This window comes from Schistocerca americana, chromosome 1 (assembly GCF_021461395.2).
Source record: "Schistocerca americana isolate TAMUIC-IGC-003095 chromosome 1, iqSchAmer2.1, whole genome shotgun sequence".
Classification (NCBI taxonomy): Eukaryota; Metazoa; Arthropoda; class Insecta; order Orthoptera; family Acrididae; genus Schistocerca; species Schistocerca americana.
Window position 1 is genome coordinate 380321502 of NC_060119.1, and position 288358 is coordinate 380609859.

The following is a 288358-nucleotide window of genomic DNA, read 5'->3' on the forward strand; positions in this document are numbered from 1 at the left end:
CACCACATTGTATGAGCAGATTGTTGCAATGTCACACAAAATCTGTATTTCAACCTTCGTCCTATAAATGCACCTTCAGGGTATTCAGTAGATATTCTGGTCATATGGTATTTCAAACTAAATGGTAATGGAAAGTGCATGAAAGATCTACAGTATTACACAACTGTGGATAGTATCCAAGAATTCATCCTACAGTCACATTAACATGTACAGTGTCTGCAAAAAGCTTGCAGCAGAAATGGGCTAACGTATCAGGGGTGTTTGAGAAGCATCTGCACTAAATGAGATGACATCTGAGGGGCAAACCTTTGAGAAGATATGGAATCTTTGTACACAATTATTAGTTTGTAAGTATGTATACAGGTAAAAAAAAATACATAGCTTCACAGCACAAGATGTGTGCCTTTCAAAAGTCATATAATACAACAGTTTCAATTGATCATTGGAAACAAATGTATACATGTGGATATATTAACAGTGTACCAGAATAACAAGTGGTGTGACAGTGCATGAGTCAGTTACATAAGTTAACAAGTTAACGAAGAGGGACATACATGCTCATTAGGAAACATTTCTTTCTACCAGAGCAATGTAAAATTATGTTTTGCAAGGACCCAGTGGGTACAGCAGACAGCATTAACTGAGCTTAGACTATACTCTTAGATTAGAGTAGATTAGATTAGATTCAGTTTTCGTTCCATAGACCCAAAAAATGAGATGATTCTCATGGGTGTGGAAAATGTCAGAGTATAACATAAAAAACATAAACCATCTGATTATAATACTTACTACTCTGATCATTTGTCAGGAGATTGTCAAAATAGGTGAATACAATAGTGTAAACTGGAACAGCTAATATTTACAGAATTAATACGCTGTCAGAATGAAACATTGCTATGCACTATTAATGAATTTATCATACACAAACTACCTGATCTTGACTGTTGTGACTGAGTGCGGTCAAAATTGAAATCTAACAGACATTTTTACTTAAGTTAGTCTAACAGTCTCTGTTAAGATATTCATCTGTGGAGTAGAAGGAGTTGCCTATCAAAAAGTCTTTCAAGCTCTGTTTAAACTGTGCTCCATCTGAAACCAAGTTTCAATGGTTGCTGGCAATTAATTGGAAATGTATGTTCCTGGATATTGGACCCCTTTCTGGACCGAGGTAAGTGTTTTTAGGTCTTTATGTAGACTGTTCTTCTTAATATTATTGATACTATGTATTGCACTATTGGTTGGAAACAGAGATATTGTATTAACACGATTCACGTTGTCCGTCGCACTTCACATAGTGCAGACCGGGAACTGTCTGCTAGGCATGCCCGATGTAAAACTGACTGGGCATGGCCCGTGCTGCCTGAGTTGTTGTTGTTCCACCGGCAGAGGGCGCGGCTGAATTCTTGCGTGCCCTCTGGTGGACGGGACTTTACGTGCGGCAACTACTGTCCGTGATACGCTGTGCCGATGTGCACCTCCCGCAATCTTTCTGGTGGCTACTGCACTCCTCCACCTTCGGGGGGTGAAGCCACTGTGATCCACTGCGCCGGAAGGTGGAGCGTCGGGCAAGAGCGATAACCTCCGCGTCCATTGGAGTGCTGGAGTCGGGGGGATCTGCCAACCCTCGAGCCGGAACCTTCGAATACGTTTGGAAGTGACCCACACAAAGAGGCCCCCGTCATCCCACCACCGGAGCCCGGGACAGAACGGGCGACAAGCTGTCGAACTCCGGATCCCGTTCCACCTTGGGAGGGGCAAGCCCCAGTGGCGGGGACGATGGGGAAGGCACGACCACAGGTGAACCAGCCTCCTGAGAAACCGGGCCTGCGAGGGGGCCGGCTCTCACTGGGGCATCTCTAACGATGGCGATGCCAGTGCTGGAGCTACTGGAGGTCACCAAGGCTGAGAACCATCGCAATGTGGTGGAGTCACAGGTGGGAGGGGCGGTAGTGTCCTCTGAGAAAAAAACACGAGTGCTGGCAATGGGGAAGCCGGTGCCTGAGGGGTCAGAGGGTGGGTGTCCAAACGTGGACGTAGCTGATTTTGGTGAAGACGTACATCCCAGTCCCCCGCCTGCAAGGTATAGAGCCAGCACCCATTGCAGAGCAGGACCACCGCTGGTATCCAACGTGGATTGTGACCAAACCCACGTGCCCAGACTGACATACCCAGTGGAAAGCCGGGTACCCCGTTTTGCCAAGACTGGTGAGGACCAGGCTGGAGGAGGCGCAGCAGAGTCCAAGGTTGACGCCCATGGAGGAGATCTGTGGGGCTGCGTTCTCCCATTGGTGTGTTCCGGTATGCCGTCAGGAAAAACGTCAACGTCTCCTCTGCAAGAAATTCGTGCACATAGTTTTCCATCTGCGTCTTAAATGCGCGCACCATGCGCTCGGCTTCCCCATTTGATTGTGGATGAAAGGGGGGAGAGCAAATGTGCTGAATACCGAAGCGCCTACAAAAATCCTGGAAGGTCTGCGAAATAAACTGAGGTCCATTGTCCGATACCAGGGTGACTGGCAGACCTTCCACAGAAAAGATTTTTGCGAGTGCCTGGATTGCAACTTCTGAAGTGGTAGAGGAGCAGTGAACCACATATGGGAATTGGGAATAAGCATCAATGACAATGAGCCAAAAGCCATTGAGAAACGGGCCTGCAAAATCTATGAGAACGCACTCCCATGCCTGGGTTGCAGGCGGCAATGAAGAGAACACTGACCTGGGAGATGCCTGTTGGCTTGCATGCTGGGAACAGGCGGCCACCAAGTGCTCAATTTCTCTGTCAATATCGGGCCAGTACACATGTCTGCGAGCCAAGGTTTTAGTACGGGAAACATCCCACTGCCCCTCATGTAATAATGTGAGGACTTCCCTTCGCAAACTTGCAGGAACAACCATGTGAGGAGCTGTATCATCAGTAGCCAGAAGGAGAACTCCTTGCAAGACTGAGAGGCAGTCTTGTAGAACAAAATAATTACGAAGAGGGTCCGAGGCTAGGCCTGGAGGTCAGAACGACCACCCCTGCTGAACGAGGTGAACTACTTGCCAGAGAACCGGGTCAGCTGGCAACTCTAGAACTAGTGATCGGGAAGCCATCAAACGCTTGGAGGGACCCCACATGCAAATGAAAACACATAATCTCTTCCCGATCGAACTTAGGATCCGGGCCCACTGGAAGACGGGAAAGAGCGTCGGCATTGGCATGCTGTCCGGTAGGGCAAAAATGAATGTCATAATGGTACTTAGAGAGGAACAAGGCCCAGCGCTGCAGTCTGTGGGCCGCCCTATCCGGAATCTGAGAGGCAGGGCCAAATAACGATATTAATGGCTTATGGTCAGTGATTAACAGAAACTTCATGCCATACAAGAAAGGATGAACTTTGGTAACAGCATAGGCAATGGCCAAAGCCTCTTTTTCCACGTGGGAGCAATGGGCCTGTGTGGGACTAGGAGTTTTAGACACAAACGCCAGTGGCTGCTCGGAGCCATCCGCGATGCGATGGGCCAGGACCGCCCCCACCCCATACTGCGAAGCATCTGTAGCCAGGACCAATGGCTTATTGGGGTCAAAAGTAGGCAAACAAAGCGCTGACGTGAGGAGGCCCTTCAACGAGGTGAATGCTCGCTCGCATGCAGGCGACCAATCGAAAGAACACCCTTACGCAGAAGGCAGTACAGGGGGTGGGCTATGGTGGAAACCCTGGGAATGAACCGGTGGTAATAGGCAATCTTGCATAAAAAACCTTGTAACTCCTTCAGCAAAGAGGGCCGCAGAAGGATGACGATACCTTGGACCAAACTTCCTAGCGGCTGGACGCCGTGCCGAGAGATGGTATAGCCCACATACTCAATGTATGGTTGGAAGAAGTTCGACTTACGCAGTTTGCAAAGCAGGCCCACGGGCCTGAATTTGAGAAAGAGGGTTCGAAGGTTGTGCAAGTGTTACTTCGTGTTGCAGCCTGTGACAATTATGTTGTCCAGGTAATTAATACAATGAGGGATTGTCAATGTGACATGCTCAAGATAACGCTGAAATATCGCCGGGACACTGGATATTCTAAAGGCCAACCGCTGGTATTGGTAAAGGCCAACCGCTGGTATTGGTAAAGGCCAAACGGGGTGTTGACGACCGCCAGCCATTTGGAGTCCTCATCAAGTGGTCTCTGATGATGAGCCTCCGAAAGATCGATTTTCGAAAAATATTGGCCTCCTGCCACGTCGGAGAACAATTCATCAGAACGAGGCAAGGGATAGGTGTCCACCACCAATTGGGAATTAATGGTGGCCTTGAAATTGCCACAAAGATGTAATTTTCCCGAGCGTTTCCTGACAATAACGAGGGGTGAAGCCCAATCACTAGAAGAAATGGGAAGAACGACACCTAGGGCTGTCAGCCGGTCTAGCTCTGCTTTTACCTGAGGGCAGAGAGCCAAGGGGATCTGCCTTGCACGTAGAAAACGTGGGCGAGTCGACGCCTTCAACATTAAGTGAGCTTCAAAGTCTGAAACAAGCCCCAGGCCCTCCTCAAAGATATCCTTAAAGTCAGAGGTCAAAGATTCCAATGATTGATAGGGAATATCTTCGGAGACCAACTGTATGGTGTCTGCGATAGAAAAACCGAAAGCTTGAAAGGCATCCAATCCAAAAAGTTAGCGGAGCTCGCATCACTGACAACAATAAAAGTAAGAGGCCGAGTGACTGATTTGTAAGTAACGTCGGTAGTGAATTGACCCAGTAGGGCAATGTACTGTTTACCATAACCGCGGAGACACCTGTAAACTGGTGCCAATGGGGGTGACCCAAGGTCACAGTAAGTTTCTGCATTCAACAAGGAAACTGCCACACCCGTATCTACTTGCAGTTATAATCGGCACGACCGAACTGACACCTCGATAAAGAGTTTGTGTGCCGATGCGTCAGGAGCCTGGCCCGATGAAACTTCCTGAATGTCAACGTCCATGTCCTCTGTACCTGCTTCCTTTGATTCTTTTGAGGCTGAGCGGCAAACTTTAGCAATGTGTACTTTTTTATTACATTTGGACAAACGGCCCAACGCTGGGGGCACTCTGGCTGATCATGATGTATATAGCACGACGCACAGGACGGTAACAGGGGACGGCAGCCGGAACTCTGTTTACGCGCCGTGCGGGAGCGGCCGTAATGGCCGGATTGTACTGCTCGCACGTCGTCCACCCCGGACGCAGTGGATGCCGCCACGCCGCCCTGAGCTGCCACGACGTCGCACCACGCTTCCAACTGTTGACCTGCAGCGTGAAAGACTTCATACGATTGAGCAATGGACAGGACTTCCTCATAGGAAGGGTCTTCCAACTGCCGGACCTCCCTATCAGGGACCGAACAAACAATGACATCTCGCACCATAACGTGGGCATACGACTCTCGTGCCTATTCCGTGACAAAATGACACTCGCAACTAAGACCGTGCAGGGTAGCGGCCCATGCCCGGTAAGACTAATGGGGCTGTTTCTTGCATTGATAGAACTCGACCCTAGCCGCCACAACATGTGTGCGGCGGCGATAATATGAAGACAGCAATGAACACAATGCATCAAAAGACAAGGACGAGGGTTCCTGCAACGGCGCTAGCAGCTGCAAAACTTGATACAGCGAGGGAGATATCCAAGACAAGAAAAGAGCATGACATACCTCTGCATCGGCAACATGAAATGCCTGGAAATCTGCAGAAGGCGATGTTCATATGCGTTCATATGCCGTCTCGTCATACGGGGGGAAAGGGAGGAGGGAATGGTGCTGTAGCAGACTGCGTGGAGAGCAACGCCGGAAGTGCCTGTTTCATGGTTACCATGAGCTCCGTCTGCTGTTCAACCAAAACCCGCACTAAATCCTCCATGCCTTCGATAAGCTGCGAAACCGGAACAATGACGCAACACACGAAAGAATGACCCTACTCGTCGCCAATTGTATATTAACACGATTCACGTTGTCCGTCGCACTTCACATAGTGTAGACCGGGAACTGTCTGCTAGGCATGCCCGATGTAAAACTGACTGGGCACGGCCTGTGCTGCCTGAGTTGTTGTTCCGCCGGCAGAGGGCACAGCCGAATTCTCGCGTGCCCTCAGGTGGACGGGACTTTACTTGCGGCAACTACTGTCTGTGACGCGCTGTGCCGATGTGCGCCTCCCACGATCTTTCTGGTGGCTACTGCAGATATATTACTTGCAACAAATTTCATTAATAAAAAAATATACTGAGAAGCAGTGATTAGAATACAAAGTTCCTTGAACAGGTTTCTCCATGATGTTCTTGAATTTACACCACAAATGATTCTTTTGCATGCTAAAAACTTTTGCTTGGTTTGATGAGTTACCCCAGAATATGATCCAGTATGCCATATTTGGAATGAAGCATGGAAGTTTTTTTATATTTATATCTCCTACATCTGACATCATTCTCACTGCAAATACAGACTTGTTTAGCGACTTAAGCAATTCTGTGGTATGCCCTTCCCAATGGAATTTAGTATCGAGTTGTAATCCCAGGAATTTAACGCTGTCAGCCTTTTTGATCTGCATGTCTTCATAAGTTATACACATGTTGGAAGGATACCTCTTACAAGTTCTGAACAGTATATCCATACGAAAGCAAAGCTTTCATCTTTCCCTCTCCTTCCCTCTTTCCTGACGAAGCAACCACTGGTTGCGAAAGCTAGAATTTTGTGTGTATGTATGTGTCTGTTTGTGTTTCTATCGACCTGCCAGCGCTTTCGTATGGTAAGTCACATCATCTTTGTTTTTAAATATATTTTTCCCACGTGGAATGTTTCCCTATTATATATATATTTGTGTATGTAAATATTCCGCACGTCCAGGGCCTCACTGCGATGGAGCATTTCCTTTCACGCCGATCACCTGCCACCCTACCTAAAACCTCTTCCCTCATTACCTTAGCCAGCTTCATCCTGACCCACAACTTCTTCACTTTTGAAGGCCGGACATACCAACAATTAAAGGGAACAGCCATGGGTACCAGGATGGCCCCCTCGTACGCCAACCTATTCATGGGTCGCTTAGAGGAAGCCTTCTTGGTTACCCAGGCCTGCCAACCCAAAGTTTGGTACAGATTTATTGATGACATCTTCATGATCTGGACTCACAGTGAAGAAGAACTCCAGAATTTCCTCTCCAACCTCAACTCCTTTGGTTCCATCAGATTCACCTGGTCCTACTTCAAATCCCACGCCACTTTCCTTGACGTTGACCTCCATCTGTCCAATGGCCAGCTTCACACGTCCGTCCACATCAAACCCACCAACAAGCAACAGTACCTCCATTATGACAGCTGCCACCCATTCCACATCAAACGGCCCCTTCCCTACAGTCTAGGTCTTTGTGGCAAACGAATCTGCTCCAGTCCAGAATCCCTGAACCATTACACCAACAACCTGACAACAGCTTTCGCATCCCGTAACTACCCTCCCAACGTGGTACAGAAGCAAATAACCAGAGCCACTTCCTCATCCTCTCAAACCCAGAACCTCCCACATAAGAACCACAAAAGTGCCCCACTTGTGACAGGATACTTTCCGGGACTGGACCAGACTCTGAATGTGGCTCTCCAGCAGGGATACGACTTCCTCAAATCCTGCCCTGAAATGAGATCCATCTTTCATGAAATCCTCCCCACTCCACCAAGAGTGTCTTTCCGCCGTCCACCTAACCTTCGTAACCTGTTAGTTCATCCCTATGAAATCCCCAAACCACCTTCCCTACCCTCTGGCTCCTATCCTTGTAACCGCCCCCGGTGTAAAACCTGTCCCATGCACCCTCCCACCACCACCTACTCCAGTCCTGTAACCCGGAAGGTGTACACGATCAAAGGTAGAGCCACGTGTGAAAGCACCCACGTGATTTACCAACTGACCTGCCTACACTGTGATGCATTCTATGTGGGAATGACCAGCAACAAACTGTCCATTCGCATGAATGGACACAGGCAGACAGTGTTTGTTGGTAATGAGGATCACCCTGTGGCTAAACATGCCTTGGTGCACGGCCAGCACATCTTGGCACAGTGTTACACCGTCCGGGTTATCCGGATACTTCCCACCAACACCAACCTATCCGAACTCCGGAGATGGGAACTTGCTCTTCAATGAATCCTCTCTTCCCGTTACCCACCAGGCCTCAATCTCTGCTAATTTCAAGTTGCCGCCACTCATACCTCACCTGTCATTCAACAACATCTTTGCCTCTGCACTTCCGCCTCGACTGACAACTCTGCCCAAACTCTTTGTCTTTAAATATGTCTGCTTGTGTCTGTATATGTGTGGATGGATATGTGTGTGTGTGTGCGAGTGTATACCCGTCCTTTTTTCCCCCTAAGGCAAGTCTTTCCGCTCCCGAGATTGGAATGACTCCTTACCCTCTCCCTTAAAACACACATCCTTTCGTCTTTCCCTCTCCTTCCCTCTTTCCTGATGAGGCAACAGTTCGTTGCGAAAGCTTGAATTTTGTGTGTGTGTTTGTGTTTGTTTGTGTGTCTATCGACGTGCCAGCGCTTTCGTTTGGTAAGTCACATCATCTTTGTTTTTAGGTATATTTTTCCCATGTAGAATGTTTCCCTCTATTAATTCATATATATATATACACACACACACATACCCAATCAGCTGAAGGCTGACTGCTTACTGCACAGGTGTTTTGCAACGGCACTCTTTGGTTCCTGTTAGTTAGATAAGACTCAAACCATTTTGCAGCACTGATGGCGACGCCATAATATTCTAATTTACTTAAGAGAATGGTGTAGTTCACACAGTCAAAGGCTTTTGACAGGTCATAGAAAATGCAAGTTGCCTCTAATTTGTTATCTAACGAATTAAGTAAATTCTCATTGTAAGTGTAAATAGCTTTCTCTATATCAGAACCCTTAAGAAATCCAAACTGTGACTTGGACAATATATTATTTGCAGTCAGATGCTTATGGAGATGCTTGAACACAACCTTTTCAAATATTTTTGAGAAAGCCGGCAAAAGTGAAATTGGTTGATAGTTTGATGTTATCTCTTTATCCCCCTCCTTGTAAAGAGGCTTAACTTCAGCATATTTTAGACAGTCTGGAGATGTTCCACTGATAAGAGATTGATTAAGCAACTAACTCGCATGAGCACTCTTTGATTAACTTCACTGACATATTATCACACCCATCAGAATACTTAGATTTTTAAGATTTTATTTGGGAGACATGTGTCATTTCCATTTTACTGAAGTTATTTTTAAAGACTGGTCTCAGATACTGCATTGCAGTGTTCACCGAACCTGATAATCCCAAGCTGTCAGAAACAGAAATGTAGTACTTGTTTAAGAGATTTGCAACACTACATGCACTTGTTACCAAGATCTCATTTATTTTTAGAGCTATCTATTCCTCTTCCTTTTCGGTCCCACCTGTCCCTGTCTTCACTATATCCCATAAAGTTTTTACTTTGTTGCCTGATATAATTATCTTTTTCTCATAATAAAGCTGCTCCAATTTCTGGATTACTTGCTTTAATATTTTGCAATATTCTTTGTAATGCATTAAAATGCTAACATAAGAGCTGTTAATAGATAGTAGATACAGTCTCCTTTTTGACCCACATGATATCTTTATTCCTTGTGTAATCAATGGCTTATTTTTTTGACTTCTGTGTGATTTGAGTTACCTTTTGGGGAAAACAATTTTCAAAAGTGGAAGTAACTTTATCAATGAATGTTTTGTATTTTCCATTTGATTCAGAAGTATTGTAGACATCTATCCAGTTTATGTCTCTGAGCAATTTCCTGAATTTCTCAATCTTTGACTTATTTATTATCTTCCTATACTCAGATTTAATAGATTTTTTTATCCTGACAGGTTTCAACATTTAACACAAGATGCTCCACGTTGTGATCAGATAGCCCATTTACTATTGGTTTTATGATTTGACTTTTTTCCCTAGATCTGTTTACAAAGATATTATCCATAGTAATCTCAATGCATTTTACATATTCTAGTTGCAAAGTTCACAGTAGGAACTAAATTGAATGATAGTGTTACTGACTGCAATGATTGTTCACTGACAGAGCTTTTCAATAAATCTGCAAAAAAATCACCTGCAACCACTATTTCCTTGTTTTTTACTGTGAGATGGGGCAACAGAGCTTCCAGATGTTTTTTAAACAGGTTAAAATTTCCTGAAGGTGATCTGTATATACCTACTATTGTAAAGGACTTATCATGAAATACTACTTCTGTTGCACAAGCTTCTAAGTGCTGCTCTTGGCAAAACTTATTAATATCAATATTCTTGAAATCAACAGTTTCTGACAAGTGTGGCAACTCCTCCTCCTCCATATTTTCTCTACAGAAATAGGAAGCTAACTCAAATCCTGCAACATTTTACATATCTATAGCAGTGGTCACATGATGTTCACAGAGGCAGATATTATCAGCTGGTTTGCTCAAGTCTAATTCTTCAACACAAATAAGCAACTCAATAAGCTTACCCCTTAGTCCTCAGATATGCTGATGCAATAAGGATAACTGACTTTGTGCGCTGGCTGAACTTCAACTGGATGAACCTAATTTTCCTGTCAATTTTTGAGTATCTCTCGTTTCAATCAGAGGCTGTCTGCATGAACTATGGACATTAAAATTTGCTTTCTGGCTGCCTGTTTTATCAATGTGAATGTCATTTTCAGCCTGTCTCTGAACATCTTTTGTTTATGCCCTCCCTACCCTAAAAAAACTCTGTTCTGTCACTTGTAACCACTGGTACTTTACCACTTGTGACAGTGTCCCCCTAAAATTATTTGCTATTAGCCCAGACAGTTTTCCCTTCCCTTTCCTGTTGAGATGAGGGGCATGCCTAGCATAGGCCCAGCTGTTGATAGAATCAACAGGAACCACTGATATGAGATCCCATACCTGACCCAAGCAGCCGTTCCACCTCTAATTAACTCTTCTAACAGAAGAGTTTAAATGAGTCCGGACATGGGGCCTCAGAACAGACACAAGTCCAACACCAGTATGTCTCATTGCTGAAGCTATCTTTATCATGTCACTCTCAATTGAATATTTAGGGTTCCTCTCTATGTGGTTGCCTGCCCCACCCACTATTACTATGGTGTCTTCCTTTGTGAAGTCTTTGCAAAGTGAACCTACATCTTCTATCACCTGAATCAGACTTGCACTAGGTTTAAAAAAACTTGTGACCTGGTAACTTGACCCTAGTTCACCTTGCAACAGTTGGCCAACACCTCTACCATGTTGTGATGTTCGCCTGCTTTGTTTCTTCATTGACTGTCCACGGTGTTGACATACTGCGCTGCTACACTGGCTGAAAAATGGGGTTTGTAATTTCGATACTGACTACTGTAAATAACTTAGCTGACAGGTGTATAGTTGCGTTTTCACAGTTCTTTACTTTCACTGTTCACAACCCCCCAATAATACACAGTTATATGGCCATGTTCTATTGTTTAACTTACAATAAGTCTCATTAATAGTTTGCATGTAAACATCCACAGACTGCTACAATAGTTTACTGTTGAACATCTACAAACAGTAAAAGCCTAACCACACAGTCTTTCAGATAAATTGAAGCAGACACTGTCATTGCTTCAACACATGGCCTATTGGTGTAACACTTATTTCACAGTTAAGTGGGTGCATTGTTGTTGATCTAACCAATACAGGTTCCTTGTCTGAGACTCGGCCATGGACTGACTGTCTTGGGACCAAAAATTGGGCCCTTATATATCCTCACAATAATATGTAATGAAACAACACATTGTTCAGTGTTTAAGTTACATAAATTGCAATTAAAACATCACTCATTAAATTAAATGAATACATTGAAAAATTCGTTCTTTTTAACAGTTTCTTCTAGTACAAGGGTTAGGCTGAATTATTTGTTTATGATGAAATTAATATATATAGCTATGCAACAATACTTTTGGTGAACCTGTTAATTACTTGGGAATTAATTATGGGTGAGCTTTGCTAACATGTTTTTGAATATAGTCAAATATATACTTGAGGAATACTATTAGTTGTTCCTCCATATGTTTACAATTAGTACAGAATTTATATTTGTTTATAAGTCAACAAAAGAATTTAATTTACAAAATAATTACTGATTTCCCGCTATAACAAAAGACACTAACCAAGAATAGTCAAAATAAATTAGAAACTCAATTACATACATAAAACTAAGCACAAAATTAGATCTGGTGGTATATTCTTTAAGACTGAGGGCCATCCTCTCTCTTTTATGAAAATGCATATTATATTCACATATGTAAATAGTAATTAGTCAAAAACAAAAAAAAATTAATTTTAAGGAGGCAGATGGCATAACAAGAGGGGAAGTAAAATTATCCCAGCTTGCTTCATCACAATTGAACTACGTAACAACAAAATTTTCTTCTTTTTCACAACTTTTCTTACTTTTCAAACACTCTTTGAAAGTTTGTTGCGTCCTGTCTACTTCTAAATCTACTTGCGGCTGATCAGTTTCCAAATGTGACAACAGATCAAACCTGTTTCCCACATTGACAACAAAACTGTCTGAGAAAGTCCTATTCCTATTTCTTCTATGACTTGTTATCACTTCCCACCTCTCTTTTCCCTTCTCACCCCTTAACCTCTCCAGATCTTGTTTCATTTCTCTAGTTCCGGCTGAAGGGCAGGATCTTCTCCTCCTGTTCCACTACCTTCCGATGTCTACAGCATATCCTACACAACCAGTGAGCCTTGTTTATTTCCCCAATTCCCATGCCGCTACAGTCACCCACATGAAAGGAACTGCAACAACTCTCACCTCACACCCAGGAACTAACAATCCTATAGCAAGTCATACACTTCCCATGCATGACAAGCAAATTTTAGCTTTAGTCTAAGTTAAAACAAGAATAACTTCCTAGACTACACAATCAATATATTAAATTTCTTAGAAAGTTCAAGCCTAAAGTTCTGACACTAATTCAAAACTTTCAGACAAACACAAATGATTTAACTTGTACTATTTACATTATAAAACAAAAAGTAAACAACGAAGTGAGCCTACACTATGTAAACTTATCACCTATTTCAGAACGTTTCGCTTCACTACTTACTAGAGAATCAAATGGATAGCATGTAAGAATACACTAACAACACAAACTTTGCTTTATTGAAATAATCACGTAACTTGCAGTACACGACAACATAAATAAATCCTAGTCCAAAATTTGTGCATACGAAATGTTTTCTTTTTCTGGAAAATATGCAAAAAAAATGTGAAACCTTCAATTGATAGCTTACAATAGGTATTAATTTACTTATTTATGATGTAATATTGCCTTAATTAACTGTTATTATTTAATTAAACACTTATCTTTATGAGAGCTGTCAATGTACAACACTTGTCAACCAAAGATGAAACTCCCCATTATTAAATATGATTAAACAAGGTTCCCAAGGGTCAGAATTTTGATGAAATTAATTTCAGCGATCAACCTCATAAGTGTTACCAAAACCAAGAATTTGAGTAGTGATGAGGCTTGATTATAAAACACTTGCTGAACCAGAAAGTGTTATTAACCTGTTTACATAGCAGTGCTGTTGTGTGTCACAACTGAAGTATCCCCAAGTGGCCACGTGACGGCTCATAGCTTTGAGTAGATAGCCAAAAATGCACCAACAGAAGGTGATAGAGCATAGTATCAGACCTTTCACTTGGCACACATTCATTATTGATTTTGAGGTACAGATTCGTAATTCCCTTCAAAGTAGTCTCCTGGGTAATGTTCACACTTCCCCCAGTTCTCCTACCTTTATTGAAAACGTGTATTTTAAATGGTGGTCAGCTAGGATATTGCATTTGGCAATCACACAGAGCCATGCCGTGGGAGCACAGAGCCTGACTAACCTCAGGAATGTCATGTTTGGCAAGGAATGTCTGGATCAGGTGCACAAAACAGGTGAATGTGTTATCACGATAGAGCTGCCCAGTTTCTGCTGTCCACAGACACAGCTATTTGCCCAGCACAGCCTCATGAAGGTGACGAATGACCCCTGATACTGCTGCGAATCTGTGGTTATTTTTTTAACGTCAAGAATGTTGAGTGCTTCCACTATGATGACAGCATCTTGGTTTGGGAGTTGTTCCTGAAATAGCTGCCATAGGTGATACATAAATAAACAGCCCAGGTATAAACAAATGAACAAAGTTTATTTGAATATTCAACTTATTAATGACAAATTTTGGGAATCATGAAACAAACTAAACTCGTTTAGTTAAATGCAGACAGTCTTTCAACCCTGGAAGGAGAAAACAAAATAATGTAGTTCTGAATTTCTCAGCAAAGGAAAACCACAAACAAAGTCAGGAGCAGAAGATAAAAGTAGTTCAACTGTCTGGTAATTATGAAAGTAAAGTGCTATACTATGCTTTGGCTCTAAAGGAAAACAACTCTGATCATAAGTTCTTAACACACTTCAGATAAACACTGACAGATAAAAGACCTTGAGTTGCTTAGAAAAATAACTTAGTATGTTCAGCGTTCACAAACACATTTAAGAGAACAACAAAGTATGACAGAAATTATAAATCTGACAACACAATCTGCTAGGGAACCTTTAGAGTCTAAGTTTCAAAGAAGAATGTTCTACATCTGGTGAAGCCCAACTACTGGTAATTACATAAATATTATGAAATCAAGAATCAGTCTTCCTATTTGGACCGTGTCTTCTGCAGAGAACCCATGCCGCATGATCCAGGGTAATGTGGCGGGCTCAGACAGTAATTGCAGCATAGTGATGATCCTGGACTGGGCACCTGATAGTGTAAATGCAACAAGCATTTGGCACCTGGGCCAGAAAGCTCACACGACATGAGCTCCCTTAACAGGATCTGTGTGTCACCCTAAATATGGCCCTTGATGCCAGGATTCAGCCTTGCTTCCTGTCACGTGGCTGGCATAAGAAAGAGGTCTGTGGTGCCAGCGACCTCTGACTGCACTTCAGTCACTGTCGAGTGTGCTGCTGCAGCCCCCAAGTATCTTCTGCAAGGAAACAGACTGCCTGCATAGCTTGGATGCATTGCAAAATGGGTAGGCGCAAGGCCTACCCATAGCTGTACCCAAAACCCACAGCTCATCGCCTGTGATCATGATGTTCAGAAAGTTGTGGTTATCGAACATGTTGTCCAATGTGCCCTGTTTGATTTGCATATGTCAGTGTTTATTTTCTATTGTCAGAAGTTTCAGTTCGAATTCCATGAACACTCTTTTCATATGAAAATTTATTGGTCAAAATTGAACGTACCAATCCAGTGTTCACCCTTATATCACTTTGTGGAACAATGCTCTTCTATGACCAGTCTCCATTTGCTCAGTGACACTGTCATTTCAGCTTTTGAAGATTTTCCTGCAGGCTGTTCACTGACCACCAAAGTGCAGCCATCTTTGAATGGTTGCACCACTTCTTTATCCATAAGTTGCTCATAGCATCATCCCTTAAAGCCTATTGAATTTTGGGAACAGTTTCCACTTGTATACCGCCAAGCCTAGGCACAGCTTTATGCAATATCACTGCACAATTTGTTCTATCACTTTGCGACTTATTGGAATTAAAAAATCTCTCACTACATGTCCTCAGTCATGGCCCAACTGCCAAAGACTGACACATTTTTCACTGGCAGGAAAAAAAATTATGACTGCACATGACAAAAAAAAGCCTCTCATGGTTCACTAGTTTATGCAGAAAAGAAGAATGTTTACAAGGTAACATGTTGAGTCGCAGACAGGCACAATAAAAAAACTGTTACGTGTTTAGCTTTCACACAAACATCCATTCACACAAGCAAGCACACCTCATGCACACATGACCACCATTTCCTGCAGCTCGGATCATGTTGATATTCCAACCTGGAGTTTCCAAATAAGAATACATTTTGAATACACCTCAAAGTATTCTGTGGGGCCATGGAGCAGATATAAAAGAGAATCACAGTTCTTTTGTTGCATGTAAAAAAAGATTGAGTTTGATTTTTGTTCCTATGTGACTCCTCAATTTAAGAATGGTGTAACCTACCATAGAATAAAAAGAGTATCTCAAAGTGTGTTAACTCGGTGGTTTGTTCTATATGGACATACTTATGTGGAACATACATGATGTTCACAAGATTATTGAGATGTCATCTTCATTGAGGCTGATAAAATTTATTGGCTGTATCTTTTGAAACTCGTAAACCTTCAGTTATTCTGAACCAGGGAGTGAGCTCACATTACCCGGGTGACAGGTTTATGAAAGCCAGTATCAAAGAAGAAACTGGTGTAAACTTACTACATGAGTAATTGTTGTAATACTTTGAGGGAGTAAAGTAAATCAAGAAACTGTGGCAGTAACACATGAGAAAGAAGTGCAAGGTACAAGCTGAGTAATGATTTCTTAGTGAAGGGATGGGTGAGCTTATAAAATTATTTACCTCAGAAACAATGAATAGACAAAATATTTTAAAACTCTGCACAATTCATCCATAACAAAAATAAAGATCTATCATAATACGCAGCACGTACATGATGTTCACAAGTTTATTAAGGTGGAGTCTTCCTTGTGACTGATAGTACTTACCTGTCCAAAGAGAACAAAGCTGCAACTGAAGAGAAAGGAAGATTACGTTTCAACTTCTCATCGACAATAACATTATTTGAGGTGAACACAAGCTTGGTTTCAATTAGAATTGGTAAATAAAGTGGCAGCGTCTTTAATGGTGTACTTTGGGATGTACAGCCAAATTGTTGATTCCATTTTTATGTAAAGAGTTTCAACGACCTACCCAGGCATTTTGCGATCCCATCTCTTTGTGTAAAAAGATAACATTCCTTTAACTGCAGATTGAAATGTGAAGACATTGTTGGTGCTGACTCTCCACTGTTGCTATTAGGCAGCACCACTGTCAAAGCTGGCCATCCACTATTTCAGTCCATGCTTCTCTTGTCGTGACCACACTGTACGTGCACCTTTCCGTTACTACACACCACACCATATCATATCAGAACTGCTCAGCATGTGGGCAAGAGCCTCAGCAGACATGTCAGCTCACGCGAGTTACTGAACCCTCCTCTACGTAACCCAAACATTGGTTGGCAAATGTGGATGCCATGTCCATGCTGCAGATTTGTTTGTATATCTTCAACTAAAAAGAGAAGTCATGGCTAAGGAACTATTGTCCAATACTAGAGATGATGAGGATAAGATAGCTTTAAGACCAAGTGATATTTTGGTAACAAATGTCTGTGTCACCAAGCTCTTCAACAAGCACTGATAAGACTGGGCTGTGAGAGTCAGTAAATATAGTCCTGGAATACTTGAAACCAGCACTTACAAATAAGTTCAATGATGTGCTTATTATCCCCACTCTCAATAAAAGAAGTAATGACTATCACAAATCCCGAAAAAAAAAAAAAAAAAAAAGGGCCAGTACTTATAATCAAATATCAACAAAGTAAATTAAATAGTGTTCTCATGAGTTCATTAACATATGCTGAAGGGCCAAAGAAACTGGTACACCTACCTAATATTGTGTAGGGACCCCGCGAGCATGCAGAAGTAACCCAACACGACGTGGCATGGACTTGACATATGCCCGAAGTAGTGCTGGAGGGAACCGACACAATGAATCCTAAAGGTCATCCATAAATCCGTAAGAGTATGACGGGGTGTGATCACTTCTGAACAGCACACTGCGAGGCATTCCAGATTTTCTCAATAATGTTCACATCTGGGGAGTTTGGTCAGAAGAGTGTTCCTGGAGCCACTCTAGAGCAATTCTGGACATGTGGGGTGTCACACTGTCCTGCTGGAATTGCCCAAGTCCATCATTATGCACAATGGACATGGATGGATGCAAGTGATCAGACATGATACTTACGTACGTGTCACCTGTTAAGAGTATCAGGGGTTCCATATCACAGCAACTGCACACGCCCCTCGCCATTACAGAGCCTCCACCAGATTGAACAGTACCCTGCTGACATGCAGGGTCTGTGGATTCATGGGGCTGTCTCTATCCTGTACACGTCCTTACGCTCAATACAATTTGAAACAAGACTTGTCCAACCGGGCAACATGTTTCCAGTCATCAACAGTCCAATGTTGGTGTTGACAGGTCCAGGCAAAGCATAGAACTTTGTGTCGCACCATCATCAAGGCTACGTGAGTGGGTCTTCAGCTCCGAAAGCCCATATTGATGATGTTTTGTTGAATGGTTCATGTACTGGCACTTGCTGATGCCCCAGCATTGAAAAATGCAGCAATTTTCAGAATGGTTGCACTTCTGACACTTTGAACAATTCTCTTCAGTCATCATTGATCTTTTTCCAGCCTGAGCAATGTCAGACATCTGATGTTTTACTGAATTCCAGATATTCACGATACACTTGTGAAATGGTCATACAGGAAAATCCCCACTTCATTGCTACCTTGGAGATGCTGTGTCCCACCATTAGTGCACTGACTATATCACCACATTCAAACTCACTTCAATCTTGATAACCTGCCATTGTAGCAGCAGTAACCAATCTAACAACTGGATCAGGCACGTGCTGTCTTATACAGGGTGTTACAAAAAGGTACAGGCAGACTTTCAGGAAACTTTCCTCACACACAAATAAAGAAAAGATGTTATGTGGACGTGTGTCCGGAAACGCTTAATTTCCATGTCACAGCTCATTTTAGTTTCATCCACCTACGCGCAATGGAGCACGTTATCATGATTTCATACGGGATACTCTACCTGTGCTGCTAGAACATGTGCCTTTACAACTACGACACAACATGTGGTTCATGCACGATGGAGCTCCTGCACATTTCAATCGAAGTGTTCATATGCTTCTCAACAACAGATTCGGTGGCCGATGGATTGGTAGAGGCGGACCAATTCCATGGCCTCCACGCTCTCCTGACCTCAACCCTCTTGACTTTCACTTATGGGGGCATTTGAAAGCTCTTGTCTACGCAACCCCGGTACCAAATGTAGAGACTCTTCGTACTCGTATTGTGGACGGCAGTGATACAATACGCCATTCTCCAGGGCTGTGTCAGCGCATCAGGGATTCCATGCGACGGAGGGTGGATGCATGTATCCTCACTAACGGAGGACATTTTGAACATTTCCTATAACAAAGTGTTTGGTAGAGACTCTTCGTGCTCGTATTGTGGACAGCTGTGATACAATACGCCATTCTCCAGGGCTGTGTCAGCGCATCAGGGATTCCATGCGACGGAGGGTGGATGCATGTATCCTCACTAACGGAGGACATTTTGAACATTTCCTATAACAAAGTGTTTGGTAGAGACTCTTCGTGCTCGTATTGTGGACGGCTGTGATACAATACGCCATTCTCCAGGGCTGTGTCAGCGCATCAGGGATTCCATGCGACGGAGGGTGGATGCATGTATCCTCACTAACGGAGGACATTTTGAACATTTCCTATAACAAAGTGTTTGAAGTCACGCTGGTACGTTCTGTTGCTGTGTGTTTCCATTCCATGATTAATGTGATTTGAAAGGAAGTAATAAAATGAGCTCTAACATGGAAAGTAAGCGTTTCCGGACACATGTCCACATAACATATTTTCTTTCTTTATGTGTGAGGAATGTTTCCTGAAAGTTTGGCCGTACCTTCCTGTAACACCGTGTATAGGCAGGCGTTGCCGACCACAGCACCATATTCTGCCTGTTTAAATTTCTCCGTATTTGAATATGCATGCCTATATCAGTTTCTTTGGTGCCTCAGTGTAATTAGGTAATCAGTAATTTATCTATGTAACATTTTCCAATTGATTAAAATATGCTCAGATTAAGATACAGTATAAGAAAGGCGGTACTGAAATACCATAAAACTTCTAGCCTGGCCAATTTAACTATCGCCAGAATCACTTACTGCTTCTTAACCATAAGTCTACAAATAACGTATTATACAAGTCACAGTTTGGATTTATAAAGGGTTCTGGCACTAAGAAGGGAAGCTGCACACAGAAAGAATGTGTATAACTTATAATACTTACAGACTCCTGGTATAGTCTGTGGTCTGACAAAGACGTCTGACAGAAAACCACAATGTCCTTTTTAGTAAATGAGAATATTATCGTGTCACAGGAAGTTCTGTGAAACATATTAAGTTACATTTATGCAAAAGGACATAGAGTGTATCAGTGCGAAAGAGTCCTGTATCACTGTATCAGTCTTCATCTGAATGGAAACTAATAACAAATATTATTCCCAAAAGGTGATTTAAATACCACATTATGCTTGGAGGTGCCATTTTTGGTTAGCCCTACCATTTATTTTTATGACATGTTTCAGAACACCTGTAGTTGCCACAGTGCACCATAATTCAGAATAATACAGACACTGCAATATTGTCTTTCAGGTCTGGCAATTTTTGTCAGTGTGAAAAATGCCACATTTCATTATGGTTCACCCTTTACTCTAGAGACCTAAACAGTTGACTGGGTGTCACTTCAAACGTCATCGAAAGGCAACAGCTTGCCATCTCCAATAGAACCAAGCCTAGGAAAGCACTATCATGTTCAAACCTTTCAGGTAGAGTGCAGCTTTACCTTTATGCTACATGAATCCATCTCACTGTCCTTAATGTTTCTTGTGTATGTTAAAGACCTTCCTACAGTAAGATTAAAATGTGCTAAGGTTGTTTCGTTTGCAGAAAATGCAAACTTTTGTTAAATGACAAATAAAATCTAGTATTAGAAAATCTGCCTGTGAAATTTAGAAGACGTAAAAAGAAAATGCAGTATATAATACTTTCATTCCTTCATTTCATAATGTCATATTGTGTCATATTTTGGAGTAATTCACTGATTCAAGTAAAGTTTTCCAGTTCCAGAAGTATGTAATATGAATAATCTGTAGTGTAAATTCAAGATGATCTTGCAGAAGTCTGTAAAGTAATACATAAATCTAAAAGTATAGACCCAAACTCTGGAACTGAGACATCAGAACACACAAATCATCCGGAAAATGATAAAGATGGAAACTGGCAGAAAAATAGAGAACGTGACGCACCCTGAAGTTAGACAAGGTGAAAATATTGAAAAGAAACATGAAAAGGTTGTGAAAATCTTCAACAAACATTTTCTGAGAGCAGCAGATGTGGCAGGTTGTAAAGGATCTATGGACAAAGCAATGGCTCTTCTACAGATAGTTATTAGCATCAGAACCTCAAAGAAATACTTACCTCATGTTGCAATGAATGAGACTGAAAAAACAATTAGGCCATCAAAAAATAAAAAGTCTGTTAATACAGCCAATATTTCTAGTAAAATGTTGAAATTTCATTATATACACACATCAAAAAATGTTCTGGATCACCTAGGTTCTGGAACCTGTACAGAAAATTGGAATAGAGATCAACATAAACATCATTTCCACCCTTTTTATTGCTCATGAAAACCACACATTGCATGTTGTGCCACCATACAGTGAGACCTTCAGAGATGGTGGTCCAGACTGCTGTACATACCGATACCTTTAATACCAAGTAGCATGTCCTTTTGCATTGGTGCATGTCTGTATTCATCGTGGCACACTATCCACAAGTTCATCAAGGCACTGTTAGTCCAGATTGTCCCACTCCTCAATGGCGATTCGGCGTAGATCTCTCAGAAGGCTAGTGGGTCACGGCATCTGTAAACAGCCCTTTTCAATCAATCCCAGGCATGTTCGATAGGGCTCATGTCTGGAGAACATGCTGGCCACTCTAGTCGAGCGATGTCGTTATCATGAAGGAAGTCATTCCCAAGATGTGCACAATGGGGGCGCGAATTGTCATCCTTGGAGACGAATACCTCACCAATATGCTGCCGATACGATTGCACCAACGGTCGGAGGATGGAATTCACGTAACTTCCAGCTGTTATGGCACCTTCCATGACCACCAGCGGCGTACGTCTGCCCCACATAATGCCACCCCAAAGCAGCAGGGACAGTGTCTCTAAGACACTCGCTGCACTTGCTGGACAGTGTCTCTAAGACACTCAACCTGACTGGGTTGCCTCCAAACACATCTCCGACGATTGTCTGGTTGAAGGCATATGTGACACTCATCGATGAAGAGAATGTGACACCTATCCTGAGCGGTCCATTTGACACATTGTTGAGTCCATCTGTACCACATTGCCTGGTGTCATGTTTGCAAATATGGACCTCGCCATGGACATTGGAAGGTAAGTTGCACATCATGCATTCTATTGCGCACAGTTTGAGTCATAACACGACGCCCTCTGGCTGCACGAAAAGCATTATTCAATATGGTGACCTAGCTGTCAGGGTTCTTCCAAGCCATAATCCGTAGGTAGTGGTCATACACTGCAGTAGTAGCCCTTGGGCAGCATAAGTGAGGCACGTCATTGACAGTTACTGTCTCTCTGTATCTCCTCCATGTCCGAATAACATTGCTTTTGTGCGCTCCAAGATGCCTGGACACTTCCCTTATTGAGAGTCCTCCCTGGCAAAAAGTAACAATACAGATGTGATCAAACCGTGGTAATGACTGTCTAGAGATGGTTGAACTACAGATAACATGAGCCGTGTACCTCCTTCCTGGTGGAATGACTGGAACTGACTGGCTGTTGGACCCTCTTCGTCTAATAGGCACTGCTCATGGATGGTTGTTTACATATTTAGGTGGGTTTAGTGACATCTCTGAACAGTCAAGGGGACTGTGTCTGTGATCAAATATCCACAGTCAACGTCCATCTTCAGAAGTTCTGGGAACCTGGGTGATGCAAAACTTTTTTTGATGTGTGTATTTGCTAGCAGAGTCTTATGCATCATATTCAACACATTTCTGCAAGAAGAAATTGTCACTGATGGTCTAAAACTGGCTGTAATGATACTTCTCTTTTAAAAAGGTGATAAAAGTAATGTCTCAAAATATTATCCAGCCTCCATTTCAATTATCTTTCCAAAAATTCTTGAAAAGTCTATGTATAGACTGATTGACAAGCTTCTCAACTTCAAAAATATTCTCAACAAAAGCAATCTGGGTTATGTGCTGCTCTTCAAACTGAATAAGCTGTTTTCTTTTTTAACTATCAAGTTTTGGAAGCTATTTTAAAAAAACCTTTTTTTGTCTCTTGAATGCCTTCAACTGTGTAAACCATCAAAATATTATTATTTAAGTGGTGCTGTTGCTTCAGTCATACCTAAATGACCCAAAGCAGGCTGTAACACTGAATGGCACATCCAGAGTACCAGCCTCATCAAAATGGGGCCTATTAATTTGTAGTAAGCCATAATGCTCTGTGTTAGGTCCACCATTATTTCTTAATTTCATTAATGACCTCCCTCTTTGTACTGATAAAAAGAGTAAGTTTGCTCTTTTTGCAGATGGTACTACAATTTCATTGATGAATTCCAGGATAACAATCTTAAACAAAATGCAAATGAAGTTTTCTTCAAATGGTCTCTCATTCAATTCAGATAAGGCCTATTATATGAGGGTTCATACACCACAAAGAAATCTTGAAGAATTTAACATGAAGTGTAGACATCAACCATTACAAAAATTTGAGGATACAAAATTCCTGGGTTCTTATATAGATACCAAATGTAATTGGTCAGCCCACATTTTTCAGCTATTTAAAAGATTTAGCTCAGCAATATTTGCACTACAGCTTATTGCTTTAAGGGATGAAGTAGAAGCCATTAAGGCATACAACTTTGGCTACTTTCATTCTGAGGGGAACCAGCCTCTTGGAAAAAAAGGTGATCAGAATAATGAGTGGTGTCCATCAAAGACATTCTTACAGGTGGATGTTTCAAAAGATGGGGATCCTCGCAGCCCCCTTGCAATACATTTTTCCTTGTTGACCTTCGTTTGTAATAACTTTTCTCTGTACAAAGACAACAGCAAATATAACTACAACATATGAATTACAAACAGTCTGGGTATTGAACTGAAACTTCTTTTCAAAAATAAAATAAAAATCAGTTATTTGCTTAAATGTTCCCTGGGATGTCTACTTCACTGTAGTGTTCATCCAATGTTCACCAGAAACTCTGTTATTGAGCTGCAAGGCGATTTGTGAGAAAGTGTCTCTGAAAACCTTTCACAGTGGAGGAAAAAAGTTAATATTGCAGTCACCATGGTAGACAACGAGCATTATCAAAATTATGAATATATGGAACCTGAGATCGGACAAGCCTGTTGCAACAGCTGCACAAAAATGGACGAAAAGCATATCGAATGAGCAGAGCAACGGATGACACAAACAGCCAATGAGATACCTAAGACCCCCATGACCATGAAGACGATGGAGGAGGATCTCCTTTTGGATATGAAGGGATTGCTGTACGGTCCGAAGATTGCTGACTGGAGGTATGCTTAACTTAACTACAATAAAAATTTAACCCAAAACTTTAAACGTGTTTTTCTCAAAACCGTTCCCCCCTGCACTGCTAAATGAAACGTTATGCTGTTCCACGAAGTACTGAGCAAAGCCAAGACATTGCAAGGCAAGGCAAGCCAAGCCTCAGACCACACACAAACAGCACATTGTGCACACATGCCGTTTTGCACACGGTAGCTGTCCCTGTCTTAGATGGACTGTTGAATAGTTTATACTCAATAGCAAACCTGCCCTATTGCTGTTGCTGAATTCTATTTTGATTCGTACTTCATTTCTGTCTCAGTCCAAGTAATTACAACAAAAACTACAGCATTAGTTACTGGGTACTTTCTTTTGACTGCTTCTAAAACTCCATGCATTATGATGATGAAAAGGAATGGCAAAAGACAACTTCTTTGGTGGTCTCTGGTGCTCTTCTCAAACCAATTTGACGTTGGACCCCCACACAGCTCTTGATTTCGCCATATGATCGTCTTACTTGTGTGATGATGCCATCATGAACTGCCCTTTGGCTTAGACATTCTCAGATATCCCTGCATGTTACACTTAGTGAGTTAGATGTTCCACAGATCATATGAACTATTCTTTTATTGAAATGATGTGGGATAAGTCAGCTTAGAGGATATGTATATATGATTAATTTTTTTTCCACAGGCTACCAGCTTTTAAATAGAAATTCGTCCATGGATAGAAGGAGTGGCCCAAAGGAAATGATTTTACATTAAACTTAAAGCTTGCTGGGCTATCTATTAAGTTGTTTTATGTTATTGGGCAAATCATTAAAAAAATTTTGTTGCTGCGTATTGACTCCTTTCTGAGCCACCAACATCTTCAATAATGGGTAATAAAGGTCATTTTTCCATCTAGAGAAAACTGAGAAACAAATAATATTAGTTAAATAAATAATTCTTTAATAATATCAAGTGGAAAATACATTTTTAGCAATACAAAATTATTATGAAAGAGTCTCTTTTATTTCACTTAATTCACCATTTCTCAGAGCAACATAAAAATAGCTTATCAAAATTACATTACTTTAAATATGTACACAGAAAGGTTAATTCTTATATCTGTACCTTTTGTACCACTGATTTTGTCATTGTTGTAGTAGTAGTAGTAGTAGTAGTAGTAGTAGTTGTTGTTGTTGTTGATGAAATATGCAAAATGAGATAAAGTGCATTGTCAACATGCACTGTCATTTACACAATAGACCTTTACTCTCCTGTCAACAGCATCTGAACATTTTTCTGTGATGAAATCATTCTTACTGCCCTGCCAAAACCGACAATTGGTGATAACCTCTGAGCATCATATTTTGAATATAGAGCAGTTACAGTCATATTACTTTCATTTCCACCATCTTTATTTTGGTTTGCTTCCTGTCAACAAGAACAAAGTGTTAAGGAAGTATTTAACAGAGTTATCCACATTCACTGATAGACTGACAATCACACAAGAGCACAAATAGTTGTTTTATTTGTTACGTAAATTATGACACAATGAAGTTCAATTCTTGCATATTAAATTCAAATACGAATTCAATGTCAAACTTGCAAATATATAACTGTCATCAAACTCTCTAATAAACATATAAGAATGGATCCCCATATCATAAAGAATGAGATTTTCACTCTGCAGTGGAGTGTGCGCTGATATGAAACTTCCTGGCAGATTAAAACTGTGTGCCTGACCAAGACTCAAACTCGGGACCTTTGCCTTTCGCGGGCAAGTGCTCTACCAACTGAACTACCCAAGCACGACTCACGCCCTGTCCTCACAGCTTTACTTCTGCCAGTACATCGTCTCCTACCTTCCAAACTTTTCAGAAGCTCTCCTGCGAACCTTGCAGAACTAGCACTCCTGAAAGAAAGGATATTGCGGAGACATGGCTTAGCCACAGCCTGGGGGATGTTTCCAGAATGAGATTTTCACTCCGCAGCAGAGTGTGCGCTGATATGAAACTTCCTGGCAGATTAAAACTGTGTGCCAGACCGAGACTCGAACTCGGGACCTTTGCCTTTCGCGGGCAAGTGCTCTACCAACTGAGCTACCCAAGCACGACTCACGCCCTGTCCTCACAGCTTTACTTCTGCCAGTACATTGTCTCCTACCTTCCAAGTCACGTCTCGCGTAAATGAGATGTGCAAGAAGATGAATTTAGATACATTTTTGGGGAAGAGAGTGAGAGAGGCAGCATAAATATATACTTGCCTACCAATTATTTAATGCACAACATATACAATAAAAGTGGAAAAAACTTTTCTTACCTGCATCAAATTGCACATTTCTGTGTAAAAATGAGGAAATGTCGGCAACTGATAAAATATTATGTGGCGAATTCCTTTAATATGAAGACGGCGGAAGAAGTGCAACCTTTCACTGTACAGCAAAAAATGAGCGCTTGAATGGAAAAACATATCCCTTGCTCTAGCCATTTTTCCTTCCTAAAACAGTAATAATTTTCTGTTGTTACAAAAAAATAACTACTGTAAAACCATTTTTGAAGCAAAAATTACATTGTAATAACCACAACAGAGAGTGTGCGCGTATACACACACACACACACACACACACACACACACACACACACACACACACCAATGCGCACCCACATGCCCATACACCAATGCGCACCCACATGCCCATACACACATGCATGCACACACCCGTGCACAGAGAGAGAGAGAGAGAGAGAGAGAGAGAGAGAGAGAGAGAGAGAGAGATGACGTGCTGAGTAGCACACAAAACGAAAAGACTACTACACATTTAAGCTTTTGGCCCAAAGACCTTCTTCGAAAACAGAAAGCACACACACATTTACATAGGCACAACTTGCACATGTACATGGCATGATTCGGGGCCACTGTGGCCTGACTGCAGACTGCAATTACAGCAATCGAAGTTCGGTGGTGGGGGTACAGAGGCGGTACAGGGCAGGGAGGGGCAGGGATAACAGGGCAAGAGTGAGGGAAGGTGTTGTGCTGCTTGTGAGAGCATTCAGGGACATGGTGGGAACAGGATGGAAGCAGAGGTGGGTGCGTTGGCAAACTGAAGGCAGGTATAGTGCGGGAGTGGGACCAGAGAAGTTGATAGTTAGGTGGAGTGCTGGGACTTGCGAAGGTTAAGGACAGGGGTCATATCTGCTCTCCATCCACCAGCCTCACCATCCCTACCCCCCGCCCCCAGCAAAGTGTTACAACTCTGCACCTAGCAGCCCTATCTTGTCACCATCATGTTCCTGTATACTCTCACAGGCAGCATATCACCTCCCACTTCTACCCTGCTATACCTCCTCGTTCTCGCCCCATGCCGCCTCCTCACTCCCACCACCCACCTCGAATGGCTGCAGTTCCAGCCCACAGTGAAACCGTATGTGTGAGTTATGCCTGTGTGAAAGTCTTTGGGCTTTCTATTTCCAAAGAAGGCCTATTGGCCAAAACCTCAAATGTTTACTAATCTATTAACTGCACCTGCCTGCAACTCAGTACCATCTTCTTGCACTTTTCATAATACTTTTGTATACATGTCCTTGCAACACATCCTTCGATCCCATAATCCTCCTGGCTTCCATCTCCACTAACATCTTTTCACCTCTACCCCTATGCCACAATCCAACTTCACTCATCCCGAACTCGCACCCCCCTCTTTGCAGTCGTCTCCTCTTTTCTATTTACCCTTGCCACTCCAGTCAGGCTTTGGAATTGCTATGGAGGACACGTTAGTTTTACGAGCAAGAAAAAGAATTTGTTTCTGTTAATGGGCATGCTTCGATTCCTGCCGATAAAGTTTTAAAGCGCACCTCGAAAACTCCAGGACTCAGTGAAAGAACAGTTTTAAGGAAAGGGGTGCTACTTCAAGACTTACAAGACAATGAAGTAAACAGTGTGTAAGAAAGCCCCTATGGGAGAAACAGTGTGTTTTTAAGTACTCTGGGCCGGGGGTGGGGGGTGGGGGGGGGGGTGGGGGTGGAAGCAGCCTCGTCCTGTTACAGGTATAGATTCGTTCCAGTCTGATGCAATTTGTCGGCACATATACAGCTATTATAAAAAGGCAAGAATATCCCACAGTAGGGAAGTTGCTAATTTCTTTAAAAGAAAGTGAACTTTTTTTCAGGGGGGAAAATGTCACTTAATATGATATTAAAAAGTATGGGCTTCTGTTTTAAAAAGGTAGATGTACAAAAACTGTTACTTGAAAAAGCTCATGTCATTGCAGCTTGTACCATTTTCTTACACAAAACTGTAGGAAAGGGCACACTCAGTCATATGGTTAGATGAAACCTGGGTCAACGCTGGAGAATTGGTTGAGAAATGCTGGACAGATGATGCTCCGAATAGCAGTGGTCATCAGCCAACAGGAAGAGGATCCTGATTAATTGTGGCCCATGTAGGATCTTCAAACAGTGTTGTGCCTGAAGGACTTTTAGTTTTTCGATTGGAAACAACCAGTTACTATCATGAGGATATGGACCGCTCACGGTTTCTACAGTGGTTTAAAAATTTGTTCGTCCGGTTTGGTGTTCCGACAGTGTTTGTGATGGACAATGCACTGTACCATTCTGTGATTTTACATAAAACTCCCAACACTAGTGACCATAAAGAAACTGTCATGCAGTGGTTGCAGGTGAGAGACATTGCTACGGACATGAGCATGACGAAGCTGCGGTTATACTTGCTCGTAAAACAAAATAAGCGTGTGACGCCTAAATACGTTGTAGATGAAATTGCAAGTGAATAGGGTCACTTGGTAATTAGGCTATACCTTATCACTGCCATTTTAATCCACTTAACTGGTTTGGAGTAAATTCGAGGCATACATTAGAAGTAACAACAAGACCTTTACTATAACAGAAGTGGAAAGATTGCTACATGAAGGTTTTGTTACTGTAGACACTACCTCATGGAGGAAAAAAGTAGACCATGTTGTTAAACTTGTAAGAGAAGCACAGACTATAGATGGTGTGATAAATGAAAATGAACAATTAATGATTTCTCTTAATGATGATGATGATGATGATGAAGAAGACAACAGTTTTGGTGCCGATTCTGATGATACTGAAAGAGAACTGGATGGAACTGTGCCACTGACATTGTCAATTGGTGAGTGTAAATGTATACAAAATTAATTCTCTCTCTCTCTCTCTCTCTCTCTCTCTCTCTCTCTCTCTCTCTCTCTCTCTCTCTGCAATCGGGTAGGTAGGCTATGCATGTTTTGCTTTGTTCTTTGGTATGCTTAGGGTTACATTATTATATGACGTTTTACGTGCAGCTATTATGGTAACAATTTGGAATGACTTTTCATAGATATTGTCATTAACTTTGGCTGTTTTTATTTCCCGGTTTCAAAAACTATCAAATGCTTAGTTTCCGTCATCGTCCTCTCCATTGTTAGAAAAACATACTTTGCTGCACTTACGTATAAACGTTGATTGTAGCTTACATTTATGCAACGTACTTCAGAGTTGTGGGCATGTGCGGTGGCAGCTATTGCAACCTCGCAACTGCAGTATAGCCAACCGCATGCGAGCTGTCAAGTGACATGTTTCACCGCCCCGGGTATAATGAAATTTTGACATGAGGAAAATTGCATCCTGTTAGATTCCACACCAAGTCACCAACATAAATAAATAGCACTAGTATGCACTGGGTGGCATCCACATGGATGGATCCAACAATGAAGGAGTCACATTTCTGCAGCGTATTGATGCCACTGATGAAACACTGGGTCCGAATTAAAAGTGACAGTCGAATGAGTGGCGTCACCCAGGTTTGTCACGATCACAAAAATTTTGACAGGAGATCAGTTGAGTGAAGCTTATCCTGATTGTGTTATTGTCACACATGCTGTGCCTGATGGACAAACCATCAACAGAGAATACCATTGCCAATTTCTGGAGCAACATGCGTGTTTGGCTGTGTGGTGCAAATATCATGTTTATTGTGAGACAACCATCCTATCATGTCACAAGACAACAGATTTTGTCATGTCACAAACAATGTCAAGCTCTTAATCCAATGGTGGCACTGGGAAGTCAGGGAACACCTTCCATCCTCGTGACTTTGACTTGCTTCTGACATTGAAGGAACCCCTCCAAGGCCACCGATTTTCGGACATGGCATTTGTAGTCCGTGCAACAGGGTTTTCATTCACTGTCATCAACAGAGAACCCTTTGCCAACAGTCCTCAATGGCCCCCCCCGACATTTGGTAAAAGATAACAGACTTTGCGGATGATTACATTGACAAAATATAGTGCACTGCGCTTAGCTCATTAAACAGTGAGTCCTATCACTGTTGCCACTGGTTTATTTACAATCCCCATATTATTCAGTGTCACATTTAGTTTTAATGGAAAGTAAGGATAAGAATACAACAAACATCCAATGTATAAAGGAACTATTTCTACAGATGACCTCCAAAAGTATTAATTTTGTTTTATGAAAATGTTACAGAAAGCAGCAATATGTATAGATTGCAATTTTTGCTAGGATGTTTTTGAGAAAGCCTTTGCCTCAATTTCAACAAAATTTGTATTAAAAGGCCTTAAAACCAAGGCATTCAATCAACCTGTTAATAGTACAGAGCATATATACATGCCTGCGCTATAGCTTCCATTAGACTTTTCAATATAGTCAAACACTGCTTGCCTATAAACTGTAATTCAGGCAACAAGATTCCATGTCATCAAAACTATCCTAATGTGCTCCAGAGGAACTTTTCATGTTCCTAAACTTGGGGGAAAAAAACTAAATGTATGGTAGTGTAACATATTTATATCATAATTGATTTGATAATGAAAATGTACTGTTTGTCACAAATGCATATTAAGTTAAAGACTTATAGAGGTGGTTTAGCAGTGGGCCTGACAATCTGGTCTGGTGAGATTAAATATGTATAACCCATAGACCAAATGAAGTAAACATTAACAATAAACACATAGAACCAATTAATGAGTCTTTTAATCTAAGCTAATTGACTACAATGACAGGATAGACAGGAAAAGAATGAACACAAAACAAAAACTGGCCTACTGTGTGCTTTTGGTAAACTAAATAGTTTCTGAAACTAAGCATTCAATGTGTATTGCCCGTATTGACATGGTGGTGAGGCATCAACTTCCAATGCAGAAGCTATTTAATAACAGTGTGTTACTCACTGGGCAATGGAGAAAATAATAACGGCAATTACTAGGACAGACAGAAATACATTAAGGAACAAATGGTAGTCGAAGATATTAATATGACTGTAATTAAAATTAAATTGAGATGGGAAAGACACATATTCAAGGGAATGGTCACAAGTGGATCACATAAGTACTTTCTTGAATTCCAGAACACAAGAAAAGAGACAATAACTAAACGAAAGGTGGGTAAGTAGTGTATTAGGAAATGTCCTACAGCAACACAGATGCAAATATAAGAAATATTATTTTGGATGGATAACTGTGGAGCAATGTTTATCCACAATGGATAGGAAATGGCTAGCACCATAATGCAAAAGGGTGATGATAATCACACAAAAACTGTTAGTAAATTATCATCACACTTAAATGACTGAAAGTGATTAGTGGTTTAATGCTAGAACGCCCATCTTTGAACTATACCCTAGAATGCCCAATGGAGGTTTTTATTGAATTTTAAGCTGCTTCTTCTGCTTCATCATATTCTTGTTTTACAAAATGTGATGATATTTTATATATGTCCTTTAACATTATTGCTTTTAATTATTTTTTCAAGTATAATAATTATGTGGGAACATTTTCATTTCAGCTGAATTTTATTTTTATGTGACACCATACAAAAATAAGTGACACTGTCTTGCAGGTGCAAACAACTGCTTATATTTTGGAAATTTTATACCATAAAACAATAGACAACAAATGTTATGATTGAACTGTTTAACTATTTACCAATTATACTTTTACCCTGTAACAAATAAGGAAACACTTATATGGAGATATGTGTATATGCAGAGGATGTCAACTGCACTTTTTGCGTACCCTTTTTGCTTATACATGAACTGCATGCAAATTTCTTACATATAAATCAATTTATCTCTATTAAACTTCATTGAATGATAAATTAATAAAACCTAAAGACTGTAAATTCAAATAAATACTTAGGGATTACAATTATGAACAACTTAAATTGGAAAGAAAATGTTGTGGGGAAGATGAACCAAAGACTGCATTTTACTGACAGAACATATAGAAGATGCAACATATCTACTAAAGTGACTGACTACAATACACTTGTTCGCCCTCTTTTGGAATATTGCTGTGCAGTGTGGGATTCTTGCCAGATAGTATTAATGGAGTACATTGAGAAAGTTTAAAGAAGGGCACCACATTTTGTATTTTTGAGAAATATGGGGGAGAATGTCACAGATGTGATATAGGACATCACTCAAATGAAGGTGTTTCTCATTGTGGCAGGCTCTGCTCATGAAATTTCAGTCACCAACTTTCTCCTGTGAATGAGAAAACATTTTGTTGGCACCAACCTATATAGAAAGAAACCATCATCATAATAAAATAGTCATGTAGATATGTAGGCATGTGTGTGTGTGTGTGTGTGTGTGTGAAAGAGAGAGAGAGAGACATATCTGTTTTTGATGAAGGCCTTGCTGGCCGAAAACTTATTTGTAACAATCTTTTTTTGTGCCTATCTGCAACTCAGCATCTCCGTCATATGGTGAGTAGCAACTTTCCTTTTCATAATATTGTTAGTTTATATTTGGTTGACATTTGATCCAACGAACCTACAGCGAATTGATATTATTATAAAAACTAACTTTTATGGAGTTTTCTTTTCTGCAGCCCTCATCGGGTGTTACACTGGAGTGGACAGAACTAAGACTGCACATTTTTCGTAGTCTTCCCTTGGTGACATGTTACAGTAATGTCGTCAACCATGCAAATAACACTTGAATGAAGCACAACTTGTCCTTTTTTCACAGAAAACGTCCCTTCTACTTCTGTTCAAAGTGCCAACAATACTTGTATTCCTCCTTTTCGGCTCTTTTGTTAGCTTGAGACAAGTGAGTTAAGTTGTCTGGTATGACATTTCTTTCCTTTCATGTGTACAGTTCCATGAGGTGTAGTGTGATACCTTCTCCCAGGCTAGTATCTGTAGGTCACATTTCACCTTTTCCCAATACAGAAAATAGCTTTAGTGTCTGTGAGCAGCCAATACTTCATTTTCAGCTTCAGAAAGGAGTCCACTGCAAAAGTGATACATTATAGCTACCAGCTAAGCTGTTAGTGACGACAGACAGACATGCAAGAACTGTTAAAAGCAACACTGTATGACAGATTTAGTGGTTTTCATTAATCACTAGAGCATTAAAATTTGTCAGCTGTGGTTCTTAAAATGATCAATATTATTTCATCATTGTTGGCTAATATAAGCACCAAATAAACTAGGTAAAATGCATTTCTGTGGGAAGCAGTCAATTGACTGCCATCAAGAACCAACGGTAAACACGTAATTACCTTACAAATTTGTAATTACAAAGCAAAACAATTAAGGCAAATTAAATCACATCTAAAACAATTAAGTCATAAAACCACAGGAACAGACTATTTCAAACGCACAAGAAATTCGCATCTCAAAAGAAATAACTGGAGAAGGAGAAGAAGAAGCAGGAGGAGGAGGAGGAGGAGGAGGAGGACGACGACGATGAAGGCAACAGTGACAACAACAACTTATATCTTGCAAAGGCTAACTTTTTATTATGTTAGATCAATGCCAAGAATTTCATTCTGAACACACTATATCCTAACTATAATGTAATCTGTGGTATTTGTCCTTGGTACAACGTAAGATCAAACAGCTTTTTCAGAAACAAACATAATTTGAAAATTTCTAAGAATTTGCTTCTATTCCTATAGTCATTAATAGTAATATTATGAATACAAATAAAGAAATACAAAAGCAATGTGCAATAGAAATTGTCAGTCAAAGTACTCTGAAAGCAGCATTTTCTACAATGTTCTGACCAAATGCAAAACGAAAATAACAACATTTAAAAGAATGATGCAGCAAAATGTATGTAAAGCTCTCACTTTACCTTTGAATATTCACATAGCTGGACAAAATTGATGTCTTCCGCTTTGAAAAAATTTCTGACCTTTACAAAATCAAAATAAGATGGTATATATATTAGGGTGTGATTCATTATGCTGTCCTTGTATTGCGGCAATATTTTTTTCACAAAATGGCTAAATCTTTCATCAATTGCATCAAGTGGACTACTGGCATCAAATTTATTAAACACCTGTAATATAACACAATACAGTTGAGAAAAAGTTCAATAAAAGCACATTTCAAAATACAGGTAGAGTGCATTTTTTTAAATTTTACACATATACTACATTATGAAAGAATATAAGCACATCTGAAGAAGGATGGGGAAAGACATGGTCACAGTTTTGCTGCAGGAGGTAACACACCATTCATTTGAACATATTTAGATCCCCAGACTCCGATGATATAGTTGCTGAACAGTTCACAGAAAATTTGAGTCTCGTAACAAATAAATACCCCACTCATACGGTTATATTTGGTGGGGACTTCAACCTTCCCGCGATATGTTGGCAAAAATACTTGTTCAAAACCAGTGCTAGGCAGAAAACATCTTCCAAGATTGTCCTAAATGCTTTCCCCGAAAATTATTTCGAGCAGTTAGTCCACGAACCCACGCGAATTGTAAATGGTTGCAAAAACACACTTGACCTCTTAGCCACAAACAATCCAGAGCTAATAAAGAGTATCATGACTGATCTAGGGATTAGTGATCACAAGGTCGTTGTAGCTAGGCGCAATACCGTTTCTTCCAAATCCACCAGAAACAAATGCAAAATAAATTTATTTAAAAAAGCGGATAAAGTGTCACTAGAAGCCTTCCTAAGAGACAATCTCCATTCCTCCCAAACTGACTGGAAATGTAGACAAGATGTGGCTCAAATTCAAAGATATAGTAGCAACAGCAATTGAGAGATTCATACCTCATAAATTGGTAAGAGATGGAACTGATCCGCCATGGTACAGAAAACAGTTCCGAATGCTGTTGCAGAGGCAACGGAAAGAGCATGCGAAGTTCAGAAGAACGTGAAATCCTGAAGACTGGCTAAAATTTACAGACGCGCGAAATTTGGCACGGACTTCAATGCGAGATGCCTTTAATAGGTTCCACAACGAAACATTGTCTCGAAATTTGGTAGAAAATCCGAAGAAATTCTGGTCATATGTAAAGTACACAAGCGGCAAGACGCAATCAATACCTTCGATGCGCAGTGCCGATGGTACTGTTACCAACGACTGTGCTGCTAAAGCGGAGTTATTGAACGCAGTTTACCGAAATTCCTTCACCAGGGAAGACGAATGGAATATTTCAGAATTTGAAACACGAACAGCTGCTAGCATGAGTTTCTTAGAAGTAGACACCTTAGGGGTCGCGAAGCAACTCAAATCGCTTGATACGGGCAAGTCTTCAGGTCCAGATTGTATACCGATTAGGTTCCTTTCAGATTACACTTATACAATAGCTCCCTACTTAGCAATCATATACAACCGCTCGCTCACCGATAGATCTGTACCTACAGAATGGAAAATTGCGCAGGTCGCACCAGTGTTTAAGAAGGGTAGTAGGAGTAATCCATCGAACTACAGACCTATATCATTGACGTCGGTTTGCAGTAGGGTTTTGGAGCATATACTGTATTCAAACATTATGAATCACCTCGAAGGGAATGATCTATAGATACGTAATCAGCATGGTTTCAGAAAACACCGTTCTTGTGCAACGCAGCTAGCTCTTTATTCGCACGACAGGGGATCTCAAGTTGATTCCGTATTTCTAGATTTCCGGAAAGCTTTTGACACCGTTCCTCACAAGCGACTTCTAATCAAGCTGTGGGCCTATGGGGTATCGTCTCAGTTGTGCGACTGGATTCGCGATTTCCTGTCAGAAAGGTCGCAGGTCGTAGTAATAGACGGCAAGTCATCGAGTAAAACTGAAGTGATATCAGGTGTTCCCAGGGAAGCGTCCTGGGACCTCTATTGTTCCTGATCTATATAAATGACCTGGGTGACAATCGGAGCAGTTCTCTTAGGTTGTTCGCAGATGATGCTGTAATTTACCGTCTAGTAAGGTCATCTGAAGACCAGTATCATCAGTTGCAAAGCGATTTAGAAAAGATTGCTGTATGGTGTGCCAGGTGGCAGTTGACGCTAAATAACGAAAAGTGTGACATGATCCACGAGTTCCAAAAGAAATCTGTTGGAATTCGATTACTCGATTAATAGTACAATACTCAAGGCTGTCAATTCAACTAAGTACCTGGGTGTAAAAATTACGAACAACTTCAGTTGGAAAGACCACATAGATAATATTGTGAGGAAGGCGAGCCAAAGGTTGCATTTCATTGGCAGGACACTTAGAAGATGCAACAAGTCCACTAAAGAGACAGCTTACACTAAACTCGTTCATCCTCTGTTAGAATATTGCTGCGCGGTGTGGGATCCTTACCAGGTGGGATTGACGGAGGACATCAAAAGGGTGCAAAAAAGGGCAGCTCGTTTTGTATTATCACGTAATAGGGGAGAGAGTGTGGCAGATATGATACACGAGTTGGGATGGAAGTCATTAAAGCAAATACATTTTTCGTCGCGGTGATATCTATTTACGAAATTTCAGTCGCCAACTTTCTCTTCCGAATGCGAAAATATTTTGTTGAGCCCAACCTACATAGGTAGGAATGATCATCAAAATAAAATAAGAGAAATCAGAGCTCGAACAGAAAGGTTTAGGTGTTCGTTTTTCCCACGCGCTGTTCGGGAGTGGAATGGTAGGGAGATAGTATGATTGTGGTTTGATGAACCCTCTGCCAAGCACTTATATGTGAATTACAGAGTAATCATGTAGATGTAGATGTAGAGAAAAAAATGACCAAGCAAATTTGCTGAGTATTTGTTGTTATTTAATGTCCTACTTCCCATAATTTCATAATTTTCAAGAAACTGCCATGTAATTGAAGACTGGAGGTCTGTTCACAATTTATCAGTATGGGTACTAGTCATGGTGATCTCAAGTACTGAGATTTAGAATCACTGAGAACTGGGCTGAAATGTCTACGAATAAAACTGTTCATGAATATCTAAAAGAATGAGGAATAGAGTCAGCGAAATAAAACAACATAAAGTGACACAGTGAATGGAGACTAAACCAACGGGAGTCCGAGAACACTTCTAAAAACTGTATGTTTCTAATTTAGGACAAGAGGTAATAAATGGGGAGAAAGATCTGAAATAAAATATTTATAAAAATGAAAAAGAAGAGGGACACAGGTAATCTATACGAGACAAGATTGAATTTGCAAAATAGAATCAGAACTAACTAGAAAATGTAATAAAAAAGATTTTAATTATCATGGTACTTAACAACGTACAGACCACAGATAACAATCAAAATTTGTGTGTTATGACTTACGAACAAGTGCAGATTAAATGAAATGCAAGCATTCTGTGCATAAAAGGATACACGAAATTGTGTGTGTGTGTGTGTGTGTGTGTGTGTGTGTGTGTGTGTGTGTGTGTGTGTAATATTATGGAGATGCTTCAGGAATTCAAGTGGGAGTCCTTGGAGGGAAAATAACATTCTTCTCAAGGAAAACTACTGAGGAAATTTAGAGAATCGGTATTTGAAGCTGACTGCAGAATGATTCTACTGCCACCAATATACATTTTGCATAAGGACCATTAAGGTGAGAGAAATTAGGGCTCATATGGAAGCACACAGATGTTTTTCCTACTTTACTTGGAAGTAGAACAGGAAAGGAAATGAGTGGTGGTACAAGGTATCCTACATCACATGCCCTATGGCAGTTTGCTGAATGGCTGAGTGTGTATGCAAATGTAGATGAAAATGCACGATAAAGCACGCAGGTCTCATTAAAAAAAACACAGGCAATGTAAAGGAAAAGAGCCTACACAGAGAAAACAGAGAAGCAAGAATAAACTGTTAAACCATAAAAAACAAATAAGACTGTGCTGAATGGTAATTTACAGCTTAGGAATTTACACACCATTGTAATGGGAATGAGGATTCAAATGCCTTGAGTTGTAAAATAAGCTCTCTGGTTCCTGTTATATTTTATAGCATGATCAGAAAAAGAATTTTGCATGCCCACAGAGCAAAAAATACCTGACTGTTCATTTTTAATGACAAGTTTGTAGTGAAATGTCAAGAGAAAGCTGAAGGGCATCATACGGCAGTAAAATATTGTGTAAGGAATGAAATGGGAAGATAAGTAATGAAGCAGGAGCTGAACAGGTTGGATTTGGAAATTATGGTGATAACATTTCCTCTTCAAATGTAACTGTCCATATCAGACACTCTTAAAAATTTCAACAAAGCATGGGTATAGAGGTCCACGATTCTGGGTGTTGCATCAGTACCATTTTACAGGAAATAGAAAACAAATAGTAATCCCTAGGTTACAGAAACCAGAAAACCCTAGGTCCCCCTTCAGCAACACTGCTGTAACGTCAGGGAAGCAATATACCTAATCATTGCTGTGGTAGGCTTCAAATCACTACTATATTGTGTTTGAACCAATGGTCACACATCCATGTCAAATATTCTAGAGGAATCACAAACCAAATCAGTGACAGCATGATATGATGAGAAGTGTTTCATACTGTTGGCATACATGTTTTAAAACTGTTCAATTAATTTTAAAATACAAGCAGTATAACAGTCTAAATAGACATGTGCACATTTGCATTATTAGGTGAGACCATGATTATCATTTGGAAAGACTACAGCGCCTACTACATGGGGATCAAATTTTATGCCAAACTTCCAAAAAATTTCAAAAGCTCAAGTGGAAGATGATTTGAAACAGCCTTGAAGGAGTTTCTTATCACTAAATGTTTTTATAGTATTAAGGAATTCCTTTCAGAAGAAGCTGCTTTCAATGCCCTTGAAGGGGTTTCTTATCAAGACATCTCTCTATGTTATTAAGGAATTCCTAAGTCCCACATACCTTTCTCCATAATTATCTGGAAGAAACTGATTGTTAGATTCTGCAGGGAAATGGTTATAATACCAGAAAATGGAATTCTCCAGTGCCTGGGTAAACCTAGGGATTCATATTCTTTTATATATCAGCATCTAGGAACCTCCTACATCTCCTTGAAATCATCCCCATGGCCTCCTATGCAATGGCAATTACACTGCGCAGTTGGTGGCATTAAAGAACTTCATCACATCTTCTCTAAGAAGAATTAGACAGTGAGGTCTTCAGCTGATTATCTGCACTTCTGTCTATGGATGCCACAAACTTGCATCCCATTGCAGCATGCTAATCTGTTAAAATAGAGATTGCTTTTGAATTGGCCAGAAGACTTGCTACAGTGGTTTATAATGTGAATCAGCCAATCTTTGTAGTTTTACCAATAGTTAGACGTAACTGTTTCATTGAAAAGTTTGCCTTATTGAACTTCCATTTCTGCATTTTTCATTTGTGGGCCTCTTTCTCTGGTAGCTGGGATGAAATGATGATGTGGCCATCAGGTTGAAAACACATAACCTCTAATGCCTTCAGCATTTCAAAAGCTAGTCAACTCTATTCACTTGTTTCAGAACAACAAATGGTCACACTAAGACACTAAATCTTGCCTATGAATGAAACTTTCATTCAATATTTGTAACAGTCTCCTTTAACTGTATGTATATATATCAATTAGCAATAATATGTATAAGCTATATTTGTTGATTTGGAGTAGTAGACTATACAGTATATAGTCATTCCCAACCACAATCGTTGACCCTTGATGGTCATATGTTTTTGTAAGTTCTGTTTATACTATCTTTGCCATTTGAACGGGATACAAGACATATCCAGATGACTTTGATTATCATATTTCAAGTCTGTGATCATGATGAGCTGACATAAGTTGCTGTAATGATTGCCAAATATTGTGAAAGACAAGACAAAGCCAAGTTTATAGTGAGATGCAATAGTACTGATGTGTATGTATAAATCATCAATTTCCAGCTTTGTGAACAACCTTACTACCCTAAGCCTTCAGAACATTTTTCAATATTTGCCCATGTAACCTACATTGTTTTATTGCACTGTTGCAGCCCTCCAGTGATTACAGTTTTGTGAACCAAAACCATTAGAACAATAAAATCAAGTTGGTACAGCTGGTGGTTTACAGAGCATTATTTCATAATTTCTGGCCAACAGGAACATGTTAAAATTCAACCCTGAAATATCAAGCCTGGGATGATGAAGTTATTTTAGACACATAAAATTCACTACAGCCATGAATACACATGACAACAGGTACAGAGTTAGTATAGTTACCGTGCCAAACCGTCAGTCTGTAAATCAGTTCACACCAAGTCATCTATAGCTCGGACACAGTCAATCCAAATAACATGTGTAATCACAGCCCCAGTAGCACAGGGAGTCTTCCTGTAGAGCAATACAGCAAAGCGGCTGAGTGAGGAGCATGATGATCTATGAACACCAGATGAAGCAGTCAGGCTGTAACACTGGCTTTAAATGGCAGCATGAAGTAAAAAGGTGCTCACATCTTACATGGTGTGCTCTATCCCATCAGTGGTGTGTAGCTATCTTGTGAGAGACTGTTCCCAACTGCTTGTTCATCTCCAGCAAGATATTGGTCACAATACCACTACATGACAAGCTTCATATTATTATACTTGTGTTGAGATTTCGTCAAAGTAAAAGTGGCCACAGGGTGATTTTCAAAGACAGGCTAAGGAGAGTACTGTTAGGAACATACACTATGAAACCAAATGACAGTTTCAATAGCAAGGATATGGAAAGTTATGGTCTATATTTACAGATATTATAAAAATGTGTGTGTGTGTGTGTGTGTGTGTGTGTGTGTGTGTGTGTGTGTGTGTGCACGCGCGTGAGAAGCGCGCGCGTGCACACGCACCACATCTCCTCCTAAATCCCCAGACTGATTTCAACCAAACTTGGTGCACACAACCCTTTCTGTCAGGCAACAATCACTGTGGGGGTAAGAACCACCTACCTATCATAATTCAGAGTACGTCATGTCATAACCAATAAAATGTTTGAAAAACTGCCGCATCATGTATGACAGCCTAATGTACTACTTCTGTGTTACTAACTGTATTTGCAATACATTTTACAGGCAGTATCCACATATGCCACTGAATGCAATTACAAAAGCATATCATGGCATTTTTAAATGAAATCCTTTCTACTTTTGACTGTTAAAACATTATTTATTGCGACTGCGAAATTGACATGTTGTCATTTTCAACCACTGTGGGATGTTGTAACCATTCAATAATATAAAGCTGTGCCATGCTGTGTAAGAACATTTGCATGAGACGTTGTAAATTTTTCATGTTTTATGTACCATATACAATATAGAACTGGTGAAGTAATGACATCACTGGAATTTATATTTCGTGTAGTAGGCATAATAACTGGATCACAAAAGCAGCAAAACTGTGATCCAGTTCGCATGCCTACTACATGAAATTTGAACTCCAGCTTACAACACCCCATGCAAATGCTCTTACACAGCATAGCACAGCTTTATATTATTGAGTGGGTTACAACATTCCACAATGCTTGAAAATGACAACACGTTGAAATTGTGATCACAATAAATAAAGTTTTAAGAGCCAAAAGCAGAAATGATTTCATTCAAAAATTTCACAAAGCCTAATGGCCCACCTATCACCAAACTTCCATATCATTGTAGTTCTGGAGATATGGCGGCATAAACACTGAGATGTGTGAGAAAGTGCTGCACTGTGCATGACTCTATTTACAATATATTTTGCAGATAATATCCACATATATCACTGAATGTACCTACAAAATTATATCATTGTATGACTCACAGATCAGGAGATACGACTTCATAAACACTGAGATAAGTGAAGAAATGCTGCTTCATGCATGAAGTTTTAATACATTTATGCTTTACTACTAAAACACTCTTACACCCGAATCAGCTAAGGAAATACCTGACTCCTGATGACGCTTTTGACAGCTTTCAACTTCGAAGTGCAAACGACTGTAGACAAAAACAACAGCTAGCTACAGAGTTAAGAAGAGACTCCGTAAAGATGTTTACAAACTTAATGGATCTTAAATGCGGATCTCAAAAGAAGACTAATAGCTGTGGAAATGGAGTATTTGCATAGGAGTGTCAGAATATCAAGAATCGAAAGGAAAACTAATGATGAAGTAAGAGCTACGACGAAGGCAAATGATACAGTGACAGATCGAATTGAAAGAAAACAATTAAAATGGTAGGAACATATGATGAGAATGCCAGATCATCGGTGGTGAAAGAAGGTTTATGAATGGAAACCACCCAGCAGACGTAAGACCATGATGTTCTTGGACAGACCACATAAATGGAGTAATGGAACACCGCAGCATCAACAAGGAAGATGCGCTGGATAAAGAGGCTTGGTAGAGGATAACAGGAATACCTTTGTATTGATTGATACTATAATAATAAAAAAAATTTTTACAAACTCACAGAGCAGACACGTAAAGCATACAGAAACTGTCTGGGATACTGTGCTTATACACATGTAAATTATTCATATATTTTTGAATGAGTGTTTCATAATTTCACAGATGTGTTTACAAATACATGGAAATGAAATTTCTTCAATACTTCAATACAGACACAGTTCATTTTTTTGTTTTTGTTTCTAACAGAAAATTGGCAAAATGAATACCTAGGCAATGCCAGGTTTGTCAGATAGTTTCTGATGAAGGTAGTGACTGTGTCTTTGGCCTAATACTGTTGTTTGTTGTTGTGGTCTTCAGTCCTGAGACTGGTTTGATGCAGCTCTCCATGCTACTCTATCCTGTGCAAGCTTTTTCATCTCCCAGTACCTACTGCAACCTACATCCTTCTGAATCTGCTTAGTGTATTCATCTCTTGGTCTCCCTCTACGATTTTTACCCTCCACGCTGACCTCCAATACTAAATTGGTGATCCCTTGATGCCTCAGAACATGTCCTACCAACCGATCCCTTCTTCTGGTCAAGTTGTGCCACAAACTTCTCTTCTCCCCAATCCTATTCAATACTTCCTCATTAGTTATGTGATCTACCCATCTAATCTTCAGCATTCTTCTGTAGCACCACATTTCGAAAGCTTCTATTCTCTTCTTGTCCAAACTATTTATCGTCCATGTTTCACTTCCATACATGGCTACACTCCATACGAATACTTTCAGAAATGACTTCCTGACACTTAAATCAATACTGGATGTTAACAAATTTCTCTTCTTCAGAAACGCTTTCCTTGCCATTGCCAGCCTACATTTTATATCCTCTCTACTTCGACCATCATCAGTTATTTTGCTCCCCAAATAGCAAAACTCCTTTACTACTTTAAGTGCCTCATTTCCTAATCTAATTCCCTCAGCATCACCCGACTTAATTAGACTACATTCCATTATCCTTGTTTACTAATACTGTTATGATATCATTATTGTGGGGGCTATAGGTAGTTAAAACAGGAAAACTATTGGAAGTGCATCTTTTCAGTTTATCAGATAATTCGGTTGTGATTTGGCAATATGGGGCTCTTTGCAATTTTTTTTATTGAAGTTTTTCTTATACAATAGCAATAGTGATCACTGTGTAGCTATAAATAAACAGGCAGAAAAAATTGCAACACTAAGAATGAGATGAGCGACATAAATGAAAGTTGGTAGGTGTGTTTCTGCATGTTTAAGATGACGTCTATTCAAATTTCGCACCTGTCACATAAGAGTGGCACTAGTAGAGATATTATGAGGACGCAAATCAGGTTTGCTTTAAACACACACTGTAACAGTCACGAACATTAGTTAGCTTTGAGACTGGTCGTGGTAGTTGATGTTAGTCAAGAATATCTTTAAGGTGACAAAAACGCCATTATCGACACCTCACTGAATTTGAATAAGGTTGTGTAATAGGGCTACATCTGCAATTCTGCTGACGGGCTTGGCAGGAAAGTAGCCACTGTACAGGAATGCAGGTAACAGTGGCCATGGGAATGTATGGTCATAAGAAGACTGGGCTCTGGACAGCCACATCGCACTACTGAGAGGAAAGACCATCGCGTTTGGTGTGTAGTTCTGGCACATTGTACTGCATCTGTAGCAGTAATCTGAGCAGCAGCTGGCACCAATGTGAAGAACGAACTGTTACAAATTAGGCACTTAGAGGATAGCTCCTAGCCAGACGCCCGTAACATGCATTCCACTGACCTCAAACCACTACCATTAGTGACTTCACTGGTGGCAAGCAAAAGCTCATTTGAGGGCAGGGAGGAAGTCTGTTATATTTTCTGATGAAAGCTGGTTCTGCATCAGTGTCAGTGATGCCCCTGTGTTGGTTAGGAGGAGCCCACTTGAGTGCCTGCAATGGACTTGCCTGCGGGCTAGACACAATAGACCTACACCTAGAGTTTTGGTCTGGGCTTCCATATGACAGTGGGAGGATTCTCATGGTCATCTCACGCATCTTACTACAAATGTGTACGTCATCCGGTAATTCAATCTGTTCTGCTGCCATTCATTAAAGACATTCCACGGGGTGTTTTTCATAGGATACAACTCACTCATTGCTGTTGTACCCTAAATGCTCTACAGAATGTCAACATATTGCATTGGTCTGCTCCGTCTCCTGTAAAGCACATATGGTATATCATTGAATGACAACCCCAACATCATCCACAAATGATTTAACCGTCCTTGTATCGACTGAACACATGGAACAGGCATGGAACTCCAGCCCATAAACTGACAGCCGGCGCCTGTCCAACACAATACATGCACATTTGCATGCTTGCATTCAACATTATGGCAGTTAAACCAGTTATTAATGTACCAGCATTTCAGATTTGCAATGGCTTATCTCGCAATTACATTAACCTGTAATCCTCCAATGTTAACTACTTAAAGACGTTAACAATGTAGGGAAAACAGATTGCTATTTACCTTAAAGAAGACAAGTTAAGTCGCAGACAGGCACAGCTTTCAGACAAGCACACCTAGACACATCTGTTCCCAAAATTTCATTACTCTAATTATTTTTTGGTTTTGCATTTTTTCCCTTCAGTGTATGTTGCTTAGTTTCTTCCTCCCTTGCAACTCTGAGGAAAAGTATTGGGAAACTCTCATAAAGCACTGATGCTTCAGTACGTGATGTCTGTCTTCTACATATACTGCAATTTTAATCACAGGAACAGGTAACAGTGTGGACTTGGTATGCTTCAAAACCTGAACGATTTCAAAACCTTGGAATGTATTTACTTTATGGCACACTTTGACAAATCCTTATGTGTCTAACTCCAGACTGTTCAATCATCATAACATCTTTGATGGCCTTATAACAAAACTCAATTTCAAAGACTAAAGCCACCCTCTCTTGCAAGAACATGAATCAAAAACGAAGACAAAGGAAGTAACTAGAGAATAACAAGTTACTCACCACTCTATGTCAATAGGAATAGTTTCTGTAAACAGTGAATACAGCAGAAGAATGAGAAAGATAGACAAGCTTTTTTCCTCCTCCTAGTCAGTTTTCTTATATCTGATATCAAAATTTGATCCATTATAGTTCCTTGGTTGTATTTTGGTCTTTTGTCCTGTATTTTATGGAGCTCATAAAAATGTACCTCAACAATCTTTTGCAACCTTTTCCTTTTTCATTTAAGCCAGGGGTGTACACTTGTTAAGACTGCTGTCTGCAAACCCCTTACTGTGACTATGTACGGGCTGCAAGTTCAAAAATATTGTGCTGTGAGACAAATTATTATTCCAAATTGGGTTCCCCCTGCACCACTGCCAGCTAGACTGGGGTCAATGGAACTAAGCTCTACAACCACCCACTCTCTCCATTTTGGGAGAGAATGAAAGATGAGCAAATAAAATGAAAAAAATTACACGAACGAATGGTGAGTGGCGGGCTACTATCAATGGTGGACCACATGTGGCCTGTGCATTCCTGATTTATGACACCCAGTAAAACCACTGTATAAGCATTTATGTGAACACTTAGTGAATTAGATTATGTAAACACTTAGTAACCTAGGATTTAATACTTGCCTGAGGAACTTGCACAACCACACCAGACACTGCACCTGTAGTAGCCGGATTTTCAACAAATACACGACCACCATAGTTTCGACAGTGATGATTAAGAAGAGAAGTTATCTCTGGTAAATTGACTGATGAAAAAATTATTGACTGTCGATAGAATTTGGTCCACCCATTAATAGCCCACATATGTACCCGTGAGAAATCAGTTCCATGTGTTGTTCGTGGTTGCAGATGTAAATGCTCCATTACATGCAACAGGTGGTCCCAATTCTGAAATAAGTAATGCAAATGTGAAAAGCTCAGTAATGTACCTAGTTCATGTTTATATTACAAAGAACAAATAGATTAAATCAATGTCTTATACACCAAAGAAATTTACATGTTCCTCAGTACTGGGAGAGAAGGGGATGGGGGAAGGGGTAATGGTAAAGGGAGGAGGAAAGCCAAGGGAGAAAAGAGGAGAGAGGAACAAGGGAAGAGAAAAGAGGAGGGTTAAAAAAGGGAGCAGCAAAAAGGGAAGAAGCAAAAGGAGTGAGGAGCAATGGGGAATGAAAAAAGGGGATGAGAGAGAGGGCTTGGGTGAGAGAGGGCTGGTGGAGGAAGAAGAGGGAGGTATAGGAGGGGTAGTGGAGAGAGCTGTAGGAGGAGTATGGTGGAAGGGGGTGGAAGAGGGGAGGGAAATGGAAGACAGGAATATAAAATGGGGTAGTTACAAAAAACAGGGATAAGGGAGTTTCAAGAAAGTAACAAGCCGAAATTGTGCCCTGAAAATTAGTAGTATTTAAACACTTTTGCAATAAAGACTAGACATTAATATGGTGTTACTGGATCATTTTATTACATTTAACTGTACAAACTGGGATAGTTTTCATTTTGTAAAGATTTACTCTCACAGTTAATTTTGCACACTAAGAATGGTTGAAATGTTCACTGAGAGATAAAGGAATGCAAACTTTAATCACAGCAAACTAAATAGCAGTACAAGTTGCAAATTTAGAATATAACAATGAGCAAGAATTAGCATTTAACTAAATGCTAAAATCTCTAATCTTTGTAGATAGAATTCACTGTACTTGAACCATTGTGGCATACAAAATGAGTACCATAAATCATGTTTGCAAACACTATGACTATTATGTGACAACAATACTATGTCGCAACATACAGTTTACTGATTTAATTCGCCACTATGGTGTTTGTTAGACTGTTTCAGTGAGTATACACAGTTTACTGAAACAAAGATAAAAAAAGTTACGTTTGTGGCTGGGTACACGCAAGCAGATGCAGTGCTATGGGAAAAACAAGTGTCACAACCCTGTGTGTCATACAAAAATGCTAAGGAAGCAGTTTTGGCTTAGTACTGGTCACTTGATTGCAGAACATGCTGAGGAATGAAGTACTGAATCCAGACACATTCAATCTCCTGGATGATAGCTTACTGTTATTTAGCATGCAACATACAAATGTGAGAAGGCGTGTGTACATGATATATAATATTAATGGTTATCTTCCCAACCACTCCTCCAATCTTTAAGATGGACAGTATTACAACTGTGAGAAATAAATAACACAATAAAATACACTAGTGTCCAAAATTAAAGTAACAAACTGCTATTTCCCTGTCCAGTGTCTAATTCTGAAATAATCATGCAAACTGTCAACAGATGTTCATATAATCCCATTCTGCACAGAAGATGGCATTCCGGTCAACGGACAATCACGCCAACGATGATGTCATGGCCCCTATTAAACAGGGTAGTGTCTGCCACATTGACTCACATCCACAATCACTGTGTACACATTTATAGATGGTGCAGTATGGCACAGGGAAGATGCCTACAAGACTCTCTGCGATGGTGGGCCACAGTAAAAATAGAAGCAGGACAGTTGCAAACTCATGAGGTCTGATGGTTTAATGTGAATTGTTCTACTGTTTCTTGAATGTGGTGACTGTTTGTAGAGACCAAAACTATATCCCAAAGACTAGGACAGGGCCGACCACGTGTGACATCAGAAACAGTGGACAATTATTTGGCTGTAAAGGCACAATGGTACCGCCTTACACTGCACGGCAACTGGCATCCAACATTGCAGCAGCATCCACTGGATATGCCGTAACGAGGCATATGGTGTGCAAAATGCTTCAGCAGAGTGGCTTTATTGTTGAAAACTTGCCATATGCATAGCTCTGAGATGTCTTACACAAAAGGGAACATATAGAGTGAAATTATCAACATGCCACCTGGACGGTCATACAGATGAGTCCCATTTTGGTCTGGAGAGGGATTATCGGCAGATTCCCATCTGGAGGGCACGTGGAACATAATTTTGGAACCCAAACATTGTTGAAAGAAACCGACATCGAGGAGGATGCTTAACGGTGTGAGTAGGGATTATGATGACCATTTGAACACATCTTCATGAAACTGTACAGGTGAATCGGGAAGTTTTAACTGCTTTCACATCTTGGGACCTCAAGTGCAGTTGTTGAGGGATGCTGTGGGCCCAGATTTTGTACTAATGGATGACGATACTTGGACTCATAGAGCATGGGTGGCTAATGTTTTCTTGGAAGTGTACGATATTGTACACGTGGCGTGGCCTGCTCACTCTTCTGATCTGAATCCCATGGAGCTGTCTGGGATGCCCTCAAGTCAGCATTTACCATTCACTCTTCTAGACTTACGAGTAGCTCTGCAGGAAGAATAGGCATTATTGCCTCAACACAACATTGATGACATCATTCACAGCATGGCCCATCATGCCACAGGTGGACACAGCCCATACTGATCACATTAACCAGTTGTCGGAGTGTGTTTGCAAATACATAAAGTTGGAAAAAATTAAGAACATTTTTGTCTATCATTATGCATATTGGAGTTGTTTACATTCAGTATTATTTACATCATTTCTACTTTACTATAATCTGTTATACTGTTGAGGCAAAATAAATGCAGCTTTGCAAAATTTCCATTTGTTGCTTTAATTTTGGACACCAGTGTATTATTTCCCAGTACAAGAGACCAACATTTTGTGTATCCTGAAAAGTAAACTGCCAGCAGTGTTTGAGGAGTTTATAATGATATCACATGGAAGAAAGAGAAGAGTCACACAGGTGAGTGACCAGTGTACACAAAACTAATATGTCAAGAGCAACAACAATTTCTCACTAAGACACAACAGCAGTGAGAATCTTAACAGAGGAAGAGTGCCACTGATTGAGGAAGGTTTATTCAAATCAACACTGATATCAGGTGAGATAACTGGAATTTGAATGTGTTAAGACAGAGTGTGAAGCTAAGAAGTTTCCACAGGCACTGGAGAACAAATACCAACAAGTGCAAGCATTACCCAACTTGTGCCAAGATGGAGAAGAACAGGAATTGTGCTGCCTATTTAACGAGGCAGGACCATGAGTAGCATTACAAAAGTGAGTTTTAGTAAGACTTAGCCATCCCAAACAAAAGACAACTTACTATCAGTACTGAGACAAAGGTAAGAGACTTTTTTCCTTTTTTGGTCTGACAGTAAAATAAGAGACCTGGAAGCAACAGGAGCGAAAACAACAGGTGTGAGATTGCAAGATGGGTTGGAGTTACTAGTTGTTGATGTTGCTATTGAGCGTGTATTTTTTTGTAGTGTCAAGACTAGCCATGGAATGCAAATAGAGACTGATTTATAGTAGGGAATGGTACAAGGATAGTATTTACAAAAGGAGTTTTATGATAAGAGCTGTCTGTGAAGCACACTAATGTGAAGTTGTTAGGAGCATCAGTAGGGAAAAGTGAATACCAATACATCAACATTGTAATGTATTTTTGCCTTACAGAGATCTCTGGTTTCTGAGATGCGGAGCACAAGTTGTCGGCTCATTGCTGTCACGATTAGTGGTCACACCTATTTGGGGTCAGAATTTGAAATGGGAATCGCTACTCTTACTGCAGCACGAAAAGAAGTATGTGGTGTATTCTTTTGTGGAAGGAACCAGTTTCAGTATAATAAATTATACTGAATGACTCAGTATTTAAATGTTTGGTATCTGCTCTCCCTGAACTGATATTTGCAAGTGGTGACTGTGACCGAACAATCTCCAGTGAAGTATGTGGACGAGGGTACAAGAAGGTGGTGGTGGTGGTGGTGGTGGTGGTGGTATGTATAGGACCTCTACAATGCAATCATCAGCCCTGAAATCAACTGGTTAGAGACAAATGTGGTTTTGTTGCATGAAAAGTGTACAGCAGATGGTAAAATGCAATCTTAAAAAAACACATTCCACAAAGGAATTATCCAAAGGGGACAGAAATCGGTAGATATGACACATGTACAAATATACAAATGATTACAATTTTGGAGAAATTATATGATTGATTTAAGAGAAAGAGCATCAAAATTGAGGAAGTCAATAATGCAATGGTCCACCTCTGACCATAAAGCAAGCAGACATTCAGATTGGAATTGATAAGAGTTTTTGCACATCCTCCTGAGTGTTATTGCGCCAAATTCTGTCCGATTGGCATTTTAGATTGTCAAAATCCCAAGATAACTGTACGGCCCTGCCCATAATGCTCCAAACGTTCTCCATTGGGGAGAGATCCAGTGACTTTGCTGGGGGTTTAGGAAACAAAGAAAGCAGAAAAACTTTCACCATGTGCGGATGGACATTATTTTGCTGAAATGTAAGCCCAGGATGGCTTGCTGCATAGGGAACAAAACAGAGTGTACCGTGCTGTAAGGGTGCCAAGGATAACAACCAAAGGGGACCTGCTATGTAAAGCAATAGCACTCCAGACCAACACTCCTGGTTGTCGGGTGACAGACAGATTGGTATCCTCCCACTGTCTGGGGTGTCTCGAGACATGTCTTCTGCCTGGAATAGAATTGTCTTCAGTGATATGTCCAGCTTCAAAATGTGCCCCAATGACCAGTGAAGATGTGTCTAAAGATGCCCCGGACAGTGGTGGGGAACCAACTTGACTCGCACCCCGCTGCCCAACAACCAGGAGTGATGGCCTAGGGTGCCATTTCTTTACACAGCAGGACCACTCTGGTTGGTGGCACTCCTACAGCACAGTGGTACATCGATGATCCTGATTTTGTTGCCCTTCATGGCAAGCCATCCTGGGCTTTGGTTTTACATTTATCCAAGATAATGTTTGCTTGCACATGGCGAGAATTCTACTGCTTGTCTTCATGCTTGCCAAACTCTATCTTGGCCAGCAAGGTCACTGGACATGCATATGCTTTTGTTCTCAGTTATGTTTAATTGTCATCCATCATTGGTGTAAATATGACTGTATTTAATTTCTTTAAAATAACATGTAAATATTTGTTCTGTTATTGTGGGAGCACTTCATTTTTCAATAGTTGGCACAAAGATTTTATATATGAAATCTATCACAGTACTCTCAGTACTGAGAACTACAAGAGTCGAGTAAAAACTGCTATATGGTTGTGTGATGCTTCACATTACAGTCATATTTATTAATGAGTGTAGTGATAATTTTACATTCTATGATTTCATAATGCTTTGCCATAGAACTGGTAGGAACTTGTCTAGGAATTTCCCATTTCTCAGGTCTTTTTGCTCGTTTAAAACTCTGTCTGATTGATCTTTTAGATGGATTTAAATATCAATTTCTTCCATTACATCCACGATTTTTCCATTCTGTAACTTATGTAATGTTTGAAGTGACCCATCTACATTAGGTATTTTGTGGTTGGTGTCTTTTAAGTGCACAGCAAATGTGGATGGGTTATTGTCACATATCCTTTAAATTGTGTACTAATTTTTCTTCCTGCTTGTCCAATATAAAATTTTGGGCATTCTTCACAGTTAACTTTGTAGATTCCTGATTACAAAAACAGTTCTGATTTACGTGGTATGTGTCTCAATAATCACTGTAGGTTGTTAGTGGTTCTGTAACTGATGTATAATTTTGTACTCTTGAGAGATCGAGTAATTTTGTGAGAAATAATACCTAGATATGGCCAAACAAGAACTTTATTCTTCTGTGGTTCATTTTTGTCTCTAGTTAACGTTATTTCACGTATGGGATTGGCATGTGTTTGATTAGAAGAGGCTTCATCGTAAGTCTACATTTGGCTGGCTGGTCGAATCGTGCAATATCCAGAACTGTGGGGCATTCGGATGTGGTAGTCGCCCAATGTTCAACTCCATGGAAAGGTAAGTACAAACAAACTTCTCATCAAGGTTCCAGTTGACATCCACATTAAAAACGCCATAACCCTTTTACAGCTGCAACTGCTGCCTGAGAAGATGTAAGGGACTCCCTGCAACATTCTGTGTCATCCCGCACAATTAGTCTGAGACAAGCAGCAGTCAGACTAGTGAACTGCCGTTGAATGTGTAGACTTCCATTGAAGCAATACAGATACAAATGGCTGTGTTTGGAGTTGTGTCATAACTTTGAACAATGGACTCCCTATTAATGATGTCATACTGCATTCAGCAATGAATCGTGATTCTACACTGGATGACCACCTTTGGTGAGAGGGAAAATGTCTCATTTCTCCAATGTTTTGGAGAGTCACAGCAATGTTACTACTGGCATCATGGTGTGGACAGCAATTAGGTATGACTTCAGGTCATGGTCTGTAGTGATTTAGGAAATTCTGACAGTATAACTGTACGTCAGGGACATCAAGCATCCTCATGTGTTACCTGCAACAGTATTGTGGTACTCAGAACTGTTCCTGATAGAACATGTGTGGGTCCAGCTTAGATGTCAATTCTGTCCCAGTGCCGATTTCTTGGGCATCAAGGATCGTTACAGCAGTTGTGGGCCAACTTGTCTCAGGAAAGGATACAACAGCGCTTAACACCCTTCCCAAATGAATCACTGCATGCATCTGAAAGAGGGGTGCAACATCATACCGGTAAGTGGGCTCATACTACCAAATCCTTTGTGAATTTGATTGGATATTGTAATGACTGAAATAACATCGCATACCCCCTCAACCTGTGAAGTCCCATTTCATTTCCTCTTCCCAACCTAGGTGTTTCAATTTTTTTATTTTTTTTAGGTAGTGTATTTTTAAGTGTTGGAGCTGTGATAAATGAAGGAACTCAATGAATGTGGAACTCAGAAATGATCAAATTTGTTTATTAATTACATGATGCTTGTATGAAATTGAAGAATGTTTGTAGTAATGCAGAGTTCACACTAGATATAAAAATTCAGTTTATAAAATGCTATGAGGTAATTGATATTATTACATAGTATGGAAGGTTGGACATTGAAAGTTTTGACCATGCGAAGATGAGCAGCATTAGAGACATGGATTTACTGGATTCTCCTCAAAATCCCACAGCCAGCATGAGAAAGAAAAGAAATTTTGCAACTATTAAACAATAATTGGCAGTTGCTATGATAGCATCTTAGGGATAGGAGCCAGAAGAGGATTTCACGGTTGCAGAATATAGGGAAATAAATGTAAGTGTGAACTGCCAAAAACCTCCTAAACTAAATAATGGATTGGGATGAGTAATGCGATCACAAACATGCAATAATGAATAAGGCACACACAGAAATTACTTTTTGTTTTAATTGCTGTCTTTGAGAATTGGGTTTGACCTGCCTCATAGCTCTATGACACAAGTTGATAACATAATGGTGTGGTATGCTGCACTGCAGTTCATTATCCTGGTTTGGTCAGCTGCAGAATTAACTCAGATATTTGACTGGCAGAGGACTGGAGCTGCAGGCTATGAAAAACTATTGCCAACATGATAAATACAGTCAAAAGAAAAATAAAATGAGAGAAATATTAAAACTATTCATGCTTCACTCCAACCAAATTATATATCATTTTATGTTGATCAATTATTAACGGAATAATTGCTTGCAATTATAAATGGAAAGCTTTTATAATTATTTGAAAAACTGTTTCTCATATTCAGGAATGTGGGTGATCATGAGGCTGACTATGCCATTATGAATATGCTTAGTTACAGGGGAGCAATACCAACTCAATTAAAATGAATTTTTGGCCATCCCTTCTCAAAGTGTGAATCAACAGAGTAATTCTTCCAAAAATAATCAAATGACCACAATTCTGTGTTTGCATACTCAAAAATATGTGTAAAAACCAGAAAGATGAGCTGCTGAGAAAGTAAAAAGAAGGTAGGTTAAGAATGAAAAACAGAATTTACTTGAGGGATGGTTGGTTTGCTGCTTGATTGGTTGGATTGGGGGTGATTAAGCGACACAAGGTCATAAGCCCCTCATGTATGGAACATTCCATCTGGAGTTAGATGCATCATCCAGAAATTTGAATGAACTGTGATAATATGAAGGAGTGGTAAATATTGGGATACTAAAAGCAATACTGATAACAATGAATGAGAGGTAAAAGTATATGGGTCAGTCCATATCCAGGGAAGATAGCAATGGAATAAAAAATTCTTTCCACTTGGGCGGAGAGGAGATCTGCACTAGAAGAAGTGAAATGGCTTTAGATAGAATAAATATCAGTAGGACTGATAATAGTAAAATTAGCTAAGAGAAATAGTCAGGTCGATATGTGGGTGACTGCAGTCGAGTGTCCCTCAGAATGCATGATCTGGCACGTGGTATCTCTCCTACAACCATCCCATCCCAAATCTGTTAGTAAAGTGTTAAAGATGGGAATAGAACCCACTCTCTCAGAGGATACATAGAAAGATTTTCCAGTGTTCTTTCATCATTAGCTAATTTCCAGGCTAAGCAAATGTCAAGATGTTGCTTTCACTAGACAGCTATATGGAGAAGCACTATTAAAAAAATGAAGTAGTTTGCTGCAAATAATGGGTTAAACACATCAAAAGTATTAAAAACAGAGTAAAATGGGGATGACCAAGATAGCTGGCAGGAGGTGTAAAGGCATACATATCCTGACCTATCTATGGTTTTATTGTCATCAGTGCAAATGACAGTAGCACCTTGATACTCTTCCCTAAGATGGAACAGCAAGAACCACAAGAGGGAAGGGCACAAAACTCCCAACAGCTAATTTATTTGCGTGACTACCAGATGTCGACATTAAGGATACGGAAAGAGGAAATACTAAAGTTCTGGGATTTTATATTTCTCTTAGTTAGGACAACACACTTCAGGTACTGGGGAGGGTGATCACCTCCGTAACTGACACAGAAAGGTGGTCGCTCACATGATGAGTTTTTATGAAGAGATTGACCACAGTCTCCAAACACTGCGTTGTTCATACAACGGGAAGACATACGTGCAAAACACTGGCATTTGAGGCACTACATCAAGGTGGGTGGGGGGTGAATATGGCTACACATAAGAATAGTAGCCCATGACCGATTTTCTTGGGAAGTGAATCCCCCTCAAAAGCTAAGATGAATACTTCAGTGCCAACTGATTATGCAGTTTGCTTGAATTTGTAATCCTCCCACGATGTGGCTACTGAGGGAAAAGTCCTAGGGTTGCAATGATTTGCACTGAAGCACCAGGTCTGTCTGAAGATACTGTCAGAGTGTCATGGTCACCATTAGATAACTTTGGTCTTTCACTGTGCCATGTGTTATGTGTTTCCATCATGCCACCTGCTCTGAATGAGGGCTCTTCTTATATATAGCCAGAGTAAACGCAATATGGCTTGATGGACACTACCCGGAGTCCAAGTGCATCTAAACAGACAGACACTACTACTCTGCGTGTATGTGCAGTTAACAGCAGCAAAAGGGTATCTAAAGATCTATCAAATGAACTTGCTATCATGCCGAGTATTAGGTAACCTTCACCATAAAACTTGCACTTCTGTAAAATGATTTGGGATTTGAAAACGTGGAGGTCAAACCTGGATATGGGGATGAAACATGAATGGATTGAAATAAGACACATGAAATAGACAAACAAAGTGGGAAAAGACACAACTGATATGCTAAAAACGAATTTTGATGTGAGCATTCTACAGACTAAGTCTGAGAAAATATATAGTCAAAGAGAAAGAATGCAACATAGGAAAGGAAAAAGTACCATAATGATTCAGGGTTCCATGATCACCACACAAGTGTTGTGAGCCCACGGCTGGGGGGGGATGGGGGGGGGGGGGTGAGGGTGAGGGTGAGGGTGAGGGTGAGTGTGTGTGTGTGTGTGTGTGTGTGTGTGTGTGTGTGCATTTGCCAGGGTGGACATGATTATGCATCATGTGACATGTCACCCATCATACACATATGAGGGGTAATAGTTAGCAAACAGACATACAGTTATGACTGGCACTAAGTACATGCCTTCTGCTTTTCCTTAACCTTAACAAATGGCACAACTAATAATGATAGAGAGAGAGAGAGAGAGAGATAGAGAGAGAGAGAGAGAGAGAGAGAGAGAGAGAGAGAGAGAAAGTGTTTAGATATGGTGCCAAATTATGTACAGAAATGTTAATTACTTAAAATGAGAAAGTTTAAAAGTTTTATTTCCATCAATTCACACACTGTTGTTCAGTCATCTTTGATTATTAGCTCCATGAGTCTTTTCTTTTTCTAATGGTTGTCTCTCTAATATGTTCCAACAATAAACCTGCAATGGCAGTTTTCAAAATTTATAGCAGGAAAAAGTATTTTTATTGCAGTACACATGGGGCATTTAAATGCAAATAGCTACAACCACATAATGATGTTTGTGAGTAGAACTTGTATATTTTTTATCAGAGGAATTTCATTAAATCCAACAGATTTTTTTTTTGCCTGGAGAACAGCCTACTGCTTCCTTCTTTACTAAATAAATTGCAGGAATGGACATTTATGAAACATCAAAGCTTTCTATGTATAAGTTTACATTCTGAGAAATACATGAATCTGCAAGAAGATGGATATATCTGTTTCACCATTGGTTAAAATACATTGAATCACATATTTTGCACTGCCTTCATTTAAAACCTTCTATTTGCCTTTCACAAAGTTTTATTACAAGTGTGTTACCTGCATCAAAAATATTTCAGTCTGATCCAGTATTAAGACTTCTATGGATGACAGAAAATCAAAGTCCCGCTCTTTCTCACCTTCAGCACCAATAACAACACGTAGTCCCAATGGTGATGCAATTATTATATCTGCTGAATAAAAATCAGCATATAACTGTAAAGATAAAAAATTACATTATGGGAGCATAATAAAGATACACACAAAACAAGCATTTCTTAAAAAAGAAAAAAAAATACATACCTTTAAACTCTTCTTTGTAACTGATAAACCTATCCTGAAATTGTCATCAGTATTTCCTGCAAAAGTAAGCTCATAATCCTCTGGTTTTGGATTCTTTTTTGGCATTGCAACACTCTCTCCAGTGTATTCCTCAAAAAACCGGCTTTTATTGATAACATTTGCTTTTTCATCTGGCAAAAGAATTGATATCATCATCTGCACAATTCTGCAATAAATAAATTCATACAACTGAAGCCAATTTCACATTTCTCTAATATTTGGTGTTGCCAGAAGAAGATTATACTCTGTCAGTACACAAGTAAAAAGTGGACACACAAGGAAGAGATACGTCAAATTCACAACGAAGACTATATTACTATGTGGAAATCAATGCAACAAGAAACTTTGTGGTCAAGAAATTGAAAACACAGTACTACATTGTCCACTATCTATGTGGAGGAGGTATTGAATAAAATTGGGGAGAAGAGGAGTTTGTGGCACAACTTGACAAGAAGAAGGGACCGGTTGATAGGACATGTTCTGAGGCATCAAGGGATCACAAATTTAGCATTGGAGGGCAGCGTGGAGGGTAAAAATCGTAGAGGGCAACCAAGAGCTGAATACACTAAACAAATTCAGAAGGATGTAGGTTGCAGTAAGTACTGGGAGATGAAGAAGCTTGCACAGGATAGAGTAGCATGGAGAGCTGCATCAAACCAGTCTCAGGACTGAAGATCACAACAACAACAACAACAATCTATGTGCAGAGTCTAAACCTACAAGGTAACAGTTTTATCACAAATAACAGTAATTATATTCTTTTGGCTATCAACATGCAATAACTACTCACTGTGTAGGTTCTTTAAAGACCTTCACATATGAATAAATATTCGTACCTTCCCCATGCAGCAAAAATATTATAGGGAGAACAACAAAACTATCAATTTTTTTTTAATGTACCTCACCGATCTGTCGGTCATTTGGGCTTGTGCAATAAAGACATTGTAATGGTTCTCTCCTGGTATTGTTTTAATTAAAAGTTATAATATGTGGAAATCGCAAGTTTTCATTCTCATACCTAGCTATGTCCTATTCTCCACCTCCCAGCCCTTTTAAATGGACCTTTTCGGAGACGACGACAACACGGAAGAGAGAATAGCTGCTGGTGATGTTGTACCTCATTGTAGAGGAAAGGTAAATACCAAGCCACACACCAAAACTAAAAGGAATTAACATTTATCCAGTGTTCCAGAACTGCCATAACATTCTAAACACACATGTATCTATACCTGTGCACGTTTCTGGACAGACAATTTTTGATGCAACTAAACGATAATGACTACAGCTCTGCACAATTCACATTATCTCTCTCCCCAAATGCTATATCACAGAATGGCAGGTGGCAGCACTAGCAGAGGAGAGCATATAAAGCATGTTAGGGGAACGTGAGAAACAGTACAGTCATTGTCATAATGGGTTTAAATTGTTCAAATGGCTCTGAGCACTATGAAACTTAACATCTGAGGTCATCAGTCCCCTAGAACTTAGAACTACTTAAACCTACCTAACCTAAGGACATCACACACATCCATGCCTGAGGCAGGATTCGAACCTGTGATTGTCATAATGGGGAAATGGAGTGGTTTATCTGATGTTCCACGAGCATGAGCACTGGCTTTTGAGCCAAAGGTGGAAGCATTTCCAAAATGGCTACATTTGTAAACTGTTCGTGTGTCACTTGGGTTAAAATCTACCGTGCATGACAAAATGGCACTATCCAAAACCGGCACTCTGGCAACTGTGGGGCACCGGAGGCCATAGATGACAGGGAGGAACGTTAGCTGTGGATATGGGTATGAGTTAATAGACACGCAAATGTTGAGCGACTAACTGCCCAATGGCCCAGATGAGCCAAGGGACTAACAGAAGTGTACCACAACTGGATGGCCTTTTCAGATGAATCACATTTTATTCTCCATCTGCATGAAATGTCTAAAAGGAAACACCTTGCCACAATCGTCAGTACAATTCAGACCAGAGGAGGGAGCATTATGATCTACGAATGTTATCGTGGCATTCACTGGGTCATCTCATAATTCTGGAAAGCACACTGCATCTATCCTTGGGGACCATGTCCACCCCTACATGCAGTTTGTTTTTCCTCAGAATGATGGCATCTGCCAGCAAGACAATGCATGTCACACAGCTCACAGTGCACATGTGGGGTTTGACGAGCACCAGGATGAGTTTACCATATGCCTCCGGCCGCCAAACCCTCTAGATTTCCCAATAGAGAACCTTGGGATCACATACTGCAGCTGGGTGTGGCACTGGAGTTGGCATGGCTCCACATGTTCCAGAATGTTACTGACTCTATTCCTGCATATCACACAGTGGTCCACACTGCAAAAGGTGCTTTTTCAGGCATATTAATATGGCTGGACAGTGTACATGGGTTGGATAAAAAGTAGTGACAACACTGTTGTAATTTATACCAGATTTTATTGACAGGCATTCTCCAAATTACATACCCTCAATATAATCACTCCACATCTCAATCACCTTTCCCTTCACAGATGGAAGATGTCATGTAGTGTCAGTGCAATCATCTCTGTCAATATCTCACAACGACTGCCCTATGACACAGATGATGTCTTCTCTGTGTTGTAGTGCACGACACAAAGAGATTACTTCATTTTGGCCAACAGATCATAATCGCTTGGACTCATACCGGAGTAATTCTGTGGACGTTTCAGTATGTCTCACCTTCACCATACACAGGAAACTCCTGCACGGGGTTTCCCGTGTGGCATCATGTATTGTCACGAAGTGATTCAGTGCAAGAAGACACTATCATTTTCTTCTCAGTGCAAGAGGAAGGTGAATTAGCCAGAAATTGGGAGTACTAGGCTGCAGTGACCATCTGTTAGGGTGCTTGAATTGGCATCCCACGCTTTCAGACAGTACATACAGCAAATGACTCAAACATAGCTGTCACCACTCACTGGACTACTTCAACTGACCTTCTGCTGTCAACTACAGACAGTGTGCATGCCATTTGATGCACATCCTTTATGTTATGGCAGTGTTATCACTACTTTATAACTAAACCTTGTATATACCTTAATATAAACAGTACACTTACTGCAATAATCTCAAAGAAAAAAAAAAGTATGTGCATAAGTTGCCAGGTTGGAAAGAGAAACATGACAAGAATACAAAATCAGATACCTAAAAAGATAAAGCACCCAAACTTGGCCCTTTCTATAGTAGCCAGACAGAAGATTTTTCACACTGAAAAACAATACATGAATCAAAATCTAGCGGAAGAGAGCATATTTAGCATGGTGGGGATTGTTCACTGCAGAACAAAAGTTACAAACCCAGAAACTCTTCAAATTAAGTCAGAAATTGTGTAGGAACTACAATATAAACTGAAGGTACACTTTGCATGAAACTGCAGAGTCTAAACCTACAAGATAACAGTTTTATCACAAATAACAGTAATTAAATTCTTTTGGCTATCACCTATATCATTACTGAGACTATGGCCAAACAGAAAGTTCTATAAAATAACGGAAATTTAACTTTGTAATGAATCCCTTCTCATTGTTTAGTCCTTTTACATGTTTTCAAGTTCATTTTACACTGAGGTGACTAAAGTCATGGGACACCTCCTAATATTGCTTCGGACTTTATTTTGTCTGGAGTAGTGCAGCAACACAACATGGTATGGACTCAATAAGTCGTCGGTAGTCTCGTGCAGAAGTAATGAGCCCTGTTGCCACTAGAGCTGTCCATAATTGCAAAAGTGTTGCCAGTTCTGGATTTTGTGCATGAACTGACATTTCCATTATGTTCCACAAATATTCAATGTTCATGGTAGGTGATCTGGTTGGTTAAATAATTTGGTTGAAATGTCCATAATGTTCTTCAAATCAACCGAGAACAATTGTGGACTGGTGACATGATGCACTGTCATCCATAAAAATTCCTTTGTTGTTTGGGTACATGAAGTCGGAGACCTCCGAGTAGCCAAATGACTGGTTCTTGGACCACAATAGCCCGTCCATTCCATGCAAACATCCCACACCGTTATACAGCCACCACCACCTTGCACAGTGCCTTGTTGACAACTTGAGTTCATGGCTTCATGGGGCCTGCACCACTCTTGAACCCTACCATTAGCTCCTACCAACTGAAATTGTGACTCATCTGACCAGGCCACAGTTTTCCAGTCATCTAGTGTCCAACCGACATGCTTGAAACCAGGAGAAGCGCTGCAGGCAATGCCGTGCTATTAGCAAAGACACTCATGTTGGTCATCTGCTACCATACCCCATTATGTCATATTTCACCACTATCCTAACAGATAAATTTGCTGTACGTCTCACATTGATTTCTGCAGTTATTTGATGCAGTGTGTTTGTGTAGTAGCAATGACAACTCTATGCAAACACCCCAGCTCTTGGTCATTAATTGAAGACTGTGTTGTCCATCGTGAAAGGTGATGCTTAAACTCTGGCATTCTCGACACACTCTTGACACTATGGATCTCGGAATACTGAATTCCCTAACAGTTTCCGAAATGGAATGTCCCATGCGCCTAGCCCCAACTACTATTCCGTGTTCAAAGTGTTAATTCCTGTGCACTGCCCTTTTATACCTTGTGTAAATGATACCATATGTATATGTACATATTACTATCCCATGACATTTACCACCTCAGTGTATTAAGATTAGATAGGGACTGCATTACTTTACTTACACTGTAAAATTTTTTACTATTGCCTTTTGTGACCCCTAATGTTTTCATCCTATGACTATTGATTGTGATATTTACTTTTTCAATGGTCAAGTATGCACAAAAGACAGTAATCTATATTTCAACTTGATAATAATGTTTATGTTTTTCTAAATATTCTTTTAGTGTGTCTTCAGTTAGGTATGACACTTGGTGGCTGTTCAGAGCCTTGGTGCACACTTATGAACTAGCTCACTGAGATGTACTATCATGAAAAAAGAACCAAAATAGTACAGAAACTACATATCTACCAGTTCTATTAAATAACAGGACATTTTACAAACAATATTCTAGGTAGTAGAGTACCACAATATGGCAGTATACAGGTCAGAAACTTTACAGTGCTTACAAAATATGTGGCTGATTACTGAAATGGATGGCATGTGTTGGAATGCTAGGCAGTGAAGATTCAGAACAACAATTCCTCAAAGAATGCAGACATGAAATCCATGCTTTCCATGATTTATCAAGCTGGAAATGTTATCAACCGAAATATCGGAAGAAGAAACAATACTGTCCCGGATGCACATGTAAAAGATGATGGTATTGTCTATCTGCTGGGAAAACTTTTATAAACACAGTACCAATATGATTAATGAAAAGCCTCTCCACAGTAAATGAAATAGTTTATGTGTATCAAGTCATGTTGTTTCTGTTATATATGCCACTGCAGACAGCTGAGACTGCCACATCATACCATCACGGAGTGTGCAATGGACAGCTATACAACAGATGGAGAAAGCTGCATGCTGAGACACAAAAGCATACATGAAATGATCAAGGATAGGATACTGTGCGATGTGTTGAACAAGATAAATAAGAAGGTGTCATCACTTAAGTCAGAACTGTTTGTCAGGGAGATGTGGAAATTTAAGAGCTGGAAAAATAATATAATACTATAAACGGAACAGTCATCATCCCTTAGCATCCAGCATTGTCAGGAATGCAAGCAATGATCATATGTGGAAGTCATTCCAAATAGACATTATGAGGGAATCAGATGCACAGGATGTGCGGATGCCAATGGAACACAAAACAAAAGTGTCTGTCATCACATGTGCTCTTACAGGTGATAACTGACTCCCCAAGAGAGCTTTAGTGATACCTTAAAAACTGGATGCCTTTGAGCGAGCATCCACAGTTCTACAGTAATTTTTGCTTTGTAGCTGGTGTTGATTTACACATTTGCAAATTTGATGAAATCTTTCCAAGCTAGAAATACTTTTAAATCCAGAAACTATGTCACAAAGCAAAATTTATTAAAACTGCTTGATATTTGTGGAGGACTACAGAGATGGGACGTACATTCACATGCATCCTTAGGTACATATCAAACATGCAAATTTTGTCATGAAAATCAACAACTGCTATGACAAGAAATTCACATACTATTTTACCTTTATCATCTTTCAGTAGTTATCCACATTAATTAAAAATATCAATTTTGTTCATTTATCACTAAGCTAAAATCAGACCAGGGGAAATATTTTCTGTGCCTCATATGAGGCTCTCATACTGAAGTGCACCCTTAGAAATTGCAGTAAGTATATTTCACTTGTGGAATGGTTTTTCCTATTTTCTTTCTTTCAATTTATGAGCTCTGTATAAGTAGCATGTTGATTCTTGTTAGAGGCTTTTGTGTTAACAATTCTGAGGTGAGACTATTATGAAGGCAGTTGTTATGCTACCACACATTAATCCACTGCTGCAGCTATTTTACAACTGTATCATCCACCTTCCACGAATTACGGAACCTGCTGAGGTAGGGTGGCTTGCATGTCTCAAAATACAGTCAGCCATATTGCAGATGCCACCACACTGGAGGGTATCTGTGGAGCAGCCAAGCAAACATGTGGTTCCTGAAGAGTAACAGCAATCTTTTCAGTAGCTGCAGGTGCAACAGTCAGAAAGACAGACTGAACTGGTCTTATAATATCAGTCAAATGACTCTGTTGTGCTGGTATTACAGATAGCTTAAGTAAGGGGAAGCTACAGCCACTATTTTTCCCAACAGCACAGCTCTATTATATGGTTAAATGATGCCTGCATCAATTTCGGTAAAATATCGATCTCTGGGCAAGGACTGCATGGGTGAATGTCACCAATGGGAAAAACAAAACTAATATACTATGGGTTGGAACTTCATATCTCTTAATTAGGCAGGTAGATTAGAAAATTTAAAAAGGTAATGTAAAGGGGAAGTGAGATATAGTGGAAATTAGTGAAGTTTGGTGGCAGGAGGAAGAAAGCTTATGACAAATGAGTACACAAAATCAAACAGTGCTAATGCAGGAGTAGGTATAAGAATGAACTTACACTACTATGAACAGCATAGTGAATGCATTATCATAGCCAAGATAGACACACAGGCAACACCCACCATGGTAGTATGAGGGACACTCAATAATTAAACAAAGGAACTGATGTAGAAATGAAAGTTTGTAGCAGGAGCCCTTTCTTTTTCTTTCTTTATTTTTCATGATTTTAAGTTTCCATCATTGAGATTAGCTGAAACAGCTGACAATAAAAATTATAAAGTAATCTACTCACCAAGTGGCGGCAGAACACACACATAAAAGAAGGTTATAATTAGGCAAGCTTTCGGAGCCAGTGACTTCTTCTTCAGACAGAAGGGTGGAAAGGAAGGGAAGGGAAGGGAAGGGAAGGGAAGGGAAGGGAAGGGAAGGGAAGAGAAGGGAAGGGAAGAGGAGGGAATGGAAGAGAAGGGAAGGAAAAGGGCTGGAGAGGTCTAGGAAAAATTACTAAGAACCACGTGTCATGGGAAACTTACTGGATGGGATGAGAAGAAAAGCTTTCCTTCTCATCCCATCTAGTAAATCGCCCCTGACCTGTGGTTCTGGATGACTTTTCTGAAATCTACCTCTTTTCTTAGTGCTCTACAGTCCTTTTCCTTCACCCCACTTGTTCCCCTTCAACCCTTCAGCCTGAAGAAGGAGTCACTGGCTCTGGAAGCTTGCCTAATTATAACCTTTTTTTATTTGTGCATTTTACCGCCGCTTGGTGAGTTGATTTTTTATATATCAAATTACATTATGTTGTCAAAAACTGAGTATTCTTCTTGACAACAAAATTAGATTTGTTTTTAACGTCAATATTGTATTTAACGATGGTGTGTCTGCTTGAATTTTACATATTAGTTGAACGAAGTTGAGTAATTCACTTTATGACTTCTGAAGGTGAAAAACCCAGCTAACACCTTTTCTCAAATGATTTTACATTATGTTGAAAGTTTAATGAACTGTGGAAATTTTTATAAGTGGGCACAGAAGTGTAAATCCTTTGCGAGAAACCAGCACTAATGCCATTTTTTGTTAAGATCAATGCATTGCAGTTAAATATATAACAAAAAAAGTTGTGGTAATGTTGGAATAGTTCATAATGTTGTCAGTAATAGATTCAAGTATAGCAAAACAAGTGAAAGGTGGGTCTCAAAAAGAGTTATATGAACAATGCAATGAAACAAGATTTAAATTGTGCAGAGACTTGAAAGAATGATATGAAATTGTACATCCCTTTCTAAACAAGATTTTAATTTGCAATGAAACTTGGGCTTACCATTTTGAACCAGACTCAACAAGACAAAAGCATCGAATGGAAGCACATAAACTCATCTGTCTGAAAGAAATTCTGAATACAAGCACCATAAGAGAAAAGTGTTGTCCATCTTTTGGGACGTGCAAAGTATCATCGTATTTGATTATTTGGAAGATCAGGAACAATAAACAATGCCTTAAACTCAGACATGCTGATGAAAAAAGTAAAGCCAGCAATGGAATACAAACTTCAAGGGCCTCAAAGAAAAGGTGTGATATTGTTACACAACAATGCTTGTCCTCACACCACCCAGCTGATGGCAGAAACCATTGAAAAAATGGGTCTGGAAATATTACCTCATCCTCACTATAGTATAGATTTGGCTCCCTCAGATTTTCATTTGTTTGGTCCCCTCAAGGAGGTTCATGAGGGAAAAAAGTTCAGGAACAATGAGGCGGTCAAGGAATCTGTGGGAAAGTGACTCAAACAACACAACAAAACCTTCTCTGCTTCAGGTATAAAAAAAACTTATTCATTATGGGGACAAGTGCGTTAATATTTTGTAGGAATTATGTTGAGAAGTAGTAAAAGTCTCATTAAAAAGTTTGTGTGTGGTTTCAGTTGTCTGAGACTGCAGCCATGTGTGCAAGTTGCCTTTGCGTGTTTGCTGACAAAGCCCTTAATGGCCAAAAGCTATAGCTGTGTGAATCTTTTTGTTATGCCTATCATGACTCAGAATCTCCGCTGTATGGTGAGTAGCAACTTTCCTTCTCTAATATTGTCAGATTTCATCATGGATTTTCCATTGTTTCATTAAAAAGTTTTTTTTCTTCATTAATTTGTTACTTTAATTATTGAATATCCTGGTATAAGGTCATATGCCAATTAAAAGCACAAATGATGAACAGATTGAAAGAATATATGTGAAATAAAAAAAAAAAAAAATATCCACATATTTAAAGGAGAGGAAAATTTAGCTGTGATAGGGGACTGGAATTAAATAATAGGAAAAGAACACAATAACAGACTGACGTGATGATATGTACAGTCACTGAAATGTTAAATGCCTTTATGATGCTTGAAGTGCCAGCTGTATTTGTTTGTCTGTGTGAAGCTGAACCAGTAACGTAAATATTTTTTGTATATATATACAGACTTCGAACGTGGTCAGGTGATTGTGTGTCACTTGTGTCATACGTCCGTATACAAGATTTACACACCCCTAAATATCCCTAGGTCCACTGTTCCCAATGTGATAGTGAAGTGGAAACATGAAGGGACACGTACAGCACAAAAGTGTACAGGCCGACCTCGTCTGTTGACTGACAGAGACTGCCGACAGTTGAAGAGGGTCATAATGTACAACAGGCAGATCATCTACCCAGACAATCACACAGGAATTCCTAACTGCAACAGGATCGCCTGCAAGTACTATGACAGTTAGGCGGGAGGTGAGAAAACGTGGATTTCATGGTCCAGTGTCTGCTCATAAGCCACACAACATGCCAGTAAATGACAAACGACACCTCGCTTGGTGTAAGCAGCGTAAACAATGGACAATTGAACAATGGAAAAATGTTGTGTGGAGTGATGAATCACAGTACACAATGTGGCGATCCGATGGCAGGGTGTGGGTATGGAGAACGCCCGGTGAACGTCATCTGCCAGCGTGTGTAGTGTCAACAGTAAAATTAGGAGGTGGTGGTGTTATAGTGTGGTCGTGTTTTTCATGGAGGGAGCTTGCACCCCTTGTTGTTTTGTGTGGCACTATCACAGCACAGGCCTACCTTGACGTTTTAAGCATCTTCTTGCTTCCCACTGTTGAAGAGGGATGGTTGCATCTTTCAACGCTATCTGGTTGGTTGGTTGTTTTGGGGAAGGAGACCAGACAGCGTGGTCATCGGTCTCATCGGATTAGGGAAGGATGGGGAACGAAGTCGGCCGTGCCCTTTCAGAGGAACCATCCCGGCATTTGCCTGGAGTGATTTTAGGGAAATCACGGAAAACCTAAATCAGGATGGCCGGACGCGGGATTGAACCGTCGTCCTCCCGAATGCGAGTCCAGTGTCTAACCACTGCGCCACCTCGCTCGGTCAACGCTATCTAGCACCTGTTCATAATGCATGGCCTGTGGCGGAGTGGTTACATGACAATAACATCCCTGTAATGGACTGGCCTGCACAGAATCCTACAGAACAGCTTTGGGATGTTTGGAATGCTGAATTTATGCTGCGCCTCAACGACCGTTATCGATACCTCCCCTCAGTGCAGCACTCCATCAAGAATGGGCTGCCATCCCCCAAAAAACCTTCCTGCACCTGATTGAACTTATGCCTGCAAGAGTGGAAGCTGTCATCAAGGCTAAGGGTGGGCCAACACCATATTGAATTCCAGCATTACCGATGGAGGGTGCCACAAACTTTTAAGTCAGTTTCAGCCAGGTGTCTGGATACTTTTGATCACATAGTGTATATGTCGTTGACGTAACAAATTGTTATGTTGTTTTTGTTGTGGTCTTCAGCCCAAAGACTGGTTTGATGCAACTCTCCATGCTACACTATCCTGTGCAAGCCTCTTCATCTCCGAGTAACTACTGGAATCTATAGCCTTCTGACTCTGCTTACTGTATTCATCTCTTGGTCTCCCTTACAATTTTTACTCTTCATGCCTCTCTCCAGTACCAAACTGGTGATCCCTTGATGCTTCAGAATGTGTTCTGTCAACTGATCCCTTCTTTTGGTCAAGTTGTCCGACAAATTCCTTGTCTCCCTAACTCTATTCAGTATCTCCTCATTAGTTACATGATCTATCCATCTAATCTTCAGCATTCTTCTGCAGCGTCACATTTTGAAAGCTTTTATTCTCTTCTTGTCTACGCTGTTTATCGTCCATGTTTCATTTCCATACATGACTACGCTCCATACCATTACTTTCAGACGCTGCATACCATTACTTTCAGAAAATACTTCCTGACACTTAAATCTAACCTCGATGTTAAATTTCTCTTCCTCAGAAATGCTTTCCTTGCCATAGGCACTCTACATTTTATATCCCCTCTACTTCGACTCTCATCAGTAATTTTGCTTCCCATATAGCAAAACTCATTTACTACTTTAACTGTCTCATTTCCTAATCTAATTCCCCCAGCAACACCTGATTTAATCTGACTACATCCCATTATCGTTGTTTTGCTTTTGTTGATGTTCATCTTATTTCCTTCTTTCAATACACTGTCTGTTCCATTCAGCTGCTCTTCCAAGTCATTTGCTGTCTCTGACAGAATTACAATGTCATCAGCAAACCTCAAAGCTTTTATTTCTTCTTCCTAGACTCTAATTCCTACTCCAAAGTTGCCCCCCCCCCTGCTTGCTCAATATACAGATTGAATAACATTGAGGATAGACTACAGCCCTGTTTCACTCCCTTCTCAACCACTGCTTCCCTTTCATGCCCCTCTAGTCTTATAACTGCCTTCTGGTTTCCTCACAAATTGTAAATAGGCTTTTGCTACTGTATTTTATCCCTAACATCTTAAGAATTTGAAAGAGAGTATTCCAGTCAACATTGTCAAAAGTTTTCTCTAAGTCTACAAAAAACTATAAACATCTGTTTGCCTTTCCTTAACCTACCTTCTACAAGAAGTTGCAGAGTTAGTATTGCCTTGCGTGTTCATACAGTTCTTCAGAATCCAAAGTGATCATCCCTGAGGTTGGATTCTACCAGTTTTTCCATTCGTATGTAAAGAATTCATGTTGGTATTTTGCAACCATGACTTATTAAACTGATAGTTCGGCAATTTCCATGCCTGTCAGAACCTGCTTTCTCTGGAATTGTTATTATTATATTCTTCTTGAAGTCTGTGGGTACTTCACCTGTCTCATACATCTGCCACATGGTAGAGTTTTGTCATGGCTGGATCTCCGAAGGCTATCAGTAGTTTTAACAGAAAGTTGTCTATTCCTGGAGCCTTGTTTTGACTTTGGCTTTTCAATGCTCTGTCAAACGCTTCATGCAGTATTACATCTCCCATCTCATCTTCATCTACACTCTCTTCTATTTCCATAATTTTGCCCTCAAGCACATTTCCCTTGTATAGACCCTCTATATACTCCTTCCACCTTTCTACTTTCCCTTCTTTGCTTAGGACTGGTTTTCCATATGAGCTCTTGACATTCATACAGGTGGTTCTCTTTTCTCCAAAGGTCTCTCTAATTTTCCTGTGGGTGGCACCTATCTTACCCCTAGTGATATATGCTTCTACATCCTTACATTTGTCCTCTAGCTATTCCTGCTTAGCCATTTTGCAGTTCCTGTCAATCTCGTTTTTGAGATGTTTGTATTCCCTTTTGCCTACTTCATTTACTGCATTTTTCTATTGTCTCCTTTCATCAATTAAACTGAATCTCCCTTGTGTTACCCAAGGATTTCTACTAGCTCTCATCTCTTTACCTAATTGATCCTCTGCTGCCTTCAGTATTTCATCTCTCAAAGCTACCAATTTTTCTTCTACTATGTTCATTTCCCCACTTGTTATACAAACATTAAAAGGTCACGTACTTTCAGTAGGCAATATGTCAATTTCCTAAAAACCTATGAAGAGGTATCACCAAATTGTAACCAACAACAATGTTAACCACTAGATGGTAGAGCATATTGTTAAGTATAAGTTTAGTTTCAATGTTCAACAGTGCATGTCATCTGCATCTAACCCCCAACAATAGTTTCTCTGATTGGATAGGTGGGATCTCTCCTTCCAATACACCCTTTGGTACTGCAATTCTTGTGCCCAAGTCTCTGATATTCCCTGTCCTTCAATTAACTCCAACTGTGCTTCTGCCCCACAGCCAGTCAACTTTCTCACTCTTTCCCTCTGACTTGAGTTAATTCATAAATAATCAAGTCTATACATCGAAGTATCTTTTCCACATTGCACTCTCAGTGTTTAATACTGAACATTATCCTGTACCCAACACCCTATTCAGTGCCCACGACACACTACTACCTACCTGCTCTCTTTGATGACTTAGCTTGTCCTTTCCTTTGCTCTCCCCCCTTCCTTTCTTGCAATCCTTCATCTACTTGTTCATCACATCTTTTCCAGCCCAACTAATCTAATAAAAGACATTATTAGGAAAGACTATCCTGAGAAAAAATCACACACACACACACACACACAATGTGAATATGGTCTACAGGTTTATAGGCAATGAGTCTATTCAAAGAAGAATGCAAGTAATGAACCACAAGATGTCATTTTACATAGAGTTACTAAAATGGTAACAAACAAATATTATCAAATAATTGAATAAATGGCCAAAAGTTACCTGTATGCTGAATGTCTAAAGGGGACAATTATTAAAACTTTTGGCCTTACTAAGCCTTGATCCCTGAACTCATCAGGTACTTCTTGTTTCTTTAAAAGCTTTGCATTGTGATGCACAATTTTTAGTCGTGTTTTCAAGATGTGATTAATGGCGTGTAGACAATATACAAATTTAATCTGTTCACAGTTATTAAATGTTCTTTCTGGAAAATATAGATCTTGATACTTTAAAATTACTGAGAACAATTCACGTTGCAATGGAGTGAGGGAAATGATTTCTTTAGTTTCATCTGTCTTCAAATTACAGTAATTGGCTTTTGTCAGGTTGTTCTGAATTTGAGACTTCACATAAAATTTCAGCCAGCCAGGACCTTCAACAATTTTAGGGACTGTGCCCTGTTTAGCAAAAGTTTTCTGTTCACTAATAGATATTTTTCCTTCCCCAAATTTATCACTGGTGCTTGTTTCAATAGAACATGGTAGGGTAACTGTTAAATTTCCAAGAACTGGCCATTTTACATGTGATCTTATTACATGTGGTGGCTCTTCTGTAACTGCCCCAAGTAATGAAGAATCAAGTTCAAAATTAAAATGGGTGATGAAAGGGTCCAACAAATTATCTTCTTTGGCTTCTTCTTCTTCTTCTTCTTCTTCCTCTTCAATGTATTTGCGATCACTTCTGTCTTCAATCCCTGAATTTCCTTTGCCATCAACTTCACACTCATTGTTGTAGTAATCCTTTTCTTCATCAGTAGATGCAACCTGCAGAATAAATATAATAATACAACATTTCATCAGTATAACTGTTAATGTCATTAACATTTAAACTATAAAGACTGGCTTTGCTTGTTCAAACACACGGACATAAACACAAAATTCCATCTTTTGAGAACAGTAGCTTGCCTAATTTAAAATTCCAGGTAAGAAAAGGAACACAGCATGCAGTAGAGTGAAAGAAGTGTCCAAGTCATACAGCATCCCGTCTTAAGAGAAAACCATGTAGGCCTATGTGAAGAGAGAATACGTCATCAGTAATATGTATCTAAAAATAGCATAATGTTAGATAATATAAATAGTAATATGATAACAAATGCAGAATAAGGATTAAATCTGAATTACTTCTCTCCTTTCTAACCTTCTCTAATCGATCCCTCTTTTCCTCCCTGTGGAAGAAACTAAAAGTTCCAAAAGTTAGGATGTTAGTTTATGTGTATCTATTGACTACTTAGAAGTTAAACTTGCAAAATCATTCTGTCTCTGTGTAATTTTATAGTATTCTCAAGAGCATTTCCCCTTTGACACACATGTTTAATATACTGATTAACGTGTTTGTCACTTTACAATGCACAGTTCAGTTCAGCAAGTTGCATGAGGCAGTTGCATACATAGTTTAGAAACCATTACCAAAAACAGAGGAGCTCATTACTAGCAAAAAATTGGGACAATCCAGAAAACTTTTGTTAAAATCTAAATGATCCAGGAAAATGATTAAAAAAAAAAGCATAATCACAGCAATCTTCAAAGAACATAGACAGTCATAGCCTGTAATGGTATCACAAATTCATGAAGACTGGGGGAGGGGGACAGGGATATTTCATATCAAAAGTCAGAGCTCAGACACAGACAGTAAAAAGAGAGAGAGTGGCCAATTGATGTGTTAACGATCAAAAATGATTTCTGAGTGTGTCGATGATGGAAACATCTGCAAATAAGTACAGCTAGGATATTTTAAAACAAAACTGTTGCACTGAATGACATTCAGGGGAAGTCTCATATTGAGACAAAAACTACAAAGGCAACTTGATAATTCTTGTAAATTTGTAGGAAATAGTAGGATGTTTTACTTAGTACTACAATTATTGATAAATATGATTCTTAAACAAAACATACATTGGACTGAAATTATAGATTCACTCTTAGAAAACTGCGGCATACAAAACACTTTACGCTCAAGAGTTGCCATTTTCTGGATGTGGCACATTTGGTGCTGCAAGCGGGAAAACAATGAAGCAGTACTCACACATGCACTTAACTAAAACTGTTTGAGTTACTCTTTAATTGTGATCTTGAACCAACACATTATACACTTACAATTGATACTGTTAAAATTTATGGGACATTCTTTTATGAACACTCTACAGAACGGCAGATGGTGCAAGCAGCCGATGAAGATGGCAAGTCATCTGTTGCACCACCACAACTCATTGCACACAACGGAGTGTTATGTAAGCAAATGAAACTTGGACCCCACATCTTGATACTAGCTACTTTGCAAAACGAATTATTAAAGTAGGCACATGACAATATGTTAGCAAGACATGTAGAGTGTGTAACAACACAAATAACATGTTGTCAAACAATATTTGTGGCACAGAGTAGCATGTAAAGAACTATGTACCATGCACATAACAAACCAAATGAAGTCATCAGCATATTCTATGGCAGAAATCACTAAAAACTGGTAAATTATTTGAGATGATCAGTATGGACACCATGGGGCTATTTGAGCAGAAACCAGAAAGGAATCATTATGTGCTAATGATAACTGACCACTTTTCACAATGCATAGAAACGATAGCTAATCCAAATCAACAAGCCAACACAGAGGCATATGCCATGGTTAATAATTGCTTGTTAAAGTTTGGTACTCCAGAGATTATGGATGAAGGTACTAACTTCATGGACAGCCGGTGTGGCCGAGCGGTTCTAGCCACTTCAGTCTGGAACCGCGTGACTGCTACGGTCGCAGGTTCGAATCTTGCCTCGGGCATGGATGTGTGTGATGTCCTTGGGTTAGTTAGATTTAAGTAGTTCTAAGTTCTGGGGGACAGATGACCTCAGATGTTAAGTCCCACAGTGCTCTGAGCCATTTTGAACTAACTTAATGTCGCAGGTGATTAATCAACTTCGGCATTTGTTACAAATTTATAAATGAAGAATGAGCACGTTGGACCCACAAGCAAATGACAAACAGAAAAGGCTCACAGGGCAACAGGAAAGATGCTAAGGCATTATGTCAACAGTCATCATAATTACTGGGGTATGTTCTTACCTGGTGTTGCAGCTTAGAATTCAAAAATTTATAAGTGTACAATCTGTACCACAGCATGGTGGATTCTTCCTGTCTGTTATGTTCTCGCACTCCCACAAATAAACATTATTATCATTATTATTATTATTTTGCTAATTTTGACTTATTTTCAATATATTTATCTGTCAGCATGGGAACACCTACACGAAAATCTCATGTTCTTATTTAGGTTTAATTTCACTTAAGATAATTAAAGATAACTATAGTATAATCTGTGTAAAATTTTGTGAGATAATTTTCATGATTCCATTTAATCACCCACACCAACAAAAAACTAAGCATTCCAACTTTCATGCAACGGTCTTTAAATTATTAGAAACTAATTAACTGAAGAGATAATTAGCACACAAGTTCATTGGCAGTGATAATTAGCATACAAACTCAGCAACCCCGTTTTTTATCACAGGCTTCATCATAACCACTGTTAAATTTCTAACTTTGTCTATCTACTTTTGATACATTAACTTTCCTGTACTTTCTACTAAATTTCTGATCAGCAACATTTTATCTAAGCAGAAATCACATTAGTTCTTGTAGTTCATCCAAAACATTGAAACCCAGCCTAACCGATTTTCAAAACAAAATGTAATTTACGATATAACAGTTTGTTCCTACACCTGCCTGTAAGTAGTCGGACATCACTGAAAATTGGCAATTCACGGTTCGACAGCCCAGAAGTAAGATCATGTAAGCACTCTTTGTGTTGGTTCATGCTACAGTCATGCACTCTAATGTTTTGACGACTTGAAGTGTGAGTGTGGCTCTGGGTTATACTGATTTATTTCCCCACACCACATTCCACTTCTTTATGAGATGATTTACTTAGGGTTTGAAGCCACTCTTCTTTACTGGATAGCCGGCTGCTGGAAATTCTCTTGACTTCTTCTCTGTCGAATAACACTAGGTTCAGGAACTTTCAAGCTTTTTCCTACTGGTGAAATAAGTAGCCATATAAACTTTATGTTTGGTCAATCAACGATGTATTTGACTTTCAAGCACAATAAAAATTCTCACTTTCAACATAATATGTATCTTCAGCAAGTCTCTCATACAGTTGTATGTTAGAAACAAATTGATTTACAGTCGAAAGAAAGTCTGCTTCAACGCCATGACTTTCAGAAAAGGAGATTGAAAAAAGTCTTGCCTCTAACAAGGCTGAATCAAGAGTCTCTATGAGTACTTTTTCAACCTTTCTTGTTTCACATAACAATAGTCAGTGACACAATAAGCACAAAGCTGCATATGGATTCCATGGTTCTTCCATACACACTCACTAACATGTTTATGGATTGTCCAGCAGGCACTTGTCGGTGCCGTTCAACCACCACACAACTGATTTTAGACCTGCACACACAATTATGTGGATTTTACCACCCCACACTCGTATCTAGAATATCATGTATTTGAGACGGTAGAAGGCTGAGTGGTTCTAGAATTTGCACAGAAATTCTCGAATCACTACAGCACATGCTTTTTGCGAAAATATGTGCCCTGACATAAGTGAAACTGAAGAACTTTAACATTTAATGATTTCCAAATTACTAAAATATTTTAAATTAAGAAACATTTCAACTGAACTGTGTTGTGATTATGTATCGACACTGTGGCATGTTACTGCCACTGAAACTATCGAGTGTTCGGCTTGGTGATGCTCAGTACGGACCGAATTAAATGGATGCCAAAGTATAATGCACATGGGTAAAGTATTATGTTTTCATGTAAATATGAACTGAGGGGTTCTTTTTTCATCACCCTTAACACAACAATTAATTTTGCCCCTTTAATTGTAGGTGCTGATGTTTTTCAGTGGTCTTATAAATTTTCATAGTTGGTAAACTAATTGCCCTTACTAATACTCAAACTGAAGAATAAGTAAGTGTGTGTTGATGTATTCTGAATGGTGGTGCCATGTAAATTTTGAGCATATACCACCCACATTCATTTAGACTTTCAGATTTGCAATGTTCAAGTATGGTGCTACTGAGGAACAAACTACAAGAGATTAGACTAGATTAGAATCAGATCAATGGCACTACAGAGACTATCGCATTCAAAGTAGTGTATGGATGGAAGATAATGAAACCTGGGGTGGGCAAAAATGTTACAGCAGTGCGAAAATTTGCAAAGAAGTTATGGATGGTGTTGCAATAAGTGCAAAAAGTATATACAAAAGCACAAGAAAGGGGCAACAGAGTGCTAAGTTGCCTGCATACCAAGTAGGGCAATAGGTGACGGTTACAAACTGTAGAGAGGAAGAAAAATTATTCTCATTCTCAAGGTCTATACTATTTTGTTGAGATAACCATGGTCATATTTGACACTTTCATGGTGTGTCAGAGGCTGTACCGACACTGCTGGCATCAGTCCCATAAAGGGAGGAGGGGGTAAGTAAGGAAAAGTAGCACAGCAAAGTGTACAACCTGCTCCTACATGGTTCGTGTGTATCTTAGCATACACGTTAAGACCAATAGTTGAGATGACACAGGTAAGCCAGGAGAGTTATTGGACTGGCAAGCACTAACAGCTGATAAGAATGCTATGCAATAGCTCCATATTCAATAAAATGGGGACATCAGGGAAATCTGTGCTTATCTGAACAAAGGAGATTCTGCTAGTTACACAGGATAAGAAGAGACACACACTGATGACAGTTGAAGAGCTGTGTTGGTGGCAGAGGAAGTAAGTTATGGAATGCCCCTCCAGGATGGCCCAAACTGCCACAGAGACATGAAAAATTGATGTCCATGGGGCATCCTTACAACCCATCCATACTTTCAGAAAATAAGGCCTAACTGGCTGTACTCAGTGTAAGATTCAGTCATAGCTATTGCCACCTGCTAAAAGTAAGGATGCTCAAGGGGAACAGAAGGATTGTAACTGAAGAACAATGAGATAATGCTAAATAGCACTCAAAGTAATACTGCAGGACCAACTTTAAGGCTTCCAGTGACAATAACAAGGACTACAGTTCTGAATCTGACTTATCCTTTGCTGTAGCTACCCGACAGTCCTTTTGAAACAGTACCAGTGAAGAACCTACCTGAATAATACCCTCGATTCCACTACAGTTAGTTCCCTCCACAAGCCATTCACAGAACAGAATGGGTGCATTAAGGCAGAAATTTTGTTCCAACATATTCAGCAATATTACAGCAGATACCAGCACCGGGATTCAGTAATGGGACTTTCGTCCTCCGGACTCTCTAAATCTCATTTGTCACTTATGTGGCCTATGTCCATCATCGAAGAGAGCCATCCACCTGCCCAAACTCCCAGTCCATTACATACCAAACCAATGGATCAACAATATGTTTGATAAAAGTGACAGGATACTGTGAGTTTAGCAGTTGCCTTACACCATGTTGTAAGAAAACATACTTCACAGGAACAGCGAAGCTGTTTGGCTGTTAATGTGCTACTGTTATGAACTTCAATGGAAAGCAGTTTACGGATGGTGAAACCACGAGTAAGCAACAAGATGTTGGACATCCACGCTTCATCTCAGAATGAGGAGGCTTGCCAGCTCTGTAAATCTATGTCAACATCTACAAATATACTCTGTAAGCCACCTTCCAGTGCATGGCAGAGCGTGCCTTGTGCCCCTACTAGTCATTCCCTTTCCTGTTCCACTCACAAATGGAGCGAGGGCAAAACGACTGTCGATAAGCATCCACATGAGCCCAGATTTCTCTTACCTTGTCCTCACGTGAGATCTGGGTCGGTGGCAGTAGAATCGTTCTGCAGTCTCTCACAATTCTCAGAGTCCTAAACTTTCTCAAAAGTGTCATAAAAATAAATGCCTTCTACCCTCCAGGGATTTCTACACTCCTGGAAATTGAAATAAGAACACCGTGAATTCATTGTCCCAGGAAGGGGAAACTTTATTGACACATTCCTGGGGTCAGATACATCACATGATCACACTGACAGAACCACAGGCACATAGACACAGGCAACAGAGCATGCACAATGTCAGCACTAGTACAGTGTATATCCACCTTTCGCAGCAATACAGGCTGCTATTCTCCCATGGAGACGATCGTAGAGATGCTGGATGTACTCCTGTGGAACGGCTTGCCATGCCATTTCCACCTGGCGCCTCAGTTGGACCAGCGTTCGTGTTGGATGTGCAGACCGCGTGAGACGACGCTTCATCCAGTCCCAAACATGCTCAATGGGGGACAGATCCGGAGATCTTGCTGGCCAGGGTAGTTGACTTACACCTTCTAGAGCACGTTGGGTGGCACGGGATACACGCGGACGTGCATTGTCCTGTTGGAACAGCAAGTTCCCTTGCCGGTCTAGGAATGGTAGAACGATGGGTTCGATGACGGTTTGGATGTACCGTGCACTATTCAGTGTCCCCTCGACGATCACCAGTGGTGTACGGCCAGTGTAGGAGATCGCTCCCCACACCATGATGCCGGGTGTTGGCCCTGTGTGCCTCGGTCGTATGCAGTCCTGATTGTGGCGCTCACCTGCACGGCGCCAAACACGCATACGACCATCATTGGCACCAAGGCAGAAGCGACTCTCATCGCTGAAGACGACACGTCTCCATTCGTCCCTCCATTCACGCCTGTCGCGACACCACTGGAGGCGGGCTGCACGATGTTGGGGCGTGAGCGGAAGACGGCCCAACGGTGTGCGGGACCGTAGCCCAGCTTCATGGAGACGATTGCGAATGGTCCTCGCCGATACCCCAGGAGCAACAGTGTCCCTAATTTGCTGGGAAGTGGCGGTGCGGTCCCTTACGGCACTGCGTAGGATCCTACGGTCTTGGCGTGCATCCGTGCATTGCTGCGGTCCGGTCCCAGGTCGACGGGCACGTGCACCTTCCGCCGACCGCTGGCGACAACATCGATGTACTGTGGAGACCTCACGCCCCACGTGTTGAGCAATTCGGCAGTACGTCCACCCGGCCTCCCGCATGCCCACTATACGCCCTCGCTCAAAGTCCGTCAACTGCACATACGGTTCACGTCCACGCTGTCGCGGCATGCTACCAGTGTTAAAGACTGCGATGGAGCTCCGTATGCCACGGCAAACTGGCTGACACTGACGGCGGCGGTGCACAAATGCTGCGCAGCTAGCGCCATTCGACGGCCAACACCGTGGTTCCTGGTGTGTCCGCTGTGCCGTGCGTGTGATCATTGCTTGTACAGCCCTCTCGCAGTGTCCGGAGCAAGTATGGTGGGTCTGACACACCGGTGTCAATGTGTTCTTTTTTCCATTTCCAGGAGTGTATTTTACTTTATGGAGTATTTCTGTAATACTTGTATGTTTAGCAAACCTGCCAGTTACAAACCATGCAGCAAGCCTCTGAAATGCTTCGATGTCCTTCTTTAATTCAACCTAACGGGAATCTCAGATGTCTATATTTACACCTACAACTATACTCTGAAAACCACTGTGAAGTACATGGCAGAGGGTACATCCCGTTGCACCAGTTATTAGTGCTTATTCCTGTGCCATCCACGTATGGAGTGCAGGAAGAATGATTGTTTGAATGCCTCTGTGTCTGATGTAATTATTCTATCTTGTCCTCAAGATTCCTCTTTTGAGCGATATGTAGTGAGTTGTTGTACATTCCTAGAGTCATCATTTAAAGCTGGTTCTTGAAACTTTGTTAGTAGACTTCTTCAGGATAATTTACATCTATCTTCAAGAATCTATCAGTTCAGTTTCTTCAGTATCTCTGTAACACTCTCCTATGATCAAACAAACCTGTGACCATTTGTGCTTCCCTTCTCTGTATACGTTCAATCGCCTAGTAGTACTATTTGGTAAGGATCCCATGGAGTTGAGCAATATTCTAGAACTGGTCACACAAGCGATTTGTAAGCAATCTCCTTTGTAGACTGATTGCACTTTCCCAGTATTGTATCAATAAACCAAAGTTTACCACCTGCTTTACCCACAACTGATCCTGTGTGATCATTCCATCTCATGTCCCAACAAAGTGTTACACCCAGATATTTGCACGAGTTGGTTGATCCAAACAGTGATTCACTGATATTATAGTCACAGGGTAGTACATTTTTTTGTTTCATGAAGTGCACAATTTTACATTTTTGAACTTTTAAAGTTGTTAATCTCTGCACCACTTTCAAATCTTACCAAGATCAGACTGCATATTTATGCAGATTTTTAAGACAGTATTTCATTATGGATAACTGCATCATCTGCAAAAAGCCTGAGGTTACCATTAATACTGTCTGCAAGGTCATTACTACATGACATACACAGTAAGGCTCCCAACACACTTCTCTGGGACAGACATGAAATTATTTCTACAGCTAATGATTGACTCTCCATCCTAGATAACATGCTGCATTCTCCCTAACAAAAAGTCCTCAATCCAGTCACAAATTTCACTTGAGTGATACTAAAGAATGGGTTCCACAAGTGTTCTTTGCACACTATCCTTTATAAATGAACTACATTTTCCTCGAACTGTCACAATAAAATGAAGTTGACCCTTCACCTTTCCTATGACGAATTTTGTATGTTTCTTCCATTTCTTGTCACTTTAAAGAGTTAAGTGTAGATATTTAATTGACATGATTGTGTAAAGGATCGCACCAGTAACAATGTATTTGAAATTTACAGGATTGTTTTCCTTACTCATATACATTAACTTACATTTTTCTGCATTCAAAGTGAATGGCTCTGAGCACTATGGGACTTAACTTTTGAGGTCATCAATCCCCTAGAACTTAGAACTACTTAAACCTAACTAACCTAAGGACATCACACACATCCATGCCTGAGGCAGGATTCGAACCTGCGACCGTGGCGGTCACGCGTTTCCAGACTGTAGCGCCTAGAAATGCTCGGCCACTCCGGCGCATTCAAAGTGAGCTGCCATCTGTCACACCAAACAGAAATTCTATCCAAGTCATCCTGTGTCCTACTACAGTCAGTCAACAGTGATACTTTTCCATGCACCATAGTATATATCACTTACATGGTTTATGTATACAGAGAACAAGAGCTGTCAGTATCACACTTCTCTGGAACATTCCTGACTACACCACTGTCTCTGACAAATACTTGCCATCTACAACTGCATACTACGTGCTGTTACCTAAAAAGTGTCCAAGCTACTTACACTTCTTAAAACCTGTTCTGTATGCTTGTACCTTTGGTAACAGCTGGCAATGTGGCATTGTGTCAAACGCATTCCATAAATCTGGAATCTGCCTGTTGCCCTTCATCCATATTTCAAAGATACGTGGGAACTCATAATATGCTCAAGAACTCTGCAGCAACCATTGTTAAAGATATTGGCCTGTAATTTTCTGTGCCCATTCTTTTACTCGTCTCATAAATGGTAGTCACCTGCATTTTTGTCCAGCCACTTGGGACTTTGCACTGGGCAAGAGGTATACAATAAATGCAAAGAGGCCGAAGCTGAAGAGTATTTTCTGCCATACTGAACTGGAATTCCATGCGGAGTTGGTGATTCTTTCAGTTGCTTTTGAACAGTAGGGATGCTTATTTCTATGCCGTGCGTACGGGAGTTTGTATGGTAGTTGAATGATGGTACGACAGTGTGACCCTCCTCTGTGAGTTATTCATAAACACGAAATTTTAAAACTTCAACTTTCCTTTTGCTGTCTTCTACTGCCACACCACACTGGTCAATGAGGGACTGAACAGAAGCCTTCAACCTACTTGATTATACACAGAAAGAGTATTTTCACATTTTCTCGGCAACATCTTCCACTAACACACAACAGTGAAAGTTGTTGTGTGTTTGATACACCAATCTTTCTGTAGATGCACAAATTTTCATTAAATTTTCCCTGTCAACATTTCTGCATTCTTTTTCTGAACTGAGCGTGCAACAATCTGTGTATTCTCAGCATTTTCCAAATTTTGTTAATAAATCACAGTGGGTCTTTTTAGTGTTTGGCACATGCAGGGAAAGGCAATTGAATCTCAATGTAGACAACTGTAATGTGCTGTGAACACATAGAAAGAAAGATCCTTTATCATTTAGCTACAATATAGCAGGTCAGCAACTGGAAGCAATTAATTCCATAAATTATCTGGGAGTACGCATTAGGAGTGGTTTAAAATGGAAACCATATAAAATTAATCACCTGTAAAGCAGATGGCAGACTGAGATTCATTGGAAGAATCCTAAGGAAATGCAGTCCAAAAACAAAGTAAGTAGGTTACAGTACACTTGTTCGCCCACTGCTTGAATACTGCTCACCAGTGTGGGATCCGTACCAGATAGGGTCAATAGAAGAGAGAGAGAAGATCCAACGGAGAGCAGCGCGCTTTGTTACAGGATTATTTAGTAATCGCGAAAGACTTACGGAGATGATAGATAAACTCCAGTGGAAGACTCTGCAGGAGAGACGCTCAGTAGCTCGGTACGGGCTTTTGTTAAAGTTTCGAGAACATACCTTCACCGAAGAGTTAAGCAGTATATTGCTCCCTCCTACGTATATCTCGCGAAGAGACCATGAGGATAAAATCAGAGAGATTAGACCCCACACAGAGGCATACCGACAATCTTTCTTTCCACGAACAATACGAGACTGGAATAGAAGGAAGAACTGATAGAGATACACAAGGTACCCTCCGCCACACACCGTCAGGTGGCTTGTGGAGTATGGATGTAGATGTACATGTTTCTCTAGAGTGTGATTTACAGACAGTTTCAACATTACCCAGAATGCCTCTACATGAATTCCTCTACATCCATCATATTGTAACACCCATTCCCTGCTCTGCAAAGCAGGATAGGTAGTGATCTGAAGTATATTGTTAAATTGAGGCCCCACAGCAAACAAAGCTTATGTGTTCCTACAGTGACACAATGACACTGTCAGTTATGATTACAGTGGGCAAGGGATAATGGATACTGGACTGTGGATCAATGGAAATGTGTCGTCTAGTCAGATTAGTCATGTTTCTTGTTACATCAGGTTGATGGTCGTGTCCTGTTATGACATCACCCAAGCAAATGGCTACTCAAAACATGCACTGTCCAATGATGTAGATCAGTATGGGCAATGTTATGCTATGTGGGACATTCACCTGGGCTCCCATGGAACCTACGATAGTACTTGAAGGCATCATGACAACTGTGGTCCATATTAACATCACTGCAGATGTACCGTGAATGGAATGATAGTGTAGGTTGGCACTAGCTGACATACGTTTGTGGTACTTCCCCATTCATGGTATGTGAAACTCCTGTGAGGAGAAAGTGATTTCACTTGTTGTAGGGCATGCTTTGGAGAAAGGAAGGAAGTCGACAGGAGCGTATGACACAGAGCGCCAACGGACACCATTAGACTACTTCCTTTGGGAACAAGATCACTTTTACTGAACCAATGTCACAGACTTACTGACTGCATTCACAACGCATTTGAAGAGGTCACTGTGGAGTTCCTGGAATGTATATAGAGAGAAATTAAATAGTTGCTGGACATTGCTTATGCCACTAGGAAGCAAATATCGATGTATATGAATAAGGAAACAAAAGTTTTGAGGTATCTTGTCACACGTTGAAAATCAGTTGTTATTATCTAGTCTAGTTTCAAAGTTATTAAAGTCTAAAGGTGTAAGAATAATTTGTGAGTACCCTGTGGTGCATGACTGCTTTGGACATCATCACCCAATTTAGCTCATATTAGGCAGATCACTTGCATGCAATCTAAAATGAAAAACTAAGATATTATTGTCAATTTATCCCTCTCCCTCGCTCCACCACCCTTTTTTGATAAAACCACCCTTAAAGTAGTTCATGGCACACAACTGACTCAAAACTGATGGTATATATTTATTTCTCAAGTAGATTTTCCATTAAAAATATATTTCTTCTTGAAACCAACAGCTTAGTTCGTGAAATCAATAATAGAAATAAGGAAAATTTCACAGAGATTTACAGTCACTTTACTGTGGTCCATAAGGGTGTCCATTATTCAAGATCACACATTTCCAGTAACTTGTCACCAACCATAACATGATGTTTAACTACTAATAAAACTCAGTTTAACTTGAGCCTAAGGGTTTTCTTGGTGGCCAACTCCTACTCCACTGATGAATTTCTTAGTAGAACCAACTGATGTGTATATGTCACTAACAATATCCAAAAATGTGTGTCTTAGCACAACTGACTTCTGTACAAATTCTGTGCAGTAATGCGATCATTGTAAATAAGTGTTGTAAAATGATTTTTCTATTTGATGATGTGTGGCTACAGTAGCCTAAGAATTATCATATGCACCTTGAGTGTATTGAACATTTACACATATTGTGGCACAATATTTATTACCTTTTAAATGAAAACATGTTTAAGATTTTCTTTTTTTACTTATCCCATACCCACAACAGCCATTTCATTTGGTATCTGTAGAACATACATCAGCATATTTGTTTTTCTTGGTAAAAATGTATTGTGTATTCTTTTTTTTGTGTATTCTTCTCTTTGGTATGTTCCACATCCCGGAGGATGTCCTCATTGTGTATCTGTTGAAACAAAAAGTACATCCAATCTAACAAATTTAAAACTGAACATTTTTCAACATCATACATGGGATACGCAAATGTATATTTTTCTAGGAACTGAGGAAAGAAATGATTTCTACTTATGTGCCCACAAGGTAAATGTTGTTCGATGAAATTGCAACTTATATAATGATCATGGCATCTGGATGCCAAACAGAGAACCTGTGTTCAATTTACAAATGCAGTCTGCAGTTGTTGGTTTTTTTTCTCATTCACCCTCCTGCCACTGAAACTGGAAGTAATATGAGGGTTAATAAGTTAAGTAAATCAATGGAGAATAGTAACAAGGTAGGCAAATACATGCCTCAAGTAACTGGGATTATTAAAGAATTAAATTTTCAATCCTGGCCATTTTACAATGGTCCTCTTACGTGACAAAACTTGTAAAGAAACATGAGAGTATATATTTTTATAAGTTCTAATAGCCGGCATTACTCAACCACACAGAAGTGTCATTGGCCAGGAAGCTATCTCGTCGCTCTTGACAGAGACTGCAAGAAACTCAGCAGAAAATGGTCAGAACAGTGCACACTGAATTGCCTTCATTATTTCCATACTGTTACACAAGAGACACTAGGTACGATGCAACGACGACTGTTGAGATTTTGACTAAGCAGTAAAGAACCTGTAACAAATACATTAAGCAAATGACTGACGACCACAGATGACTCAGGAAGAGCAGAGTCAATTCAGTCATTAGTCATTACGAATGATGTCATAGAGCAGAGCCTTTCCTCGACAACATAAATACTCCACAGAGGCATACCACTAACTTTTGGCATTTGATCAGTAGACAGTGGCATTCATGTCATTTGCACTTGATTCTCTGCTTATAGTATGATAACATCTTGTGTGTAAGACTACTCTAGTGTGGTCTTGCACTTGCTGCACTACAACGCAATTAGTGATCTAATGCCACGGTGGATGTGTCTAGCATCCAGTACCAATAGCAGCACAGCAGCCAGCACTGATGGATCAACTGAGGATCTACAACCCATCTCTGGCCCATGATGGTAACTGCCCTAAAGTCCAGCATTACACAGGTCAGGAGGCCAATCATACCAGTGAGCCAGCTTCAGCAATCTACACAACTACTCGGCATCTGATATTGCAGCCAACCCGAGGGGACAACATGGGCAGTGATTTGGGACAGATCGAGACCATCCCAAAATGGTATGAGAATTACAAGTGCAACCGTCATGATCACCATCATCTCCAAAAGCAGAGCTACTAATGGGCTGTACCTGCTTCACCAGCAGGTAACAAAACTGCCACATCAGGGAGTCATCAACTTCCACTCCAAGCTGATGCAGAGCCCTCAGCAGTCATGAGTCTGCTATTAGATTCAGTGGATTCTTCTCCAGATTACAAAGCCAACAGCTGGTATCTAAGAAGCAGCAATGACTTGCAGTAATAAATGACATAATTTTGAATATTGTTTTATTGTGCCTAATGATGCTACACAGATCCTTGGTCTGCATCCTGACAAATTAGAAGGGGTTTATAACCCAGCAGAAGGCAGCCTCTGCAAATTGGTGTGCAGTAGTGCTATAGCATAGCACCAGTAAGAATCAGATGCCCTTCAACGATCTGGCACACCAAAATCAGCAACAGTCACAGAAGACCAGTCAAAGCAAGGATTTTGTTATTTGTTCTCAAAAGAAAAACTGTATTTTTTGCTATGTCCAGGTTAGGTTTTAGGTTTCAAAGACTTCACCTCGTAGTCTGAGAGAACCGGCAGATTTAGCACAGTTTATGGGTAACAGCCAGCAAGAGTATCTTATTCTGACACTTTACTACATCTGTAATTTAATGAATTATAGTGTACCATGTGATAGATTTGCACCAGCAACATAAACTATTAGTAGAAAATACATTCACACAGCATACAATTGTTCGGACTGCAATTGCTTAATGATCAGGCATAGAAATTAAATGAAATCATTTTAATTTTGCAATTGTGGTTATTCAAATATTGTCCAAGACAACATTAGTTTGACTGGTGCGACAGAGGGAAAGGTAAATTGCACAAATATGGCAGAAATACAGGCAGCTAGTACTAATAAGGTGATAGAAGCTCTTATGGAGCAAGTTCTTAAATTGTTTGAGGATAATGAACAGCAGAAAACACTTAACAAACAGCTAACATGACAAGTACAATCTTTCACAGAACAATAGCTCTATCGAGTTTAAGAAAGACAAACAGGAGTGAGTGCTCCTTCATCATTTGTTGAACCTTCAGCTACAGATCTAATTACTACCTTGTCCAGAGAAACAACAGGGGATATTACTATGTTTGTGGGCAATGTATTAGCCACGGCCACATTAAGCAGCAGGTCCAATGAAATATGGTTGCAGGTGACCAAATTAAGTATCATGGGCAAGAAAACAAAACAGTACATGATTTTTCAGGGAGAAAGTCAACAGTTTAACACAGAAGGCGAATGAAACAGTGGAATCATTTTCTGCCAGAATATGCCAAATTAACATACTGACTTATGAGCTGACACACAAACCAGATGCGGACAGAGTATTGCTTAAAGAAATGGAAAATAAAGACCAATGGACATATTTCTCAGAGGAATCCATCCAGGTCTTTTATGATGGGTGTGACTGGAATATCCTGAGTATTTAGACACAGAACTGTCACAGAACTTCCCATTGCTAAGCATTTGCAAGAAGGGGACAGTGCAACTAGGGCATGCACTGGATGGAAAATATTCAGATTTGGTAAAGAATTTTACCATTGTGGTCAGCAGAGACATGTAAAGGCACAATGTCACCAACCACAATGTTATAAGTGCCAACAGAATGGGCATTAGGCTTGGGATTGTGAATCTAGAAAACAGGACAAGTACACTGCAAAAAAGAAACAGTTTAACACCAATGGGAATGTTCCTTCTGCCAGGAAGCATTCCTAATAAATGACAGTGTTGTAAAAATATACGCAGAGACAGGTTGTTGCTTGGTAGCTTGGATAAATAAGAAGTAGTATACGTTTTTAGGTAGATACTGAGGTGCACATATTGGTTGTGAGTCTGGACCTCATGGACAAGAGGAGACTGAAAACAAAGAGATACAGATTGCACACAATTGGAGATAACGCATTAGGTTCAATGGAAAAAACACAGATCCAGTGTAGAATGGGAATACACGGTTTCAGGAGAAAATGGAAATGTTGCCAACTGTGGAGAAGGAATTTTCTGCACAACTCAGATTAGACTTCTCAGTTAGCATCATGCTAAAATCAATCTTTGGCAACAAACAGTTGAGCTCAACTGGAATTCATTTCCTGTGGGTGTAACAGTTGCAAATGTTTCTGTGTCACAAGGTACACCCATTGCAAAGATCGTACCATCTAAACTGTGTACAATTACATTAAAAGTTGTTTTATATGACAGAGTACCAGCAGGTACAGGAAAGCTAATTTGGATCACTATAGACATCAATGTTCCACAACAAGCTTTATGTTTTAAGGAACCTCTGTCAAGTAATTACATGTAGGGTGAATAGTTTGGTACAAAGAAGTATAGCACACATTAGGGGAAAAAAAGACCAGGTTATGGCACCGGTAACCCTGAATAGTTTTAGATTTAACTAAGTAATCTTCCAATGGAATAGGCAGTAGCTAAACTACAGGTATTCAATGAAGAAGATATCGATGGGTCAGGGATAGAGTACAATATCAAGAATATTGTCAGCATGTCTGCATTACACAAGGTTAGTTCCTTGAAGAACAGTGATCTATCAGCCACAGAGTCACTGTTAGTTCAGTAAAGAGATTTATTTAATTGAGAAGGTCCTTTATCAGCCACACCCATAACACAGATTTGTATTGCAACATGTAGTACCACAACAGTGCACCCTAAGCAGTGTAAGTTACCAGAACATCTGCAGCTATTAATAGAAAAGTTCATAGATCAACAGATTAAAGAATGAATTAGAGAGCACAGTGATAGTAGTTGTTCAGCAAGTATAGTAATTGTGTCAAAAAAATTTCCTGATGAACAAGAAAATATACATTCTGTTGTGATAATAGATTTTTAAACTGACGTACACCCAGTTATCCAGTTCCAAATACAACAAACTCTGGACAATCTGGGACAGTGTGAATTCTTTTCTGTAATAGATGTCAGGCGTGGATATCACCAAATTGAAGTTATGCCCAGAAGACAGGCCAAAAACAGCTTTTACAACATCATCAAGTCACTACCAGCATCACTGGAAAAAAAAAAACACCTGCAACAATTCAGCACTTGTTAGACGGAGTCTATTGAGATTTAAAACCAAAAGAACATTTTGATTTTATATATATGCACTGAACTGCCGATTGAAAATTTGTATTGAGGCCGGGAATCAAAACCGGATCTCCTGTCTACTAAGCAGGTGCATTAGCCAATAAGCAACTTTGGCACAGTGGTTCATACAACAGCATGGATTACTCTGGCACACATCCCTCCTTGATCCAAATTCTCACTGCTGCCCCAATCTACTTTAAATTCTCCCTCACACACCAACAGAATTGCCGAAGCTCTCCAAATAGCACTTCAGCATCAAACTTAAATGGGGGATCCAGCCTGACACCCAGGTGTAGGAACTTATAAAAATAAAATAGTAAAATGACACAATTTCAGATACTTTACTGGTCTCACACAGATATGATTTTATGTAAACAGACTGAAGCAGCGAGTGAAAACTTGTACCGAGGCCATGAATCGAATCCACGTGTGGAAGGGAATTTAAAGTAGACTGGGGCAGTGGTAAAAAATTGGATCAAGGAGGGAGGCATGCCATGGTAACCTGTGATGTTGTGTGAACCCCTGTGCCAAGGTTGCTCAGTGGCTAATGCACCAGTCTCATATGCAGTAGACACAGGTTCCATTCCCGGCCTTGGTACAAATTTACACTCGCCACTTCAGTCTATATACATAAAATCATATCTGTATGAGACCAGTAAAGTCTATGAAATTGTGTCATTTCATTTTTATACAAAGACGGCTAGAGATAATGGCCTGGGCAGTGGAAGCCATCTTGTTTGTGACACAGGCAGAGTATATCTGTTGTTTGTAAGCCATGTGCCTCGTGATGTGTTGGTCAGCATGTTGAACTTTGTATTGACTTGTGATTAAGTCTTAGCTTTAACAATCTTCTGTTACCACAGAAAAGTTTATGAATTTGCAGTTCTTTGAACAGTAAGTACTTCATAAAAGCTAATATACTTACTTTTTGCGACTAATTAATAAGCAGAGAACACTCGTGTTTGATCAAGAGGTTATGCCAAAAGCTGCATTGTAAACTAATTAGATGTGCAAAAATACATTTTGAAATGTCTATATCTACACATCGCAAAAGCAACACTGAATTGCTGTTTTCAGATACTGGTACTAAAAATTCCAAGGTGCTGTAGCCTGGCTGGCTGCAAAAGTAATTACAAATCTCAAAATAACGCTGTCAACACATTTTTTGCCAAGCAATGGGGAACTAAAGAAAAAGTGGCTAAGGAAACTTCACATCGATTTTTCAAAGCTCAAGAAACGAGTAATATGCATAAACCATTTTACGGGAGAGTGGGCAGAAAAGTTTGTAGTTGATGGAGAAATAAAGACATTTGAAAGAAGATATCCCAAGATGAAACCAAATGTAGTGCCCTCAATTTTTCCAAATTTACCAGAATACTTGACAACACCTGGACGCTCATGTTGAGGATTACGTGATGTAGAGTGTGACAATCTTGAGAAAGCAGTGGGAAGATGATTGGAAGATTATAGGCAATATAAAGAACAAACTGCTAGTAAAAATTTGAGAGACATATGCAATTACTTTTTAAGAGCAACCCATATCAACAAGAAACATTGGTGCTGTATCAATCTGTATACAGATACAAAATTCCCCAGCATACAGTGACCACTGAATATATTCAGCAAAAACCAAGCCTCTATTTGACAGAATATTGAAGTATGTTGAGTCAATAGTGTCTGAAGGAGACAATTTAAACAATGTTTGGTGGTTGAAAATACAGTGGAAGTGCTAGAAGATAAATTTTCAGGTGATACATGTTCACAGTTCCAGCTGATAATTGAGCCAATTCAGTTCCTAACAAAAAATGACAACAGTCGTAGACATTGTGGGAATACTTTACTACTGTCAATTTCTCTATATGTCCATTCACCATCAGCATACACAACCATGAACTGTCAAAAAGCTGAAAGATAAGTTCAGTTTACATAGTATAAATGTAGATGGCAGTGTAGAGTATTTGAAAGTTATGAAAATACTTTTGAACGATCATGAACTTGTGGTAAATGTCCACCTCAATGAAATTTACATCGAGCCTCATTTGATCTTTAAAAAAGATACAATTTATGGTGCCAGTAACACTGCAAGCAATTGTCTTGCTAAAACAGCCTGGGTTTTTATGACATCCAGTGTATTTTCAAAATTTGAAGATAATGTGACTGTCATACCAATTAATAATTTAATTGCTCAACAGCTAAGAAATGTGTTGTTACATACAGTTACTGAAGTAGAAAATGTTGGGTTTACAGTGTTGGCTTCAATTTCAGATAATAGTGCAGTAAATTGAAAAGCTTATGAGTTACTTACCCCTAGTGGTATTTTGTAGCCTTGAATTCAACATCCTAATGATAGTACGAGCGAGTTGTTCCTAATTTTTGAAACAGTACATGTACTGAAATGTATCCATAATAACTGGATTAATAAAACTGACAGAGTCTTGAAGTTTGCAGATTTTGACAATTTTGAAATAGTAGTTATTTCAGACATTCAGTATCTAGAATTGATGTAGAAGGAAAAAAGGTTTTCTGGTGAAATACAGTCAATTATTGTCATTTAAGGCCTTATTTCCTACCAATGTTCGCAGAAGCAAAATGTTAACCTTGTGCTGAAGATTTTTGATGATAGAAATGTTGTTGCTTTATAAGTCTTAGCTTCAAGAGAGACAGATTTTGCAGGCTCTGAAAATACTTCTTTTATACAAATAATTTGTAACTGGTGGCTCACTGTTAATGTAAAAGGTGCATATGAAGGTGAAAGGATTAATGATCAATACAGGCAACCTATTAGGGTAAACAACTTTTTACAGTTTTTTTTTTTTTACAAAAATGTCTTTCTGTCCTTTTCCTGTCATTTCCTGTTATATGTATAAGACCTCAACGGCAGCGACAGCAGAGATAGAGACCTTTGGAATGGTGAAACTGGCGGAAGAGGCACCTTTTCTCTTTGGGTACAAAAGGACCACAAGTAGTGACTGTACCCTGGATGGGTGGCTACAGACAATGTCTGACTCATAGCAAGTGGCTGATTATAGGCTGGGCAACCTATTGCCTATACGGAAAGTAATGGGAAACTACCACATTACATTCCAAAGCAGCACATAGTATGTCTCTCCATGTGAAAGATTCCGGAGTTAAAACTTCCGCTCAATTGAATCTCCAAGAGGGGACAACACTGAGAGTAGACATACTTGAAAGGAAGAAAGGGACATTGAAGGAAGGAAAGACATGCAATTTGAGGACACTATCGCAAGTAGGCAAGCTAGAGAATGCAAAACAGGATATGAAAAGGATCAGATTAGATGCCCTTGGTTTGTGTGAAATGAGATGGGAAGAGAAAGTGGAGATAGAAAGTGGAGATTATAAGCTCTTTTACTCAGGGGAAATCAAGAGTGGTGAAGATGGAGTAGGAATATTGATAGGGCAAAATCTGAAAAATAAGGTAATGAATGTACAATATGTTGATCGAAGACTGATGATGATACAACTGAAGGATAGTTCACAAGATTTGGTGTTAATAAAGGTATATATGCCAACCAGCCAGCATAGAGATGAGGAAGTGGAGAACATTATGAGAAAATACAAGAACTTATTGAGAAAGAAACTATAAATGCCTGCATTATCATCATCGGGGACTGGGATGCAGTGGTGGGTGAAGGAAGAGATGAAGATACAGTAGGAAAATTTGGATTAGGAATAAGAAATGAGAGAGGTGAATACCTAATTAGTTTCTGTAAGGAAAATTCATTAGCTGTGGGTAACACATTATTTGAACACCACAAAAGGTGACGTTACACATATATCATGTCTGCTTGTGTCTGTATATGTGTGGATGGACGTGTGTGTGTGTGTGTGCGCGAGTGTATACTCGTCCTTTTATCCCCCTAAGGTAAGTCTTTCCGCTCCCGGGATTGGAATGACTCCTTAAACTCTCCCTTAAAACCCACATCCTTTCGTCTTTCCCTCTCCTTCCCTCTTTCCTGATGAGGCAACAGTTTGTTGCGAAAGCTTGAATTTTGTGTGTATGTTTGTGTGTGTGTCGACCTGCCAGCACTTTCATTTGGTAAGTCACATCATCTTTGTTTTTATATATATATATATACACACACACACACACACACACACACACACACACACTTGGGACCTGTAGAAGGTACTTTAGCTTATTTGTTTTAGTTGTAAATATTTGTCATGCATTATTGTTTTTCTGAAATGTTCTACATCCTGGAGGACCACCTCACTATGGATCAATTGGAATGAAAGTAAATCTAATCTAAAGAAACTGAAGACAACATAGAATATTTTTCTGCACAATTTTTTTAATTTGTTAACTCACTGTATCAGTGGAGAAGTGTCTACTGTTAACTACTTTACAAACCATTAGGTGTAAATGTATTATAATACTTTAAAAATCATGGAATGTGCAGTAGTTCATTAAAATACTATGCAATAATAAATAAAATTCTTTCAGGATAATTCATTTACCCTTGTCATTAACAACAAGTTTCTAACTCAAATTTTGATTAAGTGTCTGCTAAGGAAAGACAGACGATTCCACTTTATGGGTTGTACATTTGACTTGTACAATTTTTTGTGGGTACTTCATTTCATATTTGGAGCTGAACACTTTAGTTCCTCAGTGTATACATGAAATTTAGTGGCAAGACAGAATGTGGAGTACAATGTTTCACACTGAATATACAGGGCTATTACAAATGATTGAAGCGATTTCATAAATTCACTGTAGCTCCATTCATTGACATATGGTCACGACACACAACAGATACTTAGAAAAACTCATAAAGTTTTGTTCGGCTGAAGCCGCACTTCAGGTTTCTGCCGCCAGAGCTCTCGAGAGCGCAGTGAGACAAAATGGCGACAGGAGGTGAGAAAGCGTATGTTGTGCTTGAAATGCACTCACATCAGTCAGTCATAACAGTGCAACGACACTTCAGGACGAAGTTCAACAAAGATCCACCAACTGCTAACTCCATTCAGCGATGGTATGTGCAGTTTAAAGCTTCTGGATGCCTCTGTAAGGGGAAATCAAGGGATCAGCCTGCAGTGAGCAAAGAAACGGTTGAACGCGTGGGGGCAAGTTTCACGCGTAGCCCGCGGAAGTCGACGAATAAAGCAAGCAGGGAGCTAAACGTACCACAGCCGACGGTTTGGAAAATCTTACGGAAAAGGCTAAAGCAGAAGCCTTACCATTTATAATTGCCACAATCCCTGACACCTGATGACAAAGTCAAACGCTTTGAATTTTCGGCGCGGTTGCAACAGCTCATGGAAGAGCATGTGTTCAGTGCGAAACTTGTTTTCAGTGATGAAGCAACATTTTTTCTTAATGGTGAAGTGAACAGACACCATGTGTGAATCTGGGCGGTAGAGAATCCTCACACATTCGTGCAGCAAATTCGCAATTCACCAAAAGTTAACGTGTTTTGTGCAATCTCACGGTTTAAAGTTTACGGCCCCTTTTTCTTCTGTGAAAAAAACGTTACAGGACACGTGTATCTGGACATGCTGGAAAATTGGTTCATGCCACAACTGGAGACCGACAGCACCGACTTCATCTTTCAACAGGATGGTGCTCCACCGCACTTCCATCACGATGCTCGGCATTTCTTAAACAGGAGATTGGAAAACCGATGGATCGGTCGTGGTGGAGATCATGATCAGCAATTCATGTCATGGCCTCCACGCTCTCCCGACTTAACCCCATGCGTTTTCTTTCTGTGGGGTTATGTGAAACATTCAGTGTTTAAACCTCCTCTACCACGAAACGTGCCAGAACTGCGAGCTCGCATCAACGATGCTTTCGAACTCATTGATGGGGACATGCTGCGCCGAGTGTGGGAGGAACTTGATTATCGGCTTGATGTCTGCCGAATCACTAAAGGGGCACATATCGAACATTTGTGAATGCCTAAAAAAACTTTTTGAGTTTTTGTATGTGTGGGCAAAGCATTGTGAAAATATCCCAAATAATAAAGTTTTTGTAGAGCTGTGAAATCGCTTCAATCATTTGTAATAACCCTGTACTATAGTGAGATAAAAAAAACTATTTATGAACATATACATGATACAATGTTTTTTGCACTGTTCTCCTGTTATCTAACATTCTGTGTGTGTGTGTGTGTGTGTGTGTGTGTGTGTGTGTGTCTTTTGAGGCCAATAGTTTGAAGTAATTTAAAGATAATAAAATTACTGACAGTAGTATTCTTTTAGTATCAAGTAATCAATGAACAGTAACTTCATTTGTAATTTTGCGAAGCAGAAATGGTAAATATGTGACAGTCAGTGTATGCAACATCATGATGCTACATCATCAAAGTGCACCCGGGCCAGTATCTTTAGTCGGCTGTCATTTGTATAAGGACCTGCATTTGGGTTTCAGACTGGATCCCTCGTTTATGTTTGATGGTGAGGAGCTATTCCAGAAAGGAGATAGTCCAGAACATAGAGAGCTTTGGCAATTCTGTTCATGTGTGAGGGTGAATTTAAAGTAGACTGGGGAGGAGTGTGAATTTGAATTGAGGAGGTAATATGCCACGGTAATCCATGCAGTTTTCTGAATCACTGTGCCAAAGTTGCTTAGTGGCTAATGCACCCGCCTAGTAGACAGGAGACTCAATTCCCGGCCTTGGTGCAAATTATTACTTGCAGCTTCAGTCGATCTACATAAAATCATACATGTAAGAGACCATTAAAGCCTCTGAAATTACATAATTAAAGAGAGACCATTGTCTATTTGGATGAAATCATCATTTTTTCTGAAGATCTAGATGAATGCATACAACACCTAAGTGAGGTATTTGATAGCTCAATTGACTTTAAGTATTGCTATGTCATTTTGCCCAGCCACAAGTTATTTACCTGGGCATTATTAGTAAGACAGAGTGAGGACAGATCCAATTCTCACTTTGGCTGTAGCCTATGTGATTTTTTCAGGACCACAAACAGTTAAGCAATTGTCATCATTTTTTTGGATTGGCAAATTTTACCAAAAATCTGTCAGAGACTTTGTGAAAATTGTGCAACCATTGACTGCATTATTGAAAAAAGGACTATAGGTTCTTTTAGAAAATCCATAATACTCCAAAGTGTAAAACAAAGACATTCTGGACAAAATTTCAAGGACCCAACCAGATAATGGTGATGATATTACTGGTCAATGTCAAGTTGCAATTGCCAACGTAAATATCGGTTGTTATCTAAGTTAACCCTTTTAAGGACACAGTTAATGCATTAACACAAATACCTGCACCATTACCACAGAAACAGAAATTATCACTGGAATGAGAGTTAAAACAGAGGTTACAGTATGAGTTTAGGGCTGAGGATAGGTGTTGAAATTGCAATGCATTGCATTTAATTGTGTGTTGGGTAACCTGGATTAACTTTTTTTTTTTTTAATTTGCTACAGCAGCTTTTTGTGAGGTGTGCCTTTTGCACAGAGAGGGAAGAGACTCTTGGTAAGATGACCCCACAACATATTATCTTGGGTATAATATTCCTGCATGCATGTGAATCATAAATGATTACAATCTAGCCCTGGAGAATGTAATCTTGTTTATATCACTACCAGACATACTTCCCACACAGCACAAGTGGTAATTAATACTCACGTTTGACATCTGGGAGGCAAGAAATGAAATTCGACATTTGCAGAATATGTTCATAAATGTAACTACAGAAACAGAAAAACCGAAAATGCTAACAGATGCAAAAAACAAATGTTAGGAATTGAAGTTTGCTATAAAAAACTTCAGGCTCAATTACTGTAGATGACAGAGAGAAATCCAGACACACTGGTACAAAAGAAAAGCGGTTGGTAGGATGCTGTTGAAAAATTATTAAAAACAGTATTTGGAATACCAGACAAGAATGACATCACAAATCTAAATAGTACAACAGGAATAGAATAACAAATGCCAACGAACAGAGAAACAACAGTTAGTTGGCATACGACGCAAATTAGAAATATCAGGGAATGATGAATATAACGAATAATGTATAGAATAACAAATGAGTTGCAACAGTATACAAAACGAATGATGGGAACATTGAATAAAGATTTAACGAAAATGCAGAATCAGTTGAGGACGCTAGATGAGAAGCTGATAATAGCCAGATTACTGTGCAAACTAGCGAATAGTGTGTGAGAAGCAAGAATAGATACTGAAAGAGAACAAGAAGGAATACACTATGCTACACATGGGCAGTTAAGTACAACATTGTTAACACCACTGCAATTTCTACTGGGATTATAGCTAGCAGAAAGGAATTTCCAGCAGGCAGACAACATGTTGCACCATTAGTGGAAAGTACTATAGCATTTGTCTTTATTGTTTCTACACTTAAGGTTTATAAAGATCAAGCTACATATTAACATACAGTTTCCAGCTACAATTCCCGATACCAGTGTTTAATGATCCCTCCGTATCTGGTCAAATTGAAAATTATCATGTTGGTACAACTGCAAACTAATGAAGTGTTACTTGTGTCTTAACAAAGACATACATATGTTGTCATGACAACAGCAGATCTTAGCAATTGTATAGCAAATTAGTCACCACCTGTCCAATGCAGATCACACAAACCTTGCAAAATTCTGTTGTTTCTTGGGAATATCAAAGCTCAAGATTGTAAAAAAGGAGTAGCAATGCCGCAGCCACATTTTCAGGAGACTGGCAGTCACTAATTATATTCCGTGTTTTGCCAGAGACAGTTAACAGTCAATTGTTACAATAATAAGACAGGTATGGCAAAGTTAGAGTTATCAACCACTAGTGTTATGGTAATTTCTTCTTCTTTCTTGGCTCTACAGCTCATGATGAGCCTTGGCCTCTTCTACAATTTCCTTCCATTTCTCTCGTTCCTTTGCCAATACCCTCCAGTTTCTATAGCCCATCTTCCTAAGATCTTTGATTACTCCATCTTCCCATCTGGCTCTTGGTCGACCACATCCTCTTTGCCCTCCTGGCTTTCCTTGTAATATTCTTTTTGGCAGTTCTGTATCATTCATGGGAGCCACATGTCCCGCCCACCTCAGTCTGGATGATTTCACTATCCTTCTGATGGGTTGGTCTTTGTATATGATATAAAACTCATGGTTGTAACTCCTCCTCCATCTTCCTCTTTCACAGATTGGGCCGATAATTCGTCTACCTATCTATCTATCAAATGCATCCAGTGTTTCAATATCTTCAGTTATTAATGTCCAGGCTTCAGACGCATATGTAAGCACTGGTCGTATAAGTGATTTATACTTAGTTAATTTCGTGGTATGAGTCAGGAGCCTTGAGAATAGATGTCTTGTAAGGGCAAAATAGGCTCTGTTGGCTAGTATTAATCTCTGCTTAATTTCATAGGAGGGATCATTTAGATGTGTAACTGTCAAGCCCAGGTACTTGAAATGTTCAACTCTCTCAAATGTATAATTGCCCATCGTTATTGCATTTGGCATATTTAGTCTAATTGCTTTTCAAGCTGCCATATATTTTGTTTTTTGTTCATTAATAATTAACCCCATGTTCCTACTGGCCTGTTCAAGAGCTGTAAATGTCTCTTCCATTGCTTTTTGGGTTCTTGCTATCATATCTATGTCATCTGCATAGGCCAGTATCTGCACTGATTTATAGAAGATCGTTCCCCTATTCAGAAGGTTTGCGTTTCTCATCACCTTCTCCAGGGTGGCATTTAAAGAGAAGGCATGCCAATGCATCCCCTTCTCGTACTCCATTTTTAATACTCAATGTATTGGACATCATTCCTGCTATTCTTACACTACCTTGTGTTTCGCTCACTGTCATTCTCACCAGCCTTACCAACTTTCTAGAGCTTCCCAGTTCATCTAGAGCTTGATATAACTGCTCTCTATTTATGCTATCATAAGCTGCTTTGAAATCTATAAAGAGGTGATGAGTGCCAACTCCGTATTCATTTGTTTTTTCCAGGATTTGTCTTAAGGTGAATATTTACTCTATAGTTGACTTCCCAGGAAGGAATCTGCATTGGTATGGCCCCGTCTCCCTCTGTATGATCAGGAGTATTCTGTCGAATAGTATATTACAGAGTATTTTATATCCCAAATTAAGTAGTGTGATCCCTCTGTAATTGCCACACTCCATCTTATCTCCTTTCTTATATATGGGACATATGAACCCTCTTTCCATTGTTGGGGCATTTCCTCCTCTTCCCTTATTCTGGTGACCATTTTCAGAAGGCTTTGTTCCAGCTCTCTGCCTCCTTGCTTACACAGTTCTGCTGGAATACAATCTGTCCCTGCCGCCTTGTTGTTTTTCAATTTCTTCATGGCAGTTTTCACTTCTTCTATATTTGGTGGGGTAGTGTTGTTGTCTGGGTCCTCTTCCCCATTCGTGTCTGTTGGGTTCTCTGGTATAGTTATTCTAGGGTTGAGGAGACTATCAAAATACCTGCGCCATCTTTCGCATATTCCCTTCCCTTCACTTATTATATTCCCTGTCTCATCTTTTATTAAGCTTGTTTTGCTACCAAAAGGCTTCCATGCCGCATTCACCTCTCTATAGAATTTTTTTATTTCATTTTTGCTTCTCATGAGCTCTATTTCTTTGACACTTGCTTTCATCCATTGTCTCTTTTTTCTTTGGTGAGTCCTCTTTTCAATCCTCCGTTTTTCTTTGTATTCTTCTACTATCCTCCTTGTACAGTGTGATCAGAGTGTCCTTCCATATGCTTTGTTCTTTTCTTCAGTTACTATTTTGCATTCAGTATCAAACCATGATGGTCTGTCCCAATTCCAAGCTTCCCACTGATCTTCAATATTGTTATATTCTCCAGAGTTTTCCAGAATCCGAGTTATCTTCTCTTGATTCTGTTCTCTTACTTCCACTGATTCTAAAGTTGTTATATTATATTTCTGTGCCCTGGGTTGGTCTCCTTTTGCTGTGTTAGATATTCTTGCCCTCACCCGTGCCCATACCAGAAAATGATCTGTATCTATGCTTGGGCCTCTGAGACTCCTCACGTACAATAGGTCTGATTTGTGTCTCAGATCTATCAACACATGGTTGATCTGGTTTACTGTGTTTCCATCTGGTGACTTACATGTCTCCTTCTGTATGTCTTTATGTGGAAACAGTGTAGATCCTATTACCATATTTCTAGATGCTGTGAACAGTATAAGCCTTGTTCCGTTCTCATTACTTGTTGCTTGTTTGCTGTGGGGGCCAATTATTGGTCTATAAATCTGTTCTTTCCCCACCTGAGTGTTAAGGTCTCCAGTTATTATTTTAATATCATGCCCTGGGCACTCATATACTCTTTCCAAAGATTCATAAAATACTTCTTTCTCTTCTTCTTCGGATTCTTCTGTTGGTGCATGGGTATTAACTATGGAGTAGTTAAAGAATTTCCCCTTTATCCTCAGTGTTGATAATCTTGGACTAATGGGTGTAAACCTGATTACCAAATGCTTTAATTGATGGTGTACAACAAATCCTGTCCTCAGCTGGTGATTTCTTTCACTGCAGCTATAGAATATATTCGCCTCTTTCTTTTCTAAAACTCCTCTCCCTGTCCATCTAATTTCTTGTAGTGCTATTATACTTTGCTTCAAGCTCATTATTTGATCCAGCATTACTTTCAGTGTTCCTGGTCAATATAGGGATCTCACATTCCAAGTACCAATATATGGATCTGATCTACACCTTATATTTCTTTTCTTCCTATTTTTCCCTCCTTTATGTACATGTATTCCATCCTCTTTGTCCTTTTCCATGCCAGGTCTCTCTTCCTTCATCCATCTGACTTTACTTTGTAGAAGTTTCGTAACAGTTGTTTTTTACAGAGCGGGCTGTCAACCATGCGTCCAAACCCTACCAGGGGATGGGTGATTTTTACTCAGAGTTTTCTTCCCTTAACCTTTGGAGACCCAACTCCCAACTGCAAGGCAGCAGTTACTGTTTCGCTAGTTTTGGTCTGCCCCAGGTATTTTATTTCTTCGGTGTCCACCATATCTGGTGAACATTCCCCAATCCGCCACCTGGGGAGGCGCCCGATGGGAGACTAGCAACTCCAAAAAAGGAGTATCAATGCTGCAGCTACATTTTCAGGGCACTGGCAGTCACTAATTATATTCTGTGTTTTGACAGAGACAGTATCAGTCAATTGTTACAATAATAAGACAGGTATGGCAAAGTTAGAGTTATCAACCACTAGTGTTATGGTAATACTAGCTTTTATTTGTGTAGTCTACTTTTGCCTCAAGAAGAGAGTAAATCATGCAAAGGGAACAACAATTCATGAAATTGCTTTGAAATGTATTCATACTGATTAGCTGTTAGGTATAATGTGAATAGACGCAACCTAGAAAAATAATGTTGAACTACAATAAGATATTTTGTGACCAAAGGAACAAAATGTTCAAAGTAAATGTAACTGTGTAAGATAGTTAACCAAACAGACAGAAAAGGGTAAAATTCAGGATGAATTTTATTAAAGTGAATGGAAATGTTACACAACAAAACTCATAAGGGAACATGGGAGTACATATTTTTCTAAGTTCTAACAGCTAGCGTCAATCACCCACACAAAAGTGCAGGCAGCGGCCAGCCAGAAAGAGTAAACACTCCAACTCTGTTAATGGTTCAGGCAAAACAGCCACCTTGCCACTCTTAACAGAGACTGTGAGCAACTTAGCAGAAAGTAGCCAGAACACTCTAGACCAAACCACTTGTGTTAATTAGAAGGAAGGTCAGCGGTGGCTGTAATTTTGACGATTTATTGACAGCAAAATCGATTTTCAGTCACATAATAATCATCTTCAGTGCTGTAGCGTACAATTGTGATTGTTTCATACCTTTGGTTACTGATAATAACTTGACACCAGTGCCTATGAGTTTTAATTTGTACACTACAGCACTGAAAATGATCATTATGTGATTGAAAATCGATTTTGCTGTCAATAAACCATCAAAATTATGGCCAACATTGCCCCTCCTTCTAATTTTATGTATATGGTCATTGTGCACACAGCCATCTATGGAGTCGCCAATCACTTTCGCTAATTCCGTAATGTTACACGTTACACACTTGGTAGGGTGCAAAAATGACTCAAGAGTTTGACTAAACAATAAAGACCCTATAACAAAAATTTGCTAAGCAAATACAGAGGAATCGAAGATCACTGACAACTCTGAAAGAGAAGAATAAATTCAGTCATTAGTCATTGTGAATGATGTCATAGAGCAGAGGCCCCTCCTCATTGACATAAAGACTCCTCCACCACTAGCATTTGGCACATGATCAGTAGGATTGGTGGCATTCACATCATTCGTACTTGATTCTCTGGTTAGGGTATGATAACATCTGGTTTGTGAGACTATTCTAGTGTTGGTCTTGCACTTGCTGTCCTGCAAGATGATCAGCGATCCAAAGCTACAGCCGATGAAATCCAGCATCCGGTACTGACATCAGCACAGCAGCCAGCACTGATGGGCAGACTGAGGATCTACCAAAACATCTCTGGTCCATGGTGGAAACTTCCCTAAACTCCAGCGTTGCACATGTCTGAAGGCCTAGCATACCAGTGTGCCAGGTTCAGCATTCAGCAGAACTACTTGGCATCTGATATCACAGACCACCAGAGCAGACAACTTGGGCAGTGATCTGAAATGGATTGAGATCTTCCCGAAATGGCATGTGAATCAAAACACATCATCATGCTCACCACCATATCCAAAAATAAAGCTGCTGTAGACCATGCCTGTTTCACCAATGGGCAATGAAACTGCCACATCAGGGAGTCACCAACTTCCACTCATAGCTGATCCAGCACCCTCAGCAGCATCCACTATTGGATTCAGCAGATTGTTCTCCGAATTACGTAGGTGCCAGTCAGCACAGAAGTAGCAGCAACAACTTTTACTTTCAGTAATTAATGGCATAATTTTGGATATTGTTTTGTTACATTTAACGATGCTGGTCAGGTCCTCACTCTACAACCTGAGAAATTAGTGGGAATTTCCACCCCACCAACAGTCACCCCTACAGCTCTATCACTCACTCTGTTACAGGTCCATACTCCACTTCAAAGAATTACATGGATGGTAATTGTTATAGAAACGTTCAAACCACATACACTCACAGCACCAATAACATCTAATGAATCCAATTTTTACACAACTACATCTTTCCTTCCAAACCTCTGGTGTAAAACAGACTAGGTTTATACTAAAAAAATACTGCATCCACATGGTTGTGCAATTCTGCCAGGTTTCCAGAAGCACAACAGCCAGATGTCTTGGTTGCTAAACCAGTGGCACTTTTTGCCTTACAGGTATTTAAATGGTAGTCATAAGAGTGTCTTTCCTCAATTTCTAGGAGAATATGCATTTGCAGACCCCATATATGATGATGAAAACTACCCAATTATCTATCAACCCCATCAACTTTGAGTTGACTGTACATAATGAACATTAAGGTTGACTTACTGAAAAATGGGTTTGGGAGGCAGGGTTCAGGTACTGAATCTTCAATATCTTTCATTTTAGATCATACATAAGTGACTTATCAAATATGTGCTGAATCGGTTAGCTGTACCTGAGGCCCTTCCCTTCTGAGTCAACTTCATTAGCACCATCAGTTGACATCTGTTACTCAAGGACTTTAACTCTATGTTGTCCTTAGGTGTAATTGTTGGAGCCTAAACTGATTTACTTTTATAAAACATAAAGGAGAGACTATAACCTTTCAGAAAAAAATGTTGTTTCTTTTAAGTAAGATGCCCAGCAGACCTCCATCTACATACAAAAATAATGACAAAATAATATATTACAGACTTGATGATTGGACTGCAGGATTCAAAATGCACCACGCTTTAAATAAAAACCACATTTGTGAATAAAAGCTGATATTATTTTCTTTTATTTACTTTCTCTCATGAAAATGAAATGATGATGTGGCACTTTTGGCCAGGAGGCCCCATCCAGGGAAGTTTGGCACCGAGTGCAAGTCTTATTTCAGCTGACGCCACATTGCGTGACTTGCATGTTGGTAATGAGGATGAAATGATGATGAGTACAACACAACACCCAGTCCAGTAGCGGAGAAAATCTCCAACCCGGCCAGGAATTGAACCCGGGCCCGCTGCATGGGAGGCAAGCATGTTACCACTCAGCTAAGCAGGCTGACAAATCTCTGCCTGACACCCGATTTCCCCAGATCTAGACTCATGTAGAAACTCGGTCTCCATTCATTTCAGGTATATGTGACTCATGAATGTTTTATAATTGCTATTCAGCAGTAACAAAGACTAACAATACTGTGCCAATTCGCTTGTTTACAAGCAATGCACAAATTGAGTGTGATAGGTAGAAATTATGGTAAAACCATGGGATTAAAGTATCTTTTGTTAGAGGGAGAGAGTTCTATCTAATTCTGAGGACAAGTTGCAGTCAAGAGTAGAGATTTCATCTCCATTAGCATTGTTAAAATCATCAAGGCAGTTATTAAAAAAGGAAAACACACAACTATGCACAAAAAATTCATTCATCTATTTGCCCATGGATCATTTTAACAATAGTATGTGACATGTCAACAATTCACTTCAAAAAAATTGATTGCATATAGCTAACACAAAAGAAATACATACTTGCACCAAAGAGGACAAAGCACTCACTACAAGGATCTAAAAAAGGGGTAAAAGTACAACGGACTAAGAACAAAACTAAAACAAATTTTACTATTAAGAAGGGCTTCCTTCAAATTAAACACGAAATGAACAGTTGTAGTAATGCAAAAGAAACAAGATTTTTCAGAAAATAGCTGTGGAAAAAATGGGTAACTTATGAAGTGCCCCAGATGTTTGTGTTTTATCTAAAATATTCACAAATGCAAATGAAACAGGAGTGTTCAGAAAATAGCTGTAGCAGAAATGGGTAAAGGTTACTATGAAGTGCTCCCCTTCCCTCCGTATTTTTCGTACTTTATGTATGATGTACTTACATAATATGTATCAAAATACTTGTCACATATCTGTCAGTTATCTACAAGCTTTTCTTGAATTCTTGCTTTCGCAAATAAATATGCATTAAATATGGTGTGAAAAAATATTGAGCAACAGTTGTAACAATATGTTAAAACAACATTTATTCTAGATATCACAGGGGTGAGGGGGCACTATCACACTCAGACATGATTATACACTGAAATCAATGCTGCCTGATATCTCTCAATGGGAGTAGAAATTGTGACACAGTTGCTTCTTCCATTTCTGTGAAGGTTCTCCTTGTAGGATCTACAGAACATAATGGATTACTTAATTAATTAATGTGCAGCACATGTGGGGCTGCTCTCTATGAACCCTTCAGCAGCATACGTGTACGGTGTGGCTTGTTTTTGTTATTCCAACAATCAAGGCAATGTCGATGATAATACATCATTTGTCATGTAATCTTAGCCAGATAGCAATGGCTATTTGTGGATTTGTTTCAGTTGTGGTAAGGAACTTCATGTTTATCAAGAAAAGCACAGTAGCATTCAAGAAAAAAAAATTCAAACAGTGTAGGCAAGCATAATTGCTGAACATTGATGCTCCTCCTTTCGAGAGCATCCAAAATGAGATGGAAAACCAGTAGTGATATTTATGAATGAATCTTAAGTGCTCTCAACAACTTCTAATCCTTCACTCATTATTAGCATATAGTCTCCATATATATAATAAAATTCAACAAGTGAAACAACAGTTACTTAGTCCTAGGCAATGAGTTTAATTGTTTTTAAATACTCATCACTGGGTAAAACACCGCGTACAATAAATTTCATGGCAATGTAAGAGCACTAAAGGGCATGTTTACCTCATTTGCGTTTTGGCTGCTTGGAATGTCGCCTGGGTGTTTCCTCTCTGGATCCATGATTTGGCTGGAAGCTATGTTTTTGTTTAGGAAAACTTCCCTGCCAGGCAGAGAGCTCTCCTGAGTTCCTTCCTCCTCAGAGCTAATAAACTCATCATCACTTCCTACTGCTAATCTTTCTGCATTACTCACTTCGTTCAATGTTGAAAGTAGTTGCCTGTAATCATTTTCTTCCTCACTTGAACCACTGTCAATATTTAAGTCCTCAGATCTGACACTTTTCTTCGTCTTCGGATAAGAAACATTTCTTTCTGCAATGTGGTTTATCCGTTTTTTGCTGTTTGTATCGTGGGTAACAATCTCAGACGAATATGTTTTTAAATGCTTTTCGGAAAAAGACTTCTTTTTTCGGTGAGAGCCACGCTTCTTGTTAAAAGAACCTTTGTGCCTCCCACGACCCATAACCTTAAAACTCACGTGGTACAACAACTTTACACAATGTCAACAAAGACAGTCAAATTTTCTGTCGTAATTTAGCAGACAAGTTCAACTGTCGACCAACGATGAATCGAATAGCTATCCCCACTGCCAAAATCTGCGGTGAATGAAAATGGCGGTGCAAGATGGTGGGGGAAAGGATGAGTTAAAAACACAGTTTATAACAAGGGAAGGAACTTACAGATTGATGACCCTTTCGGAATATTCAAGACCCACCAGGGTCGGTTATACCAACAATCAAGGCAATGCTGCTGTTCGTGTGTCGTTTGTTACGTTGCCTGATCCAAGTGGCAACGGTGACAGGATTTGTTTCAATTTTGGCAGGGAACTTTATGTTTATGTTTATAAAGGTGTTAAGAAGGTAAGACAATAAATATACTGTAGGTTATTCACATTATTCCTCGATATAGGCTCTTCAAAGTCATTTCGTAGCTGCTAGTAATTTGTAAACTTAAAACGGCGATCAACATAACCTAACGATATGTTTGGTCCTGTAGATTATCTACTGTTCTTTCTAATTTACTGAATGAAATTGGATTGTAGGCAGCAGATCTCACGAAGCCCGTAGATAAGAAGATGTATAAAGGAACAAACCCAACGTGCCACGATTTTAACGTCGTTACAATGACACCCGACAGTGTTTCCCTGGTAATCGGTTTCTCCACTGGGCAAATTCAGCTCATAGACCCTATCAAGAAAGAACTGAGTAAACTATATAATGAAGAGGTATGATATTACATTTTATTCTAAAATAGTTGTATAGCCACTTATTTATTTTTAGGATGTTGTTCTCCATTAATAAATCGTGATTGTAATTCAACCAGTTTTGTGAATGTTTACGTGTGACTCAAGTTGGGTAATATTGTGAAGATTCATTACTATGGATAAAATGTTATGGCTGGGTGATATTTCCAATTCAAACGGGTATTTGTAATCGTGCCTTTTATGTATGAAGATGTCTCATGTTCAGCTAGCTTCCTTCCACCGTAGGATCTTTTACTTTGATTGCGTATTCATTGTACTTGTTTTTCTCTGTTGCAAAATCCCCTGTTACTACGTTTAATAGTAGTTTGGTCAACAGCTCAGTTCATGCCGTAATTACTAGAAAGAAGAATAACTTTCATAAAGATTTAAAGTCATTTAATAGTGATTCAGAAAGGTGTCCACTATTCAGCAATACACATATTCAATAGCATGCCAGCAGCCAAGAAAATCTTAACTAACAATAAAGCTCAGTTTGAGAAGAGTTTTAAGGATTTACTGGTGACCAAATTCATTGTATTCGTTGGTGAATTTCGTAGCAGAACCGCTTGATGCATATGTTGTTAATAATATCACATAACATGAACATTGCATACACTCTGACTTCAGGACAAATCTTGTGCAGTAATCTGACCATTATAAATAAGTATTGCAAAATATATTTTATTTAATTTTTTTTTATTTGGTGATATATGAGTAAAGTAGCCACAAAATTGTTACATGCACCTAAGTGTATGGGGCACTTTCTATCTTGTGGCAGGTATTATATCCTTGTAAAGGTAAATATGCTTAAGAATTTTTTAAATAATTTGGGAGACGGAATGGCATAACAGTATGTACAACAAAGTGTGTGTCATTAAGGAGACTACAAATGTGTGGAAGTCATCCATGTGGTACTCTCGCGGGGAATCGGTTGTCCTCTGCCGGCTCTGCATTGGCCATATGTGGCTAACGCATGGTTACCTCCTCCGTCGTGAGGACCCATCTCGGTGTTGCTGTGGCTCACAAATGATGGTCGTCCACCTTTTGCTGGACTGCCCACTTTTAGCAGCTCTGCGGCGTACTTTTAACTTTCTCAGCACCCTACCTTCAGTGTTGGGCGGCAATGCCTCAACAGCAGCTTTAGTTTTGAGTTTTATTCATGAGGGTCAGTTTTATCATTTGATCTAAGTTTTAGCCCATGTCCTTTGTCCCTCTGTGTCCTCCACCCTAGTGCTTTTAGGGTGGAGGTTTTAATTTTTTACAGAGTGGCTGGCATCTCCTTTTTATTCTCATGGTCAGCCATCCATGGTAATCTGCTCTCTTATTTTTATCTCTTCTACATGTTTCTTGCGTCTCTCTGGTTTTATTGTCCGATTTTGTCCATTTTAGTGTTAGTTGCCCTTCTGTCATTCTTGTGGTTTTCTCCTTTCTTCCTGCTATGTTTTGTATGTCTCAATTATTTTACTCCCACCCTTGCAGAATTATTTTAATTGGAATAAGAATGTAAAAACTGTTAGTCAACCTAGAAGAACATCAGTTTGGGTTCTGGAGAAATGTAGGAACATTAGAGGCAATATTGGACATACTCCGTATCGTAGGATATAAACTGAAGAATGGCAAATCTACATTTATAGCATATTTAGGTTTGAAAACTTTTGACAGTGTAAACTACACAAGCTACAATAGGAATAAAATGCAGAGAGCAAAAGGTAAATTAGAACGTTTACAGAAACCAGACTGCAGTTTTAACACTCAATAGACATGTTGAGAAGGGATACCAAGTTGTGTGTTTCCCTAACGTTATTCAATCTGTAGTTCAGCAAGTAGTAAAGAAAGGAAGATCAGGGCTTAACACCCTATGAATATTGAGGTCATTAGAGGCGGCGGAGCATATGCTTGTAATGTTTCAAGGAAGGGAAAGAAAATCTCCTGTGCCCTTTCAAAGAAAGGGCTCACAACCCTGGCTTCCAACTCTTTAGTAACTAACAGTAACACACCACTAAGAACTGAGAGGCAGAGGCGGAGAGTATAATAATCACGCAAACGATCTGATGCTTGGACCGCTGGTTTATCTGGGCATTAGTGATGGACAGATTGAACAACCAGACGTAGAAAGGATTGGCCGTGACAGACACCGAAATCAGAGAGCTGATAATGGGAAAAACATCCACGGTGTTTCAGGCATAGACGACTAAATGGAAATGCCACAGTTCATCCTGATCAAATGCTGGATGGGGGCCAATTGGCAATCAAGAAGAACATCCCCATTGGCGTGTTGTGCTTTGGGCCAGAAATGAGTCTCGTAGTTAAAGCTTGGCAAAAACAGTGTCCAGAGTAGCAGGTGATGGGTTGCTTTGTCTGGTATAGATGCTGAAGGATGAAAAGAGAGACCAGAGATTTATGATCAGGAGTCAAATGAAACTTAAAATTGTATAAGAAAACACGGAAGTTTTTCAGTATGTACACAATAGCAAATGCTCCTTTTTCTATGCATGAGTAGTGCTGTTGCACTTAAATCAAAGTTTTGGGAGCGTACACAATAGGACATTCAGAATCAACTCCATATTTGTACATGAGAACAGCTCAGAGGCCATACTGGAGAGCCTGTGGCCTGGTTGGAAGGTAACCAACCAGGGTGCTGGGTATAATTTTGACCTTAATAGGCTAAAAGCACACTTGCAGGTGTATGATAAGTGAAAAGAGACATCTTTATATGAGAGAGCATGAAGTGGCTGATGCCATTGTAGCTGCACCGATAATAAATTTATAGTAGCATACAATCTTTCCAAGAAAAGCATAAAACTCTGATAGTGGTAGGACACGACAAAGCTAAAATGGCAGCGACATGCTAGCATAAAGGCTTGACACCAGCATGAAAGACTTTAGAATTGAGATAGGCGATAGATGGCTGAAAAAATTATGACTTGCCTCAGTTACATTTAAAACTGTTGGCCTGTAGCACCATGAACAAGGCACAAATGTTCATCTGTCAAGAAACCAGAGACCACGATATTATCCAAGTAGTTAATGGACCCTTGCACAGAGGCTGAGAGTTGCTCCAAAAATCATTTGAAAATGGCAGGGGCACTAGCGATGCTGAATGACAGGCTATGGTGTTGATATAACCCAAAGGGGGTATTCACTATGAGTATACCCCCTAGGGGGTCCACAATTCTTTTGTGGATACGTGCGTAGCAAGCACGGGAGCCCGAGCTAATGTGGCCTTCCTTCCTTCCTTTCCGGGCTGCATACCTTCCCTTCCCTTTCCGCATCCTTCCCCATTCCCCATCTTCGCCCCCCCCCCCCCCCCCCCTCACCTCTGCCTTCCCTTTCTCCCCCTCTGGGAGTATGTTTTCTGCCTACGTCCGGAGCCGGACGCTCGAAACTGTAACAAATTCTTTGCTTTCTCTGCTTGCACGTCTTCGTCCTTCCTTTGTCCTTCTCTTTTCCTTACCTCTTCTCTTTGCCCTTTTCTCCGCTGCGGCGTTTGAGACCTCTCTTCTTTCCTTTCCCTTTCTCTTTTTTCCTCCCTGTGCATGTCTGAAGGCCGACCCACACATTTCCATGCGTAGCTGGTGACGGGGCAACGCGTAATTCCCCACCCCGGGTAGACAGGTAGGACACGTACGTACCCCCTGGTAATGGACAGGCCCACGAAGGGGTGATTACCCGAGCTGATACCTTCCGAAAGTGCCGATTGGTCCCTCTGTCCGTTTGTCGGGAGGTGTGACCTGAGGTGTGAACAATCACCTAAGGCGGGAGTGCCCTCAGAGAGGGCCCCCACAAGGAAGGAGCGCACCATCGGAGACGCCAGTAATCATGGGGGATACTTTCGCAATGGTTTCCTCATCTTCTACTATGTCAGTTCACAAGTGTAAGTTCAATGAGTCTCAGCCACAGACAGTCCTTCCATTGTTGCCACAGTTCCTTGTTGTTTCTCGGTCTGGCGAAGGTCACGACTTCTCCATGGTCAACCCTTTCATTATTCAGAAAGGTGTCAACGCAATTGCAGGTCCTGTAAAGTCTTGTTCCAGATTACGAAATGGCACCTTGTTGTTAGAAGCAGTCAGTGCCCTCAAGGCACAAAAATTGCTGTGTACTTCACTGCTACACACCTTCCCTGTCCGGGTGGAACCGCACCGTACTTTAAATTCATCACGTGGGGTCGTTTATACTCGCTCCCTCGACGGATTGTCCGACGAGGAAATTCAACACTACCTGTCTGACCAGGGCGTAACGGCAGTTCATAGAGTCATGAAAAGGGTTGACACGAACATCATTCCAACCCATACTGTCTTCTTGACATTTGACAAAGTTCAACTCCCATCGAAAATCAAAGCAGGCTATGAGATAATTTCCGTTCGCCCTTACATCCCAAACCCTATGCGTTGCTATCGGTGTCAGCGGTTCAATCACACCAGCCAGTCCTGTTCCAATCCGGCCAAATGTGTTACGTGTGGCAAGGATGCCCATGAGGGTGCTTGTCCACCTCCATCCCCTTGTTGCATCGACTGTATGGGTGACCACCCTGCTTCCTCTCGAGATTGCCCCATTTTTAAAGACGAAAAGCTTATTCAGGAAATCAGAGTGAAGGAAAAGGTGTCGACCTTTGCTGCTCGAAAATTATTCGCCGGTAGACAGCCCACCGTGCCTCAGACAGGAAAATACAGCACTGTCCTTGCCTCTCCTCGGCCAACAAAGGAGGCGGCCACGCAGACTTGTGACCTTACCTTTAGTGCCACGGTCGTCAGATCGGCCAGTGCAAAGGTCACCCGTTCAACCTCCCCACTTTCGCCTGCCCACTCTATGGCTCACCCTTCATCGGGTTCTGCTAAATCTTGAGCCCAAAAGTCAGACACCAAGACTTCGAAAAAAGAGCATACTCTTGAAGATTTTTTTACGTACCCCAACTTCACAACCATAGGTTCCTCCTTCATCTGAACATCATGTTTCCAAGAAGGCTAGTAAGAAACCCAGTTCATCTCCTTCTCCGCCAAGGCGTGTCTCATCTACAGCACCACCCCTCGGCCGTCTTCTGTGTCGCCGAGGCGCGCTGCTGGTGGCCGATCAACCGGCCGATCGCTGGTGGCAGGAGCTGCTCCTGAACAACCTACGGATCAGGATCTTCTGCCTTCGGCTGAATGCCATTTCATGCTGTCAGTCGCAAGCTCTGAGCAGTCACTGAGTTGACAGCAACCTTGGTCACATTCCTCCATTTTCTGTTCACCCTATGTCCATTATCCACTGGAATATCCGCGGCCTTCGAGCCAATCGGGATGAATTGTCGATCCTCTTACGATCCTACTCGCCGGTCATCTTCTGTCTTCAGGAAACGAAGCTGCGTCCCCATGACCGATTTGTTCTCCCCCATTTTCAGTCCGTCCGATTTGATCTCCCCTCTGTTGAAGGCACTCCAGCACATGGAGGACTCATGATTCTTCTCCATGATACTCTCCATTATCACCCAATCCCCTTAAACACTTCCTTCCAAGCTGTCGCTGTCCGTCTTTCCCTTTCTGGATATACCTTTTCTGCTTGTACTGTATACATTCCATCGTCCACACCAATGGCACGAGCTGATCTCCTTCATCTTCTTGGTCAGCTTCCACCCCCCTATTTGCTGGTTGGGGACTTAAATGCCCACCACCCGCTTTGGGGTCTCCACATCCTTGTCCGTGTGGCTCACTATTGCTAGACGTCTTCCACCAAGCGGATCTAGTTTGCCTCAACACTGGGGACACTACATTTTTGTCTGCCTCCACGACAAATTTCTCTCATTTGGACCTTTCGGTCGGTACTGTTCCGCTAGCTCGGCGCTTCGAATGGTTCGCCCTTGATGATACACACTCAAGTGACCACTTTCCATGTGTCCTTCGACTGCAGCCTCAACAGCCATATATCCGCCTGTGATGCTGGAAGTTTGGCCAAGTCGATTGGACACTTTTTTTCGTCTCTAGCGACATTCGATGACTGTCACTTTCCTAGTGTCGACGATGAGGTCACACATATTACAGACGTTATTCTTACAGCTGCGGGATGTCCAATACCACGCACCTCCGCATTGCCCCGGTGCCCCCCAGTTCCTGAGTGGAACGCGGCATACCGTGACGCAATACGTGAGCAGCGACGTGCTCTTCGCGTTTTCCGCCACCATCCTACTTTGGACAACTGTATCTGATATAAGCAGATCCGAGTGCGATGCCGTCGCATCATCCGCGATAGCAAGAAGGAAAGCTGGAAATTCTTTACTAGCTCATTTAACACCTTCACTCCCTCCTCGGAAGTTTGGAGTCGGATTCGACGGTTCTCAGGCGCGCCTAGTTTCTCCCCGGTGTTTGGGCTCACTGTCGCGCATTATACGTTAGTGGACCCCGTCGCCGTTTCTAACTCATTGGGTCAACACTTTGCTGAGATTTCGAGCTCTTCAAATTACCTGCCAGCATTTCTCCCGAAGAAACGTGCAGCGGAAGTGCGACCTCTTGCTTTCTCCTCTCAAAATCGCGAAAGCTACAATACTGTTTTCTCCATGCGGGAACTCCAACGTGCACTCTCTTCTTCTCGCTCCTCCGCCCCAGGACCGGATGGTATCCACATCCAAATGTTGTTGCATTTATCATACCATAGTCTGCTTTGCCTCCTTCGCCTTTATGATCGAATTTGGACCAACAGTACTTTTCCCAGACGATGGCGGGAAGCTATCGTCATTCCTGTTCCGAAACCTGGAAAGGACAAACATCTCCCCTTTAGCTATCGCCCCATTTCTCTCACGAGTAGTGTATGTAAGGTTTTGGAGCGTATGGTGAATTGCCGTTTAGCTTGGTGGCTGGAGTCCCGCAGTCTTTTAACACCTGCCCAATGCGGTTTCCGAAAGCATCGTTCTGCAGTTGACCATTGTTGCTCTCTCCACTTATATCATGAACAATTTTCTCTGGAAACGCCAAACAGTAGCAATATTTTTTGATTTGGAGAGAGCATACGATACCTGTTGGAGGACAGGCATCCTCCGCACACTGTTCTCTTGGGGATTTCGAGGTCGGCTGCCCCTTTTTCTTCACGAATTTATGGCAGAGCGCACATTTAGAGTGCGGGTGAACACACTCTCTCCCGTACTTTCTCCCAAGAAAACGGGGTACCCCAAGGCTCCGTGCTGAGTGTTGTATTGTTTGCCATTGCCATAAATCCGATTATGGATTGTCTCCTTCCTGATGTCCCAGGCTCCCTCTTCGTGGACGATTTTGCGATCTACTACAGCTCTCAACGGACCAGCCTTCGTGAACGTCGTCTTCAAGGATGTCTCAATCGTCTCCACTCTTGGAGCATCGAAATCGGCTTCTGTTTTTCTCCCAGTAAGACCGTTTGTGTTAATTTTTGGTGACGTAAGGAGTTTCTTCCACCCTCCTTACATTTAGGACCTGTCAACCTTCCGTTTTTGGATGTCGCTAAATTCTTGTGTCTCATGTTTGACAGAAAACTGTGCTGGTCCTCCCATGTTTCCTATCTTTCGGCTCGCTGTCTGCGATCCCTCAACACCCTCAGTGTCCTGAATGGTACCTCCTGGGGAGCGGACCGAGTGGTCCTTCTCCGCCTCTATCGCGCCTTAGTGCGCTCGAAATTGAACTATGGAAGCATAGTTTACTCCTCTGCTTGGCCGTCTATTCTTCGGCGTCTCGACTCTATCCACCACCGTGGATTACGTTTAGTGTCTGGAGCTTTTTACACCAGCCCTGTGGAAAGCCTTTATGCTGAGACTGCTGAACCTCCGCTGTCCAATCGGCGAGCTGTCCTTCTGAGTCGTTATGCTAGCCATCTGTCTTCCATGCCTGCTAATCCGGCCCATGACATTTTTTTCGACGCCTCCTTGGATGTAGGGTATGCAGGCCGCCCTTCCTCCCTACTACCACCGGGAGTCCGCTTCCGTCAACTGCTCCATTCTCTTTCCTTCCGCTTTCCTAAAACGTTCTTGACAACTTGGGGTGCAGCACCGCCTTGGCTCCGTCCCCGGATCTGCCTGCTCTGTGACCTTTGTCAATTTCCCTCCACTTGTTTATCGTTGGCATTTGCTGCTGTATGTGCACAACTGAAGGAAGCCACATTTATTTACACTGATGGCTCGAAAACATCGTTAGGTGTAGGGAGTGCTTATTTTGTTGGCGACACCCCAAATCGATTTCGGCTTCCCGACCAGTGTTCGGTTTATACGGCGGAGCTTTACGCTGTTCTCCAGGCTGTCCAATACATCCGCTGCCATCAGCGGATACAGTATGTTATCTGTTCGGATTCTCTCAGCTCACCGAGCGAGGTGGCGCAGTGGTTAGCACACTGGACTCGCATTCGGGAGGACGACGGTTCAATCCCGTCTCCGGCCATCCTGATTTAGGTTTTCCGTGATTTCCCTAAATCGTTTCAGGCAAATGCCGGGATGGTTCCTTTGAAAGGGCACGGCCGATTTCCTTCCCAATCCTTCCCTAACCCGAGCTTACGCTCCGTCTCTAATGACCTCGTTGTCGACGGGACGTTAAACACTAACCACCACCACCACCTATCCACCCTCTGGTCAACCGGATTCAGGACTGCCTGCGCGTGCTCCATTTGGAGGGCGTCTCTGTGGCGTTCCTCTGGCTCCCAGGACACGTTGGTATCTGTGGCAATGAGGCAGCCGATATAGGCGGCCAAGGCTGCAGTCTCTCTTCTTCGGCCAGCTATTCGATAGATTCCCTTCGCCAATCTGCGGAGCGTTTTATGTCGTCGTGTTGTTCTTTTATGGCACGCACATTGGTCGACACTTCCCCATAATAAATTGCGGGACGTGAAAGCTCTTCCCTGTGCTTGGACCTCTTCCTCCCGAACGCGTCGTCGGGAGGAGGTAATTTTAACTAGACTCCGGATAGGGCACTGTCTTTTTAGCCATCGACATCTTTTAAGCAGCGATCCTCCCCCACTCTGTCCCCACTGCTCTCAGCTGTGGACGGTAAGACACCTTTTAATTAAGTGCCCCTATTTTACTCTGTTACGCGCCCGTCTACAGCTGTCGCCTGAGATACCGTCCATTTTAGCAGATGACACGCACTCGGCCGATCGCGTTCTCGAGTTTATTAGTGCCAGTGAGATGACGTCAGTCATTTGAAGCTCTTTTTGGGGACAACCAACCCCTTTCTGTAGTGGATTTTTAAGCTTTCCTTCTGCTTTTAGTTTCTCCAGTTTTTTGAGTTTCGTTCCCATTGCTACTGCTTTCCATTTTCGTTTTTTACCTTTTCCTAAGTCACAGACCGGGCGCTAATGACCATAGCAGTTTTGCGCGGGAGGGGGAAACAACTTTGAGTATACATTCGGAATAATCATCAAGAGGCAGTTGTAAGTAGGCTTCTAACTAGTCTATTTTGGAAAGATATTGGTCCCTGAAAGCCATATTAAGAGTTCATCTTGTTGAGATAAGGGATACATATCAGTAATATACTATGAATTTACACACATTTTAAAATCACCAAGCATTGAAAGTTGCCATTAAGTTTTTTTGACAATTACCAACAGAATAGACCATTTATTAGAGGAGACAGGCATTATAACACCCAAGATCTGAGTTGGTCAAGTTCCAATTTGACTTGCTACCATAAAGCCACTGGGACTGGCCAGACACAAAAAAAGGCGGCATTCTATAGGGTTTCATTGTGATGTGAGCCTTGAAATTGGAACAGCGTCCTAAACCTTCCAAAAATGGGATGAAATAAATCGGGGCAGAGTGCACCCAGTTGTTGCTAAGGAAACTGACTAGATACGAGATGCACTTAATCAGATATAGAGAACCCAAAATATTTGAAGGTGTCTAAACCAAGTAAGTTTTCAGTGGTGGCATCATCCACTACTAGAAAGGTCAAATGCCGAACAGCTGCTTTGTACACTATGGAAGTAGAAAACTGTCTCAGTATGGATATTAGATGTAACTCACCAATGGACAAGATACAGGGTACAATAACGGTGATCCAAGATTCACATAGCTTGGAAAATTTAACGAAGTTATTGCTACACCTGTGTAAAGTTTTCTGCTACACCTGTGTCCACAAGCAATTTTAACATTTTGTCCATCACACGTATTTCAGTATAGAGCCTGTTTGAGGCTACCATCACTTGGAAAACAGTGTGCACATCCATTTTCATGCCTGGTGAAGGAGGTTGAGAGTTGCACACAGATGCAAAATGTCCCTTATTTTTACAGTGGGTGCATGTTGCCCAAAGCTTTGGGCACGTGGTCCGCTCATTTTGAACAAAATAATAAGGGTACAGTGGAGGAGCAGCCCGTAACTACCAATGTGATGCTAACAAGCCGCTATTCCTGCTTAGCATGGCACTGTCCCATATGGCGTGGAGGCTGTGGTCACATGTCCGCAACGTCTCCCTCCCCCCCCCCCCCTCCCACCCCACGTATGCTAACCAATAGCAGCCGAGGAGGAGAGGAAGCAGTGGGGGCTATTTCACACCATGCTTCTCATTTCTTGCTGCCCTATCTACTTCAAAAGACTGAGCAGTGTTCAGAACATCTGTGAGAGAGGGTTTTTCACATTGTAAAGCATATTCACGAACTTCTCTATCATTGTATTGTAGGTGTATTGTAGCGTCGCAAATAATTGAACCTGCAAGTGTGTCCTGGTAGGTCCCAGTAACAAACTAGCAATGACTGTTAAGCCCATGAAGTTCCCCTGGCCAAGCTCTGTACGACTCTTGCAGCTATTTTTGATAGTAGTAGAACTCAACACAAGTTTGTTTGGAATAAAAATTGGAAAACTGTTGATACATTTCATGGAAAGAAAAACTGACATGTTTCTGAAACGAATGTAGCTGACACAAAAGGTGAAAACTTGAGGAGAAATAGATGACAAAAATAAAGCCTTACACAAATTGGGGTCAACAAATTAAAAAAAAACTTGAAAATGTTGCTGAAGGCATTTTTTACTATGCATCCTGAGCTTCCTCAGAATCATCATGCAGAGGAAACGGCGGGGCTTGCATCAACTGCAGTGGAACCTGGCACATAAATGAGGCTGACAAATTGTTTAGTGCCCCAGAGAGAGCTTGCTGCTAGTTGATGAGAGCTTGCTGCTGTTAAGCAAGAGATTGAATTTCTTACACTGACATGTTAGCTGTGTATCAAACCAAGCAATGGTAACATTTTTTTTTTCCTCAGTCAAAAACAATTCTATGAATGCGAAACGGTACATATGTGTTATTTGAAGTCTCCTGAGTGAGTGTGCCAAGTTTCCGTCACTTCTGACAGATAGTGTAGCTGCAGGCCAGTTTCAAAATGCTGTCTGTAGGTGATGTACATTACAAGCAATGTGACTTCATTGAATTTTTCACTGCTTAGAAAGAAACTGTGAGGAATATTCACAAATGCATGTGCAAAGTCTATGGAGCATCTGCTGTCGACAGAAGTATAGTTAGTTACTTGGCAAGGAGGGTGAGGTCACTAGAAGACGGTTTGGTGGAACTCCACGATTTGCAGTGGTCGAGGAGACCATCCACAGCTGTCACACCTGAGATGTTGCAGCAAGCTGATGTCATTTGCGACGACAGAAGCATTATGACTCAGCAGTTGGTGCTGCATCTGTCATAAGCAGAGAAAGTTCACACAGTGAAGCACTGGCTCCACCAACAAGAGAAGGGTTGGTACCTACAGGGCATACGCGCCCTTGTTTCGCACTGGAGGAAGGCCATACAATGGGATGGAGATTACATGGAAAAATAGGGTGTGTAGATAAGACACCAGTCATTCATGTGTGTAATTCTCATTATGTTCCACAAAGAACTGTCATAGGGAAAAAAAAAATGTGGTGTGTTACTTTCTGGGCAACCCTCGTAGATCGTATTGAACTCTGTTAGGAAATATTGTTTGGTTACAAGGGTGGCTTAGGGTAATTCTCTTAAGTCAGAATGAGATTTTTAATATTCAACTTGAAACACAAGTATGGCCAGCAAGCAGCTGTATTGGGTTGTTAATGGCTGGATGTACTGCTTGCCGCCAGTGTTAGGAAGTAATCATTGAATTTGGTGGCCAGTGATTTGAAACTGCCACCATTTCTGCCAGAGCTATTTTCTGGGGCTCACTATCATTAGAATGAGTAGTTTAGTTTGTTTCTTGTTTAATAATGTTCCAAATAGTGATTGACTTATTCTTGGAGTGTTTTATTTTTGTAGCATTGTACATAAGTTTTGCTTTTTAATGACATATGGAGGATTTGACAGTAGTGTAGGTGTTTCTGATCTTGTTTATTATTCACTCTTCGAATTATTCAGAGCTCTCTCTTCCTAGCAAAACATACTTCAGTCCCAGGAGCTATCCTCTGCTTACTCTTGCTTCTGTTCAGTTTTGCCCGTATTTGTTTTAGGGACAAACAAAATTCAACATGCTATACGAATATGTTTCAGAAATAGTTAGATTTTCCATCAACACTGTCTGCGTTATAGATTTCTCCTCAGCATTCTTCCCATGTTTTCTCTGTTAAACGCTATGATTGAGTCATTGCTTGCGATTCTACAGAACAATACAATACTTTCCTCTGTGATCTGTACCTACCTGGCCAGTTAATTTTATTTTTAACATTTGACCGTCATGTTTAGATAAACCTTTGACTATTGGTTTTACAGCTAAATCACTGCAGATTGTTGTGCGCAAAATCAAATTGTCAAAAGCTGTTGCACTTCAATCCACATAGGTGCAATATAAGTGTTAACCTATAAAAGCCATTAGTTTAATTTCCTGTACTGAAATTTCCATGATATCTTTGTAATGTATTTTGTCCAAGTCCTGAGTAGTTGTGTGAAGATACCTCCCCTCCTCCCTTCCTTGAAATCAGTGTAAGGGCTTCAGCATGGAAGAGTGGTTTTAATGCTGACAGATCATTCAGCTGTATCCCAGAGTTTTTTGTTAAATATTGATCCGTGAATAACGTCATCAGTGTAGAAAACAAATAGATTAACTACATCATTGTCACATCATTTATTTATTTGCTGTGCTATCAGGTCTACCAGTTTTCTACCCAGTCAGTACTATCTGGCAGGAAGTCAACACAACAATCTCCACAAACAATGATTTTCCATTGAAGTCAACATAATCTCACTAAAACACTTTTCTAGCAGCTTTATCAAGGTTAAGACACTTCTTGTCAGCGATCTATATAGCTGTTTTGTTTGCTGGTCCATTACCGCGTCTTGTGGTGCAACATTCAAAATTCTGTTCAACATAGTATTCATAAACCTGGAGGGCCTGAAATTTAACTCAGTTTTTTTCAGACAAAGATAACAAAGACATAGTAGAAAGTAGTCAAATTAAATTGGGCTATGCTGAGGGAATTGACTTAAGCAAAGGACACTAAAAGTAATCTATGAGTTTTACTGTTTGGGGAGTTAAATAAATGAGGATGGCGAAAGTAGAGAGGATATGAAATACAGACTGTCAGTGGGAATAACAGCATTTCTGAAAAAGAGGAATTTATTAATATTGTATTTGCTTTGCTTATCGGGGGTGGGTGTGGTGGGAGGAGACTAGTAATGAAGTGAAGTGTGGACGACAAAAAACTCAATCAAGAAGAGACTAGAGGCTTTTGGAATGTGTGACCACATGAGAATGCTGAAGATTAGAGGAGTAAGCCTACATTGGATAACTAATGAGTTGAATTGGGGGAAAATAAATTTGTGGTGCAACTTAACTAAATGAAATGATTGGTTGATGAGACTCATTTTGAGGAGGCGTCAAGGCATAGTCAATTTGATAATGGAAGGAAGGTTTTTGGGGGGGGGGGGGGGGGGGGAGTTAAAATTGTAGAGGGAGCTAAAAGCTTGACCAGAGTAAGCAGGTGCACATGGATGTATATTGCAGTAGCTACATGAGGCTTGCGTAGGTTACTGCTTTAGAGAGAAGCCTGAGAGAGTTTCCAAGCAGCATATTTTGGAGTGAATTTTGTATCTTACAACATAATTAGCATACACGTAAATAGCAGTTTTGTTGGATCTGAGTCAATAACCAGTAGACAAACGAGTGAGAAAAAGATGTAATTTATTTGGAATGTTTTTTGTGCAAAAACTAAAACAGTGGTTTTAATAGGGAAACACTCGTATTTCACTAAAATTACGAGCAATGCTTCAGATGACTTGGCTGTAGTACAATGTATGATTAAGGTAAAGGCTCCTGCAATAAAGTGAACAATGGAAGATCCAGAATGGAATGGAACAATAAAATGGGAAGTAAAGAAGAAAAGAAACTTTTTTTAAATTAATTAATTATTAAGAATATGATCTTAACTTTCACCTGCATTCTGGTAAAGAAATTGGGCATCATTACTTCGCACCTACTGGTTAGCACTGTGCCAAAGAAGGTAACAACAATTTCATCTTTCAGAAAGAATGAACTTTTGTCTACATCCACGTCACACTAATAAAACAGTGCACAGTGCACGGCAAATGTTACCTTTTACCAATATTTGCAATTCTGTTTCTACGTACATATACTTATGTAAAAAAGACAGTGCTCAGTGCAAGGCAGAGGCTAACTGTTACCAATATTAGCAATGCCCTGTCCTATACACTCATAGTACAGTAGCGGGGCAGGGGTGATTTCTGCAGACTCACTAGTCTGTCTATCTTCTTATGAATGCCCTATGAGAGAAAGCAGTAGAATTTCACAAAAACAATATCACATGTGTTGCAAAGATTACAAGTTACATGAGCATATCTGTACAAGCAATACCAACCTTTTATAATTTTTGCAGTGCATCTTTCAATTTCTCTGATACTTGTTATCTGGCTTACTTGATATGGACCGAAATACATGGACAGAGAAGATCACATTAGTGCCTTATGGTCACCTTAACAGTTGCTTTGAACTTTCACAGAATACTCTCAAAGAATGTAAGTTGTCTGATCACATTTCCTACTAGTTAGTTCTTTTCTTTCCATATCATACCAAGTTGTTGTATTGTCCATACTGATTTATGTAATGTAGCATACCCCATAAGCGTACCAATAATATTGCAATTAGTTAGTAAAGGTTTCTTTGTCTTCTTTATGGAGGTTACCCTGCATTTATCCAATAATCCATAATGTCTCGTAGAGCCCATCTTGTAGGAGAGCCTTTGGGGAAAGAGGAAAGGTATGTGTTAACTAACTATGAAGCTGTTTGAAAATGCATTAATGGTTAACTGTTGCTGAGTTTCTGTAAACTTTTTGTGCATATTCAAGTTAAATTTAAGGTGCTACCTTGAAGAAAATATAATTGTAATAATATTTATCAGAGGGCAATAATTATGTATGTGCCACAAGAACAGATGTCTGTTGCGATAGGCCTTAGTACTTGCCATGCAGTAAAGAGGGATCTTCGATTTCGTAATCTAAATAATCAGATAATTTGTAGGTTTAGCTACTCATCTTACTTTTATGAAATTTTATTTTGAATTTATAGAGATTCTAAATATGTTTTATTTGTGTTGGGAGCTTATTTGCAACTTGTAGCAATGGAATACAGAACCCATGAAAATGTACACGAAGATCTTTGAAAATACCCCTGTGTCTCTTTTACTCTGTATTCAGACATCTCACTTTTATTGATTAATATGTTTATGGGATGAGGTCAGTTTGATCTTTGGATGTGACCTTGACATTTAAATAAATTACAGAATTTGTAGTTTCCACATTTTAGTTTATTTGAGCAGATAAGGTTTAAGCTTTACAGCTATCAGAAAATCTTAAGCAATATAAGGTATATGATTATGCTTTCTCAGTGGCTTTTCTTATTAAAACATGATAAACACTGTGAGTCCTATAATTTGTAAATACTTTACTTACTTCAACTGTATTGGTCCAAAAAATAATTTCATACAACAGCAAAGAATGGAAGTGTGCAGAAAACAAGCTATACTATGAGTGTAATGTGAACTTAATGACTATGAGACATACTTTCAAATGCAAAACATGCTGAAATGACAGATTGATACTCACTGCAAAGATGGTACGTTGAGTTGCAGACGGGCCAAAACCTTCTTCAGATAGGAAAACACACATTCACAGAAGCAAGCACAACTCACGCACACTTGACCACTGTCTCCAGCAGCTCGAACCCAAAACCCACCCTGTAGTTTCTATTGTTTGTCATGCTGAAATGAGTTTCATTGAGCTGCATGGAATGACCACTAAATAAGTGAATAATACATTTCCCTACACAATATGCATATCCAAAACTTCCTAAAACTACTAATAAAAATGAACTGTATGTTTGGTGAGCATCACTCACTGGTACTGTTGACAATGAGCAACACATTTTTAATGGAAGTGATACGTTACGCCTTAACCCCTCAGTGCTCAAAGTTATATTTTTGTAACAAAAACCTCTGTATTGCAACTTGTCTTCTTGTACATACTTTCATATAACCAAGCAATATACCATAAGATAATGTAATTAGAACATGTGTACAGGGTGTTGTGCAGGAGACTTCTCACTGTTACCACCAGGTAGAACATACAATTCTGGTAGTGGATCCACATGACTGTGTGCTATGTAAACAAGCAACAAATTCAATTACCATCTAGCTTAGCCTATGTCCATCTTATGCAAGATGACAACAAAAACTTCAACTTGGGAGTAGATTCACAAAGTAGGGAGACGCACTGTAACATATCAGATCGTACCAACAAACAGTGACACAAGACTTGGATATGTAGTAGCAAAACATGCTTTCCTTTTCTTTTTGTGATTGACAGTGTGTGGTTTGATCTTTAGTCCTATGCAGTGTGGGATTGTTGTTGGTGCAGATGGTATTATCTTTTAGTAATTATTAAACATGTACAGTTTTTGTAAAAATTGTCCCAAAACATACAGCTCAGTGCTGATGTAATGGAAGATGCTAAAATTTCAGCAATTTATGAGCTTTTATTATCACAGTTTAGTTTTGTAATTACAAAATGTGGGTTAAATTTATTTATTGATTTTTCTTATGTAGAGGAACATCTGAGGAAAAAAACAAAGTTCCAAAACTGGTTATGTAGATTTAAATCTTGCATTACATCTTATAGCTATGTAAATTAAGTTGCAGTCAGTGGATTTTATTTTCATCGTATAGATCATAAGACCGCAGATACCTTCTAATAAGAATCCTTCAATTTGTGATAGCTTGACCAAATATCCATGTGGAAATTCTGTCGCTTAAAGTTCCTTACAATCACCCAGCAATGAACTTTTTCTACAAAAAAATCACCAGCAAGCAATCTGGAGTGTCATTAACCCTTTATGTGTACTGGAAACATTAATAGTTCTGTTATGCTTCCTTGAGGCATAGTTTCAATTGAACAGTCCACATCCAAATAATGTATTGGGTTCTATCGGTCAAAAATTCCTTGAGATATTCCATATGATAATATTTTGGTTATAAGCTGATTACATGATACAATGTCAAAACACTTTTAAAGAATGTAGGAGCACAGAGTAAACCTACTGCATCTATGAAGGATTTGAGTGAAAAAACTGAGCTATTTTCACACAAGTGGCGTTTCTTGTGCTTGTCCTGCTACTTTGAGAGAACTTCCCTTTTCTCAAGGAATGCGTGTATGTTCAACTTGAGATAAGATAGGAGAATCTTGCAGCAGACTGTGATTATAGATATTGCTCTGAAATTTTTTTCGTCCTTTCTTTTGTGCTCCTTATAAACAGGAGTGTTGTTTTCCAGCCTTACAGGACGTTTGTAGTGGGAGAGGCTCTAGAGAAATATGTGCTAGGAAGGTGCCAATCTATTTTTAACTTTGATGTAAATGGGATTCTGTGTAATGACTGCTTTGCAAAGAGTAAAACAATAACTGATAAACACTACAGAATTACTCAGTCAGCCGAATACAAAATTTGAAGAGAAAAGGTATGGGTCACAAAAGACAAAGGGGTCCTTCAGTAAGGACAGTGAAATTTGGTTTGGGAGTGTGAAAACTGATGGATTTAAAGTAAAATTCTGGAACACCTGCTCTGTTCAGTGGATTTGGTTACCTTTTGCTTCCATCTGTTTCCCTGTCTAAACAAACTTCCCATGGCAAAATCATTCTGAGTTCAGTAAAAAGATTACAGCAGCACAAAAATAAATCCTTCATTGTACCTAAAGAGCATATTATTTCATCACTAGACAAGAAACTTAGCACCTTACTCTTACACATTCGTAGACCTGTATAATTTTCCATGATGTAATTGGTATTAACTATCACAGAAAAAATATAGTGATATTATATAAATTAACAAAGATTACAAAATATATTATGATATATATTTTTTAACTAAAACTATTTTGTTGACAGAGGCTGATCGACAAAACAAAAGTAACCTGCATCCGGTGGGTCCCTGGTTCGACAAACCTTTTCTTGGTCTCGCACAGTAGTGGACAACTGTACCTGTACAATGAAGAGCTTCCATGTGGCACTGCACCTCCTCACTATCAAACTTTCAAACAAGGTGATGGTTACACTGTGCATACGTGCAAGACAAAGAGCACACGGAATCCATTATACAGATGGGTTGTTGGATCAGAGGGTTGTTGTGTTAACGAGTTTGCATTTTCACCAAGTGGTACTCATCTTGCCGTCGTCTCGCAAGATGGTTTCTTGCGTGTTTTCAACTATGACACTATGGAACCTGCTGGCATTGCACGTAGTTACTTTGGTGGTTTTTTGTGCGTGTGCTGGTCACCTGATGAACGTTATGTTGTTGTCGGTGGTGAGGATGACCTAGTCACTGTGTGGAGTTTCGCAGAGAGGCGTGTTGTGGCACGTGGTCAGGGGCATCGAAGTTGGGTCAGTGTTGTAGCTTTTGATCCTTATACATCGTATAGCAGTCATGATGATTTTAGTGGAGGTTCAGATGAGGACGATCCAACAGAAAGGCACCCAGTAAACAATGAACTAGGGCGTGTTAACACAGCTACGTGTTATAGGCTAGGGTCTGTTGGGCAAGACACTCAGTTATGTTTGTGGGACATAACGGAAGATATTCTCAAGCAACCACCATGTCCACCAAAGCCCAGGGTAACTGGAACCACAACATCTAGTTTGTCAAATGCAAATGGAACAACATGTCGTGCTAATGCTGTAGGAGCATCTCGAGGCAACACTTCTTCTCCGCAACAGACTGATAACCCGTCAGGGAAAGATAAGGACTGTGTAGCTGATGGTAACCTCTCAACACATATGCACAATTCTACTGGTCCATCTCTAACACAGAGGTTAGCAGGTTTTGGGTTTGGTGACAGAAAGGATGCTCATAAACGGAACTTCAGCCTAGCATCTCGAGGTGGTAGTGGAAGTGGGAGTGCAGAAAAGAGTGGTCATTCGGCAGCTAATCGTTCGACTGCTGATGATCCGATGAAACTCATTGGAACAGCTGCTTGTCCTCGATTTGACGAGTGTCCTGTGTTAGAACCGCTTGTGTGTAAAAAGATAGCTCATGAAAGGTTAACTGCACTCGTGTTTAGAGAAGACTGTTTTGTGACAGCATGCCAGGATGGATATGTCTACACGTGGGCCCGACCTGGGAAAATGGTATGTACCTGACATTATTTCTTCTGTATTATTGTATAATTTACTGTCAGTACTTTTTTTTAGTGTAATCGACATAGCAAAATATTTGTATTTCACATTTTTATTTTGTGAGGTAGATCTGTAGCTTCCATTTCTTATTATGTAAGAACAACCTGCACACTATTCTTAATCACGCTATCATGTTACACTAGTTTTTTATGCAAATATTTGTAGTTTTTAGGACAGTGATTTTAACACTTCATGTGTTTCTGCCAACTCCTACTGGCCACTGCCAGTTTAGACCCTTATGATGTACAGAATTTCATTTATTAACACCCATTGTGGAAAGAAGGCAGAAGCTGGACCTCTGGTCCAGATACTACATTGTGTACCAGCTCTGTGTATCAGACGCAAAATAATTTGACATTATTCTCCAGAGGGAGAGGAATGAGATTTTATCAACATGGAAGTGTAGCGTCACACAATTAGTTTCAATGCTTACACGTGGGTGTATTAAGTTCAATTATGGGACACAGTTCACCCATTGAAAAAGCTAAATTAGTAGTTCAAGTCACAGCTCTTGTATTCAGTTCACTTTTATCATTTGTTCTTTCAGGTGTACAAAAGATAGTAGTCAGTTAACTGACACAGCTGTAGGATTTTTGTTAGTCCTACAGTTGAGTGGGAATGGTGCTCAGTAAAAATATTCTTGCTCTGAGATTGCATCACTTTATAAATTGTTCCACTGTTTCAGCCACTTTTACTGGTGACCTTCATCAGGGTGATGATATAGACTTACAGGCCAGTTCCAACTAGGACTCTGTGTACTACTGTTTCTCCCTGTCATTTTATTACGTATGGGCATCATCAGGTTCTTCTGATTGGGTGACAGGAGTGGACTCAGATGATCCATTGATGATTTATTTGTTTGTTTTGTATTGACTGATATTGGCAAATCAGAGGGGAGCCACTGCCGTGACATAGCACTGCTCCCACAATGTTCGGTGGTGGTTGCCACATGTCAGTGCGACTTGTTCTTTCAGCTACAATGTTTACAGCCGTGTCTCTTGGGGCAGCCACACGAGCACTGTCAACCCATAGGCCAGCTATTGCTGGCAACCAGGACAACAGAAGCTTCTATCCATCATCGCAGTTCATGTTAGCAAGCCGCTTAACTATTTGAATCACCTCTCATATCTTCCTGTTGATGGTAAGTGGCTGCTTAGCAAGTTCACAGGCTTCCTGGAACATGTACACCCATCGCACACATTTTCATGTTCTGCTGCTGGTGACTTGCTGTGTTGTCTGAATAGTGTGTGACCCTCATAATTCATTGTGTGTGTGTGTGTGTGTGTGTGTGTGTGTGTGTGTTGTGAGAGAGAGAGAGAGAGAGAGAGAGAGAGAGAGAGAGAGAGAATAGGTTTCCCAAACTCACCACTGTAAACTTATCTGTATCAGCACACATCATAAACACCAGACATGTGCCACATATCAAAACCATTTTTCATGGATCCCAGTTGATACGATTTTGTTGCTTGTGTGTCAGCCAGGATTGAGGCCTACTCAACCGAAGAAGACCCAGGTTGGTTGCTGCCTCCTTGCACGTACTGTAGAATGTGCCATTACTCTATTTCCTCTCCACTGCCAGCTTAATTATGTATTATCATCGTTTTGTGGGTTATGGTTTTATGGTCAACAATTTACTCTGAGGGTGGTATGTAGCTTTTGCTGTTTCATCCTGTGTTGCTCATCTGATGTGCCACCTTAGTTAACATGTGTAGCGGATATGTATGTGATGGGTGGGAAATCGATTGCATGCAGGTATCTATTGGTATTTGTGGTTTTCCTGTACACAGTTAGCAACTTGCCTTTGGTGTTCTCAGTACTTTCACTTTCATGAAGGGTTGCACAATGCCCTGTTCTATTTGCACCTAAAATTGAATGTTTGCATGCTATTGATTAAGATAGTGTGTGGAATTGTAGAGTTCCTCTGATTCTTCTGGGCCGACTATTAATTTATTGTCCACATATTGAAGTCAGCAGTTTGAACACAGTGATACAGAAGAGAATGCTAATTTTTAAAAGGCACACATGTATGTCTGCTGCAATAGCTAATAATGGGTATCACATACCTGCACCATCCAGTTCACCTAAACTGGTTATTATTAGCTGACGACACAAGTGGTCGCATATGAAGATTATGAAGTATTTCAGTTTTTGTGAGGCTATATTTTATGAAGACGTGATTTATACCTTTTATAAAGACATCATTTTATGATCCAGACAGAGGAAAATTTAATCTTTCAACCTGAGTTTTTGTTTGCATGTGCCATTTAGTGGTGTGCATTATTGTTGTTAGAGAACATAATTGAATTACTGACCCTTCGTAATTGGTGAGTGCTTTAATGTGTGTGAATAAACAGTTCTGGTGCAGTTTGGAAAGCCTTCAGGTAGCAGTTTCTATGTTGTATTTCTATGTTTCTATAGTTGAGTCGATATAAGTTAATCCATGACAGTAGTAGTGGGTTGGGTGCAGCAGCTTCGTGGGCCTTCCTTTATCAATAACGTAAGACGATTTTGTAAATGTCTCTATGTGAATGCCTCAGTGTTGTCACAACTGTGTGGATGGCTACTGTTTTAGTCTGCAGCCATACGCACTTCACTGTTGAAAGCTGACAGCAGTGGCAAGAACTGTCAGGGATCTCATTACTCCATCTCTACTCTATATTCTGCACATGAACACACTGCGCACTGAAATGTAGTATGAGGTTTCTTCTAGCAATAAAGTTTACACCTCCCCACTTCCAACAATGTTGCTAGAATTTAGAAAGCGTTACCTACCCATCAAGGAAATCGTACTACTGTTTAACCATACCTGCTTGTGAGAGACTTCAGAAGACTGGTACGGGCAACTGGCCGTTGGGTTGTCCTTGGGGTTTCTATGGAGTCCATTTAATGTCACTTTAAAATTTTTGAATGTTTCTTTTTTGGAACGATGCTACTAGGGTAAGTAATAAATACCATATTGTTCTCCTGCAAGGCTAGTTTTAATGTTATTTTGCTGCTTTCCTGTCAGTTTCACTCCTTATTAATTAGCGAGGATTCTTATTTCATTTCATATGGATAAGTAGACCTTGTTGCAGACCTTTGTGTCACCAGAAAAATTGGAGTTGGTATCCAGGAATTGAACCTGGGACCAGTGTCATTGAACAGATACTGCCAGCATGGTGTAGCGATCAAAGGTCGTGTGTTTCTATTTGGTGTTAGTGAAAATATAACCGTACTACATTTTTCAGTAACTTCTTATAAACCTTGATTACAGAATATTGGGTTTTGCATTAGCAAAAACCGAGCTACATGATACTATTGTGTGATCGTTGCCTACTGATGTTTGGCACTATGTAGCAATATGGCAGAAAGTTAGCAGAAGTACGGTTTACTCTCCCCAGGTCCAGAGCTTTAGCATTCCCACTACTTGTGCAATTATTTTTGCTTCTTGCTTTATTATGTTGCGTTGCTCAATATATATAAATCGTTATCCTTGTTAGAAACATACACAGAAGTTCTGATTTAGTTTTATATTGCTGCTCTATTCCAAGTGTATCGTTTTTATGCAGATTGACACCAGAACTCTCATTCTGTACAACAGGTTTGAGATTTTGGCATATGGCTAATTCTGATACTTTAGCAGATGGTTAAGAATAATATATTACCATTTCTTCTGGAATGCTGGCTTTGTGTTACTTATGGAAACTCCGTAGACTAACAAAACACTGACTATTTCACTGTCAAACTCCATTACATCTCTCTTGTCACATCTCCACCATTCCATGAAGTTTAGTGGCCTTAACAGTGAACGCTGCCTTTTCTTGTTTACAGCATAGCATTAAACTTGATTCCTTTTTAAATGACCACAACCCAATGTCAAATGAGTGTAGGGAGGATTTTGAATAGCAGAAGGACTGTACGCATCTGCCCATCAGTAGACAGCCTACCTCTATCTTTATAGCTGAAAATATTGCTCCAGCTATATTGTGAGAGGTTGCATCCAGGGAAAAACTGCTTTTGTCAAGAAAGTTTTGCATGAATGTATTGGTTGTGTATTTCCTGACTAGAATGTTTTAACTCTGAGTTAGATTGCCTGCTATTTGAAACAATAATATTCCTGTTGAAACACTTAAATGCATTTCAGTGGCAGGCTCAGAACTACAGTTGATGTCACTCTTCTTTCAGTCTCTGCTGTGTTCCTCCTCCTCAGCACCACTGTTATTGTAAAATGTTTTTTTCCATAAAAGTACATGTTATAAGCTTTGTCCTTGCCTTCAAATTGTTTGTTTGATACTAACTTGTGACTGGTTTAACTGTGTTGATCCAGTCATCCAATTTAAAAATCTTAACATAGTTGCCCATTCTTGGTGCAAGAATATCTCTGTTTCCAGCTGTTCTGCTCCTTCAGCAAACTGTCCCACCCTTTTTTTATTTCACAAAAAATCTTGAAAATGCACATGCTGAAATCTAAAAGCCATACGAGTGCACTGAATTACCACTAACTCTTAATTTATGCTTAATGATTACCCTTGTAAAAGAAACTCCCATATTATACATTGCTTTCATCCATCGTGTCCTTTGTTGATCCGTGGTCTCAGTGCATCTCATGTATTCTCAGGTGCTAAGTCTTGTGCAATGCATAACTCAAAAAATTTACAGTCATTAATAAAATAAAAACTTTTTCATTCTCTAGCACATCTTGCGCATCAAATTCTGTTTTGGGAGTAACTTCGGCAAATTTATGTAGTTTTCAAAGCATGAGAACTTGAACTATGCCAGCAGCTTGAAACGTCCTAGGTATTAATACAATAAACACAGCTTATTTTTGACATTACACATATATTTAATTTCATACAATACATGTGAAGGACAGAACATGTGTAGCCTTTCTCGGCATTATTTATGATGATTCCATTTTTATGAACAATATTTCAACAATCGATCCCATCATCTTCTGTACGTGTTAGGGGCTGTATTGTATTTGCACTAACTACCTGGATTCCAACCAGACTACACCCATAGATGCTCATTTTTTTTCCCCGCCCTGCATTCTTACTCCATGAAATACGTTCTCTGTGTTTGCCAACTCTGGTGGGTGAAGTGGCCTGCAATATTTTAATAAATTGGGTGCTAGACCCCAAGCCTTGTTTAAATTGTAACATCCATTCAGGTGCATTAGGTTTTCCAACATTTTTTCAATGGATTCCACAACTTCACTGTCCCTGAAACCTTCCAGTTGCACCATGAAATATTGTCACAGTATTTAATTTCTCAGTTATATTCAGGGCAGTACTCGGTGACCATTGATTTGCTTGGATCTTTTATTCGGGTATGTTGTTGATGTTTCTTGCACTTCTGCATGCCATTGTACATGGGATCCAGAGTAGTTCACAACAGTAAACAAAGATAGAAAGTCTTCTATGTAATGTTAAATGTGACACACACCTCAGAAAGCTGGATGTGTACCATATTCAACATGAACATGGAATGTTTTACATGGGGCATAATATTAAAACATTTGAGGACACTCTCAACTAAAACAGGATCTGGTTTCATCTCCAGTACTGACAGTGTTGAGCATCAGTGTAAAAAGTTCAAGTATTGCGCAATACATTTAAAACAGGCATGCACCAAGCAAAGTTGTGAGGGATGGGAAAGACTTACTGTAGTTCAGAAGCCATGTTAGAAAGCTGTCACAAAAACGAGTGTCACTGCTAGTTTAACTGTAGCCAAACCTTCACAGGCAAATAAAAACTGAACAAAGCAAAAATTAGCATAAGGACAGTCATTTGGGAAGCAGTCAGCAAATTCGAAAGTAAAATACTAAGAAATTTCGATCTTATGTGAAATCAGTTAACGAAAATAGCTCTCTAACCAGCCGCTCTGTGACCATAATGACGTTAAAACAGAGGATGACACAAAGAAGGCCAAAATGCTAAATGTCCCTTTCCTTTTTCGGTTGAAGTTATTTTTATATGCTATGTAGCTCAGTGTTATTAGTTATTTTTGTGTGCATCTTTGTTCCAATGGTAAATGTACAATTCTGTTTATCATTGCATTGAAAAGGCATATTTTTGAGGTTTTGGATGGCACAAGTATTAATTTATTATAGTGTCAGTTTTTGTTGGTTTCCTGTATATTTTGAAAGTATGCATGTTGTTAATATTGCTTATTTTTAGGTCCAAGAAGGCAGTGGACTTATTCATTTCCATTTCCTTGATAAATTTTATTTTTCGGTGTAATGTATAAGTTCTTGCTGGGTTAGTTGGGTGGCTAGCTTTGTTCTCTTGATGAGGTGTAATGTAACAGCTGCATATCCGTGATAATAGATGATTTTGCTTAAGAGTGGTTTTTCGCATGTGGAAAATTTTTCTTCTATCTTATTTAAGAAGATATTGTAACAATACAAGAGAAGGAAAGTTGCTACTCACCATATAGCGGAGATGCTGAGCCGCGATAGGCACAATCAAAAGATTCACACAATCTTTTTATTGTGCTTATCGCGGCTCAGCATCTCCGCTATAGGGTGAATAGCAACTTTCCTTCTCTCTTTCCATTGATTGATTAAGAAGATATCGGCTATTTTTTCTGGCTGTTATGCTGCCCACACCTACTCCTTCTGTTTGTGGATTTTTCTATTGACTGCAAAGTTTTTAAAATGAATGTACTTTAAAAAAAGGACACACCACACACCACACACCACACACCACACACACACACACACACACACACACACACACACACACACACTATCTAGAAAGTTTTATTGACCTTCTAAGACAATGAACCATATAGAACCAAAACTCACGGGTTACACACATAACAATTACAGACAGCAACCTATACATCGTCTATGATAAATATAGTAATTAAAGGTACCTTCACAAGCCAAGATGGTTTAAAATTTATTCTATATATTAGTATACTATATAGATTAATGTTATTTCCTGTGTGAGATGATTGTCATTCAACTCCCATCCACACTGAGTAACTTAGACATCAGGTGACATTTGGATTGTAGAGGAACACAGTATTACTGTGGTTAAAATTTTATGAGTTTTGTTATTGTTCATTTTTAACATCAATATGTTTATAATATTGTGTAAACGGCACTGTTTTTAAAAAATGATAAGAAAATCAAAACATAACTAAGAGCATTGTGATATAAATTACAAACATGGCACAGATTACACCATAACACCAAAATCCTTCCTTGAAGATAACTATCTCTTTTAGTTCTTCTCTATATTTAACATACTGCAAGCCTAATAATTCTTTGTTTCCTATTATGTCATAAATATTTTTATCATACAAAATTTATCAAAGATATATACTTCAATTATATACAAAATTTCTATACATTTTTCTGATTTCGTTTCTATATTCATGTAAATAAAAATGCTCCTTAGCAATGTATTAATGTTGTTGTTGTGGTCTTCAGTCCAGAGACTGGTTTAATGCAGCTCTCCATGCTACTCTATTCTGTGCAAGCTTCTTCATCTCCGAGTAACTACTGCAACCTACATCCTTCTGAATCCGCCTAGTGTAGTCATCTCTTGGTCTCCCTCTATGATTGTTACCCTCCAAGCTTCCCTCCAATACTAAATTGGTGAGCCCTTGATCCCTCAGAATGTGTCTTACCAACCAATCCCTTCTTCTAGTCAAGTTGTGCCACAATTTCCTCTTCATTAGTTATGTGACCTACCCATCTAATCTTCAGCATTCTTCTGTAGCACAACATTTCAAAAGCTTCTATTCTCTTCTTGTCTAAACTATTTAGAGTCCACGTTTCTCTTCCATTCATGGCTACGCTCCATACAAATACTTTCAGAAAAGACCCCCTGACACTTAAATCGGTACTCAATGCTAACAAATTTCTCTTCTTCAGAAACGCTTTCCTTGTCATAGCCAGTCTACATTATATATCTTCTCTTCTTCGACCACCATGAGGTATTTTGCTCCCCAAATAACAAAACTCATTTACTACTTTACGTGTCTCATTTCCTAATCTAATTCCCTCAGCATTGTCTTGTTTCAATTGACTACATTCCATTATCCTTGTTTTGCTTTTGTTGATGTTCATTTTATATCATCCTTCGAAGAGACTTTTTCCAAGCTGTTCAACTGCTCTTCTAGGTCCTTTGCTGTTTCCGACAGAGTTACAATGTCATCAGCAAACATCAACATTTTTATTTCTTCTACATGGATTTTAATTCTTATTCTCAAATTTTTCTTTTGTTTCTTTTACTGCTTGCTCAATATACAGAATGAATAACATCCGGGATAGGTTACAACCCTGTCTCACTCCCATCTCAACCACTGTTTCCCTTTCATACCCCTCTCTCAAAATCTATCTCTAAGTCTGCAACTGCTAGAAACTTAGATTTGCCTTTCCTTAACCTAGTTTCTAAGATAAGTCATAGGTTCAGTATGTCACACCAAGTGCACAGTCCCCACACCATTACAGAGTATCCACTAGCTTGAACAGACCTCGGCTGACATGATGCAGGTCCATGGATTCATGAGGTTGTCTGCGTACCTGAACACATCCATTCGCTCGATACAATTTGAAGTGGGATTCTTCTGACCAGGCAACTTGTTCCCAGTCATCAACAGTCCAATGTCAGTGTCGACAGGCCCAGGCAAGGCGTAAAGCTTTGTGTTGTGCAGTCATCAAAGGTACACAAGTGGGCCTTCAGCTCCGAAAGCCCATATCGATGATGTTCTGTTGAATGGTTTGCACGCTGACACTTATTGATGGCCTAGCATTGAAATCTGAAGCAATTTGCAGAAGGGTTGCACTTCTGTCATGTTGAACAATTCTCTTCAGTCGTCGTTTGTCCCGTTCTTGCAGGATCTTTTTCTGGCTGCAGGGATGCCAGAGATTTGATCTTTTACCGGATTACTGATATTCACAGTATACTCGTGAAATGATCGTGTGAGAAAATCTCCACTTCATCGCTATCTTGGAGCTGCTGCGTCTCATTGCTCATGCGCCAATTAGAAAACCACGTTCAAACTTCCTTAAATCTTGATAACCTGCCATTGTGGCAGCAGTAACAGATCTAACAACTGAGTCAGACACGTGTTGTCTTATATAGACATTGCTGACTGCTGCACCATATTCTGCCTGTTTACATCTCTCTGTATTTGAATACGCATACCTTTACCAGTTTCTTTGGCACTTTAATGTATAAATAAATGTAAACATACAGTATCTTTGAAGTATGTTCAATAGCTGTGAAACTTCAAACCAGCTGTCAAAATTATTTTAAGTAGGTAACATTTCACAATGGATAGAAAAAACAACCTTGTGAAGATGCAGTATGTATGTACATTAAGAAAACTTAAATGTAAATGAAATTGTCAAACATCCTTTACTAACTACCACCAAGTACACAATATCTGTACTCTCTGTATTAACTGCAGGCCGTACTAGAAAACAGAACTAATGCTGAACTAGACCTATAGTACGGGATCAATAAACCTTTCAGCAGCTAATTGGAATTATTTTTATATAAAACTATAGGTATGTGTGTCTGGAGTTGGTTTGTTCTAGAATTGTGGAACATTTTTTTCTGTTTGTGTAGTATGCCATTTCTAGAAAGTAAAAATCTCCTCTTAAGGAACTAACATGGGTTCTGTAAACAAAGATAACGTGGAACCCAGCTAGCTCTGTCCGTTTGCAAGACTCAAAAAACAATAGATACCAGCACCCAGATTTACACCATCTTCCTTGACTTCTGGGAGATATTCAGTAAATTCCACACTGCCACCTAATAAACAAAATATGAGCATGTGGGATAACAGACCAGCTGTATGAGTGGATTGAAGAATTTGTAGAAAACAGAACACAGCACGTCATTCTTAACAGAGAGAAATTTTTGTGCCTGAAACTAACTTCAGGTACACCCCTTGGAAGCATTGTTGGACTGTTGCAGTTCACATTATATCTAAACGAGTTTGTGGATAACATCGAAATTTCTAAGAAGCTTTATGCATATGAAGCTGTTGTACACAGGGAACTCACAATACTAAAAAATTGTAGCGAAATGCAGGAAGACTTGCAGAGAATGACAGTTGCTGTAGGTATTATCAATTGACTCCCAACTTAAACAAATGTAACATATTGGGCATACACTGAAGTGATAAGTCATGAGATAGTGAGATGCACATATACAGATGGCAATAGTATTGTGTACACAAATTGTAAAGGGACAGTGCATTGGTGGAGCTGTCATTTGTACTCAGCTGATTCATGTGAAAAGGTTTTTGATATGATTGTGGCCATATTAATTGACTATGAAATGCAGAATGGTAGTTGGAGCTAGACGCATGGGACATTACATTTCAGAAATCATTATGGAATTTCATGTTCCGAGACCCACAATATCAAGAATATGCCAAGAATACCCAATTTCAAGCATTACCTCTCACTACCAGCAAAGCAGTAGCCAATGGCCTTCACTTAATGACCAAGAGCAGCGGCATTTGCTTAAATTTCTCAGTACCAACATCCAAGCATAACTATGTGAAATAACCACAGAAATCAGTGTGGGATGTATGACAGATGTATCCATTAGGACAGTGCGGTGAAATTTAGCACTAATGGGCCATGGCAGCAGCTAAGAGATATGAGTGCCTTTGCTAGCAGCACATCACCGCCTGCAGTGTCTCTCTTGGGCTCGTGCCCATATCATTTGGACCCTAGACAACAAGAAAAACTGAAGCCTGGTCAGATGTATCCCAACATCAGTCGATAAGACCTTATGGTAGGATTTGAGTGTGATGCAGACCCCACAAAGCCGTGGACCCAAGTTGTCAACAACACACTGCGCAAGCTGGTGGTGGCTCCGTAATAGTATAGGCTGTGTTTACATACAGTGGACCGGGTCCTGGTTATGTTTGGCTATTTGGAGACCATTTGTAGCTATTTGTGGACTTCATGTTCTCAAGAAATGATGGAATTGTTACGGATGACAATGCGCCGTGTCACCAAGTCACAGTTGTTTGCGATTGGTTTGAAGAACATTCTTGATAATTCAGGCAAATGATTTGGCTACCCAAACCACCTGACATGAGTCCCACTGAACATTCATGTTACACAACCGAGGTGCCAGTTCATGCACAAAATCCTGCACTGGTGACACCTTCACAATTATGGACGGCCAAAAAATAGCATGGCTCAGTATTTCTGCAGGGGACTTAGAACAACTTGTTGAGCTCATGCTATGTCGAGTTGCTGCACTACATCTAGTAAAAGGAGCTCTGACACAATACTTGGAGGTATTCCATGACTTTAACCACCTCAGTGTAAATAATCAAAGACCCATTACTGTATGATTATATCATTACTCTGCAATCGCTGGAGGCAGCCACATTCATTAAATATCTAAGAGTAAAGGTATGTAGTGATTTGAAGTGGAACAAACACACAAAACTAATAGTAGGTAAGGCAGATGCCAGACTCAGTCCATTGTAAAAATCCTAAGGAAATGTAGTCCACCCACGACGAAGGCATCCTACAAAACTTTTGTTTGACCAATAGTTGATTAATTGTAGTCAGTCTGGGATCCATACCAGATAGGACTGATAGAAGAAACAGAGAAGATCCAAAGAACAGCAGCATATTTCATTAGTTTCATTTAGTAAGCACAAAAGCCTCGTGTAGATGCTCAGGCAACTCCATTGGCTTGGCTATTCCCCAGCATTTAGAGGCTACCATGCATTTTGTTGGTACCATACTGGCCCTGAGAGAGCACCTGGGGGGGGGGGGGGGGGGGGGGGATCTGAGCATTGGTTGATGCAGATATCTTCTTTTAGTGGCTTCCCCTCCATATCTCATTGGAAGCAGTAGTGGAATGAGTGCTATCTACCTTAGCGATCAGTTTGTAATGTTTGTTCACCTCCAGGTAGGCACTCGCCACAATGGTGGTCCATCTGGTTACATTTGAAACAATAATCAAAGAGGCTTCTGCTATGCACTAACATTTCATCGCAGTCTTTTCTGACCTACCTAAGGAATACAACACTTCTTGGTACCACCACATTTTACTTAGCCTCCACACCTGGGTATTCCAAGGTTCCCTTCCAGTTTTGTCAACCTTTACCCAGCTCGTTGTTTTGGATTAGAGATAGTACCGATTTCAGTTTTTCTGGACCCAAGACAACTGCATCATGCAGAGCTCTGTAAGGCTGCTGGTTACCCCTGCACTGTGTGTTGACAACTTGTACATTTGGTACAACTTTCACTCTGTAGCCGTGGCTCAATACCAGCTCCCAGGCTTCATCTGAAGGGCCCCCTTTCTTGGACCCTTTCTCATGGTTTGTAGTTCCCTCATTTCTGTCATTGTGCCATGGTCTACGCAGACACAGAACTCTTCTTGGATACACAGTGTTGCACAATCCAAATTTTTGGGACTCCTCTTTGATATAAAGCAGTCTCGGCTGCCCCATATTCATCAACTGAAGACCGACTGCTTGCAGAAGCTTAATGCAGCCTTCTTCTTTGCCCATACCTCTTGTGGTGCAACTTGGGCTGCTTACCTCAGTATTTACCAGGTCTTATACAGATTAGACTATGGTTGCCAAATTTATGGCCCAGCAGCACCTTTAGGTTCCAGTCCATCATTGTGGAGTTCACCTGGCCACTGGCACGTTCCGGACTAGCCCAGCAGAGATTCTCCTACTGATTTGGAAATCTTCCTTCTTCAGTTCTGATGGTACTATTTGTTGCTCACTTATGTAATCACCATCTGACAGTTTCCTAATCATTCCACTTATCACATTCTTTTCACATACAAGAAGCTTCGAACCACTGACACTCGCTCCCTTCCAGGATTTCTTGTTGGAATGTGCCTTGCAGCCCTCTGCTGGTAGCTCTGCCTTGCAGCCCTCTGCTGGTAGCTCTGCCAGACCTCCTTAGAATGCACTCTCTGTGTTTTCCCACGTGTGTGCCCTTGGTTAGTACACAGTCCCCTAATTAGGACCAATCTGTTTTGAGGTCCTAAGTTCCACTAGCCCCATGACTAATTAACATCTGTTCCTTTCAGTCCTTCAGGAGTATCAGGATGTGTCATTTGCTCTGACACTTCTAAAACTGTGGATAGGGAGGTATATGGTTTTACATCTACCACCAGCCAAGAGCAGCTTCTATTGGTGTTAACATAAAGGATGTCCCAGAAATGCTGCGACAGACTTTGAGAGGTTGTAGAGATTGTCTGTAGGAATGAATTGAGGAGATGTACCTGTGTCCAAAACTGCCATCCTGCGATAGTACAGAGCGTCGAAGTTACAGGTGCCAGTGTTTGCCACTAGGCCATCCCTTTGGTAGCAAATATGACTATACGCTCACAGACCATATGCAGAACATCTCTCTGTGTTGTTTGTTATTCGATGATCACAGCTGACCGCCACAATTGCCAGTGGGGAAGATGGAGCTAGCTGCCATGTAGAAAGGTCTTGTTGCCTATGAATGTGATGGTCTGTTGCATTCATGTATGATAGTTTCAGGTGTGGGTTTCCATATCCAGTTTTTCTCCTGGGGCCCTCTAAAATCTCCAAATGTTTTTTGCTGTGCAGGAGAAAAATAAACACAGATGGAAACCCACATCCGAAACATTCATCCACCAGGGCCACAGAGTATTGCATTCATAGGGTACAAGGCCTGCTATGCAGCTGTTATTCCCATCTTTTCCACTGGCGATCATGGGAGCCAGTCGCTATCACTGAGAAACAAAGAACCTTGCAAGATGTTCTGCCTATGGTCCGTAAGTGTACAAAGGCACATTTGCTGCGAAGGGGGTGGTGTTTTGGCAGGCACCGGTGCCTGTAACATTGATGGTCTGTAATGTCATTGGATGTCATTTCTGGGCACAGTTTGTTCCTCTAAAGACCCTCTACAACATGTCAAAATTTGTCGCAACAGTTTGAGACACCCTGTATAATCTTTTCATGGCAGAGCTGTTAGCCATTAACAGAGTCCTACTTTTTATTGTGCAGGTCTCACTTGACTGCATTTTAATTTCATAGTGACTTGATGAGCAGCCTACATGCCACTTGTCACTTTGCTATTCATGACCCTCTCTCTGACCTTGTTGCCCTCCCTCCTCAGTAGTCTCACACAACGTCCCAAGTCGTGTACGTATCTCAGGGAATGAACTCGCCAATCTTTTGGCTGGAGATGACATTATTCTCCCCACATTTTCTTTTATGATCCCCGGTACAAATAAGGCCTCTAATCACTCTGAAGATGGAACAGTATGTGGTATTATACTGCCTCCTCTAATAAACTACACACTATCAGTGAGACTACTGCTGCATGGCACTCCTCCCTCTGTCCATCCTAGAAGGAATCCACCATCCTCTATCACATCCACATCAGCCGTAACAGACAACCCTTTGTTTTATTTTATGTAATGAGCCACCACCATGTTGTGGTTGTGGTGGAATGCACCCTCAGTTTGGCTCTTCCAAATTCTTTGTTTCTAATATTGGTGGACAACTCACATAAGTTGAACTGATATTCCATTTTCTCTGTGAAAGTGGATTTTATTCTCAGATATAATGTTTTAAATTATCTCTAGGGCACTGCCTCTGTTATCCCCTTTTTAATCTTTCTTAATTGCTTTTAAATACAGTTTCACTCTTTGTCTGCAGCAACCTATATCCCATTTACAGCGTATCACTGTTGAATAGTGGGTGCTGTTCCTCATTTTAACACTTTGGGTATAACAGATCGGCAGGTGGGATGGCTGTGGGAGAGATGGCTCCTATTGTACGCAGAGCCCTGTGGGGCATCTACCTGCTGCCTTAACTATTTCTCTCATCTTGTTTTGTTATTCAAGGTCCATCTGATGTACATTACATTTTTAGCCTTCTTGCTTTTACAGTTCTGAATCTCCTAACTACAAGGCATTCTTTTCTCCGTAACTGTCCTCACGTTAATCAGGTTTGTGGGATGTCAGATGTGGATGTGGTTTCACTTGGCACCGATGAGACCTGGGAAAACCTTCATCTACTCTGACCTGCTTACTGCCCCGATCCACGCACTTTCGCTTATCTGTAAATTATTTCTCAACTCTGGCATTAGAATGCTTTCAATGCCTTGATTCTTACTACTCCTACACATTTTCGTCGGCTAAAAAAATTTCAGACACATGTCACCAATTCCAGATGAACTACCCTTTGACTGAGGGACTAGTAAATAAGCTCTTTAGGCTCTTCCTTATTCCCAGTCAACAAAGTACTGTCTTCAACACACCATAAGATGGTTTACAGAATATAGATACATATGTAGATACTGGGTGAAAGCCAAGTTTCTGGGATGGTGTAGTTAATGAGTCTGTCAGAACAGATATGTCAGAAAACCTAGTCAACGGAAATAGAGGTTTAAATTCAAACGGGGTTTGGTGCCCAGCATCCAGTGTATTAAGATATTGTTAGCCATCTCATCCAACAGACCTGGTATATGGAGAGAGAATGTACATATCACAATATAGCAGTGCAGGTCCTGAAAAGTAAATGAGCATCTAAGGGGATAGTGGATGGTGGGAGTTGAACTTGGCTATAAACAAATATTGTGCATAAAAATTGAATCTGCAACTTGGCTGAACACCCAAAAGGACAACACTAATCCGTGAAGGAGTTGCAATAAACCATTGGAATTACAGTGAGCAGGACGTACCCTGAAATCTAAGTCTACCATATTAGTTATTTTGTTCTGTAGTTAGTCTAACTTAAAGCCAATATTACAGATATATTTTTGGGTTTGTAGCATAGTTGACTTTCCTTTTTTGCACACACTATTTCAGTGATTGGCCGAGTTGGCTCAAGTAGACTAGAGCATGTAATTATTGTGTGCATTTGCTGCCTAGACTCAGAGAGAATACTGTGTAATAGTATGCAGAAGGCGCACTCATTTTGAATTTGTCACAGCTGTGTTGCAGTTCAAAGGATGTGTTTGCACATCAAACACTAGCCCCAATCTCTGGACCAAGTACTCACACTCTTGGGGAAAACATTAAACATCACAAGTGATTGCTTGGTCCATGGCTTTGTGGGGTCTGCATCACACTCAAATCCTACCATAAGGTCTTATCAACTGATGTTGGGATACATCTGACTAGGCTGACGTGGAGTCTTCCTAATCACTGATTTGTGAAGTGAATGTAAACTGATCAGGAGTGTGTCAGTGGTGTGAAGCTGCGTGCAACTTTTGAGTGGAAAGCAAAATGGCAAGCATTTGGAGAGAACGCGGTGGAAAGCTGTGTCGGGCTGTATATGAACTGCCCCATGTTATGGTAGAAAATATTGGGGAGGATTGATGGTTAAAGGTGACAACTTTACCTGTGCAAATTTCCCGTGTCTCTCCTGCATTTAGTTGTGTCAGTCAAGCTTGATTTCTTGATATTGTGTGCTCCTTGGATCTCACCTGTGCTAACAAAGTACCACCAAAACTTACATTATGTGTATACTGCAAGGTTCGGATTGGTTCATGACTGGGGGGCAAAACGTGACGTGAGACTCTAGAAACAAAACCACTTTGCATGGAGTACACACACATTGTTGATGCAGAAGAAGGCTGTAATAGTCCTGATCCCTCAGAAATCCTGCACCCTGCCTTGGGACATACAAGGTGTATTGCTGGTCAGTTTTTTGAAGAAATGTTCATCCTTTAGTCTAAACACTTATTTACTACTTGACATAAACTGTCATGTAATCCAAAAAATGGGAGTAGTTAAAGTATGGTTATGTTTCCACCCCAGTAATGCTTGCTCACATATGACAGCTGCAACACTGATCGTTACATAGTTTGGCTGAGAAATAATTGTTTTTTGCACAATACTGTCATGCCCTCAACCCATTTGATCTCATTTAGCATCTTTCAATATAACAACACTGTCATACAAGCTTTTCCATCATGATTATTATTTTAAAATTATTGTTCTGTGATATGATTTCACAAAATGTTTCATCAAGGTACGCCAAGTGTTGGTGTGGCAATTAGTTGACACATAGTCCAAAGAATGTACGTCTCTTTACAATGAAGTATTTGATGTATTGTGTTTTTTATACCAGTTGTATGTGAATTAGGTATGTGTACAGCAGTTTAATCATAAGATACACAGGTTGCTAGTTTAAAGCTATTGTCCCTGCTGTACTTTTCATTAGCATAATTATTTCACATTATGTTGGTGGATATGCTGGATAGTAGGCAAATACTCCAACACAGTAGTTACTGTGATTTATCGCTTGTTAACAAGTTCTCCCTTTCTCCATGTAGAATATTTAAACATTAGTCACATGTTACCCACATAAATACTAGAGTGGCGGGTACCCTACCCTGAGGAAGAGCAGGAAAATCACCCATCTACACACCTAGAATTTCCAGAAAATGGTGTGTAAATGACTTCCTGGCAGATTAAAACTGTGTATCAGACTGGGGCTTGCAGTTGGAAACTTTGCTTTCAGCGGGCAATTGCTGTACCAACTGGGTTACCCGGGCAAGACTGATGACCTGCCTTCACATCTTACTTCTGAAATAACCTCTCGCCTTCCTCCCAAAATTTGTATGGGTTTCAAAAAGGTGGAGCACAGCAGGTTTTAGTAAGCAAATCTAGATTTCAAGTAGTGCCTAGCCATTATCAGTGCACTATTTCATAGTATCAGTGTATGTCCTAGTACTTTCGAAAGCCATATCACAGTCATTGAGTGCAACCGCTTTCCTAATGGAAGGTAATTTGATTGTATGAGTTTTCCTGTATACTTAGTCCTGCTGAGTATCCCGGAAGAAATATGAATATTCAAGTTAGGAGAGAGATATTGATGGAAGTTATGTTGTGAAGGCATGTTATCAGTTGTGCCTGGAGAGCTCAGTCAGTAAAGTGGTTACCCGCAGAAGGCAAAAGTTTTGGATTCAAGTCCTGAAATGGTTCACAGTTTTAATCTGTCAGGAAGTTTCGAATCAATGCACATTACGCTGCAAAGTGAAAAATTCATTTTGGATTGTTAAATAGTTTGGGACATGATGTTTATTTCATATTTGAAATGAGATTTTGTAAGGGTTTATCTCTGCATTTATGTTAGTATTTATTGTCAAGCAGACTAAAGTGTTACAATAGAGAATGTTGATAAAAAATAAACTTGTGATATTACAAGAATGATCAAACTTAAGTCAGTAATTTTAGTCTTTTGAGTTGTGTAATGTAGCTAAGTATTGATGATTCACTGTGCTCTTGTTATTTTAGTTTGTTTAAGTTCATGCCAATAGAATTTGGTTATACAATGAGCATATTCATGTCATAGTTCATAGGCAAGGCAGATGAAGTTATCCAAATAAGAACGTGCACCACATGAAACTTTCAGAATATTTTGTATAGGGGATAGAAGTACTCATAATAGATTACTTAATATTAAATGTAAGCACAGGGAGTTCAGTAACTTTCAGTCAAAAGTTGAATGTTTACCTGAGCACTGTATCCTATCCTTCTTGCCCTACATCATGGTGCTATTGAAAATTATTTGTTTGGATCAAGCTGGAGGTCAGATATAAAATTCTGAGATGTTTTACACATGCTCAGTGAATCAAAAGCTCCATAATCAATTGTAGCTTTGTAAAAAAAAAATATATATGCTATAGAGTATAACGTATGACTGGATGGTAAGCTTAATGATGTGTGGATTGGCAAAGCACTTATCATTTATTCTTGAATAACTATTGGTCAGAATTAGTAACTGTCCATCTTACCGCTTTGCTAGTGTGTAGAAGTTTAGTGGTAGAAATATGAAACAGTGTCTCTCTTCACTGATTACTAGAATTCATCTCCTCTCCAGTGCATTCTCCTCTGAAATGACTGAAGACGTTATTTATGAACAAATTCCACTGCTACTGAACTGCCTTTATGTAACACTTTTCATATGAGTTGCACTCCAGCTGGTCCACTGTAAGTAAGTCTTGGGCAATTGCGCACTCTGTATTGGCTCTCTATCTTTCCAGCCAGTAATCAAAGGTTGTTACTAATAAACAGTGACCCCAACACATGATTATGTTCATCATCTTGTTAGACACCATAAAAGAGGCACTCTCTTCCATAGCTATAGTTGGCAGTTTAGTTATTAGACCATCATAAGTATTTTCTGTGATACATACATCCTGTGATGCAAAACTAGTACATAACAGTTGATGATCCACAGTGCATTTCCATTTCCATCAATGTATGTACATTAAATAGCCCTTGCAGTGCTGAAAAAATGAAATTGGAAACATTTAAGTAGGTAGGAAAATAATATGCAAACATTTCTGGTAATACTTTACAATCAGTCGTGGAGAGCAGAGTAGATTTTAGAGTGAGTGCAAATACTTTAGTGGAATAAATGAGCTGCTTTGTGCCACACTTTTGTGTCATTTTGACATGTATCATTGTTTGTGCCAAATTGAGGAAGAGTGGTTAGCCAATTTCTATGTGGAAACTAAAGCCAAAGCAAGAAAACAAATTAACATTACTTGTACCTTAACTTTTCCACTAAGTTGTAATATTTATTAAGACCACCTCTTATGCCACACAGATTAGTATTAGCTAATGTAACTGTTTTTGAGTGCTTGCCTGTATATAGGGTGGTCAGAAACAGTCTGAAAAGCTTGTAAGGACGTTGCAAGGGAGGTTCAGCTGAAAAATAATTGTTAAGAAAAGAATTTGATAATTTGCTTCATTTCAGAGTTATTTAGTGTTAAAGTTAGATGGTCAGGTCATTGTGCACACACATTCAAGACCTTGCACACACTACAGTGTGATAATGCACAGACTTCTGAGAGTCCGTGCATTACCTCTTTTTCAAATGCTCATAACCAGTTAAAATGTGCCTTCTATGAAACGGGGTGGATTTAAGTTAGGAAACAAAGCAAAGAAAACATTTGGCGAGACTGTCTCTGACGGGCTGCTTGAATTTTTGCGCGCAACAACCTGAGTCACTAACTTTAGTGCTAAATAACTTGGAAAAAGTGCAACATAATGAATTTTTTTCATATCGATCATTTCTCAGCACAGCCTCCATTGCAACACCCTTGCAAGCTTTATCAGACTGTTTCTGACCACCCTGTAGAAAACAAGTCGTATTACTGACATGAAACAGGAACACAGTAGTTCGAATGTCATATAATAGAAAATAGAGAAGGTCTTGTGCAGAGCAAATACTGATTCTAAATAACCTAATGGAAATGAAGAAAATCAGAAACTTGAAATACTTGATAACTATTTTAGATTTTCGAAAGGCATACAACACAGTTAATAGAAATACACTGAGCAACGTAATAAAGGAATTTGGACTTGATGATAAAGCAACAGAAATAATTAAAGGAACATTAGCAAGCACATCAAAAGTAAAAATTATGTGGTAACTGTTGAAATGTTATGAAATAAAATCAGGAGTAAGGCAGAGGCTTCTGTGGCCATTGTCACTGAAGTTAAAATCTTCTGGCTTATTAGGCCACGTCATAGTTCCTATAAAATATTTGACATTTTGACCCCTCTGCTGGGATATTCCTCAGGATCTTCTGTTGTCCACTACTGCTAGAACACTGTCAGAGACCAGTGTCGCGTTGTCTCATAAAGGGGAGTTTTCCTGTGTTCATGCTGGAGAAGTGGTAGTATTGGTTAAAATTCTTATGGCTATCATTGGTGGGCCATCATCATTGGCTAACATACCTGCACTGATGCAGAAGCGGCTGGAATTTCCAACAATGCATCTAATTTCAGTAGAGAGGACGGCTATAGGCTTCCAGCACCATGGCTCCCTGCCATCAAGAAAGTGAATATGCGGCTGCGGTGAGTGAGCAACATAAACAATGCACTGCAAGTCGCCTCGGTTGACTATAATATTTTGGATAAACATGCCCCCCTCTCTTTCTCTGTCCGTTTTGCATCTAGCCAATGATAACAGCCAACCAATAGCATTAGGAGGAATTTCAATCAATAACTCTTCTCCAGCATTAGTGTGGAATACTGCCTTTCTATCCAATAACAATGGGGCACCAATAGTACCCATATAAATTTAGCCAATAATGCCCCTTCTTCTACATCAGTGCAGGAATATTAGCCAATGATAATGGCTCACCAATGGTAGCCATAAGAATTTTAACCAATGCCACCACTACTCCAGCACGAACACAGGAAAACTCCCCTTTATAAGAGAACGCGACGCTGGTCTCTGACAGTGTTCTAGCAGTAGTGGATACTGGAAGATCCTGAGGAATATCCCAGCAGAGGGGTAGAAATGTCAATTATTTTATAGAAAATATGACTCAATCTAATAACCCAGAATATTTTAACTTCAAGGCAGAGATGGTCTACCACCCCTACTTTTCAGTTGCCCATTAGAGAAAGTAGTGAGAGGATGAACGAAATCCCACTATACAACGGGTGTTCAACTACAAGGAAATCCAAATAAAGTCACCGTAGACTGTCTAGCTTTTGCAGGTGACATTGCATTAATTACTGCCTCAGAGGATTGTACCAAAGAGCAAATCACAGAACTACAGAAACAAGCAGATGAAATAGGACTTAAAAATATCATTTGAAAAAACACTGTTCATGACAAATATCAGTGATGCCCCCAACCCCAAAACCCTTAATATTCTTAACAACATAATATGTAAAACAAACTGCTTTAAATACCTTGGAGAATGGGTAACAAACACTACAAAAGAAAATAGAACACATCAATGGAAAGGGCATTTCATATGATGTATAACAAAAAATCTTTGTCCTGTAACACAAAACTAAGACACTATCAAACACTGATAAGGCCAGAAACACTTAAACTAACAAGATTTAGGGATACTGAAAAACTGAAAAAAGTTGAAAGAAGAATTCTAAGGAAAATATTGGGGCCTGGAAGTAATAGTAATGTTGAATACAAGCTAAGAGCAAACAAAGAGCTCTGTTTGAAAATGGAAAAGCTAACTGATGCAATGAAAAGTATTATGGACTCACATATTGAATGGAAAGTAACAGAATAACCCAGCAGATCTTAAACTGTACAGCTGCAAATCCAGACCCACATGGTGCACTGAAATTGACAAAGATACAAAAATACTGGAATTTGAATGGATACAACATACAAAAAAATATTTTTAAAGAAGGGACATGAAAGGCAGGATTTCAGAACAGGAAGAGGTCTGCAAAATGAGAGAAGTGGACCCATGAAGAAAGGCAATGACACTCTTGAAGGATGAAGTAAGTCTTAGGAGCAATGAAAAATAAACATCAGGAAGCAAAACCAAAGTTGATTGATCATACCATCCAAAAGGGTTATTTGAATAACTAAATAATAAAAAATTCGATAGCCAAAACAAGGTGCCACGTACAAGAAAAATGCAGCAAACACACACACTGCTCAATATACTTCCATTTATGATGGTTTAAAATCCTTATAGTTTTGTAAACTGGCTGTTTGTTGAAGAGGTCATCTTGATAAATTTTTATTCACAGTGGAAAAATCGTGCCTTCATTCTGTAAATTTATGGCTATGGTACCCACTATGAAGAAAAAATTAATATTATGTATGTAAGTTATACCATCAGAATGAACATTGTTATATATAGGATTATCTCAAGATGTACAGGCATGCTTTAAGCAGAAAAAATGTCAGTTGTTTTTTATAAAACTAACATAAAACGTTTTAACATTCTGCAGCTTTGCTGGCTTCCATAACAGTTTTTAACTTAAGAAGATCTGCTGGGGGGAAAAGACTTCCCTCCCCCTAGACACACATAATTTTTCCCCTTGCCCTTATCCCCCTTTAACACATTCAACACTGCTATCTAAATTAGAAGGAATAATTACATAATAGTCATGCATCTTAAACACACACACACACACACACACACACACACACACACACAGGTTTCAAGTAGAAATAAAACAAAAAAATAACTTCATAAGTGTGTATGTGTTTCAAAAGCAAACTTTACTGTAGCATGTGGCATTTACGTTGTTGGCAGTTTGTGGTACCTTTTCTGGAAAACTGTGATCAAAATTTGTTCCTAGCAATAAACGTTGGTGTCCTGCAGCTACAAAGTCCATGCTAATTTTTTTATAAATTCTGCTAGAGATATTTTTGCTTGGTGACATCCTTGTACAAATTAAAACTATTCACATTACACATTAGGAAAATGTGCAAGAATTTTTTTTCCACCACTTAATTGTTTTGTTGCAAATGGTTAGTAGCTGCAAAACTGATTGACACAGTTAACACTAGTGGTGTTCATCTTGTAATGTATGGCACTGTTGGCTTTATTGTTACTGTAAAACCTTTTGAATATACAGAAACCTCCTTGGTAGTCGCCTGATGTTTTGTGGAAAGGCAATATACATCACATATATGTTTCCATTTGTGTGTCAGAGTAGGACGTTTCCTCGAGGTGGAGGGAATTTCACTTTGCTTCAGCTTCCTTTTTTGAAGCTAATTGATAGGCCCTTTCTGTTCTTGATGAAAGTTCCAACATCTAGTGTCCAATGTTCCTACAAGATGTTCAGTAAAGACACACTTGTAAATCATACTATCTGTGAAATACCAGCACTGTTAAGATACTAGACTCGTATTTGAGACGAAAGGTTCATATCCTTGGGGTTTAAGTTTTTCTGATTTCCCAAAATTACTCATGGTGAATGCTTAAATGATGCCTAGTACTAGAGCAACAGGAGGAGTCAAATGGGCTTTCAGTCTACATTTTGTTCTATATTTTAGTAATTAAGTGTCTTTTAAGATTTTCCAACAGAGCAAGGTGCCACTAAGGTTAAGACATAAGACTTGTTTTTGGAGGACCAAGATTGTTGAAGTCGTGTGATATGATTATCTTCTGTTGGGCTACATCATGTAACCAGGTTTCTTTTAATATTATGTTGTCATTGGCCAATATTACCATGCAAGATTTATTTAAAGTCCGAAGCAAAGGTCAGAGGATGACTGCCTTCGCAGAAAGCAGTAAGTTACTAAACTGAATGCATAAGGATAATCACGACTTTCATATAAGACAGTGCAATGGTTACCTATGGCACAAGACATATTGTTTAAGTAATGCCAAGTAATAAAGTGGACCTTTGATTAGTATGCTGGTTCATATTAGTAAGAGCAGCATTCTTAGAGAGATTTCCCAAAAAGCCTAGATATAGATGAGATGGATTTTCTGATTAAACGTCATGTTCCGGAGAGTCGCTGTCTTAATCCTTGTTAGTTAACTCATATGAGCATTGTATGCACCTGAAAATGGGACTGTTGTCCTGACACCTGTTTGCGCTCTACGTTAATTGGAAAAAAAAATTATGCAACTGTAGGTGATGTTATCAATTGCAGATATTATATACAACAGTTGTGGATGTCCTGTCAAGAGAAAAACGTTTGATCAGTTTCTGTTGCATCCTTTTGAGATTGAGCTTGATTAAACATCTAATGACCATTTAACTCCAAACTACTTGATCAGAGATTGATCTTCAGTCATTAGTTATTATTTTACTGTAAGTTTTTTTCTTCAGGAGGTACCTAGAAAATATTTTGATCAGTAACGTTCTACTACTTAAGACATTCTGCATATTCCAGGGACCAGTGCCACATATTCCATCGAGTCCAACTGCGGTGACTGCCCCTTCTACATCCACACCAGCTGGAGCTGTTACTTCCATGCCTGGAGGAACTGTGGTATAGCAAGAATCCTGCCCTGACTGCTGCTGTGACAGGTGTCGCAGGGCGGCAGGTGCCCATTCTGGTCGTGCTCGTGCTGTGCTGACTCTTGGAGCTTGGTGGGCATCTTCAGCGTGTACGTCTGCCGCCACTCTATAGTGTGTTCCTTTCCTGACTCACCAGAAGCCTTCTGGAATAACTTGCTGAAGCCACATAAAGAGTTTGTGTAGGCTTGCAGCATGACGGGAGTCAAAACTGAGCAGTGCAGATCAATAATCGTTGATGATTTTTTTAGTATTGCTTTGTGTGAAAGTGAGTGTGTGTGTGTGTGTGTGTGTGTGTGTGTGTGTGTGTAAACATGCATACTACTATGCATGTGCACATGTTGTTATGTGGATGGACATACATGTGTATGCACATTCTTGTACATATATACATATATTTTTTGTTTGTCTCAAAAGTTTGTTGAAGATATTTATGAAAATTTTGTGCATATGAAGTATCATTTCTGTGCTCATATCAATTTCCTTGGCACGGATCTGAATTGTGTCTTCTTTTTCAGTGAGCGTCTTGCAAATGTATGAAAGTACATAAGAATTATTGCAAATTAATTTCATTGTTTGTATGACATGGTGCCGTCAGTCAAAGTACTCATTGTTTGTCTTGAATACCAGTATCTTAAGTTAAACACAGAAGAAAACCTCTCTCCACTGCATGCTGCAGTTTATTTGTAATAATCTTTGTCACAATTTGTAATTTAGAATGTGAAGTGCAAAGTTGATGGAGAATGTTATAGTTCAAATAAGTATCCATAAAGATCTCAAAAAAGAATGCAGTGCAGTCTGCATTAAGAGTGATGATGGTAAGTTGTATGTACTATGATTCACATTTTTTTTTTTACTTGGCATATTGTCAGACAAAATTGCCTTATCTTGAGCTTAAAATAAATCAAAAGACAGAAGCCAAGAATAATAGCAAACTCGCAGTAATTAGGAAATGTGTAAGGAAAGACATTTTTTTTCAATTCCTGTTACATAATACTAAATAATGATACAAATTTATTATTTGTAGACAGACTTCCCATACAAAAAAAAAGGTCGAAAGTATACTGCTAGTATAAACGCAGTTTTTAAGATCTTCGATGGTGACATTCTGGGGGGGGGGGGGGGGGGGGGGGAGAAACAATAATTGTTTGCCAATAAGTAATAATAGGCCAGACAAAATAAGATTCTACTGCTCATGTGCTTGTGAACAAGGCCAGGTGGTCGTTTTTGAAATTTTTTAATATTATTATTATTAAAAAAGCCAGAGGTCTCTCTACAGTACCAGCAACAAGTAAAGAGTCGAATTTCACTATATAAGCACAGCCTCATACATATGTGAAATATCGTCCATTATTTTTATCAAAGTTAACAACAAACAATGAATGCATTTCCACTGGCTTTCGAATTGTTGTTGTTACAAAGGATCCTTTGCTTACGAAACAAACTAACGGGAAGTTTTGACATTAAATTTTGTAATTGCAAAACCTTGAAACTAGGCATGAAGACCCAAAACACACTGCTGGTTGGACAACTATTATGATATCGTAGTATTGATGTTCCCAACAGACATTGCTTAACTACAGATTTTCATTTTCAGAGCATTTACTTTTCTAGGAAAACAGAAGTGTGAGAAACCCCCCCCTCCTGCCTTACACACACACACACACACACACACACACACACACACACACACAATTTTCCTAAAAATGAATTTCACAAATACACTCAGGAAACCTTTATTGTCAAGCATGTCTGAGGAGGAATATTTTGAAAAATTGTTTACTTAAAATCTGGTATTCAAGGCAAAATTCACTTGTACACATTTTTTGTCTCGGACAAACTGGATGAAATGGAATTCCAGCACAGATTCCTGTGCATGGCAAAAAGATGATGCAAACTAAACAGTAAAACAGGGAAGGCTTTGTTTTTTGTTGTTTATGTTACTCATAATTCATACATACTCAGTCATACCCTCATACAAATACGGTTTGAATACTGCTGGACAGTTAAATATTCTTACAAATTGTTTATGCAATAAAAATTTCATATTGTGATAGACAATTTGATCTTGTAAAAACATTTACAGCTACAGCTGTGGTATGCTCCTGATGGTAATGATAGTGTAATACATTTTAATTTTGAAAAAGGTCTTGCGATTATATAACTGAAGAGAGAGGGAAGTCTGGAACAGATACATATTTAAGTACTTGTTAGCAAAATAAAATGTCTTCAGTATTTATTTGCACAGAGTAAAATGTTCTTTGCTTTCTGTAGCTTTTATTGAAGATCTGTTGATTTTTGTCTGTAATTTAATTGGACTCTGCATGGTTCCAAAAATAATTTTATATTGTGGCCTAAAAGTTTTATTGATTTAAACTGTTTTAAAGCCTCAGGTTCAGAGATACTTCATACATACATTTTCTGTTGATTATTTAATAGTTTTATGTAGTTACAAAGAATATATGACCAAAGATAACTATAATGAAATCATTAAATTGTATTTAACAAATGTAAAAATAATGCATTCCAGTTGTATTTATCGTAAATGTTGACTTTTAAAATAAATGCCAGTGCTTTGTTAAGTTTCACTGTTTTTTTACAAAAAGCACAAAATTAGAGTTTTAACTTTTGTGATATAAAAACAATGTATATGGGCAAAATGTATTGTATTTATAAAATTTTTGTTTGCATGGTATACCAATCAAAATATTTCAGTCGGAATGCTGAGTAAGTTACAATGAAATAAATACTGTATTAATGTTAGCATAGTAAGGAGGTTTTTGTACCGAGGAAACAGTTGCATATTCTCTAATCAAAGCCTCATTCATAGTTCCTGGCTCTAAAGTGAATGAATATTATCTTAGTTTGCTGAAAAGCCTAATTTTATGTAGATATCATTGGACATAGCTAGTAAGAAAGTAACCAGAAAAGCTTTAATATGTACATTTATTATGTATTATCTGTAAAGAATTACACTTATGAACTCACGAGAGACCTGCCATCAGATTGGATTATGAAAAAAATTTGTTGTATGCTGTGTAAGTGTTGTAATTTTTAACAAGACATAATTTATGAACAAGGAAAATTTAGCTATACATGCAAAGAAGAGCCAGACTCACTAAACCTTAAACAGTTGCTGAACTACTGTAAACATATGTATCTGAAACTCTTAGCAGATAATTTCCTAGAAAAGGAAGAAAACAACAAAAAGAGGATGAGGTGGTATAAAGAATTTATCTACCTAGAATGTTGGACTGAAGACTAGTTTTGGTGGGAAATTAGGGAGGTCCTGTCCTTTCATAACCACTATTTAGAACACTGTCATTTTAGTGTTCCTGATGTATCACATGATCATTTGCATTCCCAAGTCATCTTAACATCTTTAGCTATCTTTGATTTCTGCATTTATTCTTGATGGCATGAGGAGGAAGATGAAGTACTTCTTTTTTACATGTACATTATTTTTGAAAAAAATCTTTCTAACAATGTTACTTAATAACAAAGTTTAAGAATATAATTTTCTCTGGGTTGTCAGGAGTTAAGATCTAGTTCTGTTCTCTTGATTTTGGAGAAGCTGTTCTTGCGATTTTAGAGGGACTGGAGCACACGCTACTCCCTGTTTCATCATTTCATGTGTAAAACCTCAGTTGCACCATCTAATCTTTTAAGTCATTGGTCTGGTTACTCTGTGAAAAGGGAATTATGTACTTGTAATTGGCTTTGTAGAAATATTGGGCTGCAGCTAAGAATACAGATCAAATCCATTTTAAAATCAACAGTGGAGGCATTTGTTTTGTTTTCAGAATACATTCAGTAGAGAACTCTGAGAGAGGGGTGGGGGGGAACTGCTCTGTACAAAGAAAGCTTCCATTTAATTTCCTCATCAACTCTGTCGTATCAGGATTTGTAGTTTCATGTTTGAAATTTTCACACTATGTGCACAGTGTAACGGATGGCAAAATAATGCCAAGGGATGTTTCAATTTATGAACTATGTTTTGAATGTATCATCTGTGGCAGGTTAACACTTAGAATCCCCCCTGCTCCCATCAACAATGGAAGTAAACTATTAACAAAACTAAATAAAACTGGCGTTTGTCTTAACTACAGTCCTGTATTTGACTCATTAAACAAAGATTCACTTCTGCTAAAAAGTGGGTGCTTCCTCTGTCCTTCTGTGTCGCCCCCACAACCACCTCTTATCCTTTCAAGAATTATATATCTGTCACAAAGTGTAAGGAAATTGACTGTCGACTAGCAGGGAATTATATTTACTTGATTTGGAGTTATTAGATATCCTTGTGCTGCAGTTATATAAATTTTTTTATATGTTATATTAAAAAAGTATCTTAAGAGTGCAATCTAGAGCAGCTGTGTGTGAGTTTTAGATTATTTATGAATATTAATAATATATAACTCTAATATTAGTTTTTCAAACAAGTCTGTGATTTAAAACAAAATAATGTAGTACATGTAACCTTGAAATGGTGGTTCATGTTAAAATATTTTGCTATACAGTTTGTAGTCATGTAAGCAGAGGTTTGAGTAGTAGATGTGTTGTGATCCCTCACAAACATTTTATCTGTAATATTTATTAATATGTGTTGAAGTAAAGACTGTCAATCCCATTACATTACTGGTCTTAAGACAGCTTACGAAATGACGAAAAAAGTTTTAGTGCTCAAGACACTTCATAAACCTGACATTTCACAGTGCAATGTATAATGAAAATTCATTTTTCACAAGCAGAATTTTATTGAGTAGGTTTGGAAATGCTCTCTGGGCTGTCAACACCTGTACATTCTGAGATAAAATTATGCTAATATGAAATGTGACTCAGTATTCATTCACTTTGTTGAAGTGGTAATGTGGAGATTGTGCTTCATTCATTTTATAATAGGCATTTTCATATGGTGCTTACTCAGTCTGCCAAAAGGCACATTTTGCATATACATACTTATACCTGCTGTTCCTTAGCCATGTGTAAGACACACTTTTTGTTCATGTAATTTGATGAGGAAACTAAAAAGTTCTCATCACAATGGAAGAAAAAGACACTGTGGTGTGCATATTTTTATTTGAACAATTTATGTATCATAGCCATCAGTTTTTTTGGTGATAAAAACTATGACATGTATTTGTTGAAATTTATTTACTTAATTGATAACTGCTGCCCATTTTCCTGGTTTCTGTCTGTTCAGAAATCGTGGTGTATGGGGTCACACTTCCAGTGCCATCTAATAACAGAATACAGATTTGTGTTGAAGTAATAAGTTGTGCAACATCTGCAAAATTAACAAAAATTATATTTTGAGCTGTGATGATACTGATTTACTTTTCCACAGGATTTCTAGATATATGTTTCTGATTTAAGATCTTTATGTTTTAATTATGCCCAAATTGAAAATATTGCCACCTTTGTCAAAAATGAAATGGCGCTGTTAACATAATGGGTGTTTGACTGTTTTTGGGAAGTCATCTTAAATGGTTAATTATGTCATTTTGTGCTCATAACATGCTTTTTTTTTCTTCTTGAATTTCAGTATTATTTGATAAAAACAGAAATGAAATCCAAATAATTGGAAAGTCTGCTAAAACTTATTACATTCATGTGATGCCTATGGCATCACTGGCTTGCTCACTGCTCCCACTATCATAAAGCTAATTCACAGTGATGCCTTGTTTTGGAATTTACATTTTGGTAAATGGATTACAAATGGTATGTAGTACCACATTGCACAAATGCATCCATAAAAGCTCTTGACAAATTGTTTTTGAATGTTTCAGAGAATGAGAAGGTGCATAAAAATGCGTTGCACTGCACCAGCAGAATGCCTCTACTTCAATGTCAAAGTACCTTACTCAATTAAAAATGTCTTGCACTTTGAGGTTAACATTAATTTACATCCAAGACACACTTTCCCACTATTACAAAGAAGGATAGCATTAATCGCCAAAATTAAACTCGTAGTAAAAATTATCGTTATACTCGGTTATTTGCACAATTTTGGTGGCTCGATTGGTAGAGTAGTAGACTGTCGAATATTAAAATATTATATCCATAGATCCCTGGTTCGAATGTAACCACAATAATATTTTAACTTAGGAAAACAAGTTGATGGTGCTTTCACATGAAAACCAAATCACAATTACGAAACTTCAGCACACCAATGTAGAAACAGAGTATTATTGTGTTCCTGCCGGCATTTATGTCTGCTTAAATTTGCAGTAGCTGTTCACACACGTCATTTTCAAAAATATATTTTCTAGTTCATGTAACCACACACTTCTTACTTTATTAGAAACAATGTGGGTTTATTTTTATCGTCTTACTGTCCAACTGGGGTCCTTATTGTTTAAGCTTTTGAAGTTTCATCATCTTATACTAGATGAAGTCTGCTCCAAACACTTACAGACAGCACAGTCCTTATGTTTGTGTTACCTGCATGTTACACATGCCTTGTATCTCGTTGCATACAAAACCTAATTGTCCTGCATGTTGTTGTACTGTGGGAATGTGGTGGTATCTTCAATACTTGCAGTGATTTCCCAAAAAAAATGAAAAGAGGGGGGAGGGGTGGTAATTGCTTTTAAGCAAATTAGATGAATTTATCCTCAGTTGTCCAGTTCTCAGAATAAGATTAATGTGAAGCTAAATGTAATACATCCCACCATCAAAACAACTGCTACAATGAGTTCTTGCTAACGCTGTTTTCGTATGTTGTGTAAAACTTTTTTACCCTTCCAGGCTTCTAACCTACACTCTTCTTATTGTAGTTACATGCGCTATCCGTTGTGCCACAGAGCCTGTTCTTTTTGCAGTACCTCTGCTGGGTATGTTGTATGGTGGAAACCAGCACTAAGATATGCCAAGAATAATTTTATGGCACTTTAGGTCATATTTCATGACTGATAGTCAACAATCTCAATACAAGGTACAGACACATTTGCAAAAGTTCCACAATTCCTTAGTTTTAAGAATGTCCATCCTTACACATATCGGCGCTCTAAATGAGTGGAGCATAAATGCATCAATTTTCACAAGGTTTACACTAACAGTGTTTACAAAATTCCTTCATATTGTTACTGAAAAGTTGTAAATGCATGTTCCATCACTAAATAGCTAAATTAGGTGCTGAAAAAGTACATTAAAAACTAGTGTCTATGGCTAACATTCCTCTAATGCACATATAGCTTCGTCTTATTTCTAGTCTGTGATGTCTCCAGTGTGTCAGCCAATCACAGAGCATTTCTGATCAAGTGACCAAATCTTGACATGTAATGATTTTTAAGCTTTAATTATATGAAAATAAGAGATACTTTGTGAGAATATTAACTGTAAATGCAACTTGAATTTTATAATCACTCTAAATAACAACAGTCTGAACCATATTTTTAACTTAGGAAAATAGTCTATGAGACTGTGTGTTAGGAGTAGCGTGTCTTCTTACAATGATTTGGCTTATAGTCCTCCATGAAGATAATAGTTTTGAATGATAAAATTCTTTTCTGGTAAACATGCAGGTGTGAATTTTGTAGTTATCTAATTTGTACTGTGTTTAATGTTTGAATCAGCTCTTGTGGTCTGAGATTTTAAATTATTTACTTTTGAAATCTGAATGGTTAGTGCACCTCACTCTCTCCCATCCCTCCTTTACTGTAAACCTATTGTATTCCAAACATTTCATGTTTTTTAAAGTCTCATTCGTAGATGTGCATCTTTAAACGATTTCATCATAGTATTGTCTTTGTCTCTGAGACATTATAATAATTTCACTATTGAATTATATGCAGAAATGCCCTTGTGGCTGGCTGAGTTAATAGGCTGGTCTTATGATGGGTAAAAAATTGTTAATTTCACATAGTATGTTATCATAGCCAGTACAAATAGAATTATGTTAATTTGATTAACTAAAATTTTAGTTATAATTCTTGAAATGGATTACCGAGGGAGGTGGCGCATTGGTTAGCACACTGGACCCGCATTCAGGCGGATGACGGTTCAATCCCGTCCTGATTTAGGTTTTCTGTGATTCCATAAATCTCTCCAGCAAATGCCGGGATGGTTCCTTTTAAAGGGCACGGCCGACTTCCTTCCCTAATATGAAGAGACCGATGACCTCACTGTCTGGTCTGCTCCCCAACAACAAGCCAACCCTTGAAATGGGTTGTACACTCCGTTGCTAATGGAATGTTAGTTAATGATCTTGTTCAGGTCACTCTGCTTACTTGGCTAGAGAAGGAAATGGTTGATGATCTATTTGATGGATTTGTCTGTAGTGATTAGGAAAACTGTGTAAATATTTGTGTGCTGCTGCTTGTGAAGGAAAGTCAAACTACACACAAAGTTGGCCCTAACTGTCAATTTTTCCAGGCTCCCATCAATAAACCAAGATATCGCTTGGATGACTGAGCAAGGTGGCGTAGTGGTTAGCACACTGGACTCACATTCGGGAGGATAACGGTTCAATCACGTGACTGGCCATCCTGATTTCGGTTTTCCATGATTTCCCAAAATTGCTCCAGGCAAATGCCGGGATGGTTCCATTGAAAGGGCACAGCCGACTTCCTTCACCATCCTGCCCTAGTCCGATGAGACCAATGACCTCGCTGTTCAGTCTCTTCCCCCAAACCCCAACCCTTCACTTGGATGAAATGACCAGTAAACTCCCCCTCCCCGTACCTCCAGTATCCAGTACTCATACCCATTTGAATGAGTCAATATATAACCATGAGGTTAATTCCCGGATGGAGCCGCAGGTAAAATAAGGAAAAGGTGACCACTCACTTATAGTGGATTGATGTGTGAAGTACAGAAACAAGTAACAAAAACAGTTCAAGCAGCTCTCTCTCTCTCTCTCTCTCTCTCTCTCTCTCTCTCTCTCTCTCTCTCTCTCTCTCTCTCTCTCTCCGCCCCCCCTCTCCCCCCCCCCCCCTTCCTCCCTCTCTCTTTTTAAGCAGCAGTGGATACACAAGACACCCAAATGTGTCTTGGCAGTGCACACACATTTTGCAACTCGTACATTGTGGAAACACACAGCTATTTATGCCTTTCATGTAATTAGGCGTCTGTAAATATGATGTTCTGTCTCAGAGATATTTCTGTTGTTAACATCTCTATTCCTGAGGCGAGCAAAAGAGTTCCCCACCTCCCTTAACACAATGATTTTCATCATCTGTGGGCAAGGTTTCCATGTTCAATTCTATCACTTTTTCAGCAAAGTCATGGTAACATTTCTCCCTTTCCCCTGTGCCAAGTGTTCTATGAGACTGTGATACCTACAACCATATGGTAGGTGTTCTGTTCCACTGAGATTCCCTTGACTCTCCACAGTTTCTGTTTCTTTACCGCTATTCACAATTGATGCCACCTACCTTTACACTTCCCTAATGCCCATGGCCTTGTCTATAGAACACTACCTTTCCCAGTGCCCAACTTATTCCAAACAATCACCTTTTTCCCAGTGGCCATGACCGACTATATACTCATCCACAATTACTTCTCCTTTGAAGGCATTACCTACAAACAAATCTGGGGTATGGCTATGGGTACCTGCATGACACAATCCTGTTGTTGTTGTGGTCTTCAGTCCAGAGACTGTTTTGATGCATCTCTCCATGCTACTCTATCCTGTGCAAGCTTCTTCATCTCGAAGTAACTACTGCAACCTACATCCTTCTGAATCTGCTTAATGTATTTATCTCTTGGTCTCCCTCTATGATTTTTAACCTCCATGCTGCTCTCCAATACTAAATTGTGTCCCTTGATGTCTCAGAACATGTTCTACCAACTGATCCCTTCTTCTAGTCAAGTTGTGCCACAAGTTCCTCTTCTCCCCAACTCTGTTCAGTACCACCTCATTAGTTACATGATCTACCCATCTAATCGTCAGCATTCTTCTGTAGCACCACATTTTGAAAGCTTCTATTCTCTTCTTGTCTAAACTATTTATCATCCACGTTTCACTTCCATACATGGCTACACTCCATACAAAGACTTTCAGAAATGACTTCCTGACACTTAAATCTATACTCGATGTTAACAAATTTCTCTTCTTCAGAAACGCTTTCCTTGCCATTGCCAGTCTACATTTTATATCCTCTCTACTCCGACCATCATCAGTTATTTTGTTCCCCAAATAGCAAACCTCCTTTACTAATTTAAGTGTCTCATTTCCTAATCTAATTCCCTCAGCATCACCTGACTTAATTCGACTACATTCCATTATCCTCGTTTTGCTTTTGTTGATGTTCATCTTATATCCTCCTTTCAATAAATACACTGTCTGTTCCATTCAGCTGCTCCTCCAAGTCATTTGCTGTCTCTCGCAGAATTTCAATGTCATTGGGAAACCTCAAAGTGTTTATTTCTTCTCCATGGATTTTAATTCCTATTCCAAATTTTTCTTTTGTTTCCTTCACTGCTTGCTCAATATACAAATTGAATAACATCGTGGATAGGCTATAAAACCTGTCTCACTCCCTTTTCAATCACTGCTTCCCTTTCGTGCCCCTCATCTCTTAAAACTGTCATCTGGTTTCTGTACAAATTGTAAATAGCCTTTGCTCTCTGTATTTGATCCCTGCCACCTTCAGAATTTGAAGGACAGTATTCCAGTCAACATTGCCAAAAGCTTTCTCCAAGTCTACAAATGCTAGAAACTTTGCCTTTCCTTAGTTTCTAAGATAAGTCATAGGTTCAGTATTGCCATTCCAACATTCCTGCGGAATCCAAACTGATCTATCCCCAGGTTGGATTCTACCAGTTTTTCCATTCATCTGCAAAGAATTCATGTTAGTATTTTGCAGCCATGACTTATTAAAACAGATAGTTCGGTAATAGTCATGTGTCAACACCTGCTTTTTGTGGGATTGGAATTATTATATTCATCTTGAAGTTTGAGGGTATTTCATCTGTCTCTCACACATCTTGCTCACCAGATGGTGGAGTTTTGGCAGGGCTGGTTCTCCCAAAGCTATCAGTAGCTCTAATAGAATGTTGTCTACTCCTGGGCCTTTTTAACTTAGGTGTTCCAGTGCTCTGCCAAATTCTTCACACAGCGATTTCCATGTCATCTTCATTTACATCCTCTTCCATTTCCATAATATTGCCCTCAACTACATCACCCTTGTATAGACTCTCTGTATAGTCCTTCCAACTTCCTGCTTTCCCTCTTTGCTTAGGACTGGATTTCCATCTGAGCTCTTGATATTCATACAGGTGGTTCTCTTTTCTCCAAAGGTCTCTTTAGTTTTCCTACAGGCAGTATCTATCTTATCCCTAGTGATATATGCCTCTACCTCCTTACATTTTTCCTCTAGTCATCCTTTCTCAGCACTTCCTGTCAATCTCATTTTTAAGATGTTTGTATTCCTTTTCGCCTCCTTCATTTACTGCATTTTTATATTTTCTCCTTTCATCAATTAAATTCAATATCTCTTCTGTTACCCAAGGATTTCTACTAGCCCTCATCTCTCTACCTACTTGATCCTCTGCTGCCTTCTTCACTATTTCATCTCTCAAAGTTACCCATTCTTTCTCTACTGTATTTCTTTCCTCCGTTCTTGTCAATCGCTCTCTAACGCTCTCTCTAAAATTCTCTACAACCTCTGGTTCTTTCAGTTTATCCACATCCCATCTCCTCAAAGTGCCACCTTCTTGCAGTTTCTTCAGTTTTAATCTACAGTTCATAACCAATAGATTATGGTCAGAGTCCACATCTGCCCCTGGAAGTGTCTTACACTTTAAAACCTGGTTCATAAATCTCTGTCTTACCATTATATAATCTATCTGAAACCTTTGAGTGTCTTCAGGCCTCTTCCACATATACAATCTTCTTTCACGATTCTTAAACTAAGTGTTACCTATGATTAAGTTATGCTCTGTGCACAGTTCTACCAGGCGGCTTCCTCTTTCATTCCATATTCACCTACTACTCTTCATTCTCTTCCTTTCCCTACTATCGAATTCCAGACTCCCATGTCTATTAAATTTTCGTCTCCCTTCACTATCTGAATAATTTCTTTTATCTCGTCATACATTTCTGCGATTTCTTCATCATCAGCGGAGATAGTTGGCATATAAAGTTGTAGTACTGTGGCAGGTGTGGGCTTCCTGTCTATCTTGGCTACAATTATGAATTCACTGGGCTGTTCGTAGTAGCTTACCCACGCTCCAATTTTTTTATTTATTATTAAAATTACTCCTGCATTACTCCTATTTGATTTATAACTCTGTATTCACATGACCAGAAGTCTTGTTCCTCCTGCCACTGAGCTTCACTAATTCTTACTATATCTAACTTTAACCTATCCATTTCCCATTTTAAATTTTCTAACCTACCTACCCAATTAAGGGTTCTGACATTCCACACTCCTATCCGTAGAACGCAAGTTTTGTTTCTCCTGATAATGACATCCTCCTGAGTAGTCCCCGCCCAGAGATCCGAATGGGGGACTATTTTACTTCCAGAATATTTTACCCAAGAGGACGCCATCATCATTTAACTATACAGTAAAGCTGCATGCCCTCGGGAAAAATTACGGCTGTAGTTTCCCCTTGCTTTCAGCCGTTTGCAGTACCAGCACAGCAAGGCTGTTTTGGTTAGTGTTACAAGGCCAGATCAGTCAATTATCCAGACTGTTGCCCCTGCAACTACTGAAAAGGCTGCTGCCCCTCTTCAGGAACCACATGTTTGTCTGGCCTCTCAACAGATACCCCTCCGTTGTGGTTGAACCTATGGTACGACTATCTGTGTCGCTGAGGCATGCAAACCTCCCCACAAACGGCAATGTCCATGGTTGATTGGCGGTCTACAAGAATCCTTCCTAAACGCCCAGAGTCCCAAAACCCTAACCTGGTTCAGATTCATTGATGGTCTGGGTTAAGGGTGAGGACACCCTATCCACATTCCTTCAGGACCTGAACACCTTCTCCCTCATTCGCTTCACCTGGTCCTACTCAACCCAACAAGCCACCTTCCTTGGTGTTGACCTCCACCTCAAAGATGGCTACACCAGTACCTCTGTCTATATAAAAACTACCAACCACCAGCAGTACCTCCATTCTGACTGCTGCAACACATTCCATACCAAGAAGTCCCTTCCATAAAGCCTAGCCACCTGTGGCCATCGAATCTACAGTTATGAGTGGTCCGTCTCAAAATATACTGAGGGTCTCACTGTGGGGTTTGCAGGCCGTAATTACCCTCCCAGTCTTGTACAAAAACCAATCTCCAATGCCTTATCTTTCCAGTCATCCACCACCTCCTAAAGTGCCACTCTCTGGCCACAGAGGAGCATTCCCCTCATGACTCAGTACCACACAGGACTTCTGTTTTACTCAATGACTTTTCATTGGTTACTACAAACTGTGCCGGCCGGTGTGGCCGTGTGGTTCTAGGCGCTTCAGTCTGGAACCGCGTGACCGCTACGGTCGCAGGTTCGAATCCTGCCTTGGGCATGGATGTGTGTGATGTCCTTAGGTTAGTTACGTTTAAGTAGTTCTAAGTTCTAGGGGACTGATGACCACAGATGTTAAGTCCCATAGTGCTCAGATCCATTTGAACCATTTTGAACTACAAACTGTGTGCTCTCTGACAGGAAATCATGAATCCAGTCACAAAACTGAGATGATATTCCATAAGGCACAGTTTCACAACAAGCTGCTTGTGTAGTACAATGTCAAAAAACTTCTGGAAATCTAGAAATACAGAATCAATTTGAAATCCCTTGCCATTAGCACTCAACACTTTGTGTGAGTATAGAGCTAGTTGTGTTTGACAAGAACAATGTTTTCTAAATCAGTGTGGTCTGTGTGTCAATAGGTCATTCCTTTTGAGATAATGCATAATGATTGAACACAATATATGTTCCAAAATCCTGCTGCATGTCAACGTTTATCAAACGAGCCTATAATTTAGTGGATTACTCCTATCTTTCTTGAATATCTGTGTGACCTGTGCAACTTTCCAGTCTTTGGGTATTGATCTTTGGTGAAGCAATTGGTTGTACATGTTTATTAAGTGAGGTTGCTTCACTAATCTGAGGATACCTATTTCTACATTACACATGTTGGTAGCTGTTCTTGATTTGAATTCTGGAATATTTTGTCTTCTTTGGTTGGTTTGTGTGTGTGTGTGTGTGTGTGTGTGTGTGTGTGTGTTGTCTGGTTTAAAAAAAGCCTTTTGGCCAAAATCTCACTTCTTTAGCATTTTTTTTTGTTATACCTGTATTGTGACTCATAATATTGTCATTATTGGAGCCTGGATTTCCATTGTAAATCACATTTTGTTGCAGTAATCTAGTTGCATTCGAAAGTACTGTGTGTGTGTAAAATGTCATTTGGCATTTGAGCACTTTTGCGAGCATGCACAAGAGATGAAATCAAGTGAAGTGGATGCAAATATTTCTGTTGAATTGTAGCACAAGGATACTACAGTGATCAATAGTTTTATTATTTACATATGTATTATACTTTAATTTATTACAAGTTTTCAGTAATTTGTCTGGTGATTTCCGAAGGTTTATAGTCCACAAAATGCAGATGTAACATTTCGGAGCTCTTGTATCACCTGCAGAGACAGACTGTTATGGTTTGAGAATTACCAGTAATAACCAAAATGATATACATGAATTCAGACCCAGAATAGCAGGGACACACTGCAAGCAGATGAAAGACATGACAAAAAAGACAGGCAGGCTTTCAACCCATGTAGAGGCCAAAGTACTATGCAACAAGCATTGGGGTCAAACAACACTAATTCCAGATAAGCCTATCCAAACTGATGAAGTGGGTCAGTAATTTCAGGTTACAGATACAAGGCAAAGATGTAAAAGACCTAATTATAAAAAACAGTATTCATGCGTGACATTCATCTGTGTCTAAACAAGAGAATTAGGCTACATTGCATATATATAATTTTCTCACATTTTTCGGGCGACAAGAGACAGAGTAGTAATGGGTTGCAAGGCACAACCGTCTCTCAGTTCAGTTAACTTGCCTGTTGTGTGTAGCCGATCCTCTTTTCTGGGTAATCAGCTACATTGATCTCCCACAAGATTCTTCTCCGAAGACTAAAGCTGGTTAAGGGAATTTATAAAAATAAATTTGGTACTCATATAATACTTTTCAGTTCTATCAATTTACATTTTCACAGATCTTCTGCAAGCTGTTAGACTCATTTACATATTCAAATAGCGTACATATGTCTTCGTTTCGTTCATAACCAAGACGAAATAATTTAAGTCTCTAGTCTCAAGGGAGTCCAATACATGAATGTGCATAGCACTCTATACTCATAGCCTTTTTACAATCACCACAGACACTTAACACATCAAATACAACATAATTATCCGTTCATTTCTCCTCACGTCTTCTGTGGTGCTGGCGGCAAACGCTTATTGTCATCAGTGACTCGCTCCTCTTACAGCCTTCTAATAACAAACTTCCGACCTGCACATAGAAACAGGTGGATCGGTAGAAACATTCTCACTCTCCTGCACTCGTACCTAAAATATCGGGTGTTCGAGGCGGTGGAAGGCCAAGTGTTTCTAGAATTTACCCCAAAATTTTAATGACAAGGGTGAATAAGTTATACTACCTTAAAAAGCTTGGACATAGAATAGCATTGGTCATTAAAACTTGTGAAATTTGTCAGAAGGTAAAAAGAGGATAACACTCACGTTAAATATAAATGTATCCAATTATTCCTAAAGCGTTACACAATCTAACAGCTCCAGATTTCCTTGGATCAATTCCAAAAGGAAAGGGAGGAGTGGCCTACATTTTTGTCCTCATAGAATGTTGGTTGAAGTATGTTAAGTTGTATCCGATTAAGAAAACGAACACACCAACGATAATACACTGTCTGCAAGAATACTTTCTTGAGATAGGAAAACTGAAGCGGTTCCTTTCCGACAATGGACCACAGTTCACTAGTAATGAGTTTAAAGAATTTCTAGCTTGGGAAAATATTTGTCAAATATTAATCTCCAACTATACTCCATCTTCTAACCCGTGTGAAAGGGTTATGAAAGATATTGGGAAGTTATGCCGCACACACTGCCATAAAGAACATACATCATGGGCAGCAAAAATTAGAGACTTTGAGCTTATTTTAAATGAATTACCTTGTTTATCAACTGGACTAAACCCTTTGTAGGTGAGCCTCCTATTAAATGCTTCACTTGGCCAGAACAACGTACTCCTGATTACCAACTGAATCAAATTATAGTTGCCAAGAACTTAGTTAAGAGGGCACAACAATGAGTAAATAAACAATGAGAAGGCTATCAAACCTTAGTATAAGATCGATGACCTAGTTCTACCAAAACAGCATCTTCAGAGCTCTGCCCTACAGAAAGAAACACCTAAATTTTTTCAAAAGTATGTGGGGCCTTACATAGTACAGTCGATAATCCACCCAAAAACCTTATTTTTAGTGGATCCTACAACAGGAGAAGAAAAAGGGAAATATAATGTTAAGGATATAAAGTGGTATATGCCCCAGGGGTGTTAACGTTCTGTGTTAACAGGCGGAGTGATGACCGTCGGATCCCGAGTTGCGTTCGGTGTTACTTCATATTTGTTTTCCTACTCTGAATTCTCTTCAAATCCTGCACTATTCTGTATTCTATTCTCAAATTCTTATACTGTCATATAGTTTAGTTACTCCGGCATAATCGTCTTGATGTCGCAGACAAGCAAGATTTGCAGCAGAACAGTGATCTCATCGTTATACAAAGTCTTACTTGTTATACAGGCATTGTGGCTCCCAGTTGTTATATCGGATCAGGACTGGAGCATATGGTAGTATTTAAGCTGATAGCCTGTTCCACTCTAGTCAGCGGTAGTTTTAAGCTTTGCCTGCAATGGATTGCTGATTAGGTATATCCGCATTTATATCTCGAACACTTAATACCCAATGTAGATGTAAGCTGACAGTGGGCTCCGCTCTAGTCCCGATGTAAATGTGAGTTGACAGCACGCTCAGTTCTAGTCATCAAGGATCTCGAATCTGATAATAAGGTTTTAATTTTGTATATGGATGTTACTAAGAAATATTAGTTTAACAAGAGATAAAGATTTAGAGGAAACATAACATAACATATAATATAATATAAACGCCATCCATGTATATTTAGGTTGTATTTTGGCCTAAATTAGTCTTTGTATGTAATCTCTTCACCAGTTTTCCACACAAACCCTTGAGGAATGGTGGTGGATAAGAAATTAACAAAAAACAGTGGAGAATTGGACCCACTAAGTGTTTGAAATTATTTAAGTCATCTTCGATGGTTAAATGGTAGGGAGTTGTGCCCACTAGGACATGTTATAACGTCCTCCTCGGTTATGCCAGTGGTGCCCTGCCAGTCTTCGGGACTTGTCCTGCGGCCGCGATTGTAATGTCAACAGCAGCCGACACAGTGTCCACATATAGTTAGGTCATACTTTTCCCTAACCAGCCAGTCTCCCCCCCATCCACATATAGTTAGGTCATATTTTTGCCTAGCCAACCAGTGTAGAGTTAGCCTTATTCTGGCCTAAGCCATTCTTGGAGAATAATCCCTTCTCCAGATTGTTTATGATGATGGAAGATACACTATAGCACGAAGAATTATATATTTGTGATAATATGATACATAATTTTATACTTAATACAAAATGTTTTATACCTTTTGATGAGATGTGATGTAGACAGGGAGGTTTTATATCCATTTTGAAAGGGGTGGGTAGAGTAGGTACAAGCATATCTAACACTACACCTTTCAGACAACCCTGACTGATTCTTCACCATTTTCCGTTCCATGGAGGTTGCTAAGATTCTTTCTTCTGGGACTTCAAAGGTGAACGTGAGAATGTTTTTTCTGCAGGAGACATTTAACATCATACCTCCTTCAGCTTCTCACTCAAGTACTGGCGAAGTAGGGATCCTGGTGAAGGAGGCGTGGGAAGGGTTTTCCTGTCTTTGGGCCTATATTCTTTCACTTCTTCGATCTTAGCAACCATTTCTACTTTTTCCTTTCTTAATTCTCATCTGAGTACCGGTCTATCTTTCTCTCTTTCCATATGCATACACTTCTATTGCTGAAGTCCTTCTCATTCTCCGTGGTTTCCTATAACCTTCAACTTACTTCAAATAAGTGGGCCGAAGAATCTGGCTGCATGAACACACATTGACATACACACAATATTACAGTTAAACACAAACATGAAAATTATGGATTAGAAACCTAAAGCGATGTCAGAACTGCCAAGAGATGTAGGGGAATAAAGACCTATGCACATCTGGGTAGATGCACATATTGTATGGCTGATATATGACAGTTTTGCTCTGCCCCCTATCACCTCCTCAGATCCTGCCCTGGAATGAGATTCGTCCTTCATGAAATCCTCCCCACTCCACCAAGAGTGTCTTTCCGCCATCCACCTAACCTTCGTAACCTCTTCGTTCATCCCTATGAAATCCCCAAACCACCTTCCCTACCCTCTGGCTCCTACCCTTGTAACCTCCCCCGGTGCAAAACCTGTCCCATGCACCCTCCCACCACCACCTACTCCAGTCCTGTAACCCGGAAGGCGTACACGATCAAAGGCAGAGCCACGTGTGAAAGCACCCACGTGATTTACCAACTGACCTGCCTACACTGTGAAGCTTTCTATGTGGGAATGACCAGCAACAAACTGTCCAGTCACATGAATGGACACAGGCAGACAGTGTTTGTTGGTAATGAGGATCACCCTGTGGCTAAACATGCCTTGGTGCACGGCCAGCACATCTTGGCACAGTGTTGCACCGTCCGGGTTATCTGGATACTTCCCACTAACACCAACCTGTCAGATCTCCGGAGATGGGAACTTGCCCTTCAGTATATCCTCTCTTCTCGTTATCCGCCAGGCCTCAACCTCCGCTAATTTCAAGTTGCCACCGCTCATACCTCACCTGTCTTTCAACAACATCTTTGCCTCTTTACTTCCGCCTCGACTGACATCTCTGCCCAAACTCTTTGCCTTTACAAATGTCTGCTTGTGTCTGTGTACGTGCGGATGGATATGTGTGTGTGTGCGAGTGTATACCCCTTTTTCCCCCTAGGGTAAGTCTTTCCGCTCCCGGGATTGGAATGACTTCTTACCCTCTCCCTTAAAACCCACATCCTTTCGTCTTTCCCTCTCCTTCCCTCTTTCCTGATGAGGCAACAGTTTGTTGCGAAAGCTTGAATTTCATGTGTATGTTTGTGTGTCTATCGACCTGCCAGCACTTTCGTTCGGTAAGTCACATCATCAGTGGTGGTGGTGGTGGTTAGTGTTTAACGTCCCGTCGACAACGAGGTCATTAGAGACGGAGCGCAAGCTCGGGTTAGGTAAGGATTGGGAAGGAAATTGGCCGTGGCCTTTCAAAGGAACCATCCCGGCATTTGCCTGAAACGATTTAGGGAAATCACGGAAAACCCAAATCAGGATGGCCGGAGACGGGATTGAACCGTCGTCGTCCCGAATGCGAGTCCAGTGTGCTAACCACTGCACCACCTCGCTCGGTCATCATCAGTGTTTATATATATATATAAATTAGTGTTGTGATAGATATTAATGTACATGATGAATATGTGTAAAATATCGCATGTTCAAGCTAAGGGGAGGGATATGTAGGGCTTCGAGAATTTCAGGATAAATTCTAGAAACACTCGGCTCTCAACCGCATTGAACACCCAATATTTTAATGACAAAGGTGAGAAAGCCTTTTTACTGCACCACATCTCTGTGTGTGCAGGAAGGACAGCTGTCATGAGGAGCCAGGAGCTGTGTCAGACGAGTGGCAGTGCCTTGGGAGTTATATCAAAAAGTCAAAGAGTGTTTGAATAATGTTCCTTGGTGTGTTGTGTCATGAGTATTGTTACAGAGACAGATGAAGCTTGTGTTATATAGAAATCTTTACTTTATGACTTGGCTCCGCATAAGGCAGAACATATGTAACTGTATGAATGTTTAGTAGATTCTGACACTTGTCTGGGAACTAGTTGGCTTGCTGGAGTTAGTACAGTATAATTGTTACTTTGGGATGAGAGTTGAAAATATATTATTGTTGAACTGACAAACCTCTACGAGTACATAATTTATTTCAAGAATATAGAGCTGGTTAATAATATTCCCCTAAACCTGATGCAGTCTTCGGAGATGAATTAAATTGTGAGAGCAACGTAGCTGATAACCCAAAGAAGAGGATCAGCTGCACGCACAATGTGTAAGTCAACTGGTAGAGACATGTGAGTCATGCAACCCAACACCGCACTGTCTCTTGTCGTCCACGGAAGTGTTAGAAGCTCTTGACTTTGTGTATATCATCTATAATATCCGGCCATTCCAATAAATCCCTTCAATTGTCTTCTGTTTCTAGGGGGTGGACACTCTTTAATGGCCTTTATACATTCTGGATCAGGTTTAATTCCCTGTACTTGTACAACATGCCCTAAAAACTTGAGCTCTTGCCTTGTAAAATGTGATTTAGATAATTTTACTGTAATACCCTTTTCCTTAAAATTTTTTCAAGGTTTTCCTTAAGGTTTCACAATGTTCCTCCCATGTAGCAGAGATTATAAAAATATTATCCACATATATTATTAACTTTCTTAACAATTCCCTTCCTAACGCCTCGTCCAGTGCACGTATAAACACAGATACCAAGATATTTAGTCTAAACGGTAACACATTAAAATGATATGATGTCCCATCAAATAGAAATGCTGTATACTTCTTTCAATCAGGATGTAACTGAATTTTTCGATCAGGATGTAACTGAATTTCCCAATACCCACAGTCAGGTCCATCGTGCTAAAATACTGTGCTTTCTCAAATTTGGAAAGTAATTTATCGATGTTAATTGGTCTTTCTTGTTCCGTCTCTATATGCTTATTCAAAGTGCGCACGTCCAGCACTAACCGCACACCTCCTGTAGCCTTTTTTACCACTACTAAAGAGTTATTCATAACACTCATACTATGTTCTAATATTTTATTTTCAATCATCTTATCTATTTCTTCCTTAACCACTTCTTTCAGACTTACCGGTATCAGATAGGATCTACACAAAAATGCAGGAGTATTATCTTTGATCTTAAATTTACATACATAGTCACTAATACTACATGGACTATCAGAAAATTCCATTTAATATTCCAATAGAAATTTAGATAATTCCAATTTTTGGTCGTTGGTTAACATTTGGGGATTCATTTACTTTGTTTCATGAGTCAGCTCGGTGTGATGCATGACTTACGTTTGCAATCTCTGGTGACAATTGTGCTGTTGTTGTTAATCGTAACCGCTGATTCTCAGTTATTTGTTTACTATTATAGTGGTCCGTCACTATTCCAAAATAAAGAAAATTTTCCTCAACATTCAATATGATGTTAAATTTTGGTAGCCTGTCTATGCCAAGCAACACATCTCTTGATATTTTCCCCCTACTAAAAGTGTCTGATGAAATGAGACATTCTCAATTATGCAGTTCACCTAGGTCTCATGTTTCACAACTTTACTTTCGGTTCCAGTAATGCCTACTATGTACACTCTTGTTACCAGTAATAGCGGTAAGTTATGTTTATTCATAATGTAGTAAAGAAACCACTAGAAATAAGTGACACTTCACTGGCAGAATCAATAAATATGTTGACTTCAAAATGTTCTAACTTTCCTACTATAACTGGTCGTGGATTAACGGTAGTTAAGCTAGGTTCTTCTAGCAACAACCATTCTTTGGTCAGTATTTTATGCGTAAAGCTAACATATTTATTATAAACTAGGCCTCCTAATGTAATTCTATGACCTGGACTCCGGCCCTGGATCCAGATCGTATAACATTTTCCTCATTGTTTGTAATCACTGGCTGGTTACCAAACCGGGGTATTACATTTCCACTTTGTACTCTATTGTTACTAGGTACAAATTCCTGTGACATTACTGAGCCTATATTTGAAGGTGGATGTTTCTTTTGATAACTTTCGTTACCACTATTCCGACTACACTGGTGTACTCTAGCTAGATTAGCTTAATGTCTCTTATGATTACTATTACTACTATTGTTATTTCTTCTTAAATTCTGACTTTCACTTTGATGTACGTTCTCATTCCTGTCTTTGTTTAGGGCATCAAGTGCATCTACAAAGGATAACAATTCTTCTATTGTCTTCCACCCACTGCATAATACATCTTTCCTAGCGCAGATAGGTAATCGCCTTATTAAGATCCTAACTAATCCTTCTTCCACCATGGGTTTATCTAAGTACTATGCCCATGTCAAATGCCAGTCAAAATACCTTCTCATTGTTCCCCATGTACTTTTATAATACTTTGGGTCCCACAAACCAGATAATTTTTCTTGGGCACTCGCTGACCAATACTTCTTCTTAAACTTTTTCTGGAAGTCGGCCCAAGACGAAAAATTTTCAATGTTCACAGTGCCTCATTCTGAAGCCTCTCCTAAAAGGTACCCTACTGTGAATTCTATATTTTTTGAGTCTTCCCAGTTTTTGGGCAAGGCTTGGTTAAACCATTTCAGAAAATGAGTTGGGTGTACGTCCCCATCTGACTTAAATTTTGGAAACTGCCTGGATAGTCCTGAATTTGCTCCCCATAGTAGGTCAGTTATTGCCTCACTGGTTAACACCACGTTAGAAGAAGTCTGTTTTTTGTCTACCTTATCCTGGATAAGTTTGAATTCTTTCCATAAACTATCTATGCCTTTCCTCGTATCATTAAGTTCCAAAGCTAAATCTGAAGAAAAGTTGTTAGGGGTTACCCCCTCGGCCACTTTCTTGTCTATCAACTCTTCTACTTTTTTCTCCAGATTGCTTATGTTTAAAGTATCTGATGTCACTAGTTTCTCCTTAAAATTCCTTTCCATGGTATCAACTCGAGTGTTAACACCTGCAATTTGAGGTTGGACAAAAGGAATTAGCTTATCCTGTTTCTCAAACTCTCCTTCAAGGTGTGCAACCTCCGATTTCAACATCGAAGGTAACATTGCATATGCTTTGAAATGATCCTAATTTTTTGACAAGTTCCATTTTTACATTGTTACATTTATCTTCTATGTCAAATTCTAATTTTTTTAATTAAATCCTGAAGTTGCTCATCCTGTCTCTGGTTAAATTCAGTAAATAGATGTTTAACGTGAGTATTCAAAGAACTAGTGAGTTCACTCTTTATATCTAACTTCAGATTTTGTACTTACCATTTTAAGAATAAAATTCAGTCTTCAATAGAACTATATTCGCTGCTTGACTCTTCAAGGTTTCACTCTGAGGATTTAAACTAGAATGTACTAAACCTATTTCCCTCCTTAGAGCTTCGTTTTGAGCATTTAATTTTTCAATTGGAGTGACTGAATCAGCCTTCTGGTCATCTAATCTAGCATTTAGTTCTTGTCTCAAAGTGGTTAAATTTGCACTCTTTGCATCTAATTTTTCATTTAAAGTTGCAAATTGAGCATTTGACTCTATTCTTTGGTAACTTATTAAATTTGCTACCTCAGTTCAGTCTGGCATTTCCTTTGTTACAGTCATTGCCATGGCTGGCTCTGAAGTTTGTTGCTGTCCTTGATCCATAATTTTATTGATCTTAGACCTAGTAATCATCTGAAGAAAATTCACCACTGAGTACAATAACTACACTTAAAGTTTTATCATTCACTTATCCCCTCAACTTTACCAAAAAATTATTGTTTTTCACTCAACTGGCGTAGAGGTCTAGGTGCATTGGTGAGCAGATATGTAATCAGCACCAGTGGACAATACTGGCGCCGGCAGCGTCGGATGTCGGTTTCAGCACCGTTGTCGGTGAGCAGATGTAGAGTCAGCACCAGTGAGCAGCAGCTGGTGCAGTCGGTGTCGGTGGCTGGTTACTGCATTGGTCAACGCGATGTAAATGTGTGAAGACTGCTTACTCTCCACACCCGATCTTCTTAGTCAAAAAGTTGAGATCTTCTCTCCAGTTTTCTCTGCTATTACTTTCTCACGTCTTTTACAGCATTGCACTCGCAACTTTCTTCCATTTGTTTATTAGACTCAATATGATTACTGGAAACAGTTCTCTTATGTTGTTAGGCTTGATTGCTATGGCAACAACTAACATCTTCTTTCCGTTTCTCTCTTAAAATTCCCATTTTCTTCAGGTCCTGTCACTTAGGTTGCCACGTCCTAACATTTTTCGGACGACAAGTGACAGTGTGGTATTGGGTTGCAAGGTGCACACATTATCTCTCAATTCATTTAACTTGCACGTTGTGTGTAGCCGATCCTCTTCTCTGGGTAATCAGCTACGTCGATCTCTCACAAGCTTCTTCTCCGAAGACTATAGCTGGTTAAGGGAATTTATTAAAATACTTCTCTACCCTTGAAATAATTTTTGTACTCGTATAATACTTTTCAGTTCAATCACTTTATATTTTCAACTTTCACACATAACAACTTCTGCAAGCTAACTTATTCCTTACACGTTAGACTCATTTACACATATTCAAATAGCATACACGTGTCTTGTTTAGTTCATAACCAAGATGTGAAATAATTCAAAAGTCTCTATTCTCAAGCGAGTCCAATACATAATGTGCATAGCAATCTCTCTTCAATAGTCTTTTTTTTACAATCATCACAGACACTAACAGACCAAAGAATACGACATAATTATACGTTGAGTTCTCCTCACGTCTCTTGTGGCGCTGGCAGCAAACACTTGTGATCGTCAGTGACTCGCCCTCTTACAGTCTTCTAATGCGAGTGTAATCCCAGAACTAAAGCCTCCTATTTTTTTTAATAAGTACATAGACCTGTTTACTTCTACAATGGTTTACATCAGTTGACAGCTTGAACATTTAGCTATTTTTCGACGTAATCACCATTTCTGTTGATGCATTTTTGTAGACGCTGTGGCAGTTTTTGTATGCCCTGTAATATTAGTAATTTTCGCCTAACAAACATTAATATACGCTCAATAGTAAACGCCTGATGGCCTAAAGTTATCGAACAATTGTAAAGTAGAAGAAATGAACCATCACATAGCAGCCACAGAATATACTAGTCTTTATCTTTGCCGTTCTTGTGCGGTGCCTGTAAATCTCTATGTACATGTATCGATTAATGATATAAAAAAGAATTCTGTTGTTTCAAGACAAATGCAATTGGTGCCTCACGTTTTACTGTTTGTATTCCATGAAAGGTGTACACGGATTTTCTGCATTCCGCAACGGTATTTTATATTTCATGTGAAAATATTGAGTGAATATGCTAATCGTTATTTTGCCAATCAGAAAACATGTAGTTTCTTGTAACTGATTACAAACAGACAGCATCAAGAGGACTTTTTGACTGTTATGTATAAAGTATTTAACCACAATTGTCATCTATTGTTAATTTAATATGAAAAGGTACGTAGCATTAAAAAAAGTGTGTTAAAGATAAGTGTGCTTATTTTAGTAAATTAACCTTGATGATTTCCATCTCCTCATTTACTCAATTGAGATTTATTTTGTGTTAGTTCATCACCAGAAATTATGATCACGCTGATGGGCCGAACGCAGCATGAGGCAGAAGGAACATTATCATTTTCCTATTATTTCTGAACCAATTTTTTTAATTGTGTAGTATTGCATTTCTTTTAAAGTCTATGAATCTTCTGGTCCTCTTGGTGTTGTTCGGGGTATGACTACATCACCAATATAAAAATGCACAGAAATGTTTCTCTTATTCAGGTATTTAATGCTCAACTTATGTTATTATAATAGTGTAATCAATCCCTAATTCTGTTGCCAAGTGCCCCACCAAAATATTCACTTTTTCGACATTAAAAAAAAAAAATAAATAAATAAATAAATTATCTTTTTCTTTTTGCCCCCCCAAGAGCAACGCTACAGCCCATGTCATACCAGCTCGCCGCCATGCTGCTCAGAAAGTTATGAACCTCTTCTTTCACCTCGTTGTCAGAGCTGAATCGCTTTCCAGCCAAATGTTCTTTTAACCTAGAGAACAGGTGATAGTCACTGGGCGCCAAGTCAGGACTATAGGGAGGGTGGGTGGGTGGGTGATTATGTTCCACTGAAACTTGCAGGAGAGCAATGGTTTTCCGAGCGATGTGTGGGTGATTGTTGTCATGGAGAATGTGTACGCCCTTGCTCAACATTCCTTTTCTCCGGTTCTGAATTGCCTGTTGAGCTTTTTCAGAGTCTCACAGTACCTGTCAGCATTAATTGTGGTCCTAGTGGGCATAAAGTCGACCAACAATACCCCTTTCCGATCCCAAAAAACGGTTGTCGTGACTTTACACGCAGACTGTGTTTGTTTGAATTTCCGTGGCTTTGGCGAAGAAGGATGCCGCCACTGGCGTGATTGTTGCTTGGTCTCAGGTGTAAAGTGGTATGCCCAGGTTTCGTCACCCGTGACAACTGAGTCCAGAAAGTTGTCCTGTTCGGCTGCAAGGCGGTGAAGAAATGTGCGAGAAGCATCAACTCGCTGCATGTGGTCCTCAGTCAGCAAGCCTGGCACCCATCTTACGCACACCTTCCAGTAGTTCAATGTTTCCGTTAAAATTCTGTGAGCAGTGCTTTGGGAAACGTCAGGAACCAAGTGCAGAGATCATTCAGGGTGATCCGCCGATCTTCACGCATGCTTTGCTCAACCTTCAACACTGTCTCCTCAGAAACTGACAGACTCCCACCCCTTTGTTCGTCATGAATTTCGGTCCGACCAGCTGCAAACTCTCTACACCACTTACGAACATTTTTGACAGCCATGCACGACTCACCATACACTTCCGTCAATTGGCAATGGATTTCAATCAGCAGTGCCCTTTACGTTCAAAAACCGAATAACTGTGCGCAATTGGCACTTGGCGGTAACATCCAATAGGATGCTCCATTCTCAACAGCTGCCAAGTATAGACTGAGCACCTCAGCGCAGCGTGTACATGTTTACACGCAGTGCGTGAAGCACTTTTCATAGCTGTGTGACCAACTGCCACACAAACAGAGTTGTGTACTTATAAAAAAATAGGAGGCCTTACTTTTGGGATTACCCTCGTAACAAACTTCTGACCTGCACATACAAACAGGTGGATTGGTAGAAACGTTCTCACTCTCCTGCATTCGTACCTAAAATATCGGGTGTTCAAGATGGTGGAAGGCCAAGTGTTTCTAGAATTTACTACGAAATTCTTGAGGCACTACAATTCTTTAAAATGTGTGCCACCATGTCTTTTTCGTTTTCAATCATGTAAATCCCATTAAGGTAGCATCAAAATGATGAAAAGAAATCTTTTACTGAATGGAGCATTATAAGTGATTAATTTCACAAATATGTGACATACGCAATTATATATATCTTAGATTTAACCTTATGTACTCTATAACACTGCATTATAGGTTACAAAATATGATTTTTAATTTTTTTATTTCAAGTAGAAATTTATCCAAGAATTAAAGAGTTGAACTACCTGCGTAAAATACTGAGCTTTCATCAGTAATTATATTTTTAGTGTTTTGACACAAACCAAATTTTGTATAGCTCTGATAGTCGTTGACATATAAAAATGTGATGCTCTGTCAGAAAAATTAAAGTAGCTATTTTTAGTACAAGAAATTAGGTGACAGAATATAACAAAATATTGTGCAGCTGCTGCCACGTGTTTTATCCAATACGTCTGCACCTCTTCAGCCAATGTGTCAACAATTAACACTCATATTTTCATCATTAATAGTATCCTGCCATAAAGAAACCTGTTTGTCTCTATAACTACAATAATCATCTTTGTGAAATAATCCACACTGATGTTCTGTCAAAAAGATGCAGCCTGAGGATAGGAAGTTCTGAAGCTGTATCGATTTCATACTTCCACTAAATACTTTTCGCACAATTATCTGAAGAACTACTCTAGTTTCGATTGCCTGATACTATGATTTCACATTCTTTATTACTTTCTGAGCCTCAAATTCCATACCAGATACTCTTCAATGCTACCCATTTTCAGTCTATTGTCATAAACAATAATCTGAAACTGATAATTTGCTTTTAATTGGAAAATGTGGACAAAATGTTTTAGAGTCAGTGTGATTTCTAATAGTAGCAATTGTGACCCAACTAAACTAGAAACTACATGCTCTCTCTTGCTTTGAAGTCAACTACATACAATAATTAATATAATTGGACATTTACAGGGGTTATTAAGTTGGTTAAGTACACCTTGGATTTTATATTCCTATTAAAAACTCATGACACTACTTAACAGCTTACGCTATTCGTACACACAATTTATGCAGATATAATCCATAACTAAGCAAATATTTTATCATACACAGATTGCTACCATATGGTCTGCAAATACACTACACAGTAATGCTTAAACCCATCCATGTTCAAGTTGGTGAATACACTAAATTTCAGGAGAGACTATGTACAAGAGAAAAATTCACCATGTATTCACTAGTAGAAGTTTGCAGCGGGCCTAGAACTACATATTCAGTACTTCAGTCTTCGTAAATGGAAAAATTCCAAAAATTCCTTTTCAAACAAATAAAGCAATATCATATAAGATTTTATTTTGCGAGACAAATAATACAGGCAGACATGGTTTCTGAAAACTTTTTCTCCAATTTTGGAAAAGACAGTTTCATTTCAATGTTGGTTTCAGCTGTAATGAAAACTACAAAGGCAGTCTGATTTATTCTATATCTAGTAAAACCCTTCATCCTCTTCATGAATGAAATCATCCTGGGTTCCACTAAAAACATCAGCGAGCATATGCTTTGGAATCTCTGACCCCCGTACATGTATTGTGTAACAAGCAGTCTCCATTTTGGTCAAGCTTTGTCGTAAAGTGTAGAGCTTTCTTGTACATTCCTTAGGACCCATATTTCCTATACGCAAAAATCCCGTATAAATGTCCTTCACAAAAGCACATGTCTGAAAACAGCTTTCAATATAACCCAGTCCAACATTATTAATGCACTTTCGCATTAATTCTCCTGTGAGATCAGCAACCCCCAGTATATATTCAGTCTGTGGAACTAGACATATTTGTTTGTCATGAGAAGTGTTACTGCTGTCACCAGCACTATCCTTGTTATTACAGCTGTCTTCAGTCTTGCTTTCTTCATTTTCTTTACATCCTTTTGTTTCTTCTGCTTCTTTATCACTACAGAACACCAAATTTCTTTGCACATGGTTCCAACATTGCAGATCATTGATCTTAATGAAGTAGTAAAATGTTAGAGCTTCAATATATTCCTGCAAACCTAAAAAAGATAAAAAAACTAGTAGTATCTTAGCATCATATCACTGGGACAGTTCAGAAAACAATGAGTGCCTCAATGTAAAAATAAATACATTCCTACATACGTATAGTGTATGACACTTTGCATATAACAGATTCTTACAAATTATTTTTAATTACAATGCATGTTCAGCTTTCCTATGTGGATGTCAATATTTTCAAACAATATCTGTGAAGTAACTGAGTCAGCTGTACAATTAGAAGTCCCTGTAATGCTTTGAAGTGAATACTTTGTTACTCAGAAAGGACAGGAGACATGAACATAACCCCACACCAGCCCTGGCTTCACACAGGTAGCACTAAGTTTCTACGACAGGACAGTGAGTTTGGCATAGTGGTAGTTTTGTTGATGGACTACTGCACAGAGTTATAAAAATTCAAAGAACAATGTCAGGTTATTAAAAACCATCACTTTTGTACAAGGTAAACACTTTAAGAAGGGTGGTTCAAAAATTTTTTAGGAGCCACAAATGTTATCTGTTCTATATTTAATTGGTGTCTGGGGTGGCATCTTGTGGCAATGATGGAAGCTGTAAGCTACCAAGCCACCCAGTCTACCCAAAAGCTGAGCCAGTATGGCATGGTCTGCCACAAATTATGGTCACTTGTCAGCCCCTTAAATCCGGCACAAGCTACATTTTCTGTGCGACCTTTTTCTGCATTTTCAATGTAACGTAACTACGGAGCACCCATCTGCTGAGCATGATCAGTACCATGCCACAAAATATTGGTATGAGCACCCCTACCATCCAAAGTAAGTATGGAACACCGTCTGCCACACAATATAGGTATGGACCATCCTCTACCTCGCAGCATCAGTATGCAGTACCCTCTGCTACATACAGTTGGTATGAAGCACCATCCACACTGCAACAAGGTACAATGCACCTCCTGCCATGCGACACTGGTATGAACTGCTCCCTATGTGCAACACTGGTACAGAGCACCCTCTGCTGCATAGTATTATTACAAAACACTCTGCCACATAATATTAGTAAGAAGCACCCTTCACCCACAACACTGGCTTGAAGCACTTTCCATTACGCTGCATCAGTAGAATGCACCTTCTGCCAAGCAACATTCATACAAAGTGCCCTCTGTCACGCAACATTAATATGAAGCCCGCTATGGCATGCAACACTGATAGTGAGCACCTTGCAACATTGTTATTACATGCCCACTGCCACGTAATATTGGTCAGAACATGGTATGAAACACTTTCTGCCATGTAACATTGGTATAAAGCACCCTCCATTATGCAACATTGGTATGAAACAGCCTCCGTCACGCAATATCATATGAAGCACCCTGTGACATGTAATATCACTAAGAAGTACCCTCCACAATGTAATATCAGTAATAAGTACCTTCTACAATGCAACACTAGCACAATGCACCCTTTGCAATATAACATCAGTAGGGTGCAACTTTAGCCTGCAACACCGTTACGAAGCCCCCTCTGTCATGCAACATTAGTAAGAACAAACTCTGCCTTGCGACATTGATATGAAACATCCTATGCCACAAAAAAATGGTCCATTTTTTGCCAGTAACATTCGCATGAAGCACCCACTGCCACAATATTGGTACAAAACACCCTCTGCAACACACAACAGGTAAGGAACACTCTCTAGCATGCAACATTGGTACATATCATCCTACACCACATACAACTGGTATGAAGCACTTCCTCCCATGTAAAGGTGCCTCTACTCCTGGGCAATTTCCCATGTGCTCTACATGCGTGCAGTAATTTATGGAAGACGCAAGTAGGTGTATGCCCTGTTGCAAAGTCACATCTGCATGTGATCTGCGAGCACGGGCCACCGAGGACAGTCTTAAGTCTCTCCCTTCCAAATGAGGAGATACCTGCAACAGACCTTCACCTAACTGTGGTACTCCCCATTTGGTGCTTTTATATTACAGTGTGTCATTCTTAAATTTTCTGTTTTCACAAGCATTAATATTTTGCTTAGTGTTCGAACTTTGGTCAAGTGATCTAATGAGAAACACATGAAATATTATTGTGCATTTCCTTTTCCTGACTTGTTAATTCTGCTGACTGTAAATACAAAGAGAAGCAAAATTACCGTCTACAATTCCTCATAAATATTAACAATACGGAAACAACGAAGATAAACCCGAACAAAACAAAAAGTCTTTGCATGCACATCCGATGAATAAATGTTGAAGGATGTGTAGGTACATGGTGAAAGACCCCTCAGATAAAGTTAAAATTTATTATTATTAAAAAGAGAGAGTTGGGAGGATTTCTTCATTATTTGAGACGCACTGGTGTCCTTGGAGTCAGCTCCCTGCATCTTCAATTGAAACGTAAAAGAGGAAGTCTGAATAGCACAATTTCTTACACACAGAACATTTACTAATAATGTGATTGTACTATACTTAAATTTTTTACATACACACACACCGAAGCTGTCCCGGTTCCTCTATAGCGCCACTTATTTCACAAATACACAAATCAAAAAAAGTTTATCATCACCTCGGTTCCAAGAGTTCCGGAACCCGTACAGAAAACTTGAATAGAAATCAACATAAACATCATTTCCACCCTTTTTATTGCTCGTGAAAACCACATATTGCATGTTGTACCACCATACAGCGAGACCTTCAGAGGTGGTGGTCCAGATTGCTGTATGCACCGGTACCTCTAATACCCAGTAGCACGTCCTCTTGAATTGATGCATGCCTCTATTTATTGTGTTATGCTATCCACAAATTCATCAAGGCACTGTTGGTCCAGACTGTCCCACCCCTCAATGGCGATTCGGCGTAGATCCCTCAGAGTGGTTGGTGAGTCACATTCGTGCATAAACAGCCACTTTCGATCTATCCCAAGCATGTTCAATAGGGTTCATGTCTGGAGAACATGCTGGCCACTCTATTCGAGCGATGTCATTATCCTGAAGGAAGTCATTCACAAGATGTGCATGAGGGGAGTGCAAATTGTCGTCCATGAAGACGAATGCCTCACCAACATGCTGCCGATATGGTTGCACTATTGGCTGGAGGATGGCATTCACGTATTGTACAGCCATTTTGGCGCCTTCCATTACCACCAGCAGTGTACGTCGGCCCCACATAATGCCAGCCCAAAACAGTAGGGAACCTCCACCTTGCTGCACTCACTGGACAGTGTGTCTAAGGTGTTCAGCCTGACCGGGTTGCCTCCAAACATGTCTCCGATGATTGTCTGGTTTAAGGCGTACATGACACTCATCGGTGAAGAGAACGTGATGCCAATCCTGAGCAGTCCTTTTGGCATGTTGTTGGGCCTATTTGTACCATGCTGCATGAAGTCGTGGTTGCAAAGATAGACCTTGCCATGAACGTCAGGAGTAAAGTTGCACATTATGCAGCCTACTGCACACAGTTGGAGTCATAACACGACATCCTGTGGCTGCACAAAAAGCAGTATTCAATATGGTGGCACTGCTGTCACGGTTTGTCCGAGCCATAATCGGTAGGTAGTGGTCAACCACTGCAGTGGTAACCCTTGGCCGGCCTGAGTAAGGCATGTCATCGGCAGTTCCTGTCTCTTTGTATCTCCTCCATATCTGAGCAACATTGCTCTGGTTCACTTCGTGATGCTTGGACACTTCCCTTGTTGAGAGCCCTTCCTGGCACAAAGTAACAATACAGATGTGATCGATCCGTGGTGTTGACTATCTAGGCAGGGCTGAATTACAAACAACTCGAGCCGTGTACCCCTTCCTGGAACTGATTGGCTGTCGGACCCACTCTGTCTAATAGGTGTTGCTCATGCATGGAGGTTTACATCTTTGGGTGGGTTTAGTGACATCTCTGAACAGTCAAAGGGACTGTGTCTGTCATACAACATCCACAGTCAATGTCTATCTTCAGGAATTCTGGAAACAGGGGTGATGCAAAACTTTTTTTGATGTGTATAGTTTGTATCTACAGGACATCCCATTCTTGCATGGGTACTCTGGAACCATATATTTGCAGTCCAACCCCCCTCCCCCCCCCCCCCCTCTCTCACACACACACACACACACACACACACACACACACACACAATGCTGACTTCAAACTGGGGTAATCATCCTTGGTAGCAAGAATTCAAAAAATCAAAGCTAATCTTGTTACCACTGGTATAGTGTGTCTGTATTTTCCTTCATTATCAGTGGTGTGACATAGTTGAGGGAGAAGAGTATGGAAATTGGATAGCAACAATTCCAAGTTTACTCTTGTAAAAGATACTCCCAGTAACTGATGACGTAGACACTGCAAATAACAAGGCCCTTACCCTGCTACATACTAGGAATCAAAGTTTCACAAAGAATGACCACCTTCCTTACTTTGAAGAATATACTCCTGAAAAAATTAGAAACCTTAGCAGCATGTGCCTCTAGAGTCTACCAGAAATGCACATCCAAGTAATTTTTGATTAGTAAGTCAAATTGGAATCTCAACATTTAATAATAATGGTATTTTTCCATTAGCCATCAGCCAGTCCTCATATGATACAAATCCATATACTGAAGAAACTGCTCCCACCTACCCAGCTAGTAAAAACCCATTATATAGCATCAAATATCAAGTATGCCTACTCAAACAGCCACACAGCAGACATGCAATGACAGAATTTAATTATTCTCACCTGCCGTGTATGCTCGAAGAAACTGATACGGGTCTTCTCCCAACAACTGCTTGGCAATTGCTTTGAACTGTGTTACCTCCAGCTGGCGCAATCGTGTTTCTGCTTCCTGAAGAACAGACTGTTTCTTGCTCTCTCTAAAATGATAACAATATAACAATTAGCTGCACTAGAAAATTAATTATGAACAAGAAGCCACAACTATACATATGTGATCTTGTAGGCTTTCCCAGCATAATAATTCTTAGTAATTCAGTCAGGTTTGTTGCCAGAGCCTAAATTCAACATGATGCAATACGTCTGTGATCAACATGTCAGCCATCTTTAGGAGAGATGCTGCTGCTGCTGCTGCTGCTGCTGCTGAGTCCTGCTGAAAACTGATGACAAGGTTGGAAACTGTCAGCCTATACAGGCCCTGGTACCTTACAAGCCCCATGCTCTGCCCACCACAGTTGCCGCCTTGAAGACTGGGGCTTGCGGCATCACCTATAATTGAACACCAGCACCAATGATGTATTGTAGTCAGAGCCTATCCTCAAACAGTCAGGACAGTCACACCATAGAATTTTGTATTTTGAGGCGAGATAGTACAGGGCTCTATGCACTGCTAATAGGAAAACCTTTGTCTCTGTTAATCAAGTTGTCTGACAAGCCAATTTCAATATTCTTCCTTACAAAGACTACTAAAAAAAGGGGGGGGGGGGCATACTGGCAACACTTCAACCAATTTTTCAGGCTGTTGTAGCCTCATGTGACATCAATGTTCCACCCATCTGTTCTGAACTGTGTGAATTGACTGGCTGATGTAAGCCTTCCCATTCTGACAAGGGATTTTGTATGTGCCAGGCTTCCAAAGTGCCAAATCATCCTTGACACAGACATGCAGTGCCCTAATGTTGGCGCCGGCCGCGGTGGTCTAGCGGTTCTGGCGCTGCAGTCCGGAACCGCGGGACTGCTACGGTCGCAGGTTCGAATCCTGCCTCGGGCATGGGTGTGTGTGATGTCCTTAGGTTAGTTAGGTTTAAGTAGTTCTAAGTTCTAGGGGACTTATGACCTAAGATGTTGAGTCCCATAGTGCTCAGAGCCATTTTTGAACCTAATGTTGGCAGGTGGACAGAACAAAGTCTTATTGTCAAACCTACAATAAATTCTTCCAGTCTTAAAGGATATGCCCCCAGATAGAAAAAATAGAGGGAAACATTCCACGTGGGAAAATATATCTAAAAACAAAGATGATGTGACTTACCAAACGAAAGCGTTGGCAGGTCGATAGACACACAAACAAACACAAACATACACACAAAATTCAAGCTTTCGCAACCAACGGTTGCTTCATCAGGAAAGGGGGAAGGAGAGGGAAAGACGAAAGGATGTGGGTTTTAAGGGAGAGGGTAGGGAGTCATTCCAATCCCGGGGGAAAAAAAGGACAGGTATACACTCGCGCGCGCGCGCGCACACACACACACACACACACACACACACACACACACACACACACACACACACACACATATCCATCCGCACATACACAGACACAAGCAGACATTTGTAAAGGCAAAGAGTTTGGGCAGAGATGTCAGTCGAGGCGGAAGTACAGAGGCAAAGATGTTGTTGAAAGACAGGTGAGGTATGAGTGGCGGCAACTTGAAATTAGAGGAGGTTGAGGCCTGGTGGATAACGAGAAGAGAGGATATACTGAAGGGCAAGTTCCCATCTCTGGAGTTCTGACAGGTTGGTGTTAGTGGGAAGTATCCAGATAACCCGGACGGTGTAACACTGTGCCAAGATGTGCTGGTTGTGCACCAAGGCATGTTTAGCCACAGGGTGATCCTCATTACCAACAAACACTGTCTGCCTGTGTCCATTCATGCGAATGGACAGTTTGTTGCTGGTCATTCCCACATAGAAAGCTTCACAGTGTTGGCAGGTCAGTTGGTAAATCACGTGGGTGCTTTCACACGTGGCTCTGCCTTTGATCGTGCACACCTTCCGGGTTACAGGACTGGAGTAGGTGGTGGTGGGAGAGTGCATGGGACAGGTTTTACACCGGGGGCAGTTACAAGGGTAGGAGCCAGAGGGTAGGGAAGGTGGTTTGGGGATTTCATAGGGATGAACTAAGAGGTTACGAAGGTTAGGTGGACGGTGGAAAGACACTCTTGGTGGAGTGGGGAGGATTTCATGAAGGATGGATCTCATTTCAGGGCAGGATTTGAGGAAGTCGTATCCCTGCTGGAGAGCCACATTCAGAGTCTGGTCCAGTGCCGGAAAGTATCCTGTCACAAGTGGGGCACTTTTGTGGTTCTTCTGTGGGAGCTTCTGGATTTGAGGGGATGACGAAGTCGCTCTGGGTATTTGCTTCTGTACCAGGTCAGGATGGTAGTTGCGGGATGCGAAAGCTGTTTTCAGGTTGTTGGTGTAATGGTTCAGGGACTCTGGACTGGAGCAGATTCGTTTGCCACAAAGACCTAGGCTGTAGGGAAGGGACCATTTGATGTGGAATGTGTGGCAGCTGCCATAATGGAGGTACTGTTGCTTGTTGGTGGGTTTGATGTGGACGGACGTGTGAAGCTGGCCATTGGACAGATGGAGGTCAACATCAAGGAAAGAAGCATGGGATTTGGAGTAGAACCATGTGAATCTGATGGAACAAAAGGAATTGAGGTTGGAGAGGAAATTCTGGAGTTCTTCTTCACTGTGAGTCCAGATCATGAAGATGTCATCAATAAATCTGTACCAAACTTTGGGTTGGCAGGCCCTGCCCTGAAATGAGATCCATCCTTCATGAAATCCTCCCCACTCCACCAAGAGTGTCTTTCCACTGTCCACCTAACCTTCGTAACCTCTTGATTCATCCCTATGAAATCCCCATACCACCTTCCCTGCCCTCTGGCTCCTACCCTTGTAACCGCCCCCGGTGTAAAACCTGTCCCATGCACCCTCCCACCACCACCTACTCCAGTCCTGTAACCCGGAAGGTGTACACAATCAAAGGCAGAGCCACGTGTGAAAGCACCCATGTGATTTACCAACAGACATGCCTACACTGTGAAGCCTTCTATGTGGGAATGACCAGCAACAAACTGTCCATTCGCCTGAATGGACACAGGCAGACAGTGTTTGTTGGTAATGAGGATCACCCTGTGGCTAAACATGCCTTGGTGCACGGCCAGCACATCTTGGCACAGTGTTACACCGTCCGGGTTATCTGGATACTTCCCACTAACACCAACCTGTCAGAACTCCGGAGATGGGAACTTGCCCTTCAGTATATCCTCTCTTCTTGTTATCCGCCAGGCCTCAACCTCCGCTAATTTCAAGTTGCCGCCACTCATACCTCACCTGTCTTTCAACATCTTTGCCTCCGTACTTCCGCCTTGCCTGACATCTCTGTCCAACCTCCTTGCATTTACATGTGTTCTGCCTGTGTCTGTATACGTGTGTGTGTGTGTGTGTGTGTGTGTGTGTGTGTGTGTGTGTGTGTGTGTGTGTGTGTGTGTGTGTGCGCGCCTGTCCTTTTTTCCCCTAAGGTAAGTCTTTCCACTCCCGGGATTGGAATGACTCCTTACCCTCTCCCTTAAAACCCACATCCTTTTGTCTTTCCCTCTCCTTCCCTCCTGACGAAGCAACCGTGGGTTGCGAAAGCTTGAATATTTGTGTGTGTGTGTGTGTGTGTTTTATTTTACTGTGTCTCAACATACCAGCGTTTTCTTGTTTGGTAAGTTAAAGCATCTTTGTTTAAAAATTGCCCTCCTCCAAACCAATGCAGTGGCAATCTTTCGACTATGGTATATGCTGATACATATAGTCCGACACTGGAACTGTGTCTGTTTTGTGAACATTATGCTCTAGAGTACCATAATGTTTTTGGAAACCATGATGTCCAAAAACAGTAGTTTCCCATCACTCCATGGTAAATTTAATACTGCAATGAAAGCTGTTGAAGTGGCCCAAAAATCTGTTAAGAGCATCGTGTCCTTTAAGAATGGAAAATTTTTAAAGAGATTTGACATTATGAGTTTGTTTCATCCACATACCAAGGTTAGGGAACTACTTAGATCTATCACGGATGATTTGACACTTAGGAAGCCTGGCATATATAAAATTCTGTGCCACTGTCCAGGACAAGTGCACAGAAAATCACGGTCATATGAGGCTGCAATAGCCTGAAAAATCAGCAGTAGCAGAACATTGTTTAAATGAGGGACATTATATGAAATTTGACAAGACTCTGCTAATTGCTGGTTGTTCTTTTCTTGGAACAGTGTTAAAAAAGGCAATTTTAGTTAGATTGGCTGACAACTTGATTAATAACACAAAGGTTTTCCTCTTAACAAGATGTGTAATTCTATACTATCTCACATCACAATACAATGTACTTTGGAGTGGCTGTTATGAGTATTTGAGAATAGTCTTTGACTACAATACATAATTTTTGTCATATAGGTTGTGACACAAGTCGATCTGTGATGGGTAGCAAATGTGCCACACATGGTGTGTTCAGCAGTGTCTCTCCTGAAGACAGCGAACACGAATCACCGAAATATTGAGTCGTGTTGATTTTAGTACCCGGCAGCCTATCCAAGAAGACTATCAAAAATAACAATAATAAAAAATTCATGTTCTAAGGTACTGTTGAATTTTACACACTATGGACCAAATAAAAAATGTGAGCAATGAATGACCATGTAAAAAGGGCTGTTCTGACCCCTCTGTAAAACATACTTGGTCTGCAATCACAAGTTCCTATATACTGGCTCCTTGATTGAAACAGTGGCCCTGCACAATACACTTTCCAACCTATTGATGTCATACTACCACTTCAGATTACCACATTCTACCATGAGCACAATGGCCTCAATCAAACTGTTCGATCAACAGTAGCCAAAGCTCTCCTCATTCATCTATGATATTTCATTCTGGGTTTCCACTGGTGCAAAAAGGCGAACTGCATTGGACAGCTTTCCCATCAAACTTGTTACCTATCTATGCTACACCAGTGATTCATAACAATCAAAGTGTAGCCATCACATTAACAACACTGGAAAACAACAAAAACTTTAGTCATTCTACAAAGACTGGTTGTTGTTGTTGACTTCCATCTGAAAAAAGCACCAGCCACTGCTGCTCGCAGTGTGGTTACAGTTGCCTGAGACTGCAGTCGTCTGTGTGTGTGTGTGTGTGTGTGTGAGCGTGAGATCCATTTTTAACGAAGGCCTTACTGGCCAAAAGTTTTATTCGTGACATTGTTTTTGTTGTGCCTATCTGCAACTCAGCATCTCCACTATATGATGAGTGGAAACTTTCCTTTTCATGATACTGTTACATTCCATCCTAGATTTTCCATTGTCCATAAGTGATATATATTTAGAACAGGTATGGTGTTAACTTTTTAGGTAGATACTTGATGTCAATAGTTTGCAATGTTGATTAATCAGCATGTGTTAAAAATTAATTTTTCTCAAGAAGCCTCTTGAAGGAAAAAAAGGGCGGTGGTGGTGGTGGTGGTGGTGGTGGTGGTGGTGGTGGTGGGGGGGGGGGGGAGGGGGGGGGGAGCCATCTATAATCAGTGTCATCTTATACTCAGGTAGATACAGTACTTATAGCAAAGGTGAAGTAGACTATGAAAGTGACATGTGTAATTAGTTATAGAGCCAAGAAGGAGTCTGTAATGGATTTTCAGTAAATATTTAATAATAATAATAATAATAATTGTAATGAAGTGCCACAAAAAGGATCGGTCTGTCAGATTAAAGCACTCATTAATACACAGTGATTGAGCTATCTGAATGTTTGACTATCTACGTAATTAACCAGTAAGAGGCAATTTAATCAGACACTTAATTAAAGTCAGCTTAATTAATTAACCAAAACAGATACAGGATCAGCATGACAGTATATGTTGGCAAATACATACCTTCTTCCTCTACAACATTTACATTACAAGTCTTGTAATATCTATTCACCAGGTGATGTCAGGAGAAAACACGTATGGAATACATAGAAATGCGCAAGTTTTTGAAGCCAAAGGCACCTTCTTCTGGTAGAAGGATTGAAGGGAAAGGCAGAGAGATGAAGGAAAAGGACTGGCAAGGTATATTAAGTAGGAAGCATTATGGAAAAGTCGCCCAGAACGAGGTTATGGAAAACTTACTGGATTGGATGAAAGGGAAAGACTGATTGTAGAGTCTACACTAGACGAGATTTGAAAACCTGAGAAGTCAAACACTGAAGGCAGGCTAATAAACAATACAGACACTTCAAGAAGAAAAACATGTTGCATGCAAAAGTCAATAAGAGCAGATAGCTACATCAATTTACCTGGTAGACAGGTCAGGGGGTGGGGAAAAATAGCAGGTAGGAAAATGAAAGATACAGACTCTGACTGTGTGAATCACAGCATTCACCTAAGTAAATTAGAATGTTATGGTGTCACTGGCAGTGCTGTGAAATGATTCGACTCTTACGTAACTAACAGGAATCAACGGGTGGCGTGAAAATACCTGTGCAGTAAGCAGTCAGTTTTCATCTGATCAGGAGTTAATTAGTGTACGTGTGGCCGTTAGATGTGCAGTCGGCTGGGGAAGTGTGGGGAGAATGGCAGCGGTGGGGCCTTGCTCAGAGTGCTGCAGGGGAAATACTGGGTGCTGAAGTCTATGCTTATATTTTTTTGTAAATATCAAGTGGAGCCCCTCTATGCCCACACTTGCATTGTGATCACCCACTAAGATCTACTGTAGTGGCGTGGAATAGTAAAGAGTTGGAAACGCGGAATATTGTCAAAGTTTCGTTGCCTATGCCGAGAGCCAGAGACAGTAAGTTAGCCAAGAAGTAAGAGAATTGCACATATATCAGAATGTGTCATCACGCCGGGGCAATGGCCTGGTTACGCACAACAGGCGAGAGAGAATTGCGTAGCACGTGGGTTTGTGTTAGACGGAGTCTTTCGTAGAGTGCAAGACAGAGGTATAGTGTCAGCTGTATTGCATTTCACAACTTCGCGTAAGTCTGCCACAACAACAATTAACTCTGTTGCAAGAACACCTAAGGGGCGAGTATGACAGATGAATCAGCAGTATAAGTGGAACGAATGCGGTCATTACAAACGAGCATGACGTCAGGACGTCGCTCGTGCTTCCTTTAAATACGCCAGCTTTGATAGCAACAAGGCACTCGCACTCGCAGCTAGACTTGCAGTTAGATGTGTGCTGGGTCACTGCGTAGTGCCCAGCTCAGTGATCAACAAGTTAATCTTTATTAAGGAGATGTTGCAGTAAGGGCAGCCCAACCAGCAGCAGACGTGACGGGACAGTACCAGCTCTGGTCCTCTCTGCTGCTGCTGTCAATCATCAACCCAGGATTAGTAGGCATCACGGCAGACTCACTCACCGCCAATGCTGACCACATCAGTGAGCCATCGTCGAGATTGTGTAGGGCCTAGGCCCTGTGCATTCGCCTTTACAATCGCGTGAGCCGACGACGTTGGGGGATTGCAGCCCGTTCCGCCCGTCCACCGCGCACGAGCCACCAGGAGGAGCATGGAAGAAGACAGGGTGGGATAGAGCACACTTCGCACTACAAGAACGCTTCTGGTGCCGACAGCGCCGGGGACTCCAACCCGGAGCCTCTTGCTGTCCGCAGCCGAGCCTCCGCCCAGCCGGGCACCACCAGCCACGCGCAGCCGAAGTAAGGGAATTCCTCCGCTACGTCACAGCACGCGGCGCTGTGCTAGCAAGACTGGTGCGGCCCGGATCTGGTGTCATTGCTACGAGTCAGCAAGGACTCGGGGAAGGTCGTTGATATCGCCAAGCCACATTGTACTCGGCAGGAATAAAGATGCTATGAAATAATAATGTTTCTTTGGCGTTTCTGACGCTTCTACAGCCATTTCCTAGCATCCTGACAACTGGAGAGGTCACCGCTCGGCCATCCAGTGCACCGTAGGCGACTGGGACCACTGGGGCGCTTACAGTTTGGTGTCCGAAGTGGTCGCGCCCACTGATTACAGATTTGGTGTCAGACGCACTCGCGCCCACCGCCTACAGATTTGGTGTAGTGGTAAGTGCACGAGGTGATTTTGTAATAACTATAGATGCACGGTCTTTATTGGGAGTGCACTTTGTGAGACCCGCGGGAACAGCAGATTTACCTGGGTTTAAGGGAAACAGTTGGGAAACATACTTGGTACCAGTCAGTTGTACTGTGTGTAATTTAACGGGGCATGGGGAGCCATGCACAAAGTTTGTACCAGTAGAATGTTCAATTTGTAGACGGTTTGGTCACGCAGCGCACAATTGTAGACTGTGTCGCTGGGCAATAACAAGGCGGAAGGATTAATTTTGTTTAGTTGTGCATAGTGAATCTTGTTTGTATTCTTGTGTGTAGTGCTCAACTGTGGCAAAGGAGTTGAGTAGCTAATGTAGTTATTGTTCTGAGGAGTAAATTCAGTATACAGTAAGTTGTTGGTAATTTGCACAAATCATGCCGGAAACAAGATCCGTTAGTACTGAAGTGAGTATAGCTGCTCTGACGGAGCAAGTCTCAAAATTGTTAGAAGAGAATGCGCAGCATAAGTTATGTCATGTAGAATTAATGATGCAAATGGAGACCTTGCGTTCGGCACTAGTGCAAGTCAGTGGCAATGTCCAACATTGCAATGTATCCTTCAGTAGCTAACCTGATCACGCCTTTCTCAGGTAAAACAACAGAGGATGTCACAGCGTTCATTAACGATGTTTTGGCAACAGCTGCAATGAGCAATTGGTCGGACGTAACTAAGTCACGTATGGCAAATTTGTGACTTGCAGGGGAAGCCAAGATGTTCGTGATGTACCATGAGACGCTTAGTAAGCGAGCACGTTTGAAGAATTGGCAGATGGGTTACGACAAAGATATCGTAAGCAGAATAGTGCAAGATTTTTTAGGGAGAAGCTAGCGAATATGACACAGAAGGTCAATGAGACAGTGGAGTCTTTTTCAGATAGGATACGGAAAATTAATTTGCAGACCTATGAATTATCGGGTTATCCTGATGCAGATCGTTTGTTACTAGGAGAGGCAGAAAACAGAGCCCTCGATGTATTCCTCAGGGGAATTCCTGCAGAATTTTCTTGTAGGGTTAGGATGGAGAATCCGGGGGATTTAGCTGCATCACTGCGTATTGCAACGCATCTGCAGGAGATAGACATTGCAACAAGGGTTCGCAATGATAAACGCATCTTTGCGTCGGAGAGGAATTGTTACCATTGTGGGAGGAAAGATCACATGAAGGTTCAATGTAGACAGCCGCAGTGCTATGCCTGTAAACGCTATGGTCACAAGGCGAATGAGTGTCATAGTAAGCAGAATGGTAACAGGAATAAACAGGAAAAAGCGTTAAACGGGAACGGGAGTGTTTCGTCCGTCAGAAGACATTCCCGGTAAGCAGAAGTACAGTAATACTAGTACAGAGACAGATTGTTGCTTGATGGGTGTTGTAAGGAATAACAGATGTAAGTTTTTGATTGATACAGGGGCACATGTATCTGTTGCTAGTCTAGACCTCGTGGATAGGAGAAGACTAGGTACTCCTAGGTATAGATTACGTGGAGTAGGGAATAATGAGTTGCAATCATTGGGTACAACACAGCTCGTTTTTAAGATTGGAACTGTAGAGTTCGGAGAGCAAATGGAAGTGTTGCCAACTGTGGGACAAGGGTATTCTGTGATTCTCGGACTGGACTTCCTCGATAAACACAATGCCAAAATTAATCTTTCACAGTGTACAGTTGAAATTAGTGGAAACTTGTTTTCAATGGGTACAACAGCTGTAAAAGTTTCTACATCACAAGGTGCATCCGTTGCTAAGATGTCACCAATTGTACCGTGTACGAGGGCATTAAAGATCATTACGCATGTCAAAGTGCCTTCGGGTACAGGGAAGTTAGTTTGGTTGTCAGTAGGTACCGATGTACCACAGCAGAGACTATGTGTGGTGGAGCCACTGTAGAGCAATGAAGCATTGGTTGAAATGCATTGTTTTATTAGGAGGAGCGTTGCACGTGTAACGGATATAAATGGGGAACTGATGATTCCGGTCAGTGTAAATAATTTTGGGGCAGATGAAGTGGATCTCCCAAAGGGTTTAGTGGTAGCAAGTTTGGAAATACTCGACGATGGGGATATAGGTGAATCCCATGGTGATTATAACGTCAAGCAAACCGTCAAGGCATCTGTACTACGTGATAAGATTCGTCATTTGGAGAATGGTGATCGGATAGCTATGGAAGCTTTGTTATTAAAATATTTAGATTTGTTTAATTCAGAAGGTCCATTACCAGCAACTCCTATTACACAGCACCGTATACCGACTGGCGATAGTCCACCGGTCTATAGAAAACCATACAGGATAGCGAAACACCTACAACCACTAGTGGAAGAATTTATTAATCAACAGCTAAGGGACGGTATTATAGAGAACAGTGAAAGCCCGTGGTCTGCCAACATAGTGGTAGTTCCTAAGAAGTCATTAGACGGTACTAAAAAGTATAGGTTTTGTTGTGACTATCGTTTATTGAATGCACGAACTGTAACAGATGCGTATCCAATACCGAACATCACGGAAACAATTTGATAACCTAGGTCGGTGTAAATATTTTTCGACACTAGATCTAAAGAGTAGGTACCATCAGATAGAAGTAAGTCCCGAGGATAGACCGAAGACGGCCTTTACAACAAGCCTTGGTCACTTTCAGTATCGCAGAATGCCATTTGAGTTGAAAAACGCTCCTGCTACTTTCCAGCATCTGTTAGATGCTGTGCTTTGGGGACTGAAACCGAAGATTGCTATGGTATACCTCGATGATATTGTTACTTTTTCGTGTAATATAGAAGAGCACGTGGAACGACTGAACGAAGTATTTAGTAGGCTGCTAAGAGCGGCAAATCTTTCGCTTAATGTCGAGAAATGTCAGTTTGCTCAGACGCAAGTGACTTATCTTGGGCATATTATCAGTCAGGATGGGGTAAGAACGGATCCTCGTCTAACGTCGGCTGTGCGTGATTTTCCACTACCACAGACCACTAAACAAGTTCAGCAATATGTCGGTTTATGTAATTACTACAGACGATATGTAAAGGGGTTCGCGGAAATTGCACATCCATTAACAAGATTGTTAAAGAAAGGTGTTAAGTTTGAATGGACAGCACAGTGTCAGGAGGCATTCGAGAAGCTCAAACAGATACTAACATCAGACCCAGTGTTGATACTTCCTGATTTTGAACAAGAGTTCATACTACCTTGTGATGTTAGTAATATTGCTGTAGGTTGTATTCTTTCTCAGAGGGTTAATGGACAGGAACATCCAGTGGCTTATGCTTCCAGGCAACTCAATAAGGCAGAGAAGAATTATTCAACTGCAGAGAAAGAAATGTTAGCAGCGATTTATGGTATCTCGTATTTTCGCTGTTATTTATATGGGCGTAAGTTCAAGGTGATTACAGATCACGCAGCATTGAAGTGGTTGTTGGGGTTGAAGGATCCTTCGAGTCGTTTAACGAGATGGGCACTGAAACTAAGTGAATTTGACTACGATGTAATTCACAAACCAGGGGTAAAACATACGAACGCAGATGCGCTTAGTAGAAAAATAGCAGCTGTACAAGTTGTGGCCATAAGTGAGAAGGAGTGGATAAAGGCGCAAGCCACTGACAGAGTGTGTCAATTGTTCTGAACGCAACCGCAGTTTGAAATGCAAGATGGGTTGCTTTGCAGGAAGACGAAGTGCAGGCTACGCGTCGTAGTACCAGAGTCACTGAAGGAAGAAGTGTTGAAACAAGCGCACAACCATGTATTGTTGGGTCTTGGTGGTAAAAGAACGACTGATATACGGGTAGCTGAAAGGTTTTGGTGGAAGACTCGTCGCAATGATGTAGAGCAGTACGTGCAAAATTGTATACCATGTGCGCAGAGAGCAGATTTAAGTCATCAGAAAATTCAGTTACAGAGACTACCTGACATGGATCATCCGTTCGCATTCATAGGATGAGACGTAATCGGAGAATTTAACAACACCCAAGCGGGTAATCAATACGTATTAACAATATTAGATCATTTTTCCCGATACCTGGAAACGGTAGCTATTCCAGATCAGAAGGAAAGCACTGTTACGTAAGCCTTAGTAAATAACTGGTTGCTGAAGTATGGTGTGCCTGATACTATAATTACAGATCAGGGTAGTAACTTTATGTCGGAGCTGATGAAGCAGTTATGCCGTTTATTGAAAGTTAAGAAATTGTGGACAAGCCCATTTCATCCTCAGTCGAATGGACGAACAGAACGGGTTCATAGGACGTTAGTTAAAATGATTAAACATTACGTAAATTCAGAACACACGGGTTGGGATGTGTATTTAAATCTGTTGACAAGCACATATAATGCGAAAGTTCATACAGGAACGGGGCTCTCCCGGTATGAGGTAATATATGGTCAGAAAATGCCATCACCATTTGATGTGCTCAAACCTCAGGTAGGTTCACAGGGTGAGTCAGTGAAGAATTTCGCCAAGAAATTGAGAGAGATTTGGCAAAGGGTACGGCGTACTAATACTAAAGCTTTGGAGAAACAAGAGAGTATTGGGCAAAGAACAGGTAAACTGCCGCAATACAGAATTAGTCAATGGGTATTGTTGGCTAATTCTTATGTTCCGAAGGGTAACTCGAAGAAGTTTTTGACGAAATATTCTGGACCGTATCAGGTAAATGAAATAGTGTCTCCAGTGAATGTAAAGTTGCAGTTACCAACCAAGTCGTCAGTAGTTCATGTGAGTAGGATTAAGCCATTTAAGGGCGCAGTGGATGCGTTACTGCAGATTCCTCCAGCAGTAACAAAGGGTGTGAGGGTACCGCAGCTAAAAGAACAGCAGAGGAACGTTCCTTATGCACTTAGGTCTAGGGATAAGTAGATTAAGTGTCCTCAGGAAGGAACATGTCATATTTATTGTTATTAGGTAATAGGGTATGTGTAGTTTTTACTTGTCATTTGTGTGTTTTAGACGTGGTAAAGAAGGGAGCGATTGACATGGGTTCCTTTTCCTTCAGGTGCCGTGCCAGGAAGTGGCCCGGGAAACTTTTCGTCAGGCTGGTACTGCTACACTATTGTAGAGGAGAAGTGGGTGCAAGTGCAAACTCGGGAAGTGTTGTTAGTGTCAAGACAGAGGAGTGCTCATGTGGTAATGTCTACGGAAGATTTGACACACTGTTTCAGGGGAAGTGTTTTTATTTGTCCAGCAAAGGAGGTGGCAACCCACATCATTCGTGTGAGATGCAGTTGTTCTTGGGGAATATGGGAACCTTAGAATGCGAAAAGAAGGTGTTCCTACTGAGACCGAAATTCTAGAAAGTTGGGGAACACTGGATTTACTCTGTATTCGAACTAGAGACCGTAGTTGCCACTTGTTACAGAAATGGTAGATTGACAGATACATCAAAGCTTGAATTGCAGGGCAGTGGGTTATTGATTAATTGTACTGGATGTGAAATAGTGGGGAAGCATTTTCACCGACCAGTTACTTTCACGGGTACAACAATAATTAACGTGACACAGCCTATCTTGTATTACGCAGAGGAAGCACCACACATATTGCCCTGCCAGAACCTAACGTTTATTAACGAGTCCTTGGATCCCACATTGCTACAATCCTTAGATAGCCTGATTATCTCAGAAAAAGAGCAGATCTCAGTTAATCAACTACTGCAGCACGTGCAGCAATATCGGGAGAAATGTAAGCAAAACACAATTATATTTGGTGTGTCAACGACTAGCATAATCTTAGTTCTAGTGTTTATTCGTGCAACTTACTTTTGTATATGGAAAAAGATGTCTCGTTCTGAAATAACAACCGTACATCAAATACAGGTGGGATGGATAGGGAGTAGTGGGACGTAATATAAATAGGTAACCAGTGATAAGATTGGAATCAGTATTAAGTGTAAATAGATTATTAGTGGGAAAAAAAAGTTTGACAGTGTTGAAGGAGTAGTTGTAAGATACCTGTTGAGTGCACAACCAGTAAGTCCAGAATTGTATAATTCGGGACAAATTTTCTTAAAGGAGGGGGATGTGTAGTGGAGTGGAATAGTAAAGAGTTGGAAACGCGGAATATTGTCAAAGTTTCGTTGCCTATGCCGAGATCCAGAGACAGTAAGTTAGCCAAGAAGTAAGAGAATTGCACATATATCAGAATGTGTCATCACGCCGGGGCAATGGCCTGGTTACGCACAACAGGCGAGAGAGAATTGCTTAGCACGTGGGTTTGTGTTAGACGGAGACTTTCATAGAGTGCAAGACAGAGGTATAGCGTCAGCTGTATTGCATTTCACAACTTCCCATAAGTCTGCAACAACAACAATTAACTCTGTTGCAAGAACACCTAAGGGGCGAGTATGACAGATGAATCAGCAGTATAAGTGGAACGAATGCGGTCATTACAAACGAGCATGACGTCAGGACGTCGCTCGTGCTTCCTTTAAATACGCCAGCTTTGATAGCAACAAGGCACTCGCACTCGCAGCTAGACTTGCAGTTAGATGTGTGCTGGGTCACTGCGTAGTGCCCAGCTCAGTGATCAACAAGTTAATCTTTATTAAGGAGATGTTGCAGTAAGGGCAGCCCAACCAGCAGCAGACGTGACGGGACAGTACCAGCTCTGGTCCTCTCTGTTGCCGCTGTCAATCATCAACCCAGGATTAGCAGACATCGCAGCAGACTCGCTCGCCGCCAATGCTGACCTCATCAGTGAGCCGTCGTCGAGATCGTGCGGGGCCTAGGCCCTGTGCATCCGCCTTTACAACCGGGTGAGCCGACGACGCTGTGGGATTGCAGCCTGTTCTGCCTGTCCACCGCACACGAGCCACCAGGAGGAGCAGGGAAGAAGACAGGGTGGGACAGAGTACACTCCGCACTACGAGAACGCTTCTGGTGCCGACAGCGCTGGGGACTCCAACCCGGAGCCTCTTGCTGTCCGCAGCCGAGCCTCCGCCCAGCCGGGCACCGCCAGCCACGCGCGGCCGAAGTAAGGGAATTCCTCCACTACGTCACAGCACGCGGCGCTGCGCTAGCAAGACTGGTGTGGCCTGGATCTGGTGTCATCGCTACGAGTCAGCAAGGACTCGGGGAAGCTCGTTGATATCACCAAGCCACATTGTACTCGGCAGGAATAAAGATATTATGACATAACAATGTTTCTTTGGCGTTTCTGACGCTTCTACAGCCATTTCCTAGCATCCTGACAACTGGAGAGGTCACCGCTTGGCCATCCAGTCTACCGTAGGCGACCAGGACCACACTACCGTCACCTCTGCTTTGGTTAGTATCTGAAAAGATTCATCGCAGATGGGTAACTGCGATGTGATCCTTGCTTCTCGGCCAATCATGGTCACATGAAGGGAGATCATAGAAATGAAGCAATCCTGCAGAAGAGTGAGGCAGAGGAAAAAAGTGCCACAGCTTGAAGAGGTGTGGGGAAAGAAATCTCCATGACAGAACAGGCTAGGAAATACGGCAGCTAGCAGAAATTTCATTCTGCTGTAACAGTTTTGGGATTCAGGATCAGGGTTGCCACAAGTTTACCCAACTGAAATTCTCTGATATTTTCCTGATTTTCAGACAAGTTTTAGAATTTTTCCCTGACAGATTCTGAGATCTCAAGGATAAGTTAAGACGTAAGTTGACAATCTGTCTTTGCCGCTATGTTATAACAAACAACATTTCAAATGAGGAAATATCTATAAAAAAACTTGCAAGCAGATGCTGTTTCCTGATGTGAGCAAAATTCTTAAGTACTAACATCAACATCTTTCGTAATTAACTGTTTTTAGATGGAAGAAACAAGCCAAATGGAATGTATGTTTCATAAAGACCACTGATGTTGGTTTGTTTCAATAAAATTAAATACATTTGGTGACAAAAATGTGCATTTCCTTGGAGTCACAAGATGGATTTAAAATACCTTCATTGATTTCAGAAGTAACCTCAGAAATAAAATAGGCCTCTTGAAAGAAGTGTATAAGGCAGGGAAGAATTGTGTAAACCAACACTATAGGTGACCGCCAATAAAATGTTGGTTCTCTATGTTTGTTATTGTAGGTTATTACCCACTGTGCTACATCTATTATTTTACAGGTATTGTGTGATTTTTCTTTCAAGAAAGATATGAATACATAACGTACAAACTGCCAGCGAATGACACAATTTTCTTCTTCTTATAGCCCATATTTTCTAACATATAAACTACTTTTGACATGCCAAAATGTACTATGACAAATAAAATGCCACATTGTACAACATACTTGTGGTGAGACAGTCAAAATTCCTGAAATCCATCACCCATGGCCTATGGGATGCTGAATCCTGGGTCTACGGATAAACCACAAAAATCCGCCACACATTACACCACACACAGGCAGACGCAGCCTGCGGGCAGATCGGCGAGACCAGATCTGATGGGCAGGGCCTACACATTAGTGGGAACAAAATGGCTTCAGATTGGCAGGCCCAATCCATTACAGAAATGGCCCATGAGGCCACACACACACACACACACACACACACACACAAAAAAAATCACTCAGCCATAACTCACCCACACATGATTACCGTCTCCAGCTGCTGCGTCAACAATCTCTGAGAATCAGATCCAAAGAAACCCATCCTCATGCCTCTTTGCCTCTTGTCGGCAGCTGCTATGCTAGCAGCAAGAAGTGGTGGTAGCACTGACTGAAAGCTGAGGGGACTGGTAGGAAGGGGAAAAGCAAAAGTAATGAAGGAATAGGAAAGCGGTGCACATACTCCGCTGCACCCAGCCAGCGATGATGCGTGACACCTCAGTAACCAAACCATTTCATCTACCGAGACAAAAACGAGATTTTTCCAGTGTTTCTTTTTTTCTTTTTTTTTTTCCTTCAAATTTACCTGATTTCCCTGACATGTTTGAAATTCCCTGATTTCCAGAACCTGTGGCAACCCTGAGGATAAGGACGTATTTGTTAGTACTATTAACACGCATGAAGGGAGCATGTTTCTGTTGAACCTGCAAATCAAAAATTTTTCATTACGGACTTAAACAAGGAACCAATTGGAAGTAGTGATAAATCAAACACTCATAGTGTGAAGGAGATATCACAAAATACATCCTTCGCTGTCAAAATGATAAAAAATGCAGCGGACGATGTTACGTACTACGCTGCTCAAAATGTAAACTACAGAGCTCGTACAATGTCAATTTTTTTGTCAACTGACCTTCCATTTGCTCGCTGTCTGCAGAATTGAAAGGTCGTAATTCATAATCATCATTGCTAGTGTCCTCAGTATCACTGGCACAAAACACAATAACCACATCTTTCACTACGTCTGTCAATTTTTCTTGGTCTGCTCGTGTTGTCTCAATGTCTTCCACATTTCTGCTAATTACTGCCCATTCTTGTACAGTAATGGAGGAAAATGTTTCCTAGCTAGGTTCCACATGTTCTCCAGCTTGAAAGTAACATTCTTTGCAGCCACCCAGTTCTTTGCCAGTGCCCATACCATTTTTGTTAGTGGGATGGTAAGGGGGTAAATGGACAACAGAAAGAACATAATGTGCCAGAAATTTATCTGCAGTGTAAATCTTTCCAGGTTTGTCACTTTCCATTAAGGCAAGCAATTCAGTGTTTTCCTGGTCAAACTGAATGTTACAAGAATTAAGCCAATAGGCCAACTCAGCTTTCTTGCTATGCACTATAGGTGGTTTTTCATGCAGAACATTATGATTGTCAAGGAAAATGACCAAGTTTTTCAGCAAGTTAGGTATCAGCTTATGTTCCAGCCACCTGATAAGAAATATATTTGTTCAGTCAAAGAGTGACTCTGGTTTATGCATGTGCTTTAGTCAGATAGTAAAAGATAAATCAAATTCCTTAAAAAAATTGCAGCATTCATTTCTTCATGGTAATCTGCTGTTTTCATTATGGATTTGAAAATTAAAAGTGCTTTTGGCATGAAACCTAACTTTCCTCCTACAGTCAGAAACATTTCATAAACATGTTAAATTCATGGAATTTTCAGTTGTTGCTTGGTAGAACATGTTTAAGTTTAAAAGAAATTCTCACTTTCTTCTGTGCTACAATATTGTAGACCAGACTAAAGTGAAAGGTTGTTTTAACTTTAGACATGTTATTACCTTGCAGTCTGCCCCAGCTATATGTCCTTGTCAGATATTTTTGTTACCAGCATGTCCTATAATGAGACACTGTCCTTTTAAAATTGACACCTTTACTTCCTCACTTAAGCCACCTGTCAACTCATTAGGTGTAGTATGCGAATTATGAATGTAGGCTTCATCAACATATATGATTGCTCTACCATCTTCATGATACATTTTTATTTTATTTAAATACTCAATATGTTGACAATGTATTTCCAAGCATTTCACAAGCACCTTCTGGTTTTCTGTTCTTTTGTGTCACCTGGTAAATGTCAGACAAGTTAATTACACAAAAAATATGTATAAGTAATACAAGGAAATAAACAAACTGACATACCTGAAACCTAACTTGTCGAGTAGGTATCATAATGAAGAAATACTTAACATAGGTATTTTCTCTTATTATGGGAAAAATTGTCTTAATTGTGGGCTGCTGTCTGTTTGTAACAGGAAAATTGTGTATCAGTCTCCACAAACTTGTATGTCAAAACTGCCTACAAGTAAACTTTTTGTCTCTTTATTCCTTGAGTGAAGAAGCCCTGAAAAGTATTTTGTCTCCCTCTTTCTTTACTCTTCTTATTGTGCAAAGTGAAAACCAGTAGCAGCCAGAACCCTTTCTAGGACATTTTGGTATAGGATTTTTAGCCCGACTTAAATTTAATTACATTGTACACAATCTCTTGCGTCTGGCTTTGCGGAACTCTTCTTGAGTCTACAGTATTTGGAGACCGCAATGCCACGCTGTGTATAGTGGTACAATCACTAGATGTGCACTGAATAATAGATGGCAGCAGACTGAGGTGGCCGCACGTTCCAAACAAGCGAATGAACTTACCCAGTGCTCTGGTCGAAAACCCATCACTGTGCATCAGCCACCTTATCCTGAGTGTGCTATACATGTGGTGTTTCTTAAGGTTCCATCTTGGGCCCGATGCTTTTTCTTGTGTACATGAATGATCTCTCATATGCTATATTACCAGATTATAACTTCTGTTTTGTTTGCAGATGATACAAACGTTGCAACAGGTAGCAAGTCAAGTGCAGATTCAGAAATGGCTGCTAATCAAATTTTCACTGACATTAATAAATGGTTTAAAGTGAATTACTGTCATTAAATATTGAAAAGACTCACTCTATGCAGTTCATAACCTGTAAGATATTTCTTTCCAGCATGTGTATAATTTATGAAGATATGCACATCAAAGAAGTTGACAATGTTAAATTTACGGGATTACAACATGATGATATGTTCAGTTGCGAAGGACGTACCACAGAGTTGCTGAAGTGCCTAAAGAAATCTGTATTTGGAGTGAGAATGATGTCAGATGTAGAAGATATAAATATAACAAAATTTGCATGCCTTGCTTACTTTCATTCCATTATGACATATGGGATCAAGTTCTGGGATAACTCATCAAACCAAACAAAGCTTTTAGCATGCAGAAGCATGTAATAAGACTCATTTGTGATGTAAATTCAAAAATATCATGTACAAACCTGTTCAAGGAACTTTATATTCTAACCACTGCTTCTCACTGTATATATTCCTTAATAAAATTTGTTGCAAGTTATACCGTATATACTTGAATAATCCGCGCATGTTTTTTCCTGAATTTTAGGATGAAAAACTGGGGTGCGCGGATTATTCGAAACATTGTTGGTACTGCTCCGCCTCCAACAATACATCCCATTATACTATTGCATTGTTGCGGCCTCAGTCTGTAACGCATCAGTAGCACGTTAGGAGTGAAGTATCAACGTCTTCAAACTTGTTAATTATGGCTACAAGTTCTCGTTATCACTCGTATACTGCTAAAGAAAAAGCGAAAATTATTGAAGAAGCCGAGAATATTGGAAACCGTGCAGCAGGAAGAATGTACGATGTGAGTGAGAGTTGTATTCGCGACTGGTGAAAAAATAAAACGCAGCTTCAAGAAACTAATAGTAATTGCCGGGCATTTTGCGGCAAAAAAGCGAAGCATCCGGACCTCGAGAAAAGGCTCTGCGATTATGTAGATGAGAAGCGACAATACTGATGTGCGGTGATGAGTGAAATGTGCCAACTTAAAACATTGTCTTTAGCCAAAGAACTAGGCATTACCAGTTTCAGAGCTAACCGGGGCTGGCTATCAAGATTTTTCAACCGAAATGGTTTACGATTCCGGAGGAAAACTACTATTGCTCAGCAGCTTCCAGGCGATTACGAGGAAAATATAGTGAATTTTCATCGTTAAGTGATAAATCTGCACCGTAAACAGTCCTATATATTATCGCAAATTGGTAACGCGGATCAAACGCCAGTCTATTTTGAGATGCCGCTCGACAACACAGTGAACAAGAAAAGAGAATCCAGCATCATGATACGAACTGGCGGCAGTGAGAAACAAAGATGTACAGTGATGTTGTGTGTAACTGGCGATGGACGAAAGCTACCACATTACGTGATATTTAAAAGGAAAACTATTTCGAAAATATCAGTAAAAGGCATACCAGTATTAGTGAGAGTGAATCCAAAAGGGTGGATGGACAATGAACTTATTATTGACTGGGCAACACGTTTGGAAACGTCGTCCTGGTGCGTTACTGAATTTATGCAACATGTTGGACATGGACAGTTTCCACGGACATATAACTAAGGAAGTGTGAGACAAATTACAAAATGGGAAAACTGATTTGGTAATTATCCCTGGAGGACTAAAATCCATCCTACAACCACTAGATGTGTGTATAAATCGGCCATTCAAAGCTGCACTTAAACAGCGATATACGCAATGGATGGCTGATGAAAACCATAAGTTCACACCTAGTGGAAAAATCAAACGGCCGGATTTGTCCCAGATTTGTGAATGGGTGAAAAGTGCATGGGACTCCATTCCGCAACCACTGGTGGAAAAATCCTTCAAAAAATGTGGAGTCACAAATTCACTGGATGGAACAGAGGACGACGCTCTATGGGAAGATGGTGAAGACGACAATGATTCTCCCGCTAGTGATGACGATGAAAGTGATGAATAGAGTGGTAAGAGTGGAAACATACCGGTATTGACTAAAATATTTTATTGCACATACCGTATTATGTTGGAACAATTTTTTTTGTAAATAAAACAAATTAAAGCAAAAAATAATTTTTCCCCCCTCTTCCCCAAAATTGGGGGTGCGCGGATTATTCGAGGGCGCGAATTATTCGAGTATATACAGTATATCTCTATTTCCACCCAACAGCTCAATACATAGTATCAATAATAGGAATAAGAACAACCTACATAAAAACCTAAAAACACTTACCTTGGTCCAAAAAGAGGTCCAATATTCAGGAACACACATTTTCAATAAATTGCCAGCAACCATTAAAAACATGGTTTTAGATAAAACAGAGTTTGAAAGACTTTTTGATAGGCAACTACTCCTACCCTATAGATGAATATCTTAACAGAGACTGTTAGACTAGCCTACATAAAAATGTCTGTTAGATTTCAGTTTTGACCACACTTGGTCATAACATTCAGGATTAGGTATTTTGTGTATGATAAATTTATTAAAAGTGCATTGCTGTGTTTCACTCTGACAGTGCATTAATTCAATATGTATTAGCAGTTCCAGTTTACTGTAATGTATTGACTTATTTTGACAACCTCCTGACAAATGATTAGGGTGGTGAGTATTATATTCGAATGTTTTACTTTTTTATGTTATACTCGCTGACTTGTTCCACATCCATGAGAATCATCTCATTTTTGTGTCTATGGAACGAAACTGAATTTAATCTAATTTAATTTAATAGAGAAATAATAGGTAGTGAAGAAAAGTTATAGTTATTTACGCCAGGTAGGTGATGAGAGCCAAGCATACATTGTAATGACAATTTCCAGCTGTGGAGTTCTGTTAAATTGGCATCAGGAGGGAGAATCCAGATGGCCCCTGTAGTGAAACACGCACCAAGATCATGACTGTCCTCCTGTAGTGTGCTTCGCAGCAGGATATTGTATGTCAAAGGTATACTCTCTCTGTCTACATCCAGTCATCTTAAGTGATAGCTTGGTAGTAGTCATACCATGATTTTAAGAAATCATATCTACAGCCATACTCTGCAAACTACTGCAAAGTGCACAGCAGAGGGCACGTCCCAATGTACCAGTTACGTTCCATCCACATATGAAGCATGGGAAGAATGATTGACTGAATGCCTGTGTGTGTGCTGTAATTATTCTGATCTTGTCCACATGATCACTATGTGAGCAACATGTAGGCGTTTGTAGTATGTTCCCAGAATCATCATTTAAAACTGATTCTTAGAACTTTGTTAATAGACTTTCTCGGGGCCATTTACACCTATCTTCAAGAGTCTGCAAGTTCAGTTTCTTCAGAGTTACTTTAACACTTTCTTTCCTGTGCCTCAAACTAACCTGAGACCATTCATGCTGCCTTTCCCTGAATATTATTAATAGTCCTGTTTGGTGTGGGTTCCACACACTTGAACAATATTCTACAATGGGTCGCAAGAGTGGTTTGTAAGCGATGTCCTCTGTAGACCGATTGCACTTCCCCCAAATATTCTACCAATAAACCAAAATCTACCACCTGCTTTACCCGCAACTGAGTCTATGTGATGATTTCATTTCATATCCCTACAAAGTGTTACATCCAGATATTTGTATGAGTTGGCCAATTTCAATGGTGACTCATCGATATTACAGTCATAGGATACTATGTAGTTTCATTTTGTGAAAAGTACGGTTTTATATTTCTAAACAATTAAAGCAAGTTGCCAATTTTTCCACCACTTTAAAAAGTTAGCAAGATCTGCCTGGATAGTTATGCAACTTCTTTCAAACAGTACTTCATTATTTATAACTGCATCATCTGCAAAAAGTCTGAGGTTACCAGTCATATTGTCTGTAAGGTCATTAATACACAGAATGAACAGCAAGGGTCCCAACATATTTCTTTGGAGCACTCCAAAAGTTACTTCCACATCTGACTATGACTCTCCATCCATGACAGCATGCTGTGTCCTCCCTACCAAAAAGTCCTCAATCCAGCCACAAATTTCACTTGATATCGCACATGATTGTACCTTTAACAATAAGTGTAGGTATTGTACTGAATCAAAGGCTTTTCAGAAATCAAGAAATACTGCATCTACATGACTGCCTAGATCCAAAGCTTTAAATTACGTCATGTGAGAAAAGTGTGAGCTGGATTTCACATGACCCATGTTTTTGGAATCCACGCTGGTTGGCATGGGGGTCATTCTGTTCAATGTACCTCATTATGTTTGAGCTCAGAATATGTTCTAAGATTCTGCAACAAATCAATGTCAGAAATATTGGCTGATAGTTTTGTGGATCAGTTCTACAACCCTTCTTGTAGATGGGTGTTATCTGTGCTTTCTTCCAATTACTGGACATGGTTTTTTGTTCTACGGATCTATAATGGATTATAGTTAAAAGAGGGACTAATTCAACTGCAAAGTACTAAGTAATACATTCAAGACTAGAATAGTACTAAGTGACAAAAGTTGCTTTTGGAGTGCTGTGCAGTATCAAGATTAGATATGACAACCCAGGAAATCTGCTTTTGAACTAGGCTAGTAGGATAATTATGCACAGCAAAGGCTGAGTTGAGAATGGTGTGTACAGTGTTGCTGTAAAGAGTCTGAACAAGTATGTCTGCCTTGAATGCCAAGGCTGTATGGTAGGGAACATTTGAAGTGAAAAGGATGGCAACTGTCAAAATGTAAGTACTGTTGTCTGCATGTAGCTTCAATGTGAGCAGAAGTATATAGTTGACCCTCACTGGGGATGACATTAACATCAAGGAAAGTGTCATGAAATTAGGAACACAACAATATGAAAATTAATAGGTAGAATGTATTTAGAGATTTCAGGAATTTAAACAGGTTAGCCTTACAATGAGGTCATATGCTAAAGGTGTCATCAACATATCTAAATCAAACCAGGGGCTGAAGGGATTATGAATTACAGGAAACTCCAAGTGACTCATGAAAAGGCTGGCATAGAAAGGAGCCGCTTTGGTTCCCATGGCCATACCCCTGATCTGTCTGCATGTCTGCCACTTAAAGGTAAAGTAGTAGTTGGCAAATATAAAGTCGATTAAGGCAAGCGTGAAGGATACCACAGGTTTGGAATCAAGTGGGTGCTGGTTGATGTAAAATTCTGCAGCAAACAGACCCTCCACAAATGCTTGGTTCCTTTAATGTAGAAAGGGAGTCATTGTTCCATGATTTGCACATGTTGCCCAACCAAAGCAGAGATGTGTTCAGTGGGTGGTAGCAACTATGGAACAGCCAGGGTGATTGGGTCTGTGGATCTTAAGAAAAAGATATAAGGTAGGAGTGTGTGGTTTGGAAGTTTTACGGGTTGAGGTGTTAATCCTTGTGAGGAGGCAGGGATTTTAAGGATGGGCTGCAGTCAGTTTGTAGCACACACTTGGAATCTTGATGGCAGGTGCTGTATGCAGAAGTGTCAGAATGCTGGTTGTAGAGTCTTGATTCCACACTCCTGTCAGTCAGATATCACAGTGGTTGATGTCTTGTCCACCATGAGGATAATGATTGCATCAGTTTTTAGGAGATGAAGTGCCTGGAATTCTGCACACAACATTCGTTATTTTCATTGATAGATTATAAGTCTGATATGCTTAACTGAAAATTTTAATTAATTATTGAGTATTTTGTGCAGTTTTCCCTGCAGTTCAAATGTTGTTAAAGGTATGTGAATTTAGATTGCAAAAGTGAAGAGAGAGATCATTTCCTGCCACACAGACGTGCCATACATGTGTGTACCATAATTATCTGAGACACCGAAGACCACAAACATAATTGCAACTGAAATATGTAATTATTCAACTTGTATTTTTAGGGAAACTACTTAGTGTGTTATTAAGTGTAATATGTCATTTTAATCAATTGTTTAGTGCAGTTCTAATGATGCATCAAGTTTTAAGATAGGATTTTTGTATAAAAAGATGTAAATAAGACTGGTGGTTTCTCCAATATATTAAGTGATATATCCTTGGAATTTCTGGGAGCAGGAGTATCTAACTTATAAAAGGGAGCAGCCATTTTGCCTTTTCCCCGTGTGGTTGCACACAGCTGTGCGGGCAGGATCTGTGTTGCTCTGTGTGGAGAGGTAGCTACACGTTAAGAAATCTGAAGTTTCTCAAGATGACAGTCACAACACTTTAAAATTTTCCCACTGTGGTTTAGTGTGGACTCTGATTGTTTTAATGGTCAACACCTACAATTATTTCATAGAGACTGTTCTAGCAATTATTATGTTCAGTACTGATCTGACCATACGACAATTTTGGGCAGTGAACAAAGGTAGTATTAGCAGTTATTTTAAATATATCGTGAGCTTAGGGGCTCCAGCTATTTTAGATTCATTTGGAAATGGCAAAAGAGATTAATCACCAATCGGCTAATACTGTTGGGCAAAAAGTAGTGGCAACATTCCTGCAACATGAAGGATGTGCATCCAATGGCAAGCGTGCTGTATGTAGCTGAGAGCAGATGGTCAGTTGATGTAGTGCACTGAGCGGCAAGGCTTGTGTCTGAGTCAATTGCCAGTGTGTACTAATCTGAAATGGTGTAACAGTATATTTAGGAAACATGAAAAATGTGTGTGGATCAAGATTGAAGTGGAATATGGTCTGAGAGCATGACATTGTTTTCAGGGAATGTGAGAGGCATGTGGTGATCCAGCACTGCCATATCATACGGCATCACGATGGGTGAAAGTGTTTCAGAATCACAGGGATATCATTCAAGATTGGCCCAATGAATGTAAATGTCCTCTTCACCCATAGAACATGTGCCATGAGCTAGCTGGTACCAAAGTAATGCCTGTTGTGCCTTATGATATCCGTGAGATAATCCTCCATCATGTTTTACCAAATGGCCAGACGGTCACTGCACCCTATTAATGTTCCTTGTAACATCAGCTTTGTCCTGCACTGAGAAGAAAGTAATATAAATCTTCTGGCACTGTATGTCACCATCATTCGTGACAATGCACAGTTCCACAGAGTGAACACCATGTAGAAGCTCCTGTATGAGTGGGTGTGGTAGATACTGAACATCATTATAATCACCTAATATAAATCCATGCAATTACAACCTGTTCGCAAAAATGAAGGATCCTTCTCTTGGCACGCGCTACAACGCAAGAGAATACACCATTCCTGGTACAGGACGGCCCTTGTGAGACATCGAGAGAAAATTGTGTTTCATTCAGTTGTAGTTAAGATGGTCCAAAGATAAAAACTATCAATATACCATAAAATCGACACAGATGTACTCACTGACACTGTACAGCACTTTCATTGTGTGTGGGGGAAGAAATTGAGATGTGGAGCGATTATAATGAGCGTATGTAATACAGTGAACATCTGTGAATAAAGTCTGGTGTGAATTATAACAGTGTTTTCGTTATTTTTTAATCCAACCCATATAGTATATGAAAAAGTTGAATAAACTGTTAATTGTGCACTTTAAAAAAAATTTAGTTGATGAACGCTATTCAGCAACAATACCTATTTAAAACCTACCAATTATTTATTCTAATTTATACATCAGGGACAATTACCTATTTTTATTTAATAAAGTTTCAGATACAGTTACAGCATTCCCTTTGGCAATGACAACAGAGCCATACCATTACACTACCTACTTGTGAATTTGCTCTTAGATGCTTAGAGGGGGGAGAGAGGGAGGGAAAGAGAGAGGGGGTGGGGGAGCTATATTGTGTTTGCACTGTAGTATCTGTGAGGTGGTATTGTGTGGAGAGAATGAAATAAACATTGCTGACAATAAAAATGCTCCAACTGAACTTTTATTTTCACAATCACAATACAAGACACAAAAATAACTTAAATGTAGAGTTCACAGTTTTTTCCATGGTTCAGAGGAGAGTTTTATGCTATACTGCAAAGATGTACAATGAGCTCCTGCCTAATGCAAAATTGAAAATCCCCACAAATCAGATCGCGATATGATTTTAAAGTGCTGCAACACATTGGCAACTTGCTTAGCTTAAAAATGTAAAACTGTGGACTTCACAAGACGAAAAAAAGTAGTATCCTATGACTATAATATCCATGAATCACTGTTGAAACTGGCCATCTCATACGAATACATGGGTGTAGCACTTTGTAGTGACATGAAATCAAATGATCAGATAAGCTAAGTCATGGGTACAGTGGGTGGTAGACTTTGGTTTACTGATAGAATACTGGGGAAATGCAATCGGTCTACAAAGCATATTGCTCACAAATCACTTGTGTGGCCAGTTCTGGAATATTGTTCAAGTGTGGGACCCATACCAGACAGGACTAACAGGGCATACTGAATGTATACAGAGAAGGGCCACACGGATGGTAACAGAGATACTGAAGGAACTAAACTGGCAGACTCTTGAAGATAGATGTAAACTATCCTGAGAAAGACTTAACAAAGTTTCAAGAACAGGCTTCAACTGATGACTCTAGGAATATACTACAACCCCTTATGTATCATTCACAAAGAGATCATGAGGATAAGAACAGAATAATTACAGCATGTACAGAGGCATTCAATCAATCATTCTTCCTGTGCTCCATATGTGAAAGGAATGCTAAGAAACTATAATAACTGATACAATGGGTTCCCCATTCCCCCCCCCCCCCCCCCCCCCCCCCCACACACACACACACACACCACCTCCAGACAGTCTTGTCAGGCTGCCATCTGTTCCTGCATGCCCCACCAGACAAAACTTTTCTCTCCCCTCACCCATACCCTGGTATCACTCGCCCTTCCCTGCCCCTCTACATACTGCTGTTCAAGTGACAGTCACATTCCACTCTGGTCATGTGTGCCTGAGGTGTACTTGCTGTGTGTGTGTGTGTGTGTGTGTGTGTGTGTGTGTGTGTGTGTTTTCTTTGCTGAAGAAGGTTATAATGAACAACAGAAGTCTTTTCATTAACCCTGTCTACAATTCAATGGGTCATCTTTATGGCAAGTAGCACTCTATTCTTTTTCTAGTATTACTGAGGTTTGCAATTTAACATTGCTTCATAAAGATTTTGTAAAATGCTCTACTTAACCTTTCATACCACTGCCAGTAAAATAGAGTGGCCACTTCTTTTTACCTATTTATTAAGTGCAAATAGACACTGTACAACAACAAATAATATCTACAATGCTCACAACACTGCAGCTGATTCCACAATATGTAAACTGCTCAAAAATGTTACCATCACCTGTACACGTGCCTACATCTGTGTCCTCATACTCAAGGAGAGCAGAGAATGATAGAATAAGTCTTACAAAACTAGAAAAATAACAGTAAAATAAAAATAAATGGATCAAAGGAAGTGTCCCATTCCACCCTTCTGCATTAACCCATGACATAATGGTGGTGTGGTGTGTGACATGACTATGGTGCGGAGTTTTTGAGTTGGTTGTGTTTGCAGATGTCATGTTGTTGCATTTGAAGGTTCCCTCTGGTGGTGGATGTGGGTGTGCTGAGTTTAATGTGTGGTACTTGGTTCATTTGAGTTTTGGTTGCCATCATGCATACGTGATTCTGAGTTTTGGGTATTTGGTGCAGTAACGAGGGTTGTGACAGCGTTTTCTGTTAGTTATTAAGGTTTATTTTTGTTTGGCATTTTTGACAGTGTACCATTATGTTCTGAGAGGGGTGATGATATGATGTCTGTCAATCAGTTGCTGTTAATGTTCAGGCTTATTGCTGAATGTCAGGTGTCGTGTGTGGCAACAACATGGTATTGTTGGTAAGCAATTATTGTTTTGGTTTTATTGTATAGTAACTGTGATGTTACTATACTACTTGTATATGTATGGTAGATAGGTTGTTTTAATTGACATAGTGGAGGCATTGGTGTTTTGTATCGATAGCTGCGGATGAGCTATATAGGTGAAGTCCTTTTTTGAGGTTGCAGGTGTTGATTTTTTGGTATTGGTAGTTGTGGCTGGGCTGTATAGTTCAAGGAAATGTCCGATTTCTGTAGTTTTGTTAGTGTAGCTGAATGCTATAATTTAAATTTCTTTGACATTATTTGTTTTGGGATTGTGTGCCGTTTTTTTATTGTTGTTTATTTAATTTGTCCCCCCCCCCCTCCCCCGTTTACCCCTAATTTCCCACGGTTGTCCCATTAGTTTCATTTTATTTTTGGAGTGAGACATTACTGTTCAATTTTTATTTTTGTTTGCATTTGTTGGCATGTGTATTAGTGACATCACTGTTGTAATTTTGTATATGCTGTATGTAGTAGTTTCCGCCATTCTGATAATGTCATGGGTCACAGCAGACGGGTCGAATTAGATGCTTCTGTAATGCCAAATAAATTAACAAATAAAATGAAAGCAGTCTTTTCAAAAGTGCACTACTGTGAAAAAAAATCTGATGCTGAATAATATTTAATGTCATGTTACTCCACCCAATGAACTGGAAAATGCTTGGATGCTCCTCAGCATGCCATCCACAGGGTGGTCCAGATATTGCTCCCGAAGTATGTCACACTCTTCAATAGCAGCCTTACAGATGTCATTCAGAGGGTAAAACAACACTCCTGTGACAATCCTACTACAAGTTTCAAATAATTGCAATCACACTCAGTTGCATACATGTCAGCATATATCAAGTGTGCTCGTTTGGTTTCATGTCAGCATATACTACAAGTAATTCCATTAGGTTCATTGAGGTCTCCTGGCAGAAGGTGTTTATGAGGTGAGCACAATGTGCTGATTCATTGTCATCATCAACGATGAATCCGTCACCTAAATGTTGACTGTTGGGCTGGACAAAACGTTGGAGGATCTTCTTCCAGTACTACACAGCCACCAAATTATTCTCAATAGTGACAAGGAGTATCCAGCATCCATGTGTATTACTTAGCTGACACAAGACTGACCCACTTCTTTGTTGAATCCATAGGATTGCACACTTCTACAGCTACATTTACATACATACTCAGCAAGACATTGTATGGTGCATGGCAGAGGGAACCTTCTACCAATACTAGTCAATTCCTTTCCTGTTCCACTCACAAACAGAGCAAGGGAAAAACAATTCCCTACATGCCTTCATATTAGCCCTAATTTCTCTTACCTTCATGGTCCTCCGTAAAATGTGTGTTGGCAACAGTAGAATCATTCTGTAGTCAGCATCAAATGCGAGTTCTCTAAATTTTCTCAACAGTTTCGCATGGAAAGAATGTCATCATCTCTCGAGGAATTCCCACTCGAATTCACGAAGCATCTCCATAATACTCGTGTGTTGATCGAACTTACTAGTAACAAATCTAGCAGAACACCTTTAAATTTCTTCAATGTCCTCTTTCAATCCAAGCCGGTGGGGATCCCAAAGTCTCGAGCAGAACTCAAGAAGAGGTTGCACTAGCATTCCACTGAGATGAGCAGTGATACCTGGCCATCTTCACATCCTTCTATGGTGATGAGCAGTCATCCAACAAATCCTTCACTCCTCGGCAAAGAGATTTCCACAATATGATCCAGATTCCATTCTGGATATGACGTTACCCAGTTTTCTCATACCCCACAATATACTGTTGGGTTGAATGTTCTAATGATGATGATGATGATGATGATGATGATGATCTGTACTCCCATTTGTGGGCAACATCCCATGCTGACAACCCTTCTTTCACAACTGGAGACACAGCATGCCCTACCAAACTATACTTAGAGTAAAGGATTACTTTTGTCTCCATAAGGGGGAGCTTTAAATAGTCATTTCCTACAGTTAGAAGGATGTTGAGAAAGAGATTCCCGATAAAAACATGTGAACTATGAATGTCTTGAGTTTGAGAAACTATACATAAAATGAGGTTAATTAAGTTTGTAGTGTTTTGATATCAACCTTTCCCATGAAGTAACTTTTATTGTGCTTATCAAACTGTATCATTGTCTTCCATTTCGCATTGGACCTTACAAACTATCCTAATTATGCTTAAAACTCTTTTTTTCTTTTTTAGCATTGAGTATACGGAAGCACAAAAAAGAGGTAGCCAATTTTAAAAAGGGTGAATGTTATACAGACACACAACACTAATTAATTAGTGTTCAAAATTTTACTCACATATACCAGTTAAATTTTATTACTGAGATTACAAGAATGTTTATGAAATATTAAAGTATATTCATAATACCTGTCAGCGGAATGAAGTAAAAAAATAATTCTCTTGCTTTCGATTGTAATGTCTCTGCCTAGTTTCACAATGGCCTCATATTTGTCATGTTTTGTGTCTAGCTCAGCAGCATACTGCTTAAATGCAGCCAGCACTGGTGAATCATCACTGAGGACATTAGTTGCTTCCTGCCCTTTTGCTCCTACAATATGCTTCTGCTTCTCAAAATCATGACCCTTCCGATACTGCCGCTGCCGTCTGTGACCTAAGTGAAAAAAGAGAAGCATGATGCATAAACCAAACTAAGAGAAAAAGTGAAAAATATTCCTATTGCACAACTGCATTTTATGAACTGTGCTACCTATGTTTAACACTCTTTTACATGGGTGAATCAAAATTTGTGGTACCTGCTTTGCCCCATGAGTAACTGTTGTGTTAAGTTATGGTGGTGCAGCATTTTTGAAATGGACTGTATTTATATGGCATGTGTTGTAATATGTTGGGGCTCTCTCTACTGTGGGATGTTTATGTTTCTAAATTGCTTGTAAGCAATGTTAGTGATTTGCTGGACTCCTTGACTGCTGTTCGTGAGAACAGTATTGGAAGAGATTGTGGCAGTTTGTGAGTTATTTTGATGTTGGCAATCACAGGTAAAAGATTCATTTTCAAGTTTTGAATCATTAGTGTGGTCTGTCAATGTTTGGAAATTTAATTTTGTTTGAATTTTTTTATCAGTTACAAATGACAACGAAGTTTACGGGTAGACCCCTGATACCAAAATGGGGGAAAAGATGTTGACTATGATTACATTCCTAGAGTTGTTCAGTTTAATTGCCAATAATATGAAGTCTCGCATTTGCAGAAAACGTATCAGACTGACCAAAGTTGCTGCATCTCAGCCATTTGAGAGATTGTGTTGACGACGTTTCACTTTTCCTATCGCTACATTTATGTTATGACTTTGGTAGGGAAGTATGTTTTTATAGTATTATTTTTTTACTGTCGTATGCATGGTATGTGTATGTTTACCTGCATAACTGCCTTTTTCTTGTATAGTAGAAATGGTGTTAACGCCATTTTTTTGTCTGCTTTGGGTTGTCTTGTTTGTTGTTAGTAATTATGATGGATAGTGATTAGTTTGTGTCATAGAGTTTTTTTTACCTACACTGGTGAGCAATTTTTGGACACTGGTGAGCAATTTTTGGTTTTGCAGAGCTGCAGACTTGATTTTAGCTGTATAGCTCAAGTGAAATGTTAGATAATGGTTTTACTGAATTGTGTGTGGTTTTGTGGTATTGCAGATTTTGTCTGTGCTATGTAGATCAAATTACATTTCTGGTACCAGGTTACGGAGTTATTTGGGGGTCTAGGGTATCATGAACTTTATTTGAGATGTACAGGCCATGTGAAATTTCCCACACCAACTTTTTCAGGGTTCTTAAATAGTGGTTTTGTTGAGTGCTGGTAATTCTGTCTGCGTGATTTTTGTGTTAGTATTTGTTTTATTATATCTTCATTAATAAGATTGTCTTATTTTTGGTTTGTTCCTGCTCAAAACCCCTAATTCCTACAGTTGTTCCATTAGTTTCATGTTATTTCAGAAGTTAAATATTTTTCATATTATTTGTGTTTATTTCATGTGTGTAATGAGTGACATTATGGTCTCCATATTGTGCATGTTCGAAATTAAAAAAAATGGCTCTGAGCACTATGGGACTTAACTTCTAAGGTCATCAGTTCCCTAGAACTTAGAACTACTTAAACCTAATTAACCTAAGGACATCACACATATCCATGCCCGAGGCAGGATTTGAACCTGCGACCGTAGCGCTCACATGGTTCCAGACTGAAGTGCCTAGAACCACATGGCCACACCGGCCGGCCCATGTTTGAAATAGCTGTGTCCACTACCTTGATGACATCACAGGTCAAAGCTGACAGGTGGTACCATAATCTGCAGTTTTGCTCTTTATTTCTAGCATTAGGCATAAGAAAGTGTAGGGTATTTTGAAGTAAATATATACTCACTTTTGAAAGGGGTGACTGTTGTGAGCAAATGTCAAATATATTTAAAAATAATGGGAAAACTCAATGTTACTTAAACGAAGCTTTCTTTTTTTCTTTCCAAAGAGGAGAGTAACAGTAAGGCACAAAGAACGATAATTAAGAACTTCTCTTTAACAAAGGATCTGTAATTTCTAGATCTAATATTTATTCCTACGCACACCCACCAGCACGGTCCATTTATGATACATACAGCTTTTCTCACATCATTAAGTACTCTCTGGACCTTCACATTTGGCATCATTGTTTATATGATACCCGCCACATAAAATATCCTATGGTGTAATTACACATACCTCTGATATTTAATATGCCAATAGGTAACAAACAATGAACACACTGTTAAACACAGCGAAAGCTGTAAATGATGCAACACCTGATTAAATGGTTGTATTCCATATAATTACAATATGTTTGTGAACTCCAAATTAATCTAAGTTTGGTATTTATTAGATGCACTAATTTCCATTACACATATTGTGGAATAAGAAGATGAGACTACAACCTTTGAAGCACCTGCAGTTTGAAACATTTAAGCAGCAATTTCACTAATTAAATTAGTCATAAATTCATTAAACTGTTGTTATATGAAATAGGACTGGAAAGGTTGGATTAATTGAGGACAACTCAGTGATTACAGAAAGTATGTTCTATTATGTTTGATTCACATATTTGCTGGTAGACTCAAATACTCTTCAGCCAGGGACCCACAACTGTAACTCTGAAATGCTGAGGACTCTTATGCACTTAAGCATTACAAGGGAACTGATCCTGTTTAATGTACTGGGTACTTTATTGTAAAAATAAATGTAGAAGGTGCCCTATATTAGAGTGGGCCAGTTACTCAGTTGCAAACAGTTTTCATCACTGGACACTTTTACACTACTCTGTGATGTGACATTAGGCAATGTGTCTCAACACTGCTTCAGACAGTTGTTTCTGATTGTCACTTGTCACAACTGTGCAGTAGATGTAACAATATTAGATGTAAGATTCTTCTATGAGGACTGTTGTAACACAAGTAATCAAGAAGAGCTGAATTTTTACAAAACTTTAAAAATTAATTTTCTCTCCCATCATACATTCACATAATGCTTCATTTAAAATCCACACATTCACATCAACTCCATGATAAGCCTTATATTTTATCATTATTAGGTGGCTATTGTGAATATATATATTTGGTTGTTCCCAAATGATTATCCTGTTAGTCCAAAAAGTTTCAAGATTGGATTAATAAAGAAATAGAGAAATGTTAATACCAACATGTGAAACTATCAGAAAAGTCCTTCTTTCAGATGTTATTCAACTTACAAGCTACTCTGGTTTGAATTTCAGTTATGTCATCAAAGTATTGACCCTTCCTGTGAATTTCTGCACTTTGTTATTTTGTGATAGGTTTTTATTGGTAACACCAAGTCTCTATCACCCACAATGATTCTCTTTCAGAAAATAATTGTCCACATTTTGCGTTTGAATCAAGTTGCAGCAGGTGTCCACACAATGTCGTTTTTGTTATAGAGTCAAGGTGTGCATTACAAACTTTGCACACTTTTTTCTTCTTCAAAACATTTCAGAGAATGTCTTGAACACTTTATTTAGAGATGATGTTCCACTGCAATTTTTGACACAACAACAGTGACACACAACTTAACACTGTCTGCTCAAACTGACTAGCTGGATGTGAATATGTTGTTTACAGCTGTTAGTTCAAGCTGTCACTGTAGATAATATGCTGATTTAACTTATATACCAGGTATAAAATCAGCCTTCGAATTTTTTTGAAGGGGGTTTTTCACACTGAAAAGGCACAAAGCCTTGGCATCAGCTTTATCAGTACCAAAACAATTGTCATTTTGGACCTCACAATCAATTACTATCTCACACCAATACCGGTAACGTGATTTTCAGAGCCTTGACAGCAGTATGGCACAGCAACATCTCATGCGCACATAACACCTGACAGTAACACACAGCAAGAAGGTGGGTGCATTTACTGGTCACTGTCTGCCATCCAGGAGGAAGCCTCTGGGAATGACCATGGAGTGTACAATGACTTACATATCCTACAGCGATGTCGCTAATAACTGTTGTAATTTACCTTGTATGTTCCGCTAATAGAGACCAGCAGTTGCTGATGACAGTTCTGGATGAGATGCGTATATAGCACATTCTATTGTGAAACTAAGAATTATGTTACTAAACAAATTAGACAAAATAAGAAGTGACTGTGCTTGTTATATGAACATAACATTATATTAGTTCTATACATGAATTCTGGTGTCAACTGGCAGCATGTAAAGGGGCTGTAACAGACTGTGAATCACATGATTACAAAACAATCTTGATACAAAAGTAAACCCAAAAAAGACAATATTTCATTAAAAGCATCGGGGAGAAAGACTGATCTCTTGCAACCACCAGTGGCAGCATTATATATACATCTCGCATCATGGTACAACTGTGCTACAGTCTTAACAGAGGAACAGATTAACAATGCAATTAATCCAATGTCATACTGCATGATATCATTATGGAGCTAATGTGTGCCTACTGCCCGGCCATCTCCAGCCATCGCGGGAAGCCACACCCACCTGCCGCGACACCCCAGTGACGTCTGCCGCAAGATGGACTGAGGGGAGAAGCTCGGCTGTGTGTGACCCGCCTGCGTGTGTGGTGCACCAGCCACTGGCAGCCGTGGTGCGCAGTGTGCTGTCAGGGCACGGAGTAGAATGAAATAACAAAATAGATCCTAAATTAACTCCAAACCTCCCCCACCGGTCTGACATAATTAAGGCCGCGCCTAACGCGGAATTAGTCTTAAGTCTGATATACTTAAGTTTCCGCACCTATCGCGACCTCTCAAATATTTAAGTAGTGGGCTTCACCCACAAATTAGAATAGGTCTTCAATACTTAAGCACGGTTAGAACCCCTTTCTAAATTTCACTTTAAAACTTTTCTTAAATCTGTAAAACTTGGTTTGTAAAGAGTCATGAATATCTTTTTCTTAAATTTGTAACTAAGAATTATCTCTGAATATAGTCAAGCCAGCTTTTGCCTTTTTTTATCTACACAAGGTTTCCGTCCTCGCTGAGCTGACCTTAGGACAACTGCGTTATTCTTTGACAGATGTACCTCCATAGTCGGGCTAGAGTTCAAATTTATATTTCCCAACACATATTTGTCTTAATGAACAGAAGTGAATATTATGTTAGCAGAACATATAATATTGGATGGATAAGAGTATGCTTTGCGAGAACGCATAAATCACGATTAACAAAAACACAGACCACACCTTTCAAACAACCCTCGCGAACAAGTGTGACTAATTCTTCATTACTTGCCATTTCCATAGGGTTGCTAAGATTTTCTTCGGGGACCTCAAGAGTGAAGGTGGAAATGTTCGCTCTGTAGGAGATGGTTTAACACCAAACCTCCCCCGGTTTCTCGTTAAGTACCGGCAAGGTAGGGATCCTGGGGAAAGGGGGTGGGAAGGGTTTCCTGTATTGGGGGCTATCTTCTTTTTCTTCTTCGATCTTAGCAACCATTTTGATTTATTTCCTTTCTTACTTCTCATTTGAGGACCTATCAATTATTTTGAGAAATTCGTGTTACTAGCAAATATACTTTGAAGAAGAAGAGAAAAGAAGGTTGCAGCAGCAAGTTAACCAGCAAGGGAAGTCGGCTGACCATCTCAAGTAAGTCTCATCGTTAAAGGAGTGGGAGTTTACGTACACACTTCACCACTTTAAGTCATCCAAAGCATTAGAAGGCCTGTTCACCATTCTGCTCATTTAAGCTGGCTTACACTCGTGCTTCAGCAGTGAGCAATGGGCTGGCTCACAGCGAGTTGATGGAGTGGGTAGGGTAGGAGGAAATGGGACAAAGCAGCTCGACACAAAAAACTATTGTCAATGAGTCTGTTCTACAGTTGCTAATGTTAGTTCTACAGAGATGTATCATTTCACACTGGCTATTTAGGGAATTTCATAACAATTTTTTTCCTAAAACTGTTGCGCTGAAGAGAAATGACAATGCAACAAAACTTAATTTCTTTTAATTGATGAGGAAAAGAACTAGGGACAGTTGGTTCAAAACTTGTTGCTGCTTACAATTGGCACAGTCTTATGATAAATGTTGTTTTGGTCAGAGTTTAAACCGTCATCAACTTGTATTTTGTGACTATTTTACTCACATATTAAACACAAATACACTGGATATCATTGAATTCTAGATTTCTGTTTTTCCCTGTAGCATCACTGTCTGGTATCTCCTTCTGCTGATTCCACATTACGTTTTTAAGTTGTAATCTGCGAGTGAGCTCCTGTAGCTAGCTTTCGTTCCCATCAGGGTGGAAGAAAATTACTCGCACTAGTATATAGATCCAACCGATGACGTAACCATATCTGCAAACCTGTGAAGTTGTGATTTTTTTATGAGAGTCTACAACATTTATTTTATTACAAAATTATCATGTGACTCCCTGTAACACTGTAGGTCGTTTTAAACATGGCTGTGTAGTCATGCACTAATGTTGTATATTTACAATGGTGCATCTGACCTTCCCTTTTAAGTTCCTAACCCTGCAAAACACTGCTTTTCATCAATTGAAAAAGAGCTACTCTCCACTTCAAGCACTACACCAGCAACTACGTATTCCTCTAAAGGCAGTACTCAGTTTGCAATTTCTCTGTGCTACATAATGATGTCTGATCATCCCATCCCATTTTCCTGTAAGCGCTCTCCACCCGGGTGGTGAGTGAGAACTCATAACTACATCCTGAATAGGCCTGATATAAAACATGAACAGCAAACGTCCCAGCACAATTCCATGGGACACACTGTGCCATAATTTTTTTCCCCCAATCCAATTCAATAGCTCCTCATTAGTTATTTGATCTCTCCATTTGTTCTTCAGCATTCTCCTCTAGTACCACACATCAAAAAAAGCTTCCATTCTCTTCTTGTGTAAAGTGCTAACAGTTCACATTTCATTTCTGTACATGGCTACACTCCACAGAAATAAATTCAGAAATAACTTCCTAACACTTACATTTATATTAGCTGCTAACGAATTCCTCTGGGTCAGAAATGCTTCACTTACCATTGCCAGTCTGCTGATTATATTCTCTCAACCTTTGCCACTGTCAGTTATTTTTCTGTACAAGTAGCAACAAGCATCTATTACTTTTAGTCTCTCATTTCTTAATCTAATTTCCTCAGGGTCAGCTGATTTAATTTGACCAAATTTCTTTACCATTGTTTTACTTTTTTGATGTTCATCCTATAACCTCTTTCCAAGATATTATACCTTACCTTCAACCGCTCTTCCAAGCCCCTAACCATCTATTACAGAATTACAATATTGCTGGCAAACTTCAAAGTTGTTATTTCTTATCCCTGAACTTTAACTCCCTTGCCAAATTTCTGCTTGGTTTTCTTCTTCACAGCATGCTCAATAAACAAGAGTGAAAAACATCAGGGTTTAAACCACAACCCTATCTCACTCCCTTCTGCTTCTCTTTCATGTACTTGAACTCTTACAATTGCTGAATGGTTTTTGTAAAAGTTGTAAATAACCTTTCAAACACTGTATTTTATTCCTGCTATCTTCAAAGTTTCCGAGTGTAGACCAACTTACATTGTCAAAAGCATTGCTAAAGATACTAATGCTGTGAACATAGGTTTGCCTTTCTGCAACCTATCTTCTAAGTCAAGTCATAGGATCAGTAGCAATCTTGTGCATTTCTGTAGTTGTCTGAAAACCAAACTGATCTTCCTTGATCTCAGTTTTTACCCATTTTTCCATGCATACAGTCAGTTAGTTCCTTGTTCCATAGATAAAATTCACAACAAATGTTATGATTTGGAACATGGAAACAGAAAAAAAATGTAGAAAACTTATATACAACAAACAAAAACAGAAATTTTATATGAACATTGTGCCCATTCACAGTTTTTTTATGACTAACTCTACTCAATAATTCTTCTATGTGTAGGAGGAGCTGTTAAGGAGAAACATCTTAATCTATATTTTATAACACTTCTGCTACCTGCCAGACATTTTATTTCCATGTGTAAGTCATCAAATACACTACTGGTCATTAAAATTATTACACCAAGAAGAAATGCAGATGATAAACGAGTATTCATTGGACAAATATTTTATACTAGAACTGACATGGGATTACGTTTTCACACAATTTGGGTGTATAGATCCAGAGAAATCAGTACCCAGAACAACCACCTCTGGCTGTAATAACGGCCTTGATACGCCTGGGCATTGAGTCAAACAGAGCTTCGATGGCATGTACAGGTACAGCTGCCCATGCAGCTTCAACACGATACCACAGTTCATCAAGAGTAGTGACTGGTGTATTGTGACAAGCCAGTTGCTCGGCCACCATTGACCAGACATTTTCAGCTGGTAATAGATCTGGAGAATGCGCTGGCCTGGGCAGCAGTCGAACATTTTCTGTATCCAGAAAGGCCCGTACAGGACCTGCAACATGTGGTCGTGCATTATCCTGCTGAAATGTAGGGTTTCGCAGGGATCGAATGAAGGGTACAACCACAGATTGTAACACATCTGAAATGTAACGACCACTGTTCAAAGTGCCGATAATGCAAACAAGAGGTGACCGAGACGTGTAACCAGTGGCACCCCATACCATCACACTGGGTGATACGCCAGTATGGCGATGACAAATACACGTTTCCGATGTGTGTTCACCGCGATGTCGCAAAACACAGATGTGACCATGATGATGCTATAAACAGAACCTGGATTCATCTGAAAAAAATGACGTTTTGCCATTCGTGCACCCAGGTTCATCTTTGAGTACACCATCGCAGGCGCTCCTGTCTGTGATGCAGAGTCAAGGGTAACCGCAGCCATGGTCTCTGAGCTGATAGTCCATGCTGCGGCAAACGTCGTCGAACTGTTCGTGCAGATGGTTGTTGTCTTGCAAACGTCCCCATCTGTTGACTCAGGGATGGAGTCGTGGCTGCACGATCCATTACAGCCATGCAGATAAGATGCCTGTCATCTCGACTGCTAGTGATACGAGGCCATTGAGATCCAGAAAGGCATTCCGTATTACTCTCCTGAACCCACCGATTCCATATTCTGCTAACAGTCATTGGATCTTGACCAACACGAGCAGCAATGTCGCGATACGATAAACCGCAATCCCGATAGGCTACAATCCGACCTTTATCAAAGTAGGAAATGTGATGGTACGCATATCTCCTACTTACACGAGGCATCACAACAATGTTTCCCCAGGCAATGCAGGTCAACTGCTGTTTGTGTATGAGAAATCGGTTGGAAACTTTCCTCATGTCAGCACGTTATAGGTGTCGCCACCGGCGCCTACCTTGTGTGAATGCTCTGAAAAGCTAATCATTTGCATATCACAGCATCTTCTTGCTGTCGGTTAAATTTCACGTCTGTAGCATGTCATCTTCGTGGTGTAGCAATTTTAATGGTCAGTAGTGTAGTTATATTCATTAAAGGGTAGTGCATATCATTTTCCCCTTGTGGTGTTGTAGTTTTAAATATCTCTGTCGCTCTCAAACTTAGATGGATTGTTGATAACAAATTTCATACGTGAATAAATACCTCATATCGTATTTTGCATGTTTATAAACTAGCCGCTGCAGTTGTCAAAGGTAATAAAGGAGTTGCATGCGAGTCATTCCAGTCATTTCAACCAGTTTGAGAAAATGTCCCAGCTCATAGTCTCTGATTTGTCTGAAATTTAGCACACTAATGCTACCATAAGTGGAACACTCATGTACAAAATTACATCTCCCTGAGAACTAGTGGCAGAATTATAGCTTGTGAAAGATGGTGATGGGACCCAGAAAATGCAACGCACATTTGGCAGTAAATCGTCACAGCCATTTTCAAAAAAATGGTTCAAATGGCTCTGAGCACTATGTGACTTAACTTCTGAAGTCATCAGTCACCTAGAACTTAGAACTAATTAAACCTAACTAACCTAAGGACATCACACACATCCATGCCCGAGGCAGGATTCGAACCTGCGACCGTAGCAGTAGATCAGTTCCAGACTGCAGTGCCTAGAACCGCATGGCCACTCCAGCCGGCGGAGAGCCATTTTCAAAACTTAATAACTTAGGAACTATTTCTCACAGTCCACTGAAATTTTTTAACACCTAGTAACATCCACTTAGGAAACAACAACATATTACTGAGGGAAAATAAAAAATGTCAAAAGATCCATATTGTAGGTGCCTGCTGTGCCATGCCAAATATAATTTACTTAAGTAGAGACTAATATTTTCTCTAGTAAGCCCAATGTGGTTAAACACAGACAACACATCATGTCTGCATCTTTCACACATATTGAGTTACATGCACAGAAAAATAAACAAAAAACTGAAAAATCACCAGGAAACATGTATTTTCAAAATGTGATAGCACAAAAGAGACATGTGATATCCAAGCCAAATTTCTTACACTGCATAAGTAGACTGTAATGCAATATGTCTCACAACTTCAACATTTTATTGCAAGGCATTAGTGTACAATTAAAGCTGACAGAAACATATTTGGTTCCATTTGTTTTAACATGATTTAGCAATTAATAATGATGATGATTCAAAAATGGCTCTGAGCACTATGGGACTTAACATCTGTGGTCATCAGTCACCTATAACTTAGAACTAATTAAACCTAACTAACCTAAGGACATCACACATAGCCATGCCTGAGGCATTAATCGAACCTCCGACCGGAGCAGTCACTCGGTTCCAGACTGTAGCACCTAGAACTGCACGGCCACTCCGGTCGGCGATGATGATGATGCAGACAGCTGTGGTCTTCCTTACCTGATGAGATTCATTTCTTGTTTCAAATAATGCTGCATCAACTAATAGGAACCACTTGGGAACTGGAAGTTAACAATGGAAGTGTCCAGAAACAGTATGAGTCATTGAGGCAGGAAGAATAAAGCAAACAAGCAAGCTTCACAGGTTACTCATGCTTCCAAAATTTTAGTTCAAAATGGTCACTAGTGTTGTAAAGGCAGAAGGGAGACAGAAATGTGTGCTGGTGGTGCTTTTGTTCAAACAAGTTGCAGTATTGGTAGAGCACAAGGATCTGAATGTCATTAAACAACATATGGAACTAAATGCGGCATTCAATTTTTACAAGATCTGGATGAATGAAACAAAGATTTGTTGTGATGGAGTTCTGAGATGCACCCCATGGGAGCGAGAAGTACAGTTCCAGGGAACACAAGTGTCTGCTATCGTCATATTAAAGTGTTTCTATAAATGCATTCTTTCCTATCAAAGAAGTTGTTTTGACCCATTTTGGTTCCACAAGAAGACAGTGAGGTGTAGCCTTCGAGAAGCTGATATAAAATTAGTACCGAAAGTGAATCAGTGCAAACAGCTGAACATGAACCCAGGGCAAACGTTATGTTCAAGGTGTGCCACACTATTAAAAACTGAAGAATATTCTGATAATGTACATGACAGTGAAGACGATTATCAGCCACCTTCAACCACAGCGGTTGGGCAGGTAAATGCTTCACTGACTGCTCTTGGTTTGTCTCCCATGAAGACATAGAGCATTGGGAAGAGAGATAGGCCCAGTTATAGTAGAAGAAAGCTAAAGAAGCTGAAATGGAAATGAAATATAAAACGCCAGATACTAATGGTGGAAGAGGAAGAACTATTTGCTCCAAAGTAACAGAAATTATTCCAAAAGTGCTTCGATTTGAACAAAATTGTTCATAATTTGATAGAAATATGTGTCAAATTCACACTCACGAAAAAAAGTAGCTGTTCTTATCCTTTCACCTTCCGGCTGGTCCACTGAGCACACTGTAAAGGAATTTGATGTTTCTACATACAAGATAAAGCAAGCCAGGAAAGTTAAAGCAACCCTAGGAGTGCTTCCAGAATTTTGACAGGATCAGAGTATACAATTGAGTTCAGAAATAGAGGTGCTAGTGTTTCACAAATATTCTGACTACAGTAGAATAATGCCCGCCAAGAAAGAATATGTCATGGTAAAAATGAGATACATCCATGTGCAGATGCAAAAAAGACTCTTGCTATGCAACATTTCTGAACTGTGTGTAGCATTGAAGGAAAAGTATCCTAACACCAAAGTGTGTTTAGGCCTACTGTCTTTTTCAATCTTCAGCCAAAATGGGTTGTGCCTATAAATGCAGGGGGCACACACAATGTGTGTGTATGTGAGAGCCATCAGAATGTTAACTTGATGTTTGCTGCTATAAAGGATTCTGGATTACAAAGATGCAATGAAACTGCTAGTGTGTGACATCACTTTCCTACCAGAGCATGATACACAGGCATGAGAAGTGTACAGGTAAGAAAAAACCTGCACAACACCTGAATAATAAACTGTATGATGAGCTCCTTATGGAAGACAATCCACTTACTTTTTATATAAACAATGGAATCACATGGGTCACACAACACTTTAAACAAAGCAAAGTATAGTGGAAGATTTTGTTAAACTGTGTTGTGGTAAAAACAGACTGAACGGACATAGCTTTACAGTAATAGTGCAATCTGCACATCACCAGTTTTGTAAGGATGACTTGAAACAAAATGCAATCATCATAACACCAAACTTTTCTGAAAATTTATGCACTTCTAGTGCAAGACATTATTCAAGGATATCATTGGGACACCAGCCAAGCAACACTCTAACCATTTGCAATTAACTATAGAAATGGTTCAGGTGGTGCGTCAGCCATGAATTTATGTTTTTAGTGATTGTGCAATTCGTGATCCCATTACAATTCATGCCTGCATCTGCTCTGTCATAGCATATGTTAAAAACAAGATGCCTCACATACATTCTGCAAAATACGTCAGTGATGGGGCAGCTAGCCAGTACAAAAGTTATAAAAATCTCAAAAATTTATGAGTGCATTACCATTATTTTCAGTTTTCTGCATTTTTTTTTTGTTTTTTTTTTTTTTTTTGCAACAACTCATGATAAAAATTTATATGACACTACTGATGCTACCACTAACTGCATGGCATCACAAGCCAGTCTGCAGCATGCTACAAATGCCACATTCTAACACCTCTTCATTACTTACCTGTATACAGAAAAATATCTCCGGCATACAACCATTTCATGTTTCAAAAGATGAGGTGAATCTGTTGAAGACTTGCTAAAAAGCAGACTGGTATGAATTAAAAGTATTGCAGGCATAAGGAGCCATCATCGCTTTTCTCCAGTTGACTGTTCTGCAGCTGAGCAGATTGTCCAGTTACAATTATAGGTTCGTGCGCAGCATGTCTTCATGTCTTCACAGTGTGTCTAACACTTGATTCAGAAACACAAGTGGCAATATACAACCATGTTTCTGTGTTGTTGCTATTTATGATGACAAATGGTTCTTAGGATGAGTCACAGAGTGCTGCGAAGCAGAATGTGATGTATAGTGAACTTCATGGCACCAGCAGGACCAGTAAGATAATTTCACTGGCCACATTTGAAATGCGTTGGATTGCTTTTGAACATTTTCGTGTCTAGTGCAGCAGGGGATACAACCCGTCGGCTTTGGACAAGGACGTCACAAGCCGCCAGAGAGCAGTTTACCATTTTCGCTTTTGCTGTTATGTTTCAGTTTAGTTTTTTTACTGATTGCTTAATAAAGTGGATCTGTTTATTCTATCTCGTGAGATTTTTTTTTAAAAAGTCAAAAAACACTTATCAGCCACTGAAGGGAGCTACAACACTAAGAAGAATCGCTTCTCGATTGGCCACTTGTGACGTCATTGTCCAAAGCCGACGGGTTGTATCCCCTGCTGCACTAGTCCCACATTTTCTTATGACAGTTATGGTTCCTACTAATGTGTCAGGTAGTCAGTACAATTTGCCACGCCATGTACAGAGAACAGTAGCTACAGCGTGGGAAAACTTCTGCTCTAAGCACAGATGACTGGTTTTTGACAGTTAAGATGCATTAAAAATTAATGATAGACTGTTAATCTACCTGTAAGTCATTTCTTAGTTACTAAACAATAGTGGAGGGGGAATTTTTTTTTTTTCCAAAATTATGTTGTGCAACAGTGGTCATGTCCCCAAACACATTAGTCAATTTTTGTTGTACACAAATACCTTGCAATAAAACACTGACGTTTTCAGACATACTACATTAAGGTCTAATTATGCAGGCTATGAAATTTGACTTGGATATCACTTATCCCTTCTGTGCTACCACACTTTGAAGATCCACGTTTTTTCAGTGATTTTGTAATTTTTTTGTATTTTCCTCTACATGTAACTGTGTGTGTGTGTGTGTGTGTGTGTGTGTGTGTGTGTGTGTGTGTGTGTGTGTGTGTTTGTTTAGCCCACATCAAGCTTCCTAGGAAAAAAATTATCCGATTATTGAGCGAATTATATTTGGCATCGCAGGCATCTACAATACGCATCTTTTAACACATTACATTTTTATCACATTTTGACTTTAAAAAAAAAAAATTCCCTCAGAAATATGTTGTTTGTGTTTTGATGCACAGTGTGTTCACTAAGTGGATGTTATTAGGGGTTCAAATTTCACTGGACTGTGAATAATGGTTACTAAGTTATTAAGCTCTGAAGATCGATTGCCAAATGCGCATTGCATTTTCTGGGTCGAACCATCTTCTTTCGTAAGATATAACTCTGGAACTAATTCTCAGGGGAACCTAATACTTTGTACATGCGCATTCCACACATGGTAGTATCGCGTGCTAAATTTCAGCCAAATCTGAGACTACAAGCTGGAGCCCTTGGTTGAAATGACAAGGAATGGCTTTTACATCATTATGACAGCTACCGAAAAATTGGATGACAAAATTTACTTTTCCTTTCAAAGGAAAACAAAATATTCTGGCAACTATTTCGTTGCATTTAGTCGAATAGTTCGTTGCATTCAGTTGCGTACAGGAAACAAGAGGAACAACTCCGCATAGTTAAGTATAGTCCACTATATCGGGAAAAAGGTAACTCTTGCCATTAATGTAAATCGTCAACATGTTGTAATAGTTTTTCACGGAGAAAGTGTATTAACAATATAATTCAACCCATTCCACATTACAGAAACAGACCGCAACTAAGATCCACGAAACATGCAAATAACTATGAATGAGTAAAGGGCAACAAACTACACAGATTAAATAAATAAAGATTAACTTTATGTCACTACATTTATTTCACATCAAGAGTGCATAAGTAAAACCGACTAACTGAATAGAACCATCAATTTCACAGTTCCCAAAGTAACTGAATGGGTTGAAATTAGCTATATAATAAACATTTTCAAACTAAAAATATTATACGATAAACTTCGGAAGGGGACATGGAAGAGGCTACAAGAGCAATTAATTGCCCTCCATCAATACCTTTTTCGAAATGCGACATCTAAATTGCGAAGTCAAAAAACTATTGGTATTGGTGTTTACTAACGCCACCACCTCGTATCATCGATGTATATATTTTAAAAGAAAAGAACTGTTACTCTGGTAATCTAGCAAGTAACATCTTTGACTGTGTTGTATTTTATGTTAGATTTTTAGTGGTCCTTCTGCAAAAAATTACAGTGCAGTTCAGTTGATAAATCAATGTATCTGAATAAGGAAAGGCATTTGGATCATTACGACATAAATAATAATGTGCAAAATGTTTTTTCCATCTTTTTTTCCTAAGGTATCTCCTATCATCTTTGGGTAGCGTAATATGTCGTATTGTCGTTGCAATGTTTATAAATCTGCAGGCCGCAAGGTACGGGACTTCAAAGAAGATCTGATGTTTTAGGCTGTTCGCGTTTGAAAGACATTAAGTCCTACACTACAGTCAGTGTAAAGCCATGTCTATGAAAAGCAGCGTTAAAATTGCGCCTGGGGCTGTTGTGTGTAATGAGTGCGAGCTGAAAGGTGACATTACAATTGGAAGCATGACAATAATACACCCAAGAGCGTCGATTATAGCAGAAGCTGGGCCCATAATAATAGGAGAAAACAATTTGATTGAAGAACAAGCACGGATTATCAACAAGATTATACCTGGAAGCACTTCCTCCTCAACACCTGTTCTTATCATTGGTTCCAACAACGTATTCGAAGTGGACTGTCACTCGGAAGCTAGGAAGATCGGCGATAACAACATTTTGGAAGCTAAATCGTTTGTAAGCCATGATGTAGAGATAACAAACGGATGTATTATTGGAGCAGGTTGTACGCTGACATGCTCCGAAGTGTTGCCCGAAAATACTGTAATTTATGGCAAGGAATGCCTTCGCCGGCAACAATTGGACAGACCGCCAACTCAGACGCTGCAATTAGACTATTTAACTAAAGTTTTACCCAATTATCATCATCTAAAAAAATCCAAAAAAGGTCAGGCTTAATAAGTATTTCAGTGCTGTGTAAATACAAGGGGGTAGTACATTTATGGCACTTGCAATAGAAACCTGACTTGACTTAGCCATATAGTTTTCACTTTTAAACATCATATTGCTGTTTATTCAGTTGCAGACTAACGGAAAGATCAGCTTAAAGAAGCTTCAAAATTACTTGTTATTTAATTTAATTTTGCTGATTGTAATGTCATATTTTGCACAAGGACTTGAATAACACAGCATTTTGGAGAATTAAGTGAACTAACACAAAATAAAGTTCTTGTTCTGAGAAAAAAAAAGATCACAAGTAAAAGCTTAAAATGTGTTTAGAAGGAGCGTGATGTTCCCCATGAGGGGTTACTGGACTTTTTACCCTAGCAGAATTCGTAATGAATATCATTAAATGATATTCTTTAAATGCTTAATATTTTTTATGTCAGAACCATAATGTGGCAGTGTTGTGTTTTCGCCTCCAATACATGTTCTGTTGATTACAGATGGAGATAAAACTAAAAAAATGACTTAAAATGTTAGATGTTTGGAGACATCTTTAGTTGTGTTAGTATCTCTTATGTGCAATTTGTACCAATATGTAATAACATTAATTGAATAAATTTTCATTTTATCGGAGCTGGACATTATCACATTACGTAAACTTGACATAAATGCATCCCCCTGCAAAAAGTGGAAGGTAAATTGTGGTCTCAGCTGCAACTGACAGTTTGAAACTCAAAGTCCCTTAGTTACGTGTTCCATAGATCACATTCATGGTAAGTGTTATGATGTGAAATGTGTCAACAGAAAAAACATAGAACACTTATACAAAACGAAAAACACCATTGAGGCCTGTGTGGTACATGCTGGCCTCTTCCAGAACACTTATATACAACAACAAAAATGTTAAAAATAATAATTATGCCTATGTGGTTACATGCTGGTCATTTACAATTTTTTAAATGACTGATTATCTCTATGGAAGAATTTCTCAGTGACATAGGAGTAGTTGTCTTTTATTGACATTTGAAAACACTTAAATTCTATCTGCCAGACATTTTATTTTGATTGATTGATTGTTTAAGATCTTTATAGCTGCGTATTTTACCCCTTTTGTGTCATAGGTAGATTTGTTAAAGAGTAATGAATATCATTTTCCCTTCTAATGATTTACTTGTGAATCTTTCTGTTACTCTTGAACTTAGATCAATTCTTAATTTCAAATTTCACAAGTGAAAATAATTTCAAATTCTGTGACAGTGAAATCTTGTGGTATTGTGTGATGTCTTTGTGACTGGACCGATGATGAAAACACCTTATCCATATTCCTCCAGAACCTTATCACCTTCACACCCACTCACTTCACCTGGCACTCTTCAACCCAACAGATCATCTTCCTTTATGTTGACATCAACCTCAGGGATGGCTACATCAGTACCTCCATCTGCATCAGACCTACCAACAACTTACAATACTTCCACTTCTACAGCTGATACATATTCCATAGCTTAGAAGTCCCATCCATACAGACTAGCCACCTCTGTGGACATCACCTCTGTAGTGATAAGCGGTCACTCTCCAGATATGCCAGAGATCTCACAGAGACCTTCACAGACCATAAGTATGCTCCCAGCTCAGATCTCTCATGCCTTGTCTCTCTAGTCACTTGCCACCCACATCTCCATTGTCCAACAACAAAGGTGCACTCCTCTCATGTTTCATTACCACCCAACACTGGAGAAACTGAATCACATTTTCTGCCAGGGCTTCAACTACCTCTCATCATGCGCTGAAATGAGGAATATCCTTGCCCCTAGCCTCCCCAATCCTCTTACAGTGCTATGTTGCCATCCACCGAACCTATGTAATATTGTTGTTTGTCCTTACTTTAACCCTTCTCCCAGGCCCTTCACTCAGGGTTCATATCCTTGCAATAGATGTAGCTTTAGAACATGTCCCATGCATCCCCACACTACCAATTACTTCAGTCCTGTCACAGGCATCTCTTGTCTTCAGAGGCAGAGCTACTTGTGTTAACAGCGTGTGATGTACAAACTAAGCTACAATCAGTGTGCTGCTTTCTGTGTGGGTATGGCAACGTGACAAGCTGTCTGTCCGCATGGATGGCCATCACCAAACTGTAGCCAAAAGACAGCTGGACCACCCAGCTGGTGAATATGCTGCCCAACACAACGTGCTTCACTTCAGTGACAGCTTCACGGCCTGTACCATCTGGGTCCTTCCTACCAACACCAGCCTTTCTAAATAGTGCATATAGGAACTATCCCTACAAAATATCTGTCCTGGCCACAACCTTTGCTGGTCACTGTCCTTCATCCAATTCATTGCCCCCACTCCAGCACTATGCTTGTCTTCTATTACATCAATTTACCTACAGTCTTTTCCCCTTCTTTACATCTCTCCTGTTCACTAACCCCTTTCTCCTCACCCAGCACAGTCTCCCTCCTAATTCTGCATGCTGTCCTCAGTACATTCCTACTCATTCCAACAGCTTGCTTCCCCCACCCCAACCTGCTATTCCTCCTCCTCACCACCCCATACAGCCTCCTTATCCCTACCAACCAACCCATGTTACTGTTCTGATCAGATGCAGAGGCAGCGTGCAGTTGGGCACAAGTGCCCATAGACAGTAGCCGTGTGTGTTAAGAGCCATGCTTGTGTGAAAGTGTGTTTTCTGCTTCTGAAGAAGGACTTTTTCTGTACAAAATGTAAAAGTTTAGTGGTCTTTTCATTGTGTGTGTCTGTGAGTGAACGCCTCCACTGTGTGGTGAGTAGCAGTCTATCCTTTTCATATTGTTGATATATTGTGTTTTTTATTCTTGTTCGTGTCCATGTAAGATATTCCTGGATTTTGGAGTCCCTTTGCCTTTTCACATTCATGTCTACAGCAGTTTCACAAGAATTTTCTGCCTGTGCTTCTTCAATGTCTGTGAATGGAAGCATCGTCAATCGAAGTGTCAGTATCCACAGATATGGAATATGCGGCTGGTGCCCTGAAAACTTCATCAGGACAACATCCAGATTTTAGGAAAGGTAGTTTACTGTCATTGGAGTCAGTGTCAATATGTGTTGGACTTAAAATCACTATTAAGTCTAGATTGAGGTCTGGGATGATATGAAATTCAGTGCTCACAAGGGAAAGATTCCTGATGTTTCTGACATATTTCTCCATGGTGAGATAGCCCCCCCCCTCCTCCCCCCTCCCCCCCTTCAAGGCCATGGGCACAGAGAGGGTGCAAAAACTAATCAGAAAGGATTAAGAAAGAATGCTTTAAGAATTAGGCAGGAGATCATCCTTTCTTTCTCATGCTGACCATTAAATCTCCTCTGACCTGGGGTCTGGGTCACTTTTCCATAACACTTCCCATTTCCTAAACCTCGTGAGCTTTTTCCCTTCACCTTCTTCCCTTTCCTTTGACGCTCCAAAAAGCTCGCACATTTCCATATTCTTCCTGTGTGTATTATCCTACTGTCACTTGGTGAGTAGGTATTTTATCTATCCAGTTATATTATGAAATAAAACATAACATCAAAATCAATCAATTATTGACAAAATTATTTAATTGTATATACAAAAAATGTACTCACCAAGCAGCAGCAGAACACACAAATAAAGGACAGCTTTAATTGGCAATCTCTCGGAGCCAGTGGAAGGAAGAGGGGTGAAGGAAAAGCACTGGAGACGTCTAGGAAAATGGGTAGATTTCAGGAAAGTCACCAAGAGCCACAGGTCAGTTCTTACCATATGGCGAGTCTCCCCTGCTTTCACCCCTCTTCCTTCTCCTTCAATTCTTCTGCCTGAAGGAGGAGCCACCAGCTCCAAAAGCTTGCCAATTACAACTGTCTTTTATGTGTGTGTTCTGCCACGGCTTGGTGAGTAGATTTTTTATCTATATTTATGTTATATAGTCGCATGAGCAATTCAAAAGAGGTACTCCCCCCAGCAGGTAACATTAAATATTAATTTTATCTCGAAATGTTCAAAGAATGACTTCAATTACATTTTCAGTGTCAAAAAACTATACCAACAGCCGTATAATTTAAGATATTTTATTTCATTCTGAAAGCAACCAATTTCAGCATTTCATTTTGCACTCTTCAGGCCCCATATGCTTTTATCCAAATAAATGAACTTGTTGTATAGCACCATAAACCACTGGATATTGTGAATTCTAATGTAAAAACACAAAGCAGTCAAGACGTTATATAATGATTCATACGAAGGCATGACAACAACTTACATTTGGTCATCTGCAAGAAAACAGACAACCTCAAGGAATTTGGGTCCTACATCCCTGAAGAACACATATGCTTTTATAGAGCAATGTATAAACTGGCCTTTAGTAGATAGTGAACAAGAAACACGCGGACAATCAATACTTCACTAACCTTGCCATTTAACTGGCTGTGTTTACTAACTACGAGTTGGTGCCAAGAAGCTTTTCAGTAACCTTACAATAATAGTTTTTGTGTGGAAAAAATAAATTTAAAAATCTACTGATGAGTAACACACAATTATTTTTGTGAAAAGCAATTTATTTCAAAAACAACATATGTCCAGCAACTTAAAGTATAAAAATTATTAAATGAGCTGAACATAACATTGAAAATTGTATCATAACCAGTAGCTGTATCATACAAAGTGAAATTGAACTTAGAAAGAAAAAAAAGGGGTAATCTCACAGATAAACATATTTTTCCATTTTGCTCAAAATCAAAAGGTATGGACTCAAACAGAGTGACTTTGGGACAGTTTTTACGTTTCTTTGACTTTTTTCTTGGGAACTGTACAATGTATGAAAAGAATGTGCATATTAAAACATAGGTCTGTTTCAATCAACTATGTTTTTGTATCTCACGTTCTTTTAAAATCTGTAGGTCTGTTTCAATAAACTACATTTTTGTATCTCATATTCTTTTAAAATCTGCCCTTTTGTGTTTATTCTTTTTTTGTGTCCCAAGTCATGACATGATTTGGGACACCTGTTTATTTTATCCAGAATATTATATTCACCCTATCAACTGGGTGACTTGAGATAGTGCATTATATTATATTAAAGTTAAAATAAATGTTGAGAAGTTAAAAAAGAAACAAAAGAAGTATTTTTATGCTATTTATTAGGTACTGTAGCCTTAAAATATTTTCCATGTATAAAAGTAAAAATAAAAAAGTTTCGTACCTCTTTTTTTTTACAGTTCAGGTATCAGATTTTGTTTGTATTAATTCGCTTCACTCTGCACTTCACTGGAACCAGTAACTACCACTGTGAACAAAGATAGAAATGAATTTGCACAAAACTTGGGCCACAGGGACTTCTTGAATGCTTCCTTCATTTGGAAAGGCATGATGTTTGATGGCTTTTGAGACTTTCTCACAAGTGTAATTTTCACTTTGGAATCTCATATGGTCAATATTTTCCCTATGAATGTTTGCAGAAGTACAGTTAAACCTTACAGCAATGAACTTTTCTTCGTGTAATTCATCCACTGAATGGATAGATCTTGAATTGTTATTCTGGTTTTTGTAGTAACTCTGTGCCCAATGTAATTCCCATCAGCTGAAAGATGATAACCTTTGTCAGAGTAATTGCTGTGATATTTTTCACTTTCTGAACTCATTCCTTGGTCAGTTCTAGCATGAACTCTTTTCGTGTTCATACGCCATTGATCAGACAAAATCTGATTGTATCTTTTTAGGAGTGATAGAATCCAGTTTCATCCTGGAATATTGTTATTATTTTTTCATTTATCTTCCATGTCTGTCTAAGTAGTTTCGCAATTGTTCTAACTTCTGTTGTGGCCAGGGAAAAACTCTACTCAGTTGCAGTTACCAAATCTGTCTTCCTCAATATGACAGAGAGAAGTTTGGCAATGATACCCATCTTTGAATAGAACTCTTGAGGATGCCATACCTACCAGTGGCTTTCCTTACAATCAAAATGTGCCTTAACATTAGCCTCAGCATTTGCAAGATTCTCCCTTATATAGGTAGTTGATAAGATCTACCACCAACTTTCTTAAAAACACTCTCTAGGCATCTGAAACAACAGAAAATGTTTTGCTTTAGATACTAGCAGTAAATTATTTTGAAAATACGGCAAAAAAACAAATATTTTGAAGTTCTGTGATATCATTTATTAACCTAACTAAGAAAACAGAATCTAGCTTTCCGAAGTGACTTGCAGAAGTAAACTTGCACAGCTTTTTGTTCTAGTGTAAATGTCTCAGCAAGTGCTTGCAAAAGTTATTTGCTAGTGGACACACACATCTATAACCGACAATGATTAATGTGTGTGGAAACACTATGAGAGACAACAAATACATTTTAATACACTTTTAAGAATATAGCACTATTCAATTAAGTCTCATGTAAGATTTCTGTGCAATAAACATGTCACAAGTCATCCCATGCTTACTGTGAATTTGAAAATCAAAATATTACTAATTTTTTTCTTAGATTAGTAATAATTAAATATGTAAGTGAGGTTATTAGTTAAAGGTTAACTATCTTTACACTCTTAAATCATAACAAGTAGCAGTCACTACTATTTTTTCCATGTTTTCTGGTCCTTACGCTAGCTTTGACATTGTTTATTTTATGTTTATCTGAGAGGTTTTGGCTGCGCTTAAACTCGCAGTGAAGCTCTCTTTGCTACTGCAAAAGCAAAGAGAGCTTCACTGCAAGTTTGAATGCAGCCAAAACATCTCAGACAAACAGAAGCTAAACAATGTCAAAGTTAGCGTAAGGAGGGCTATGCGTGAAGCGTTCAGTGAATTCGAAAGTAAAATTCTATGTACCGACTTGACAGAAAATCCTAGGAAGTTCTGGTCTTACGTTAAATCAGTAAGTGGGTTGAAACAGCATATCCAGACACTCTGGGATGAAGATGGCATTGAAACAGAGGATGACACGCGTAAAGCTGAAATACTAAACACCTCTTTCCAAAGCTGTTGCACAGAGGAAGACCGCACTGCAGTTCCTTCTCTAAATCACCGCACGAATGAAAAAATGGCTGACATCGAAATAAGTGTCCAACGAATAGAAAAGCAACTGGAATCACTCAACAGAGGAAAGTCCACTGGACCTGATGGGATACCAATTCGATTCTACACAGAGTACGCGTAGCCCCCTTCTAACAGCCGTGTATCGCAAGTCTCTAGAGGAATGGAAGGTTCCAATGATTGGAAAAGAGCACAGGTAGTTCCAGTTTTCAAGAAGGGTCGTCGAGCAGATACACAAAACTATAGGACTATGTTTCTGACATCGATCTGTTGTAGAATTTTAGAACATGTTTTTTGCTCGCTTATCATGTCATTTCTGGAAACCCAGAATCTACTCTGTAGGAATCAACATGGATTCCAGAAACAGCGATCGTGTGCGACCCAACTCGCTTTATTTGTTCATGAGACCCAGAAAATATTAGATATAGGTTCCCAGGTAGATGCCACTTTCCTTAACTTCCGGAAGGCGTTTGATACAGTTCCGCACTGTCACCTGATAAACAAATTAAGAGCTTACAGAATATCATACCAGCTGTGTGGCTGGATTAAAGAGTTTTTAGCAAACAGAACACAGCATGTTGTTCTCAATGGAGATATGTCGACAGACGTTAAAGTAACCTCTGGCATACCACAGGGGAGTGTTATGGGACCATTGCTTTTCACAATATATATATAAATGACCTAGTAGATAGTGTCGGAAGTTCCATGTGGCTTTTTGTGGATGATGCTGTAGTATACAGAGAAGTTGCAGCATTAGAAAATTGCAGCAAAATGTAGGAAGATCTGCAGTGGATAGGCACTTGGTGCAGGGAGTGGCAACTGACCCTTAACATAGACAAATGTAATGTATTGTGAATACATAGAAAGAAGTTGCGTATGGAACGATTTGAAGTGGAATGATCATATAAAATTAATCGTTGGTAAGGTGGGTGACAGGTTGAGATTCATTGGGCGAGTCCTTAGAAAATGTAGTCCATCAACAAAGGAGGTGGCTTACAAAACACTCGTTTGACCTATACTTGAGTATTGCTCATCAGTGTGGGATCCGTACCAGGTTGGGTTGACAGAGGAGATAGAGAAGATCCAAAGAAGAGTGGCGCGTTTCGTCACAGGGTTATTTGGTAAGTGTGATAATGTTACGGAGATGTTTAGCAAACTCAAGTGGCAGACTCTATAAGAGAGGCACTCTGCATCGAGGTTTAGCTTGTTGTCCAGGTTTCGAGAGGGTGCGTTTCTGGATGAGGTATCGAATATATTGCTCCCAAGGAGATCACGAATGTAAAATTAGAGAGATTCGAGCACACACGGAGGCTTTCCAGCAGACGTTCTTCCCGCGAACCATACACGACTGGAACAGGAAAGGGAGGTAATGACAGTGGCACATAAAGTGCCCTCCACCACACACCGTTGGGTGGCTTGTGGAGTATAAATGTAGATATAGATGTAGATTTTGAGATATTTTAAAACTGTACTTACGCTAATAATAAACTGTAACTTTTAATTTGCAGACATCAACAGACCATCTTGTGAACGTTGCTCAAGCTACAAAAAATAATTATGGCCACCCACAGTTGCCGACATAATACAAAACAAAACACTACCAAAACGCCCCGAGTTACCCTGTTTGATGGTAATATTGTTTTTGCAGTCAGTGATTCACATACAATAGCGGTTCTATGAATATGATTTTCTGATCTTTTAAGACAATTATTTGAAGTATATGGACAATCAGAAGACAACAATGAAGAAAGAGGCACTCTCAGCCATATTTTGTCACTGTTCAGGGGACAGAAATCAAGTGGCAGATACCCTTTACAAAACAAATGAAAAGTACAGTGCTTATCAAGGTATTTTAATATATTACTTCAATATAGGTCAGAGTACCACATTAAGAGAAATATAAACACATGGAAATTATTGAGAGCCTAAAGAAGCACCAGAAACAGTACAAATAGTTGTTGGGACAAGTAAAACCCAAGTCAATAAATGAGATTTCAAAATGAAAGCAACATGGGGTATCCAGTAATTAGCACTGAGAGGGGCAACAGGAAAATTCACACACACAGAACAAATGACACAATGTGGAGATGGGTAATAAAATCTGAGATAAAAAAGTTTTGCCAACAACTTATGCTATTGATACCACTGAAAAGTTAAAATATGGACGTAATAGCTAAAGAAGTCAATATACCATAGAGGTAGATAAACTAAGCTACTCCGTGTGCTTGAATCCAGTAACTAAATGGGGAGTGACAAAAGTTATAAAAGAGCTAAAAATAACAAAGTCTGTTGCTATGATGAAATGTCAGATTACCTAATCAGGCAGATGGTGATAGAATTTAATCACACCATTACTGGATAAGGCACTGCCTCTCTCTCTCTCTCTCTCTCTCTCTCTCTCTCTCTCTCTCTCTCTCTCTGTGTGTGTGTGTGTGTGTGTGTGTGTGTGTGTGTGTAAACTTTTCAGAAACATTAAAACTGCTCATTGTCAACAAATCCTGATCCTGAAAATCATAATTTAATAACTTCAGCAAAGCAAGCGTACCATAATTGAAATCAACAGATGCAGCAGTTTTGACAGAATTTATTCTGCAGTCCTTGGATAAAAGAAAGAAAGCATTTTGGAGTATCATTGACTTATCTAAAGCATATGACACAGTTAGCCACACAATACTACTGAAGTTAAACAATGGAAACTAATAATCCTACTGAAGTGAATAGATAATTCTAGTGTTTCTGGGCATGCAGCAGTCTGGAAAACACAATATCTTAGCAACAGGAGACAATACGTAATGACTGAAATGTTATCAATTTAGATCCATAATCCAATACAGTGAAACATTTGCATGGATGTAGGACATGTCAGATTATTACAAATTATACAAAAGGAACACACAAAAAACCCTCTCGCTAGAGGCTATATAGGTATAAGGCAAAATACATATTAATAGGTATAGACAAAATTACACTTAAAAAAGTTAAAATAAAGGTAGATAATAGCTACACAAAAGACATAGTAATGTTAACAGTTATTTCAACTATCATAATGCGTAGTAGTACATCAGATTTAATTAAAAGAAAAATCAATTACAGTTAACACAATTGAAATATTCTTCAACTGAATAAAAGGAATTATCTATCAAATAGTGTCTGAACTGTTGTTTAAATTTGGGAAGCTCATGGACAAGTGATTTCAGTGATGGTGGAAGATCACTGAACACCTTGTAGCTCATGCAGTGGGCTTCTTCTTCTTCAATACTAAGTTTTTTAAATTCATAATGGGGGTCCATCTTCCTCCTGGTATTGTGGGTATGGTTTTGTATAGTTGCTCATTTGCACCAATGATATATAACAGCGAGTGTATATATTGACATGATGTTGTCAGTATCCCTAATGTTCTAAAAACGTTTATACAAGAATGTCTAGGATGGACTCCACTCAGATCCTAATAACTTTCTTTTGGGCAATGAATATTTTTTTTGGAAAGTGGCTGGGATGTAACTAAAATAAGCAGTTTTTGTGGTGTCTCAGTCATAGACAATGTAAGTAATATGAATAGTGAATGTTGCTGAACTGAGTTTTTCGAGAAGTTGTAAAATATGCTCAAACCATTTTAGATTGATGTCAGTGTGTACACCCAGGAATTTGGATGATTCAACTTGTAGTAACTCATTACCGTTACATTTAATACTTAACTGATCATCCACTTTTTAATTACTTGGAAATGAACAAACTGTGTCTTGTTAATATAACCCATTATTTTCAAACCAATTAAGTACTTCATTAAAGACAATACTGGTTGATTCCTCAAGATTGTGGTTGGGAGTTTTGTTGATGAGGATAGAGGTGTTATCAGTGAAAAGAGTAAAATGAGTTTTAAAGCTAGTACATAAGGGGAACTCATTGACGAAGATGAGGAAGAGATGCGGGCCAATACAGAGCCCTGAAGAACACCACAGTCGTAGAGCTCCAGCTAGATGACACAGAGTGCAACTCAGAGTCATTCAACACGACCATCTACTTTCGTCCAGTTGGGTAGGATTTAATCCATGAGCCAGCTGGTCGACTTATATCGTAATATTCAGTCTTTGCTAAGAGGATTTCATAGTTTACGGTATTAAAGGTGTCAGAAAGGTCATAGAAGATGCCAACAGGAAATATTTATTACTAAAAGACTAAGATTTGATTGGTGAAGGAGAAAATAACTTGTTCTGTTGATACACCCTGTTGGAATCCAAACTGGCTACTGTATTCTTATAATCAGTAAGTCTTTTGTGAACCAATTTCTCAAGAATTTTGGATAAGGTTGTTAAAAGGCAGATAGGCTGATGGTTGGTAATGTCAGTTTTATCACCCTTTTTAAAGAGACATTTGACAGTAGCATACTTCAGTCTCTCAGGAACAATCCTGTGCTGGACAGTTTCATTGAATATGTGGCCCAGCATTTTGCTTTTTGGCTTATAACATTCCTTCAGTAATCTTGAAGAGATACAGACAATTCCAACAGAATTCTTGCTTCTCTCTAATTGTCTTCTCAATTTTATGTACTGCGACAGGAAACATTTTAATGTACTTGGTATTTTTTACTAATAACTTTTTGAAAGAATAACATGGCTTCATTAACAGAACATGTTTTGCCAGTTTGGGCTGCTGATGTCAAAAAGCGGTTGTTAAAAATGTTGATAATTATTTCAACATTTTCATGAATGGCATCATTTGTTTTAATTTCTATGATGTTTTCTGCAGCAGGGGTTTTACCTGTTTCACTTTTGATTATGTCCCATATGGTTTTAATTTTATTATTAGAGATATCAATTTCTGATTTTATAGAAATGCTCTTTGCCCTTCTTAGAACTTTTATTCCTTTTCTAGATCATAACTGGATTTGAGTGAGGCATACAGATTCCTTTTTTTTTCTGGGAGGTTTTGATGCCCAAAGTTAACCAGTGTTTACTAGAGTAGGTCCCATGTTTGGATTTGGCAGTCCTCTTGGAAAAAGCTGCTTTGAATAGGCAGATAAATTCATTTAGAAAAGCATTACACGTGTCCTTAACTGGTCCCAGTCAACTTCTTGAAGGGAATTACAAAAGATATTTATAGATTGTGTTTATTACTCTGAAAGTTTTACTGCAGGAATTGTTCTTACTAAGAGGGCTAACACCTTCAATTGGAAGTAGCTGACCATCATGGCCTGAGAGGCCATTTAATATGTGTTTTACAGTTGTGTTTGGATTTCTGCTTCTGTCTAAGAAGACGTCAATTCAACTCATGGAATTAACTGTGACTCTAGTGGGACACTGGATTTTAGTTTCCTGGCAAGCATCAATATAATGTAGTAGTCTGTGCCATTACACAGTTTTGCTTATACATTCCTATACTTTTAATCTTTGAATGTACTGTAATATAAGATTTATTCGTTCAGAGCATCTTTGGGTATTATATTACACTTGTGTTTTGTATTGATATATAGTTGTAAAATGACACATTCTTTGAAAAACAATCTTGATACAGCTATGGACTCTTGCTGAAGTTGTGTGAACTATCTGTTCAGTATTATGTTATATGATGATGACCTAGGAAGCTGAAAGTCAGTTCATAATGAACTTTTAAATAAACATTATTGTGAAACGCTAATTCTGCGTGTTCAAGTTTTTAATAAAGAAAGTACATATTTTATTTTATTTTGTGCACTGAAAACTATAATATATATTTGTGTAGCTGCTTATTAGAAGTGCATACAAAATAATGTAAAGTTTTGTATATCTTCTAAAATGTTATTATTGTAAAACTTGACATGTCTCCTATACATCAAATCAAATGATTTGAATTTTGTATGTAAAGAGATGAATAAAATCACATTTCTTTTCAGCACAAAAACTCAGCTGGGATATCCACACAGGGAAATTATGTGACAGACTAGCAGGTGCCACATACCTCCTGTAAAAGCTGAGAACTGATGTGATTAAAGAACTCCAATGATCTGTGAACTGAGTTGAAGTATGCTAGCAATCATGTATACAGGTCAACACAAGGAGAGGCATTCCAAAGTTCAAAGCAGGTAGGGCCGAGGTTTTGGGTTAATTTATCCACAGTTAGGTGCCACCTCAGTTTATTAAGCATTTGAGTGTACAGAACATTCACACGTGGAGCCTCATCCAGTGTGTTCATTCATCTCTATTTCTGGTTCCTGTAAGTCATTTGGATTTATTTGGAATTGCGTACTATCAATATTTGTAAGATTAATGCTGAAGTTAAAGGCTGTGAACCATTTGTAAGCCAGTTAAATTATTCCTGTAACTGTGTCCACAGCCTTTATGAAATACTTCTGTTGTCAACAAACACTATAGTTTTTCAAAGGCTTCAATGTCCTACATAAATCATATATGTAGACAGAGAACAGCAGTTGGCAAAGCATCATGTTCAGTATTTCCCCACTCTGGATTGAATCTTGTTCCTGTTGTGCTATTTGCTGATCTGACACTCTGATTTCTGTTGTTAAGATAAGACTCCATCTGTACATCTACATCTATAATCCGCAAACCACTGTGAGGTGTATGGCAGAGAGTATGCCCCATTGTACCAGTTATTTAGGTTTCTTCGTGTTCCATTCATGTATGGAGCATGGGAAGAATAGTTGTTTGAATGCCTCTAAGCATTCAAATCTTATCCTCACAACAGCTGTGTGAGCGATATGTAGGGAGTTGCAGTATGTCCCTGGAGTAATCATTTAAAGCTGGTTCTTGAAACTTTGTTAATAAACTTTCTCAGGATAGCTTACATCTTTCTTCAAGAGTCTACCATTTCAGTTCCTTCATTATCTCTGTGAAGCTCTCCAGTGGATTAAACAAACCTGTGACCAGTCATGGTGCCCTTCTCTGTATAATTTCAATATTCCCTGTTAATCCTATCTTGTACGGGCCCCACACACTTGAGCAGTATTCTAGGATGGATCTCATGAGTGATTTGTAAGCAATATCTTTAGTAGACTGATTGCTCTTATCCAGTATTCTATCAATAAACTGAAGGCTACCACCTACTTTAATCACGGCTGAACCTATGTGATCACATCAGTTCATATCCCTACAGAATGTTACACCCAGGTATTTGTATGAGTTGACCATTTCCAACAGTGACTCATTGATATTACAGTCATAGGATACTATGTTTTTTCATTTTGTGCGGTGCAGAATTTTACATTTCTGAACATTTAGAGCAAGTTACCAATCTTTGTACCATATTGAAATCTTATCAAGATGTTACTGAATATTTATGCAACTTCTCCCAGACAGAACTTCATTATAGATAACTGCATCATCTGCTAAGAGCCTGATTTTACAATTAACATTGTCTGCAAGGTCATTAATATACAACGTGAACAGCAAGGGTCCCAACATAGTTCGCTGGGGCACACTCAAAGTTACTTCTGTATCTGATGAAGACTCTCCGTGCTGATCCTCCCTACCAAAAAGTCCCCAATTCAGTTACAAATTTCACTTAATACCCCATACAATTGTACTTTTGACAATAAGTGTAAATGCAGTACTGGGTTAAATGCTTTTTGAAATCAATAAGCACTGCATCTACCTGGTTGCCTTGATCCAAAGCTTTCAGTATGTCATGTGAGAAAAGTGCGAGTTGGGTTTCACACAGTTGATGTATTCGAAAACCATGCTGGTTGGTGCTGAGGAGGCCATTCTGTTGAAGATACCTCATAATGTTTGAGCTCAGAATATGTTCTAACATTCTACAACAAATAGATATCATGGATACTGGACAGTAGTTTTGTGGATCACTTCCACTATCCTTCTTGTAGATGGGTGTGACCTGTGCCTTTTTCGAAGAACTGGACATGTTTTTTTCTTGGAGGGATCTACAATAGATTATAGTTAGAAGAGGGGCTAACTTAGCCACAACTTCAGTATAGAATCTGACAGGGATTCCACTGGGGCCTGGAGCTTTGTTCAATTTTAATGATTTCAGCTGTTTCTCAACACCACTGACTTTAATGCCATTCCTTTTCATTTTCCTTAGAAGAATTTTATGATCTACTCAAAGGCCTTGACAAGATCAAAGATGATGCTACTAGGGTAACTTTTCTTGTTTAATTCTACTAGAACTGAGTTCATGAGACCATATATTACTTTATCAATAAACAAGCCTTTGCAGAAGCCAGACTGAGCTCCTGTTAAAATTTTATTCTCAGAAAAGTAGTTCAATATTCTGTTGTAGCTGTTGTCTAAAAACAAACTGAGGACACAACAAGGATAGAGATGGATTCATATTTAGAGGTTGTGGCGTCGATAGTTCATATCGACCACGAAACTTAATATCTGTGAACTCTAAGTGCTCTGTCGAGCCTCCATCTTAACTTTATTTTAGTCAGTTCTTTGATATACTTCATTCTGTACAGATGCAGTGTCAAGTGTAAATATATATCAGCTACAACATATATGAGAATTAAGTTTTCTATATCCCGATCCCGTTCCCATAGTGGTGACCCCGCAGTTCGTTCGTGTTTCGCGTCTTCCGCACCGGTGTTTTTGCAACAGGTTATATGCACTATGCAATGACCACACCAAACAATGCCTTGTTTGAAGATGTGCAAGGACAACTCCCCTCACAGAGTTTTGTCGTTTCTTCACCAACGGCGTATTCATCATTTACGCACAGTGATTCGTGTTCTCAACCAACGCCATGTTTTCAATGGTCGACAACTACGCCATTAGAGCGAACAATGGACTCAGGCTTCGTGTCACTGGATTATGCCCATCTGACAGTGCAATGTGAACTGAACAATATTTCGCATTGTCTCTCTTCAAATCAAGTGTTTCAAGAACAAAGTTATCTCCGTTTGAACAGGTGTTTAGCCACCCACCGGCATGCTACATCAGTTACTGTCGGGCTGTGTGCAATGCCACCATTACTACAAACCGCACCGGATCCGTTCTGCACACGTGGTGTTCCAGTTGTGTCTAATTTACATGCACAATTCAGCGTTTCGCTTAACATGGACCCCTTACCTCACCTCAGTGGCCTGCCACATGCACTACAGGCATGTTATGCAACAGATAGTTTCCACGCGGGTGGCGATCTCAACCTCCCCCCCCCCCCCCCCCCCCACTTGCGGGATTCCCCATTTCCGGTCGCTCAACTGCCTGCCACTCCCAGATCACTGGCTGCCTGTGTCTGCCGCGCCGGTCTCTTCCCTGTTCTGGAAGTGGGTCATTTCCATCCAGCACTCGTCACTCATGATCCAGTTTCTGAGCCCCCCTCGTGTGCTGTCCATCCACCTGTTTCCACGGTACTGTCCATGCCTGCTGCGCCGTGTTTTCATGACCACTACTATGGATTCACTCGCCTAGTTTAAATCTGGGCCTACCGCACTGGCCTCTGACCTAACCTCAGTTCAGCTGCTACCCCAGGAGACACCGAAGCCACCGTCGTCACCCCCTCCTGGCCACCTGCCAAAGCTACCTCCCTTATACGAGGACAACCCAGCATCGTAGTTTGCACTCGTCGAGCATCTGTTCGAGTTACATCATGTGTCTGATGACAACCCTAAGTTTCTCTGCTTCGTCACACACCTCCATGGCCACTCAGATTTGATTTGTGACCTTGCTCCTTTCGCTGCCGCCTACACCAAAATACGAGTTTGCAAAGAAGACTATAGTGGAATGACTTGCCTGCTCACCACAAGAGTTAATAATCAAGATTCTCTATGAGGAGCACCTCAGGGAACGCACCCCCTCACAACTCTGGTGCCACCTTTGATTGCTTGTGAACGAGCATACCATGCCTGACGCCACGCTAAGGGCTGTATGGTCTGCCAAACTACAACCAATCTACAGATCCATCTGTTACCACACTCGTTCGAGTCCATCGGCTCCCGCCTACGCGTCGCTGACCAGTTGTATTTGCTGCTGCGACAACATCAGCCAGTTCATTCCACACCAGCCATCGGCACAGCCGCCCCCACATACCGACCTTCGGCCAGCAGAGGCAGGGCTCGCTCCGCTGTCACCTCATCTACTTCTCCTGGCAGCGTCGGCTCACTCTCTCCACTGTTTGAGCATTCCAGGATCGCCCACGCACCTTACATACCAGTCTATTTACTGGAACAAATCAAGGAGGGCAAGCCGCCCCTGCTGTTGCAGTCTCCACCTCCTTCTGCTGGTACCACAAAGTGTTCGGCGCCGCCGCCAAGAAGTGCAGGTTGCCATGCCAACACCCAAACGCCGACTGCAGGAACTAAGAGACGCCAAGTCCTGCAGGGAACCTAACAGGCATCCTCTTACATTACACTCTGTTCACTCGACCACCCGTCCGAGTGGTTGTCTCTATGTGACTGACATTGCGTCAGGTCTAGCTTTTCTGGTCGACACAGGTGCTAACGTGTTGATCATACCTACTGTGGTGTCTCCACCCACTTCTTTACAGTCGGAGTCACTCCTACAAGTTGTCAATGCATCGACGTTACCTACCTAAGGCTCAGTAAAGGTTACGGTGACCCCTTCTCCTTCTCTATGTTTTCTGTGGACGTTATACACTGCCGACATCGATGAACCAATCCTCGGTATGGATTTTTTGTCTCATTATGAACTATCTCCGAACGTCATACAGGGTGCTCCACCATTGTACGAACACTCACATACCGTGCACCCGCACCTATGTGCAACACTCTGTTTCCACTGCAACATACGATATCATGTACGAGTGCTCTATCCTCGCGGGCAACATTGTGACCTGCATTACTGACCTACTATCAGAATATAACTCAGCGATGCAACTCCGCCGGGACAATGAGAAGCTGAAACAACACATCGCATCCACCTACAGCAAGCTTGTTGCGACTCATACCTCACTTCTGCAACTGCAGTCCATGGTGCTGCCACCTAAACAAGACTGCTCAGCCGAGCCTAGCTCGAACTCTCACCAGATTAGTCCACAAACTTTACTTGTGTGTGAAGTTCCAACCCCACTGTCGCACTCGCCTCATCCAGTGCCATGTGTTTCAAACAGTGCTGCTAATGATGGTTGCGCAAGCGTTGCGACCACACCCACCTCTCAGACAGCTACCATGCATGTTGATAAACATTCCCCCTCTCTCACTCACCGGCCACATGACCCAGCGGCCATTGTGGCCCCATGTGTGATCCCAGCACTGCTCTCGCCCATGCCAGTTGTCCAGTGCAAGGTTAACAGCAGACAGCCGCTGCCTGCTCCCCTTTACTTGATGCTGCGTCCGCACCCACCCCCTCCACACAAGTGCACACCTTGCTCCTGAAAGAGACATGTGACTTTTGTGCTACCTTTCCCCAGTCGCACTGATGGCTATGCCTCGTCGCGCCTTACTCGTCCAAGGACTCGGCACCAGGACATTAACCGATCACATGTGCAGTTCTCAGTTTCTTCCATCACTGATGGAATGACACACAAGATAGTTACCATTGCCGGCGCTCCTATTAGGCATAAGGTCCGACGCCTCAACCCCATCAAGTTGCGCATGGCCCGGCAGCAAATTAATGAACTTTTGGCAGCAGGTATTCTGCAACCTTCAGACAGCAACTGGTCTTCACCAATCCACCTTGTCCCCAAACACGATGGATCTGTTTGAATGTGCAGCGATTACAGATACTTAAAAGCTCGTACCATCTTGGACAATTACCCAGTGCCGAACATCAATGACTTCACTTATATGTGATCTGGTGCCACGATTTTCAGTTTTATTGACTGTAAGCGCGCCTACCACCATATTTCCATAGTGCAGGAAGACATTCCTAAGACAGCTATTATCATGCTACTCTACAAAGAGGTATGCTGTTTCCTCAGCACCATCAATTACTGTCGTCACCATCTGCCTTCCCCCGCCACTGTTTAGGCACCCCATGATGGACGTGCTATCAGGCAAACAAACTTTCAGTATCAAACCCGTCTCTTGGACTGCTCCGTTGTTAGAGGCCTTCAAGGCTCTGAAGACTTCCTTAGCTCACGCTGTGACACTCGCCCAACCCAACCTCTCGGCCGAGATATTCATCACTACGGATGCCAGCAACATTGTGGTGGGGGCAGTGTTGCAACAACACGAGGGGGACACACAGTGTCTCCCCTTCTTTTCTTCTCCAAGACACTATCTATGGCTCAGAGAAAATATTCTGCATTCGATAGGGAGCTCCTTGCTGTTTACGAGGCAATCAAACATTTCTGCCCCGATGCCAAGGGACGTTCGTTTTTTGACCACTATCACCACCGATCAGGGCCAACAGTTCAAATGCTCCCTTTTCACCATCCTCTGCAATATCTGCGGTATTAAAAAAATACACACTGCCACCTATCACCTACAAAGCAGCAATGGTTTGGTGGAAAGATGGCACCACACCCTGTAGACGGCCCTTTGATGCCATGATTGTCTCTGATTGGAAGCTCTCCTGTGGGTGCTACTTGGTCTACACTCGACCTACAAACCTGACCTACGCGGGACTATATCCGAATTTGTTTTCGGAGAAAATGTGGTCCTACCGGGGGAACTTATTCTTCCCCAGTTTAGTGAGGATCTTCCCCCTCACCAGTTTTCATTAGCCGGATGTGCATGCATTTTCAACAAACGCATTTGGATCTCCCCATCAGTCACTCACTGCCTGAGACTTATGTTCCCACCGCACTCTCCGACTGCTCCCATCTCATGCTGTGTGATAATGCGGTTAGGCAGCCTCTTCAACCTCCTTCTCTTGGCCCCTACAAGGTCTTGTGTCGTGGGCACATGACTTTTGATATCATGATAAAAGACCACACACAGACAGTTTCTCTGCATCACCTGAAACTGGTTTTCAATGACCCTGATGGTCTCACACCGCTGCAGTTGGACTCTGCAGATGATCCATCCATGATCGAGAATGAAGACGTGCTCCCATCAACCTCACCGCACACCTCCTACGCTGAAGACTGTATGCCACTGTTTGCTGGTTTCCCGACCTCGCCCCTGTTTCACCCTGCGCAGGTTTCGCACCCTCACCTCCAATGTTGGAGGCAAACACACACCTACTATCAGTTTGTCCTTTAGCATGCCACCACACCGAGTGAACGATGTTTCTATAGTGACCTTTGACGACTGAGTGCTCATTCTTTTGACAGATGCCGAGGTCCTGCCACCGAACGGTCCCTTACATGTCAACATTGCACACAACCTCAACACTCCCACGTGAGTGTGACCAAGCATCTCTGCATGCTTTCATTTCTACAGACGGCTCGATCCACTTAAGGGTCACACATGCCTCCACTACTCCGTCGACTGCCCCGCCCACTTACTCCCAGGCCAGCTGCCGTCTCATCTGGCCATGGTGGCTGACTGACTACAAAGTGGACCTGCCTCTCACCGCTCCGCCTGCAAAACCTACCTTGTTTGAGTTGGAAGTACCTGTGGTGTGCCTGCCTACACGCATGATTTCCACTGACGTCAATGCCCACACACCCTCGCCCTTACACACGTGTAGTACTCCGCACTTTGGGGGGGTTTGGCATCGATAGTTCATATCAACCACGAAACTTAATACCTGTGAACTATAAGTGTCCTATCGAGCCTCCATCTTAACTTTATTTTAGTTGGTTCTTTGATATACTTCTTTCTGTATGGATGCAGTGTCAAGTGTAAATATATACGAGCTACAACATATATGGCAAAAAAGTTCTCTATATCCCAATTACCGATCCCGTTCCCATAAGGTAAATTGTTCTTTTTTTTTTCATGTCAACTTTATTTTTGTCTCTGATTTTCTTCTAGGGCTACTATATGCTTCAGAATTTTATTTAGTTTGAAATGTATGAATGTAATGTACTGAATGGTTATAATTAGTGTTCCAAGTATTGCAGTGTGGGATTTATACCTTGCAGGACACTGAAATATCACAAGTATTCTCTCATGGATTCTTCTGTCACTTCTTGATAGAACAGTTCCATATTTAATGTTGAACAACAAGTGAACAGTTTTTGTTCCACTGACTTGTTAGTTACCATCTTATTGGGCCATATTCAGAAAACACCTGCGTGGGACACTATTTCTTAGGTAACTAAATATTATAAGCAAAGATACAATCCACTTGCACAGAGCACCAAACCTGTTTCTTAATGTTGTACATTACACTTTATGCAATGGACCATATTAACAGGAATAAATAATTAAACTAAGCAATATTACAGTATTACAGGTTGTAAAGGGACACCATCCTCTTGCATTATCTTTCTTTAACAAAAATAGTCGAAACCAAAAAATATTTTCGAATCTTGTATAGATGAACATTATCTCAGATGTTTAACTAAATGAATTTCGTATGAGTCAGTACATTATGTATTACATTTCAGGCTAAAATGTATAAAAAGAAATTAATTTGTTACAATCAATATTTACTAACTCTTATGTAGAGCCAAAATTATTATTCTTTTAGATATATTTGAAATTACGAAATATCTGACGTACTTAAAATTCCTATTATTTATTGCACAATCTGATGATATTTATGCCTGTTGATGCTTTTGAAACAAATCAGTCTTTATGAAGGGACTAAAAACTTACTGGTTGTTGGGAGGGTAAGATTACAATTGTGGGCATCATCTGGGATCAGTTGACTGATAACGAAGTTTTGTCTGTTGCAGTAGAAGAAGGGACAGTGATTTGTGTCAGTTGCAGTTTATATGACAGTCCAATCACTCAAAGAACGAAGACTGAGAGCTGCCCAACAAAGCAGTATCAACAGTGATGAGATAATACCAACAATGACGGACTGGATCAATTGAAAGAGGGCTTTACAACTATGACAACAGACATCAAAAAGAAAATATAGGTACAAACTATTTGTGATATACTCTTTTTTTCTTTTTTTGGTGGGCTTGTGTGATTGCTAGGAAAATGAATAGAGACGAGGGTAGTAGTGATGAAGTGAAAGCTGTTGGACCCAGCCAGGACATGTTTGAACCAAGTGAAAGTGTAGTCAGCAAAGAAACAGTCACAACTGATATTTTGCAGTTGATTTTGGCAAAATTAGAGGAAATGAAGACAGATAACAGTAGCAAATTTAGTGCATTCAATGATCAGTTAACAGAAATATGAACTGGAGACAGTAGTAAAATGGAGAGGGTACAATACCAAATAGACCAACTTAGTAATCAGGTTTTGGAGCTAAAACATGGGTTGTCAGAGGGATTAAAAAGTGTGAATGAAAAAGTCAGTGCCTTAGAAAATACAAGGGATAAGTCCCTGCAGTCGCACTATTCATCTGTGTCCTCGGTGGCTCAGATGGATAGAGCGTCTGCCATGTAAGCAGGAGATCCCGGGTTCAAGTCCCTGTCGGGGCACACATTTTCCGCTGTCCACATCGAGGTATATCAACAACACCTGTCGGCAGCTGAGGGTTTCAGTTAGTCATTTATTCCAGGGAAAAGCTGCACGGTCATCAACAGTATTCTGTTCTTTCGAGAACAGTTACTGTCTGCATATAAATAAATTTATTGTTTTGGAAAACGAGTTAGTTGCCCAATCTGTACAACAGATGAGGGATGTTTGAAAGAGTTGAACAGAAGGCTGTAGTGGAAAAAATTGAACAGAACTTTAGTAGTTAAGATCAAAAAAATTTTAATGTTGCAAACGCTTTGCAAACTAATGTAAATGGTTTAGATCAAAAAATTTCAGCAGTTCAGGAAAATTGTATTCACAAAAATATGTAACAAACAATGGTACTGCATGGTCCAACACGCCAATCAAAAGTTTTCCATTAGATAATTTACATCCAGTGGATTTTCTGCACCACTGTAGAGATAGTTTTGTGTTGGTCATGAGTGACAGTCAAAAAATAAATTAGTCAAAAGATACCTCAAAAGGTGAAGCTCTGTCCTGGGTAAATCTAAATTTAAGTCAGTGGGAAGTATATCAAAGTTTCAAAAACTTTTTTAAATAAATTTTTGTCAGAGGTTAAACAGGGGAGAATTAGAAGTGAATTTCTGAATGGTCCTAATTATATATATAGGGATGGTACTCTGAAAGAGTTTTGTAAGAATCAACTTAAGAAACTAACACACCTTGACAAACTATTTGATGAAATGACATTGATTGATGCACTCAAAAGGAGATTACCAGAAAGATTGCAGTGGGATTTAGTACACGGACCTGACGATTGTCTTGATCAGTTTTTATGGTATGTTGGCAGGCTCTATGGGGCAGTAGAAAGAAGCATGTACCATAATAATCAAAATGATAGTGATCACAATGGTAATAACTACAGAAACAGAAATAATGTTAATTTCTATCAGGGTCAAAATGGCAATAGAGACACAAATTTTGAACATCAGCAGAATAGGGATAATGGAGATAACCAGGGTCAATTTAATTGAAGACATCATCATAGAAGTAACTACTCAGGAAACAGCAATGGAGGTCCACAGTTTTGGGGTGAAGAAACACAATAAGTACAAGACCCCCAAATTTACACTTGCAATTAGACAATAATAAGAGTGTTAATAATGTGGCAAAGGTATCTGAAATTGAACAGGAGGGACATCAGATTTCTCATTTATGTTTTGATCAAAAGTTTTGGGAAACTATGTTTAATTATAGTGAAGTAGGTACTAATCACAAACCAGAATGTGAGAATAACGAGAATTTTGATACTGTATGTACTAATGATACTACCGTATTTACTCGACTCTAAGCTGCACTTTTTTCCGGTTTTTGTAATCCAAAAAACCACCTGCGGCTTAGAATCGAGTGCTATTTTCATTCTTATTTTATAAGTGTTGCTACTCTGCATTGCACAGGAAAGACAAGTGTGGAGAGCTGCATCAAACCAGTCTACGGACTGAAGACAACAACACACTCTGCATTTGAAGACACCACTAAAAATCTACTATGAAAATCCGACTGGCAAGACTGTTTGGGATGTACGTCAATACGGCCAACTCTACGGTCTGAATTTTTTCTTATCTGTGACAAGAGATGGTTGTTAATAGGAACTTTTATGGATCGTGAATCACATGCAGTATTCTCTTCATCATAAGAATAATACGAATGTAAACATTATGACCTGTATTCTTTTGTGTTTGCTGCTGTTTCATTTAAATCTCGTCTGCCTAATAAACTGCGAAACGAGTGAGACAACTGCAAACATGGAAGAATATACATATCATATCATGTTTATATTCATATTATTCTTATGCTGAATAGTGACACAGTCAGAAATGAAGCGCGGCAACTGACTAGATTTTTTAATCTAAGATGACTAATTTCTGTGCAAAATGTAATGTACTAAAGAGGCATGTGCAAAGATTTTCAAATGGAGAAACATTTTCGCTAAATTCTCATTCAGAACATTTTCTAACATACGCAGTCTATTATTTGGTTCTTGTTGATCATTATCAAAGAACGCAGTAGTGTAAGTAACAACAAATAGCAGTCACTTGTCATTGTTTCGCTAATCAGACAATTCCTCTCTTTTTTTTTTTTTATTGTAAGCAGTGGTAGTGCGCACAAAAGCAAGCCATGCTGCGAGCGGCAACAGGTCATAAACACTCATTGTCAGACTGCGACAAACAATGCATGACACAGTACAATAATGCATTTTCAGCTTAGAGTGATGTAAACACCTATAAGAAAGAGAACAGCACTAATCAGATCAAAGTAAAATAAGGAATCGATCCAAGCCAGACCAAGCAGGTGAAAAAGGAAGGGTACCTGTATAAATACAGACGGAGCATCTGACGCATAGCAATGGCTACCTAAGCTTAACTGCTAAGCTTACGACTCAAACCAAACTACTGTAGCTGTATCTTCATCCATTCGACCTAAATTGTGTCTCATGTTTCAATGGACCAACTTTGTTTCGATTTGGAGGTGCGGTGTAAAACTTTTCTCTCCCCTTAAATTTCGAGTCTCAAATTTCAGGTGCGGCATAGATTCAGGAATTTTTTTTTTCCTTGATTTCAAGTCTCATTTTTCAGGTGTGGCTTAGATTCGAGTAAATATGGTAATGATTTCTTCTCTTGGTCAGAAACCAGTGTTATTGATGTATGTAAAACGGGTGATGACTGTTTTGGATCTGAATTAGGTGGTATCTTTGATATAGATGTGAATGAGAGCCATGAAATAACTGAGGTTGGTAAGTCTGAGACTGGTAGCTTATTGAAAATGAATGCAGATGAGTTGTGTGACTTTGATGGAGATGAGGCTTGTTAATGATGTTGTTGATGAAGTAGTTTGGGAAGAATATGATGATGATAATGATGATGATGGTGATGATGAGAATCAGGTATTTGTGGAGGTTAAGATTAATGAAGTTTCAGAGTTATCTGTGAATACAGGTAAGGTATGTGATGATGTAAGTGAGAGTCCAGTCAAAGCCGTTTTTTACTAACATCATGCAAAGTAATGATCCAAGCAGTAAAGGTGAGTTATCTGTAAGCCTAGAGAATAAAGGTGAAAACTTTTTGAAATTTTTATGTGACCAAATTGATGATAACATAGATAAATGTGCATTCTGGAAGAAGAAAGCTGTGCTTAGTCAATATTTGCATCCAGACTGGTGGAATGAAGTGAAAGAAGATCTAAGCAATAAGTGTAATTTTGACAGTAATATATTTTGTGTTCCTTCTGTAATAAATGATATTAGTCGTGCTGTGGAACCCATTCAGTGTGTTCAGTGTACACCTGACATGTGTAACCAAAGTAATGCTATGATACCAGTAAAGTTGAGAAAACCCTGTAAAAACAGTGTGGATATAACATTTAATGAAATTGAAGGTGATCTTTTACATGAAGTGTCTAATAACAGAGATGATGATTCAGATTTTGGATGCCTTATAGGATTGGTCAGTAGGAAGGGAAATGTTTGATTGATACAGGTAGCCATATTTGTGGCATATATGAAAAATTTAAAGACAAAATCCAGCATAGTAAGAATTTTGTAGAAATGCCCATTACATGTGTAAAGATAAGAGGAGCTACTGGTAAGCAAAGCAAATATGTAAAATGTTAAGTACTGTTAATGTTTAATGTAGAGGATATGACCTATGAACATGAATGCATAATGATCCCTACTCCAGAAGAAAATACACACTATGTCTGTAGATTTATAAGACTATATAATTGTGTTTTGTTTGTCAAGAATTTGGTATGAAAGATGATGTGATTTTTTCAAGGCCTGTCTTCTCTTTTGAATGATTTAAAATCTCTGATATACTATATAATTATGTTCTGTAATAGACTTGTGCTTTAGAATTTGATACATATCTGCCGTGAGACTGTATGAGTAGATCCTTTTGCAATTTTGAAATTGAACAATGTTCATAATTTGTACTGTAAAAATTAGGAATAGTATCTTAGTATATCTGTGTGTATCACCTTGTTAGTTCATTTTTTTAATTGCATTTAACTCCGATTATTGATGTTTCGTATGTGAACACTTTTTAATCATACCTGGCATAAATCTCATATAACTGACTTTGAAAAATAAATAGGGAGAATATATCTTGTGTGATGTGAAGAAGGTACTGAACAGCATATTTAGAACACAAAATAATGTTTCAGGATTTGATGTGAATACTAGATAGGAAGTTACTAATCCACTGGAGCATCTGATAAGACCTCTAGGAAGGAAACTGAAAGATATGGGTGAATCCACTGCTGCATGGCTGTACACTACTGAACCAGTCAACTTGCAAGAGATCATAGATGCTGGTTAATGTACTCAAGCATCTGTCAACTTCATCAGTGTTGTGGCTGATATTTGTGAATTGTTAGCCAAGACTGCTAAAGAGAGTGTTATTTCACAATGAATGTTTTTTCAAGTAGGGGATTGACTTTCCAATACATTATGTAACTTTAAATCAGTATGTATTTTTTTTATCAATTGTAAATGAATCAGAAGGTCTCTATGTACGTGGGTTAGTTTGTATGGACAATTAGCAAATAATGTGGAAGACATTTACTAATGTACGCAACATAACAAGATTAAAATCAAACAGTCAAAAACTGAATAAATCTGTATCACTCACAACAATCAAAAAGTGGAGGAACTTGACTCAGTCAGGTTCCTGGGAATAAACTTAGACAGGACTTTGAGTTGGACTTCTCATATAGAATATCTAGCAAATAAATTAAACAGCCTTGCATTTGCAGTGACAATTTTAGCCTGTGCCACTGATATGGCCACCAGGAAAATAGCATATTATAGCTACTTTGAATTAGTTACTCGATATAGCAAAATTTTTTGGGGAAACTCAGGAAACATTTAACGAATTTTGAAGTTGAAAAAAAGAATCATTCGCAACATATGCTCTGCACGACCGAGGGCATCATGTCGACCATTATTTAAAGACCTAAAAATATGCACTGTCCCCTCTTTATACATCTTTGAGGTGGTTCTTTTCATACGTAGCATAGCTGAACTATTAAAAAAAAAAAAACATTTTGAACACTCATGTGACACAAGACATAAAGAAATCTTTATGCTCACTTCTCATCACTTAAAACTGCGTGCTCAGACTCCTCAGTATCGTGAAAGTTAACAACACAATAAAAGGGTGTGATATAATGAATATGAGGGAAAATATTTTAAAAAGCAAGTTACATGATTTTCTAATTAAATGATGCTATTACTTTATGGAAGATTTCATGAAGGATGAAGTGATACTTTGAGCTGTATCCCTAAAATGAAATAAAAATTTATGATAGTTATAGTAGATGTAAATACTGTAAGTTTGACAAATTTTAAGTAAGTAAATTCTCCACAAAGTATTATTGTAGGTGTGACAAAATTTTAAATAAGCAAATTGAAACCTTGCCGTGTCTCCTGTACATCATAGCTATGTTCTGAAATTGTGTACATTATGAGATGAATAAGACACATTACACATAGATGTATACATGTCTGCTTTCATACACTGATTTTGACCCTCAAGCTATTCAATCATGTGACCATTCAGAGCTATTTATGAGTCTGTTTACCAGTATTTATCTTGAGTATTGCAATATTGTATCTTATTGGTTTCGAGTTGTGGACAGACTTATGCTTAACTCCATTTCGGGTAACCATGGTCATCACAAATGTGTGTGTATACTCAAGGAGAGTACTGATTGAGGCTAGATGCTTCTTACAATTACTCTTTGCATGTAATTGAACTTATTGATATGATTATGAACTTTATTCATTTTGTTGTGTTGAATTATTATTTTTGGTGGTTCATGGTGTGGGTTCCTGTAGTCATGTCCTAGTTCATGAACCACGGGCAACGTATGAGTGGCCAAGTAAGTGGTCCCGACAGTCGGGATACCAGTTACTTTGGAATAAGGCTGGGCATCTCAGACATATTCTGAGTCATGGTCACCTTTGTGCTCATACGGCAAAGACTACCAAATCCACTGGTTAGTTCCTCAACCATTAGGGGTAAAACCCAATGGAACTCGGGGCAAGTAAGGCTAGCAACCTGCTTCCCTGGTACTTTAAATATGATGCTGGCAACAATCAGAGCAAAATGCCTCAGACCTTTGGAAGTGACGGAGTCCCACCTCTAACTGACAAACCAGGGACTCCTAAGATACGACTTGGCAAACAAATGGTAATGAGATAGGAAGCTATTAATATCAATGGGGGCTACTCTGGGAAGAAGGTAGAGCTGGCAGAGGCTGCAAGTAAGATGGGGCTGGACATTTTAGCTGTTAGTGACATTCGGGAAAGGGGTGAGAAAGAAGAGGAAGTGGGAGAATACAAGGTCTACCTGTGAGGAGTCAAAGCAGGAATAGCACAATGGGGTGTAGGGCTTACATCAGGAAAGAAATGGAACCCAGCGTAGTTGCAATAAGGTATGTAAACGAACGACTGATGTGGATAGATTTGACAGTGTCTAGCAAGAAAATTAGGATTGTGTCAGTATATTCGCATCGTGGAGGGACAGATCAAGATAAGATGGATAGTTTTTATGAGGCACTCAGTGATGTAGTTGTTAGCGTAAAGGACAAGGACAGTGTTCTGCTCATGGGTGATTTTAATGCCAGGATTGGAAATCGAACAGAAGGGTATGAAAAGTTTATGGGTAAATTTGGAGAGGATATGGAGGCCAACAGGAATGGAAAACAACTCTTGGATTTCTGTGCCAGTATGTGCTTAGTAATCACAAACTCCTTTTTTAAACATAAGAACATTCACCGGTATACTTGGGAAGGCAGGGGAACCAGATCTGTCATTGACTATGTAATAACAGATCAGGATTTCAGGAAGTCTGTGAGGGACACACGTGTATTCAGGGGATTCTTTGATGACACTGATCATTATTTAATCTGCAGAGAAATTGGGATTGTGAGGCCGAAAGTGCAGGAGGTCAGGTCCATATGTAGGTGGATAAGAGTGGAGAAACTTCAGGATAAGGAAATCAGGCACAAGTACATAACAGCAATCTCAGAAAGGTACCAGTTAGTTGAATGTAGTCAATTACAGTCATTGGAAAAGGAATGGACAAGGTACAAGGACACAGTACTAGAAGTGGCTAAAGAATGTCTTGGAACAGTAGTGTGTAAAAGTAGGATGAAGCAAACAGCTTGGTGGAATGACACAGACAAGGCAGCCTGTAAAAGGAAAAAGAAGGCGTATCAAAAATGGCTACATACTAGAACTCAGGTAGACAGAGAAAGTTATGTTGAAGAAAGAAACAAAGCCAAACAGATAATTGCAGCATCCAAGAAGAAATCTTGGGAAGACTTTGGAAACAGGTTGGAGACTATGGGTCAAGCTGCTGGAAAACCATTCTGGAGTGTAATTAGCAGTCTTCGAAAGGGAGGTAAGAAGGAAATGACAAGTATTTTGGACAGGTCAGGAAAACTGCTGGTGAATCCTGTGGATGCCTTGGGCAGATGGAGGGAATATTTTGAAGAGTTGCTCAATGTAGGTGAAAATATGATCAGTAATGTTTCAGATTTCGAGGTAGAATGGGATAGGAATGATGATGGAAGCAGGATCACATTTGAGGAAGTGGAGAAAATGGTCAATAGATTGCAGTGCAATAAAGCAGCTGGGGTGGATGAAATTACGTCGGAACTCATCAAATACAGTGGAATGTCAGGTCTTAAATGGCTACACAGGATAATTGAAATGGCGTGGGAGTTGGGACAGGTGCCATCAGACTGGAGAAAAGTAGTAATCACACCAATCTTTAAATATGGAAACAGAAAAGATTGTAACAACTACAGAGGTATCTCTTTAATCAGTGTAGTGGGTAAAATCTTCTCAGGTATTGTTGAAAGGAAAGTGCGAGTATTAGTTGAGGACCAATTGGATGAAAATAAGTGTGGGTTTAGGCCTGTTAGAGGTTGTCAGGACCAGATCTTTAGCTTATGGCAAATAATGGAGAAGTGTTATGAGTGGAACAGGGAATTGTATCTATGCTTTATAGATCTAGAAAAGGCATATGACCGGGTTCCTAGGAGGAAGTTATTGTCTGTTCTACGAGATTATGGAATAGGAGGCAAACTTTTGCAAGCAATTAAAGGTCTTTACATGAATACTCAGGCAGCAGTTAGAGTTGACGGTAAATTGAGTTCACGGTTCAGAGTAGTTTCAGGAGTAAGACATGGCTGCTACCTGTCTCCACTGTTGTTCATATTATTTATGGATCATATGTTGAAAACAATAGACTGGCTGGGTGAGATTACGATATGTGAACACAAAATAAGCAGTCTTGCATATGCGGATGACTTAGTTGTGTTGGCAGATTCGATTGAAAGTTTGCAAAGTAATATTTCAGAGCTTGATCAGAAATGTGAGGACTATGGTATGAAGATTAGCATCTCCAAAACGAAAGTAATGTCAGTGGGAAAGAAATATAAACGGATTGAGTGCCAAATAGGAGGAACAAAGTTAGAACAGGTGTACGGTTTCAAGTACTTAGGATGCATATTCTCACAGGATGGCAACATAGTGAAAGAACTGGAAGGGAGGTGTAGCAAAGCTAATGCAGTGAGCGCTCGGCTACGATCTACTCTGTTCTGCAAGAAGGAAGTCAGTACCAAGACTAAGTTATCTGTGCACCGTTCAATCTTTCGACCAACTTTGTTGTATGGGAGCGAAAGCTGGGTGGATTCAGGTTACCTTATCAACAAGGTTGAGGTTACGGATATGAAAGTAGCTAGAATGATTGCAGGTACTAGTAGATGGGAACAATGGCAGGAGGGTGTCCACAATGAGGAAATCAAAGAAAAACTGGGAATGAACTCTATAGATGTAGCAGTCAGGGTGAACAGGCTTAGATGGTGGGGTCATGTTACACGCATGGGAGAAGCAAGGTTACCCAAGAGACTCATGCGTTCAGCAGTAGAGGGTAGGAGGAGTCGGGGCAGACCAAGGAGAAGGTACCTGGATTCGGTTAAGAATGATTTTAAAGTAACAGGTTTAACATCAGAAGAGGCACCAACTTTAGCACTGAATAGGGGATCTTGGAGGAATTTTATAAGGGGGCTATGCTCGAGACTGAACACTGAAAGGCATAATCAGTCTTAAATGATGATGATGATGATTTATTTTTTTATGGTTTGTACCTAGTGTAGTTTGGATTCATGGGTCAATCCCCACATTGTAAACTTAAGCCCTTATATTTTTTTTCGTTATTTGTTCTTTCATGAGTCAACATGCCCTTAAATACTCTGGTTTGTGTGGCTGATTGATTTTGTACTATATGCCTCCTCATGGTAGAGTATATTCTTCTGGTCTCTACTCATCTCGAGTTTTTTGAGTCGGCACACTCGTCATACACTTATACTCTGAAATTTTTCTCTTCCCTTTTGAAGATTTTAAAGGTTTGATTTTATGGATGTAAACTTACAATTTGTAATTCTAGTAATTTACCTTGTCTCTCTATTTATTTCTATAGTTTAGTAGTGTAATGTTGTAGTTTTGACCTTGTGTCAATTGTCTTGTGACTGTATGTTCGACAGATCTGAAAAACTCTATGCCATATCCTGATATATGTATAGGTTATGACTTGTTTAGCAGATATTTTTCTTATGTTTTCTGTGATATGTTATGTATAAGATACATCTGTAATCTAACTTTTCTGAAGGCCATATCCTGATATATGTATAGGTTATGACTTGTCTAGCAGATATTTTTATTATGTTTTCTGTTATATGTATAAGATACTTCTATACACCTGTAATCTGACTTTCGGCATCATTTTGTACACAGTTTGGCAATCCTTATAGTCTGTCACAAAATATTGTAAACACACTGCTTCTAAATTTTGTGAAGGGGATATTGTAAAGGGGCAACATCCTCTGGCATTACTTTTCTCGAACAGAAATAGTCAAACCAAAAAAAATATTTTTGAATCTTGTTTAGGTGAACATTATCTCATATGTTTAACTAAATGAATTTCATATGATTTTGTATATGATGTATCACATTTCAGGCTAAAATGTATAAAAAGAAATTAATTTTTTACAATCAATATGTACTAACTCTGTATGCACAGCTAAAATGATTCTTCTTTTAGATATATTTGAAATTACAAAATATCTGATGTATTTAAAATTCCTATTATTAATTGCACAATCTGACAATATTTATTAAATTTATTTCTGGATTCATTTACAAAATAATGATATAAATCAGTGAAGATTTTTCTTTTGTCAAGAAAGTTTGTAAACTCTTTGGAATATTGTTAGTACCACAGAATGTAGGAGTAGTGGGCATGCCTCTGATGGAATTGGACGTGTTTTTATGTTTGGCAACAAGAATGTAAATTTCTGTTTTATGGAAGTGGAGATTGTAAAGTCAGTGTGATGTAGAAGAATGTGACATAATAAAAAACAAGTACAAACAGAAAACATAAAACAGGCTTACTTAAATTACAATGAAATGAACACCCCCTTAGCTGCTAACAGGCGTTGACATACATCAACGGGGACAGATGAAAATGTGTGCCCCGACCAGGACTCGAACCCAGAATCTCCTGCTTACATGGCAGGCACTCTATCCATCTGAGCCACTGAGGACACAGAGGATAGCGTGACTGCAGGGATTTATCTCTGGCACGCCTCCTGTTTTGAAGTCAGTACACTGTTTGCCATTTGGTGATACAAGTTGATTTTTTTTTGTGAATTGACTGTTGGTGTGAATGGTTAAGAAGTTTGAAGTTTTCCATGTGAAACACAATGGCTATTGAGAAGAAAGATCATACGCTGCTGATAAAGTTATTTTATCTGAATGGAAACAATAGCTGCACTGCATTGCAGGAAAATAGTTGATAGTAACAGTTGTGGGCAGAGAGGACCAGCATCAACAAATGGGCTAAAGCATACGATCAAGAAATTTGAAGAAACAGGTGAATTAGGGTGTGCAGCAGGAAGAGGGAGATGACCCATTCCCGTGTCCGTTGTTGATGAAGTTGCTGTAGCTACATCTGACTGTGCAGGGCTTGCCTCAAATTCTGCAGCCAGTGCTCAAACTGTGTCACAGGAATTGTCTCTTCCTTGGTCAGCAGTTCAAAAGATTTTGCAGCACATATGGCTGGGAATATTCTTTGGATGAATGATGCACAGTTTACTCTGCATGGTGCAATGGATGCACAGAACTGTTGCATATGTGGTTCTGCTCTGCCACATGTTGTGTAGAAACTTGTTTGACTATGTGGTGTGGTTTCACAAGCTCATTCATTCCCAATCAAACTTTCTTTGAGGAGAGCACACTTTGCAGAACTGTTAGGTAAACAGTGACATATGAATGTTATAAGGGCCTCACTATGCAATGTGTAATTCCAGCTTTGCAAGAACACAGCTGTGTCCACAACACTATTTTCATGCAGGATGTTGCAACACCATATGTTGCTTTCTAGCTGAAAATTTGCTGTAAGAAGCCTTTGGTAATGACTGCATTATCTCTAGGCAATTTCAAGGTGTGTGGACTTCCAGTTTCACTGACCTAAATCCATGTGACTTCTGGTTGTGTGGATATCGTGTCTATCAGGGATGTATCTGGATTCCTTCTGTTCTGAAGGACAGCATACGGTGATATATTACTGTGATTATATTCTTTATGCTGTGAGCAACTGTAGAGCATGGCATGTTATGGATGTAGCATGTTGCTTAGTTTGGGAGATGGTACTGAACATGTCTTGTACTGAACACATATTGTGACTTGTGACCATGTCCTAATAAACATGGAAATCAACCATTATCATGTGTCTGATCATTCCTCCCATTTTCCTGTACACACACTGCATTCTGACTGCACAGAGTACCATATATTCACTGGATGGCAGAAAGTGGAACTATTTTTTTTTTCAACATACTCCATGAGCACAATAGCGAGTGAATATACTTAAGGTGTTTCAGTGTCCTGCACTATATACAGCCCAATTTTTGCACTCAGAACACTGTCAGTTTAATTATAACCATCCAGTAAATGTATGCTGCTTTCATAATCTCATTATATTTTCAAGATTTATTGGTTAGATTTTTTGATAGGTGCAACTACTGGATGAACGTTTATGTAATTATTTTTGATGTTACCGTGTTCATTTCAGCTTCACACTATGAACAAGTGCAGGTGTATCATCTGGATATTTTTTGTGGTAACAAATAGTGCTTCCTGATGTCTGAAAGTTCATTCTGACTAAGTCATAACACCTGATACACATAAACTTAATTTAAAGTAAAGATGACCCATTGAATTGCAGACAGGCACAATGAAATGAATGTTACGCATTATAGCTTTTGGCCAAAGCCTTATTCAGCAAAGAAAACACACACACACACACACACACACACACACACACACACACGCAAAATGCTGCCACTGGCAGCCCTGAGCAGAATGTATCCGGCATATGAATAGCAATCTGGAGTGAGGCAGGGAAGGGGAGGAGTGGATAGCAGTGTGTGGGTGCGGGCAGAGAAGAGAGCAGTCTGGCAGGGCATACAGAGACTAGAGACTGCCAGGCATAGTGTTGAAAGGTGGGGTGGGGAAAAAACAGGTAGCAGAAAAGGGGAAAGGATGGGCGAGTACAATGGCAGAAGGCATGAGGGCAGCACACTGGGGACAGAAGTTTACCATAGGTTGAGTTCGGGATAATTTTAAGAGTGGACAATGTGTTATAAGGATAACTTCCATCTGTGCAGTTCTAAAAAGCTGCTGGTGGAGGGGAGGATAGAGATGGCCCAGGCTGCAAAGCAGCACTGAAATCAAGCATGTTATATTCGGCTGCGGCATGTTGTGTTACAGAGTGCTCGACTTTGCACTCGACCTGTTTTGGGATGGCCATTCATTCTGGTGGACAGAAGGTTGGTCGTCATACCAATATAAGAAGCTGTACAATGGTTGCTACAGAGTTGGTATACAACATGGCTGCTTTCACACATTGCCTGGCCTTTCATGGGGTAAGAGAAACCTGTGACAGGACTGGAGTAGGAAGTGCTGGGTGGGCATATTGGGCAGGTCCGTCACCTGGGTCCTCCACAGACATGTTGTTTCTGTGGCAAGGGGTTGGGATTGGGAGTGGCACAGGAACTGACTAGAAATTTTATGGGGGAAATTGAAACCACTTTTGGAAGAGTGGAAAGGAATCCAGGTAGGACGTCTCTCATTTCAGGGCAGGGCTGATGATAAATAATCAAAGCCCTGGTGAAGGATGTGTCAAAATGAAGGTACCGTTGATGGTTGATGGGTTTAACTTGGAAAATGTGTGAATGGAGCCATCAGACAGAAGGAAGTCAACATCTAGTGAGGTGGCATGCTGGGTTGTGGAGGACCAGGTGAAAGAGATGGGAGAGCAGGTGTTGAGGTTGTGAAGAAATGAGAATGAGGATAGAGTGTCGTATCATTGCGTCCAGAACATGAGGGTATCGTCAGTGAACCTGAACTACACATAACCTAATTATAGTGTGGGGTGGTACTGGGTGATGAAGGGGGCACTCTTTTGTAGCTGGATCTTGGGGATGGGTGGATAGGGGGGGGGGGGGGAGATGGTGTGGAAGATCTATTTGGAAATTAAGTCTGGGGGATAGTGCCTGTCTGTGAAGACCTAGGTGAGACCTTCACATATTGGGCAAAGGAGTTCATGTCACTGCAGATACACCATCCCCAGGTGGCATGGCTGTATAGGAGGTATCGTTTGGTGTGAAAGGGATGACAGCTGTCACAATGGAGGTACTGTTGGTGGTTGGTGGGTTTAATGTGGAGAAAAATGTGAATGGAGCCATCAGAGAGAAGGAAGTCAAGATCTAGCTAGGTGGCATGCTGGATCATGGAGGATCAGGTGAAGAGGATGGGAGAGTAGGTGTTGAGGTTGTAAAGCAATGAGAATAGGGTGTCTTGGTGTAGAGTCCAGAACATGAAAATATGATCAGTGAACCTGAACTACATATGACCTCCAATTCCTGCTTAAAGCCTTAGGCCATTCCTAGAACCTCTCTGTGAATCCATTTCTGTTCTCATACCTGTGACGCACCACATACCTACCTTCTACATGCTCCCCAAAATTCACAAACCTGACAATCCTTAATGCCCCACATGTAGCTAGTTATTGTGCCCCCACTGACAGTTTTTCTGCCCTCACTGAGCAATGACCTCCAACCAATTGCCTGTAATCTAGCCTCCCACACCAAACATACCAACTAGTTGCTTCACTGGCTGTCCATCATCCCCACCCTTTTACCTCCTGACTCTTTAGTCATCACTGTTGATTCCACCTCCCTATACACCAACATCTCTAATGTCCATGTTCGTACCGCTGTGGAACACTACCTTTCCCAATGTCCTTCAGATTCCAAACCCTCTGCCTCATTCCTTACTGAGTTCATCCTAACACAACTACTTCTCCTCTGAAGGAAAGGTATACAAACAAATCTGTGGCACAGCTGTGGGCACCCACCTGGCACCTATCTATGCCAGCCAGTCTATGGGCTATCTAAAGAAGACCTACTTAGCCTCCTGAAACACCAAACCCCTAGTCTGGTTCAGATATCTTCATGATTTGGACTCAAGGTCACAATACGCTATCTTCATTCCTTCACAACATCAACACCCTCTCTCCCAATCACTTCTCCTTGTTTTCCACAATTCAGCATGCCTCCTTCCTGGGTCATTGACCTCCTTCTCTCTGATGGCTCCTTCCACACTTCTGTCCACATTAAAGCCACCAACTGCCAACAGTACTTTCATTTTGACAGCTGTCCTTCCTTCCATACTGATAAATCCCTCTCATACAGCCTGGCCACCTGGGGATGGTGTATCTTCAGTGACAATAACTCCCTTGTCCAGTCTGCTGAGGGTCTCACCCAGGCACTTTCCCCCAGACCTAGTTTCAAAACAGATTCCTGTGTATTTCCCCTGACATCCCGCAATCCTCCCACCACCCCAAGGAACCAGCTACAAAGGAATGCCCCCTTCATCACCAAGAAGCACTCTGGACTGGAACATGGTCCCAGCAGAGGTTTGAGTCCTCCCTTGGGCAGTTTGAGTCCTCTCTTGGGCATGAGTGTGTGTGTTTGTCCTTAGGATAATTTAGGTTAAGTAGAGTGTAAGCGTAGGGACTGATGACTTTAGCTGTTAATTGAGCATTTTCTGGACTGGAACCAATGAACCACATCCTTTGCCAGGGCTTTTATTACCCATCATCATGCCCTGAAAAGAGGAGCATCCTACCCAAGGTCTTTCCCATCCCTCCTAAAGGGGTGTTCCCTTACCCTCCAACCTCCATAACATCCTAGGCCATACCTATACTACACCCAGTTCCAACCAGTTGTCATAAGGATCATGTACCTGTGCAAGACCTGGATGCAAGATCTGCCCATTCCACCTGCCCAGCACTTACTATTCCAGTTCTGTCACAGGCTTATCATACCACATCAGGGGCCAGGCCACCTGTGAAAGCAGCTATGTCATACATCAGCTTTGCTGAAATCATTACACAGCTTTTTACATTGGTATGACTACCAGCCAGCTGTCCACCATGCTTTCCCTTTCACTGATCCTCTCCTTTTCCACTCTTTTCCTTTTCTGCTCATCATTTTTCCTCCTCACCCCATCTCCTGACTCTGCACTTAGCAATCTCTAGTCCTTGGACACTCACTCAGAGAGCACTCTTGCATTTCCCCACCCATACCCCACTATCCCTCCCCCTACCCTGCCCCAATCCAGATTGCTATTCACATGACAGCGCATTCCGATTGGAGCTGCAGATGGTAGTGGTCATGTGTGTGTGTGAGGTGTGACTACTTGTGTGAATGTGTGTGTGTGTGTGTGTGTGTGTGTGTGTGTGTGCGTGTGTGTGTGTGTGTGTTTTAATTGCTGAAGAAAGCTTTCGCTGAAAGCTATAATGTGTAACAGTTTTGTCATTGTGCCTGTCTGTAACTCAACAAGCCGTCTTTAAGGTGAGTAGCAACCTGCTTTTCCTAACATTGTTGATATTACAACCTGGTTCCAATGTTTGGTTTGCACTTAATTTAAACTATCTTTATCATGTTTTCAGTTGTCTAACATCTGTTGTGCAAATAAACATTTTTCTTTTCATAATTCTCATTTTTAGGGAGTGTTCAGCCATGATTATGTAGCAATAAGTTATCTGCACATACTAGCAGCTGATGATGACAACATCCAAAAAAGATATCAACTTGGAACAACTACAACTTTATGTATCAACAGCAGTAGTCTTGTACAAATGCACTTCATATAAATGATTAAAAAAACTGAAGACATAGTCTTCAATTTAAATGCATCAAATCAGGTCATTAACCAGCAGAAATTCTTGATTTTCATACTGACCAAAGAATACTTCTTACATAAATTGGGAGGCCATATCAGCAAAACACTCTTATTGTATGAATTCTTTGCCTTCTTCCATTCATACCTGACCTGTGAAATTCTACTATGCAGAACTCCAGTGGTGCAAATATAATATTTTAATGGCACTAAAGAGCAGTTATATTCAATTGACTTGTCATGCAGCAGACCAGCAAAGGTCTGCCACAGACCTATACACCTTAGCGTCATGTTTTTAATAAGCTCCTACAAAGTGCACATATTGTGTGTATCAATAAATTTAAAAAATAAGATCATAAAATGGATTAAAAATAAAGAATAATAAACAGTGAAAGAATTTCAAGACAGGATAATATACAATCTAATTTTATGGCAGTAAGCTATTTAACATAATATAATGTGGTATTGTACATATGCAACGTTAAACAAATCAGTATGTGGTAAACAGCAATCTTGTGTGCAAACATAATGTGTTACTGTAACTGTATTAATTAATCACTGCAAATATATTAATATAATGTGTAAAGTATGATTTTCAAACAGAGTAATTCTGTAATTACAGTTACATGTAAACTTTGATGACACCAATTGCTTGGAAAGTGCTCAGAGGAGACAAAATCTGTTCTACTCCAAACTGTAACAGTACTCTTTTTTTTGGGTTGCACATTTGTTCTTGAGGAGATGACATGTTTGGAAATACATACTTAAATGTTTCATAAATTAGACTGTGTAAAGTGCCCATCTTAGAGGATTCTGTTGTCATATGAACACACATTTTTCACTATATACATCGGTTGGAACTTAAATTGTGCCAACACTGCTGTGGAGAGATTACACAATGGAATCTACTGTTGTTGCTGATAGCACACATTGTTGACATACCTGCCTTACCTCCGAGCAAATGGACTCACCCGTCCCACATCACCGGCGTGCGCACAATCGAAGGAAACACAGTCACTTGTGAACAAGTGGTCTAACATAACAGTGTCACTATGTTTTTGAAACAGGAACAGTGGAGCTGGATCAAGATTGAAAATGCCAGAGGTCATACAGCATGACACTGTCTTCAAGGTCTTCAAGAGGCGTACGGGGAATCAGCATTGCCATACAGAACAGTGGCACATTGGGTAAAAGCCTTCAATGAAGGTCAGAAAACTGTGGCAGACATGCATCGGGCAGGTTGTCCTAACATCTCTGAAGAAGAAGTGCATGCTGTTGCCGCATTAGTGGACAGTGATTGACACCATACAATTCGTGAGCTCGTCCATGAAACAAGATTAGTGCATACGACTGTACTTCGCATCCTTAAGGAACGCCTGAGCATGGGAAAAATTGTATCACGATGGGTTCCACATGACTTGCGGAAATGCAGAAATGGATGCGTTAAGGCACTGCTCAGACACACTTGGAGCACTATGAGCACAAAGGAGAGGCTTTCTTATGCCGTATCGTAACACTGGATGAGACATGGACCCCATCGTATGAGTCAAAACTGAAAAGCCAATCCAATGAATGGCATCATTATGGGTCGCCATGAAACTCAAAAGTGCATCAGAGCTCCAGTATGGTGAAAGTTATGGTGATTCTCCTGTATGACTGTGATGGTGTTATTCTAACGCATTACGTTCCTCCATGGCAGACCATCAATGCACATTATTACTGTTCATTTTTGGAGCATCACCTGTGATCAGCAGTGCGAAAGAAGCAGTAACACTTTCTGTGCAACCCACCAATCACAATGAGTGGGCGCATGCAGCGCAAGCTGTGGCTGCTGTGTTCGGTCGATGGGGCTGGGAAGTACTGTACCATCCACCATACCCCCCAGACTTAAGTCCTTGTGACCTTGATTTGTTTCCAAAGATTAAGGAACCACTTCGTGGCATTTGCTTTAGAACTGTTCCATAGATTCGACAGACAGTTGACTGCTCCATTCACACCATCAACAGAACAGGCTCTGCTAATGGGTCACTGCGGCTTCCACATCACTGGCAATGGGTTTTACACAATGCTGGAGACTACTTTGAAGGACGGTAACAGGTGCAAACATGTAACTCTTTTGTACTGGTTGTGAACAAATAGTTACCACTACTTAAGTTCCAACCCTCGTAGAAAGGTGTTTTGTGGATATTGATACATTTTTCATCAGTGAACTCTCTTAAATAATTACTGTTGTCACTACCATTGTCACTCCCTTGAAACTAAAGATCTTGATAATTTATGGGAATTGGAATCAGTTCTCATTTTCTATATCAGTATAGTAATTTATTTGTCCAAGTATCATTTTACAAAGTGATATGGTTTGTTAGCTTCCTGTAAGGAAAAACATAATTCATATATTCATATATGGAACCATATGTATAAAAAACAAAGATGCTGTAACTTACCAAATAGGAAAGTGCTGGTAGATAGACACAATAAAAAACACACAAACACACACACAAATTTCAAGCCCCTTTCCTGTTCCCATTCCAGCACTAAACAGCTGTCATTCCACCACACCCTGTCTTTTTACTTCTCTCCTTTTCCACTACTCCCCCCACCCCCCTAACCCCTCTCCACCTTTCCCCTGGCCTCCGTCTGACCTGGCGCACTTCACTGTCCACCATCCCCACCATACTATCCCTCCCCCTCCTTGCCGAAGCCTGCTCCTTATTCCCACCCTGTCGCCACTCCCATCGTGCACTTGTGCTGCTACTCGCAGTGTGGTTTCAGTTGCCTGAGACTGCAGTTTGTGTGTGTGTGTGTGTGTGTGTGTGTGTGTGTGTGTGTGTGTGTGTGTGTGTGTGTGTTTTGTATATTGTTGACGAAGGCCTTAATGGCCGAAAGCTTTATTTGGGACATTCTTTTTGTTGTGCTATCTGCAACTCAGCATCTCTGCTATATGGTGTGTAGCAACTTTCATTTTCATAATCTTAATACATTCCATCCTGGATTTTCTATTGTTTAAATATATACACTTGCATTTAATGAGGAGAAGGAAGCATTCTAGCATTTTCCTGAAGTGATTTAGGAAACACACAGTAAAACTGATTGAGAGCATGAGGCACTATACTCCCCAAATGGAGGCCAATGTGATGACAAAGCCACTACCTCATTCTATTTATCTCCAGAATACAAAGATCTTGTGTTTTACATTTGTAGAACAATTAAATTTTATAATATAGGAACTAGTTCCACACTCTTCATTGCATCTCTCCAACGTTATCACTGCGTAAGCCACACACACTTGCAGATGATTTTAGGATCATGACTATGCTGTTAAGCATCTGTTACATGTCTCACATTATGCCTGTCTGAAAAAAAGAAGTCAGCATCTCCTCACGATGAATAAGATGGTGAGTTTAGGAAAACAGTAAGACTTTAATACCATGCACTATAAATGCTGGGTATAAGATTTTCTGTAAAAAGAATTACATTGTGGACATATGTTATAATTTGGCAGGGATGTTTTAGTTGTCTCTTTTTCTTGTTAAACCACTATTTTGACATCACTAAGCACACTGTTTGACACTTGCTAAGGAATACCTGCCAACTGCTACAGAACAACTGATAATTGCAGTGGAACACTCGACCAATGATAGCATAAGAAAATGTAGACAGCGAGACACGGTAACTGTATGGACACCTGTGCAGGAACACAATGTATGCATCCAACAGTTCATGCAGTATGGTGTTTGATGAAGTTTGTTGTGGAACAATTAGTGCAACATTCTGTGTGGTATGAAACAATGTCTACAAGATGTCTTTTGAGTGCTTATGAGTAGTTGGATGGCTCGAAGTCATCAAAGAATTGCTGCTGTGACCATAGTAATGAGTGTGTCCAAAATGTCATCTGTAATGTCCCTATGTAATGTAATATTATTGTAATATTCCAGCTGTGAGTACCAGCGATAATGCACTACCGTAACTCAGATGACAATGATCTATGCTTTTTGTAATTGTTGGAGAGAACGAATGCCAATTGGACATTGTTTTTTGAGGGTCAGATATGAAGTTTGCATGTAGATGTAATTTGAAGCGCAGAGGAGATACAACTTGTAATTGCAATTATCAATAATAAAAAATTTTATTTGTGAAAAAGAAGGTAAATATCATCTATGAACTTTTATTTGATGTTTGATCCTCGGACCTTCATGAAACGATTACTGTGTTTAGCAGTCCAGTGCAGAGTGATTTCTTCACAAATTATCAGTACTGGATGAATCTGCTACTATCACAGTCCGAATGACGTGAAATATTTCGCCGTCAGCTTGTATGTTAAAGACGCTCCCTAAGCAGCCAGGTTGTTAGTAATAAGGTATCATACTGCCACTGTTTTTAACCTTCTCATTCTGAAAGTGTTTCCAGAAAACCTGTGACTGTGAGTACTTAAGCTGCCATGAGAGATGGTGTTTTCATCACGAGTTGTAGCAGTTTTCTCTGACTTTGTCCGGCATTCTCTGAGAACCGGAGAAACGGAAACCTCCAATTGCCAACTCATCCTGTACCTAACCCATTCTCTCCTTACAGCAACCATAAAGAAAACATATTTTATCTATAGTCAAATTTTTTCTCATATGAATATAATAGAAGGAAACATTCCACGTAGGAAAAATATATCTAAAAACACAGATGATGTGACTTACCGAACGAAAGTGCTGGCAGGTCGATAGACACACAAACAAACACAAACATACACATGAAATTCAAGCTTTTGAAACAAACTGTTGCCTCATCAGGAAAGAGGGAAGGAGAGGGAAAGACGAAAGGATGTGGGTTTTAAGGGAGAGGGTAAGGAGTCATTCCAATCCCGGGAGCGGAAAGACTTACCTTAGGGGGAAAGAAGGGGTATACACTCGCACACACACACATATCCATCCGCACATACACATGTATTGGAATGACTCCTTACCCTCTCCCTTAAAACCCACATCCTTTCGTCTTTCCCTCTCCTTCCCTCTTTCCTGATGAGGCAACAGTTTGTTGCAAAAGCTTGAATTTCATGTGTATGTTTGTGTTTGTTTGTGTGTCTATCGATCTGCCAGCACTTTCATTCGGTAAGTCACATCATCTGTGTTTTTAGACAAATTTTTTCTCAGATTTTTATATTAGACTGGTAAAAAAATTTTAAAATTTGTGAATCTACGCAAAAAATCAAGAGAGACTTTAAACACAGTACCTGTCTTACCTGTATCAAAGTCCTAGGTCAAGTTAATTAATCCTTCTTTAGTTCATAGCAGTACATTATAGAATGACAACCAATTGACAGGACTGCTTGCAAAGTTAGGGAACTTTTTAGGATTTTTTTATCCTTTTCATGTATGTATGCTATTGGTAAGAATTGTACCATAATGTGTGTTTCTGTGCTGCATACCCTGTCCTTGTTTGAGACCACAACAGAGATGGAGGGGCTGGCAGACTGTTGCTGTATGGTTCATCTCAACAGATCACCCAAATATCTAGGCCACAGGCAAGCAACAGCAAGTTTACCTGTCTGGAATCCTTTACTGTCCTTTTCTGTAGGGTCTTCCTATTTCTATTAGTTATAGATGTATATTCAAAAAAAAATCTTGTGTAGATTTGTACCGATTTTATGTGTGTATTTTGAAACTACATGGATCATGTGAAGATTTTGTTTTTAGTGATTTATGGTTAGGACACATGCCCAGTCAAGAACAGAATGGGAACAGAATACAATGGACAATATTCAATCAGTTGAAGAGGTCCCTTCCACTGATAGTTCAGTACCTGTAATGACCACAGCTAGGACTGAGGAGTTTAACATTGAACATCTTCCACTTAGTATATCCCAAGTGGTGCAGATGTCAGCTGCAACTCAACAATTGATGTCTGCTAAAGTGCGGTCTGTAGCAACTGAATAGTCTAGGACAGCTTCCACACAAAAATCAATGGCAGAGGAACAAGACAAAATTCCCACTATAGTTCATACTGTAGCAATAGAACAGGTAAGTCTCTCTGCTAAACAAGATGGTCTTGTTAAGCAGCAGAAGGCACTAGTAACTGAACAAGCAAATATCAGGCCAACTATGCAAGGTATTATTGCTATGGTTGAGCCATTACCAACCAAACAAGATTTTGAGAGTTTGAAATTCATGAAAGTGATCTTGTTATGGAAATAGCAAATCTTAAACTGTCCCATGAGAAAGTTCCTGAGGAAATCTCTAAAATCTAAACCGAAGTAAAAGATTTTATCACAACCATAGATTCTCTTGTGTCCAAATTGGAACTTGTTAAATCAGATTGTGTCATAGTTATAGAAGAGAGGGTGACACAGTGTGGTAAGCTGTGCAAAACATTCAGTTGCCTAATGTATCAGATTCCACAAGGATCCAGATTGACAGTGATATGATAAGCCAACAATTTGGTGTAGAGTTCTCGAACTGGAAAGACAATATAAACAAATTGTTTGAAGAATGTTCCAAGTCAGTAAAGGAAATAAGAGTGAGTGGTTCTGATACTCATGTCACATTTTCTAATGAAGCAAATCCAGATATCACCCAAAAAAATATATATCCAAATGTTAATGGGGGACAAGCTCCTAAAGCATTGGCAGTTCCAAGCCTTCTGTCTGGAGCAGAAAACTGTTAACCTTGTCGTTTTCATTCGCGGGTTCAGAGGTGCTTTACCCCGTGCATGGACTGATGCGCAGAAGATTTCTTTTGTCACTGGCTACATAAAAGGGGAAGGTAGTTTATGGTGCATGGATATTAAGGAAACCCATGGTACCTACAAGGATTTTGAGCAAGTGTTCTTGAGTAGCTACTGATCTAAGGGACTTCAAGAATGACAACAAAAAAGAGGTTATAATCCAGAACTGTGTTCAGTCAAGAGTGGGTACTTGCATCAGTACTTTGAGAAGTACCTGAATAAAAGTAGGTATTGGGAGACTCCAGTCCCACAGGTCTGTGTCTGTATATGTGTGGATGGATATGTGTGTGTGTGTGTGAGTGTATACCTTTTCTTTTTTCCCCCTAAGGTAAGTTTTTCCGCTCCCGGGATTGGTATGACTCCTTCCCTCTTTCCTGATGAAGCAACCTTGGGTTGCGAAACCTTGAAATTTGTGTGTGTGTTTATATATACACTCCTGGAAATTGAAATAAGAACACCGTGAATTCATTGTCCCAGGAAGGGGAAACTTTATTGACACATTCCTGGGGTCAGATACATCACATGATCACACTGACAGAACCACAGGCACATAGACACAGGCAACAGAGCATGCACAATGTCGGCACTAGTACAGTGTATATCCACCTTTCGCAGCAATGCAGGCTGCTATTCTCCCATGGAGACGATCGTAGAGATGCTGGATGTAGTCCTGTGGAACGGCTTGCCATGCCATTTCCACCTGGCGCCTCAGTTGGACCAGCGTTCGTGCTGGACGTGCAGACCGCGTGAGACGACGCTTCATCCAGTCCCAAACATGCTCAATGGGGGACAGATCCGGAGATCGTGCTGGCCAGGGTAGTTGACTTACACCTTCTAGAGCACGTTGGGTGGCACGGGATACATGCGGACGTGCATTGTCCTGTTGGAACAGCAAGTTCCCTTGCCGGTCTAGGAATGGTAGAATGATGGGTTCGATGACGGTTTGGATGTACTGTGCACTATTCAGTGTCCCCTCGACGATCATCAGTGGTGTACGGCCAGTGTAGGAGATCGCTCCCCACACCATGATGCCGGGTGTTGGCCCTGTGTGCCTCGGTCGTATGCAGTCCTGATTGTGGCGCTCACCTGCACAGCGCCAAACATGCATACGACCATAATTGGCACCAAGGCAGAAGCGACTCTCATCGCTGAAGACGACACGTCTCCATTTGTCCCTCCATTCACGCCTGTCGCGACACCACTGGAGGCGGGCTGCACGATGTTGGGGCGTGAGCGGAAGACGGCCTAACGGTGTGCGGGACCGTAGCCCAGCTTCATGGAGACGGTTGTGAATGGTCCTCGCCGATACCCCAGGAGCAACAGTGTCCCTAATTTGCTGGGAAGAGGCGGTGCGGTCCCCTACGGCACTGTGTAGGATCCTACGGTCTTGGCGTGCATCCGTGCATCGCTGCGGTCCGGTCCCAGGTCAACGGGCACGTGCACCTTCCGCCGACCACTGGCGACAACATCGATGTACTGTGGAGACCTCACGCCCCACGTGTTGAGCAATTCGGTGGTACGTCCACCCGGCCTCCCGCATGCCCACTATACGCCCTCGCTCAAAGTCCGTCAACTGCACATACGGTTCACGTCCACGCTGTCGCGGCATGCTACCAGTGTTAAAGACTGTGATGGAGCTCCGTATGCCACGGCAAACTGGCTGACACTGACGGCGGCGGTGCACAAATGCTGCGCAGCTAGCGCCATTCGACGGCCAACGCCGCGGTTCCTGGTGTGTCCGCTGTGCCGTGCGTGTGATCATTGCTTGTACAGCCCTCTCGCAGTGTCCGGAGCAAGTATGGTGGGTCTGACACACCGGTGTCAATGTGTTCTTTTTTCCATTTCCAGGAGTGTATATAGAAACATTGTTGCTGTTTGACTGCAAAGGTAAAACTTGAAAATATTATTATATACATGAAATTGTTCTGTAATATTATGTGTTGTGTTTTGCCATGATTACTGTGTCTCATGCTAACTAGTGACTGTTCTGGACAGTATTCTTCAGAATTGTGTGAAAACACCTTCAGCGACATAAAGGCAGTGAACTTTGTTCCTGTGAATTGTTTTAGGGTTGTATCCTGTCTGACAATGAAACTTCAATGGAAGTGTGGTTGATTGACAGTGATGTTGTTTTTGTTGTGTTAGGCAGACTTGTGTTACTATGCAAAGACAGTGATCCATCCTGCTCAGTTGCTAGTATGCATGTGACTGTTTGTGCCAATCTACTCTGAAGAGTTCTAGTGTCATTTTTGAATGTAACTGTGGATACTCTGGACAATGTATCTGGTGTTGCGAAGATATCTCAGTGCACATTGTTTTCACTGTGCTGTAACTTTTTTTCTGTTTGCTGGACACTATTGAGTGAAGGTACAAACACAAACTGAAGTGCATTGTTTATACACAGGAAAGGGTTGGATAGAGTTTTATTTTAGATAGGTGCTGTTGTTAGCCATTGTCTGTGCTCATTCTTGTGTACCTTGTCGTAAGTCATGAGAACTTCAGTCTTGGTACTGTGAGGCCTTAGTCCCTCCATCCCAGCATGCAGACCACCAGGCCTTCACTAACAGCTTCGTATCTAACCACCTGACCAGCCATCACCAATGGCCACCATTCCATACCGATGTCTTGCAGCTTCTCACCATCCTGCTGTACCATTGGCATCACAGTCGACATTGTCCCATTATCACTGCATTGTTGACATAATGTCCATTTTCAAGGATTTGAAACAGTTCTGTGAACATTTAAACAACTTAATGTTTTTTTTCCATATAAATTGAGTAACATTTTTTAAAATTTTTTGTTCAATATTCATGCTGAAGACCAAAATGTTTTTTTTTCGTGTTTTTGCTAAATATGGTAATTACAACCAGTCTGGTGAAGCCCACTGGGGAGCTTTGATCTCGGGTTTCCTCTGCCAACCTGCCAACCATGCCTGAAAGGGAGGGCCTCATTTGCATTGTAAAACCTATTCCTGAGAAAGTTAGTATGATTATTTATGCCAGCCGGTAATGAGAGTTGCTAAGAAAGTACCTACAACTCAATGATTTAATTTGTAACCATAATATTCATAAACAAAGCATTTAGAAACTTCAATACTTTGAAAATTATGTTATGCCAATTTATCCATTTGAATAAATGTTGTGCTCACATAAACGTTTTGAAAAAAAAAAAAAAAAAAGATTGTGACAAAGAGGGGCCATGTAATGTCCCTACGTAATGTAATACTATGGCTGCGAGTACCAGCAATGATGCACTACCACAATTGAAATGACAACAATCTATGCTTTTTGTAATTGTTGGAAAGAAGGAATGCCAATTGGACATTGTTTTTTGGGAGTCGGATACGAAGTTTTCATATAAATGTAATTTGAAGTGCAGAGGAGGTACAACTTGTAATCACAGTTATCAAGAATAAAAAATTTTGTTTGTGAAAAAGAGGGTAAATATTGTCTATGAACTTATATTCGATCTTGGATCTCCGGACCTTCATAAAACGATTAGTGTGTTTAGCACTCCAGTGCAGAGTGATTTCTTCACAAATTAACAATGCTCAATGAATCTGCTATTATCATGGTCTGAATGACATGAAATATTTCACCATCAGTTTGTCCATTAAAGATGTTCCCATAGCGACCAGTTTGTTAGTAAGAAGATATCATACTGCCTGCCACTGTTGTTCAACCTTCTCATTACGAAAGTGTTTCCAGGAAATCTTACAGTGACGGTGAGTACTTTAGCTGCCATGAGAGATGGAGTTTTCACCGTGAGTTGTAGCAGTTATCTCCAGCTTTGCATGGCATTCTCCAGGAGAACAGGAGAAACGGAAACCTCTGACCGCCAACTCATCCTGTACCTGACCCATTCTCTCCTTACAGCAATCATGAAGAAAACATATTTTATCTATACTCAATGTTTTTCACAGATTTTTATATTAGATAGGTAAAAATGTTTTAAAATCTGTGCATCTAGGCAAAAAATCAAAATAGGCTTTAAATGCAGTACCTGTCTTATCTTTGTCAAAGTCAAATGTCAAGTTAATTAATCTTTCTTTATGATGTAGCAGTGCATTATACATCTCACAATTAAAAAAGGCCATTGATGGTGGAAATGCCATGCAGAAGCATGCTGGTAGCCGTAGATGGAGCATCACACCATAAGAGGATTGATATATAGCCCTAGTGGTGAAAATGAACAGACAGCTCACTGCTAAGCAGATCGCTGCATTCCTTGCAACCACTACCAATACACACATCTCTATGAGAGTAATGTCACAGAAGTTAAATCAGGCTGGTTTGTATGCTCAGAATCCTGTTAAATGCATCAAGCTTCAACAATAGTATCATAAAGAAAGAGTTCATTGGTTTAGATAGCATGTTGGTTGAGGTCAGCAACAGTGATCAAGAATGATGTTTTCTGATGAATCATTGTGACAAGTGATTCTGGCCACCAGTTAAGTGTGGAGGGAGAGGGAAACATGTAACACACCACAGAATGTTCATGAACATCATCAGTAAAGATTAGGCATCATGGTGTGAGCAGGCATTTAGCACAATGGCTGAACACTGCTGCCTATCTTTGCATGAGGTACAATTACAACACAGTACTGTTGCAGGGGGATTATTGTGGATCATGTCCACCTGTGCAGAAGTGCGGTAGGCCTCAAATTTATAGACAACAGTGCCTGCTCACACAGGCCTGCTGAGGTGTCAGACACACTGGGTATTGAGGATATTAAACATCTGGAATGGCCTGTTTACTCCCTGGACCTAAACCCTATAAAGTATGTGTGGGATACTCTTGGCAGATGTGTGTCTCAACAAAAACTCCCTTCCCAAACCATGCAAGAATGGAAAACCAGCTTGAGAGAGGAGTAGGTACCCAGCATGAATAACTGGTGTAAAAGGTATATTAGTACCTGAAGAGGACATACTTCATACTGAGAGTCTATTGTCAACTTTTATTTTTGGAGTGTGACCTGTGTCAAACATGAATGTCATTTATGTCTGTTATCCTGCTTTCACATGTGCTTAAATCAGTACCAGTTTTTGTTATAAATATGCTATTCCACCTCTATTATGTAAATTCTGTGTTTCATGTTGTCCATTATTGCCTGTTATTATTTATGACCAACAATTTCTCTCTTCCTTGGCACTTATCACAGAGTGTAATATTAGAAGTATGTATTATTTATTTGGTACATTTAGACTGATTTTTTTAAAAATAAAATGCTATTTTAAAAACCTATATAAATTTAAAATAAACTGACATTTTCCATTGATGCTACGCATTACACAAAATATGTGATGAGCGGTATTTGTCAGGGCTGACTACATTTACACATTGCAAAAACACACCTGTAAATATCTTCTGAAGCCAGTAAAAATGTGCCAGTTGACTCATGGAAGAGACACCCTGTATATGATGATGCAGTTTCTATAATGAAGTTTAATCTGAGAGAAGTTGCATAAATATTCAGTCAGATCTTTATAAGATTTCAACATGGTGCGAAGATTGGCAACTTCCCCTAAATGTTCAGAAATGTAAGACCGTGCACTTCACAAAATGAAAAAAAAAAAGTGTAGTATCCTGTGAAAGTAATATCAATGAGTCACTGTTGGAATCAGCCAACTCATACAAATACTTGGGTGTAACACTTTTTAGGGACATGAAATGGAATTGTCACTGAGTCACTGTTGGAATCAGCCAACTCATACAAATACATGGGTGTAACACTTTGTAGGGATAAGCAATGGAATTGTCACATAGGTTCAATTGTGGGCAAAGCAGGTGGTAGACTTCAGTTTATTGGTAGAATACTGAGGAAGTGCAATCAGTCTACTAAAGATATTGCTTACAAATCACTCATGTGACCCATCCTGGAATACTGCTCAAGTGTGTGGGACACATACCAGATAGGACTAACAGGGGATATTGAATGTATACAGAGAAGAGCAGCACAAATGGTTACAGGTTTGTTTAATCCATTGGAGAGTGTCACAGAGATACTCAGTGGCAGACTCTTGAAGATAGATGTAAACTATCCCAAGAAAGTCAATTAACAAAGTTGCAAGAATCAGCTTTAAATGATTACTCTAGGGATATACTACAACCCACTATGTATCGCTCCCACACAGATCATGAGGATAAGATTTGAATAATTACTGCATGCACAGAGGCATTCAAACAATCATTCTTCCTGCATTCCATAAATGAATAGACTAGGAAGAAACCCTATTAACTGGTACAATGGGACATACCCTCTTCCATGCATCTCACAGTGGTTTGCAGAGTATAGATGCAGATATAAATGCAGATATACCTTCTGAACCACAATCTTATTGGTTTCTTCATTTTGCACATTTCATTTGTGTAGTATTATGGTTCACTTATCCTCTTACCTAAATTAAGAGCTCATGCATCACATATCACTGAAGTCATGTTATATATGAGGTAGATGCGTACATATAGGCAAAAGTGAGATGGTGATAATGTGTTACTACTTTAATATACAATTCCATCCCTGCATATTCATACTATAGTTCCAATCCTGACATTGAACATACAGAGTACACTCAAAAGATTCACACCTGCAGTGCTAACAGAAACACATACAGGGACAGGGATGAAATTAAGTCTTATTAAAGCCAGATCTATCCCCGCATCATTCCTTGACACTTCAGTACAATCAAACAAGTAGAATTCACTATATCTACATGAGCATATGTGTGTAATGATTATAGTTGCAGTAATACAAGATACTTTATACATCTGAGCATTCGTAAATGGAGCAAAAATATGTGTTGCTATAGATCTTGCTCTCGCAGTCGAGCAGCCAAACTGAACGGAACGCTGCTCTCTGCACTTGGCGTAGTTGCCCGTCTAATAGCTATTTAGTGTGGTCACAAATAAGCTGCGACTGGCATAGCTGCCGATGACGCTCTTCTGAGCAGCATGAACCAGTGCAAGCCGTTCAACACTTCCAGGCGCTAAGCGGCAAGAGTTTCGGCTAAACTTCCCACAACTTTGGTTGCAAACCTCCCCAGCAGGACTCTCCCATTCTTTGGTAGGGTAATCTCAGTGTCAGGGGCCCGTTCACGTCGGATAACCCGGCGCACTGTAGGCCGCTCTCTTCTACTCGCGCTCTCTTGCGCTGCGCATTGCACATTGCGTAGATAGGTCATAGGGACTTTCCTCTTCCGTAGGGACACAATACACTGCACTTTCGCTGAAAAAAGCAAAAATTGTCATTTTGTAAAAAGAGCAAAATTGTCGTACATCCTTCCCTATCCGAATAAAATTCCTCAAAGCAGCAAAGATGTCTGATCTTTCCTGTGCTTCTCCACCACTTACCCGCAGCAAAGCTGCAGCCCAAGAGGTGGGAATGCTGGCTACTCCCACCAGCATTTCCGTCCCACTGTCCAACTTCCAAGAGCAGGTCGCCTCGAAGGACAAGCAGATTGCAGATCAACAAGAGCTGATTGCACTGCTGATGAGCAGTGAACAGTTGCAAACAGCAACACCCACACCACACACACAAGCACCTGTTGAAAACTCAAAAGATATGCCCCCTCTTTCACCTCCGGTGGCCCAGGCACCGACAGAACCGGAGCCAGAGCCAACGAAGGACACAACTAACACTGAAGATGGACCGTGGCAGCAGGTCGGTCCGAGATGCAAACAGCCGCCAAACACGCAAACAAGTGAACCCACAGACTCATGAAGCAACTGCCGAGTGCTGTTGCCAACTCCAACTACACCGCAAATTAACAACAACGGCAACTCAGGGACCAACACGAACAACCCAGTGACTGCAGCACCTACAAACTCACAAGCAGCTACGCAGAACCCAAACAAAACTGCGACTGGCTTCCCACCAGTCATCATAAACAACTATGGAGACCTTAGTCTCCTAAACAAAGAATTTAGAAGAAACACAACCCCACAACGTACTACTCAAAACTCACCAGGGAACACGCCACGCTGTACATGGCAAACAAAACAGATTACTCGAAGCCGCTGGACTTTCTTAAAGAAAGGAAGGTAGAGCATTTGACGTACAGAACAGTCCTTGAAAAGACACAGCAGTAAGTGATAAAGGGGATAGATTCACGTACCCCAACCGAAACAGTACATGAAGAACTCACTGCTCTCGGATGGGAGTGCATTCGGGTAAACCGAATGACAGAGTTCGGCACAGCAAGACCATCGCACAACTACATGGCAGAATTGGCTGACACGGCCAAGTCCCATGACCTGTTGAAGTTAAAATTGTTTCTTCATATGGTCATCAATGTAGAGATTTACAACATGCCACACACCCCCCCAACAATGCCACAACTGCCAGCGCATTAGGCACGCGGGTATCCGATGCGGCCTCGCTCCCCGCTGTCACATCTGCTCTGGCGGTCACACAACCCAACAGTGCAAACTCCCCAACACAGCACCTCGCAAGTGCGCCAACTGTGGTCCTGCCCATCCGGCAAACTACAGAGGGTGCATTCCATACAAAGCAGCTCTGTGGCGCAAAGTAGCTAAATGCACTAAACCTACCACCATCACAGTTCCGAAACCGCCCCCGTGCCCAGTAAGAAGTGGAATATCCTTCGCTGGAGTGGTCGCTGGCAGCCCCAGCAGCACGGGACGGTCAGAGGAGCCCCAGAGTTCAGGACACGCACAACAAACACCCCCAGCAACAGACACACAACAGACAAACACAACACCTAACACCATACCAGCACCAGGTACATCACATGACACCAGTAACAACACCACCCTATCCCCTGAGATCGCGGACTGCAGCCCACCACAGGCTACAGAAGACACACCAATACAGGGGTGACCACAGCATCAGAGGAGGAGGAGAAACAACCGAAACAGGAGGAACACGACCACACCACAACAAGTACACAGGCAACAGGACACCAATACTCATGAACACAATCCGGACACGAACTCAGCAACCCACACAACATACCCACACACCACAGTGAATACACAGGCACCCACAACCATCAAATGAACAGCTGACACACAAGCGAGCCCTCACCAGGTGCCAACATAGGAACGAGCGGCCGCTAACATGACCAACAACACATAGGCCGACTCGCCCAACATTACGTCAACATTCCAGAAGATAATGGAAACATTATTCCCGGACTCACAACCACCGAAATAGTCGTGAAGATTATGGGGTGCGTCTCACAACTCTTCATGCAGTTCATGTCGAGCACGCTCAACTGGAATAGCTTCCAATCCACTGTCACACCACTTTTTACACTACTACATGGATAATACGCCACACCAGCCCCGAAATGCAGACACTAACACAAACTCACAGATCCTGTTTTGGAATGCCAACGGGATCGCAAACAAAATAGCCAAAATGGACACGTTCATG

At 40.1% G+C, this 288358-nt stretch overlaps 4 protein-coding genes across 5 annotated transcripts; 2 read left to right on the plus strand and 2 right to left on the minus strand.

Moving 5' to 3' along the window:
• Positions 1-25347: 25347 nt before the first annotated feature.
• On the minus strand, positions 25348-106708 carry LOC124601144 (U3 small nucleolar RNA-associated protein 25 homolog). Its single transcript, XM_047136220.1, has 8 exons — positions 106173-106708; positions 71411-72171; positions 57749-57953; positions 57506-57661; positions 46570-46833; positions 34489-34695; positions 26686-26862; positions 25348-25797 (listed from the first exon to the last, which is right to left on the minus strand). The coding sequence occupies exons 1-8, from the start codon at positions 106629-106631 to the stop codon at positions 25633-25635; spliced, it is 2394 nt and encodes a 797-aa protein (XP_046992176.1). The 5' UTR covers positions 106632-106708; the 3' UTR covers positions 25348-25632.
• Positions 106709-106773: 65 nt separating this feature from the next.
• LOC124601160 (WD repeat-containing protein 20) lies at positions 106774-152768 on the plus strand. Of its 2 annotated transcripts, XM_047136222.1 has the most exons (5): positions 106774-107028; positions 107211-107393; positions 125724-126959; positions 127997-128148; positions 151581-152768. In XM_047136222.1, the coding sequence occupies exons 1-4, from the start codon at positions 106774-106776 to the stop codon at positions 128099-128101; spliced, it is 1779 nt and encodes a 592-aa protein (XP_046992178.1). In that variant the 3' UTR covers positions 128102-128148; positions 151581-152768. The 2 variants fall into 2 exon arrangements, with proteins under 2 accessions (XP_046992178.1, XP_046992177.1); XM_047136221.1 differs by lacking the exon at positions 127997-128148 and having other exon boundaries at positions 151581-152763.
• A 27490-nt stretch (positions 152769-180258) lies between these two features.
• LOC124601186 (translin-associated protein X) lies at positions 180259-232627 on the minus strand. Its single transcript, XM_047136223.1, has 4 exons — positions 232524-232627; positions 217069-217312; positions 185663-185796; positions 180259-180979 (listed from the first exon to the last, which is right to left on the minus strand). Exons 1-4 carry the CDS (start codon positions 232540-232542, stop codon positions 180417-180419), a joined length of 960 nt encoding a protein of 319 aa, XP_046992179.1. The 5' UTR covers positions 232543-232627; the 3' UTR covers positions 180259-180416.
• A 228-nt stretch (positions 232628-232855) lies between these two features.
• LOC124601202 (dynactin subunit 6) lies at positions 232856-234148 on the plus strand. Its single transcript, XM_047136225.1, has one exon. The coding sequence runs from the start codon at positions 232988-232990 to the stop codon at positions 233525-233527; it is 540 nt and encodes a 179-aa protein (XP_046992181.1). The 5' UTR covers positions 232856-232987; the 3' UTR covers positions 233528-234148.
• The last annotated feature ends 54210 nt before the right edge of the window (positions 234149-288358 follow it).

Excerpts from the sequence above, each read along its gene's own strand:
- LOC124601144 (XM_047136220.1), bottom strand. The coding sequence starts at position 106,631 with ATGGGTCGTGGGAGGCACAAAGGTTCTTTTAACAAGAAGCGTGGCTCT. Across the intron at positions 57,954-71,410 it reads TTTAGACATTCAGCATACAG|AATTGTGCAGATGATGATAT; the intron begins GTAACTTTTGGC and ends TATTTATTGCAG. Across the intron at positions 57,662-57,748 it reads TTACAAAGAAGAGTTTAAAG|TTATATGCTGATTTTTATTC; the intron begins GTATGTATTTTT and ends TTATCTTTACAG.
- LOC124601160 (XM_047136222.1), top strand. The coding sequence starts at position 106,774 with ATGAAAATGGCGGTGCAAGATGGTGGGGGAAAGGATGAGTTAAAAACA. Across the intron at positions 107,029-107,210 it reads TTTATAAAGGTGTTAAGAAG|GCAGCAGATCTCACGAAGCC; the intron begins GTAAGACAATAA and ends ATTGGATTGTAG. Across the intron at positions 126,960-127,996 it reads GGGCCCGACCTGGGAAAATG|CCGTGTCTCTTGGGGCAGCC; the intron begins GTATGTACCTGA and ends CAATGTTTACAG.
- LOC124601186 (XM_047136223.1), bottom strand. Across the intron at positions 185,797-217,068 it reads TTACTTCATTCCGCTGACAG|AGAGAGCAAGAAACAGTCTG; the intron begins GTATTATGAATA and ends TTATCATTTTAG. Across the intron at positions 180,980-185,662 it reads TCTTCGAGCATACACGGCAG|GTTTGCAGGAATATATTGAA; the intron begins GTGAGAATAATT and ends TATCTTTTTTAG.
- LOC124601202 (XM_047136225.1), top strand. The coding sequence starts at position 232,988 with ATGTCTATGAAAAGCAGCGTTAAAATTGCGCCTGGGGCTGTTGTGTGT.